General features: G+C 40.4%; 2 protein-coding genes across 3 annotated transcripts; both read left to right on the top strand.

Annotated features, from left to right (window-relative positions):
- The first annotated feature begins 16,836 nt into the window (after nucleotides 1–16,836).
- PPP1R16B (protein phosphatase 1 regulatory subunit 16B) lies at nucleotides 16,837–183,221 on the top strand. 2 transcript variants are annotated; one of them, XM_089518527.1, is made up of 11 exons: nucleotides 16,837–16,871; nucleotides 81,131–81,531; nucleotides 158,557–158,627; nucleotides 161,537–161,682; nucleotides 164,819–164,922; nucleotides 167,528–167,652; nucleotides 169,777–169,902; nucleotides 172,139–172,214; nucleotides 173,735–173,864; nucleotides 180,735–180,903; nucleotides 181,760–183,221. In XM_089518527.1, the coding sequence occupies exons 2-11, from the start codon at nucleotides 81,285–81,287 to the stop codon at nucleotides 182,279–182,281; spliced, it is 1,716 nt and encodes a 571-aa protein (XP_089374653.1). In that variant the 5' UTR covers nucleotides 16,837–16,871; nucleotides 81,131–81,284; the 3' UTR covers nucleotides 182,282–183,221. The 2 variants fall into 2 exon arrangements, with proteins under 2 accessions (XP_089374653.1, XP_089374652.1); XM_089518526.1 differs by having other exon boundaries at nucleotides 180,735–180,915.
- A 19,371-nt stretch (nucleotides 183,222–202,592) lies between these two features.
- Nucleotides 202,593–234,367, top strand: SACK1D (scaffolding CK1 anchoring protein D). The gene is made up of 4 exons (XM_089518525.1): nucleotides 202,593–203,078; nucleotides 226,851–227,018; nucleotides 228,979–229,103; nucleotides 232,035–234,367. Exons 1-4 carry the CDS (start codon nucleotides 202,593–202,595, stop codon nucleotides 233,041–233,043), a joined length of 1,788 nt encoding a protein of 595 aa, XP_089374651.1. The 3' UTR covers nucleotides 233,044–234,367.
- Nucleotides 234,368–236,188: the final 1,821 nt, after the last annotated feature.

Genomic DNA, 236,188 nt, shown 5'->3' with positions numbered 1-236,188 from the left:
TGATGGCCTTCATGCAATCTTGCATGTGCATACCTTTGTGAGGGTAAGTCTCATTGAACTCAGTGGAACTTGTGAATAAGCAGGCCTAGGATTGGCCACCTGGCTTTGCAATACTTCTAATAATTGATTTTGTCACATTAGCAGCCTAGACAGGATTACATCCTAAGAGTTAATTACTTTTCAGTGCCTTTAAAAATCCTCAGTTGTAATGCTTGGGGCTTTTAGCATTTCTCTCTCATTTAATGGCTGTGGGCAGGATTTATCAGAGCTAGTCTAATGTCATTCTGAACTTCCATTAAACCAATGGCACTTAAGCATATAATGCCACCTTGTGCCACTTTGTCTTGTACAGTACATGGTGCTCATTCTTGTTCCAAATGTCCTGTTTTCACCAGTGATGAACAATCCCAGCTGTAACCTCTCTTTTTGAGTCAGCTTCCCCAGTAGCTTCAGAGTGCAATAAACAACTTCGTGAACAAGGGCTGAGGTTTGCCTCTTTGCTAAGAGTAAATCTTATTGTAGATGCAAACAAAACATTACCCTAAGTAACCTCACCACACCTTTATTGGTTGCACCTTTAATCGTCATGGCTTTGTATGTGCCATCTGTCTGCAGAGATGCACAGAATCCAGCACTGTTCTGGATTTTTAAAAAAGGCTTCTTCTTCGTAACCTTTGACTTTTTCTTGGTAACGCTTTTTGTTAGTGAAAAGAGACGTGATATACTCTCCATTCTGATGCCCAGTCAGCTGGTCTCAGTAGTGGGAGTAGATGTTTTCAAAGTGGTAGTGAAGATAGATTCAGTTCCATCTAAATTTCCATTCTTATTTCTAGAATAGGCTGTTTGACTAATATGAATGGAAAGTGACATTCTTCTGGCTGGTAGCTGGAAGGATTGTTGGAAGGTTGCACTACTATTCAAACAAGAATCTGGATCTATTAAAGTTCTGATTAATGAGAGCCTACAGAAATTCCATTTCTAAAGTAGTGTAACAAGTGGGAACAACCTTATTCTTTTGAATTCTGAATACAATTTTATACACTTTTCTTATCATTTCTAAAGGAATTTTGAAGGGATGTAATGAATACTAGATACTGAAAAAACAACTTATGTTGCAGTGCCTTGTAACAATGCAGTTTTAAAAACAACTTCTCAGATTCTGTGCAAAACACATAACAGTTTAAGTTAAAATATTCTAAACAAGGAAACTGCTTGATCAGAGTGGAACATAGCTTATGTTCTTTTTATTTAAAAGAAAAACCCACTGCTAGTTACATCAAGCTTTTTTTTTTTCATTTTGACAGTACAGTACATACTTTTTAGGGAAATTAATTTTGTTGCTGCTTTTGTTAATCTGCCTCCAGAGATCTGCCATTTACTTAGCCCTGTTTCGGCAACTTACTACAGCTCCTGAGAGCATAAACTGAAGTCTGCAGTTTTTGGTCTCAGGTATGCCATAAACTCACTGGGAAGTCTTAAGCAGAATATAATATTTCAGCATCTCTTCAATGAAAATAGAATAATTAACACAGCATTATTATCACAGCCTCATATCTGTTACTTCAGCCACATAACCAAAGATGACACTTACTTCTTCTTAGGGATTTACAATCTCTAGAAGAAGTAATAAAATGAGAACTGCAGAGCAAACCAAGAATAAGAAGGGATAGAAGAAAAAACTGTTAAAATACCTAAAGTATTATATATTGGTCAGTTTTGACAGAGTTGGGTTTGAGGGAAGGGAGGTGGCTGCTTGTGGCTGTTTTGGAAGCAGAGTTATAGGCATAAAAGGAAGGGAGAGAAACAGACTGAGTAATTTAAAATAGCAGGAGACTTTTAATAAGCCATTTAAGTTTCCCACTGCCCTGCCAACATAGCAGCAGATAGTTGTTGCTGTGTGCCTTCAAGTCATTTCCAACTTATGGCAACCCTAAGGTGAACCTATCATGGGGTTTTTTTTTTGGCAAGATTCTTTAGTGAGGATTTGCCATTACCATCCTCTGAGGCTGAGAGTGTGTGACTTACTAAGGTCACTCAGTGGGTTTTATTGTGAGGAGTGTCAAATGGAGGATTAGAGCTAGAAGGGAGATGTTGGGCTTTAGAGCAATGGTGGGCCCAGTAGGTTCCCTATAAGCTGTTCAAAAAGATAGTTGTATTTCAGTGTATATCTTGCATCTTACTTTCTATAAACAAATCATTTCAAAAATCTTCAAGAAAAGCACAGCAGCAATAAAACAAAGACGCATTAACAAAACCATCCCAGTACAACACTGACAGAATCCTTAAAGCTCTGAATGGCTTGTGGGTATATTTGAGTCTTAAGTTTCTCTCCACCCTGAAATCCAATAGCAACATACAATTAATGAGCTTCTGGAGGGAGCTCATTTCACCTTTCCAGGTTACTGACTAAATGTATGTTAGCTACTTTGAGCAATTTGAAAAAATACAATTTCATTACTGACATAAATATATTTTAAAATATTTTATTTCTAGAAAAAGGCTAAAAGAAAGAACAGCTGGAGCCCTTGACTTTAATCACTGTTGCGCCATGTTTGCATATGCCATTACTTCGCATGTGTCAGAGTCAGAGCTGTGAAATTCAGTTATCATTTGACTAAAGCAAGCTATGTTTGCAGCATAGATCCAAGTTACAGCTCAGCAGCAGAATAAGTGAGAAGAGTCGGATCTGGCATGGGAGAGGGAGTGTTCAGGAATTACCAGTCAAAAGCAACATGAACTGCTAAGACTGAGCAGTCAACAGCTTTTGAAAATATATATATATTAAAAAAACAGACTACAGATGTCTAACACAAACACTTCTAGAGTTACCTTTTTGAAATTTCATTGAGTTAATTCCCTCTTTAGGGTTTACTGCAAGAGCAGGAAAGGTGTGGCCCTCCAGATGTTGCTGAAGTGCAGCTCTCAACTTTCCTCCCCATTGGCTCTGCTGACAAGGGCTGCTAGGAATTGTAGCCCACCTATAGTAGACTGTGTCCCCAGATTTTGGTATGGATTTGTGAAAATAATTAAGTCATAGGCATTACAAGTCACTGGCCAGCCCAGCCTTCCATGAAAGAGCATTCCAAAGGATGGAAGCAAGCACTGAGAAGGCTTTCTCATCTTGTCCTGACCAAGCGAGATAAAGCCTTCCCTTGAAGATCTTAGATTTCTTGGAGGTTTTTTGTGGGGTTATAGTGGCGGGATACAAACCGCCATATAGTACGTATAGGATACGTACTAGGGTTAGGAAGGGGCGGTGCTTCCGCACCCCCCTAACCCTAGTACGTATCCTATACGTACAAGATGGCGGCGCCCCTTCCACATGGGCGCCGCCATCTTTACGTACTGGACGCATAGCGTCCAGACGTGTCGCGGCGCCTATGACATCGCGAATGCGCCAGCGGCGCTTCGCAACGTCATCAGTGCGCCGCAAGAAGAAGCTCCGAAATGGAGCTTCTTTTTTGCTCCGCGCGGGAGCTGCGCGGTTTGGCTGCTGCAGCTCCCGCACGGAGCAAACGGCGGTGGCGGGGAAGCGCCGCAAAGGGGCGGATAGTATCCCACCAGTGGTCTTTCAGATAGTCTAGACTCAAGCTGTATAGGGCTTTATAGGTAATGACTAGTACTTTTGAATTTTACCTGGAAATGAACCTAGCCAATTATGCTGTTTCAACAAAGCAGATATATGCTCTCTATAACTGGCCCCAGGCAGCATTCTAGCTGCTGCATTTTGAACCTGCTTCCCATAAGCCTGTGCGGTCTCTTTTTATGATACCATTTTACCATGTTCATCAGATGTCCTTTCCTTTAGACAATGCTGCCTTCCTGCCCAGCAAACAGTAATCTGATTTGATGAAATCTTTTACTTTGATGTAGCTGTGCAGATATAGTGTTTGACATCAAATTAGGTTTTTCAACTGAACGTCTAACCTGAACTTCATACTTGATGTGATTTACTCTGCCTTGTGCTTAAGTGATATGAACAGCTCTTCTTTTAGAAGGTACATTCAGCATAAGACTTAATTGGTCTATTTCTACAAAAAAAGTAAATTGATACAAGTCTAACATCAAACATGGCAATGTTCAAAAATCACTGCAAAACATGTCAGCCTTCCAGGATACTCTGTTGCTGACTTCGAAAAGAATTAACCCATGACTAGAATAGGAACAAAACATTAAAAAAATATACAATTTGTGTTAATCATTGCATCAATGTATTGTGCTACCACCCAGGTATTTTCAAATACCCATTTAAAAACTAAGGCGGGATACAAACTGCCATATAGTACGTATAGGATACGTACTAGGGTTAGGAAGGGGCGGTGCTTCCGCACCCCTCTAACCCTAGTACGTATCCTATACGTACAAGATGGCGGCGCCCCTTCCACATGGGCACCGCCATCTTTACGTACTGGACGCATAGCGTCCAGATGTGTCGCGGCGCCTATGACGTCGCGAATGCGCCAGCGGCGCTTCGCGACGTCATCAGTGCGCCGCAAGAAGAAGCTCCGAAATGGAGCTTCTTTTTTGCTCCGCGCGGGAGCCGCGCGGTTTGGCTGCTGCAGCTCCCGCGCGGAACAAACGGCAGCGGCGGGGAAGCGCCGCAAAGCGGCGGTTTGTATCCCGCCTAAGTATCATTATTTATCTCTTTGAAATTCAGTTCCCTCTGACTCCACTGATGACAATTCTCGACTCACCTGCATATACAATGATCTACCAAAGGAGATGACCTTTTTTATATCTGACAAGTGGGCTTTAATCCATGAAAGCATACATCATAATAAACTTGGTTATTCTTTGCAGTGCCACAAGACACTGATGATTATAGGGCTTGGGCTGACTTATATATCCCTCACTGCAACAATCCTTTCATAAATCCTTCTTCAAAAACATAGTTATTACACCAAAGTAATCAACGTTAGATGATAAAAGAATCATCCTCTTCTCTTTCAAGATGTCCCTTTTAGCATCTACCTTACAGCTCTGAAATTCCATTACTCCCTGAGCAAAACCTTAAGTAACCTCCATTTCTATTTTTCTGTTCTTATTCCCTCCTACTGCCCCTCTCAATCTCTAAAGCTTTTGCAATCCTCTTATTTTACAGTCAACTCTGGATTAACAGATATGGGGATCAGCCCCACTTTGGCTATTGAAGCAGTTGGCAGTTTCCCCCACAAAGAAACCAAAACAGAGTTACCATTTCCACCACCCCCAGCCAACTACCATAGTAGTTGCAGCTGCTTGATGTCTAGGTATTAGTATTAATATGCCATCCACCGGCCTGAGAGGAAGGAGACTCCACTCTCCATAACTGCCATCTGCCGGCCTGAGGGGGAGTTCACCAGGCAGGTCCAGCTCCATCAGGGCTAGCCTGGAAGAAGGAAGAGCCCTCCCTCCAATCCATCTGCCTTGGTCCAGGCCTCAGAGGGAGAGAAGAACCACTGGACCTCATCCCCTCTCCCTCCACCATTCCCTTCTCCTTTTGTTTCGTGTCTTTTAGATTGTAAGCCTGAGGGCAGGGAACTGTCTGATTAAAAATAATATTGTAAGCCGCCCTGAGAGCCATTAGGGCTGAAGGGCAGGATATAAATACCTAAATAAATAAATAAATAAATAAATAAATAAATATTAATGTTGATCCCTATACTATAAAGAGAATCAATTGCTGTTTTCCACACAACAAATCATAGAGGCCCACTAAGCTAGTGTTTTATGCCCTTAGTTAACCCTAGTAACAAAATAAGCATACATCTCAGAATTCCTTTTAAAGGTTGCAATCCTATATCCCCTTTTCTGGTACAAAGCCCCACTGAATTTAGTGGTTTTCCTTATGAGCAGGAGGGGCCTAAATACCTTAAATGCACCAGATCTTGTCTAATCTTGGAAGCTAAGAAAGTTCAATCCCGGTAAGTACTTGGATGGGAGACTGCCAACAAATACAAGGCTACATTTTAGAGGAAGAAATTGGCAAAACAACATCTGAGTATTCCTTGCCTAAGAAATGCATGGTGTTCCCATATGTTGACTAGTGACTTGAAGGTGCACACACATATATGCTTATGAGCAGTCATGTTTGAGGTCACTTCTTATGTTTAAGAAAATTTCACCTCCAGTTCCATTATCCACATACAACTTGATTTCACATCTTAAACCGGGGTGGGGGTGGGGGGATCCCACTTTGGAAACTTTTAATCAATTCTCAAAGGAAGGGAGGGCAAAGGGAATCTTAAAATCCATAGCCTCTCCCTTCCACATATCCTCTAATTTTCACCAAGGATGCATCTACACTGTACACTGTAGAATAATGCAGTGCCATGGCTTCATCATACAGACTCCTGGGATTTGCAGTTTTGTGAGGAACCAGCACTTGTTGGGATAGAAAACTAAAAACTTTGTAAAACTGCAAATCCCATTATTCCATAGGCTGGAGCTACAGCACTCAAAGTGGTGTCAAATTGCATTATTTCTACAGTGCAGATGCACCCCAAGTCATATTTTCCCTGCTGTAGCTTTCTAAAAGCAGGAGCTATGGGGCCATCACAAAAGGTAAGCAGGGGGGAGGCATCAGCTCTTGCAATATAACCAATGCTCTTTACTTACCTGGTCCTGTGTCAGTGCTGGAAAGGTCATGCAAGCATTTTAATTTGTACCATATGTGGGAACCTAGTGACATTTTCTTTCTGACACACACTCCTACAGTTCTGTCCTTGGAAGACCACAGGTAATCCTCTTATTTACTAAAATACAGATTATTTGTCTTGTGTTTCAGGATTTCTTGCAATTTAGCTCCACTTTGACTGATTGTTTCTGTCCTTATGCCAGTCTTGGAAACCATGTGGTCCTGCAGATGTTGTTGGACTGCAGTTTCCAGGTAGCCAGCATAGACGATGGTGGAAAATGTTGTAATCAAACGACATCTACAAGTTTGCATGATTCTTACACCTGCCTTAAATTGATGTAGAGGGCTACAAAGTCATTCACTCATTTAGGACTCCTAACATTCTAACAATTAAGGGTGTAGTTGAAACAAGAATATGACTGACTATTGCCCAATCCTAATGGTAATACATTACCAGTAATACAATCACTTTGGTACTGTGATACAGATGCTGGTTGAAATTTTGAGAAGTAAAAGTTTATTTCAAGGCACTCATTTAATTTCTGTTGCACTAAATGTGTCATTCTTTAAACTGTTGTGGGGAAATTATTAGACTTGCTGCAATTGGCAATTTGTTTTGGTGAATTCTACTATGAAAGCATCTCATTTAAAAACAGGCAGGTTGGTTTTGTTGTTGTTGTTGTTGTTGTGTGCCTTAAAGTCATTTTTGTCTTATAGCGACCCTAAGGTGAACCTATCATGGGGTTTTCTTGGCAAGTTTCTTCAGAGGGGGTTTGCCATTGCCATCCTGAGGCTGAAAGAGTGTGACTTGCTCAAAAGCCGTAATTTTGCCCCTCCCCCAATGTGCGCTCTACTTATTCATGAGGTCACCTTATGAACAACTATAGACAGTAATCTGGCCTGAAGAGGCTTTCCATGGAGGTCCTTCCTCATTCAGAAAGCAGGCAGTGATGTCTCTTCTACAGTCTCAGCTGCTATTTGCAGATGCCCAGTGAACCCCAACCTAACTGTGTAAGCCAACATTCTACACTCAGTAGGTCCATTGAGTTTGGAACAGTGGTTCCCAACAGTGAGTTTGCAGATGTTGTTGAACTTCAAATCTCACAACTTCTAACCAGCATATTTTATGACTGATCAAGAATGGTGGTAGTTACATTGACATCCAACAACATCAGGAAACCAATATTGGGAACTACTGATCTAGAACAGGGATTGGCAACTGTGCAGGGGGCAGACACCATTTTCCCACCCTGATCTCACCTGGAGGGATGCACCAGCCAGTTTTGGTGTGCCCAAAGTGATGCAACATCATTTCTGGTCACCTTTTTGGTTTATTTTTGGTGATTAGGTGAGGTTTGGGTGGCTGAGGAGAAGTAAACCATTGTGATCTGGGCATAATTGAAACAGTGGTACACGCACTGGTAACCTCTCGTCTAGACTTCTGTAATGCGCTCTACTTGGGGCTACCATTGTACCAAGGTTGGAAGCTTCAATTAGTACAAAATATGGCAGCCAGACTGGTCACCAGTTCTTCAAAGTCTGACCATATAACACCTATTTTGAAAGATCTTCACTGGCTCCCTATTAGCTTCCGGGCACAATACAAGGTGTTGGTTATGACCTATAAAGCACTATATGGCTCAGGTCCGAGTTACTTGCGGGACCACCTCTCCTCATACAATCCGCCCCGCATCATTAGAACATCGGGCAAGAATTTATTGGAAACTACGAATCCCAAATATGCTTCCACTTCACAAAGAGCCTTTTCAATAAGGGCTCCTAGATTGTGGAACAGCCTTCCTGAGGACATCCGATTGGCGCCCTCACTAGAGATATTCAGGAAAGCAGTGAAAACCGAACTATTCCACCAAGCATATCCAGATATGTTATACGATAATGACTGACATGCCCCTGAATGAGATGCTGTTTATTTGCCAATTGTACTGTATTGTGTATTGTATGCTTATTCTTAACCATTAGTTAATATGTTGGATTTAATCTTCATAATTGGTTAGAGAATTTTAATTATATGTACTGTGATTTTATTAGTCTGTAATCACGCTTCAATCCAATTGGGAGAGGCAGGGAAACACAAATAAAATTATTATTATTATTATTATTATTATTATTATTATTATTATTGGGGCAGGTTTCAGACAAAAAGAAATCGTCCCCAAATTGGCTTGAATTAAAAAAAAAACATTATTATTTTTTTGTCCAGGGGCTTCTGGGGCTGCATTTCAGACTCCCAAAGGCCACGCTTTGTCTACCTCTGATCTAGTGTGATCAACTGGCATTTGATTGAAATGACTTTAATAGACATACCAGACCTGGAAACGGTGCCCTATGTGGAGCAGCTTAGGGAGCTGGGTATGGTTAGCCTGAAGAAGAGAAGGCTATTAGGTAATGATAGTGATGTTTAAATATCTGAAGAGATGTCATATTGAGAATGAAGAAGGCTTGTTTTCTTCTGCTGCAGAGACTAGGACATGGAACAATGGATTCAAACTACAGGAAAACAGATTCCATGTAAGCATTAGAAAGAACTTCCTGACAGTAAGAGCTGTTTGACAGTGAAACACACTCCCTTGGAATGGAATGGTGGAGTCTCCTCCTTTGGAGGTTTTTAAACAGCAGTTGGATGGCCGTTTGTCAGGGTTGCTTGATTCTGTGTTCCTACATGGCAGGGGTTTGGACAGGATGGCTCTTGTGGTCTCTTCCAGTTCTATGTTTCTATTCACTGCATTTACTAATTTTGGCAAGTTCCATTGAGTTTATCCTATTACCACATACATGCACAGAACTGTTAGATGTCACTTGTTAGACACATTAAATCAATAAGAATTTGGTATGTCAACAAGTTGTGTTGATTCAATGGGTCTCCTCTAGTTGGGCTTAATCATTTAGTGTAGGACATAGTCTCTTCTGACACTTTAAAGGTTAATAGATTTATTGTGGTATAAACCTTCAGGAACCAGAGCCATTTCATTTGATAATGAAAGTGCTAGTACCTTGCTGCGCATCCAGTAAGTTTGATTAGTCTTACTCCCAGGTAAGTGTACTCAGGATTTTGGACTATATATGTTGTCTTAAAGATGGTGTGTGTGTGTTGTTTTGGAGATCTTGTGTGGGGTTTTTGTTTTGTTTGATTATCTGCATGCTGACTGATATTTACTGTGACATCTAACCTGTTGTTGTTTCTATTGCAAAAATAACAAACCAGTGACACTTGGTGCTGATAATCAAGTAAATGCTACAGATAAATTCACACTTTCTCCCATCTTTGTTCCCCCTCTTTCCACAGTAATATAGGTAAAATCATATCCTGCATATTGTCTTTTTTAGTTAAATGTTTATTATATGCATTCCTTATAAACTACCTACAGCTGTCTACAGAACAGTAAAATACACTAACACAATAAAAGCAATAAAGTACATGTTACAGAAACAGTAAAAGGCATAAAACAGGAGGCAGAAATCCTCATGCTGGTCCCTACAGAGGTATTGTTATACTACAGTTCCCATTATCCTACAGCATGCTTTAGGCTAATAATGTTACTCCATATATAATCCAATCCTACACATGTTTCCTTAGAAGTCCATCTGACTTCAATGGGACTTATTCCTTAGCAAATATACTGCAGCTTATTCTTGAGTTTCTCTTAAGTAAATCGTTATCTGAAATTTTCATTACCAGTCAACTTCCGGTCTGTAATTTTCCTTTCTGTTTTTTAGGCTGGGTACTTGAACACATTAATTTTCCATCTGGGTCAGAATACTGTGTCAGATTCTCCCATCCCCTGAGATATATGATTTGGTTTTCATTCCCCTATCTAGCATGGATACATTTAAAGCATACCAATTTAGGTTAGCCACTTTCTACTGCTCAGAAATAATGATTTTGTACTCTTAAGGGCCTACTCAGGCTTGCTAGCAGCAAACTAAAGGAAGACTCCTCCCGTCCTTTAACAGATAAGATGTCAGGTCCAGCCCTACCATTTGACAGAATGAGGTGGCTGCTTCATTACTTGGCATGTTATTAAAGAGTAGTAATTTGTTAGCTATTTAGTTTCTTTTTGCTGTATTGTTACACACTGCCTCAGGTACCAAAATAACATGAATTGCCCTTGGAATTGTGCATTTGAACTTGGTGGAGGTTACCATTTATTTCTCAGGCTGATGCAGAAATAAAGCACTTTGACACCACTTTAACTGTTGTGACTTGATGCTACAGAATTCTGAGATTTGTAGTTGTGTGAGATATTTAACCTTCCTTCTCAGAGTTCTGGAGCTCCACCAAACTACCAATGATTTAATTTTTACCTGCAGTTTAAGCTGTTCCTGACTGTAGGGCCATGTTTTTAGCAGCATTTCTGTCTCTAGAATGAACAGGTGAGACTGTTTATCCCCATGCCATTAAATGTTTCTGTATGTTTAATGTTATTAAGCCCAAAAGCAGGGCAGGCTGGTTTTCTTCCCTGACCAGTTGGCAATTTTTATTAAGGAATGTTCTCCTCCTTTGAATATGTATTGGAGCAGATTCTACAGTGTCCTCGGAGTTCCTCAAAGACCAACAGAATGACATTTGCCACAGTCTAGTATGGTGGTCCCTTGGTATCCACTGGGATTGGATTCCAGTATCCCCCATGGATATCAAAATCCATGGATGCTCAAGTCCTCTTACATACAATCACATAGTAAGATGGTACTCCTTATATAAAGTGGCAAAATCAAGGTTTGCTTTTTGGAATTTGTATATTTTTGGAATATTTGCAAGCTGTGGTTGCTTGAATTCATGGATGAAAAAATCTCTGGATATGGAGGACTCACTGCAGAGTGGGCTCGTGGTATCTGCTGGGATTTGATTCCAGGACTCTCCATGGATAACAAAATCCATGGCTGTTCAAGTCCCATTAAATATAATGGATAATTAAATAGTATCCTATATATAAAATGGCAAAATCAAGGTTTGCTTTTAAAGTTTATATATTTTTGGAATATTTTCAAACCATGTTTGCTTGAATTCATGGATAAAAAACCCCATGAATCTGGAGGGCTCACTGTATATAGAAAAAGTGAGACTGTAGCTGCAGCCACGGAAGAGGAGAAATGGGGCCTAGTAGACTGTGGCAGTACTGCACTGTGGGGAGAAGAGCATAAGGATTTTTTTCCAACTTAAGTGTCACTTTTTAAAATCATCATCATCCCACTACTCTATACAGGAAGCCACAACAAGCATATCAACTCTAGATAATTTTATTATGGACCTATACTTCTTAAGGTAAGCCTAGAGCAAAGTATATGTGGAAGATCTCTAATAAACACCAGCAGAGCGGAGCTTATCTTAACAGACCTGCTGCTTTAATCCATACCTCTGTCTGTTGTACTGTACTTAAAAGGTTGACCGCTAAATACACTAATGAACTCCCAAGGACCTTGTGGAGGGAAAGCTGTATGTCTTATCATACCCCAAACAGGCTTTTGATTGAGTATTGGCATTATAATCTAGTGGCTGCAATCGATTATTTTCGACAAGGACCTTCAACTTTTGCTTTTGATCAGATACTGTCTCCAATTACTTCTTTATTTTGTTGATTCATTAACTTATACTGAATAGTTTCACTGTTCAGCAATCTAGCAGTGCAAATTGTGTCATGGCACATGCAACTAGACTTTCGTTGTCAGTTTTGGTTATAGACAAAAAGGATAATTTTGTCAGTAAAATGAATCTATATATGCATATGCAGGCATTTAATATTAAATATAATATAAGATTATTGGTTTAAAGGTATACACATTCTTAATGTACCTTATGGAAAGGAAGTCTAATTTAAGTTTTCTTTCCTGACTTTCAGGAAGATTGTCAAAGTTGTCTTGTTAGAGGTTTCTTTTAAAGCTGTCTGATCCCCTGTTTTACTGATGACTTTATTTTTTATCAAGTCGTTAGTTTTTAAATTGATGTTAATTATTGTTACAGTTTGGAGCCATAATAATCATTTCTATTTTTAAAAAAAATAAAATTGTTATGCACATATCTAAAGTTATGATTGGATATATATGTAAAGTATATCCTGAAGCAGATTAGTAACATAAAATTATATAAGGTAAGCCTAAATATCCTAAAGGCACCAAATCCTGTCTGATCTTCAAAGCTAAGCAGGAACAACTTTGGTTGGTACTTGGATGGGAGATTGCCAATGAATGCCAGGTGCTGTAGGCTATATTTTAGAAAAAGGAACCAGTAAAACAACCTCTGAGTATTTCTTGCTTAAGAAAACCCTACTGGATTCATGGGGGTCACTCTAAATTGACAAGAAACTTGAAGGCGCTCACATTCACACATGTGATAACCTGGATATAATTCCCTCCTCGGAAGAAGGTAAACATTTAATGAAACAATTGCTACTGATTCTCAGCAGCAGCTGGTTTAGGAAGTCTTGGCCATAACAAGTGTTTTTTTTTTAATGTTATTTTTTTACTGCATTTCAAGTTCAACTTGAAGATTGTTTAAAACAGGAACAATAAGATTTGAGGCTGTCATTGTTTCATCCCAAATGATAACTGCAATGCCAAATGAAATTCAAAAACACTGTTATTGACTTGATTCTGTTATTTAACTTCCTGTCTTTCAAGCAGCATGAGAGACTTGGCTTTGGCAAACTTCAAAGGTTTCTCACATTTTGGCTCTGCAGAAAATTCATTTTTATTCTACTTTTATTTATTTTGTTATAAAGAAGTTCTGGCTTAATAACATGTCTATGGAAATATTCATTTTTCCTGCACTTGTAACTCAAATTTTATTGTTAGGTGTATGTAAGATTGCAGTGCTCAACTGAGTTTATCCCTCTCCCCTTTTACTGGATTGTATATCAGCCATAATTTTTAACAGCTGAAATCAACAAACCATTTGAGCTGGAAATGCATGTATCAAAATCAACTTTGTTTATAAACCTCAAAACCAAATAGATGAGAGTAATTCTTTTTGCTGTGGTCTAGACCAGAGGTTGAGAATCTTAAACTGCATCCGCACTGCACAAATAATGCAATTTGATACCACTTTAACTGCCAAGGCTCAATGCTGTGGAATTCTGGGAATTGTAGTTTTGTCAGATATTAAGTCTGCCCTGTCAGAGCTCTGGTGCCCCACTGAACTACAAATCCCAGGACTGTAGATCCCACAGCCATCATAGCAAGCAGCTATGTTGGGCTAGCTAAAGGATTTTGGGGCTTGGAGTCCAGAACAGTAACTTCTGCCAGGCTCTGCTTGTATTTGGGGATTTTGTGTGGTTGCATTTGTGCAAGCTTAAGAAACAGAAAAACATTCCCCACGGTTACTGCATTCCTTCAGTGGAACTGAAGAAGTGGATTGAAATTTATGAAAGTCAGTCTTGGAGGTGAAACTGGATTGTACCTTCCTTTTTTTTCTGAAACAGGCAGATGGGCCGATTTAAAAAAAACAAAAAACAAAACTCCCAACCTTGATTTCTCTCTGGTGCTGCCAGTTTTGCAAAAATAGCAGTAAGGGACAGTCAACAGTCCTGGAGAAGGAGGACCTCTGGACACCCTGCCAGAAGTCCCCTAGATGGATGGCCCTTATCTGAAGGCCAGAAAGCTTGTCCCTTGCAGGCAGGGTGGCCAGATGTCCTAAGGAGGACAACATTCATGGCATGCAGGGCTGAAAAGCGAGAAGTAGCTATCAAATACCTAAATTGTTGTTGTGTGCCTTCAAGTCATTTCCAATTTATGGTGACCTAAGGCCAACCTATTATGAGAGTTTCTTAGCAAGATCTGTTCAGATTGCCATGAGTTGGAAATGACTTGAAGGCATACAACAAGATTTTAAAATGTGTTGTCCTCCTTTGGACATCTGGTCACCCTGCCTGCAAAGGACAAGCTTTCAGGCCTTCAGATAAGGGCCATCCATCAAGGGACCCCTGGCAGGGTGACCAGACCTCCTTCTCCAGGACCTGTCCTCCCTTTCAACCTTCTGCTATCCAGGAGAAATTCCAAACTGTCCTCCATCTGGAGCAGGGCTCAGAAGCACCAATTTCTCTTTCTAGGAGGGTTTGGAGCTTTTCTTTGGGCATGTTCTCCCTTTTTCCTTGCATGTTCTCCATTTTGTGGTGCCTTGGCCTCCTTTGCTATGTGGCCATCAGGGTGATCAGAGGTCCTCCTTTTCCAGGCTGAGGGGGGGGGGGTTCCCAGCAGACAATGTATCATTAATTAAATAGACACCCAGGCCAGGTACAGACTTCTGGAAAGCGGCGGTCTGGGGCTGGTTTTAGGCCTTGGGAGTGCAGAGCGTCCGCACACTCCTGAGCCATACCATGCACTGCTGGCACCATCATGGCTTGGACCCATCAACATGGGAGCCGCCACGACGCAGGTGCAGTGCAGCGTTCAAACATCGCTGCACTGTGCATGCATCATCAGTGCACGTGAGTGTGCCAATGGTTCAGGGTGTGCGGACTAAAAACTTGCTTTCAACGGGTTCTTTTTAGGCCTGACGGTGGCCGCGCTATTTGGGTGGTGCGGCCTCCTTGCACCAGAAAAATGGGCAGCTACAGGCCGCCCTTTCGGGGTGGTCTGGTGAGCCCCCCTGAGACCCTGCCATTCAACAACAGAAGAATACACAGATTTAACATGCAAATTGCTTCCTCTCAAGCAATAGAGTGTGTGTGTGTGTGTCTGTATACACACACATACCCCACTCTCTTCTATGCCAGCATTCTCTGAGGATGTCAGCCACAGATACTGGTGAAACTCATCAGCCTCGAACATCAGGAGTGGTGTCACTAGGGGGATGCAGACTGTACCAGGTGACACCCTAAAAGGGGGGGGGGTGACACCACTTCTCCTCAAACACTTACCTTTTGGCAGAAATGGGCTGTGGCATTCACCTACAGCTGCTTCCCTTTTAAATGCTTTAAAAGATGGTGGGAGTTGGGTGAAGCACAGTGGGAGGAGAAAGGAGAGGACCTAGTTTTTTAAAAAATTAAAACCACCACATTTTAACCCCATCTTCACTATGCATAGGCAAATCCATTGATGATGTGCATAGGACATTGAAATTTGAAGGTATGGTTTTTGATTTCGCTGTTTGTTTATGTCACAGCTATTAGCATGACACTCAGCGCTATGTGGGAACTATGAGTGGTGAGTAACATCAGTGCAAAACAGCACGGCTAAGGATTCTGTATGGTGCGAAACGGGAAGAGGTCAATGGGTGGAGTGACCCCAACCCTAGTGACACTACTGCTCTGAGGGACTGTATGCATGAATTCTATTGACATGGTCTCCATCTAGAATATTCTGTGTACCCATCTCTTTATACTGCTTGATTTTTTAAAAAATTGTTTAACAATGAGCTGTTTCTTATCGCTGTAAGGGAAATTTTAGTTATTGTCTTGGGTGGGTGGGGATAATGGACTTATTTTATATTGTTGTATTTTACTCTTTGTATGCCACCTCGATCCTGACAGAGAGGCAGGATATAAATAATTATTAATAATAATAATTCTGCTGTGACCCTGCAAATGCAAACCACCCAGGGTGAGGGGGGGGGGTTCCCAGCAGTCAGTGGATCATTCATTAAATAGACCCCCTTAGGCCTTGCCATTCAACAACAGAACAATACATAGACCAACATGGAAATTGCTTCTTCTCAACCAACTGTATATATGCCCCTCTCTTCCATGCTAGCATTCTCTGAAGATGCTCCTGGCAAAGAGTCAGGACCAAACTCTTCTAGAGCATGGCCTCATTGCCCAAAATACCCACGAAAGAAACGATCCAGTGGTGTTGTGTTCCTAGTAGGGTTTGGAGGAGCTTGCCTTGACCCTGGGGGCCTTTCTGTGCTGGGCTTTGGGAGGAGGAAGAGGAAGAAGAGGAGGAGGAGGATCCAGCTTGATCAGCTCCGCTCCTGCGCGCACCTGCGCTGCTGGCCTGCGCTCCCTCCTTCCCTCCTTCCTTGCTCGGGCTGAGCATCCCTGCTCCTGGCTCCTCCGCCTCCGAGGAGGGACCAGGGAGGAGCCTTCCATCCCCAGCCTCCCTGCCTCCTTTTCTGCCTCTGCTGCCTCCTTCCCAGCTGGGCTTCTCCCCGCCAATGGCTCTAGACTAGAGCTCCCTCGCTGAAGCCGAGTGGATCCGGTTCTGCGGGCTCTTGCGCTGCTGCTGCTGCTGCTGCTGCTGCTGCTGCGGAAGTCTGGCCAGCTGGCTCTGGGTGCGGATCCTGCTCCTGCTGCTTGGCGTCCCCGTGAGTGACAGGGCCGGGGGTGGGTTTTTTATATTATTATTACTTGGTGCCTGCCACTTCCTTCCAGGGTCCAACTTCTCTTCTAAGGCTGCATCCACACTGGAGAATGATTATGCTTTGGTACTGCTTTAAGTGCCCCGGCTCCATGGTATGGAATTCTGCGAATTGTAGGTTGAGGCACATAAAGCAGTATCAAACCGTATTATTCCTGCACTGTGGATGTATCCTAGATCACTTACTTCCCATGCTGCCATTTACCTTTTCCTCCTCCTTCTCCTGATGCTCTTTCCTCTGGAGAGCTTCTTTCTCAGCCCTTCTCCTCCTCCTCCTCCTCCTCCTCCTCTTCTTCTTCTTCTCCAGGCTGGAGAAAAACTTCCCCAGTGTTTCGTTTCAAAGGTTTAAGAAGCCCAGGTTAGTCAGAAGGCACTGAATTAGACTCATGGCTTCTATGGGGAGAAATGATATTAATATTAATAATAATAATATTTGTTTTGTAATCCACCTTGATTCCTTCAGGAAAAGGCGAGATATAAATAATAATAATTAAGAATAATAATACATTTTATTTATATGCTGCCTCTCCCACAGGATCGAGGCGGCTAACAACATTGACTAAAACACAGTATGAAATACAACGTGCAGTTAAAATACATCCCATTAATTCCCTCCCTCCCCCTCATCCATGCTACAATGAAATATCATTAAACAATCAAAAAGTTAAGAATTAAAAGAATCACAATAATCAATAATCAATAATCAAGCCAGTTAGAAACAAGGGGATGGGCAGTTTGGGTGTTCACTTTGATGGCGTGTGTCCATGGGAGACCAGGTGGGTTATTCAGGGAAGACAATCATAGAATCATAGAGATGGAAAGAACTCGCCTGAGCCAGTCAGCCCAACCCCCTGCCATGCCTCATGATGATGATAGTGATGATGGTGATAGTGGTTTGAGTGTTGGACTATGACTCTGGAGATCAGGATTTGATTCTCAGCTCAGCCATGAAACCCACTGAATGACCCTAGGCATGTCACACCTTCTCAGCCTCAGAGACAGGTAATGGCAAACCGCTGAACAAACCCACTGGGCCCACCATGGCTTTAAATCCTGACCTCTTCCTTCTGGCGCTAAGCCTCCATTTGACATTCCCCACAATAAAACCCAGTGGGTGACCCTGGGCAAGTCACACTCTCTCTCCACCTTGGCGGAAGGCAATGGCAAAACTCCTCTGAACCCCATGCTAGGTTAGCCTTAGGGTCACAATGAGTTGGAAATGACTTGAAGGCACACAACAAACAACAACAACAACCATGGCTGCCCACAAGCTGCAGTTCACACATTACTCTTCCCCAGAAGTGTGGGCCTTGACTGTGAATACTCCTCCAGTGCTACTATTCCCATGTTCTCTAAACACGTGGGAGGTTTGTGGTTTGCTGTCTTCTTTTCTAGTCTCCATGTGAGTGAAGGGGGAGAAGTAGGGTGCACTCTGCACATGGTTAGAGGTGCTTCTGCCTTCTTTGGTTGGTTTCGGCGATGCAAAGGTCTTAGGAGGAGAGGGTTGAACTGTACCTAAGCCTGTCTTGTGAATCTGGATTTGGCATATCTGGCATCTGAAACTAAAGGAATCAGAAAACAACAAAATCCACGCTGTTGTGATATCTTTATTGGGCCAACCACAGGGCGCAAAATACACTAGATTTTGAAGCTTCACTGGCTTCTTGATCAGCCAAAAGATATATGGTAAAAAGCCTGCCAGGGACCTTGTTGTGGTCACATAGGCTGTATCCACACTACAGAAAGAGTCCAGTTTGACACCACTTTAACTGCCATGGCTCAGTGCTGAGGAATTCTTGGAACTGTAGTTTGTTGTGGCACCAGAGTTCTCTGACAGAGAAGGCTAAAAAAACTACATTTCCCAGAATTCCAGAATGGCAGTTAAAGTGGTGTCAAACTGGATTCTTTCTGCTGTGCAGATGCAGCCATTGTCTGTATTTTTGGTTGTGATGGTATAGGAAGTGTGTGTAGCCATAAACTGAGGAGCCCTCCCCTATTTAGGGCCATACGATGAATGGGAACTGAGACAATAACACACAGTCAATGTGGCGAGGAATCAAGTCATTGTAGGACAGTGCTTTTGCTGTACCTGATGGTGAAGGGATCTCCATGTCTTTTCATGCTTCTCTACAGCATATGTGTGTGCATGCAGTATTTGTACGCATGTTTCTCTGGCAGCTTGTGGGAGGCTTCATGCCATGGATGGTTAGATGATCTCCAAGCTGTGGGCAGGTGCAATGTGAATCCTCCCTCCCATTTGTGGCTTGGCTCTTTTCTTGTTCAGGGCTGCTATTGCTGCTCTTCTGCATACCTCTGGTGAATAAATATCAGTTGTTTCCTGACACCCATTTGCTATTTTAATACCATTGCACTGCATGCCTCCACCACCTCCACCACCACCTCCTCCTAATACCAAAGAGTTGGAAATAATGTCAGGGAGTAAAATGGTGTGTTAGGTTGAAGGTGATGTGCTACCCCCCCCCCCCCCCATTTTAGGAAGCCAGAAGGATGTTTGAATGGCAGTGTTGGATGGGTTTGCTGAGATACAGGAGACTCTTCTGTGGATGGGGCTGAGGTGGATGTATCCCTGGGTAAGTGGAGGGAACGGTGATGGAGGGCAAGATGGGAACCTCAATCTCTTTTTTTAAAATGTCACATTGAATCTTTAAAAGTGCCACTGTTTAAACAGGTATCATGATCCTTTGTAACCTCAGTTTTTAAGGCGAAGTCCTAGTGCTAACTAGAAGAGACTCATTCAGGTATGGCAACAGTGATGTACGCTCCATTGATTCAGTGAATTTACTTTAGTTGGGACTGACTAGTAGATTGAGTCCTAAGCATGCAAACATAGCAGCATTTAAAAAGAATCTGAAATGTCATGAAATGTGAAGTATTTTTTATAATAATAAGCTCATTTTATTTTGGTGGGTGAGTGTTGTCTTGTTTTTCTGAGAGTAAGCAAAGTGACATCAGAGTAAGGTATATCTGGGGTCAGAAGTGTGTGTGTAAAGAGAGAAAATATGCACTGTCTTCTTACTTGCGTATTGAAGGGTATTCTTGGGTTGAAGGCATGTTGTCTGGGCTCACTGTAGGCCTTTTAGGATAGCATGGCATGTGGAGAAAATACAGGCTCTGTCCCCAACCCACAGAGTGGGGTCCCTGATAATTCAGATGAACAAGAATCAATATCTCCATCAAGTGCCATATTGTATAGAGAAGTGCCTTTGCCAAGCTTCAGTTGGACCCTTTTTAGGGGAGAATGAATCTGACCGTAGTGGTTCAAGTAATATGCTATGCATGGGGCTGCCCTTGAAAAGTGTTTGGGAGCCACAGCTAGTACAAAATAGTGTCCAGATTGTCATCAGATGTACATTTTAGAGACCACATAACACCAGTCTTACACAAACTACAGTAGCTTCATATTTGCTTTCAAGATCAATTCAAAGTGCTGGTCTTAAGCTATAAAGCCTTAACAGCTTGGGACCAAGATCTCAGAAATGACCCCTCTCTCCCCTATGAGCATGCCTGAAATCTAAGTTCCTCAGTGGAGGCCCTGTTAAATGTCTGACTACTCTATGAGGCCTGGTTGGTGGATGCACATGATGGAGGTTTCTCCATAGCATCACTTTGCTTGTGGAACTCCCTCTCAAGGACATTCAGTTTGGCTCCATCCCTTCTGAGTCTCCAATGGGCAGTGAAGGATTGTACTATTTTAGCTGGCCATTTGATCTTGAATTTAGGATGGCTTCTCAGGCTTTTAAAAAACTGTTTTAGTGCTGGTTTTTAAAAGCTGTTTCTAAAACTGTTTTTAGAACTATATTTAAAAAAAAGACTTTAATATGTTAATTGGTTTTTATAGAGAGCCAGCATGGTGTAGTGGTTTGAATGTTGACTCTGGAGACCAGAGTTTGACTCCCAGCTCAGCCATGAAACCCATTGGGTGGCCTTGGGCTAGTCACATGCTCTCAGCCTCAGAGGAAAGCAATGGCTAACTGCCTCGAAACAAATCTTGCCAAGAAAACTACATGATAGTTGCACCTTCGGGTCACCATAAGTTGGAACGCTTTGAAGATGCATTACACCAATAACAACAGTCATTTATTTAATGGTTTAAAACTCTTTTTTTACCTATTGTGCATTGTCTTTGAAGCTCTGGTTGGATGAACCATGACAGACAGACAGACAGACAGACAGACAGACAGGGAGATGGAATAGCATGGGTAAAATAACCTATGTAAAGTTTAATCTTCCACTCCTGGGTATTAAATATCTGTGTTAATTCACTTAAATATTTGTCTATTAATAGGCAGAGATTATTCCCTTATATCCCGTCCTGGTGCCTTCAAAATATTTAGGATTCCTATTCCAAACCTACTCAAAAGTTAGTAGCGATGGGTGTTGTTATCAAAATATCAGGAAGTCAACAGGTTTTACTTGCATGCTCATACAGTCCGTGAGTGTTATTATTCACTGCTGTGGTGTCACAGTAAATCTGGCAGAAGCATCACAGCCTTTGGGTTTAGCTGAAAGGGGTTGCTGTGGCATTGTACTCTTGACCTCAAGGGTATTTTAGTGATAGGTGAAGTTGTTATAAAGAGTCCCTTGGATAATCTAGTTTAGCCCTCCTACATCAAGGAGGATAAGGCAGTGTGTTAATCCTGGTGTACTGCTTTGGTACCAGAGGGCATTTTCTTCCATTACACAAATGGCATTGGAGTTACTGTTAACCAGAATTTCTGTTATTATAGTGATAACATTTTAAAATGAGGCGGCTGCTTCCTGTTGTATTGTGGCTTTTAGAGGCTTCATTTTCAGTTTTCCTCTTCCCTGACAGTAGTAGAGGTAGCATTTTTAAAACATGAAATACACCATTCAAAGACTAGGAAAGAAGAACTGGGACATCAGTACTTGATTGACTGCTCCATTGCAGTCTTTTACAGAGTCTTTCAAGGCCAATGTAGAAGTTTAATTTGGAGGAGAAAGGGAAAAAAGTATAACTTCAGGTTTTTGGCAGTAACCTTGTCTGAGAACAGTTGTTCCACTTAAGTGGTGATCATACTGAAATGTTCCATTTATGAAGGTATGGGCCCCTTTATAGCATTTCTTATTACATAATAGAGTGCATCTGATGAAGTGAACTGCAGTCCAAAAAATATTAAAATAAAAAGTGTTAGCCTTTAAGATACCACAAGAAAGACTTTTCATTGTTTGCTGTATGCTACAGCCTACTCACATACTTAACCCACCTTGAAATAATAAATGTATTATTTTCCTTCATAAAATTCAGTGAAATTATAATTTGTATCTCACACTGTCCTTCCCAGTTTAGGTAGGAGCCATATTTAAAATAGTGAAAAAAAGGAGCTAATTAAAATAACTAGTTAGTAACAGCATCCCCTCCAGTCCAGGTTAGTCCAGTCTAATTCACCTTTCCAGTACATACAGAAACACTTGTTGGTTGTCATCAAGATAGTTCCTAGCTTGCATTTCTTCAACGGAGCTCAGAGTGGCATACATGGCTCTCCCTTACCTTTCATCTTCACATTACCTTGGTAGCATTAGGTTGTGATGATAGAAAATGTTCGTCCTATGGTATGTTGTGAAACATTGGGTGCCATCTTAGACCAGTCATGTCTAGTCCAGATAGACAATTCATTTTGATTAGCAGTAACTCTTCACAGTAGAGTGCTCCAGTTCAGGATTTCAGCTAGCCAGTGTAGTGTTGTGGTTTGAGTGTTTGACATTGGACAGTGGTTTGCAACCATTGGTCTTCCAGAGGTTTTAGACTTCAGCTCCCATAATTCCTGACTGTTGACCAAATTGACTGTGGCTTCTGAAACTTGAAGTCCTAAACAAATAGAGGACCAAAGGTTGGGAACCATTGGATTAGGATACTGGGAGACCAGGGTTCTAATCCTCACTTGGCCATGGAAGCCCACTAAGTGACTTGAGGCAAATCACTCTCTTTTAGCCACGGAAAAAGGCAAGGGCAAACTCTCTGTGAACAAATGATGCCAAGAAAAACCCTAAGCTTCACCTTAGAGCTGCCATAACTCAGAAATGACTTGAAGGCACATAGCATCATTAAACCAACTATGACTCTTTACAGGACACATCATTCCATCCTGTCACCTCCATGATGTTCTCAGTGCTTCCCCAATAGACATTGTTAGCACTGTGTGGTTAGTAAGCACATTTGGTGTCCATTGAAATTTTTTTGTGTGCTTCTAGCCCTTGCCTCAGAGTCTCCCAGTAGAACTGTTATGCTTTTGCAAGCTTCAGTGTTTAAAAAATCCATTTTATATTACCTTTTAATGATCCATAGAATGAATTAGCTATTAGAGAGAAGGAGGAGGAGGGTTAGAACTTTGCAATATGTGCAAAATATTCTAATAATCAGCACAGATTGAATATTCTAATAATCAGCACAGTCTGTATAGGCCAATTCTATCTATGGATAAATAAATAATTTTATTCTAAGCTAGCTGCAGGTTGTGGGCATCATTTTCAAGACCTATGAAGGATGTATTTCACCCATCAGTGGTTTCTTCAGAATGAGATGATATTAGAAGCGCAAATGCCATGGAAAGTCCAAAGGGGAATGTCCAGAGGCAGAAAGATGTGCAATCTTCAGCTGTGCATGAGAGAGACCAGAGCATTAATGTCTGCTGCGTGCAAAGCTAGATAAAAGCCTCCAGATGCCTGACTCCTCTGTAGGTGCCAAACATTCCACATTTCATTGCAGAGTCCATATTTCAAACTAGTGCAGGTCAACAGATGTTTGGACCCAAGGCAACTCTTCAGACTATGTATTTTCACAGGTGCCCCATCATTTTTTTGAAAATGCATTATTGGTAGTAAGAATATATAGCAAATTATTTACTAGAATGTATGTTTGATTGAAAACATCTTCCCTGTAATAGAACATGAGCATTTACTAGTGATCTGTTCCAGGCTGAAACTGTAAGCTCATGTTGGCATATTTAGTTTTATTGAATTTACTTCTAAAAGTGGGACTTAGTTCCAATTAAATCTGAACAGAATTCTGCTGTAAGAGACCTTTGAAGGCTGCAGTGAGTAGAATTTAGCTCTGACTACATGTGCATAGGAATTTGCATTGCATTTGTAAACAACAACACCACCACACAAAGGCTTGAATGATACCAAATGCATAAACAGCAAGCTCATGATGTGCCTTGCTTCGCTGTTTTGGAGGGCAAAATTCAGCTGCTTAGGACACTGTTGTTGTTTTGTATGTCTTTTTTAAAGCCAAGATTATAGCCCTTATGATTATGAAGATACATGCAGTGGTGTGAGTGCAATGCCTGCTAGCATCTTAGAATCATAGAACCATAGAGTTGGAAGAGACCACACGGATGGAAGAAAGGATTAAAAATGAGCCAAACTGTACATTGATGTGAACACATGCAAGGCTTCCCTGAAGATTTGAAAATCAGCTGTAACAGAAAAAATTGCTTAGGGAAAGACTAGATAAGAGATGGGAAAGGGACTGTATAACCCTTTGCTTGCCTGCCTTATATCTACACCAGAGATTGGAAAAGGTACTTTATAGACTGCAGTTTTTAGAATCTCTCTGTCAATACAGCCAGTGGTGTTTCCAGCACATTAAAATTTCAAAGCTCTGCTGTCATCTGAACAGCATGATGCCTGCCCTGCATTCCTAATATTAGGGAGAGCTTACAGGGAGAGTTCAGGCTTGATCTGCTCTTGGACCCATGGATTTCTCTTTTTGACTGTCCATGATATCCTCTCCATTCTTCTCCACCACCACATTTGAAATGAGTCGATTTTTTTATTATCCACTTTCTTCACTGTTCAGCTCTCACATTTGTACATGGTGACAGGGAGTACAATGGATTGGACAACTTTAAACTTTAGTGCTCACTTGTACATATGTCTGTACTCTTCTTGTCTAGTTTTTTCATAGCTGCCCTTCCCATTCCTAGTTGTCTTCTTATTTCTTGACTGCAGTGTATTTTCTGATCAATGTTTGATCCAAGGTACGTGAAATTTAGCATGTCTTTAATATTTCCTTGGCCCTTCATTGGCAGTAAGATGCTGGTTTTCCTCTTGAGATTTCTGTAGAGAGGGCTCAACAGTGTGCCATTAACTTCTTCATCTTCCATATGAGCAGAGCTTGGAAATAGTATTACAGTATTTTAAAACAGAAATTGCAAATCAACTTCAACCCCCCTGCCCTCTCCAGCCTTGACCGCCTGGGAAAGTCAGATACTTGTAGTCCCAGAACACTCTCAGTGAGCCCATAGCCAGCTGAAGGATTTTGAGAGCTGTAAACTAAAAGTAATTTTAAAGCTCTGTATAGAACTACTAAAACCAGAATGAACTCCAAAAATAGTAAAAATATATAAATAAATTGTCCATGCAAAATAAGAAAAGTAACACAAATTACTGGACATTGTCTTTATCTTTTTTTGAAGTAGAGGTTACAGAACTTTGATACATTTTTTTAAAGTTCAGAATTTGTTCAACTTTATTTATTTATTTAGAATATTTATATCCTGCCTTTTAGCCTGAAAGGTTCCAGATTGGCTTAAAAATTGTTAATCTGATAGTTCCTCATCTTCAGGCTTGTGCCTTCAAGTCACCTTTAAATTTATGGCAAACTCATGAATTTTATAGGGTTTTCTTAAGCAAGGAATACTCAGAGGTAGTTTTATCAGTTCCTCCCTCTAATATAGCATACAGTACCTGACATTCATTGGTAGTCTCCCATCCAAGAATTAACCAGGGCTGATCTGGCTTAGCTTCCAAGATCTAGAAAAGATCTGATGCCTTTGGGGGGTATTTAGTCCCTCAGGCTTACAAATTAAATAGGAGATGGCCCATAAGAGGAAGAGAATGGCAGTGAAAGGGGAGATTACATCCAGCAGATGCTTGTTGCTCTTCTCTTCCTCAGAGGCTAGAACAATTACAGCTGGAACATGGAGGGAGCAGCTCTCAGCACGCTGCTGAGCCAAGACACAATGGAGCTGTGCCTGGTTGCTCCTCTGTCCCTCATAGACCAGAACACCTTGATCTATAATCTTCTAAAGCAGTGGTTCCCAACCTGTGGGTCGGGACCCCTCTGGGGGTCGAATGACCCTTTCACAGGGGTCACTTAAGACCACTGGAAAACACATATTTGCATGTAGCAATGAAAATAATGTTATGCTTGGCGGTCACCACAACATGAGAAACTGTATTAAAGGGTTGCGGCATTAGGAAGGTTGGGAACCACTGTTCTAAAGGGAGCTCAGTGGGAGGAAGGAACATACAGCCCTTTTAAAAGCATGGATACCATTTCAGCTCCCTCAGACATACTCGCCTTCAAACGCTACAGTAAAAGAGCAAACACTTAACAGCGCAAGGCACTTGCAATCCATTTGTCAGACTTTTAAATAATGTCCAAAGTAGCTCTAAGCCTCAAGGTTATGACTATACTAATGACAATCATCAGAATGAAATCTGAAAGAGAAGGTCACAGCTTCTTATGAGAGTAAGCTAGTAAACTAGAAAGGATTAGTAGAGGCTGTTACTTTAATATTCCAGACTCATTGAGTTAACAAGCATCCAGTGCTATATTTCCTGAGGAAGACAGAGATGTAGGGCATAACAAGTACTACTCTTACCCTATCTGTTGCTTACCTACTGTTCTTCCTGTCCTCATCTTCAACCAGCCTAAGAATATTGCCCATCATTCAGCTTTTTTGAAACCATGGCTCAACTGTATAGACACAACTGTATAGACAATCAAACTACTCTTTAATGAGTTGTCTGATTCAAGCAAAAGTATCTTGATCATCTGTACTAACTTTCCATGCTATAAGCAGGAATCCATTGCATACTGGGCAAAAACATCTGGTGGGAAAGATAGGTGGTGAAAATATCATTTTTTTAAATGAATGGACAATCTACTGGGAAAATTTAGTTAAAAGAGAACTGCAGCATAATATTGAGGTGTGAATGCTCTTTGTTCAGGTTTCCAGCAACTCCATCCTCCCCTCCATTTCAGTTCTCCTTTCCAGTCTCTCACCCCCAACAGTCAATCAGCATCTAATGTCTTCCTGGGACATGTGTAGTCTTTACTGGATTGTGAAGTCAAAGGCTTTCATGGCCAGCATCCATAGGCGCGTTACAGACTGCCCAGAAGGGGCGGTCTGCCGCCGCCTTAATTTGCAGCACAGAGGAGCCCCAGCGTCTAAACCACGAGGCTCCTCCGCACTGCAAATAAGAAGTGCCAAAATGGCGCTTCTCTTTGTGGTGCGGATATGACACCATGAGGCGCCAATGGCGCACTCGCAGCATCATGCGCTGCGTGACGTGCGGACGCAGTGCGTCCACTACGTAAAGGTGGCGGCCCCTGTGTGGAACGGGCACCGCCATTTTGTACTGACTCGGTCCGTATTAGGGTTAGGGGCGTCCGGAAGTTACACCCCTTTCCAATCCTAATATGGACCCAGTCAGTACTTTATGCCTGTTTGTAATGGGCCATAGTTTTTTTTTGGGGGGGGGGGGGTTGGGCTATGTGGCCTAGAAGAGTTTATTCCTGATGTTTCACCAGGATCTGTGGCTGGCATCTTCAGAGAATGCTGTCCTGAATGCTATATCCACTCTCTTCCAGGACAGCATTCTCTGAAGATGCCAGCCACAGATCCTGGCGAAACATCAGGAATAAACTCTTCTAGAACATGGTCACATAGCCCGAAAAACCCTTACTTGATTATTTTGGGGATTATTTTCTCCTAGTTTAGATTTCCTCTGTAAAGCTCTTTCGTACTCCAAACCTGAGGTTCCTCCCAGCCTAGTGTGTAGAGGTGTTACACCTTTGTCTACACAGCAAGAACACTCACAGCCATAATTTTAGAAATGGGGCTTGTCTTGGCTCCACCTCTGCGCCATCCCCTTTGTGCCATAAAATGCTAAACATTGAGGAAGAGGTGGGTTACTCTGTTCTTGTATAAGGGCTCCTGTTCAAATTTGTGATGTGCTGAGCTCGGGTTCAGAAAAGATCACCACTCTTAGAGGCTTTCCAGGTCAGAATCTTTTTGTTTTGTCTCTCTCTTTTGGCCATAGGTGTTCAATATGGCTCAGAGGCCATAGAACAGGGTGGCAGCTATGTATAGCCTACAGGCCATATGCTGTTCATCCTGACTAGATCAACCTCAGGTTCCTTCCTGCCCTGTGATTTCATTTATGAAAAATAAGTGTTAATATTGTATTGGGTGGTGTTAAAAGTGAACACATCATTTTTAATGGGGTATATGTATCAAAAAACAAAACATGACAATCATCAAGCCAAAGACACTTTACTGCCTGAACAGGAGCAAAACTGCCAGTGCCCACTCCAAGTTAAAGTAGATAGTACCCAATGACCACCAAGTTATGTAAGCAATAACTTGGTTAGGCAATTCCCACCCAAGTGTACTTTTCCATGTCTAGCAGTGCAAATGCAGTACAAAATAAATAGCTAATATTTTTCTGCCTTTTCATGACACTCAACAATCTGCTACCAGAAGCAACCTTGCCTACCCTGTACAAGAGCTGTGGTGAAAGCCAGGCCTATAGATGGCCAGTATTCCCCTTTGCTACCCCTTTCAAATCCTTACCCAGCTGGTTCATTTCTAACAAGCTTTCCTTATTCAGAAACTCATTTTATGTGTATTCTCTTGTGCTCGTGGTACCAGCATTATCTTGGTATCTGTGAGTATGCCCTTCTCCCCTTTCTTTTTCTGCTGTATCATGTATGGCATAGTTCTGCTTGTAAAAGAAACAATTCTGTGTTTTAGTTAATGCCTCGTATTTGACTGTTATAAAACTGTTTCATGCTCTACTTTCAATGCAAGTGTTTATGGGGTACTCACACTAGTGTTTGGCTGTAATGATGGTCACGCTATTTCTTTTATTTATATCTCAATGATGATTTGTTATTTCTTAGTCGTGATCAGTTCTCCCTGCTTGTATACCAGCAAATGAAAACACTGCTAAATTGTTTTCTGTGTTTTACCTCCATCAAAGCCAAATTGTGTCAGTCTATAAATTCACTTTGTGCCACCATAACTTGATTGAGCCTCATTTCCACTGAGATCCAATTTGATCTGCTGGATAAATGGTAACATTAAAAAAAAGCTGTTTTGTTTGCAGGAGCTTTGATGTATTACATCTGTGCTGCTGTCAACTGGCTTAGCTGTGATTTTAGGGGAATTTATTGTAAATTGTTTTAATTTTTGTATAAAATACCTTGAAGGCTTGTTATCATGGAACTTCATAACATTCATATCCAACTTTTCTCCAAGTCTGTATCTTAAACAAGAAGATATTTTTACGAAAACACACACTTGAAGGGGGGGGGGGGGGAATCCTGAATAATCCCAATCCAAATTTATCCAGTAGCTCTCCAGATTTTGGGACTATATAGCTCTCACAATCTCTTACCACTGGCTATGCAGGTGGAGGCTTCTGGAAGTTCAAAATATATGGAGTGCTCAGGTTCCCCACCACTGCTGTGTAATTTCTGGACTCTCACTTGCCCAATATGTTTCAGGCCTTCTGGCAAGGCTTAAGATACTCTGGCTTTGTCCCATTGCACTCTTTTTTGTGTTTTTGGCATCGCAACAGAGACCTGTCATAGCAATACCCCAGGGACAGCAAAACCTTTGATTTCCAAGTTACTGATTGTATCTCTCACCCTCTGATAGTGAAAATCCCCAAGCAGTCAGAAGATAATTTGTTGAAGACCACTCACTGGTTCTAATTCCCTGGAGGACCTTTTGAATGCTTCCACACAAATTAAATTGTTATCAGACTACATCTGCATACCCAAGTGGGTATGCTCCTTCCTCCTCACTCTGACATTTTACACAAAAGAACATTTCCAGGCATGAGCTGTCTTCTTCTGACATAAACACATCTTGATAGCTATCTGTGTCATAAGGGGTTGTTTTGCACACAACAATAAAGGTTTTAAGGCACCAGGCACAGTAAAACATACAATTGTTTCACCGTGGGAATCATTTTAGAGAAGAGACACATAAGGTATATGTACTATTGCCATAAGCCAAGGGGAGTTGTGCTGTCTCACCCTACATTAATACATTTTATTTGTATTCAGTATGACTGTTCTATAATACAACTTTCTCCTATAGATAATACTTGCCTACTGTGCTGGTTTTATGTCTTAGGACTGTGGCCTAAATCCTATTGTTAGTCTTGACTAGAGTAGACCCATTAATTCAATGGCTACTTCAGACATTTGTCCACATATGTTTTTTTTTTTAATGTGGCCTGCTGTGCAACCTGTAGTAGAAGTTGCATGTGAAGGTCTCAGAGATATATTTATGCAAGCCAGTCATAGTAAAGCTCCAATAGGATTCTGGCCATTGCTTTAAGCCCTCCTCTAAATTAACTGAGGGCCTGAACAGGCAGGCCAAAATAAAGCTGCTTTGGGTCACTTTGAAGGTATAACTGTTTAAACGACACACATTTTAAGAGGCCAGAAGCTGCACCAAAGCTGTGTTCCAGTCCTTAGGACTGGAACCTGGCTTTGGCGTGGCTTCTGGCTGCTTAGGACACATGCATCATTTAAATAGCATACCTCCAAAGTGACCCGAAGCAGCTTTATTTTGGCCTGTCTGTTCAGGCCCATACTTAGGATTGTGCTACACATGTCTCCCTGTGTCCTGCAAATATCTTTGTGGATTATACAAAAGAATATTGTTCCCCCCACCTCTAAATTACATCATCCTTCTTTGTCTGTAGCTTCTGCTGAGAAAGTCCTTTTGCATCTTACAAGAAGCTGTTAAGAATAGTATTCTTCATAGCAAGGCCTATGAGTTCCCAGCTTGTGGAAAGATTGCAGGCTGAAAAGAAAACTAGGCCACTATCATACAAGGGAAATGTACCCCCATCCCAAAGGAAAGGGAAAGTAAACCCAATTCAAAAATTAGCCAATTCATGTGATTAATTATCACATGTGAAGAGCAAAATTGTGGTCATTCCATAGGCAAAGCAGAGCGAGTGCAAAATAAATTATCACAACAGTACATACCATGCGGATTCACCAATTCGAATTGGTACCCATGCACATGCTCAGTGTGGCTCTGAACGCATTGTGAACCCTTGCACTTCTGTGGTGAAGAAGGGGGCACTTCCTGGTTTCTGTTTCAAGTGAATGATTGCTTTGCGTTTTTTCTCCTCCATGCATTTATGTATGGAAATATGGAAGCACACACACACACACACACACACACACACACACACATATATTTGTGTTCACACATACATATGCATGCACACATACCCCCCCCCCCCCCCCGCCAGGCCTCGACTCTCTCCCAAATGGACAACCTTTCCTTTGTTTGTCTTCCCTTCAGGAAGAAACCGAAGGGAAGACAAATGAAGTGAAGGCCGGTTGTCACCCAAGAGGGAACTCTGGAATGCATAGGCCATGGCTCCCTTCCCTTCGTTTGTTTTCCCTTCAGGAAGAAACCGAAGGGAAGACAAGTGAAGGGAAGGCGGCTGTCACTCATTTGGGAGAGTGAGGCCGATGCTTACCAGAGTTCCCTCTGTGATGCATCGGCAGCATTCTCCCAAATGGGCAACCCTCCCTTACCCCTCTATTCCTTGCCAGGAAGAGAGGGATCTCCACTTGGCAAGGAACAGAAGGGGAGGGGAAGCGAAGGGAAGGTTGCCCATTTGGGAGAATGCTGCCAATGCATCCCAGAGGGAACTCCCAAATGGGTGACAGCCAACCTTCCCTTTGCTTGTCTTCCCTTCGGTTTCTTCCTGAAGGGAAGACAAACGAAGGGAAGGGAGCCATGGCCTATGCATCCCAGAGTTCCCTCTGGGATTCATAGGCCGGGCTCTCGGGTGACAGCTCGGGTGCACACATATATATGCATGCACACACAACGCCCCCAATGGGCGAGCCATGGACATGGGTGGGCATATACATATATGGAAATATAAACATCTCTATACAGTATATGTATCTGTGTATATGTGTGTGTATATATATACATATGCATATATTTTTACATCCAAACAAGCTGCCTTTCCATGGGCTTTATATTCCGTTTGTTTGTTTGTTTGTTTTGCATCCAAACAAGCTGCCTTTCTACGGGTCTCTGCAGTCTTTCCCCTGCGGCATTGGGGGCACAAATCATGCACTGCTATGTCCACGTTAAAACGTGAATATGTTCATTCCGCAGTAGCCCTTTCCCCAGCGGCATCAGAAACAGCCGTTTTTCCCCTCCTCGCCAGCACTGGAAGCAGAAGGACTACCGGAAGCAAAAAGGTGCAAAATTGCAGCGTCGCACCATGGGATATGTGGTACCTTCAAGTTTGGGGGGAGGGGATACCAGGGCCGACGCAAACTTGCATTCCACACCAGCACCACATTGAATTGACTGCAAATTAACCTTGGACTAAGATCTGTGAATTTGCTAGTTCATCAAATTTACCTATTTTTGGATTGACCTAGGATTGGCCAGGAATGACTGCGCAATCACAGCAATTGCGTGTGATAAATTCCTGCAAATTAACATGAATACGCATGATTGGCCTTGGGATGGCATTGGTTTGCCTGGAAGTTTTCGTTGTGTGATAATGGCCCTAGAAGGGTCTGCCCCTCTCTTTCATGTGCAGCAAAGAAATAGGAGACATATATTTTAAACAGTCTGTTAACTGAATATTAATATTTTGTTGACTGGAAAACATTAACATTTTCATTGGCAAGTACATCAGATCAAGTTATTGCATATTATATACAGTTAACAATTGCAGGGTGTTCCAGTGCTCTCTGCTCTGATAGCCTTTTGGCTGAAGAGTGGGGTATAAATAAATCATCATCATCATCATCAATAGTTGTGTACATGTCTCTGAAGATGTCCATCCACATAATGATTGTGGATCTTGTTGAGGCTTTTGTTAACCAGAGGTAGAGAAGTTAATGGAAAAGTGTCACTAAAAAGCTACAAATTTTACATAAATGTTGTGCTGTTTATTACACTTGCATTCATTCCAACTTGTTCATTTAAATTTGCTGCATTGCTACACTAAAAGCCTCACTGGAGTGAAGGGGGGAAATCCCATCCATGATCTGCTCCATCCCCAGGACCCAAGAAGGTCTCAGTTCTTTTCAGTAAAGAGGAAAATAGCAGGATGAATTTTGGAAAATCATAGAGACAGCATGGTGTACTGGTTTGAGCATTGAACAAAGACTTTGAAGACCAGGATTCAAATCCTGGCTCAGCTATGTAAATCCACTAGGACAAATCACACTCTCTCAGCCTTAAAGGATGCCATTGGCAAACCCCCTCTGAAGAAACATGCCAAGAAACCCCCATGATAGGTTCACATGAGGGTTGCCATAAGTCAGAAATGACTTGAAGACACACAAGAACAGCAACAATTTCTCATCCAGTCACCCAACAAAAGGGAGTGAGTTAAAATCAAATGCACACACAGAGGAAGGATCCAGGAAACAACAACCTTTGATTGAATTGTCACTTTCCATTTGTGTCATCCTGTTTTCTCTATTCACTCTTTGGTTTAGTAGCTTTCTCTGTGTTTTCATCACCTTTGTATATTCTATCCATTATTCCTTATTCCCCTCATCCCATTTCTGTCTGTCCCTTAATTCCTCCAACCACTCTTTTCCCTTCTCTCTCTTTCTCATTGTCTGTATCTCATTGCACATCCATTCTCATCCTCCCACTATTCTGCAGCTTCTTTCTCTTGTGTGTCTCTTGCATGACAAAACAGTGTACCACAGGCTTCCTCTTTTTCTCCTGTTCTTGGCTGCCTGTCATGCTTTACATTGTTTACTGTTGCCTCTGCTGCCTATCGTTGAGTGAAAAACTCTGATGAAAACAACAGAGAAGGTACTGGAAGAGAGGGGTGAAAAATAATGTAGCATTATTTCATAGGGGGGATGTACTGTACTTCATCATCTTGATTATTATTATTATTATTATTATTATTATTAACTTTATTTATATAGTACTGTGGATTTACACAGCACTGTACATACAATTAAAAACTTGATAAAAATGAAACCTGCCAAAGGCATACATTCTACAGGATAATAACAAAATACATATAAAACAATAGATTAATTGTAAATATACACATACACTCACTCTTTAACACATTAACATCAAATTTATTACACTACTTCCAATCTCACTTCTCAACAAAATAAATAAAACCAGTCTTAACTAGAATCTTAAAGAATATATCCAAAACTTCTGTTTGTCTGTGTGCCCTCATCTGCTTAGTCCACTTCTGCGTTAAGGTACTTATATGCACACTGTACATACAGATGCTTGGTTTCCTTTCGGGTTTAATGACTGGTTGTTGTGCCCTGCCATTAAGAAGAAAAAATTTCTTTAAATTTTCTGAAGAGCCATAACAGGACTAACACCATTTCCTCTCACAGGGTTAACCGCTCCTTCACCAGTTGTTATTATATTAGAAAATTTATATCCCTTTCAATACCCAAGGATCTCTGTGCAGTATGCAGTATGTACCTACTTTAAAAAATGAAGAAGCACTTTGTTCCTTGGTTCAAACTCAACCTGACAAGTGGAAACTTTGGCGTGCTACTGAAACAAGACCCAATCTGATTATGAAGGCTGTACTGGCAAGATACACTCGTATTGCAAGTAATAGCTGCCTTTCTTGGTGTGTGGCTGCTGCTGATGGTCAGAATTTGGAAGTAACAATTACATATAGCACAGTTTCTTGCAACAATTTATTATTTTTTGTAAGGTAGCTCTAGTGAAGTTACATTTGAAAAGTAATACAGCATATGGAAATAATGTTGGTGAGTAATGTTCTGTAGTTACCCTTTCTAGTTATTTTAAGGTCATTTTAGAAGCACCTTGAATGGAATATTTCAATAGTTATACACTATTCTCTTATCATTTCTTAATTTTCCCCCAAGAAAAAGTAACAAAAAGCAACGAGCCATTTAATGGGTAATGAATCATCCACCACAAAGCATTATAACACATAATGAGAACAACTTGCTTTTAAAAAGTAAATTTTCTAGTTCTGGTAGTAGTTACATTAAATCACAACCTAAATAACCCAAAGATAAACAAACTGGATTGCAATAACAGGTTACAAATATTGCTCATATGAAATCAAGGAGAAACTGGTATACTTTGAACATCCAGTTAAAGTAAATTTTGGGTTATTCTGTGGTAATTTGGTTACCTAGTAGTTTGGATACACTTTGATGTTTTTTTTAAACACACACACACACACACACACACACACACACACTTTTCAACATGAGATAATTAAAAAAAATAACAACAAAGTTGTTGCTAGATGAAAAATAATCTAAGATGTTGGTTTGTAATCTCCATAAGTCCCAGGAAATACAATCAGTGTGAGGGATGATGGAAGTTGTGGTCCAACAGTATTTGGAGGGCTACAAGTTTCACACCCCGGACTGATCCTTTACCATTGTGATTCAGGAGGCTTCAAAGGGAGAAAGGTGGCTTGCTGAAGAAATTTCTAGCATAAGCTTTCATAAACTCAAATCCACTCCATCAGATGCTGCAAACCCATTATGTCTTTTAATGCTAAAACAGACTAACATGGATATCTTTTTGAATACTACTGCAGCAGAAAATCACTGTCATTCATTAGCTCCAAGCAATGGCCATTCTCCCTTGCCTTCAGTTGTGCTGGTATGCCTGTCAGGATAGTTAATAATTATAGTCAAGCTATTTGAAGAAACAATTCAACATATGTATGGGCATGCTCACAAATATGCAGCAAAAGACATGCCAGGGTGATTTATTATATATGAAAGGACACTAGCCCATGTCAGGTGTGACCTTGGCAGAGAGAGATGTGGTGGCCTTTCTTTGCTAAACACTGGGATGATCAGAGATTGCCAAAGGTATTCTGGTGCCTGAGGCAGAAAGACAAAATGGCACCATCCCTGTGTTAATCACAAGATAATGAAAAACAATGTGATGGACGATGTTCTACCCTTTATTGAAATCTCACATAGTGCTGGTAGCTTAGCTATGATTTACCCTCACTGACTGAAGATGCTTTATGAGGAAGACTAATAGCTTTTCCTAATAAGATGTGTTTTATGTTAATCAATCCACATTGGAAAGACATACTGTCATTGAATATGTCAGAAGTTTCAAAGGTATAAGGAAAAATCCTAACTATGGGGCAAAACAGACCGCCCTGAAGGGGCGGCTTCAACCGCCCCTGACAAAGCTGGATTGTGGTTGTGGCAACCACATGCCACAGCTCCAATCTGCCTTTTTGCCAGCTGAAAAATGAGCAGCAGAGAGCCACTCCCTTTAGTGCCAGCAAAAAGCTGGCTTTTCCCACCCCGCTGCAGATGGAAGCCAGCTTTATGGTGTTCTGGTAGCTTGAGACAAAAAAAATGCTGCGCTGCTGGAGTGCCTGGAAGCTGGGCTACGTGTGGGCAGCTGGAAGCTGGCTTCTAGGTGACTTCAGAGTATGTGGCATCAAAACACCATGCTCTGAAGTTGCCTGTACAGTGGTGCAAAGGGGTGGCCTTTTTCACCCCCATTACATACACTACATGATAGCTTCCAGAGAGCTTGTTGTGTTGCAAAGCAACCAGACATCTTGTGGCACCTGAATGGACTAATTTATTTATTATGGCATAATCTTTGGTGAGTTGTGACTAAACTGAGGCTGTCATACTTCGGACATATTGCAAAATGGAAAAGATTAAAATGCTTGGTACAGTGGAAGGCAGTAGGAAAAGAGGAAGATCACACTAGGGGTTGATTGACTGAACAAAGGAAACCACAGCCTGAGTTTATAAGACCTCAGCAGGGTAGTTGATGACTAGGCTCTTGGAAGTCTATCATTCATAGGACTGCTGTAAGCTGAAGTCAACTTGATGACAAGTAACAACAACAAATCTTTGCAAAGAACAGCCTGTTTCATCTGATGCATGAAGTGTTATTCTCATTTGGTGAATTTACATACATGGTGATGATGGGTGTGAAGTTGGAGGGCACTAAAGCACAAGAAATACAGGCAGTAATTACCCTAACACAGGCCATTCACAAATATACTGTAACATGCAGTGGAAGTTGTTGGAAGATAATGTAGCACAGCTCACACTGACAAGCTGATTAATACATGTACTGTAATTTTAAAACACACAGACACACACCTTTGTCCCTCTTCAGGTTGTAGGAAACAGAGATGAACTCCTTGTCCAGCTGTTTTTGTGTTGATATCTGCCCTTGAAGTTCTTTTGTTCAAGAATAGCCATCTTTAAATCAAAGACAAAATATTGTTTCTAGAAGTTGCAATGTTCTCCCACTGGATTATTATTATTATTATTATTATTATTATTATTATTGCCATTTCTGATATGGATCAGAAAAGGGGGGGTTGTACTTGGTAAGACAGGGCAAATAAAACTTCATTGTTGGAATAAAAAAATAATTGGATTTCAGTGTTGGAAGGTTAGGCAATCCTGATTAATCAAAGGAGTACATAGCCTGTGCTCTATGAAAACTCGGATGTGATTCTGTGAACTTTATCGCACACATTATTTTCCCCATTGTGGAAACTGGAAAGGGACTCTCGGGGCCATGCACAACCAGGAAAAAATGGATTTTATCGCACAGTAAATCATCCTCAAAATGGCCCCGTTCCATTCCTCAGTGACAAGCTGTCCCCATTCAGTGCTGAGGAGCATCATTTTGGTCGGTCAAAAGACTTCCGACCTGAACATTTAATGCTTCTCAGCACTGAATGGGGACAGCATGGTGCCGTGGAATGGGGCCATTTTGAGGATGATTTGCTGTGCGATAAAATCCATTTTTCCCAGTCGCACGCGGCCCCAAGAGTCCTCTTCCAGTTCCCATAACGGGGAAAATAATGTGTGAAATAAGCTTCTGTGACTCATGTTGGTATATCTTGGTTAATTGTTAGCACAGCTATTACCTGTATAAAGTATTCAGAGAACTATTGAGGTTAAGTGGCCAAAAGTTATAAACCAGCAAGGCCCCAATTCAAATCCCAGCACTGCTGTAGAGATGCTGCATGGCTTTAGGGACACCATTATCACTTTCAGATGTTACTCTGATACAAGAGCAGAAGACTGTGTCTGGTGGTTGACAGAGAGTCCATCTGTGACTGGTGGCTCCTGGATTGTTATGCACCCTTAGAGAGTTCATCTGAGGAAGAGGAAGCATACTTACCCAGCTGGAGTAGATGCTTGATGGTCCTTCTCCAGTTCAGCAAGAAGAAGAGCTGGAAGAAACACATACACACACAGACCCCAAACCTTCAAGAGAAATGATGTCCTCTTCTGGCACAGACTGTTACCCTCCAACACAGTAAAAGGCAACATTCTCACAGCTGTGAAACATTAGTTAAATGGTACCTGGCATGTGGGCATTGGTGGAGTTGTCTTTAAAAGTGGAAAGCCTCCTCCATACAAGCTACTGTATGCAAACTTCCAGTCCACCTCTTGACCTCAGCTAGTATAAGTATTTTATTTATGGCCCTTGGACTGTTCACTGACTCTCATATCTTGTCTGTTCAGACTCTGTTCTAATTTACAGCTTCTGGCCTTAAACTGTTGGTCATTGAAAACTTCTTCTTGCTCCAGCTTATTGAACTTTGGGTACTTTTGGATGGAGGAAAAATGTAGAAGATATGTTTTATGCACAGAAGGTCCCAGTTTCAACCCTGACATCTCCAGGTTAGGCTACGAAAGATACCTTGCTTGAAACCCCTACAGATCTGCTGCCTGTCACTGTTGATGTACTCAGTTTAAGGCACCTTCTTTCCTCCATATGATGTATGTTTATGTGTTTTCTGTGGGATTCTGCTAATTTTAATCCAAATTTAGGCTATGCTTGCAAGTAGAGGTGATACTAAAAGTAAAGAATAGCCTCCTCTCTTGGTCTTAATCTCTACCCATAGACTTCACATTTCTTCCCCAGTGACCTTGAGCAGAAAGCAGGGAAAGCAATCCAAATTACCAAGGAAGACTTACATAGCAAAGATACTATCTTTTTTCAGAATGCTGCTTGCTTACAACCAGATCAGGGATGGATGTCTCTGGCTTTTAAGCATCACTTTTTAAAAATGTTTGCCTCCCACTGAAATCAAGTAGGGGAATGGTTGCTATGTCAGCTTCACACTGGCATGGTTAAGTGGACTGAAGAAAGAGAGAATGCTTCAGTTTGGTGAATCTAAAGTCACTTCTAATCCATCACTGGTATATGTCTGAAATGCCATGCCAAAACCGCAACTACTGCAGGATTCTGGGCAAAGTTATTGAGAAATTCCAGATGTTGTATCCAAAAAGTAAATTTTCAAGTCTCTGCTATCATTAGTAGGAACACTGTTAATGATATTTCCTGTGCCAACAGAGCCTTCTATGGGTATAGCTAGGATCTTCATGGTGGATGTGCTGTCTGACAAATAGAGCTCCTCTCAATCAGTGAAAAACTTTCACCCCATCCTAATCTCTCTGCCAACTGTGTGTGTGTAAAATAGCTGTGCCAGTCTTAACTTCAGAAAAACCCTGCAACCTGGCAAACCTTTCTTATTGCTGGATTAGAAGGCCAATCATTTATCATCATCACCGCTATGATCTTTGGAATAGCGGTATATAAATAAAACAAATTATTATTATTATTATTATTATTATTATTATTATTATTATTATTATATTTTCCCTCTCCTGCTTTGCTTATGTTGAACAATGCCAGAGTTATTTCAGTAATGGTCTGCTTGTCTTCATACTTTTTCCTTTTTTTTAAGTAACAGAGAAACAAAAATTACCGGATGCTAGTCCAAATGTCCCTGTCAGTTACCATTTATGTTAATGCACTTAAATAGCTTGAGTGATACCTTGGTTTTTTGTTCGTCTTGATTTCCCTTTGTTTTTAATAGGCCTCACCCAGATGCTTTTATACCTTCTCGGTCATCTCCTGTCTAACCTAGATGGAGTAAATACATTTCCTCATTCATTAATCATATTCATTCATCTTTCTGTTATCCTGTGACTTGGTGAAGCTTCATTTTGAAAAGTGTGTTTTCCTGGCTTTAGAAATTATACATTTGAGGGACGATATAAGTGTTGCAAATCTGTGTGTGGTGGATGTTCAAGATTCTGCTTCCCCCCATAATCCTGGACAAGGAATCAAACATTGGTTATCTCTGGGGAGGAGGGACTACCATGCCATATTTTGCTTTGGTCTCCAAATATAGAGGTAGAGGTGATGAATGAAGTTGTGGTGTGTCACCAAAGACTTGAATTCGTATAATGATTTCTTACCACATTTCATGTGCTAATTGGCTTACTTACTGCTGGGATCTTTGTGTTATCAACACTTTTGTGAATGGCCAGTGTGAATAATATGCTTGTCACTTTCAGTGCCTTCTGCATTAATTTCCTTTTGTCTGCAGTTCAAACACATGTACCTGATATATACCTAAAATGATGGATAACTCTCCATGCATCTGATGGAATCCATGAAAACTCAATCTGTGATAAATGTGTTGGTATTTAATGTACCATGGGACTGCTCATTGTTTTTGTAGGGTTGTTTGTTGTTTTGTAGAGACTAAGTGTTTTTGTTGAGGCTTTGTGTGATTGAGGATAGGAGAAATGGTGGGAGCGAGAGCTATTTATAGTCATATAGAGGAAAGAAGTCTCCTCTTAAAGCAAAACATGCTTAAAGCAAACTTCCCTTAGCTCAAAGAAGGAGATTGTGATACGCAAAACAATAGATTTTCCCAGAGTGGTCAAAGGTGGAGTACTCCATTACAGCAGGAGAAAAATCACTGTGTGTTAAAGGCCAAATTAGGTGTTCATTCCTTGGCTGTAATGAAACCTACATGTTCTGTGTTATATTAATCATGATTCTGTGGGAAAACCTGTGCAGCCTTGGTTTCTTTGAGAGCCTGAAAATACTACTTTTCTGTACTGTAATTTCCAGACTCCTACAACCTGTCTGGGGACACTGTATAGTTTTTAAAAGTAATTTTAAAAATGTGGTTTCACTCTTTCTTTCTTTGCCACAATCTTCCTCAAAACTCAGCAACACCACGTTGCTAAGAAAAGTTTCATTGGTACTAATGCCAATGTCCTTTTAAATGCAAATTGTATCTCCAGAGAGGGGATTTTTGTCAGGACCTTTGAGGGAGGTTAAGCTTCACTTCTCCATTCCATAAAGATGTGACAGTACCCAGGTTTCCCTGCCGCTATGATTTATATATGAGAAAACTTCCCGATTAATTGTATTCATAGAATTAAAATATGGTTTAGCTCTTGTGGTGTAAGCTCTGACAGGTACAGGTTTGTAAGAATGAGGATTGTAGAGACAACTCACATTCATCACAAAACAGGAGTGGGGAAAAGTGTTGGCCATGGGGCCACATGCAACAACCAGATTGTTGTTTGGCTTTCAGGACCTACTACGTTCCATTTTTTAAAAATGCCCTTAAGTTACCCCCCAGATGACTTCTAGAAGGCACAAAGAGCAATTTCACTAATTTTCTTTTAAACCCCCCAGCTGTGGTAGGCCTAGGAAGAGGCCTTTATGCCCTCAAAAGGAAGTGGCCTGGAAGAATGTGACTTCTAAATCGCTCCCAGTTCTTTAAAAAAGGCCTCTCCCAAGTCTGAAAAAGCTCAGGAAGATGAAACACGTGGTGAAATTAGCCCTCTCCATGCTGACTAGTAGGAATGTGAGGGTATTGCGAGCAAATTTTTTTTAAATGGAGGGGGTTTTGTGTGTGTGTGCAGCGTGCAGGATGGTGAGGCATGGAGGCCATGGGGGCCACAGTAGTCCCTGAATCCTCAACATTTACCAAGCCCTGTCACAAACCTATAATTACTATGATCGTTATGTCATTAGTCCAAAAGCTCCAGAGCCTAATAGAACTATTCCATGATCTAACAAAGCATGGATAAAGTGCAGACCTGGATCTAGACACTGAGGTTGTTTTGTGCCTTTTGACCCTCTCAACCTTATCCTTCCTGAAAGGATCAATAAGCAGCAGTTCACTTTTTAAATATGTTACCTTTCTACCATGTTGCAAACTGTCTAATGTCAAACAATTCTATTTTTGGAAACCAGAATTGGACTTCTGGAGAGTTCTAGTCCAGTTTTTGAGGGATGTTTGGCAGTCTGAGTTCTATGAAACACTGAGTGTTATGGACCACTGTATATGAGTCCCTGTACCGGGAGGAAGGCAGGATATTATTATTATTAGTAATAATAATAATAGTAATAATAATAATTTCAAAGTCTGTGCAGCCACTGGAATGTTCTATGGTCTCCTGGACTCATCACAATTGACTGTCCCTGCTTTAGTACATGTAATTGAAATTGATGAATATGTTTACTAATCAATTGAAATCTAAACCAGAAATCGATGAATATGAATATAGATTGTATCCGTTGTCTCCTGTGTGTCAGTTTTTGGACTATAAGCTCTTTGAGGTAGGACTTATGTTCTTGAACACCATACAGTACTATGTACAATGTGTGCCCCTGCATAGATATGCAGGTACATATGCGTGCACATGTACACACAGTCTGATTTTCTTGGTAGTTCTGGAGCACTGAGAAAATTCAAAGGTGTAGATATCTGAAAGCTCTGCCCATGAGTTACAAGATACCAGGAAGAAAACTGAAGACAGGAAGCAACTCTGGGAAAGGAAAGGAATTGCCTGCTTGGCTCTAGCCAAGCACTTTCGTTAAGTTACACCTCTTGGGACTGACTTGCCAGCTGGATCACCCTTTAGAGAAACATAAAGAGGCTTATTGCAATCTTATCCGAAATCTGTCTTCTCCAATTAGGCTGCTTGCTGTTCTGGCTTCTTTCTAGGCGATTGCTTGTGCATCCATGCAGACCAGTCTGTTCCATTCAGGTGTGTGCACACAGCTATCTCTTCTCAATCTCAGCATTGCTCATTGACAGAAACATGCCTTCTTTCTTTGACAGTGAGTTCAGTGGTAAATCAGGCTGTAGCTTGTGGTAGGACACATTTTTTTGCTCTTTCACACACCTTCAGGTAGGGTTGCTACCAGTTTTCTGAGTCATTTGGGCAATTGTACTGGGATCCTGGTCAGCTACTTTAATTTGTGCTGGGAGGGAAGGAAGAGTGGGAGACAAAGCTCCATGCCCCCATAATGGGTTGCTTTCAGGATTGGTTGATCAAGTGACATCCATGAGGCCTAGAGATCATCAACTGACTAGAAAGCTCATCAAGTCCTCACACACTTACTGTTAGTCATGCTGATCAAGATCAGGGATAGGCAACATGCAGCCTTCTAGATGTTGCTGGATTGCATTCCACCCTCCCGCCCAGTCATAGCCAAATTTGCCAAATCTTTGGGCCTAGCCCTGAGTCTCTAGTTTTAATGGGTTGCTACCAGGCAGGAGACACGAAGTACTGCACAAGTGATAACCCATTTGTGTGAGTTCACAAAAGACCACGCAAACAACTACAGTTACAGCTGTGCAACCTGTCCTTCTTCAGTTTTGAGGTGGTTTCTCTAAGCAAGAGGAAAGGGTTGTATTCAAATCTCCACCTCACCTATTAGAGCAGCATCTTGTTAAATTTTCAAGGCATAATTGATTGATTACTGAAGCAAAGTAGATGAGAAGGAATGATCATTTCACTGCCATCTGGGAGCAGTTTCTTTAAGATTTCTATCTTAATTTCTCAACAGGAAAATATTGGGGAGGGGGTGTTTGAATGGCACACTGTGAGCAGCTGTTGTTGGTACTTAATATGTAATGCTTGATGACATCACCTAGGTCTCAGGTTTTGCCCTCAAAACTCTAGCTCTAGTTAGCAAAGTCAAAGGTGAAGAATGCTTGGAGGTACAGTCCAGCAACATCTGAAAGGTCGTAAATGGTCCATTCCTGATCAAGTGTAAGGCTTTGATGCAGTAGCCATTTAATTGGGAGTAAGTCCTGTGATGCTCATAGTCACACCATACATCAGGGCCCAGTGAGGAATGTCTAGCCTTGTACTGTAATTTCCAGCTGTTTGTTCCCCATAATCAGTAGTGAGAAATGTTTGAAACTTCAGTCCAAGCACCATCTTGAAGGCCATCTTTAACCAAATCCTTGCCCGTCTTTGCTCTAAAAGGCAACTCAACTATTGCATTCTGCTTATTCATGTAAATTACATTTATATTCCATTTTTCCTCTAGTGAATTTAAGGTCATATCTGTGTCTCTTCTTCACCTCACTTTATACTCACAACAACCCTGTAAGCACCAGTTAGGCTGAAAGAATATGACTAGCCCAAGGTAAGCTTCATACCTCAATGGGGACTAGAATTTAGGTCTGCCAAGTCACACTATAACTATGGCACCATACTGGCTTTCAGGTTCGTATTTGTGGCCAAGTTGTTTAGCCACCATTATTTGATAATTCTAGTCCTCCTTTCAGGAAGAAGATCTTGGAAGAGGTAGGGGGAAGTCCGTGAGGGGAGACAAAATAAAGTTTGGATGAACTAGCCTAAAATCCTAATCTCGCTTGCCATATGCTTTATCAGAAAGCTGATTAATAGATACTTTAATATGTAAAATAAAACAGGTGTGAAAATGTAGGGCAGGGAGATACTAGTGATGGTGGAGAATCCTATAAAATATTCTCGTCATTCCTAACTATACTTTCTTTTTCCATAAAAGTGTTAAAATAAACTAGGCCCGCTTGCAAGCTGTCTGGTTTAATCAGTTTCAGTTTGAGGGAAGTAGGAGAAAATCATAGAGATACTTTCATTTCAAAACCAACAAACCACAGCTACATATTTGGATAAGTATTCATCCTTCCCTATATTTAAATGTATAAGGATGCAAGACCAAAACAGAAGCATTTAAATGCCAGTTGAATACACTGGCATATTTTAATTGCCTTGAACTTCAACTTCCATCATCCCCAGACTTAATGGTTTGCCAGATTATGCCATATTTCCATCTGTGGTCACTTCAGTAATCAAATGGATGATGTTCAAGATGAAGTAAGAGGATATTTTTTTTGTTTTAAAAAAAGCGAGTTAAGGGTGGAAATAGGTTTGGAATGCTGAAGAGGTGGTTTCTGTTACAGTACAGCAGACATTAATTCACCATTACCTCAACTCTGCTTCTTCTGGAGTTACGGAAATGAATTCAGTCATTATTTATTTTATTTTATTTTTTTATTCCACTTAGAACAACGAAGTACAGCTCAGCATTAATGAGGCTAAATGGAGAATGTGAAGCCAATCTGATAAGTGCTGTTTATCAAAAGGAAGGAGAAGTGTTTTGCTTTTGTTCTTTTTCCAAGCAAAGTTTTCACCTAAACTAAAGCAAACACAATGCTTATTTCTATAAAGTCCCTCCAGACTTGAAACTCCGTTGCTGGCCACGTATAACAATTTTTAATGGATTGCTACCAGATGACTGGTCGATAATTCCAAGGTAAGATTAGGCTATTGGTTCACTTCACAGGATACAGTACAATCGTGTTACACTGAATATTGAATATTGTTGGAGCACTTGCTTTTTAAAAACTAAGCAGAAGTCTGCATGAGTATTGCATGACTTTTGGCTGCATCTGCACTGCAGAAATAACCCAGTTTAACTGCCATGGCTCAATGCTATGGAATTCTGGAAAGTGTAGTTTGTTGTTCCCAGAATTCCATAGCATTGAGCCATGGCAGTTAAAATGGTGTCAAACTGGATTATTTCTGTAGTGCAGATGCATACTTTTGACTCAAAACCGTTCCATTTACTTCAAGGATGAGCTGCCGGGATTCTTCACTACTCCACAACATCTGGGAAGATACAATTGCCCCTCTCTGCCTTAATGCAGATGCCTATGAAGTGTCTGTGTTGTTTACTTTATAGTAAGGGCAACCATATGGAAAACAAAAATGCTAGAATGCCATTCACATGTGACTAATTGATTAGAGGTACTGGAAGGGGATGCAGGAGGGTGGAAATTTGCATGAAACTTGGGCTTTTTAATGTATGCATAGATGCGAATTTTATAATTTAAATAGTAGTGCAGTGTTTCTCACCATAGTGGGGAGGTCTGTCATCAGTTGCAGCATGTGCCTTCTTAATCTGCTTCTCAAATCTATTGTTGGGTCGCTTATTTATTTATTTGATTTATATCTTGCCTTTCTCTTCATACAGGACCTAAGGTAGCCTACAACATTTAAAAAACAAGATACAGTACAATTAAAACATCATTTATACAAAAGTTTAAAATAACTGAATTACAGAACAATTAAGAACAGGATTAAAACAGCATAAAACACTCCTAATGAATAAAAATAAATAAATAAATAAAAACAATCGCCCAACAGGCAAACTCACACCAATTTTCATCCCAAGGCCTCCCTGGGATTCCCTCCCATGGGAGGGAATGCCACAATCTGGGAGTCATAGTTTAGAAATCTGCATATATTGAAACAAAACCTATTTGTATAAAGTAATTTCTAGTATCTGCCTTACAATTAAAGGAAGGGGACCATTTATCCAAGCAATTCCACAGTGGGGGAAAGACCAGAAAAGTTCATGTTGTCAGGAGGTTAATAAAGCCCCAGATCCAACTGCTAGCCCTACAGATCCACCAGATCGGTTGCTGAATGATGACTCAGTATTAAAAATCCCATTGATTCATTGATCCTACTTTAGCTGAAGATTTAGCAATTGGTATTAGGCTGAAGTTTCTTCTGGATTTCTATTTAGACAAGCCATTATGTACATTATTTTATGGTACAAAACAAAGAGATGGTCTTAGTTTGATATCTGAGGCTTACCGTATCTAGAGGCAACTCAAAGTAACTGTACTCAGTAGCAGAACCCATGTTTTGTATGGGGAAGGTGCCAGTTTTGTTCCCTATGCATTTCCAAGTGCAGTAGCTGTGGGGAAAATCTCATACCTAAAACCCTGGATGATTGCAGCTAGTCATTGTCACCAATACTGGGCTTCATGAACCAGTGGTCTGAGCCAGTATAAAGTAGCTTACTTTATCTAGTGCTTGCTAAATGGGTGCTGAGGATTAGTTGATGCAGCTGGAACTTATGTGTTATAGCATTGTATGGACATTCTTTACAACTACAGGATCTCCGTTTGCATGTATATGTGCCATCAGATTTGAATACTTCAACAACTCATCCTTTACAGGGAGAGGCGGGATACAAATAAATAATAATAATAATAATAATAATAATAATAATAATAATTATTATTATTATTTACGGGTGGCACTATTTGTATATTGAGAGAATTTGCAGCTACCACTTGCAGTTTATGTAAATTTGGTGAAAAGTACTTCATTTGATGTTAATACAGTTAGAATAGGGGTGGAATAAAGAAGCAGAATGATTTGTTTATTACCATGTAATTAAAACCATGACTAAAACAGTTAAATATATTTAAAATATAACTTACTAATAACATTTTTATGTACCAGTCAGCCAATGGAAAATTTCTCTAACTTCTGTACCCAGTTTCTTAATGTTTTCTTTGATTCAGCAAAAATGGACATTTTGAATTTAGTAAAGACTGTTACACATTTTTGAAGAATTTGGCTGGTTTAGCTAAATGGTAGTGGGTGGTATAATGTGGATAGTGGTGTTTCCTTGAGACATATCATGTGAGGATGTCCAATTGTGGCGCCTTTTTGACTGGAAGTTTTGTCTGCAGCATACTAATTTTATCTGAGAAAATGCTTTGATATTTATAAATGCTTATGTGTATTTAAATAACACTCTTTGATGTTCACTGATAGTATGGTTGGAATCTGAGTACAGTACTTTTATTGTAATAAAGAGACATATGCTTCAAGGATGGAAAGACTTGCATTTATAATTCACCATAATTACCTGAAGATTGCACTAGTTTGCAGAGCTTTGAATGCACATCCTGTAAATAATAAATGGTTTAAGATACATTTTGAGATAAAATGTAATAATATTAATAATATATTATTAATATAAAAATTATATACAGTAGTACAGGCATATTTCACTTAACAAAGCCTCTAGCTGGGGAATGGAATTACCCACTTCTAGGGGATGAGGTTATCTCCAATGAAAAGTTCTAGGTTCTGTTTTTTAAAAACTGATCAATCATTTTCTCCGTCTGCAAAAACAGTTCAAGAGAAGGTGGTAAACAAGCAGGCAAAATAAGACATTTGGAACATGAACGACAGACATTGATATAGATATAAGTCCAGCTTTGAATACTTGAGGGAATGAATGCCTTATCACAGGATGGATGTTGCAAAGCTCAATCCTATATGCTCTTAGAGGGGAGCTGAACAAAAGCAGGGCCCAGGCAATAAGGAGGATTACTACTTCACCAGACCTTCTGCTTTTTGTAAAGTAGAACTGTAGCAGCTGCTACAGCTTCAGGGTTCCTTTTCCTAGGGTTTAAGTGTCATTCCAACAGCATAGCTCAGTTACACAGGCCGTGGATGGGAGCACAGATTAAAGAAGCTGCTTCATTTACCAGGCTCTTTCTACTCATAATGCTGTCTTAGAAGAAGAATGTGTCAAGAAAAGGTGGCACATTCATAGCTTTTCATGCATTCTTATTCTTCAGTATAAAAAGGGGAATAGGGGGAAAGAAGGGAGGGGATTAAAAAATAATATCTACCCATACCTGAAAGACTGATTTTTAGGTTAACATGAGCTTTCATAGATATCACTCCACTTCCTCAGATACATTGATGGAATGATATTAAAGCCTTGGGTTTATTTAGCATCATTATACAGTTGTGGGAGTGGGATAGACTATAATAGGATCTCAAAGAGTGAAAATCATGACTATTGCCCTGACTCTTCAAAGGGTTTTTTGGGGTGATACAGTTCTTTATATAATATTGATGCATGAAAGCAATAATTCTGCTTATCAAAAGTAACTTCCCCTGAGACAAAACCTCTGAGGAGATTGCTTTTTAATATATGTGCCATTGTGAGGACTCGTGTATTAATGCATGTAGTGTGCCATCAAAAGATTATCTTTATATGTACCTCTGCTGATGGAGTGGAATTTGCAAATATAACTCAATTCAGCTGTACTTAAGTGTTAGCTTTCATTTTTATATGTAAGGGCTCTAGGTTTCTGAACCAGAATATCCATGTTTCACTTTCGCCCTTAAATCCACACTGCTGCTCTAGTATGCTCTTAATTGTTCCTTTTTTATGACATCATGATATCGAAGACATAACGGAGGGTCCTTGGTATGAGCCATTTTACATTTTGGAAAACAAGTTCTTAGACTGTGGCCAATGATTGACAAGTTAGCTTTCTGGCAGCACTATGAAATTAAGAGCCAGAACAGATAGGCAAGTTAAGCCGGCCAGAAGTCGGCTTGAAGCCGCCCGGCCATTTACACAGGGGAGGCTTCATGACACTCCAGTGCACAGCATTTACACGCTGCATGCCGCTGGAGCATTCTGAAGCCGGCTTCCAGCCACAGCGTGGGTGCAAAGCCAGCTTTTTACTCTCCGAAAAAGGAGCGGCTCTTTGCTGCTCCTTTTTGGGGAGGCTTCAAGGTGGATTGGGGCCATGGCGTGTGATTGCTGAGGCTCCAGTCCATCTTCAGAAAGGGCGGCCTCAAACTGCCGCCCCCCACTGGTCTATTTCAGCCATTGCTTTCAGGATGAAACAGTTAAATAAATAAATAATAAAACTTTTATTTATATACCGCCCTTCCACTGATCAGGGCGGTGAACAACATAATACAAATAGTACATACAATAAAACATTTTAAAACAATCATAAAACCCCCGGTCAGCCCTCCAAATTGCCGTCAGCAAGAGAGAGAGGCCATCTAGGACTTCATTCGGGGAATGCAGTTCGAAATAGGAGGGTCTTTAAATCTGTTTCTGTTTTAAAAATGTCCAGGTAAGGAGGGAAACCTATATGGGGAAAGGGGAAATTGCTTAATAGTAGGGGCTGGAAGGAGAGAGATCACACTAAGATGTCCAGCCCCACTTCACATAAACAGGCTGTTAAAGGCCCGGGACAGACCGCCGAGAAATGGCGGCCTGCCAGTGCCCGTTTTTGCCCCCAAACGGCACGCCATCACTGCAGAGCAAAAAGAACCCGGTATTTCCGGGTTCTTGCTGCGACGTTGCAGTGACGCCGTGCAGCACTTACGTCACAATGGCAGCACCCATGTACACGGGACGCCACCATTGTAACGCCACCAGTAAGTACTAAGTTTAGGGATCGTGCAGTTGCTGTGCGGTCCCTAACACTAGTATCAGCCTTGGTACACTGCTTATTGGCAGTATGTACCAGGCCAAAATATATAGGTATATCACAGTGAATGAAGCAGAAGTTTTCCTGGGCATTACTGCTTTAAGAGAAAATCTGGTTCTAGAGACAGAAATAACATGGGGAAAAATAGGCATAGGTTCTTGCACCACAAAAAAGAAGAGCAGTTCAACATTTTCCAGCAAATTTTTTATTTAAAGCTAACAATATACACACATGAAATGAAACAACCAGGTAAGGAATAAATAACAAAAATACTTTGAGCCTTCTAGAGACTATTTGAAGGTTTCTTCTAAATAAAATGGACCCAGGGATGATGTTTTTTTCTTTTGCCAGCCTCCACTTTTCTTGGTAGCCAAACTTCTGCTTGCATTGAAGTCCTTCAATACCATTTTCATGGACAACAGAGTAACATCTGAGATTAAATGTAGGCCTGTGACCCTAGCATCGTCACTTTTCTTCTCCTGAATGTTTTTTTAAACATCTTTGTTTGATGAAGGAGTCAGTGAAGCTTTGAAAGTTTGCAAGATATATGTTATGCTTTGGACTTAGCAGAATAAATGTATTGCTGCTTTATAAATGTCTAGATGTATGGCTTTATTGTAGGGGAGACAGGCTTACTTCTTTTCCTCTGTTTTGCTGTTCATACATGCTCCATAAGGGAATCTGAAGGAAAGTGCTGTTTACATTGCCTGTTGTGGCAGGCACACACAGCTTTTGTAGGATCAAGTACAGTAAACTCCTGTTTGCTGCAGACACACTGCTGCAACCCAGCACCAAAAGGCTGTATTTCTTCAGCCCTCCTCCCAATGCAGATGCTGCTAAAGCAAACATCCAGTGCGCTACAGGACAAGAGGGCTGGGTGGGCATAAAAAAGCACTGTAAAAATAGCATCTCTTTCAGAGCTTTGTTAACTGACGTATGCACGTATATCTAAAGTAATTACAAAAACACTATATAATATTTCCAAGATTCCAAGACCTATAATGTCCATTGTATCTCTGGACTGGTTTGTGGGCTTCCCAGAGCAATCTGAATAGCCACTGTAGAAGGCTGGAGTCTGAACTCATAAAAATTACATGCTGTGTAGTATGGTTAGAGATTTTTTTTTTTTTTGCAAGGGAGGCAGGACCATATTGAAATTTGAGATTAGTCTTGAGTGCCTCCTTTCAGTGATGGGATGGGCCAACATGAAGTGTGTGAGACACAGTTCTAAGTACATTTGGTATTTTCCCCACCAAACATGCAGTGCACATTATCCATATCTATTCAGAATTAAGCAGTTTTCAGGCCTGCAAAACAAGGCTCCGTTCCATCCAACAGCTTCCTGGGCTTTAAATATCCTTTTATCTCCCATCACTGATGCAGAATAAGAATAGAAGAAGCCTGGGACCAAGTGAGGAATCACTGTAGACCTCTTATAGCCTACTCCCATCTGTGACATACCAGGATTGTGACATCCACCTTAAGGAAAGGAATAATAGCATGCAAATTTGCAGACATTATCCACCTTCTGATTGTGGGCTAACTTCTGTATTTCTGGATTTCTGTTTAGGATCAAACCAAAGACTCAGTAGGTTTCTGTGCAGATGTTCACTGCACTGATCCTTCTGAGAATGAACACTTGGTAGAGGCAACTGGAATCATGCAAAAGATTCAGAGAAGAATTAGAGCTTTAATTGGGTTAAAGTGTCACCAGGGATAAAATGAAAAGAAAGGTAGAAATGCCAAATGATTTACCTGCAGAAGAATTTGAAGGGTTTTAGGGAGAGAAGAGAAATGGTTACAAATATCTCTAAATAGAGTGCATTAAAATTTAAAAGCATATTTTCCTTTTTGACATTTTTCCTCTGATACCAGGGAAAAATGGAGCCAAGCAGGGAGACTGTTTCCAGACTACCAGATACAAGCAGGAAAATCAAAGTGATAATTTTTGGTTAGGTAATATTTTATTATTTGGAAGAAAGTTAATCTAACTATGTTGGGGCAAAAGCCTGAATTTTAGATGAATTGTTCTTGGAGGTCACCCATCACTTACACAAATTCCATTCCTTCCATTGTTTCACAGATGAAAATCAGTAGACATGTGGCCAAGCAACATCAGAGTGTGGTAAAAAAGAGGTGCAGCAGAGCAAGTGTGGCCTAGTGGTTTGAATGTTGGACTGTGACTCTGGAGACAAGGGTTTAATTTCCAGCTTGGCCATGAAACCCACCAGGTGACCTTGGGCAAGTCATATACTCTCAGGCTCAGGAGAAAGCAATGAAGAAATGGGCCAAGAAGAATCCATGATAGGATTGCCTTAGGGTCATCATAAGTCAGAAACAACTTGAAGGCACACAACAACAATAACAACAATAATGCAACAAAAGGGCAAAAGTTATTAGCAAAGAAGAATATACCAAACTAGTACAGTATTTTAAATTGAGAAGCCCTGGATTTTATGTACTCCATTTAAGAAAGCCTATAAAAGGAAACCTTTAATGTGTCTACTGGGAAGGACAAGACTATACCCAGTTTTTTTTTGGGGGGGGGTTGTGTTGTTTTTTCAGGCTCGGGTATCTCTGGTATCTTGCCTTTGGTAGTCTCTAGCTCTTGAGGCCTGGTGTCTCCTTTGCTGGCCACCTTGGCTCCTCAGCTGCATTCAGATTATGGCTGGACTCCTGGGTCATGGCAGCTTCTTTTCCATAGACCAAAGAGCTCTGTTATCGAGGCAGAAGGTGCTTCAGATCATTTACCAGCTCTTACACTGACCCACCCTATTTGTGCTCCAAAAGCCTGAATTCCTGATGATTAAAATAGTCAGCTTTCTGGAAAGACACTTATCTTGGGGAGACTAGAATGGTGTTTCTCCCCTTGATTCAGGGGGGTTTGAAAAAGCTTGCTTTAGTCTTCAGATCATTCTTCTATGTTCCATCTCAAGGCACATCTCATAAATCAGCACTTGGCTTTGGGTCAACTGGCTTAGCTCTCTTGTTCTGCAATATGCAATATGCTGCTTTCTTCTTAATTATAAATCTTTGCTGCCAAAGAACACTGGGATCTATGGAATTGAAGGACACATCATTAATGTAAGAAATTTCCTATTAGTAATGACTCTTATCATTCTTGCTTCCAGTTAACTGGCAGTGCCTCTACTCTCTTCAGTGCTGAGTAATGCTCATTTCCCAAACCATCTTCAAGAGTGTCATGCAATCTACAGTGCCTCTGGGGACTATATGACTAAAAACATTATATGGTGATAGCACATTGGTATAATTTTATAGCAGTTCTGTTTCTTTCTTTTTTTTAATTTAAAAAAAAACTTTATTTAACAATTAAAACACTACATACATCATTATTTCAATTTCGTTAATCCTTTACATATAATTATATTGTCTAATCATTCAACTTCATTACCTACTAATAACATTGACTTCCTAGAGAATTCCGAGTTCCCCCCATTCAGTGAGTATATCTATATTACTAACTCTTATCAATCTACAATTTTTCTATAAACCCCATCCATAGAGTCATTTCCTTAAAGGGAAAATACTACATATGCCAGTTCGTGTCTCTTACAAACCAACTCTTATGCCACACCAGTAACTAATTTATCATTTCCGACATCTTTCCTCTTCTCTGTTCTTTTATTAAAGCCAAATGCAACTCTCCCCTTTTCTCTTTTTGTATGTATTTCACCCAAGGGTCCCATTCTTTATAAAAATTATCTAACATATCCTTTTTCATCAATGTTGTTAATTTATCCATCTTGAAAAAGTCCATGACTTTTAATTTCCAGTCATCTACCGTGGAGGTATCCTCAGATTTCCAATATCTTGCAAATAATGTTCTTGTGGCCACAATCATGTAAAATACTATTTTTTCTTTTCCAGTTTCTAAATTAACCGAATCTGTAATATTCAGAAGATACATTATTGGGTCGGCTCTTTCTTTAATATTAAGCATTTCTTTTGATCTCGTTATGAATTTTCTTCCAATACGTTCTTGCTTTTGGTCAGTTCCACCAGTTATGTAGGTAGGTACCGACCTCTTTTTTACATTTCCAGCAAATGTTTTTATTTTTCTTGAACATTTTTGATAATTTGTAGGGTGTTAAATACCATCTAAACAGTGATTTGTATACATTCTCTCTGACTTCCGCACTTGGAGTATATTTTATCCTAATTTGCCATAATTTCTCCCAATGCTCCAACTGTATTGTTTCTTTCAAATCCACTGCCCATTTAATCATATATTCTTTTATTGTTTCATCTTCTAATTCAAAATTTCGAATAAAACTATATAATTTTGAAATTTGTTTTTTCGGGTTTTTAATAATATTTTCTAATTGTAATTCTACCGATCCTATACCATTAGTTTTATTATCCATTAGGAACCTTTCCCTAAACTGTTTGTATGCAAACCAATTGCATGCATATTCCTCATTTCGCAGACATTCTTGTAATTTCATTATTCTCACTCCCTCTTGTAATTTTGTTAAATCGTCATATGTCACCCAGGAATTTTCTTTTATTTCCTCTCTATTAAACATGGCTTCATTGGTAGAGGCCCATGCAGGTATTTTTGGCACCATCTCTTTTTATATTTATTCCAAATCCTTAATAATGATTTCCTGATTATGTGGTTATTAAAATTCCCATTCAACTTTATTTTTCCATAAAACAAATTTCCATGCAGTCCAAATTTTAGATCTACTTCCTCCAACTTTAACACTCTCTTTTTGTCCAGTCTAATCCAATCCATTAACCAATCCAAAACTGCTGCATAATAGTACCATTTTAAATTTGGCAGTGCTAATCCTCCTTTTTCAATTGAATTTTGTAAAATCTTTATTTCACCCTGGGTTTTTTGTTATCCCATATGGAGTTGGCCAAATCTTTTTCCCATTTCAAAAAGGGAGAGTCATTAAATATGAATGGGAGATTTTGAAATAAGTACATCATTTTAAGTAACACCACCATCTTTACGGTTGCAATTTTACCCATCTAAGATATATTTAGTTTTTTCCATCTCTCCAACTCTTTTTTAACCAAACACCAGATTTTTTCCATAATTATTTCTAAAGAGATTGGTGTTTTTTGTAGATATTGTAACCCACAAATATTTGATTGTTTTCTCCAATTTAAACCCAGTTTTCTGTTCTAATATTTTCTTTTCCTCTTTGGTAAAATTCATAGCCAAAATTTTTGATTTTTCTATATTTGTCCGGTATCCAGCAACTTTACCAATTTTTTAAATACTTTTAATAATTTTCACTACTTTCTATTGGATTTGATATTGTCAAGAACAGATCATCCTCATATGATCTTAATTTGTATTCCTCTCCCTTCAATTTAAACCCTTTAATTAATTGATTCCTTTTAATATTTATCAGAAGAGGTTTCAGTACCAATATAAATAACAGAGGGGACAAGGGACATCCTTGTCTCACCCCTTTATATATCCTGCATGGCTTTATTTTTTCATCATTTATCAATATATTTGTTTCCTGTTTGTCATATATTGTTTCAATCCCTCTCAGGAAATTATCCCCAACATTTATACTTTTTAGTACTCCAAACATGAACTTCCAATTGAGGCTTTCTCCGCATCAATGAAAAACATTGCCAATTTCTTATCAATTTTCTTTTCATGGATTTCAATCAAATTTATTAAGTTTCTAATATTATTGTTTATCATTCTGTTGCGGAGAAAGCCATGTTGGTCTCAATGGATCCAATTATGCAATACTTTTTTAAATCTTGCAGCCAATATTGACACAAATAATTTACAATCCAAATTTAATAGTGAAATAGGTCTATAATTCTTTGGACATGTTGAATCTTTTCCTTATTGAGTCCATGTTTGGGGCATTTTTCTGATCATGACCTCATTCATCGTTTGCAGTAGTGGTCCCTTCAGATGTTCTCCACAAATTTTATAAAATTAATTTATAAACCCGTCTGGCCCTGGAGATTTCCCGGTTTTACTATTATGAATAGCTTGTGAAAGTTCTTGAAGTGTAATTGGTTTATTCAGATTTTCTCTTTGTTCCTCCGTGAACTCCCTCATATTTTGGATACAGTTCTAAGCCTTCAGGTAGGTGGTGCCATTTTGTTATTTTCCTCTTAGAGAATCTTTGAGGGTTTTGTTCAAACTATCTTTTGTACTTAAAAATGTTTTGCAGTGACAAAATTCTGATTTCTGTATAAATATAGTAAATTAAATGTCTTTATATTTGGTTTTTCATGCATCTTCTAATCGTGGGGAGAGTCACAGAGCTTTTGCAAGATACCAAAGCTCTGACAATTGGACATCTTGCTTGCTCATCAGTTCCTTGTCTTGAGGCTGTGCATAGCTGATTTACACTCGAAAGAACAATAAGAACATCTTCCCTCTGCCTTTCGTGTTAGATCCAAGCTAGCATTTGTAGCTTGCTCACTATGGATGTTATCAAACGGGGGGAAATTGGAAGGTCAATGCAATGTAATCCCGGATACAATCATGGGATTTCACGTTGTTGCGCGAGAGGTTATCACACGTAATCCAAGTCAATGCTAGGTCAATTCGAACCCAATCCTGTATACTAATATTTGCAAGAATCTTGCAAGAATTGCAAGAAATTATTTGAAGTAACAACCCTGTGTGAACATTTAATGCAGATATTCCTGAAATAGTGTACATTTCTGATAGAGCAGAAGTAGGGCATCAGTGGAACAGTTCTATTGCTACTAACTCCTCAGGTGAAATAGCAGCTGGTGCATTTATATCTGAAACTTCTGTGAGCTACCTTGTCTCAAAAAGGCAATGTTGGGAGGAATGGTAGTTTCACACAGCCAGTGTTTTGAGAACCAATGGAATCCTGAAATCCATGTGCAAGAAGAAAAGCCAGCTGAATGTACTTTGCCCTCCTCCTTGCCTTCACAGCACAGGGAAGGTGATGGAGGAAACCTCAGCTAGTGCTTATCATCTCTCCAGCCACAGAGGTTCCCAGCTGCCTCTTCTACAGTCTCCCTTTCTTGAAGGTGAGGCTTTATGGAACAGAAAGGGCATTAGTAAACCTGCCCAGGTCGTATTATGGATATAGATGGATCAGGGCAAATTTGCGAGATGGGAGTTCCCCTCCTCTGTGATGCAGGGAAGTGGGAGATGTGCCAGTCCAGGAGTATATATTTATTCTGTATGAAAAATGGATTCCATAAATCATGACTGCCAGCTGCCTGGCAGCTTGTGGGTTTCCTTACAAATGCAGGCAGATTACTTCCTTCTAATTTTTCAACTGATTTATGCTTTCAGCATATATTAGAATTATACTGTGACCCTGCCTTCAATCTAAAAGTTAGAAGGGATATCCAAAACCTTTTTTAAAAAATGACAGCCACAAGGAAGCACAAAACAGGTGTTAATAGCCTTTGGACACTTGCCTTTGGTATTTGGCATGAGCTGTTGAGAGCATGCCAATTACTTAGCCAGGGATTACAGTGACTATGATTTCCATTGCCTAAGGCAGGAAAATCTGGTTCCAAAACACCTGCTTGTAAGTACTGCATGTCATTTTATGAAAGATTCTGGCAGTGATGGGGAATGGCAGAGTGCCAGTGAGCCTTACACTGGGGCTCAGCAATCCAGTTGGGTAACCTTGAAAGACATTAGAGATATTTTAATGAAGGTAAGGGGAAGGCAGAAGAAGCAATGTGATCCACTCAGCTTCCTCAGTTCTGTATCCCATGTAATTAATTATTCCTTAGGATCCTCTGCACAGCTGACTTCTTTGTATTTTCTGTTTATTATTCATTTTACTTATTTATTTTTTCCATTTACAACACATCCTCCAATATGTTCATGTTGGACACTCCTCTCTGCCATTTTTATCCTCACAAAAACATTTTGAGATACCTTAGTCTGAGAAAAGTAACCCTGTCAGTTTTATAGCTGAGGCTTGTACCTGAAATCTTTGAAATTCAGGTCTATTTAAGCAATCACATATACATAGGATTTAGAAGTACAAAAATGGGACCCATTTGCATAATGGTATGTTTGAAAATGACACTCTTGGTTGTCTCCTTAATCCAGGAAACTGTATAAGTCACTAGATGTTTCTGAGCTGCACCTTCCAACATTCCTCACCATAGGTGCTATTGGCAGATTGCAGTCTGAGAACATCTGGAGGGCCACACACTTCCTACCCCTGCTATAGACACATCACCAAGGAGAATCCATAAACGCATCAGCTGTGTTCATCCATATCTGTTTAAGCAAGCATGGGGGCACACCTAGACACATTTACAGCCCTATACCCAAGATTTTTCAAGAGATTTTTTCCCCATCACTGAGGGAAACACTTTATCTGAAAGTCAATAAATAGGTGTCTCTGCTGGGAGTAGGTGTTCTGTAAAATGCATGGATCTTAATTGTCCATTCAAAATCAAACCACCCTAACATATTTTGCATTTTAACAAGAGCCCATAACAATATACTTAATATAGCAATATACTAACAGTGGGAAAATTCACCCATATGCTCCTGTCCAGTTATCTGAAGACTACCATAAAGCACAGAGGGAACAAGAAATTTGAGAGGAGTAGCAGATGTTGTTCTCATCCATACTAATAATAAAACAAGTCCAAATACCACCTGTAACAAGAGCTCCAGCTTCTACTAGTAGTGTTCTGCTTCAGGGCTCTCCCGCCAATCCTGTAAAAAGAATCTTATTTTTTAGCTTACAGGACAGGTCTCAATGGGAAGAGAAAAACAGAAACACTTCCATATCCCTGCTCTGCTCTGGGCTTCTTCTGATGTGTTTTAGAAAAAATTGGAATTGACAGCTAGCCCTGGACTTGAATATCTTATTGCTGTACAGCGGGCTTATAACACATGGAGAGACTGTTGTTGTTGCTACCGCTGTGTGCCTTCAAGTCATTTCTGACTTACAGCAACCCTATTGTGGTTTTTTGGCAAGATTCAGAGGAGGTTTGCTAGTGTCTTCCCCTGAGACTGAGAACATGTGACTTGCCCAAGGTCACCCAGTGGGTTTCATGGCAAAGTAGGGAATTGAACCCTGAGTCGTAGTCCAATACTCAATCACTATGCCATGCTGGGAGATTAGGAAAGGGAAAATCAGATTCTTTCCCTCACCACTCCTTCCAGACACTTTCCTATAGAGCAAGGAGAAGGGAGTGTTTTTCTTAACCATGTGGCAAGCACCCACCCCAGCCGTTAATCCTCCCCTCCAGGAGATTTATTCTAAGATGACAGGGGCTTGAGCAGGCCTGTTTTCTCTCTGCTTTCCTTTTCCTTCCCTTTCCCCACTCCACTATTGGATTCTGTGGAATTCACGGGGATTTTTAAAAAAATTATCTGATAATGCCAATACAGGCAGTTTTTTTCTATATTGGATGTGTCTGTCTCCAGCTTTGCAACACATTCCTGTGTTTAAAAAGGTAGGGAAGAAGCTGCTGTGGATTTTCAGCCAAACCATAAACATCTGAATTCAATTTTAGAGATGTTTAGGATGGTGCCCGAAGGGGGCAGGTACAGGAAAAAGAATGGAAATAAAATAGGAGGATGATTCAGCTTAAGGCTGTTACTGCTAGTTACTGAGCCTTAGGAGAGATGTCTAAATCTTTTAGATTGAAGAAAAACTAGGAAACAGCCCAACAATGATGATAGGGGGAAGGGATATAGCCCAGTGGCATACCTTATTTGGCTTGCTGTTCTTCACCGTGAAATCAATAGACCTCTCAACCCAAGTTTGCTATTAGGTTAAAAATAAACAAATAACAAAACATATAGCTTCATCTCACCAGAATGCCTTAGTCCAGAGTTACCAGGCAGATAGATCAGCTGGCCAGCCTTCCGTTGCCTTACTATGGGTCACCATAAGTTGAAGGCATATAACACACACACATACACACACAGAGTTAAGGATCCTAGTAATGTTGCCACTTCCATTTTTAAAAACTTTTGTAGCTAACCTCCAAAATTCAAAGGCCACTTGTATATACTGAGCATGCTCAGTCCTCATGGTATTCCCTTTTAAGTGGGGCTATCTTACCTGGGTTTTTGAAAAACAGATAAGGTCATTTGAAATGTGGTGCTGGAGAAGAGTTCTATGGATACCAGGGACTGCTAAAAAGAGAAATGAACACGTCAACAAATCAAGGCTGAACTCTCACTAGAAGCAAGGATGAATAAACTGAAACTGTCATATTTTCGACATATCACAAGGTATGTTTGGAAAAATGGAAGGCAGTGGGGGAAAAAGGAAACCATGATACAGGTAGCTAGATTCAGTCAAAGAAGCCACAGCTCTGAATCTGCAAGACGTAGTTGATAACCAGGGCTGTTAGAGGTCTCTCGTTCTTTTAAAATTGCTTTTAAATTGTAAGCTACTTTGAGTCCCAATTTTCAGGGAAAAGTGGGATATAAGTAAATATAATAATGATGATAACTCATAAGGTCACAATCAATCAGAGATACCTTGATGGCACATAATAACAATAAATGTTACAAATCCAGAGAAAAGTAGTCTGTTACATTCCTCTTGTTTCTCAGTGGCTCCATGTTTCAAAACATTTTAAAAAAAACATTTATATGATACCCTTTTCCCTCATGAAATCCAAAGGCAGTATGCATTATTGATTTCCATAGTCTGCCTTCCAGCTGTCAGTCAGGCCCAAACCTAGCTTTAGCAGATTTGTTGCTTCTAGTGCCTTTAAAATAAGACTTTGGAAAAGTTACTCTTTTGACTACCAGATTGCCCGTCCAGTATGGTGTTGCTGTCCAGGGGATTGTCGTTGCTCTTGTGTGACTTCAAGTCATTTGTGATTTATGGTGACCCTAAGATGACCCTATCATGGGGTTTTCTGGAGCTGAGAATGTGTGACTTGTCCAAGGTCATCTAGTGGATTTCCATCGCCAAACAGAGAATTGAACCCTGATTTCCAGATGTATTAAGAATGACTTTCTGAAGCTGTTGTTTAGAGCACAATGCCTAGGAGTGAACCATGTGTGGTCCTATGTGGAAAATATCCCATTTTGTTACTGCCAAGCCTTGAATATATTCATGAGTGGAAATAACTGCATCCATCCAGTACTAAGCAGACGTTCACTTGAATCCTAACCCCAGCTGCAACAGGCCTGCTGAATGAATGGGTATTACAACAAGTGTTAATGGAGCACTGAATTAATTCAGTGGTATGTCTACTCTAGGTGGGATTATCAAGAGAATTCAGACCATTGTTAACTATATACCCTAGGATTCTGTAACAAGATAGCATGCCATACTTGATGTCTTGTGGTTCTTTGGGGGAACCATACTTAGTAAAGTAGTATAAAACCAGTTTAAGTTTACGGTGTGAACTGTTGCCAGACAGCTGCCACTGTTCCTGCCCTGTCTTTCAAGGTACCGTCTACCTTCCCTCTCCCATCAACATTCTCTTTCTTTAACCCCCCTCTATTTTTCTTTCTATTGTCTTATGTCTATCTTGATAATAGGATGGCAAATGTAAATAAATTTCACCTAGCCAGACATGTATGTGGCTAAATAATTAGTTAAGGGCCCATCGAAAATATGCACTTTAACTAGGTTTTTTAAAATTGGAGGTGCTCTGTCTAGAAAGGGTAATCCTAAACAGTTTAACTCAGAAGTAAATCCAACAATGTCTAGGAAGATGCTCTTCTGCCTGCGTGTACAAGGTAGCAATCTTGCAGAGTAATCCTAGATGCATCTATTCTGAAGTAAATCCCATTGAATGCAGTGGGAATCAGTCATGGGTAAAGAAGTGTAGGATTGCAGCAGTGAGTATAAGATTGCAGATGTGCTTTCGTCAAGGTAGTAGATTGCTTAGTGAAGATTGCAAGTCAGGTAGAATGACCTTTGTACTTTGTCACTGGTCTGTGACAAAATGCAGTAGTTTTTTGCTGATGGCAAAATGCAGTATCATGCCACCAGGCACTCCTGTGGGTGGAGAAGAAATTGGTGACATGTGTCTTTGGCCAGTTATTATATATTTAAATTAAAGCCAGCCTGTTTTTGTTGTTATAATACTACACAACTTCTGATATCGTTGGTTATAAAGTAGCAAGCTGGATGAGTAGTCTTACTGAGCAACAAGACCTTGGAAATTCATCAGCCCCTGAAAGATACAAAAACAGTGTGTTCTTCAGTCATATTGGCTTTTACCCATCACTGCCCAAAATGGATCAGTTTTGCTATATTCAAGTGTATGTGCAGATATTTCCATCTCTGTTTTGTTTTGTTCTGGTCCTGAGCTTATGTATATGAAGAATGGGGAGCCTGACCTGATTCTTGCAAAAAGTTCACTTTGACATCTGAAAAACCTAATAGAAAGTTATAACATTGTAAAGAAATATGTGTTTGTATAGGAAATCACCTTAATACAGCTGATTTTTCTTAGGGCCAAATGAGACATTCTTGGTGATATGTAGCATTCAATTACATATCAAGCTGGGGGGAAGATACACTAAGAACAACAACAAAAAAGTCAAGTGGCATATTTGTACTTTAGAGAACTGAAGATAATAATAAGGTTCACTTACATGTTAGTGGGAACCCTGTGTTGAAGTCTTGTTAACTGGGGAAAGTTGTAAACACCTGAGTTCTCCTTTCTAAGAAAACAAGCATTTTCTTTAGCAGTTTTTGGTTTTGGAATGGATTTTTTGTTCCAAACCTGTAGTCTGAGCTGACATAAAATGGCTTCCCCTAACATTTAGCTCCATCTCTCTCTCTCTCTCTCTCTCTCTCTCTCTCTCTCTTTGGCTGCTCTGATGGATAATGTTCTGCTTTCTGCACTTCTGGTTGTGGTTCACGGGTTGCAGGATGTTCTCAGCACATCTCAAGAAACGGAAGTGCTGAGCTCATGGAAATGGATCTGGGCTTGTAGAGAAAAGCATCTCTCCCCTTTGAGAGAATAAGAATGCAGATGCAGTCCTTTGTGAATGACAGTGGCCTCTGCCGCTTCACAGGTAAGAGGCTATGGCTGTGCTATAATTAGACTGACCAGTTTGTGCAAAAAGCGGAACCGACAAGCATAATTCAAAAAAAGAAAGAAAGATCCTGTGAAGGAAACTGGGTCATTTTGAAAATGGACAGCTTGTACGGCTGAGCTGAAATCTGTATGGGGTTTCCAAACTGTGTCATGTACTAATTAATAAGTTACACCAAAGTCAGAAAGAAACTGGCCGGTTGCCCTTCTTACTGAATCTGCATGCAGATTATGTGCTTATACACCACCGTCAGGCCCTCCCTCTTCACTTTTCTTAGTGGCAACTCCTCCTGCATTTGCATCTAAGAAGCCATAAGCCTACCTCTAGACAGTGCTGGTGGTCCTGCCCTTGTGTTTAACAAAGAGATAGCTAGTTGCTGCTTCTGTAACCTGAAGAATAATTGCTGGTTTGGGTGAAAGTATGGGTGAGTGTCCTACAGGCTTGATGGAGTGCTCTGCATCTGTTCTTGCTTTCTTCCCCCCTCTCCATGTACAACTTCCTTTGGTGGTGATCTGTATCAGTAGAGAAGTGTGCAAGCTGCCCAGTCTGCAAACACACACACACATCTTCCACAGGTATGAGACTGTTGATCACAGAGCCAGTCAAGGACTTGACATAGGAGCAAGTCAGAGCTTCCCAAACTGCCTCTGAATTGATGACAAGTTCAAAGCATATTATAGGTGGCTGTTGTGATCCAAGTTGCATCAACCCTACACCCACAAGAAGCGAGACTGTTTTGTTAAGCTTTCAGGCTGTGAAATCATCTAGGCACCTCCAGTTAAGCAGAGAACTTTGGTTAGTAATATGTTACTGGAAAACTTCCTATATATTCAATTGGCAATCCTTTTCCATAGCCTTCTCCAGGTTGGTGGTCTCCTGGTGTGTCGGAGTACAGTGACCATCCCATTTCCCTTTCCAGCATAGTTATTAGGCATGCTGGCTAGTCTAACATGCCTGGAAGACAGATAGTTTAAGAAGACTGCTTTACAGCTACTGTGTAAGGCAGGTCACGTCTATTATCACCATACTGCTGATGGGGTATGGAGTATCTGGCAGGAGAATCTGGCATCTCTTGTTGATATTCCCCACATTTTTTTTAAAAAAAATGTATCAAATTGACATTTTACTTTCCCACAATGCCCCAGAGTTAAATGGGCTTCATATGGATGGGATTTTTGATTTAAACGTAGTTTGATTACACAACTGCTGTATTCAAAATAATTTCCAGAGCACTGAATATATGTTTATATTATTGTCATTGGGACTGGGGGGGGGGCTTACAATTTAAAGTAGTAGCAATACAACTAAAAATATTTTGTGAACTATTCACAGTATCAAAATGTTGCAAATATACACTTTAAAAGCTAAAAAGCAAATAAAAAGATAAAACACACTTACACCATGATTATTAACTCATTTACCAGTTTCATGCTTTAAACATCATTTCAGCACATGGTGTGGAAGGGTGCAATTAAAATCATTATTCAGTCCTAAATGCCATATGTTTATCTGAAGGTCAGAATAAAACAAGTAGACATAGAAATGTTCAGCCTCTCACCATGTGACTGGGAAGCCTTAAAAACTGCTTTTTCTTTCCATTGTTCCACTGAAGCAGAGTGACACAGCTCTTTGAAAACTGCACAGATGTGCAGTACTACGCTCCCATGCATGACAAAAACATTTGAAAGGGTCTTCTTCTTTAACCCTAAAAGTCATGTTCCGTTTTACAGGCCTAGGAGTGATCTAATAGCTTGAATACATACAGGGTGACCAGATGTCACAACCGCAAAGGAGGACAAGGCAGCGCAAAATGTAGGACATTCTAAAAAAATGTGGGACATTACAAAATAAAAACTAAAAATAATACATAAATATACATTTATGCTTCTTAGCCACACTCAAAATGCAGGGCATTTGGGAATTTCTCCTGGACAGAAGGCTGAAATGTAGGGCATGTCCTGGAAAAGGAAGATGTTTGATCACCCTGAATACAGTACATAGTTGGTTCTTTCAGTAGGATGCATATAGACAAGATCTCTAGGAGTTTCATTCAAAACCTGCTTACAAGTATTTTCAACACTTTCAATGGAGGCAACCTGCCTGTAAGGGAACCTTCTGCAGTCTAGTACCCTTCTGTTTTTATCAGCTGGTCAGCTATACTCAGGTCACAAGGCTACACTTTAGGTCTTCCTGCTGGTTTCTTCTTTCCAGTCTGTCTCCAGAGCCCAATATATATATATAACTCTGAAAAGAAAATTTATGATTTTAAACTTTGTGGCATATGACATTTGGTCCCTTCTGGAACAGTCCCAGATCTTTTCATTGGCTATGGTTATAATTTAGGATTTTTTTTAAAAAAAACAACCAGTTTATTTTTTATTTATTTATTTACTCTTATTAGATTGTATGCCATTGGCACAGATGAGTATTTATGTTGTTTTAATTTTTTTACAGTGCAATTAAATTGATGGTGCTGCATAAATAAGTAGATGATGATTATGATGATGATGATGACGATGATAAATTTTAATCCAAGTTTTTAAAAACAATCCCATTTTCTCTTAAATTTTTTATGTTCCATCCCTTGAGTTAGAATCAGGACTGGGTTTTTGAGGTACGAGAATGGGGTTGGCACCTTTATGTTATAATTTTGACTACAGTAAAGGAAGCTTGACATTCATGTATTTTCTTCCTACTACTTTTCCAGATGTACTTTTCAGAACTGCCTGTACTCAATAAAGTCAAAAGCCCGTGGGGCTACCCACATGTTGATAACCAACAGCTTAATTATTACTTCACATGGAAAATTTGCAGGAGTTGAGCCTTTGTATGACCCTAGTTGTAGTAATAGGGGACAAATTGGCATCAGTAGTAGTAAAAAGATAATAAAGAGGAATGTGAACTATAAAGAAGACTTGCTTATCGTATGGGCTTTCCAGATATACCGCATATACTTGACTATAAGTCCATCAAAGGCAGGTTTGGGGACCAAAATTATGGATGTTGATATGACCTGTGGATAAGTTGAGGCTAAAACTTAGGGGCACATAACAAAAGTTCTAAAAGATGAAACAAAGGAAAACAGTGCCAAAAAAACCTTACAAAATTCCAGCAGGTATAACTGTTTGTGCTCACACTAAAGGCTGGATGAATGAGAGAATGGTGTGTGGTGGTGGGGAATCAGTGCTTCTGGGACAGATTATGCTCTTGTCCAGGGGATGGTTCCTTTTTAAATAAAGTACAGTACTTACATTGATGCATGGATAAGTCAACATGTGTTTTAGGTCTATTTTTTCACTTAAATTTATAGACTTACTCAAGACTTATAGACTTAGACTTGACTATATACAATATGTTGTTGGTTGTTTTTGTCACTCTTAACTGTGAATAGGGACAGGCCATCAAATGCTTTAAATATTGTTCTCTTACTGATAGTTTATCAGTGTTATCAGCAGTGTTGATTTTACAAATAATGAAAACAAATTCATATGAGAAGTCGAAGGCTTTCATGGTTGGCATCCATAGTTTTTTGTGGGTTTTTCGGGCTATATGGCCATGTTCTAGAAGAGTTTCTTCCTTCATACGAAATGGAAATCTGGGATAAATGCAATTAAAACTATTAATTTTCTAAGGATGGGAATCTTGAGGCCTTCATATTGCATACAGGTGTCTTGGTTGGTTGGTTGATTCATTGATTTGCAAAAAAAAAAAAAAACCAATGACAATTTCCATGCCTTGGAAGCCTCTGGAAGTGATTATTTTGGCCTTATCACACCATGGCACTATGGCAGCATAATGACACAGCAACACTGCCAGCTATCATGATACTGCATGTTGTTGGTGTCCTGGCATTATCCCAACATAGCACCTTTACAAATGTACAATGCTCCTTTAGTCTCTTGAGTCCTGTTAGTCTCTTGTGGCATAAAAAGGAGGAAGGGAGGGGAGGAAAGAAAAATTTGGCAGAACGTTTAAGACTGTTTATAAGCCCGCTGCTTTACATGCAGTACTTCATACTGAGTACTAGTAAGGGCTTTGGTATAAATCATGTTTATATAGTTGTGGGAGTGGTATAGAATGTAATAGGATCCAGAAAGATGCAAACTAGCACCCTTGCCATAACTTTTCAAAGGGCTAGGTAAGGTGATACAGGTTTTTAAGATCTTTTCTGTAAGAAAGTAATAAAACTGCTTATGAAAAGTCAGTTTTCCTTGGTTCAAAACTCTCTGAGAAGATTTTGTTTGTTTGTTATATGTGCAATAGTGAGGACTCTTTTATTAGTACAGATAAATGTTCCATAGAGTCATTGTCTTTGCTCATATCTCTGCCAATGGATTGGAATTTGTGAATATAATTCAATTCAGCAATTTCTCTTTCTGTTCTTTTTCTATAATTTCCTTGTTCAAGGACTGCAACCTGTAAGTCCCACACTGTATGTCCAGGAAAATTGAAATGTTCTGCAATTGGTTTTTGGGTACTGCCATTTCTAATGTCATATTTCTGTTCATTAATTGTCTTGTGTATGTGACTTGTGACTGTCCTGGATGCCCAATGTAGAACATAATGGATCATTTTTGGCATAGGATGGCATATAGCACATTGGAGGAAGAGCAAGTAAATGGACCTCTGATATTGTGGGTTAATGGCCCCTGTTAATGGCCCCTGTAATGTTACTTCCAGAGTACATATTATTATTATTATTATTAGTAGTAGTAGTAGTAGTAATATTTATACCCTGATCTTCAGCCAAAAGGCTATCAGAGCAGCTTACATTATTTTAAATTAGACATTTCTCTGCCCTCAGGCTTACAATCTAAAAAGACAAGACACAAAAGGAGAAGGGAATGGAAATATGAGGATGGAGTTGGCATGTGGGTTTGTGTCAGGGTATTGTCCTTGTATTGTAATGTGGATGGTAATACACGGACAAGACATTCAGATTAGTAGTAGTAGTAATAGGAGTATGTCCCACCTATCTCCCAATATATGGACTCACAGTGGCATTTGTTATCCTGATGTGATTACTCACTTCATGTTTAGTTTTTGGCAGGCATCAAACATGACATTTCATGCAGACAATTTCCGAAAGTAAATACCATTGTGTTTCTTCTATCCAGAACCTAGAAAGTTGTTTTAGTTACTGTTTCAGTTCAGTTACTGAATTGCAACAGTAATTAGTTACTTTCAAAATATTTAAATGTAATTGTTCAAATAATTTTAACTAATGGTTTAATAATTTTGATATTAAATTATTTAAATAAAAATATTCAAAGGCCCTGCAGAAGTAATGGCTGATATAACTGCATCATTTTTTCTATGATTATTCAGTTCATGCTATTTTTAAACATCATTTGTTTTATTAGTTATTCTTACAATATTGGTTTTGTAATTGTATTGTTTTGGTTGTAAACCTGTCTTTTCCTTTTGGGCAGGAGTGGTAAGATAAACAGGAGGACAGAGAGGTGGATGAGGAAGAGGTGGAAGATGTGTAAAATAATAGTATAGCTGTATAATAGTGATCGTTGCTGGCTTACTTAATTAGATAATATGCACTCAGTGGCAACACATGCACACACATGTCTGATCATCAGGGGGAAAAACTTTGTCAGGACTGGCCAAAATGAAGCATGAACAAGTTTGAGAATTCTCCAATATATACATATATTGTTATTAAACACAGCAAGGTGGTGAGGGAGAGGAAGACAATTATGCATGATGTGGCAAGTGATAAGGATCCAAGGAAGGAGCTGAGTAGAAGATGAGACAAGAAGGAGACAGCGTGACCAGGTAAGCAAGGACAGAGACATGATGGTGGGATGGGGAAGAGGAAGGATGGTAGGGTGGGATAAGGCCACAGTAGCATAGTGGAGGGGACAAGCGGTCATAATGGAGGCCTTTCATGGGTAGGGGAGCACCAGAATTCATTGTTCCTGGTGCATTAGTTCAGGGTTACTGAGATAATGTAGGAAAAGTGCTTCGTATGCTAAAAAATACATTTCAGTGCCAAGTAATTATCAGTAATTATCCCACATAATAACAGTGGTGACAGAATTAAATAATATATATTCTGAGTGCCATTCATCTGAAAACTGGCTTCTGTTTTAAAAAATGGAGCTGAGGACCAATTAACTCCCAGAATGTACAGAAATCTTCCCATGTTTGACATAAAGTCATTTTCTTTTTCAAAAGTCAATTAAAATTATAATCCTATACTTCTCCACAAAAGTAAGCACCACTGAGCTCAGTGGATTCAAGCAAGTTGATATATAGGATGGACTGTATTCTGAAAGACAATGTGATTCTGATGTAGGTTCTTGATGTGGCGAAATTAATAGAAAAGCTCTCTCAGAGAAAGATTCTGGGCTTCATGTCCATGTCAGAGCCAAGACTGTGCATATTTGCAATGCAGCAATCAAGACGTCTCTCTACAAAAATAAACTATAAGGCCCTGAAAATGTCAGTAAAGTTGTCAATGACTTCTCTTAATGGTTAAACACACTGCAAGAAAGTAAAATGCTAGTGGCTCACAGGGGGGAAAAGAGCAGATAGAGATTGCATATTTTGCCTCACATCTCGACTTTTGCAAGGGCTAGATTTGCTTTTTAAAAAATATTAAAGTTGAGAGCCATGCAAGTAAATGGTATAGATTGGCATTTGATGGCATGTCTGGACTCAGGGTAAAACTCACGCAACCATAATTATGGACATACTGTTACATAGAAAAAATAAGCATTATTATTATTATTATTATTATTATTATTATTATTAACCTTTATTTATGAAGCGCTGTAAATTTACACAGCGCTGTACATGCAATCTTTTTAGTTAGACGGTTCCCTGCCCTCAGGCTTACAATCTAAAAAGACATGACACAGAAGGAGAAGGGAGTGGTGACGGGAAAGGGTAAGAGGTCCAGCAGTTCCTCTCAACCTCCGAGGCCTGGACCAAGGCAGATGGACAGGAGGGAGGGCTTGACTTTAAAATGGAAGGTTAATCATTATCCAGGGAAAATACATACTCACAAGTAGGATAATACATATACAGTACATAGCAATACAGGAAATGGATCAATAAACAGTCAACAACAGAACATCAGATAGTAAGCAACAATTATGCGATGTCTGGGAAGGCTTCTCTGAACAGGATGGTTTTCAACTCCGTTTTGAAGCTGGTTAAAGAAGTGATGACTCTTGCCTGTGGAGGAAGAAGGTTCCAGGAGTGAGGGGCAGCAAGTGAAAAGGGGCGAATCCGGGATGGGGCAGAGGAAATCATGGGCTGAGACAGGAACCCTTGACTACCAGAACGGAGGGCCCGAGTGGGAAGGTGAGGAGAAAGAAGGTCTGATAAGTAAGGAGGGGCCAGTCCATGGAGGGCTTTGAATGTCGACAGCAGGAGCTTATACTGAATGCGGAAAGGGAGAGGGAGCCAGTGAAGGGATGCCAACACAGGAGAGATGTGGTCAGAGCGGTGGGTGGAAGTGATAATGCGTGCAGCTGAATGCTGGGCAGAGATTAAAGGACAGAGGTGAGAAAGAGGAAGTCCAGCCAGGAGGACATTACAGTAATCAAGTCGTGAGATCACTAGGGCATGGACCAGGATCTTGGCAGTAGAGGCGGAGAGATATGGTCGGATTTTGGCAATATTGTACAAAAAGAATCTACAAGCCTTGGCTGTGGTCTGGATCTGAGGGATACACGACAGAGAAGAGTCAAAGATAAAGCCAAGACTGCGGGCTTGCAGGACTGGTTGAATGGAAATGTGGTCCACAGAGACAGAAAAGGAGTGTTGAAGGTTGGGCTTAGGAGGAAAGACAAGAAGCTCCGTTTTGGACATGTTGAGCTTCAAACGCCGATGGTGCATCCACTGTGAGACAGCTGTAAGGCAAGACGAGACTTGCTGTTCAAGCCTTGGAGAAAGGTCAGGGGCAGAAAGATACAGCTGGGTGTCATCAGCATACAGATGGTAGGAAAAACCAAAAGAGCTGATGAGTTTTCCTAAGGACAGTGTGTAGAGAGAAAACAGAAGGGGACCCAGAACAGAGCCCTGGGGAACTCCAACAGATAAGGGAACAGGAGAAGAAGTCTGACCCCCAGCAACTACTGCAAAAGATCTGCCAGAGAAGTAAGATCTAAACCAGTCGAGAACAGAGTCTGAGAACCCAAGGTCAGAGAGTATGTCAATTAGGAGACAGTGATCAACAGTGTCGAAGGCTGCAGACAAATCGAGAAGAATGAGAACAGAGTAAAGGCCATTAGCCTTGGCCTGTAAAAGGTCATTCGAGATCTTTGTGAGAGCTGTCTCTGTGGAATGCCTTGGGCGGAAACCAGACTGATAGGGATCAAGGATAGAGTTGGTTTCGAGAATAAACAACCCGTTCCAAAACCTTAGAAAGAAAGGGGAGAAGAGAAATCGGACGATAGCTAGACAAAGAGGAGGGGTCAAGAGAAGGTTTTTTCAGAATTGGGGAAATGAGAGCATGTTTGAAGTCCGAAGGGAAGGAGCCTGTAGAGAGAGAGAGATTGAAGATATGGAGAAGCGAGGGCAGAAAGGAGGGAGCTATAGAGTTTAGAAGACGAGTAGGAATTGGATCAAGAGGACAGGTAGCAGGTTTGGAAGAGTTCAGAAGTGTAGAGAGTTCATCCAAGGAGGCAGGAGGAAAGACAGAAAATTTGTTAGGCGAAGGCGATAGAACATTAAATTTGTTAGGCGAAGGCGATAGAAGATTAAGAGCAGAAGAAGAATCAGGAGTGTATGTTGTCTGGTTAGCATTCCAGTATCATATAGCTATCATTTCTTTCCCCTCCACCCTGAAGGCTTACACAGAAAATATACTCCAGTACTGTGAAAAAGCAAAATGGCGAGCTCTGCCTGATTTACATACAAATTATTTGGTGTTAGGTATTCACAAATGGGGTTCTTCTGTTCAGCCTTTCCTCTATGGTTCCCTCCACTTCTCTCATACCAAGAGTAGGAATTAAAGTCTTTTGAGATCTCTGGCTTTCTAGCAGTGCATATTTTCCAAACATATCTAACCTCCCAGAGGGTCTCCTAGCACTGTGATTCTCTTTATGACTCATTTTAACATGGATGTGTTAAATTGTTGGGTGAACCAGAGAAATGCTCTCCCTTTTACGTGGTCTTTTAAAAGAACCAAACATTTTTCAGAGAGTCGTTTCAAGAATTGCAGGTTGTTGCTTTTCACTTCCATGAAGGAGGGTTCAGAATAATAGGTGTGGTCTGTGTACAAAACCAGCACAAGCTGGCTACAACAGAAGACAAATAGTGTATTTTATTCTTAACCCTCTTACTAGCACTAGCCTCTTTCTATAGCTAGGATCACAGTATCGTACTCCATCTCTTTGTGCTGCACAATGGAAGGAGGTAATATGCTTTCTATTACTTCTTGATCCCTATTTTTATTTTGCAAAAATGGTTGGGGGACAGGAAGGAAGAGAGAAAGTGTTAGTCACAGCTTCTGTAGTCCCACACCATCCTTGCTTCAGTTTTTTCTTCTGAAAACTCTAAATATTTAAGACTGTGTTGCCTCTGGGGAAAAAGGCACATGAAAATTACTGTTTCAGTTAAGCATTTTACACAGTAAAAACACATCTATACAAATGGGTGAAAAAGTACTGCACCAATATCAATCTACAACAGTGGCTCAGCTACACACACACACCTTTCTATATGTTCTGTTTCTCATGGAAAATGCCCCAAATCAAATTCTCCTTCAACGTGCATCCATCACTCTTACCATAACACTTTCTTACCCTGGCAGGGTTGACCCTCATATTTCCAACTGATTAGTAACTGACTTGGAAACAAGTCACTGAATGAATGCTCCACATGACTGCATCAGTAAAAGTCTATACTGTACTAGGTAACTGGAAATGTAACAGTTCAGGCAGGTTGTGGTCTGGTTGGGAAACCCCACCAATTTGGGGTGAGACACTCCACAGACCATGTGCCACCCCTCTTTTATAGGGAGAACCTATAGCAGGTAGAAGGGTAAGGAGGAAATTAAACATATCTATAAAGGTAGGGAGAGCAACATCACAGGAGGTTGTGCATGCTACTTTAGAAGGGACTTTTGAGTTTTGCTAGTTGTGTCATGTGAATAAAACAGTCCTTTGGAGGATGATTGCTATTTTCCAATCCTCTTAAGTCCAGAATGCCTAATTGTCCTGTTATGAGAATTATGCAGATTGATTTAGAGCAGAAAAAACTGAAGACTCTTGTTGCACTTTCAAGCCTAATAAGTTTTATTTTGGCATATACTCTGAAGGACTGCAGCCTATAGTCTCCCAGATGAGCTCTGCTCCACCACATCTTTAGCTCTTTTTATAAAGAACCTGAAGACGTATTTCTTTTCCCAAGCCTTCCCACCATGAAAAATCATTTTTTCCCTTACCCCTTTTCATTGATGACCCTGGAATGTATATATCGACTTCCCCTTCTATCTGGCCCTTTTGTTGTTAGTATTACTGTGTTGTTTTTAATCCTGTTTTTAATTGATTTTATTGGAATGTTTTTATATACAATTGTTCGCCACTTTGATCAAAATTTTGGAAAAGCGGGTTACAAATAAACTACAGTATATTATTATTATTATTATTATTATTATTATTATTATTATTATTATTATTCAGGTGTATGAAATGTTGTCTGAGTTAATAGAGCTCTAAATTCAGTTTGCTTGTTCCAGTTACACAGTGGGTAAATAGTAAATCAATATTCTGTGAATCTCATTGATTCAGTGCATTTACTATTGCTATGAGTTAGATTTAAACCAGATTATTATACACATGCTAAGGTAAAGGATGTAATCAGTGGAGAAAGAAGAAACTGAAATTCCAAAAGTACAAACAATAAATCATTACCTGAGCAGAGAGACATTGTGGTTATAGACAAACAATAGTTGGATGGTAACACAGACATCCTTGCATTGATCATCTGAGGAGTGCATGTAGTGATATAGAAAGCCTTTGCAGTAAGGTTCCCACCCCCAGAAATAAATATGGATGTTTCCTACAATTATTTGCTCCTACAGTACACAGAAATATGGGGAAAGAAATACTTGAAAGCCACTTGTCCATTTTATCATCCTAAAGAAGAGAACTCCTTCTATATCTCTGTTAGCCCATCTTTTTGTGGCCACAATGGTTGTTGGGTAGAGATGTGGACATGTGGCCTAAAAACAAAGCTTTTAAAGTTTAGTCATGGTTAACAGTAAATGGATGAGTTCATAGTTGGCAGGAGAACAGGCTGCCAATTCTATTTGCAACTACGCAGGAATAAATCACATTGATTTCAGTGGAGTTTCAAAATAATTACTGAGATCTTGATTCAGATTTTTAAATGAGCAATGTTGCTCTTTTTCTGACTTTTACTTGGGAGCATTTCTGCTTGTTCATCTGTATCATAATAATTCCTTCACTCATACAGTATTTACCGCCTCTCACAACCCCACCACTGATTCCCAAAGGTCTATACTTAATAGACAAAAGAAAAAGATGAATCCTAATCTTACAACAAAAGCTTTCTTGCCCCATTTTTTAGCTACAGATTACAGTTTAAACCATGAGTGAGGAAACTCAAATGTCCAATCTCATCTTCTGGGCTCCCCAAAGAGCATACCCCTTATTTCCTTTCCTTTCCTTTCCTTTCCTTTCCTTCTCTTTCTAGCATTTGTGTATCACCTCTCAACCCAGGACGGTTCCTGGGGTTATATACTGTGGATAAAAACACTGCAATCATAAAAAGTAGAAACAGAAACCATTTAAAAATAGATTAAAACAACCCTTTCAAAATTTATTTATGTATCCCACCTTTCTCTCAACATGGGATCATTCAAGGTGACTTACAAAATGCTAAAACAAGCTAAAGCTAATATCTGACGATTAAAAGTTAAGACACATTTCAGCAAGTGGTCATATTAAAATGTAATTCATTTTTATGAGTTTAAACCCATTTTAAAAACAGAATAATAAAACTAAAATACTCAGACATGCTCCATTTTTTTTTAAAAAGGGCTCTGCACAACCAATTAACCATGAAATACCAGTTTAAATAAAAAGTTTTTGCCTGCCAGCAAAAGGAGAACAGAGGGAGAAAAAACCATATACAATTAAAACAGAGCAGCCACCCCAGTTTTAGGGAGAGAAGGGAATCTGAAAAAGACTGTTTCAGCTGCCTGTCAGAAGCTCAGAAGGGTTGGAGCCAGACTGACCTCCCTTCCCCAGTGCAACTACAGAGAAAGCCCTCTTGTGTGTACCCATCATGGCATGGTAGGGCACATAATAACATCTCCACTGATGATCTTGCACTTACAAGAGAGGAGGCAGTCTTTCAAATACCCTGGCCAGTGGCCACAAGCCTGCCTAGCCAGTGGTGAGGAATGCTGGGAGCTGTAGTCCAAAGATATGATTCCCACTTCACTATAGAGCTTCTTTATCTTCTTTTCTTTATCCTAACCCTGGTCCTTCATTCTGGATAGTCCTCTACTGTTTGCAAATAGGACTGCTCCAGTACAAAACAGATCTAAATATGGGAGCAGACTTTATAATCATATAATAAAAGAAATACCTGGAAAGGTAGGTTAATGACATACCCACCACAATGTCACATCTGCCCCTTCTCAGTTAAAATATACAAGAGAACAGATGCAATGCTTATGTTTAAAACATTGCCTCTGGTGGAGGGCTTTATAGCTCAATAGTCTTTAAACAACCTCTTTTAAGGCTGTGTAATAGTGAACACAGTGCTGGTCTTCATAGGATTGCATCCTTTGCAGAGTTACTAGAACTGGAGAATGCAAGACAAATAATTTCAGCTCAGTCGTTTTTGCTCTTGGCGACATTTTGTGCTGACACATATTGTGCAGCTGAGCCAGCCTGAAAGCTGTTTCTCCAGGGCTCAGTTTCACCTGGTGGCATGTGCATTTTTATACACAACCCCATGCCATATGGGATTAACACCATTGAGAAGCACTGCATGTGAAGGAAGCCACAGTACTGCTATAGAAAGAAAGGAGGAGAGAAAAAATGCAGCAGCAGCAGCTATTGAAAATTCTATGTTTGATCTGGAGCTGTCAAGTGCAACTAGGCCAGTCTGAAGGTGTGACACATGGCTTGTGTGAAACTGGAACTGTCCTTCATGACTTGTATAAGACAGAGAATGACCTATTTAATGCTAAATTCTAGGGCAGATTCTGCCAGAGTGCACTTTCTGTGAAAACTGTTGCCCCAAAGTGCTCCTTTGCACACTAATTTTTAAAAAGAAAAATCTGTTTTCATTTGTGTTCTGCTGGACTGCTTCTTGTTTCAATGGATTAAATGCCTACTTCTACTAATTGATAATCCACAGCATTTCATTTCTTTATAATTGTCACCAGTATTTTTATTGCCTGGCTAATTCTCATGGAGTTCCCAGATCTCAGGGTTTGGACCGACCCCTTTCTCCAGTTTTCAAGGGAAAGGGGAGACTCAAATAGAACTACAGAGTGTTGCCAGCTTGCTGGTCCCTACTGCTGTAGGCTGCTTTGGAATGGCTGCTGTAGACTCTGTGGCGATTTCACCTAAGCCCCCCAATCCCCTCCTCCTTTCCTCTCTCAAAGTTTTTCCAACTGTGGCAACTTGGTACCATAGCTCAGAGGGGAGGGAGTAGTGAGTATGGGGAAATAATGAACTACCTCTGGATTCACTAGCTCAGGAGTAAGCTAAAAGATTGCTGCTCTGTGGCTTTTCCCACCTTGAATAGTTGAAACCAGTATAATTTTATGTTCTGATCTGGGGCATATGTGGGTTGCATGGCTGTTAGCAAAAAATGTGATACAGGTGTTTCTTCCATTTTCGTTTCTAAAAAGGTGATTGACTCCTTTCTGTTTTAATTCTTAATTCCACCCCTCCCTTTCATCCTCTTGCCCCTTCTCCCTCCCCCTAACTGCTTCCTCTACTCATCTTCCTCATTGCCTACCCTAGACCCTCTTCTCTCTATGTTGCTCTCTTTCTCCCATCCGTCGTCAGCTCCTGGCTAAACTCTCTATTTGCCACTACACGTTTTCTCTTTTTCTTCCATCCTCTACCTCAACTGCTGGTTAAACATCTTTTCCTTCCTTTCTCTGTTTTGCTCATTCTTCCTCCTACATCTGAGAAAGAGAAAGAAAGTGTGGCCAGTGAGGGTTAATAGCAATAGCAATAGCAAGTACATTTCTATACTGCTTATCAGTGCACTTTAGCATTCCCTAAGCCATTTACAAAGTGTAAGCTAACTGCCCCCAACAATCTAGATACTTATTTTACTGACTTTGGAAGGATTCAAGCTTGAGCCACTGGATTGGTATTGAACTTGCAGCCTTATAGTTTGTGAGTGAGTGGCTGCAATACAGGCATTTAATCACTGCACCACCAGGGCTCTTGGTGGTTAACAGCAGCAATTAAAAGCAGAGTTTGAAAAATGTTCTTTGTACTAAATCTCAAATGCGTTAAAAGTCAGTATTTGCAAAACTATTAAAAACTGAACTGAGAAAGGGGGGGGGGGGTTCTTTCCTATTCAGAGTAGGGTTTGGAAAAGCTAGACTACAACTCCCATGAGCTGTACTTGCAAAAGTGTTCAGAATATTGCTGGTAAAGGTTTATTTTCACTGTTCAACACAGAGCCTGTAACATGTCCAACCAAAGACATTCTCATTTGTTAGACTGAGGTCACTCCCTGTGATATCTCTAGCAGGCCATTTCTTGGTCTCTCCTTGATTTTGGCTCTGAAATCTCAGGATCAACAGCACTAAATATTACCCAACAGCACTAAATATTTCAGTTTCTTGTTGGTGGCTCTCAAGCTGTGGAACTCCTTTCCAAGGGAATCCAAGTTAGCCCCCTCCCTGTTATTTTTTTCAGGTGCACAAACACCTTTATATTCAGACAGGACTTTGGCAACTGAGTGACCTCTGAAGAAGGGGCTTTTAGGGGGGAGGGGATGCTGGATCTCTGATATGCTTTCAGTTTAAAAATATAATAATAAATAATAATAATTTGTTTTATTTATATACCGCTATTCCAAAGATCATAGCAGTGAACAGCAAGTAAGCTAATTAGCAAGTAAGCTAATTTGCCCCCACAAGTCTGGGTACTCATTTTAGTGACCTCAGAAGGATGCAAGCCTGAGTCGAGCTTGGGCCCTTTTGCTGGTCTTGAACTTGCAACCTTGTGGTCTTGAGTGAATGGCTGCAGTACAGGCATTTAACCACTGCGCCACCAGGGCTCCTTTATATATATATATTGATTTTGTGGTTGTTTTTAGCATGATAATTTGTTTGTGTTTAAATATAACTCCCAGTTTTTTCACCTGTTATCTGTTACTTAATCATGCTGTGAGCTGCTTTTGGTCCCAGTATTAACAGAAAAGCAGGATTTAAAATAAATAAAGTAAATGAACACTGTCAGAAACAGCATTTCGGGTGAGGGGTTGATCCTGTGATATTTGAAATAATGTTGATAATCAGCTCTGTAAACCAGAAACCTGAAAGAGTCTTGAGTATCCTTTTCTCTCATTTCATAATCCCTTGGCCTGTTCTCTTTTTTGCTGACCTCCTTTCATGCACTGACCCTAGAGCTCTGCTGTACACTTCAAATTGTGCTAAAATTGAAAATGAGTTCACATAATTAAGTAAATTCATGTAATCATATAATTATTACTGGCCCTAGCAAAGCTCCCAAGACAGAATAACGCTGGTTTCTTGGGAACAGTGAAAGAGGGCTTAGAAGTTCCCATAACCATCTTGTTGGCTACTGTGAGAAACAGAATGTTGCATTAGATCCTGGTGTAGTCTAGCAGGACATCTCTTATAGTCTAATGTGAAATGAATAATAGTATATACAACTAAATAATTCAGAATAAAATGTATGGATAAGTAATATTTTCATACAGATGTAGGAGCTACCTCATCCTGAGTCAGACTGTCTAGCCTAATGGTTCCCATACTTTGGTCCCTAAGGTGTTTTGGACTTCAACTCCCAGAAGCCCCAACCAGCTTGGTGAACAGCTATGAATTCTGGGAGCCAAAGTCAAAAACATCTGGAGAACCAAAGTTTGGGAACCACAGGTCTAGCCCTTTATTGTCTCTATCTAAAGTAGGCAGCCTTTTGGGAGCTATATGCTTTTTTTTCTTGCAGCCTGTGATCCATCAGCCAAAGCCAGAAGCAAAAATTGGTCCCAGTGACAGAGCCAATTTCTTGCCCCATCTGGGATAACGTACAGGGTTATATAGTCATCTACATATGAGTTACTGAAGATCAAGTGTTCTAACACTGTGGCACGTTACAGACGGGCCAATAAGACGCCGTCGTTACGCATGAGGGGCGGCGCTTCCTGACGCGCCTTGCCCCTTGCACATAACGAGTACTTCAAAATGGCGGCACCGCCGCATACAGATGGGCGCCGCCATTTTGATGTTGTGGATGCGCAGTGTCTGGACGTCACACGCTGGAAGTGGCGTCATGAGTGCGCGCCTCACACCTTGCGGCGCCTCTTCTGGGGCACAGGAAGAAGTGCCATTTTGGCACTTCTTTCTTGCTGCACCCAGGAACCGCGCAGTTTGGCTGCTGCGGTTCCCAGATGCAGCAACCGGCAACGGCGCAAGACCGCCCGTTTTGGGCTGTCTGTAACGCGTCAATGTTAACCTGACCAGTAATGCTGCACAAATACCATTCACACTATAAGGTGATGGCACTGTAATTCCTCTTTAAACTGTCATGGCTGCATCCTATGGAATTCTGGGATTGGTTATTTAGGGAGGGGCATTTAGAATGCTCAACCAGAGAGATCCAGTGCCTCACCAAACTATATGCCCCATGATTCTATATGATGGAATTATGGCAGTAGTGTGAAGAGGTCCTGGGTCAAAAGCAACCAGTTAAGGCTCCTGTTTTACAGGCGAGGAAGACTGAGGCTGAGAAATGAGCAGTGAGTACAAGTCAACCATACTTTCTATTTTATTAACTGTTGCTATACTTTTGGAGATCAACTGCTGATCTAGCAGAAATTATCCTTAAATCTATCAGTAGATGTTAACCTGATTTCTTTGCAATTCTGCTCTATCCTGAGTGGCAGATGGGCCTTCTGAATGCAAAGCTAGAGAATACATTCAATATAAACCATTAAAACCCTTCTTTTTGGATGTAGGCACTGTAGTTGAAGTAGACTGTATCAATTTAATTTTAGTTGACAAGTTTTGTTGATACAGTCAAAATTTAGCAGGTTGTCATACTGTAAAATGAGATCTAGAATTTCTGTCCACGAGAACCAAGAACTGTAATGTGTGCAAATCCCACTCATTAGTTCTTACAAGGCTTACATTTTCATTTATTTCATGATAAAAACAAGGTGAGCTGGAAGCTATGAGATTGCCAGGTTGGTGGAATTGCTGTTAATTCAACTGCTTTTAATTTAATCCAAATGTCTAAACAAATGAAATATGGGAACTGTTTTTTTTTTAATGTTCTTTCGTATGGTCAGTGATTTTGACAAATAACCAAATGAATGGATTGTTCTAACCAAAGAGAAAGGCTGAAATGAGTTCATGACTGCCCTAGGATTAGCAAATATATAGAAGGAAGCTTTTAGAGTTCAGTGTTCTTCATCCAATTTTAATATATTCAGATGAAGTCTAACCTAATATATGAAAAGATTAGTATTTGAAAATGTGGCTGTTGGCAGAATGCTCTTCTTGTATTTCATTTCTCGTTCTTTGTAAAATGAATGAAAGCAGGTACATATAATAATCTAGGACACAGCAATTTGTGAAAGTATTTTTATACTGGCTTTGTATTGTCTTGCTTTTTCATCAGGCACAAGATTCACGGAGTCATCCCCCCCTTTTTCCCCCTCTCTCTTTCTGTCTCTCTCTCCAGGATTTCATCATGTGCTCTTCAAAATCTAGGAAGAAGTCCTCCCAGTCCAGCCACAGAATGTTTTCTTAGCACCAGACAGCTATCACAAGGGGCTCAGACTGGGCTTCTGATCCAGCAGAAGTGTGGTTGACCCATTGACCCATTCACTGAGGCAATGGACACCCACGTGGACTTGCTGACCGAGCTCCAGCTGCTGGATAAGGTGCCCACACTGGAGCGGCTCCGGGCGGCTCAGAAGCGCAGAGCTCAGCAGCTGAAGAAGTGGGCACAGTATGAAAAAGAGATGCAGCACAAGAAGAGAAAGCATGAGAAGAAGAGAAATGCGGTCAGCTGCAAGAAGGTTTCCTTTGAGGCTAGTGTTGCATTGCTGGAAGCATCGTTAAGAAATGACATTGAGGAGGGTAAGAAGCTGAAAGTTCTGATATCATAATACAGTACATCTTCTTTGTGTTTGACCTTAGAAAAGATGAAAAAAATCAACCTATGTTTCAGGCCATCGTTGGCTGAATTGTTAAAAGAGATTTTGGCTTTGAATCCCCAAGCAGCATGTTTGTATAGTTTTGAACAAATATGTGCTATTTAATTCTTTGGAAGCAGTGTTTTGAGAATAGTGTAGATTCCACATCCTTTCCTTCCATTGATATTATTTTTATATTTATACTGCACCTTGTTCTATTATAATCCATATCTTAGTATTATTTCTATCATTTGATAGATAACAGTTGTTTTTCCACCATCACTGACTTCAAATGTAGTTGTAGTTTGTGGGTTCTCTTAGGCAGGTAGTGGCAGCCCTGGAATGCTTTTTATCAGCTTTGACTGGTATGCCAACTGGGGAAGCCCAATGTTACCACAACCCCACATGCACTGGTGTCAACAAGGTTAGACTGCTGTCATACACTATACATGGGGCTACCTTTGAAGGTTTGTTTGGAAATTTCAACTGCTGCTTTAAGGTATATCTGCTTGGATGTTGTCATGGATGGACCAGTTGGCGTTTAGCTTGCATGTTGTTTATGGTGATTCAGCAGGCATTTATGATGCTAATAGTGGACTCATTGTACACATTTCTAGGATGTTTTCAAGCCCAGTTCAGATTATTGTCATTAAAATCTTCAGCAGTTTAATGTAAGATTATTTGAACTGCCTTCATCCATATCAGTGTACATGCACTTGAGTTTTGGAGAACCTAGTTTGTGTGACTGCTGGTGAAATCAGTTAGATAGACAGGTTCAGGGGATAGTGGCTTCATGGTGGTGGCTCCATGCCTGCAAACTTTTGTTCTAATTGAGGTATGAATAACCCATCCTTACAGCACTTTAAATGGGCTCTGAAAATTCATTTTATCTGAGCTGCCTTTTCTTAGAGAGATATTATGAAGAAGTTGGCCTAACATGATATTGAAAATAATCTTTATTATTTTATCTTTTTAGGTGCTAATTTTGTTAATTCCCACTGTTTTATGGTTCTTTTTATTTATAAAAAAGCAGTTACTAATGAATTCAGTGTTTGAATGTTGAGTGTCAGCTCTGATGACTGCCTATTAATATTTTATTTAAATATTCATATATTTTCATGTTCTGTATATGTAATGTACATAAGTTCAATTTATACAATATATTTTAGTGGTAAAGTCACTGTGTAGTGACCCTTTTATCACAAAAAGTAGGAACAACAAAGGTTTAGAAAAAATGTGTTACAGAAGGCAGTGTCACAACTTTCTTGCCTTTTTGCAAGGCGTGTGATTAGGAAAAAAAACATTTAAAGTTGCTCCAAGAAAGACTGAAATTGTGAAGATTCTCTTCATCCACGTGGTTCTAAATATACCAATTGTCTGACTCAGTATAACGCAGCTTTCATTGTACCTTTAGGAGTGAATTTATGGAGTTCCTTTTCAGGCTCATCATCACTGTAATTTGGAGAGCTCTCACAACATTTCTCAAGAACGTTTTGCATTTTGATGAAATATGGAAAAAATTATTGAAAATGTACTGAGATACTGAGAAAAGAAGATGGGGAATTACCTCCACAGGAGGAGTTAAAATTTTGGATGGAGTATAAAGAAGGGAATGGCTCCGGGGGTGGGGTGCACTGAGGTGATATATAGTTTTTTTAAAAAATGAATAAGATGCAAAAGTACATGTATGTATGGAAAGAATACTAAAAGTTTTTTTGTAAAATTTCAAACATATTAATTAAAAAAAGAGAACGTTCTGCACTTCTCTAAAGTTGCTAGATTTTGCCTCAGATGCATGAATTTAGAGATATTCTTCTCAAACAGCATAAGGCCTATATTCCATTGCTTGTCCCTACTAGAGTAGATCCATTGAATCAGTTGCTGAATGATAAGCCAATATTTCCAAAGTCAATTGATTCCTTGGTGTCTACTGTAGTTTTAGGTACACATTGGGTTTAGTATGTAGAGAGATCTTGTAGCACTTTTGTGACTAACTGAAAGAAAGATGTTGGTAGCAGGAGCTTTCGTAGATTTCAGTCTACTTCCTCAGATGCATTGGGTTTAGGTATGAGATATAAGGCAAGACAGTAGAATTTTGATAAGAAAGGAGAAAATTGGTTGTGGGATGAAGTTCACATATGCTCTTTTCCTTATTTTATTACCCTGATTTTCTTTTGCAGGAATAATCCACCAGTTTAACTGCCGTGGCTCAATGTATGGAATTCTGGGATTTGTAATTTTGTGAGACATTTGGCCTTCTCTGTTCTCTGTTTTGTGAGATATTTGGCCAACGAACTATAATTCCCAGAATTCCATAGGATTGAGTTATGATAGTTAAAGTGGTATCAAACTGGATTATTTCTACAGTGCGGATGAAGGCAAGGTTTGGATTTTTAAAAAAGTTTTTGTAATATATTTCCACAATAATTTGTTTCATATATACTAACAGTGGTGTCTGGTGGTACCTGTATCAGTGAGAGGGGGGTAGTCCATCTGCTTTCAGGTTTTAGAACTTCAAAGGAGATATGCAAGGTGCTGAATCTATTTAGGGGATGGATTTCAGCTTCTTTGACAGCTCTTTCAAGCTGGAGAGGATTTACTACTCTACTGACATCAGAACTTCCAGCTGTCCCTGTTGGATAAAGTCTAATAGTCAGGTTCCTTTGAGTGATGCATTGAAATTACTAATGCATATACCTTGCAGAAACAACAACAACAATAAATAATAATAAAAGATATAATTGAACTAATATCAAATGTTCCCTTTGATGACTTTAATGTTCAATTGAAATAGATTTCTGATTAGTTTTGTCCAAATGTGATGTGGATATAATTTAGACTAGAATAGAAATTACAGTTAGTTCCATTAGAAGCATTAGAATGGCTTGAAAGGAAATACCATGGGTTTGAATTATACAACAAATTGTTTAGAAGCTGAAAGCAGAATGAGCCCAGATATTTCTCCATTTGCTTTAGTCATTAGTCATAAATTGTTCAACTAGGACAGGACAATAGGACACTATGTGGTGTAATCTGATCCTAAAATGAAAAGATTGGATTGTTAGAAGGAAAATGATATCATCTAAATGATGTAGTAAACAGAATGAGCAGGGAAAACCATTTTATCTTTTTTACTCTTTGCACATCTGATTTTTTTTAAAGTATAAAATGTTTGGAAGCATTGGTATAAGAAGTAAAGGTTTGCTAAGTAGCTACCAACATATTCCTTTTGATGCCTTTTAAATCGTTTTATATGTTAATTTGGATCTCAAATAACAAAGACAAAATGGAGAAAAGTGGGGACAGAACTGTAATTGGTATATCTATTAATATGTACAACTTCATCTGGAAAGAGTAGCATTTACCACTGACATCTAAAAGAAGTTTCTTTATACTGTTGTGTGATGACATTATATAAAAATATATAGACTAAATATGATTTCTAAGGCGGGTTATAGACCGCCCATTTGGGGCGGGCTGTGCCCGCCCCTTTCCCCGGTGTATTGGGGCCTCAGCTGCCAGAACGGCAGCCGCTGAGGCCCCGAACCACCGCTTTTCAGGCTGCGGGGAAGCAGCAAAACGCCACTTCCCCGCAGCCTGAAAAGGGGTTTCCCTGGGGCTTCAAGCCCCAAGGACACCCTGCGGTGGCGGGGAGAAGGAGAAAGGGGCCGCTTGGCCCCTTTCTCCATTGCTTCGCTGGGCACAGCCGTCTGAAGGCTGCGCCCAGCGAAGCAAAGCGCCACCGCAAACCAGGAAGGAGCTCCAAAACGGAGCTCCTTCCTGGTCCGCGGAAAGGGCGCCCTGGCGCGGACCAACGACGTCACGTCCGCGCTGCCCCGTGTAGAGGTGGCGCAGTCGTGATGTCGTCATGGCGACCCCCTTGTGGAAGGGGAGCCGCCATTTTGTACTGACTCAGTCCGTACTAGGGTTAGGGGGGTGCGGAAGCACCGCACCTTCCTAACCCTAGTACGGACTGAGTCCGTACTTTAATGGCGGTTTGTAACCCGCCCAAGTTACATTTTCAGGAATAAATGTATACATTGCTGGTCTAAGACATTTATCTTCCTAAGCACATCACCTGATATTAGCGTTGCAGGTATTCCTTCTTATGAGATCTGCCCCTTATTTTAGGGTTGGAAAGCTTTTTCTTTCATCCAGATGCTAAAATCCCGCATTTTGGGTGTGTGGACCCTAAATAAAGACAGAAATGTGTGCATTATACCATTTATGAATGTGAATAATGTGCTAATTTTCCCAAAAAAAAAATATATGGCTCTCTTTATGTATGTGCCTTCAAGTTGCCTGCCAACTTACAGTGACCCCATTAATTTCATAGGGTTTTCATAGCAAAGGCATACTCAGAGGTGATTTTCCTAGTGTGTACAACACCTGATATTCGTTGGCAATCTCCCATCCAAATTCTGACCAGAGCTGACCCTGCTTAACTGGAAAGATCAGACTGCATCTAGTGCCTTTAAGGTATTTCTATGGCTAGGTTAAGTGAAATCAGTACAGTCCTTATCCATGGATTTTTTTAATCCACAGATTCAAGCATCGACGGCTTGAAAATATTTTTTTAAAAGGAGAAATTTCAACCTTGATTTTGCCATTTTATATAAGGGACACCATTTTACTATGTCATTGTATTCGATGGGACTTGAGCATCCATGGATTTTGTTATCCAAGGAAGGTCCTGAAACCAAACCCCAGCAGATAACAAGGGCCCACTATATTTTCATTTGATATTTAGTTAGAAGGCAAACTTGTTAATAGCTCCTTCCTGATTGTCAACTCTGCATGTCATGAATTTCTGCTGTCCCTTACTGCAATTTTGAAAACCTGGCAACATTATTTAATATGTATGCAACTTTGTGTCTTGTTTTCCTTTAGTTACAGAGGAAAGAGAAATGATCACAATGCAAGGAGGGGGCTTACCTCTTGCCTCACAAGCATGGTAGGAATCTCCCCACCCCATATGGCATAGTGCTTAGATTGAAAAAACAAAACTTTAGCACCAACAAAGTTCTAGCTGCACCTGGTGTATGTGGGAGTGTGTTTAGCTCTGATTTTGCTAGAAATTGTAGAGTTGAGTCTCCATATAATGCTTTCAAAAAACCCACACACACTCATGTAAAACACAGCCCTGTACTCCAAGTCTCTGGTGTCTCTTGCTCTCTGTTGTACCCTGATACCCTTATGCTACCAGCTTAGACAAATGCTCTAATGCACAGATGGGCAAATTTGATGGGGCTAAGGGTGACTTTTCTGTCCCTTAGGGCAGATTTACAATTTTGGGAGAGGCATTTAAAATTCTCAGCCAGAGAGCTCTAGTGCCTCAATAACCTACAAGCCCCAGGATTCTGTAAGGTGCAACCGTGGCAATTTAAGGTGGAATTATAATGCTATAATTGTGTACTGTGAAAGGGCCTCTGGTGGGGTTGTTTATTCTGGAGGGGTGTGTGAGAGAGAATATTTGCACTGGAGGGTCTGGAACATTCCCCCTCTCCCACAGTAATACCAGAATGGAAAGATCAGTATGAGTCATGTGGGCAGAGCAATGCAGGTACATCTTCTAGGACCAGTTGGAGTGAGTAGTCTCGACTGGCAGCTGCCCTGCCTTCTTGCTTTGTGAGGGACCTTTTCCAACAGCATTGAGCATGGTGCTCTGGGAGAGGGTGATTAAATAAACTGGTCGGCCAGGTCACTCACCCAGGCCAACAACAAAGGAGTAATATAGCTGGTGGGATGCCAGTCCCCCCTTACCCTACATCATCACCCACCCTATCTCAAAATAGGACCAGTCTTGAATAGCTGTCACTTTAAAGCAGGAGTGGGAAAACCTTTGTCTCTAGGGGCCTAATCTAGACCTCTGAGGTTTTTTCTGAAGGGAATAATCATTTCCCCTGGTCACCATCATTTATTTGGTGGTTTTCCATCTTCTTCCTGCCCCCCACCCCATTCTAACAGATTGAAATGCCTCCCCTTGTGGCTTAGTTATTGGTAGTACGAGATTTAAACTAAAATATGTTAGTATTTTTGTCCCTGAGAACTTTGCTGAAATTGAATTTGGCTCCCTGGAGCTGAAAGAAGTTTCTGGAGCTGAAAGAGTTTATATATACAATATCTGCCAAGACTAATATCATTAAAAAAACATTAACATGATGGTAGCAATTGAACAAACTGCTAGAGGAGTCCTTTTGGTGTTTGAGCCATTAGTGATTCTCTTAGGTTTTCTTGAGGATTTGTGTTACTCTTCAGTTTAGATGTGTAGCCATAGGCTCACAAGAATGTCATTCTGGAATCACTGGGATTTACTTCAAGCCTGGGCTATAGTTTGGATTGTGGATTTGTTGCTTGCTGCAGTTTAGTTATTTCAGGAAAATCAGAGTGTGTGTGGAGGGGAGAACTCATCACCCCTCAAGCAATGGAGCTGATGAGAAAAACATTTTTCAAAGCGTCTTTCTGAAAGATTTTGGTTTTATTTTCAGGTTCACCAGTGTACTTGGGTAGGATGTCGAAACTGCATGGTGTGGTGGCATGATTTTATGAGACATTGCTCAGAGTAGTCCTTAAAAACAGCAACACTTGTCCCTTGTAACTTTGCCATGTGGGGGAGATGTCCCTAAAGACAAAAAATATGAGGAGGGAAAGGTGATTTTGCATTCTTTAAGGCAGATATTTGGAAAAGTCACTTGGGAGACTGCATTTTTAATCATATCACATCCATTGTGGCTATTGTTGGCTGTGAGAGTTTGAGCATGGTAATTCAAAAAAGTAACTTTCCCAAGTTCTGGAATGGGCTCATAGGTCTGTCAGGTCTCCCTATGCCTCTTGTGCCATTCTAGGTGTTCGTTTTCATCAGTTATTTGGCCTGAAATACATTCCTATTGAGAATTCTCTTCTGTGAGCCTTACTATTGGGTTTTCTCTTCTTTAACTCTTCTTAAACCAATCTTTTTCAAGAATGCTGTAAGACAGGGGTGGATGAAGTGCATATAGCACTTCAGCTGTTTGAACTGCAACTTTAAGCAGTCATAGCCAGGATAGCCATTGGTAGTTAGGCATCATGGAACTTGCAGTCCAGTGACATCTGTTGTTGTTGCTAACTACCCTTAAATTGACCTTGACTTAAGGCAAACCTGTAGATGAGACTCCTCCATGTCATGATGCCCTGTCCTGCACTGCTCTGCTTAGGTCTTGTAGATTAATGCTCATGACCTCCCTAATGGGATCTATCCATCTGGCATGAGGTCTTCCTCTTTTTCTACTATCCTCAGCCTTCTCTAGCATTATTGTCTTTTCCAATGAGTTGTGCCTTCTCATCATGTGACCAAAGTATGATAGCCTCAGTTTTGTCATCTTGGCTTTTAGGGGTATTTCAAGCTTGATTTGTTTAAGGACCTGTTTGTCTTTTTGATTGTCCATGGTATTCTCAGCACTCTTCTCCAGCACCACATCTCAATGAGTTAATTTTATTTTTAGTTTCTTTTTTTTCACTGTCCAGCTCTCACATCCATACATATTGATGGATACCATGGCTTGGGTGATTCAAACTTTAGTGGCCAATTGTATATCTTTGCTCTTTAAGATTCTGTGTAGTTCTTTCACTGCTGTCCTTCCCATTCTTAGTCATCCTCTTATTTTTTGACTGCAGGCTCTGTTTTGATCAATATTTGATCCAAGGTATGAGAAATCTTTAACTATTTCAATTTCCTCATTATCTAGGTTGAATTTATGTAGGCCCTCTGTGGTCATTATTTTGTTTTCTTTATGTACAGCAACAAGCCTGCCTTTGTACTTTCTTCCTTGACTTTCCTCAATAATTGTTCCAAGCTCATGATATTTTCTGTCAGGGATGATGGGAGTTGTAGCTCCTCACCTCTGGCTCGAACTCACCACCTTGTTACGCACCGGCGCTGACCAGTTTTGGCCAGTGGTTAAAGCTTTGCTCTAAAGCAGCAGAGTTACAGAGAATAGGCTGAAGACCCTGATAAACTCTCCAAGCCTTCTCACTCTTGCTTCCACAGAAGTCTTCCCACTTCTTCAGGATCCAGCTGGCTCTTGTATCTTCACTCAAGACACCAGACAACTCAGTAGTCTTATATAAAAGATCTACTTTATTCTACTATATACAGCTCCACAACTCCAATACAACAATACTCCTCACTGCTACTACCCACAAAATACATTGGGATTCATAGTCATTATTATAGTCATTGGCTCATACCACCCACTCTTGTCAGTTTCCACCCAGTGGGCGTGTACATCCACTCTCATTGGTTCTCTTGTTTCTACCCAGAATTAATGATTTCATCATCTCAGCCTTGACCAGTTAACAGTTCTCAGGTGTGTTCAATTATCCACTTTGCATTTCTGTCCTTGGCATTTAGGACTTGTTAATTCCATTACCTTTTACACCTGTGTGGCTCTTAATTGCTTCTGCTGAGTCACCCTGACTCTCACATACAAGTTTTATTTCATTCACTGTATATCCCATGCTGCTTTTTCCTTAACATTTTCAGCTAGTAATATGGTGTCATTGGTGTATCTTAGATTGTTGATGTTCTTTCCTTATTATTATTATTATTATTAACCTTTATTTATAAAGCACTGTAAATTTACACAGCGCTGTACATACAATCTTTTTAATTAGACGGTTCCCTGCCCTCAGGCTTACAATCTAAAAAGACATGACATAAAAGGAGAAGGGAAAGGTGGTGGGGCTATTTTCTTCCTCCTATTTTCACTCCAGTGACATCTGCAGGGCCATAACTGTCTACCCCTGCTGTAGGGATATAGATGTTTTGCACAGATGTTCTACTCACTAACAGGCATAGACCATTAAGTACTTGATTGTAGATCCTGAGGTACACTTCACTGGACTTTAGCAAAAGTGTCCTACACCTCTGGCTAATTGCCACTTGGCGCCTTCTCTCTGTTGGAAGCTATTCTGTCCTATCATCATGTAAACAATGTGAAATAATTTACTTCTTTTCCTTTGTGCTTAATTATTTGTTCCATTAGTTTCAAATCCTGCAGAATATAAATCCTAGCTAGGAAATGAAAATCTCATTAAGTGCTTTGGATAGGGTGGGGGACATTTATGCTTTGCCCCAAAAGAGGAAATGTGTGGCTGAGAAAAAGGAAGAGTGATTTACATTTAAAAATTACACTTGATAATTTATTGCACCAGCTATTGCAACAAATACTGGGCAGAGCAGTAGAGGACAGGGAGGCCTGGAGATGTCTCATCCATAGGGTCTCCATGGGTTGAGATCAACACGAAGGCAGTTAACAACAACAATAAAATGTCAACAATACAAGGAAAGGCTGTGACTGGATATACAAATGTAAATATACAAATGTAGTATATTTGTGTGGATATTGTTATATAGTTCAGTTACTAGGAGGCGCTAGATTTATTTGCATTGGAATGGAGTCAGACTTTTCCTTTTAATGTTCTTGATACATCTTTTTGGTCTGGGATGTCCCCACTACTTTCTGTGATTAGTTTACATGGGAAGATGACTTCCTTCAACATTCACCTAAGCTAATTATGTTGACTTCATGTATAAGTTGAGTGAAGGTTACAGGGTCAAAATCATGAATTTTGATATGACCCATGGATATGTCGAGGGTAAAACTTAAGGGGCTATAACGAAGGATGGAAAGGGGAAAATACCACTTCCATCCCTCCTTCTCCTTCTTTGGAGCTCTCTCGACCACCTAACACTGATTCCCAGGTACGGGTGGAGAGGTTTTAACATTGGATTGAGAAGGGAAGGAAGGGGTGTTAAATGAGGAGTTTCTTCCATGGGAAGAAATGGCTTGTAAATTGGACTGGGAACCTCTTTCACACACACACACACACACAGAGAGAGAGAGAGAGAGAGAGAGAGAGAGAGAGAGAGAGAGAGAGAGAGAGGTGCCTTAAGGCACCAAGAATGGGGCATCAGGGTTGCTTGTTTTCGGATCTTTCTAAACAGTACTAGTTCCTAACCTGTATATAAGTTGACCCAGGAATTAAAGGTCAATTTTGGGGCATAAATGTCTCGACTTAATGCAAAATGCATCAATTTTCTTGTTAGAGGCATTGCATGAACAAGGAAGCATTAATATTTCTGTGATTCAACTAGTAAATACATTGTTTGAATCTCAGTGTATTATCATTACAGCATCTTGGTTACACATCAAAGAATGGAAAATCTCTTGATTTTTAAATACAAGAATGCTGGAAGTGTGTGTGGGAATGTTTCCTGCTTTGAAATGTTGTATGTAAGATTTCTTTTAAATTAATGCAAAAAGGGGGTTGGCGGGGGTGAAAGAAAGATTTATGCTATTTGGGTATTTATGATGCCACTTTGATTTGGGACCCATTTGTCAAAGAAAGACTCAGAAAAGAAAATCTATCAGAGCCTTAGCATATCCTGTTGCAAATGCTGCTGCTTATTTGTGTCATTTCAGCTCCAGGCTTAGTGCCTATTGTAGTTGGCTGTGCAGAGGAAACAAAACAAGAATAATCCCTGCTTAAAAATATGTCAATCTTAACTAAAGATTGATAGGTAGGCATGACAAAGGAAGCAAACTCAAGGAAACAGTGGAAGGGTTGGGAATTATTTTGATAGGCAGCGTGGTCATAGTGTAATCTTGATGGAGGGCACAGTAGGAAGCATGACGTAAATAGATCCTAAAACGAGATTTGCACAAACATTATGTCTTTGCTGCAGTAATAGGGCTTGAGGTAAATTGCTAGTATGTTGTTTGAACCATAAAGTTAATTACTGCAGGTCTCTGCTTAGAGGTCTATGATGCTAGGTAATTAACTGGATGAAAGAAAGAATCTACAGTAGGTTTGCTGTTACTTCAATAGGAATATTGTAGATATTATGTGATACAACTACTGATGGATTAAGTGCTAACCTTTAGACTACTTGTGGGCAGATAGTTCTGGCAAAATATGGTTATGATGGGGGTTAAAGTATCTAATCTTTGGGTTCCTTGTAGCTTTAGGATTCTGTGATGAGGTGTGACAAAGATGAACAGTCAGTCCAGATATAAATGACCCCCTCCTCATGGCATTTTGCTATCTCTCCAAAACATAATCATGATGATTAGAGGTATATCTACACTGTAGATATAACACAGACACCATTTTAAGTGTTGTAGCTGCATCCTACGGAATAATGAGATTTGTAGTTCTACAAAGTCTTTAGTCTTCGCTGCCGTGGCAGTTAAAATAGGATCATACTTCATTATTTCTACTGTATAGATGCATCCTATGATGCTCAGGTAGGTCTTCAGTTTGCTTATTGCTTTTTCATGTGTATAGGAAATATTCTAGCCATTTTACTAACATACTGTTTTTCTATGCATCCTTTCACACTATAGAATGATACCACTTTGATTCCATTTTATTTGCCATGGCTGCATCTTAAGGAATCTGGGAGTTTGCAGTCTGGTAAAAAGAAAATACTCTTTCCAATATTTTTTGACAACAGGTTCTATTAAAAAACAACATCTTAACCTGGGAAGCACTGAAGAACCACATCTATTACTTTTTCATTCATGGCAAATTGCATCTGTGGCAGCATTTCCCTTTTTAATGACCCTTTAATTCAGTCATAAAAGAACTGTAGTATTAATAACAAGTAGAGTTCTGTCATATTCCAGTGGCTGTGTGTGAGAGCATACACACACTGAACCACTTTCAGGGTAAAACCAACTTTCTCAATTAGAAAAGCACTTTTTAAAATAGCCATTAATTAGCTGCTATAAATTGCTTTTTCTAACCATACTCCCTTATAATGCCAGTAATTCCCTAGGTATTGAGATCTTTACAAGGTGCCTTAAATTTTCCGTAAGCTCTTGGTGTTACTTTTTTCTTTTTCTTTTTTACAGTCATTCTGAAGCTGGTATTTCTCTACCCATTCAAAATATGTGATTTTTGTTTGTTTTTACAAGCAAGCACAGTCTCCTTCTTGCAGAAATAATCTATCTTCCATCTTTTATTCATTTCTCAAGACATTGTTTCAGTACATTGTCCCCAGAAGATAAAATATAATTTTTTGACGTATAATGTTTTTAGCAGTGCAAAGGAATAGCAAAATATATGGAACTGAATATCTTTGGTTTTTTAAAAATAGATGGAAAGTCTGGTCCAGGGATGGACATCTCTGGCTCTAGATATTTCTGGATTGTAGCTCCAATAATTGTTTACCATTGGCAGTGCTGACTATGGCAGTTGGGAGAAGTAGCATTAAAACAGCTAGAGAACCACAGCTACCAGGATGTAGTCATCTCTGGCTGTGGTAGCTCTTCAGAGGCTCTGGAGACAATATGGAGATAATCCTTGGTTTTGGAACATCAGATCCTTTTAACAGCAGACTCTGGGGAGTGACCCTTGTACCTCCTATATGCAAAACATGTGCTGTACCACTGATCTAAGCCCCTTTATGGATAGTACTGATGGTAGGCTGTCACTACCATGAACAAATAGGTCTATTAGTGGAGATACAGAGCATGGGACTTTGGGAGATACAGAGCATGTTACACTGCACACTCCCCTTGCAAAACTTACAATTCCATCTCTCTTTGGTGGACAGATGGGACTGTCCTGCAACTCAGTGGACCAGATCCAACATTGAAAACCTGCTGCCAGGACAATGGCATGCAGGAGAAGTGGGGGAGTTACTTTCTCACTCCTCTCCCTATGTACCCCAAAACCTGTTCTAGAGGGCTAGGAACCCCTTTGATGCTGTTTTTGGGCAGCTTAGAGGGTTGCAATGGAAATATGACCATCATGGATATAGGCTAATGTGAGCAAAGTCCATAATATACCATTGATCACTCTCATGGCTCCAAAGCACTGCAAGACCATTTGTGATGATAGCTGAGACTAAATGGGTGCAGTGCCACATTGATTTCTAAGTTACACCAAAAAATGCAGTTACTTTCACTGTGTTAGCCTTCCCCTGTCTTAGGCTGTTTTGAATCACCTTGAGTTCAGAGAAGTGCTAGGACAGAAAGTGCAACCAGAGGGCAACACTTGCATTTTGCCTACTAGATTATCCTGTCCTTTTCCCTTAGCATCAAGTGTCGAGAATGACAGCTGAAGTATAGAATGACTGTCTGTACTGGAGAAAGCTAATACTACCAGGGATGGTAATCTTACCATCTGCCTTTCTGGAGAGTTTTCTGAGGCTCTGAGACCAGGAAGTTGTGAACAGATTCCTGCCAATATTCATGTGGGGGAAGGAGGTGCCGGCCTCATCCTTTCTTTGCTGTCATTATGTCTCTGACTTCCAGGCATTGTGGTGAGCAGGAGGTCTAATGCAGGTATCTGTTGTGCAGAGATAGACTCCCTCTTTGTGTAATTTAGAACTTCATGCCTGATGGGCTCACAGCCTTGCTTCAGGTAGTATATTCCTCACTCTTTCATTGTTTCAGAGAAAGCATCTCATAATGGAATCACAATGAATCCCCTGAAACAGTGAAATAATTAAGTGGCTGTAATAATGAGCAAAGTCCCAGATCCATGAGTAACTATGACAGTCCTTGAGTAACAATCAGTGGGTTTTTTTATACTAGTAGTTTAAATTGGGGTTGCACAAAGTGCAACATCCAGATGTTGTTGAACTACAACTTCCAGCATTCCTCACCATGGACCATGCCGGTTTAGACCTAATCTGATTTACAGTCCAACATATTGAGCCACATTTTGTCCACTTCTAGTTTAAAGGCACGCACGTAATCCAGAACTTGAACACATTACATTTCTGGACAACAGCCCCCAGAATGGGCTTGGGGATTCTGAGATCTTGATGTCCAAAATATAATTTATCCAAGTTCTGCAAAGCTTGTAGCAGCTTTGAGACTGATTCAGAGAGAAAGAAGTTTATAGCATAAGCTTTCATAGACTGGGTCTACTCAATCAGGTGCAAGCTTATGCTACAAATTTTCTTCTCTCATTCACAATTACGCAACTAGATCCCTTTGCATGCTGATGCAGATTAACACTGCTGTGTCTTTGGATTCTGCTTATCCAAACTCTGTTATTCCGTGTATTTTTTGCAGCATTTGTGCTAAGTTGCTTCCCTTTTAGATGTATATTGCAATTCATCTGAATTACTCTTCTTGTCTATATGAGGTTCAAGCAGGTAGGGATGCTTAAGGTTGCCATCTGCTCTGTGGTTCTGTGCTGCCAGATCTTGACAGGGAAACTGGAGGACGTGATAGAGCTCTTAGCTATGAATGTCACTGATTTTGGCAGCTGAAGACAGACTGTTAGAACTGTCTGTTGGCTAAACAATATTTAATACATTAATCACTTGAACAATTTACTTACAGTTCATTGAAACATAAACTAATACATAGTAATGCAAATTAACTGTGATACAAATTAATATAATTTGATTAATCTGTTACATTGTTAAATATATATTTTACTCAAACATCAGTATAGGTGGTTTATGGAAAGTAATATAAAGACAGGTATATTTTCTTAAGTGTATGGTGATTTACACTGTAATAAACAAAAGTTATGATACAGTGGTATAAAGGAAAGGTAAATTTAGTAGCTTACTGTTCATTTTTATAAGCAATTTTTGCTCTAGTGTAATAGGAAACAGTCTACATCCCAATTCCAAAATTGATTAAATAGCCCAAATCCCCTCATTGTTGTAGAAATGCCAGATTAAAGATAGGCATTGAAATTTATTCAAATCGATGCTCTTCACTGAAGTTTTTTGTCCTTTTTTGTTAGCACAATTCAATCTGAAATGCAAAACATCTGGTATATTTGAAGATAAATGGGATGGAAAAGCCATCTAACTTGCTTTTTCCATGATTTTGATAGAGGAAGGAGGATGTTGGCATGTGTATGCAACCTACACAGCTGTCTGCTATCTCAGCTTGCCAATTTATTTGAGGTGGGGTGGATTTCAAAGTGTGATTAAAGGTCTAGTTTATTGACTGATTAAAGCTTGCAATCCTATAGACTTGTCATCAGTGTGATGTGGAGTTGGCTACAAAGTGATTGAGGAATCAGTGTGAGATTAAGCGCTTTTAGACTTTGCTGCTCATCTTAATATTCAGCAGGCACATCAATGTCTGGCAGTAAATAAGCAGAAACAGTTTAATGATTAAAATAGTAATAATAATTCAGAGGTAGCCATGTTGGCTATGCAGCAAAACACAACAAAATCCAAAATCCACAAGCAGTGATACTTTTATTGGGCCAATTGAAAAACATAAAATATATCATGCAAGCTTTTGAAACTTCACTGGCTTCTTCATCAAGCAGAAATGTTAAGAAATCATACCTGGGAAAAATAGTGATAATATTGGAGTCACAGGCTTCCATTCTGTCTTAGATGTTGTCAGTTAAGACAGTATTGAGGGATTTCACTGTAGGCAGAACCACTTCCTTTACTGGCCATGTGTGGACTAGAGATAAAAAACATTAAAGGTATTAGAAACAGAAAAGTAATTTTTCTTGAGGTCCAGCTGTCCCTGTCCTGTGTGAAGCTAACTTTCTTAAGCAGAGAACATTGGATTTCTAAGGGAGTCTGTGCTGTTGCATGTGGAAAAGCTTTTAGGTGATGTATATGTAAAACCTGGCAAATTGTAGTCCATTTAAAGAGTTGGTTGGACTCCTCATTTGTTGTGTTTGCTAGGGATACTGGGATTTGTAGACCAAAAATACTGGGGGATCATGCAATCCCCACTCTTACTGTAGACCCACTGAAATGGTTGAACCTAATGCCCATTGATATTAAAGTGTTTCCCTAAGGTAACCACAGACAGCCCAACATAATCATCTGAAGCAGACTGTCTAACTGTATGCTGTGTATTTTCATGTGTAAATGTCTTCTGGTTTTGCAAGGGCCAGGAGAATGAGTTTTAATGGATTTATTTAAAAGAGTTTTTAATTCTCTGGGTTGTTTAATTACATTTTAACAATACATTTTATATGTTGTATTTATGTGTATATATGTGTCACCCATGGAGACCCATAGGATGATGTTGGGCAAGCCACAATCTCTCAGTCTCAAAGGAAGGCAAAGACAAATCACCCTCTGAAGAAATGTTTCCAAGAAAAACCCATTACAGGTTTGCCTTAGGTCAGGAATGACTTGAAGGCACGAACAACAAAGTGCCTTCTTGTCTGAGTCCCAGACAAGATATGAATAGGATGATGATGGTGCTTTGCATCCACCATTAGCAAGTCATATGCTCAAGTTTTCTCCACAGAGGTACTTGCATAGGCACTAAATAGCCATGCTGAAATATGTTGTGTGATTTAGACCTTAATACCTACCAAAGCAAAGCACCATACACTTCTGGTCATCTTTTTAAAATGAAATCTTAATCACAGCCACCAAGGTATGGAAGATAATAAATAAATAATAATAAAAAATTATTTGTATTTTCCCACCTCTCCCTACAGATCGAGGCAGGATTACAGCCATTATCAGATCACAATACATCACAGTTACAATTAGTTAAAATCAGCTCCAGTAATAACATATTTCGTAAAAACACACAATTTACAAATACAATATAAAAATGTCCTGAGATAGATATATATTTGGGTGATTTCTTTTATAGAGGGTCAGAGGGGTATGCTTGCTGGAAGAGATGGGTTTTCAGCGCTTTCTTAAAGACGTCCAGGGTGGAGATACATTGAATCTCTTCCAGTAGGTTATTCCAATACGTAGGAGTCACAGCTGTGAACGCTCTTTGGTGAGTAGCTGTTAATCTCATTTTAGGGTGTTCAAGAATGAGCTTTCCAGTTGTTCTGAGGGTGTGGGGCGGATTGTATAGGGAGAGGCATTCCCTCAAGTAACTCGGGCCCAAGCCATATAGGGTTTTAAAGGTAATAACCTACACTTTGTATTGGGCTCGGAAGCTAATTGGCAGCTAATGTAAGGATTTTAATACCGGTGTAATATGGTCCGATCTGGGTGTTCCTGTGATCAATCTGGCTGCAGCGTTTTGAACTAGCTGGAGCTTCCGAACTTGGTACAAAGGTAGCCCCATGTACAGCGCATTACAGAAATCTAAACGAGAGGTTACCAATGCATGTACTACAGTTTCAAGGTCCTTTCGGTCCAGACAGGGACGCAGTTGGTGTATCAGCCGAAGCTGATATCAAGCACACCTGGCCATCGCATCCACCTGGGATGATAACTGTAAGGATGGATCCAGGAGTACTCCCAAACTGCGAATTTTGTCCTTTAGGGGAAGTGTGACTCCGTCCAGGACTGGATAGCAGATTTCCCTGTCTGGTCTTGAGGTGCCTATCACAAGTACCTCTGTTTTCTCTGGATTCAACCTGAGTTTATTTTCCCTCATCCAGCCCATTACTGACCCCAGACAGGCATCTAGAGGAGAGATGCCTTCCTTAGTCACTGTCTCAGTCGGAGACATGGAGAGATAGATCTGGGTGTCATCAGCATACTGATAGCACCGAGCTCCATGCTTCCGGATGATCTCTCCCAGCGGCTTCATGTAAATGTTAAATAGCATGGGGGACAGGATGGCGCCCTGAGGGACACCAGATGTCAGCTTTCTTTTACGAGAGCAGCAGTCCCCCAGCCTCACCATCTGGAACCTTCCTGAGAGGTAGGACTGGAGCCACTGGAGCACAGTGCCCCCAATACCTAACTCTCTCAGGCGTTCCAGAAGTATACCATGGTCGATGGTATCGAAGGCTGCTGAAATGTCCAACAGCACCAGCAGGGTCACACTTCCCCTGTCGATGCCCAGATGGAGATCGTCGACTAATGTGACCATGGCAGTCTCAACTCCATATCCCACCCTGAAGTCAGTTTGAAATGGGTCCAGATAATCGGTTTCATCCAAGACAGCTTGGAGTTGGAAGGCAACCCCCCTTTCGATCACCTTGCCCAAGAATGGTAATAAGGAGACCAGTCTATAGTTATTTCTCAATAGGGGATCTAGGGAGGGTTTCTTTAGAATTGGTTTTACAATTGCTTGTTTTAAGACAGATGGAAATGAACCCTCCCGTAGAGATGCATTAATGATAAGATATAATGATGTCTTTATTGCATCTCCTCCCTGGACGGTCAGCCAAGAAGGGCAAGGGTCAAGAGGGCAAGTTGTCCTCCTTACAACTCCGAGGAGCTTGTCCACGTCTTCAGTATTTACAAACTCAAAGCGATCCAGTATAACCTTGTTTCCAGAGTCATTGGATACCTCTTCTATTGATTCTGTCAACAAGCCAGCATCAAGATCAGCTCTTATCTGAGAGATTTTATCGGCAAAAAAGTTGTTGAAAGCGTCGCAGCAGTCTATGGTTGGTTCTAATAAAGGGTTCAAGGTGGTCCGTAATTGGGTTAATTCCCTAACCACCTTGAACAGCTCCGTTGGGCGAGACTCTGTCGATGCGATCCGTGCAGCACGGAACGAGTTCTTTGCTGCATTGATCGCCACTCCATAAGATCGTAACATGTTTTCATGGAATGTCTTGTCAGATATGCGCTGATGTTTCTGCCAGCTGCGTTCTAGTCGTTGCACAGCCCGCTTCATCTGGCGAAGATCTTCTGTATACCAAGGTTTTCTATTTGGAGCGGGCTGGAAAGGATGCTCGGGAGCGATAATGTCTATTGCCCCAGTAAGATTGTTGTTCCAGTAATTAACCAGGGTTTCGACAGAATCACCATCGTTCCCAAACATAAAACCCTCTAGGACTTCTTGGAACCATTTGGGTTCCATCAGTTTTCGAGGGCGGACCATTGTAATAGGTCCTCCACCCCTGAGGGGTTTAAGGGTTGTGGCTTTCAGTCCTACTTTGACCAAGAAATGGTCCGTCCATGACAGGGGAGAGATACCGTTTATCTCTACCCACGGATATTCCCGGTCCGTACAAAAGACTACATCGAGTTTATTACCCGCACAGTGTGTCGGGCCCAAGACCAATTGGGACAGGCCCATGGCCATCATGGAATCCATGAACTGCCGAGCCACACCTGTAAGATCTGCTGAGCTGGCCTTGAAGGGGATGTTGAGGTCCCCCAGAACAAGTAGTCTGGAGGACTCCAGCACCAGCTCCGAGACCAGCTATGTCAGCTCAGCCAGAGTCTGTTAGGCTACGGGGTGGACGGTAGACCAACAGAATCCCCAGACTGTCCTTGGCCTTTAGGGTCAGGTAAATACACTTGGTGTGCCTCAGTTTCAAGACCGGGTTTCTGGTCAAGGTGATGTAGCTTTTATGGACCACAGCCACACCTCCCCCTTGCCCACTTTCCCTAACCTGCTCCTTAACTGTATACCCCACTGGGAGAGTTTTGGCCCATGTCACACAGCTATCTTCCCTCAGCCAGGTTTCAGTAATGCAAGCTAGGTCGGCATTCTCCTCCTCTAACAAATCATAGATGATATGGGATTTGTTTTTTTACTGACCTAGCATTGCATAAGAGCAAGGTAAGGGTCTGTGGTATGGTTGGGACAATCCTCAGTTCTTTTGGGTTAACAGGGTGACTGGAAGATGGGATAGGTGTTAAGTATCTATCCTGTCTTCCTTTACATACATTGTACTCCCTGTTAATGCTATATCTCCCTTTGCCTCACACTACTCCTATCGGTGTTCCTTGTATAGTTTTCGTCATATCATCCATATAAATACCCTCCTTTCCCCCATTAACATTCACCTCCAGTCTACTCTTAAGATTTTGTGTCCCAAACGGTTTAACCGTTATGACACCCCCAAGTGCAAGGTGACATATGGCAAGATATCCCAATATTACTAGTTTGATTAAGGCCATAAATTTAAATCAGGAATTAATCAGCTGTTGAACTGCTGATTTCCACTTCATTATTGGTGCCACCTATATTGGGACGGAAAACTGATGGTCTTCTCAGGGCGTAGCCCCTTCCCTGGTGTTAAGCAGGAGCAGCTGGAGTAGCGCTGAGCACGCTCCTTTCGCTCTGGCGGGTGGGGCAAGAGTCCTCCTCAGGGCCAGGAAGCCAGCCTTTTGAGCGCCGCTCCCACCGACGCAGGTGACAAGCGGGACACAGCTGGAGTAGCGCTGGGCGCGCTCCCGTCGCTCCAGCGGGTGGGGCAAGAGTCCTCCTCGGGGCCAGGAAGATGCTACCGTTTATCTGTTGGATTAATACCACTGGATTTGTGCATATTCTTAAAGATTCAATAGTGCAGATTCAGAATGGGAGCCATCTCATACAAAGAAGAGTGCAGGAGAACAATTTTGAAGTACTGCCAAATTCTAAAGGTAGCTGTCTTGTGCTTAGTTTCATTTGGATGGGAAACCCTTGAAACCTCTGGCATCTCTTAATACATTTGCTATATTAAAATATATGAGCAGGATATAAGAGGCACGCCTGCTTGGCAGCAGATTTATGACTCTACATCAGATTCCAATAGATTCTGCATGCAAAGATCTTTTGCCTTCAGCCAGCTCACAAATGTCTAAATCCTCTCTCTCTGTCTCTCAAGGACTTATTTTTCTGCTGATCACAATATCATTATGTTAATTAGAAAAAAGCACTATTTCTCAAGCTCAGATGGGTGTCTCCTTTAAAAACACAGAGAAGTGCAGCACTCAGCTGCTGGAGTAATACAGTCATTATTTCCTCTGATAAATCTGCCTGTGTTGCTAATATGCATAACAAAGCAGTGATCAGCAGCCACAACAGTATTCATCCCACTAAAGGTATTAACCACTTTCAGATCTCTGTATGTTCATGGAACACCTACAAGAATACACTCATGTTTCTTTTCAAGCCTTTTCCTTATGCACAAATGTTGGGAACGGAGATCATTCCCTTCTACGCAAGCAGTGTGAATGTATGGAGGAGGAGGCCTGAAACAGACATCTGTTTAACATATTGAGTAACCTATATTTCTCAGTCATTTTTGGAACCTTTCCAACCTGAGTCACATTTTGTTAACAACCCCTTGTAATTAGTATGTTATGCCTTGACTCCTCCTAATAGTTCAGTGTTCTAGCTGCCTTGAATCCCATTTTGGGAGAAAGGAAGGATATGAATCGAATAACTATTCCCTCTAGTAAGACTAGACCTTGGAGGTATTCATTTTGGGCTACAACATCCAGAATCCCTCAACGTAGCCACTGGACATGTTGGCAGGGGGATTCTAGATGTTGTCATCAAAAACCATAGCATGAGTGCCTGAAATAATCCTTTGCAATCCTTACACAGGTACACAAGGCAAGATTGCATTCAGACTATCTAAAATATTCCTTCTCCCCATTTGAGCTTGTTTGAGTTTTGGGATCCTCAGGGGAAAGCTTTTTCTTGCTTCTACTATCACCACTGGCATGTTTGATGGGGGTATAGAGGGGGCTGCTCAGGGGCTATCCCTGCACTGTGGAACTCCGTTCCATGAAAAGCTGGGCCAGGGGTAGGCAACCTTTTTGAGCTGGGGGCTGGGTTGCTGTCCCTCAGAAAACTGGGGGGCCAAAGCCGGGGGTGGAGCTTCCACCCTCCGGGGGCGGAGCTGCATGCTGGGGGCGGAGCTTCCACCCTCTGGGGTCGGGGCTATCTCTGCTCCTTTTCCCGACCTCCAGCTGTCTGAGAGACAGCTAGAAGTGGGGGGGGATTGGGAGGGGGGGTGACAGGCGCACACCTGCTCTTCCTGCCCTTCCTTGGTCCCCAGCTGCCTCTCAGAGACAGCTGGGGACCAGTAAGGGCCCGTGAGGGGCAGGGGCTTTCCTCAGGGCTTTGCCAGTCCTGAAGCGTCCTCCGAAGGACACCTCAGGTCTGCCGAAGCCCCGTGGGGAAGAGGAGGCGTGTGCCCACCCTCTCCTCCTCGGTCCCTTCCTTCGGCCGAACGGGCTCCAAGGGGCCCCTTCAGCCAAAGGGGAGGGAGGCCGAAGGGAAGTGCTTGGGCACCCGTCCCAGGCCATTCCCTTCGGCTCTTCCCTTCAGCCGAAACCACTATCATTGTTAAAGCAGACCTTTTAGCATTAAAAGCACCGAAAATACACAAAAATGCACTTTGGAAAGTCACACTGTCTCACCTTCATAAAGAGTGAGTGCATGTCTCAGAAACTGACTGATATCATATCATCATCATCACCACTATCATTGTTAAAGCAGACCTTTTAGCATTAAAAGCACCAAAAATACACGGAAATGCACTTTGGAAAGTCACACTGTCTCACCTTCAGAAAGAGTCTTCTTCTTCTTCCTCCTCCTCCTCCTGCTCCTTCCTCCCTCCCTCCTCCTCCTCCTTCTTCTTCCTCCTTCCTCCTCCTTCCTTCCTCCCTCCTCCTCCTGCTCCTTCCTTCCTCCCTCCTCCTCCTCTTTCTTCCTCCTCCCTATTCCTGCTCCTTCCTTCCTTCCTTCCTCCCTCCTCCTCCTCCTTCTTCCTCCTCCTCTTCCTCCTCCCTTCTTTCCTTCCTTCCTCCCTCCTCCTTCTATTCCTCCTCCTCTTCCCCCACGGGAAGGGCAGCCGCGGGAAGGAGGAGGAGGACCCCGCCCCTTCCTGCCCTGCCCGCAGCTGCCTGGAGCTGCGGGAAGGGAAGGAAAGGACAGGAGGACCCCCACCCCTTTCCCTTCCTCTCCGCGGCTGTTGCAGCCGTGGGAAGGGAGGGAAAGGGCAGGAGGCCCGATGCGGCCGCCGGAGCCCTCCAACAGGGCTCTGGCGAGTGCACCGGGCCTCCTGGAGGCCCGATGCAGCCACCGGAGCCCTGTTGGAGGGCTCCAGGGGCTGCACCAGGCCTCCTAGGGGCCCACCGCCATTTTGTTTTTCAAAATGGCGGCAAAGTCTTGAGTGACCTTTCCCGTCGTGCCCCGCAACGGGAAAGGTCACGTGAGACTTTGACCGCCATTTTGAAAAACAAAATGGCGCCTGGAGCGGCGAGGAAGCAGGGCGGCAATTGGCGGCAGGACTGTGTAGGGGCCGGAGGTTGCTGACCCCTGAGCTGGGCTATCTGCCATCATTCCATTGGCAAATTTTTAATTATTATCATCATCATTTAGACAGGCTTTTATACATTAACTGATAATTGTGAAAGGATTTTTCATGAAGGATGGCACACTCCCCCACCTCATAATATGGAGAGGAAAAGTGTGCTATCTCTCAAGAAAAACCCTTTCACAACAACTGGTTAATGTACAAAAGGCTGTAGAAAGATTTTTTTTTTCAAAAGCTTTTAACCTCCTGTTCTTAATCCAGTGCTACTGTATTCTGGTAGTTTATTCAGTTATTATCATGATTGACTATTGTTGTGTTCTGTTTCAATCCATTTTGTGATCCATGTTGGGTTCCATACTTGGAGAAGGGCAAGATAGCAAATAATAAATAAATAAATAAATAAAGAAAGAAAGAAAGAAAGAAAGAAAGACATTTTCAAAAGGGCCAGCTTGAGACAGTGATGAGAGTAGATATTTTCTGAGCTCCAAAATTGCAGCAAAAGGCCCATCATGTCAGTTCCCTTAAACCCGCATTAAAACCAATCCAACAGTAGGAATAAAACAGTATAAAGATCTAAAAAACATGAAAATACTTCCAAAATGCCTGGGAAAAATATTCTGTGTGAGAAGCAGCTGCTGTTTCATTGGAGAGCCCTTCAGCTTTGGAATACATGTCAGAATAATATATTGCCAGTGACAGTAATGGGGGATTTGTGTGTGTGTGTGTTTACAATTCCATAGTATATTCAGAATGGACCATAGTTTTACAGCAGTGATTTTCAGACAAACATTTCCAGGTTGACTACTTGGCAGGTCACTAGATCATTTTGCAATTTTTTTCAAGGGCAAGCCTTCAGACTTATCTCCCTTGAACACTGAGATGCCACAGTGAAACTTTGCCATCCATGGTTATTCAGCGTTTGGAGTTTGAATATCAGCTTGACTCTCCCAAGTCTATTTTATAAGTGTACGGGGAGGAAAATATACTGCAGAGTATTTTTCAAATCAAGTTTTTTCTTCTGTACTTTGTTTCTACTCATATTTTGATTTGGGTGGGTTGACAGGATTTTCTTTAAAACTGGTAATAGAAATCCTGTAGCAGCAAAACTGCTCAGCTTTGGCAGTATTCCTCCAGCTGGTTGTGAATAGTTTTTCCACTTGGCTCTGGTCACCCAGTTTGGGAATGTGATTTCTAGCACACACCGTTTCTCCCTCTTTGTGTACAGGATGTGTCTCTGCACTTTCCATGCATGGCATAGGAAGGTGGTGGATGAGGTTCCATAGAAACCAATGACTTGGTTGTAGGTGTTCTTTCAATGTGACACTTCCTCCAGTGATTCCAGTCTATCAAGATAAAACTTCCTGGTTTTCATGAAAGTACCTCTGAAGTGTGCTCATGGCACACTTCCATTTGCAAAACTGGATTTGGCTCCCATGGGCAAGAGTTTTCAAAAGAGTCCCTCCCCACTTTTCAAAGTGTGAACCTTTGGAGTAATGTATTTGAAGCAACAATACTTGATGCAGGAAGGGAGGTTAATGAGGAGATAAGGATTTTCTTTTTTCTTCAAAATAACATAAGAGTATTGCTTTCACAGTGAAAAAAGTAATTATTTGAGAGAACAGCAGCAAAGGTAGTTGCTTCCACCTAGGTGAATAAAAACACTCACTTTGGGTTAGAATAGAAAGCAGGCCACAAATGTATTGGTTACAACTGAAGAACCTGGGAACAGCATGGAGCCAGATCTAGTCACTGCCCAACCTACCTGCTAGCTGATGAAGACCACTGTACCCAGCCCACCTGCTTGGTAGACCTGTAATGACCATAATGGCAGAAGTCATTTTCTGATTCCTTGGTTGCCTGGGAGCAAGACAGAACTAAGAGCCCCCAATTTGGGTATGTCCCTTTTTGCACCCACTTTTAAGGTCTGTTGAAGGGATTCCTCTCCCCCCCCCCCCCCCCACTGGGTAGGATGGGCATGAAAGCCACATCTCCCTGCAAAATGAATTCAGTCCAATGTCCACATTGGCAAAATTATCACAAATCAAGATTACAGTAGTTGTGTGATAAACACAAAAACCCAATCATAACACTTAAAAATCGCAATTGCCCAAAGACCTAAATTGAGGGAGAGTAATAATAATAAATAATAAATTCTTTATTTATATTTCGCGCCTTTCCCTGTGGATCGAGGTGGGATCACAGCATAAGATAAAAACATACATATTACAATATATCCAATAAAATCACAGTATTATCACCATTACTAAAAAGACTAGCTCATCATCTATTTCCATCTTATTACAGTCAGGGTGGGGTTATAGTAGGTCGGGTGGGTAGGCCCTCCAGAAGAGATCCGTCTTGAGTGCTTTCTTGAAAGCTTCCAAGGTGGTGATAAGATGGATCTCTTCCGGTAAGTTGTTCCACAATTTGGGTAAATGCCTTGTGGAAAGTTATTATTAATCTTGTTTTTGGATAATCAAGTAGATTCTTCCCTGATGTTCTGAGAGCGCGGGGCGGATTGTGTAGAGAGTGGCATTCCCTCAAGTAACTCAGGCCCAAGCCATGTAGGGCTTTAGGTTGGAAGTAGTTTGAAAGCATCATAGGAACTAAGTGCTGCACTGGGGGACATTTACTTGTCACTACTTTTTTTTTTGGGGGGGGGGGGGATATTTTGAAGGAACATTTTGAGGAAGAACCCCGCCTCCACATTTTTAGCCTACTTTCTTTTTCACATGGATTTTTCTTTCAAAAAAAGGAATGGAAATTAACAAAAAAGCAACAATTGAAACAACACCCTTACTTTTAACAGGTTACTTTGGAGGCATAACAGCATTCCTTTTTTCAAAATAATGTAGGAAAAGAATGACTTTACAGTATTTTCTAAGCAACATCAATGGGAACAAATTCCTTGGGAGAGGTTTTAATAGTAAGCTTTAGAATAAGTAACTTTCATGTGTGGCGAAGACAGCAGAACTGGGTATCATGTGGTATTAATGGTGGAACAGGAGATGCAGTCCCATTGCCCTTCTCCTAACACAAACTCTTTTGGCAATACATACCTTCCAACTGTCCTGATTTCAGCATCTCAATTAATCCCACTTTAGGGTCTAAATATTTTAAAGACATCAGATCTGATCTGATCTTATAAGCTAAGCAAAGTAAATTAGTACTTGGATGGGAGACTGCCAATGAATACCAAGTGCTGTAGGCAATTTTTCAAAGGAACTGGCAAAACCACATCTGAGTATTCCTACGAAAACCCTATGAAATACATGGGGTTGCCATAAGTAAACAGGCAGCTTGTAGGCGCGCGCGCACACACACTTCACATTTGCAGCTGCTTTTAAAATGTCCCTGTTTCTTTGTCCTTTTCTTAGTTTTATCCTTTGTCCTCAGCTTATCTCAGTTGCTGCCAATTGAGTTCAAAGTGCAAAAGTAATTCACACTGAATTGACTCAGCAGAGAGGAGAGAAGAGGAGGGGACAGAGTCTTGCCCTTCCCACCTGGTTCTTCCTCATTATTACCTTTCCCCATCTTGATCATAGTCATGTGGCTTCACCAGATGTGCTTCCCAATTTTCATCTGTGAAAGCTTGGAGGGTATGAATATGGCTCTTTGTGTGACTATTTCCCATGCTTATATTGTTCCTATGCCAAGGCTGCTGGCATGAAAATTATCTTTATGATTCTAGTTTCTCATGTGATTCGGAACATCCTTATTTTATACCTCCCTTCTCCTCATTAATGGCTTTATTTGACTAAGCCCTTCCTATATATGAGAGTGCTAAGACTCAGGATGGTGTTAAGATCTTTCACTGATTTTGTGATTTAATTTGCAGTGCTGCATGTCTTTTACTTTAGGATGTTGGCTTGTTTTAATGGCTGCCATTTATTGTTATGTGTTCCACTCCTGCTTTTAGTTGATGTGGTTGCAGATGGCTTTTTGGTTTAGAGCTGCCTTGGGTTTTTTAATGAAATAAATGGAACAAAGGAGCTAAACATACTAAAGAAATGAAAATTTTACAGTGCAAATTAAAAGTCCGATTTTTGCAACATAAACCTCCCAACCCAGTTGGATCTATACAATTGTAGTACTGTACTTTGATGCCACATGGCATCAGCCTATGAAACCCTGGTATTTGTAGTTTCAGGAGCAGATTTACAAAATTCTGCCAGAGAGCTCTGGCACATTGCCAAAATATTAATCCAGAATTCCATAGTATCAAACTGTTTTAATTGTGCAGCATGGCAGAGGTCTGTAGGTGCTGTTGGTAGTGATCTGGGGACTGCCCCCCCCCCAGTTTTGGGACCAGAATTCTGGTCTCCTTCTACACATCTGTATGCTACCCCCACCCCTTATAGATATTCCACCTCATAGTTCAAATCTTTTGACTTTGTCTGATCTTTGGGAATGCAGTGTTTTTCGTTTATATTTTCTTCTTGTTTTTTCCTCCCTTGTTTTAGTTGCTGCAGATTTGTCTTTCTGAAACTAAAATTTATGTTTGCCCTTACCGTGTATGTTTTCTTTTAAATGTTTTAAGTATACTACTTTGAGTTGTTGTCTGTTTTAACTGTGCTGCATACCACTTTGAAGACCTTTGGTTTAAAAGTGGTCTAAAACTATAAACGAACAAACAGATGGGGCAAAGTTGTCAGGAAATTGCAGTATTGGTTGCAGTAATTCTCAGGTTGTTGTTTGTTCCTGTCACCCCATAATATTTTCTGACAATTCCTTATACCAGCTGGAACATTTTATTTCTTTTCTTACTTTCTTTTTAATTCAGAGACATATAGACACAAAAAAGGTCTTCTGTTCTTTTCCTTAAAAAATAATAATTGATAAGCGTTATAGGCTGTATCCACACTGCAGAATTATAGAAATCTGAAACCTCTTTAAGTACCATGGCTCTGTCCTACAGAATTCTGGGAGTTTGGTGAGACAGCAGAACTCTGTCAGTGAATTTTAAATAACTCATAAAAGTGCAAATCCCAGCATTCTGTAGGATGGAGCCAGGGCTGTTAAAGTGGAATCAAATTACTATCATTATGCAGTGTGAATACATCCCTAGTGCAATAGTGCATCAACTGAGAGAAAAAGAAATAAAGGAGGAGATTTGTCTATCATACAATAGGATCACCTCAAAAACCATTGTATGTGTATGTGTGCATGTTTACTGCCCTTGCATCAGCCTGACTCATGGCAAACCTGTGGATGAGACATCTCCAAGTTTCCCTATCCTCCAGGACTTTAGTTCATGACTTCCTTGATGGAGTCTATCCATTTGGTGTGCGGTCTTCCACTCTTTCTGCTGCCCTCTACTTTCTCTAGCATTATTGTCTTTTCTAGTGAGTTGTGCCTCCTCATGATGTGACCAAAGTATGATCCGACCCATTTGTTTATCTGTTTGGCTGTCCATAATATCCTCATCACTCTTCTCCAGCACCACATCTCAAATGAGTTGATTTTCTTTCTGTTGGCTTTCTTCACTGTCCAGCTCTCACATCCGTACATGGTACAAACTACTTCCCCTGTTTTAAAACCCCTTTGGAAGAAGCCAAGTGCTAACACAGATCTCAGATCATTACAAACAGCCTCTGAAAAGAATGGAAAGATTCCCCTTTAATTGTGATGACAATATCCTAAGGAAACCTTGGGCTTGGAATCTTTTGGCTGAGGATTTTAAATGCTTCTCCCTAACCTGCAAATCTCAGGGTTTCATAGGATGTTGCCACAGCAGTTAAAGTGGAATCATGATATCAAAATTATGCAGTGTGAAAGGGGCCATAGAGACTGTTTGGTTTAAAAAAAGACTTCAGAAATAACAAGACAAATTTAACTTTTGATACAGGTGTGATAAAAGGTAGAGGAAGAGTCAGAACCATGTAACATTTCCAAAAAGCTGAGGGGACAGTATGGAAGAACTGCTCTCCTCCCTCACCTACAAACAGCCACATTCAAAGCTGTTAGGAAATGTTCCAAGTGGGTCATTTCTATTTTAAAACGTAGCTGGGTTTAGAACAAACACTTTTTCTCCCCAGGGTGAAATGAAATTTGTGCTGTATTCTGAAGCACCAAATTTCAAGGTGTTTTTTTTTTTAAAAAGGCCAATATTCCAGAACATCAGCTGGTTGTGGATGATTGGAAATGTTGCCCACATATCTGAAGAGTGCTTATGTGGGTAGGCTGTTGAAAAGTATATATCATACCCCTTTCTCATTGTCTCCCTTACTGGCATTTCTCTTGCATTTGCGTATCAAAGTAGAATATTCAAATATTTCTGAATTGCATCTCCCAGCATTCTTCACCACTGGTTACATTATCTAGGGTTGCTGGGAATGATAGTTCAACAACAAATCTATAGTGTTGTACAGCATTTCACCGATGGAAACTAGGATACATATGGCCAAACAACATCAGAACATAATTAAGATACCAAAAATTATTGAGAAACAAAAATCAGATAAATCAGAGAAACCACAACACTTTGTTTTTGCTTCAGCCTGTGGGGAAGGGCAAGGTTCTGCCCTCTCATCTCCTTTCCCCTCTGTTGAGTTAATTGCATGCAAACTACTTTGGCATTTTGAATATGGGAGGCATCTAGACTGATGGGAAAGTCCCAGATTTTGTTCCTGTTATTTCTAATTTTATACTGGATTAAAATAAATTGATCAAGAGAACTCATCTAAACATTGTACCAGAAGCTGACAGAAAATATTCTAGGATGGACAAAATATATATGAATCTCTAAAATAAAATTGGAATGTACAGGAACAAAATCTGGGACTCTGTGGTCTTGTTAATCAGTCTGAATGCAACCCTTAATTTGCAGCAGTTGAAGCAATCTGAGAACACAGGGGGGAAAGCTGGAGGAAGAGTCAGAAACTGGGGCATTTTAAACACATCTGAAAAAAATTAGGATGAGAGAAAATTAATTAATCTGTGCCTGGCAAATCAGGAGCGTTAGAGTGTATAGGGCTGCACAATTTCCACACACACACACACACACACACACACATGAGAGAGTATATATATCTATCTATTGATAGATTGTGTGTGTGTGCACACGCACACACACACGAACTACACACAGTGGGTCCTTGGTATCTGCTGCTGTTTGGTTCCAGGACTCCCTGTGGATACCAAAATCCATGGATGCTCAAATCAGATTAAATACAACGGCACAGTAAAATGGTGTCTCTTATATAAAATGGAAAAATCAAGGTTTGCTTTTTAGATTTTTTAAAAAATATTTCCAAGCTGTGGATGCTTGAATCAGTGGATAAAAAAATCTGTGGATACAGAGGGCCAACTGTAGACTATCAACTATTTGTTATAACAATATCACATCCTACTTTGTAGAAAGTCTTCCTGTTATCATGATGATTGTTATCATGTTAACAAGATTTCCAGAACAGTTTATTGCTCCACACGTCTTGGGGCTCTTGAACTAAAAGAAGACCAAGGAATTTCCTAAAAGAATGAGGAAAGAAAATCCTGCTTGTTTGACACATGCTGATTTTTCTGTCTGCAGATGTAGGAAAAACCTGCACACATTGTTTAGATTAATGAGCTTGTATACATACGTGCTAAAATAAATATGAAACTATATTACAATGCATATACGCATACATTGGAAAACTATAAATGAATCGGATTCTCGAAGTGGTAAAATAGATTATGCAAAGTTCCCACACAGCACATTTCTGCACCTGTGTCAAAAATGTAGGCGAACAGTTCTGGGCGATTCATATGGTTGGCACTTGCAAAACTGCTCTGGTGTGATTCCTGACACTCATGAGAGGGGGAAATGGTGTAATACTTGAAGAAGATATATCTTAGGGAAATAAAGAACATAAATGGGTTTTCATAAAATAAAATCAGCTAAACATGCTGATGACGTGAATAGACTTGAAACCTGGGCCAAAGCTAACAAAATGAAATTCAACACGGAGAAATGTAAGGTACTGCACTTGGGACAGAAAAATTAAATGCACAGATATAGGATGGGGGACACCTGGCTGAATGAGGAAAGGTCCCTACATGTGAAAGGGATCTTGGAGTCCAAGTAGAACACAAGTTAAACATGACTGAACAGTGCGATGTGGCAGCTGAAAAAGCCAATGCAATTTTAGTCTGCATCAATAAAAATATAGTGTCTAGATCAAGAGAAGTAATAGTGCCACTGTATTCTGCACTGGTCAGGCCTCACCTGGAATATTGTGTCCAGTTCTGGGCACCACAATTTAAAAAGGATGTTGAGAAACTGGAGTGTGTCCAAAGGAAGGTGACTAAAATGGTGAAGGGTCTGGAAACCATGCCCTATGAGGAACGACTTAAGGAGCTGGGGATGTTTAGCCTGGAGAAAAAAAGATTAAGAGGTGAGATGATAGCCCTGTTTAAATATTTGAAGAGATGTCATATTGAGGAGGGAGCAAGCTTGTTTTCTGCTGCTCCAGAGAACAGGACCCAGAACAATGGATGCAAGCTACAGGAAAAGAGATTCCACCTCAACATTAGGAAGAACTTCCTGACAGTAAGGGCTGTCTGACAGTGGAACACTTTTCCTCAGAGTGTAGTGGAATCTCCCTCCTTGGAGGTCTTTAAACAGAGGCTGGATGGCCATCTGTCGGGGATGCTTTGATTTGGATTTCCTGCATGGCAGAGGGTTGGACTGGATGGCCCTTGCGGTGTCTCTTCCAACTCTATGATTCTATGATTCTAGCTCATGATTCTAGCTCAAGCTGAAGAGTTTCCTTTGAAACCACTTGTGGTTTTGAGGATGCAGACTGTCGGGACTAAGGAGGATGTACATCAGCCTTGCAATGCTAATCTCCATCTCACTGCACACACTTTGCTTTTAACTTTTAAAAATGTAAATTTCTTGCATCACACCTTGTCTAGTTTATTTGTTTTAAATACCATTTTATTCTCAAAGCTGGAACTTAGTGCCCCTTACAACATGATTAAAAACAGATTAAACTAATCATATGACAGCTCATAATATTCAAATCCAATTAAGCCAGTTATATTAAAGCAAACAGATTAAAAGTGATTTAAAAGGCTAAAGGTGGAGAGAAGTATGGCACACACAAACACACATGGTTAAAAGGCTCTTCCTTAGCAGCCAGTCAATTACCAAAAGTCTGTCCTGGGAATAAAGGTCTTTCCTTTTCTGAAGAAGGACCATAGGGAGGGGGATAGCCTAGTCCCATGATCTGTTATGGCAGGGGTTCCCAAACTGGGGGTCGCGACCCCTTCTCGGGGGTCGCCAGGTTGGGAATCCCCCGGCCTCCCCCCTCCCCTTCTCCCCACGGGTGCCAGTGCTGGAGCAGGCATCTGTGGGGAAAAGGGGAAGGGGGCGGGGCTCTCTCCTTTCCCTTCCTCCCTGCGCATGCCCACACTGGCGTGGGCACGCACAAGGAGGAAGGGGCGGGGGGTCCCTCCTCCTGTCCCTTCCTTCTCGCGGGTGCTTGCACCCACGGGGAGGAAGGGGCGGGGGGTCTGCCTCCTCTTCTTCTCCCTGGGGCTGCCAGGCAACCGCAGGGAGAAGGGGATGGGACTGCAAGCCCCAGTGGGCTTTGCAACCGGAAGTCCCGCCACTTTTCCCTCTGCAGCCTTTTGGCCGCGGGGGCTTGTAAGCGGCCAAAAGTCCCGCCCCTTCCCAGCCTCCCAACCAATCAGGGAGGCCACAGGCGGGACTTTCATCCCCAATGGGGGTCGCGGCCCAACAAAGGTTGGGAACCGCTGTGTTACGGTCTGTTTCAGAACACAATTCAAAATGTTAGTTAAAACCCAATATAGCTTAGATCCAGGCCAGCTGAAAGAACATGTTCTCCCATTCAAGGCTCCTGAGATCTTTAGGAGAAGCATGATCAACCTTGCAACAGGCATGTCCAGTGTGAATGTGAGAAAGAGATTCCTCACAGGCTACTCCTATATTCCTAGGGCCCTTTCACATTCTACAGTTATAGCATTATTATTCCACTTTTAACTGCAATGGCTACATTGTATGGAACGATGGAGTTTGTAGTTTCATGAGGCATTAGGGTTCTCTGGCTGAGATTTCTAAATCCATTCTCCCTAAATTACAAATCCCTGGATTCCATATGATGGAATCATGGCAGTTAAAATATAATCATAGTGCTATACCTGTGTAGTGTGAAAGCGCTCCTGGAAAGTCTAGAATGAAGCCCCTACGTAGCTGTTCTTTCAATGGCAGGCAAAGATTGATTTTATTTTGGATGTTTTTCATGAACTAGCTGTTTTGAAAGGTTGTTGTGTCAACCCTAAGGGGAACCAATCATGGGTTTCTCTTGGCGAGATTTGTTCCAAGTCAGTTTGCTATTGCCTTCCCCAGAGGCTGAGAGAGTTCAACTTGCCCAATATACCCAGTGGCTGAATGGGGACTTGAACCCTAATATCCAGAATCATAATCCAGTGTTCAAACCACTACACTATGCTGGCTCACTATGCTGTTTTGTTTTTTAAAATGTTTTTATATTTTAAATGTCATTTTAATTTTTTTTATGTTGCTTATGGTTGATTTATATTTTAATTAGACTTTTGCATATTTTTAAAAAACATTTCTATTATATTTGGTTTTACTTGTAAGTGATAGTGTTTTTCAATTTTGGGGGAAAGGGGAGATGATAATAACAGCAAGAACAACAAAAAAAACAACAATATGTAGGGAGTTCAGCTACGTGGGGGTAGGTACTTATAATACCCTGACTTAATGTGGAGTGGAAAGATCATGGAAGTGAGAGAAGATCCTCTCTGGAAGATCTTAAAACCCAGGCAAGCTCATAGAAAGATAGCCTGAAGCTGCATAGTTCCATCCTCATTTCTACTAAAAAGAGTAAAATCTTCTAAATATGGATAAAAAGGAACAGATGTCAGACTTGAAGTGACACATGAGATTCCTTTGCCAATTTGTTGTTTTATTCTTGCCATGTAATTGGATGGCAGGTGTCACCAAAAAAAGGCTGTCTGCTCTAAAACTGCTACTTTGAGTGACAGACATTCAAGTAAGCGTGTGTGTGTGTGTGTGTAAGTGTGTGGAGTGTCACACACTAATCTCTCTCTCAGGAATTATTTCAGCCTGTACTGCATTTTCTAGCACAGACAGCCTTTGTCAGAAAATTTCTGGAGTAAATTATTAACTGGTGTTGTCAAAGCAGAAATAGACAAGAACTTCTGAGAAAGAACAAGAGCTGTCTGACCTTTTAGCTGGGAAATACTTCCTTCCTGCCTCTTTCCTTTGTCCATGATGTCTGTTGTGTTAACTGACATCTTGATCCTGATGGGTTTAAAGGAAAAGTTCTAATGAGGTGGATAAAACATTGAAATTTCTCATATGACACTCAGTCAATGTCACTAAAAGGTTTAAGCTAAAACGTCCTGGCATTTTTGCTCCCACTGTTTGGTCATACTCATCACTGAAATGTGGATCCTGAGAAGTTTTCTAAAATTGAGATTGGCCCTAAGACTGAAAAAGTTTTCCCCAGCTTTGATCTGGAAGCTACATTTGCACCCCAGTCTTTTGCACAAGGATAAATCTATTAATAGCCCTGTTGAGTGGATGGAACCTCCACTTTCAGAGGCAGTATATCATTGCATATCAGTTGCTGTGAAACAACATTGGAGTGGGAGCTACTGCCTTCAGGCCCTGCTTGTGACTTCTTAGAGGTAAAACTAGTTGGCCACTGTGGAAAGCAAAATACTGGATTAGATGGACCTTTGGTTTGATCCAGTATGTTCGATATGAGTTCTTGGACATAAGTCTTACTTAGTTGAATGGGTTGGGCTTCATTTGTGTGTGCTGTTCATGTGCAATCATAGGCATCTCCCCTCCCCCCCCCCTTTTTTTTTTTTACATGCAACCTATGGAAATAATTTTGAGGTATAAGTAAAGATCATTGACATTGTCTTAGTCAACACTAGCACATTTTAAAATGATGGTGGTTGATGTCTGTAGCCATGAACTAAGCTCAGATAGGACATACAGTACTAGAAAATTCAGTTATATTACATGAATATGCTTTCTAAAATGACAATTACGTATACATCCATATGTCAGCCTATATGCACCTCTTATACAGATATCAGCAGTGCCACTAGGCAGGTGCTGTTTGAAATACTTCTGCTACAAAGGCACTTTTAATAGTGTGCGCACACACACATATATATAACAAAAATATATAACAGGTCTGATTAATGGGGGGGGGGGGGAAACACAACCAAAATCCACCACTAGGTAATAGCTTTACTGGGACAAAACAAAATACAGGTTGAGTTTCCCTTATTTGAAATGCTTGGGGCCAGAAGCGTTTTGGATTTTGGGTTTGTTTGGATTTTGGCATATTTGCATATACATAATATCTTGGAGGGGGGACCCATGAAATTCATTTATGTTTTGTGAACAACTTAAACACATCACCTGAAGGTAATTTTATACACAATATGAATCCCATTTTGAGAGAAAGGCAGGATATAAAACCAATAAATGAACAAATAAAAACAAATAAAATACTTTTAATAATGCTATGCATGAAACAAAGTTTGTATACACTGAACCATCAGAAAGCAAAGGCATCACTATCTCAGCATCTCTATACAATTAGTGCGCCACGGTTGTATCACAAAAAGCGTGCAATTTTTTGTATTCTTCAGAATTCATCAGGCTAAGCAATGCTAACTTCATCTAAGGAAGGGTCCAGGGAAATCTGTGCACAGTTTTGTGGTGTTTTTGCTGATTCCAGTAAAGGCATGCATGTGGCCATACTGCTATTAAAAACAATGGGACTTGAGGTCCCATGGTTTTTGGCATCTGTGGGGACGGGGTCCAGAACCCTTACTGATACAGAGGGCCAACTGTATTTTAGAGGAAGGAACCTGCAAAACCACCTCTAAGTATTCCTTACTTAGGAAAAACCTGTAAAATTCATGTGGTCACCATAAGTCAATAGGCAATTTGGGTGTGTACACATAATAAATTGCACCACTGTGGATTTTGAGTTTTCAGGCCATTTGTGTGTTCATTAAATAATTAAATTGTTTCCTGTCTTCAAGGCTTTGATTGTTTTCTTTTACAGCATTTCCTGAAAGTTTTGGAAAAGTTCTAAAATCTGGCTTCCTGTCTGATAGCTACAGTAGACCTCTTATCTTTTTCCCTGAGAAAGAAAAAGCAGTGAGGGGATCAGTTTTGAGTGGAAAATTGGCAGAATGGAAAGCCTGACATAACTTCTCCCATAAAGCAACAACCATCATTTAGATGTAATTCTCTTTTGCTTCTTGTTTTTAACCAAAATCAACATGGGGAGGTTATGAATTGAATGAGGTGAGTCATGCATTGTGGGAAATAATTTATGATTAATTGTACAATTTAAGTCACTGAAGTTCCCTCTATTTTTCTTACTGTCCTACCTATTACAAAGCCAGCTGCTATTTTTGTGTCCTGTTCTGAGAATACCTCTTTCTCAATTAGTGAACCGAATGTGAAATTACAATTGATGCAAATCTTTCCTTGCATCTGATGAAGCAGACCAACTCTACAAAAGCTTATGCTACAACTAATTTTGCAGAGCCCATACAGACAGGCCAAAAGAAAGCTGCTTCGGGTCACTTTGGAGGTATGATGTTTAAATGACACATGTATCTTAAGAGGCCAGAAGCCACACCAAAGCTATGCTCCAGTCCTTAGGACTGGAGCATGGCTTTGGTGCAACTTCTGGCCTCTTAGGACGCATGCATTATTTAACCAGCATACCTCCAAAGTGACCTGAAGCAGCTTTCTTTTGGCCTGTCTGTATAGGCCCTTGTTTCAAAGGTTCTAAAAGATCTCTTTGCGAACTGATACTCCAGAGTAACATGGCTATGTCTCTGACATATTCCTTGTTTTTCACCTCTACTGTCACCTTTTTTTGGCTGCTTGAGTGTATGGTCAGGATGGGGAGCAAAAATTACAGTTGTCTTGGTTCTACTAAGTAGGATAATTTTAACTGCTAAAAAGATTTTAAAAGGAAGAACTCTGCAGATGGGCTACACTTCAGTGACTTAACTTCTTCAATTAGTTGCAACCTTTCCATACCTGAGCTTTGAATTAATTAAAAGGGCTGCAGTGGAAATAGCTGATCCACCACTTTTGTTGCATGCTGCAGTGCCATTTCATATATTTACCTAGTCCTAGGCTGAAGATCCTCTGCACTGAGGACTGGCAGAGACCATGGAATAGATTCCTTCCTTCCTCCCTGTTGAGTAAATTGTATGCAAATTTATTTTGCACTTTGAAGTCAGTTTTCACCAATGGAGGTAAGCTGTGGAAAAAGGAGGGAAGTAGGAAGGGGAGAAAGAAACTGGGACAGTTTGCAAGTAGTTGAAAAAGTGGGATGATAAATTATTTGGTTGGATTGTCCCTGCTAAATCAGGACAGTTGGCGGTATATGCTGCTTTGGTTTCAGTCTGGCCAGGGTCTATGTCAAATTAGTAAGGATAATTTTTTAGCAGTTTCACTCATTTCAAAATTCAGTGTTTTATTATGGCTTCATGCGAGGAGTGGGAAAAGACAGCGCATCTGCCAACAAATCTCCTCACACCATAAACAAACAAACCAAATAAATAAATTTACCAAAGCTTGGGAAAACTGCCCATGCTGGCTGAAGGGTCCTGGGGAGTGTGGTTCCAAAAGTAATCTTTCAGAACTCTGCATTTAGCCCTTATTAGAAAAAAAGGAAAGGAAAAAAAGAGGTCCCAAATAATTACTGCCCAGTCAGCTGGACATCAATACCAGAAAAGATTCTAGAACAGATCATTATACAGATATTCTATAAGCACTAGAAAGGAATGCTCTGATTACTAAACGTCAGCATGTGTTTTTCAAAAAAAGTAATGCCAGGCTAATCTTATCATCTTCCTTTTTTTTTAATAGAGTAACAGGTTTGGTAGATGAAGGGAATATTGTGGATTTAGTGTATCTTGTTTTCAGTAAGACCTTTGACAAGACCCCCATGATATCCTTGTGGGGAAAAGCTAGTGAAATGTGGGCTAGAGAATGCAATTGTTAGGTGGGTTTGTAATTGATTGACCAACCAAATCCAAAGGATACTCAACAATGGCTTCTCTCGTCCTGGCGAGAAGTAACTAGGGGAGTCCACAGGGTTTTGTCCTGGGACTGATGCTGTTAATCAGCTTTATAAATAATTTGGATGATGGAACAGAGGGCATGCTTATCAAATTTGCAGATGACACTAAATTAGGAGGGGAAACTATTATTCCAGAGGACAGGATCAGGATTCAAAATGACCTCAACAGATTAGAAAGCTGAGCCAAAATTTAACAAAATGAATTTCAACAAGGAGAAACATAGGATCACCTAGGCTGTAAAAAATTAAATGCATAAATATAGAATCATAGAATAATAGAGTTGGAAGAGACCCAAGGGCCACCCAGTCCAACCCCTTGCCATGCAGGAAATCCAAATCAAAGCATCCCCAACAGATGGCCATCCAGCCTCTGTTTAAAGACCTCTAAGGAAGGAGACTCCACTACACTCTGAAGGAGTGTGTTCCACTGTTGTACAGCCCTTACTGTCAGGAAGTTCTTCCTAATGTTGAGATGGAATCTTTTTTGCTTTAGCTTTCATCCATTGTTCCGGGTCCTAGTCCCTGGAGCAGCAGAAAACAAGCTTGTTCCCTCCTCAATATGACATCCTTATAGGATGTGGGACTCCTGGCCTGACAGAAATACATGCAAAAGGATCTAGGAGTCTTTGTGGATCACCAGCTGAACATGAATCAGTAATGTGAAGCAGCTGAGAAAGCCAATGCAATTTTAGGCTGCATCAGTAAGCATATAGTGTCTAGATTGAGGGAAGAAATAGCATTACCCTATTCTGCTTTGGTCACATTTAACATGGAATACTGTGCCCAGTTCAATTAGAGAAGGATGTTGACAAGATGGAGCATGTCCAGACCCCAGAGGAAGGCAACCAAAATGGTGAAAGGAGTAGCCTAGGGAGCTGGGTATGTTTAACCTGTAGAAGAGAAGGCTAAGGGGTGACATGATATCCATGTTTAAATATTTGAAAGGATGTCATATGGAAGAAGGAGCAAGCTTGTTTTCTGCTGCTCTAGAGATCAGTACCCGGAGCAATGGACTCAAGTGACAGGGAAAAAAATTAAGAAAACATTAGGAAGAACTTTGTGGCAGTAAAAACTGTTCAACAGTGGAACATGCAGCCTTGGAGTGATGGACTCTTCTCCTTTGGAGGTTTTCAAACAGAGACTCGATGATTGTCTGTCAGGAGTGCTTTGATTGTACGATCAGCCTTTCTTATACATGGATTTTTTATACACGGATTCAAGCATCCACGGTTTGAAAATGTTCCAAAAAGGTATACATTTCAAATATCAAACCTTGAATTTCTATTTTTATAAGGGACAACATTTTGCTATGTCATTATATTTAATGGGACTTGAGCATCCACGGATTTTGTTATCCACGGGGGATCTTGGAACCAAACCCCAGCGTATAACAAGGGTCCACTGTATATTCCTGCATGGTAGGAGGTTTGAATGGATGGCCCTTGTCATCTCTTCCAATGCTATGATTCTATTTGAACATTACAGCCAGCTGTACAGTTGGGAGTTCATTACTGCCTGTGTTTGCTGTTGTTCTCCCCTCTAGTGAGCCATTCACACTCCCAGTTGTATTTGCATTTGTCCACCTCTAGTGTCTAGGTCTGAGGGCATCACTCATTGCAAGGACACATGCATGTCAGTAGCACATTCATATCTCTTTTGGTTGTTGTGATCCCTGATTTCACGAACATCTTACATTGTTGTTTCATAAGTATGATATACACATTTCTTTCCAGAGGGGTTGTACAAGTTCAAAATAGAATAAAAAGGGTACTCTATGGAAATGATTCCTTTATAGTGCTTCAATGCAGGAAGATGGCTAATAAAATTCTGTTCCTCCCCCCCCCATCCCAAACACACACACACCACAGTGTTTCTCCAGTCCTTACTTCATCATTTTCTATTTTCTTCTGTGTTTTGGATTGCCAGAAGAATGTAAGAATGATGGATAGCCAGTATGCTGGTACTGTAGCTGTCAACTTTCTGTGAAATAAAGCTTTTAACCATACAGGAAATTCACATTGGTTGAAAGCAGGAAATGCCAAGGGCGTGTTTTAAGGACAATATTTAGAAAGGTTTTTACTAGAATATAGAAACTCGTTGCTTTTGTTCAAATACTGTACTGTTTCTTCTAGAGATAATAATAATTACATGTAGAAAAATGATCAGTTTCCCTGTAATAAGCCTTTAATTGTGCAAAGTTTAGTGTATTGTAGTGGCTTAAAAACTGAGTTGTGAACAAGAGAATCCTACATTTAAACCTTGTCTCTGAATGTGTTAAAAGAACTTAAACAAGCTGTCATCTGCATTAGTATAGGACTGTATCTACATTGTGGGGTTGTTGTAAAAGTAGCTGTGCTGATCTATATGAAACAGAGGTACTTTTTTCTCTGGTGAGTTCTGAGTTGATTATATGGTTCTCCTCCTCCCCAGTTATTTTCACAACATCCCTGTGAGGTGGGACAGGCTCAGATAGAGTGTGATTGGCCCAAGTTCACCTAGTGAATGAGGACTTGAACCTAGATTTCCCAAATTCCAATCTAATACTCTATGTCACAAAACTGCTAGTGAACACAGGAATAAATAGTGAGATGTCGCTGTGGACCAAAGTAAAACAGCTAGTGAACACAAGAGTAAATAGTTAGATGCCACTGTGTACTGGAGACGCTAGCTTTGAATCGCTATCTCTAAGTTAACATTAAAAATCAATATAGCATGGTCTGAATTACATTTATCCAAATACAAATGATGTGAAATTTAACCCCAGCCTGTCAATGTTATTGTTCTGATGGAATCCCCAAACCCCATTCCATAACTAGTATTTAGAAAAAATTGAAGAGATGGGATTTCAAATAATGGTTTTCCAACGTCTTGTCTAGCATGGCCCTTGTTTAAAAGTAAACTGAAGCACAATCACTCTTAAGTACTGTATTCCTCTTTCAGCAGTGATAGGAATGTATTTGGAGCAACATGCCTTGTCTCATAGTCAAGAGACAAGTTAATAGGAGCAAAGCCTCTCCCACAAAGATAGGTGAACAACAATCCCTTCTTGACTTTAAATTGCTTTCATTTTTCTCTTTCAGCCAGTGATAAAGCAAATACCTAGGTCAGCAAGTTTTCATTGCATCCTATTTTTCTTGCAAAAGCCATGTGTCATCTCTGAGCTCAGGTAGATTCTTCCACACAAGAAGTTAAAATCAATTTAGCACTGATCTCATTTAACATGACAGGCCAATGTCAAGCTGGCTTATTAGTTCTCTTGCTGAAACCTGAGGAATGTTCTCCCAGATTTCTTTCTTATATTGTTTTGGTCCTGGTAGTGCTCTCTTGAATGCAAGAGGGAAAAATATACAGTTGGCCCTTCTTATACACTAATTTTTTAATACATGGATTTAAGCATACATGGTTTGAAAATGTTCAAAAAAAGTATACATTTCAAACCTTGATTTTCCATTTTTTATAACAAACAAAAATCTTGATTTTGTTTATTTTTTTTAAAAAAAGCAACAAAGTTGGCTATAAGTTCATTTTAAAGCATTAAAATAATATTTTAGATAGCTGATGTGGAGAACCAGTAAGGATTTTTTTTCTCCAGTGTGCCAGGGACTAGCATCATTTTTTGTTCTCACTGACTACAATTGCTACATTCCTTTCCTGGGAGAGATGCTACAAACTGGCAGTCAGGTTTACAGACTACCATTGGTTAGTATTTCTTTAATAATACAAATCACTTAAAGGAAAACAATAGGCATAGCAGCAATACAGATACCTCAACATGTGCAGAGATCATGCCTGAGTAGAAAATTGCTTTCAAACTAGTATTCCCCATGCTTTTACCATTATAAAACACTGGACAGACAGTCAACTGAGGACTTCATCAGACCAGCCTGCTATTTCGCCACAATTGCACTAGTTTAAGAATTGAATTATAGTGATTTGACATAATTTATAGCAATAGCAATGGCAAGTACATTTCTATACCGTTTATCAGTGCACTTAAGCACTCTCTAAGCAATTTACAATTGTAAGCTAATTGCCGCCAACAAGCTGGGTACTCATTTTAGTGATCTATGGAAGGATGCCAGGGTGAGTCAACCCTGGAGCCCATGGCTGGTATCAAGCTTACAACCTTGTGGTTTGTGAGTGGCTGCCGTACAGGCATTTAACCACTGTGCCATCAGGACATTTCTTATCATATTTTCCCTCTCAATAACACTTTGGTTTCCCATGCTTGTGTGATCTGTTTTCCACACTGCCAAACACCACCTTCAGGGAGGAAGGAGGAGGACAAGCAACCACAGCTACCAACCACCTCCCAAAGTGGGCTGCTGTATAAATATGAACAGAGCAGCTGGCTTTCGGAAAATGTTGGCCACTGAATTGCACATTTCCTCCACTGTCACCCCTTCTGATGCACAGGGCTGCAGTGTACACATTCACACAACAGTCCTGTGCTTTGAGGGGACATGTGATCATGGCTGCCAACTGCTTCCTGAAGCTGGCTGCTGAGTGAATGTGCATACAGCTGCAAGATTTGGGCAGGTGTTGCCCACCCAGTGGAGGTGCAGGGAGTGTGGACCACACTGGGTGACACTGCAGAGAGGAGTGTAACCTGGGAGTTTATTGCATGCAAAAATAAAGCGGCTTTACCCCTGCCAAGATACAGTTGCTTATGGGATGCATTCGGGAATTATCACACAAAAAATGCCACCAATGCCCCCAGGCGACTGCATCCCAGCTGCATCCAGGCTCCCAGCCTCATTTAGTCAGCCAATTTGCAAACACGGGGAGCTCCCGTTTTTGAAACGTGGCTGTCTGAGTCCAGCTGAGATCCTGAATGCAGTCAGAATTCTGTTGCCTGGCAGCATAGGTCCCATTTTTCATGCAGTAATTCCCTATTGCATCCTGTAAGAAACTATATCTCAGCAGGATAAGTAACTTTATTTTTGCCTGCGATAAAACCACGTCCTTGGTGAGGTGGTACACCCAGACAGACTGGCATGGCTACTGGGCAAGTGAGAAGGGCTACCCTCTCACTCACCCAGCAACCACACCAGACCCTAAATGGGTCCTCTGGAGACCACACACTCCCAGTAGCAGTGACTGCTGTGGGTGCTGCCTTCTGTGCTGGACCATGAAGGCCTTTCTGGGTGAGGTAAATTTTAAATCATTTAAAATATTAAAACAGTGACTGAAATGGCTTTAATAACATGGTGTTGAAATGAAAACAATGCCAGTGCCTATCAAACCTCCAAGGGGAGGGCATTTCATATCTAAGGTACCACATGGAGAAAGGCCACAGTGTGTTGTCCCCACTGGTGGAGCACAAAGAAAGCTCCCTCAAGCAGATTTCAGGCATTGGGCAAGCATATATAGGGCCCATTCACATTATCTTTTACCCCTGTTTTGAAATTGATTCTTCCACGTGAAGTTCATATTGGGCCTGATTCTTTCACAATCCATGTCGAGGCTTTCACAAGGAAATGCCCCTTACCACGAGTTATCGGGAATCAGGCTAAAATCCATCTTTTCTGAAAAGACCCAGGTTCCGCAAAATCTGAACTTGCCCTCTATCATGATTGGGGCAAATTCAGGGAGGGATTAAGGTCAGAGGGTGGGCAGAGGTCAGAGCATTCCCTCCCTTCATCCGAGGGGAGGGGGAGGAGGAAAGAGCCGAAGGGAAAAGGGGAATCTGGATGCAAAGGGTGACAGGAGGCAAAAGGGGAAATAGGGTGACTGGGCTGCAAAGGGCTGGCGGGGGGGGGGGAATGGAGAAAGTGATGGAGGAGGAGGAGGAGGAGGAAGAAGAAGAAGAAGATGAAGGAACCATGGGAAGAAGAGAGCCATGGGGGGCATACTCTAATGGAGCAGGAGGAAGAGGATGAAGGAGCCGGGGGGAAGGGTCAATTCAGGGCACCTCAGAGGGAGAGGAGGGTCGGAAGGAAGGAGGAGGAGGAGGATAGCCAAGGGAAATTGGGCTGCGGGGCTAAGTCAAGGGATGTAGGGAAATCAGGCTGGAACGGAAGCAGCCTCTTTTATTTTTGACAATTTATGCGCATGATTTTTTGGGTGACTGATAGGTCACTCTCTCTCAGCCTCAGTAGAAGGCAATGGCAAAGCTCCTCTGAAGAGACTGTAGCAGGAGGAAAGGGGTCAGGTCAGGTCAGGTCAAAGGCAGGGCACGAACAGAGCTCCCATCAGGCACCTTGCCCCCTTTTTATATTTTTTAAAATTATTTTTGACAAAATATGCACATGTTTTTTTTCTTGAGGCAGATATATAGATGGATAGAACGTGGCTAGCTGCTTGTTCACTTTCCCTTTCATTTGCTGGCTTCCAGCAAAGGGGAAATGTTGCAAAGGGCTAGCATTGTAACAATTCGAATGTTACATTTGTTACTCTTGTAACTTTGGCAAATTGGCAAAATGATACATGCTTTTGCTACTGTCTCTAAGGGATCCAGGGGTAGGCTTTTAAAAGCAAAAAAGAATGCATGACAATCGCATCCTTTTCTGGCATTTCCGAGGTGAGGAATTTATTATAATTATGACATGTGTAGGAGGCATTCTGGGGTGGCAAGGAGTAGGGGATACAAGATGCATTAGCTTGCATTTGGGGGTTGAAAATGGGGCCAAGGGCAGATCATAACCTGCACTGACCCAAATGCCCACAACACACACACATACACACAAAAGAGGTTTATTTGACAAAATGTGCACATTTTGGTGCATTTCTGCATGGCTCTTTAAAAAAAAGGAGGGGGAAACATGCCCCAATGAGTGCTGCAAACGTCACCTATGACGATCGCTTGATCGACAGCAGGCGCCTTCAAGTTAAACCTGATTGGCATTCGGGTTTAAATGCACCTCAATTGTAGTGGGCACTTGCTAACAGAGAGATTTGGGAGGGGGCTCCCCGAATCTGCCCAGTTCCTTCCAGAGCAATGCCGCCAGTGTGAATGGCCCCATAGGGAGAAGCTCTCTTTCAATAGTGAGGTCCCAACCCATTTAGGGCTTCAAAATATCATCAGTCTAGATGAGATTCACTGCCACAATGACATGGTAACCACTACTGTCTATATCCCCAATGACCACGCAGCTGGCTGATATGTTGACAACATCTTTTTGACTTTTTTGAAGTTCACGTGCCTCTGAGATGGCTGAAAGCAAGCAAACAGAGCAACATGGCTCTGTCTATATCTGCAAAGCTGGAGATTAAATTTAGGTGGATGAGGAGTCTGAGTCGGTTGACAAGTTAATGTAAACTACAAAGAGAACACTTAAAATGTTCAGTCAGCTTCTCTCCATGTCATGATCCATATGTACCCTTTCCAAGTTGGAATCGGGGATAGAAGAAGTAATACTTAGAACACTGCTGCTACATTACATTACATAGTAAGCAAGTGATGTATTGCCAATTTCTGTTGCTAAGACCTCCTGACACCTCTCTGACATGCTTCAATTAGTCATTTACATGTCTTTTGTTAGCATTAGAAATAGACCCTCAGCTCAGTAAGATCCAAAAACTGGACCACACTGGCTCTCATTAGTGAAGTTATGGTGGAGGGCTGCAGAATCGAACATAATCACTTTCTCTACATGACAATAACCTGCTCTGTGGGGGGGAAACACATCAAAACCCCTGCCAACTTTACCACATAAATCTGAACTCTTTCCTCATAATTAGAAGTGACTCATAGCTCTCCTGGATTATTAAGGGTGAGCTACATCCATGGCATGTAATTATCTCTCTCTTCTGGGCAGCACTATAGGCAGCCACTTAAGCATTAATTAACTTTAATGAACTTACTGAAACCAACTTTGGCTTCTAAAACAATTTAGTTTATGGTATAATTTTTGAAGACAAAACATTACACTGCAGGATTAGGTAATATCCTAATAGCCATTTGAGGATGTGTTGTATCTTTGTCCTTTTCTCTGACAACTTTAGAAATGTCAATTCTTTTTCTTATGTCATGAAGAACTGGTGTTGACTTATTAACAACCACAAAATACATGGGATTAAATTGTCTTCCCTGTGTTATTAATCTTGACAAGCTAACAGGAGGTTAACGAATATAATGCAGTTGCTAAATTAAATGCCGTGAACCCCACACTTTCTAACAACTGGGCATTTGGAGCAAAACAAATTAGTTGGATAACAAAAATGTTATTGCATTGGTCGGCCTCATCTAGAGTACTGTATTCTGTTCTGGGCATCTCATTTTAAGAAGGATATAGACAAGAAGGGCAACAAGGATGATAAGAAGTGTAAAGAACAAAACATATGAGAAAAGGTTGAAGGAGCTGGGAACATTCAGCTTGGTGAAGAGAAGACTGAGGATTGACACAATTTCACTCTTTAAATACCCCAAGGACAGGGAGGATGGGGTAGGCCTGTTCTCTGCTGTCCCAGAGAGTAGGACTGGGTTTAATGGTTTGAAGTTACAGAAGGATAGATTTCAATTGAACATTAGAAGGAACCTCTTGACAGTCACAGCAGTGCAGCAATGGAACCAATTGCCTAGAGAAGTGGTGGCATTTCCTTCTCTGGAGTTCTTCTAAAAGAGTCTGGAGAGCTGCCTGCAGGGGATGCTTTAACTGGAGATCCTGCACTGATCAGGGGCTTGGATTTGATGGCACCATCCAACTCCATGATTCTATGAAATGCATTCAGCTTGCAATTCTTTTCACAGTTATTTAGGAGCAGGTCTCAATGAACAAAGATGGATTTAACTTTTGAGGACATCATATTTTGACTGCTGTTTTACATTCTGGCCATGTTTGGATATAATAGTAAACCAGAGTAGTAATCATGTTACACTCCAGGTGTTGTTGGACTGCAAGTCCTATTTACGATAGATAGTGGTAAGGAATGCTGGGAATTGCAGTGCAGCAACATGGTAAACCATATATTAGCATGACATGTTCAAGCCATAGTCATACCTACATGGTCTGTCCTTTCTGATGAGACACAAAGAGGAGTTCAGAAACTTTTGTGTTCACTTTAGATTGACTGCAGCTTCTTATTTATCTGAACCCAATAAATTAATATTGATTATGGTTTGTTTTGAATAGTCCAATATGTTCAACAGCTACCTTATTTAAATAAACCCACTTTGGTTAATACTAATCACAGTTTAGTATTTGGAGGACATGATAAACTTAGATTAATCAAAATTGGAAATGAAAGCTTCCAAATGCATTACAAACATGAGAAGAACGGGGAGTGCTTGAGTCCAAGGCTTCTTTTCATTGTGGTAAATAATAAACTAATGTGTTGTCCAAACATTGCCACTATTGTAAAGGACATTGTTTGTGATAGTTTAACTATACTTCCCTCCACCCAGGAGGTTATTAGATCTGTGGCATTCCAAATCTTTGGGCCATGATTTGGAAATGTATGTTTGCCAGGACAATACCAAAACAAACCACCAACTTCTTGTGAAAGCTTGGCCCAGGTAACAGTATTTGTTTTAGTAACATATGATGTTTAGGCATTGTAGAATTATACCATTGTCTGGTTAGAAAGCCAGTAGGAGCATCACGAAAGCTGCTTTGAGTAAAGGAAGACTGGAATATAGACATTATTAAATAATAAAAATGAATCTATTCAAACATTGTAAAATGAACAGAGCGACATGTTTATTACATCTATATCCTGACTTTTAGGATGGGATGAGAGTCACAGCTGAGGGAGGATTTTAATCTAGGTTTGTTTTGGTCTTAATCTGGAAATCAATGGCCTGAAACAGATAGCCCAAAGGGGCTGCCGCCGGGTTGCATTGGGCTGGGGCATGCACATGATGCATGCCCTGAATGCAGTTGGAAGCCGCCCAGGTGTGTCTGTTTTCCAAAGAACTGGCCCAAAACCTTCTAACCAGATCAGGTTAGGTGGACGGGGGGGCGGTGTTGCCTTGGTCCATAAAAACACCTTCTCCTTAACCAGGATCCCAGTCCGGAAAACAGATCACATCGAGTGTATTTACCTGTCCCTGAGGGCTAGAGACAGTCTGGGGATTCTGTTGGTCTACAGGCCACCCTGTGCGCTAACAGACTCCCTGGCCGAGCTCACACAGCTGGTCTCAGAACTGGTGTTGGAGTCCCCTAGGCTCCTTGTCTTGGGAGACCTCAACATCCCTTTTGAGGCCAGTGAAGTTCCAACAGGTGCTGCTCGGGAGTTCATGACTACCATGACAGCCATGGGCCTGTCTCAATTAGTCTCAGGGCCTACGCATTGCGCTGGTAATACCCTTGATGTGATCTTCAGTACGGATATGGAGGCTCCGTGGGTAGAGATTTCTAACATCTCTCCCTTGTCATGGACGGATCATTTCTTGGTTGAGGCTCGAATCAAGGCTTCTACCTTAAGCTCCCCCGGGGGTGGCGGACCTATTAGAATGGTCCACCCTCGAAGGCTGATGGAACCCAAAAGGTTCCAAGAAGCCCTAGAGGGGTATACGACTGGTACTGACGGCGATTCTGTTGATGCCCTGGCTAACATCTGGGATATTAATCTCTCCAGGGCTATACACAGTATCGCTCCCAAGCGTCCTTACCGGCCTGCTTCCAATAAACATCCTTGGTATACGGAAGATCTCAGGATAAGGAAGCGGGTTGTGCAACGACTAGAGCGTAACTGGCGAAGACATCAGCGCTTATCTGACAGGACACTCCTTCGCTCTCATTTGAAAGCTTATGGAGTGGCAATAGGTGCAGCAAAGAATTCGTTCTATGCTGCACGTATTGCGTCCGCAGAGTCGCGTCCAGCTGAGCTGTTCAGGGTTGTGAGAGAGCTAACTCAGCTCCCTCCCTCCCTGAGCCCTATTTTGGTATCATCTAAAGCCTGCTGTGACGATTTTAACAACTTCTTTGCGGACAAAATCTCTCAGATCAGGGCTGATCTTGACACCAGTATTTATGCGGATCCTGTAAGAGAGGCGTCCGAAGCGTCCGTGGCCCCAGTTATACTGGATCACTTTGAGTTTGTTAGTACCGATGAAGTGGACAAGATCCTTCGAAGCGTTAGGAGGACGACGTGCTCTCTCGATCCCTGTCCCTCATGGTTGGCAGCTCAGGGGGGAGATGTGGTGTTGACTATGTTGCACCGCATCGTTAATACATCTCTAAGAGAGGGTCAGTTTCCATCCAATCTGAAAGTAGCAGTGGTTAAACCCTTGCTTAAGAAACCCTCCTTAGACCCCCTGATTCACAACAACTATCGGCCCATCTCGCTGTTACCTTTTTTAGGGAAGGTGATCGAGAGAGCAGTCGCCTTCCAGCTTCAATCGATCTTGGATGACACCGATTTTCTGGACCCATTTCAAACTGGCTTCCGGGCGGGCTATGGAGTTGAGACTGCCATGGTCGCCTTAGTTGATGACCTCCGTCTGAGCATGGACAGGGGAAGCGTGTCCCTGTTAGTGCTCCTTGACATCTCAGCGGCTTTCGATACCATCGACCATGGTATCCTTCTGGAACGCCTGGGAGAGTTGGGTATCGGGGGCACTGCTTTGCAGTGGTTCCGGTCCTACCTCTCAGGTAGACTCCAGATGGTGGAGCTGGGGGACTGTCGCTCCGATAAGAGGGCCCTTACATCTGGTGTCCCTCAGGGAGCGATTTTGTCCCCTATGCTTTTTAACATCTACATGAAACCGCTGGGAGAGATCATCCGGAGACACGGGGCGCGGTGTTATCAGTACGCTGATGACACCCAAATAATTTTCTCTGTGTCTCCGACTGATGCAATAACTAAGGATGGCATCTCTCCTCTAGAGGCCTGTCTGACGTCAGTAATGGGCTGGATGAGGAAAAACAAACTCAGTGTGAATCCAGGGAAAACGGAAGTACTGGCGATTGGTTCCCCGGTCCCGGGTGGTGAAATTTGTCATCCGGTCCTGAACGGGGTCACGCTCCCCTTGAAGGACTCGGTGCGCAGTCTGGGGGTACTCCTTGACTCGTCGCTCCAGCTGTCTTCGCAGGTGGATGCGGCGGTTAGGAGTGCTTGTTATCAGCTTCGGCTGATACGCCAGCTGCGCCCCTACCTGGACCGTCGGAACCTTGAAACTGTTGTACATGCTTTGGTAACCTCTCGTTTGGATTTCTGCAATGCGCTCTACATGGGGCAACCCTTGTACCAAACCCGGAAGCTACAGTTGGTGCAGAATATGGCAGCCAGATTGGTCACTGGTAGTTCCAGGACAGACCATATAACTCCTATTTTAAAAGATCTTCACTGGCTGCCTGTTCGCTTCCGAGCTCAATACAAGGTGTTGGTTTTGACCTATAAAGCCCTAAATGGCTTGGGCCCAGGGTACTTAGAGGACCGCCTCTCCCCATACAATCCGCCCCGCACTCTCAGATCATCTGGGACAAATCTGTTAGAGGTCCCTAAGTCTCATCTGGTAAGGACCTCTCAGAGGGCTTTTACCGTTGTTGCCCCTTCATTGTGGAATGAGCTTCCCATAGAGCTCCGCTCCTCTGCATCACTAGTCTCTTTTAAGAAACAATTAAAAACATACTTATTTCAGCTGGCTTTTTCACTTTAGCTAACTGTGTTTCTTGTTCTGCCCTTGCTCTCTGTTTTTGACCCCACATTTTGTAAATATTGTCGTTTATCTAGCCCCTGATGAATGTGATATGTTTCATCTCCTGGTTTGTTTTACGTTTTATTCCCTGTTTATATCCCCTAGTAATGTCTTTTAAAATTTTATATACTGATGTTTTAACTGTATCTTGTACGCCGCTTTGATCACTTTTGTGGAAAAGCGGGATAGAAATAAAGATTATTATTATTATTATTATCCGAAAAAGGAGCAGAAAAATCCTCTCCTTTTCAGTGGGCCGGTTGGATAACACGATGGTGGCCCAAACCAGGGCCAAGGGTGTGTGGTTGCTGCAGCCACGATACAAACAGGCCCCATGCAGTCCTGGGGCAGCCCTTTTTGGCCATCCTTTTTGCCTCAATAATGCATAAAAAGTACTGGTGATCATGAAAAAGGAAAAAATCCAAATAAATATATATTTTGCTAAATAGTAACATAACACTAGCTGTTCATTCCCCTTTTTGTTTTGTTTTTCAAAATCTCAGAGGTAATTTCCTAAGTGGTCCTTTTTGCATTTTGTCATTGATTCAGTTTTGATACCTAGTTTGTATTATATACACACACACATATGTGTGTGTGCCATTTTCTTCTCCTTTCTGTCCTGTGTTAACAACACTTAGAAATCATGGTATGAGCCAGCATAGTGTATTGGACTAGAACATTGGGAGACCAGAGTTTGAATGTCTACTCACTGGGTGCCCTTGGAAAATCACACTCTCAGTCTCAGAGGAAGGCAAGAGCCAACTCTCTCTGAACAAGTTCTGCCAAGAAAAAAAACATAATACTTCCTTCTTAAGGTTGCCATAGGTCAGAAATGACTTGAAGGCACACAATAAGAACAACAACAGCTTCAAGGTACTCTCAGTGTCATATTCCAAGAACTTGTTCAAACCCTGACAAGTCTCCAGGGGCAAATGGGATCTCTATGCTGTCACCTTAGTAGAAACCAGTTCTTAATAACAAAAATACAACTGAGCATTTTAGTGACTTTACAACCCTTTATAAACATTTGCTAGCTGCAGTCCTTTTCCCATCCCTGTATAGTAGACCAGTGTTACTACAAAGACATAACAAATGGTTTTGCTGAGTTGAGAATGGATACAACAACCTGGTGAGTCCACAGCTGTGATGACATTTGAACAAAGGAGTGACAGGGATTTCCTGGTTTTTAAGAGCTCAACCAGTCAACAGAATAAAACTTTTGATTGCTTGTTTGACAGACTCTCAATTTTAGGTTTACTGCCCACCCCAACACTTTGTTAACCCAATTCAACAGCACATCAATCCAGCAAGTTAGGCAAATCACAAAAGGAATATTGGAAGAACTATCCATACAGGGATAAATGCTACATTTCTTTTCCAAGTATTGATTTTTGTGTTTCTAAATGTGAACTAACAGTCTGAAATAGGAGGAGCGGACATGCCTCCTAATGTACGACTATGTTTTCACTTTAATAGCCAGAAGCCATTTCTGCTAAGGGTTTAACTGAGAAATTAAAACTAGCTTTTGTACCTTTTAAGTATATGAGTGTGGAAAGTTATCTGTTATAAGTAATTTGTTATGTAACTGGTTCTAAAGCATCTCCTGCACCCTTATTCATCACCTTTAATGCTGCAGAATGTTACAGAAACTTTATATGCTAATCATTCTTTCCCTTTTCTCAACAAAAGTATGACCGATAAAAGAAGAGCATAGAACTTGAAAAAATTAATGTGAAATGTCCCTAAAATTCCTGAATGCTCCTTTTAGAAGTAACTAGAAAATGCAAGACACATGCACACGCAAATAACTGTTGTCCATATTTATTATGCTGCTTTTAAAATGTTCATTTCATCATTTAATTTATTGGTAAATTAAATACAATTTATTATACCTGCATTAGCCTCACCTAATAGTATGTTACAGATAATTATGTTACTTGTAACTCATTACGTCTCTGTCCTGGTAATTCTGTATGTAAAACCTGAAGAAAATTTAATCAGGGCCAAACTAGATGTGTGTTTCTGTTGGTGGGGTAAATAGTTGGGATGAACATTTTGATTGGGAAACTGCCATGGGGAAAGTCATTAATTTGTCCCCCCCTGTAATATCCTCAGTCTCATTCTCAACACATAACACACCTACACACGCTGGCAACTAGTATTTGTTTTTTAAGCAAACACTAGTAGATCTGATTTCATAGTTCTAGTGGCTCATATAACTTGACCCTGAACTAACATGTCTCTGCCCATTTGGAATGCTGGAAAATAATACTGTTCCCCTTTATCGTGTAAGGTGGGACACACCTTTCAACAGTCAGTTTGAAGGTCTTATTTATGATAGAACTCACTATCATACAGGATTTATGAAGAAGAAGAATCTTGTGAGACTCTCTGAGGCTATTTCTTTATCGATATGGGACTGAAAGCCAGCCATCAAAAAACAAAACAAAACCTAAATGTACATTTTGAATCAAGTATTTATAGCATTCCAGCCTAGTTAAACCCTGATGTGTGAAAATGCTCTAATTGATAGCTTGTCTCCCTGCTGTTCATTTTTTGAAAAGTTGTTCTTCCTGCTCTCCAGGGAACTGTGCAGCAGCTACTGTAAGCACAGTCAGACTGTGAACATGGTGTTAGGCTGCATAGGTGATCATGCTGCAGACAGTGAGCTGGGGAATTCTTTTGTTGCTTTGCTAATTATGATCAAGATGGTTTCCCCCCACCTTGGTCCTTGCTCTTTTGATCTCCAGACCTAAGAAGAGTATCTATGTGGTATGGATCACTGTATGTAGATGTTATATCAGCTCTTTTAGTGATGGAAAGAAAAGAGAACAGTGTATTAAGCAGCTGATTCACTAAATCTATATTTTATTTGTTTAAAACGTTCCTGAAACTGTGCACCAAATTTGAATCTCTTCTCCTGTAGAAATGCTTAATATTTTCTGCTTTATTCCTAATAGGGATGAGTGCGTTTTAGAATTATTTTCAGGCTCCTTGCCATTGAAGATGAGTTCTGCTTCTCAGACCTGAAATAAACATTATATGCAAGAACATGTAACAAAACCCTTCACCTTCATCTAGTTTAGGGGGTTGTTCCCACTAGGTGAAACCCCGCGTTCTGAATCGAATCCAAGGAGTGGCGTTCCTATTAGGATCCGATTTAAACCTAGAACGGTTCTAGAGCAACCCGCAATCGTCCCCACTACAAATCGAATCGTAGAGCGGGATAGAAATTTAATTCGAGCTTTCCTCATTTAACGCGTGTTAAAAAAACACTAGGGTCCGACCTACGTTTTTCCATTGATTCGAGTTAGGAACCGGAGTATTTAAATAGGAACGACAGCCTTTGAATCGTGTTAGATGGATGGGAGGAGCGGACTGCGTTGGGGCTGGCCTTGGGGGAGTTGCCCTTTCTGTCCCCATCTGTCATGGCTGTCGCCATTTTTGCTTCCCTCACCCCTTTGTCCGCTGTGGTCTTTCAATAAGAGATAAGGATTATTTTTATTTTTGCAACCTCCCCTCTGTGTGGGGAGAGCCCATTTCTAACGGAGGAGAGGCAGGAAGGGAAGGCTCCTCTCGAAGAGGCATTCCCTGCCCGCTTGGGCTCTGATCTCGCCCAGGCAGGGAAGGGCTCTGATCAATGGGGGGGGGGGGGAATAGAGCCTTTCTCCCTCCCTTTCTCAAATGGAATCTGCCTTCTCCTCCAACCCTGGAAAGAGAATCTTTGGGAAGAGTGCTCCCTCCCTGCTTTTCCAGCAGCCTCCCCCATTGATCTCTGTGCTCTCTGAAGGGATTCTCCCTGGCTGTCTTTTGGGAGACATGAAGAGGGGATGCTGTCATGGAAAACCTATCCCATAGTTCCTCTGGAAAGAGCTTGGGTTTCTTAAATTCGCTTTGCCAGAAGCCTCCCCCATTGATCTCTGTGCTCTCTGAAGGGATTCTCCCTGGCTGTCTTGGGAGACATGAAGAGGGGATGCTGTCATGGAAAACCTATCCCATAGTTCCTCTGGAAAGAGCTTGGGTTTCTTAAATTCGCTTTGCCAGAAGCCTCCCCCATTGATCTCTGTGCTCTCTGAAGGGATTCTCCCTGGCTGTCTTTTGGGAGACATGAAGAGGGGAAGCTGTCATGCAAAACCTATCCCATAGTTCCTCTGGAAAGAGCTTGGGTTTCCTAAATTCGCTTTCCTAAATTCGCTAAATTCACAAACAGTCAATGAAATGGAAACGATGCCAAAAGATAAATCGCTTCCAAATATTCCGGATTAACGTTACGTCATTCTGACGTACTATTGATTGACAGCTCCAAATAAGGTATGGAGGAGAAGAATCGCTTTATTTAAACACCGATTTCATGACAAGTAGGAACGCTTGCAGGTAAAAACTTCGATTTAAATAACCAGATGGGAACGATGAACAAAGCGATTCGGATAGCGGGATAAGAACAGTGTTATTTTGAATCGATTTTATTAAAAACGTATTTTAAATCGTTTCAAATCTTAAGTGGGAACAACCCCTAGGTGAGGAGCTCAAGTAGCTTTGGCAAAAGGAAGTAGTAGAGAGGAACCTATCAATTTCTGATACTCCTGTTTGTCTTACTAGAACCATTATCACCATCGGCCTGCTTAAGTCCATAAGCATTAGTGGTAGAGAGAAATTGAGATGTTATGGGAAAGGCAAAGTGGTGTGATGTCAGAGCTCTGACCCCCTGGGAGGGGGGTGGAGGATGCTGAGGTGGTGGTGGTGGCGGCATAGGGCAGGATCTGGTGCCTTTAGGATATTTAGGCAATTTTACACATTATATTGAGCATAAGTATAGTGTATGTCATAGTGGTTTGAGTTTTGGACTATGATTCTGGGGACCAGGGTTTGAATACTTGCTTGGCTATGAAAACCCACTGGGTGACCTTGGGCAAGTCACAGTCTCTGAGCTCAGGGAAAGGCAAAGGCAACCCTCCTCTGAACAATTATTTCTGAGAAAAGCCCATGAGTCTTAGGGTCTCAGTAATTCATAAATGAATTGAAGGTACAGAACAACAACAATAAACAGTGTGCGAACATTACTGATCTGCCCATTGGTACAATTATTTACATGTAACATAATGTGATGCTTAAATACCCTAAAGGCACAAGATCCCATCATATCTTGGAAGCTAAGCAGGATCAGCTCTTGTTACTACTTGGATGGGAGACCACCAATGAATACCAGATACTGTAGACTATATTTCAGAGGAAGAAACTGGTAAAACCATCTTTGAGTATTCTTTGCATAAGACAATCCTGTGAAATTCATGGGGTTTGCATAAGTCAACAGATGACTTGAAGGTGCATACACAACAGAATGGGCATCTGTATACCTGTCTTCCACAGCAACCATTCATTCTCCCCTTGTCATGTCTTCCTCTACCCATGATTGGTTCCATCCTTTCATTTTCCCAATTGTACTATCAAGACAGGCTATACTGTACTAGAAACACACAAACACTCCAGCACATACAGTAAAAAGAAAGAATAAATCAGCATAAACTAAACAAATGAGCACACAAGGACCAAAACCACATGGCTTTTACCCCTGAAATAGCTCCTGCCAGAGGAAATATAGTGGACTGAGCAAACAAAACAGTTAAATCACGGATGATGATCAAAGTCTTCTTTGAGAAGGAGTTACTGCCAGTACATCATCTTCAGTGAACCCTCCAGGCTTTGCTGATGGATCTCTGCCTGATATAACTATGGATTCCATTAATCGGTGACTCCCATCAGTTTGACTGGATGAGCTATGATCTCTTAAGCTGAGTTTGAGAGTGGAGAGCTGGATTTGGGAAAATGCCTTTCTACATTTGGGACCAAATGTTATCCCAAATAACACATGAGGCTGCCCCATGAAAACCAATGGAAAGTTTTTAAAAGTGAAATGTTCTATCAGCTAGAAAGCTTGATCATTTACAACCCTGCTTCTTAAGCTATCTGATGTGGGGAATGGCAATTTTATTTCCTAACACACAAGGGATCAGTACAGTATTTGTGCCCATTGGCTACAGTTGTTTCTTTCTTTCCTAGAAACACTCTAGGGACTGGCACTGATTCATGGGCCACCTCTTTAAGTAGCACTGATTTACAAAACTGAGCGGGTGTAGGCTAAAGGTACTGGCTTATCTGATAAAAAAGTTCTGTCTTTCCCTCCCACTGTTGTAGATTTTAAAAAAAAAGCTCCATTCATAGAATGGAAAAGGTTTGTGTGCCCTCATTAAAAAAAAAAGGATGCTGAGATTCAAGGACTGATCTGTCAAAGGGTGAGTGCTCCATGTTGCACAGATATTGTCACAGTTTTGACTATACAAGGGATTTAAAAAAAAATTGCCTGAGATATGTTGAAGTTGCAGTTAGTTGTAAATATTTTGAGTTGCCCAGTCACTCAAATGAATTAAACTTCATACATAGCAATATCTTTGAAGTGATTCTGTTTTCTATTATGACAGAGGTGAGTATCATGTGACCCTCCATGTGTTCTTGGACTGCATGTACTTGAACTGTGTATTAGATCACTGAGCTGCTGGCATTTCATGCAGTCTTTTGTTTAGTTACAAAGCAGAGGAGAATAATAAACCCACAAAGTCTGTGATCTTTAAAAAATAAAGTCTAGGGAACATGAGTGTGGTTAGAAAATTATAGGTGAGTTTATTCATGTAGGGAACAGTTTGTATTTTTGCCTTTGTCTTTCGATCTAAGTAACAGTTGCTGCTTAGGTAACTACTGGAAAATACTTGATTTGACTGGAACATGCTATGTTGACAAGCAAGAAATTAATTTGCCTTCCTTAAAGCTTGTTGTAGTGATTTTTCTCAATATGCATTTCCATTTTAAAATAAATTAAATTCAAAGGTTCTGTGATTTTTAGATGGAACCTTTATAACTGCACATATTTTGGGCATGTTAGTCATAAATGTTTTACTTCAGTCTTAAATATTTTGCTGGAGGGGCAGAGAGGCCCCCAATGCCCTGACAGTTGTCCATTCCTCTGACAGTTGCCCACTCCTGCTTTAAAGGAACTGAGTAGCCCTGTCATTAGACTGCTATTTGCTTAGGCAAGGAGGGTATTGTTGAGACTAGATTAATGAGATTCATCACGACATTGACTGAGAGAGGTCCAATCTAATAATAGATGTGAGTAGCATATGAGGTCTGCACCAGCACATACCTGAATTTCACCTACTGATGTACCTGAGCATTTGATAGTATAAATCATATAATGATAAGAGTTGGATGAGACCACAAGGCCATCCAGTCCAACCTCCTGCGAGGCAGGAAGACACAACCTGACAGATTGCATCCAGTCTCTGTTTAAAAACCTCCAAAGAAAGAAACTCTATCATACTTCAAGGCAGTGTATTCCACTATCAAACAGCTCTTACCAGCAAGAAATTCTTCCTAATGATGATGATGTTATATTTATTTTTATCTCATTTTTCTCCCAGTATTGGGACCCAAAGCAGCTAATGTTTAGGTGGAATCTCTTTTCCTGTAGTTTGCATCCATTGCTTCATGTCTCAGTTTCTAGAGCATCAGAAAGCAAGCTCACTCTGCCTTCTATATGACACCCCTTCAAATATTTAAACATGGCTATCATGTCTCCTCTTAACCTTCTCTTCTTCAGGCTAAACATACCTAGTTCCTTAAGATGTTTCTAATAGGGCATGATTTCCAAACCTTTTACCATTTTGGTCACCCTCCTCTGACCACACTCCAGCTTGTCAACATCCTTTTTGAATTGTGGTTCCCAGAACCAGACAGTGGACACAGTATTCCAAGTGAGGCCTGACCAAAGCAGAATAGACCGGTACTATTTTTTCCGTGACCTAGGCATTATACTCCTGTTGATGCAGCCTATAATCACATTGATTTTTCTAGCTGACACATCACACTGCTGACTCATGTTCAGCTTGTCATCCACTTAAACTTTTAGATCCCTTTTGCATGCTCTGCTGTCAAGCCAGATGTCCCCCATCCTATATCTGTGCATTTCGTTTTTTCCAAAGTGGTGTATCCTTCATTTCTCCCTGCTGAAATTCATTTTATTAGCTTTGTCCCAGCTATCTAATCTGTTAAGGTCATTTTGAATTCTGATCCTGTCCACTGTGATATTGGCTACTCCTAATTTAGTGTCATCTGTAGATTTGATAAGCATGCTATCTATTCTATCATCCAGGTCACTGATAAAGATGTTAACTAGTACTGAGCCCAAGACAGAAACCCGTGGCACACAGCTAATCATTTCAGTCCAGGATGAAGAGGAGCCATTGGTAAGAACCCTTGGGTTCAGCTGGTCAGCCAGTTAAAAATCTACATAACAGTTGCATTGTCTAGCCCACATTTCACTAGCTTTTTTTTGCAAGGATATTGTGGGGGATCTCATCAAAGGCTGTATTGAAATCAAGATATCCTCCATCCACAGCATTCCCTTCATTTATCAAACTTGTAACTCTTTCAAAGAGAGAGAGAGAGATGAGATTAGTTTGGCCTTTTTGAGAAACCATGATCAGGGCTTTCCTTTCTAAATGCTTACAGACTATTTGTTAAATGATAATCTTCTGGGTCTCTTTCACATTGTCTGTTTCTCTATTTGGGTATGGTTCCTGGTGGTGGGGGAAAGTACGCAGGGAAAGCAGAAAATTAAAATTGAGGTGTGAGCCACAAGAATATTCTATGAATAGGAATGCTTAACTTCAGTGTTTGAATGTTTCCTGCAAATCATGCATCAATATTTCATTCTGGCTTATTTTTTCCAACAGTTTTTCTCTACAGATAGCATTCGAAAACGCTTCTATCTGCAGGAATTTATATGAAGCTTTAATTTGGGTTGTGTTTTAGATTTGATAGCATGCTCAGTGACGACTCAGGCAAGGGCAAAAGTTCAAAATTGCTAGAAATAAAAAAGAGATGTGTATGAGAGAGAGAAAAATACAGGCTTGATTGCCTCTGTAACCTACTTTTTACTGTTAATGTCAATGACAATGTTACAATTCCTAGATATGTCCTGCTTCTTTAGGTGGCTTGTAGCCACCATTTTGTTTCCTTTATAATGCTGCACTGATTAGTATCATGTCATCACATACCTTCATTCACAGTGCGTTTTTTTGGGAAAGGGCAGAATGACACTTGGATGGGGCTCAAATGTAATCATGGTACGATAAACCCCTTTTTGAAATTCATTCTCCAAGGGACGAGAAATCTGGCTTAAATATCCCCATGGCTATCTGGCTACTGAAATAGGGTCATTTTGGTTCAGCTGTCTCAGTACAGTACTTGTGTCAGCAACTAAACTATGGATGGGCAGCTATGGGTGAGTAGGGAGGAATAATGTTTTTCTCTTACACTATCATGATGGCCCATACTGCCCCATTGTGAGTGAAAAAAATTGTCAAAAATAGCACCTGGAAGTGATCAGAAATCTGCTTCCTATTTTAACTTCTGGAGTTTCAGCCAATTTTCAGCAAGGGAAGTAAGTGTTTAGAGGCAAACCACGCATCCAGAGAGGGGCTTGCAGGCTTTGGGAAGTCAGAGGGGTTGTGAGGCCATAGAAAGGGTTAAGGCCGTATGTCAGATGGGAAGATCAGGCCCATGGGTGTTGGGTGAGCAAAACCATGGACATTATACCTACCCTTGTCCTCTGGATGCGGATTTCAAATGAAGGAGTATTTTGAGTCCTTGCATTTACACTTGATTCTATCCATGTACTCAGGAATGTTTAACTATTAGGGTTTCTGGTTATACTGAGAGATATCTATTTGCCTACACTTGCATGTGTGGAATCTTGTTATGGATATCATAAGGGATGCTTGCTATTGCAATTCCCAGTCTTACTCCCATTCATTCACTAACCATGGAATGATAGTCTGAGAGTAGCTTGTGCTTACTTTTATCATTGCTCTAATGGTGGTGAGATTTCAGGTGTGTCCCAGCACAAATGGCTGGGTTACTAATAGGATCAGGGTGAACGGTAGATGCTGGGTGGTTCTTTTCTATAACAAAAACATACATTAAGGAGGGTATTTGACAAACCTCAACCAATTGCCACAAATTATCAAGTCAATCAATATACTATTAAAATTTATGAAGTTTTCTTCAGTGAAACCCTCTGGGAGTTCATCAGAGGTAACTACATTTGAAACATGAAGTTAATGGTGATAAAAAAATATTCTATCAAGTTTCATAGTTTTGGTTAAGTTCAATTATTTGTGTATCTTCCTTCCAGTTCTGAGATTTGTTCAGCAGGCTTGTGGAGCCTAGAGTTAATTTAAATGTTTACATTCTCTTCCCAAATAGGTTTTGGTCCAATGCAAGAACACTTTTTGAAGAAGCATTTGTTGATATGGACTTGACTGTACCATTGAGATAAAGAGCTTTTCAGGCTCATCAGAATATGTAGTTTCACAGCTCAGACTCTAGATAAAGCAACTGCTGGGGGGGTAGTCTTGGAAATAATTCTTTGCTTTGCAATTCCATAAGTATACAGTTTATTATAGTTTCAAAGGGAACTTACCCTCAGGCAGAGATAAAATGTTGGTACCACATCAAAGATTAAAATTAAGCTTTTTAAAATATAGCCACAATAATATGTATGAAAGAAAAGCATTTGAATGGAAATGACTTGAATTTTATTATCTCTGGAAGGAATCTATTAAAATGTGGCTCTTTTTTGAACTCATTAAGACAAGAAAAGCAAAGAAATGGGCTCCATATTATTCAGAGAGATCTGAGATTGTTCTTTCCCCATGGGCACATTTATTTAACACAAATGCACACACACACACATACACATGGGACTATTACATGTATTTCCACAGGAAATACATCTGTGTTACCAGATATTCTTTCAAGACACATGTGTGAATTCATGCATGTTCTGAGTATACACAGATGTAAGGGATCTTTCAACCTTGGCAATAGTATGTCTAGGCAGATTGGTCTCAGTAACCCATACTTATCCAGAGCAATTTCATAGAATCATAGAATCATAGAATCATGGAGTTGGAAGAGACCACAAGGGCCATCCAGTCCAACCCCCTGCCATGCAGGAAATCCAGATCAAAGCATCCCCAACAGATGTCCATCCAGCCTCTGTTTGAAGACCTCCAGGGAAGGAGACTCCACTACACTCCAAGGGAGTGTGTTCCACTTTCAAACAGCCCTTACTGTCAGGAAGTTCTTCCTAATGTTGAGGCGGAATCTCTTTTCCTTCAGCTTGCATCCATTGTTCCGGGTCCTGTTCTCTGGAGCAGCAGAAAACAAGCTTGCTCCCTCCTCAATATGACTTCCTTTCAAATATTTAAACAGGGCTATCATATCACCTCTTCCTTCAAAAGAGGAAGTTTTTGAACAAGTAAGAACAAAAATGTACACACTGTAGAGCTATTATACAATGCTTACTCATTTGTCTAGAATAGTATTCCACAACCCATTTCATCCCCAAAAGCTCTCTCTCATATGTAATGAACTTTGGCTGTTTGCCTCCACCTATGTTCAACTTGTACATTTGTAAATAAACAACTGCTACAAGACAAATGTTACCAAATACAGTTGGCCTTCCATTTGGTAGGGGTTTGGTTCTGCATTCTTCATGGATACCAAAAATTGCAGGACCTCAAGTCCTACTATCATCAATGAATGTTGAGGTGTGCATGGCCATGTCAGCCTGGCTGCATGCACATGCTGCCATTGACAGTAATGGAGTGGGGCCATCCACAGATACTCCAGTCTGTGAATGGCTAGCCCACTGATAGAGAGGGCTGAGTGTACCACAGTCCTCTAGTGATCTTCTTCCAAAGTATGAGTAGATACTGATCCCCTGGAACACTAGTTCTCAAATGGTGGTATGGGACGTCCAGGTGGGCATGAGAGTTGCTCAAGGGAGCCATGAAACTAGAAGACCCTAATCTCTCTTCCTCCTCTTCCTTATATATTTTTGTATATAAAATGTATATATACATTGATTTAAATGTTGAATTTACTTAAATAAAACTGTTCTAATTTCAAGAATATTGTTTCCTTATAAAATGTTAAGATATGAATAAACATGAATGTGTGAATGAAAAGATGTACACTAAATAAAATATTTTTATTTCTGTGCTACGTCGAATCGGGAGGGGAATGTCTGCATGTAGATGTAAAGGGGAGTTCCAAGAGTAAAAAGTTTGAGTACCACTACACTAGCCCTATTCATATATTATGTTTCTCAGTTTAAGTGAACACTTGAGGAGGACCAAATGCTGGTGATGTCCAGTTGCACTCCTCATGTGGAGTGGGATGAACCAAAGAGGACATCATGCAGTTGGGAAGCCTGGAACATGACACTAGGAGAGTATCAGTACAACATAGTTATAGTAGTTTGGCTCAACCCTGTGGAATCTGGCGTTTATAGTTTGGGGAGTTACTTAGAATTCTCTATACTCCCGTGAAATACAGCACTTGAACTCTCTTACCTTAATTCCTTACCAAACTGTAAATACCAAGATTCCAGGGGACAGAGACAGGGCAGTTACAATGGTATCAGATTGAGAGAAGAGGGGATACACTTTAGTTTTCAGGAACTGTTTTTAATGTTGCCTATGTCATTAGCGTGGACTAGGAGAACATTGTGTGCAGTTACAAGAATGTTTTGTCCTATTTTCACCAATTGGTTGATATCAAGTGGCATAGATCCACACAGTGCAAGGTGTGAAGAAGCCCATAGTTTATTTCCTTTGTAGACGTTGATATTACTTGATCTGCAATCAGTCTCATTGTTCTTTTGCACAGAACCAATGAGTCAGTTTCCGTTGTTTGTGTGTAATTTTTTTTTTTTTTGGTTTACTTAAAAAAGGGACCTTTCTAACAGACAGAAAATGGCAAACATAAAAGCCTAATGCAGGAGGTGTGGGCATATATTTTACTTAATAACAGTGGAGTAGACTGCAGATTGACTATGTGACTTTTAGCATTGGGAGGAGGGGATGGTCTAGAAAATAGTTTTTTGTGTGGGTAGACTTAACTGCAGGGTAACAAAGAACTTTCAAAGGACTCCAAAGAATTATTAAAGCAGGCTGTAAGGGGAAAAGGTTGTTAAGGTTGACAGGGCAAATTCATTGCTGGCTCTCCAAATGTTACACTATTATTGTGCCATATGGATACACTAGCAAACTGGGACTTATCTCTTTGAGGTTTTGTGCCTCCAACAAAGGCAAGGACTTTTTCATTTGACTACAGTTTGGGGCTATAATTTGGCAAGCTTTCTTATATAGCACTTAAAAGTTTTTTTCCAGATGTAATAGTACAGAGACTACTTGAGAAATGCAATGTTCTCTGACTAAGAAAGGAGCAGTTAGCTTTGCACAGGACAGGGACATTTGGATCTCAAGAGAAGTTACTTTTCTGTTAATGGAGTTTAAATGTTATTACTTTTGTTGCTCTTTATCCCTAGTCCTCACATGACCAATAAGAAGAGTAGCCTCTGCCTGTTCTGGCATCCCTCATACCATCTTAACTGACGACATCTGTCAGAATGTAGTCCTGTGACTCTAACATTGTCACCACTTTTCTCCTCTCTGATTTTTAACATCCTTGCTTGGTGAAGAAGCCAATGAAGTTTCAAAAGCTTGCATAATGTATTTTGGAATTGGTGCAATAAATGCATCACTGCTTGTGGAGTATGGATTTTGATGTATTTTGCTGTACAGCCTACACATCTACCCATGAACGTTTTCCCCCCAAAGGACAAAGTATATGCTTCTTTTTGACTACTTTATATTTCTTTTACCCTTCTAATCTTGTTAGAGGCATGTGGTCCCTGGCAATTATATAATAATAATAATAATAATAATAATAATAATAATAATTAGGGTTGCCATCTGATAAAAAACTATTATAACTGATTAATCATACAATCTCAATCAATTATATAATTCTTTATATTTAAAAAAAAACCCTATCAAAACAGCCTAATTTCATGTGACTCTTGGCCTAATTTCAAAAGCCTTCAGCAAGGGAACATTTCAGATCAATGGAAAAAGTTATATGAATGTTGAGGTGTGAGTGGCCATGTCAGCCTGGCTGTGTGCACATGTAGCCATTGACAGTAATGGCAGCCTGCTATATGAGAAGGGAGGCAGAAAATGGGAGCAATGGGTATGAAGAGACAAGAGAAGACGTGGGGAAGAGGGAATGTTGGTGTAAATCTTTAGAAAGAATCAAGGGAGTGTCAGAAAGGGAGATAGAAGTGGAAATGTTAGAAAAAAGGAAGGAAGGAAGGAAGGAAGGAAGGGGCATCAGAAAGAGAAAAAGGGATGTAAGGATGAGATAAAATGTGTGTATGGTGACTTGACCACTTTTTGGTACATAGCTTCCTCCCCAAATCTGCTGAAGAAATAAGTCCTTCATTCTAGACCCTGGGTGTTCTGGGGATAATGATCAAAAAATGACATTTCAAAGCTGTGTACTTTTAAAATGATTACCCATCAGCTTTGAGAATGAGAAGTCATTTCACTGAATTGTTACAGCCTAACTGCCTCTCTGTTCCTGCTGTTGAATGACAATCTTATTCATATTCTCTGAGCATTTGTGACCCTCTGTGACCAAGCTAAAGGCTCCACATATAGGAAGGTCTAAAGATGTAAATGAAAGGTCAACAGAATGCATGTATTCTAGGAGTACTAACCTCTCAGGACTAAACAGTAATCTAAAAGTAAAGAAACTTTTGTCAAGCATTCATTGTGAAAATGAAATGTTGAGAGCATTGTGGAATGAAGCAACAATCTAGCACTTTATCTTAGCTGCATGAAATTTCCTCTTCCACATGGCCTCAGCAAGAAACAGATGGTGCTATGGGGGACCAGAGCCTTGCACAGTTATACCATATTGTGTGTTCGGCATAACAAGCAAGAAAAGTTATGTGTTACAGACATGAGAGTCTCTACAGGCTTTGAACTATGGGCATTGAGGAATTTTTTGATGCAATGTCTGGATTCCTAGCTCAGCAGTTAAGATTGGACATATATCATGGAGTCTGTGATAAACAAGCTGTGTCGAGAAGAGCTATTTAGGAAGTGCCAACTTTCAAGAGTGAGTGGACACTATCAGAGATAAGAGGAATAACCGAGTTGTAACAGAAGAAAATACAGCTCTATGCCATAGTGCACTAACCTTTAAACAATTCTATAAGCAAAATGAAATGTTCAAATTTAACAGTAAAAAATTGCAGTTGGAATACAAATGTTTCTGCATGCTATTTGTTAACATAATCCCCAAATTGTATGTAACATTGATGTGGTAGTTTTTTAGTGAAATTGATCCAGTTCTTCCTGAAGAAGAATCATTACAAGAACCAATAACAGTGCATTTTGGACTTGTGCTGCCCCTCCTTCTTTCATGGACTGATGTGAAGCTGCCATTCCTGGCGTGGAGCAAACCATACTTTCCATATTAAGTAGAAAACAGGCAAGATATGGTTTGCAAATAACTTGCCAACAAACCAAGACCACAAACCATGGTTTGATACTGATCTGCAGGCAAGCTGTGACTTGTGCAAAGTATATTTTGGATTATTAGCTTTATTTATAAAGCGCCGTAAATCTACGGATGAAATGGTAAGCTATTTCAAAACACAAAAACATGCATGCAAGGTCTTGCATTTGTTGGCACAGCTCTAGGGAATACAAAGTCTGGGCTTCCGTATATAAACACTCTACGTCTGCTTCTGAGGTATCACTAGATAAACTTACAATTTTATTTTAAACAGTTGGAGCTCCTCAAATATCACCATTATATATGGAGGAGGGCTAGAACTATGCCTATTTTTAGCCATTTTTGACATTAGAGTACATGGCAGGCCAATGAATCTGCAGATAACATTGGAGATGAGATTGATGACTACACACTTCCCCATCAGGATTCAGTATGCAGATCATGGTTGCATATTTCTCATCTTGGCATTCTCTTTGAACTAGTACTTCTAGTAGAGTTAAGCCTTTGATCATTGCTAAACTTAAAAATGTATGTTTGGTTTAATTGGCTTAGCTTATCCAAAAGAGACATGGGCCTCATCGGCACTGCAGAAATAATGCAATTTGGCATCCCTTTAACTGCCATGGTTCAGTGCTGTGTAATTCTGGAATTTATCATTTTGTGAGATATTTTTTCCTTCTCTGTCAGAGAGCTCTGGTGCCATAACAAACTACAGATCTCAGAATTCCTTGGTATTAAGCCATGACAGTTAAAGCGGAGTCAAACTGTATTATTTCTGCAGTGTAGATGAAGCCTTGGTAGTCCAAGAATCTTCTGCTTCATCATACAGCTGCAGTATCCATGGTTTCCTATAGGGAGAATAATTTGCCTGGAGAACATTTTGCTGTTTTTTGCACATATGACGCCCCTTTGTTGTACTGCTGATTCTGTTCCAGAGGATTGTTTCAAACTCCTGGCTGGTTTTACTAAGGTACTGCAAATACCCCTATCATTTCCAATACAGCATGAACACAATCCCACTTATACTTGCCCCACTTGCAGCAGCATCTCCATCATTTGGAAACTGGCTTAAAATTTACAGTAACTCCTGCATTTTATAACCTGGAGTTAAAGTTTGTGTGTTGTGATAAAATATCAGATGGATTCCAGCTGACCCAACCAGCACCCACGTGGTATTAGTTATTTAATCTGTACCCTGCTTTTCAGTCAATATGAGATCCTATAAATCAAAACATAAAAACCTATTTGATATAAACATTTGCAAAACCATTAAACAAGCAATTCTAGTAAAAACACGAAATTAAAACATTTTTAACAAGCCAGGACACAGTAATACATTTAAAAGTATAACTTCTCCTTCATGTGTGCCTTCAAGTTGTTTCTGACTTGTGGTGATGCTAAGGCGAATATATCACAGGGCTTTCTTGGCAAGAATTAGTCAGAGGGAGTTTACCCTTGCCTTTCTCTGAGGGTGAGATAGTGTGACTTGCCCAAGGTCACCCAGTGGGTTTCCATGGCAGAGTGGGGAGTTAAACCCTGGTCTCCAGTGCCCAAACCACTACACTATACTGAATAATACACATCTTTAAAACATTCTTCTCCCACAGTTATGAACAAAAGTCCTGCTTAAATAAAAAGTCCTTTGCCTGAAGGCAGAAACAGGAGATCATCTGAGCCTTGCATGGGGTCGGTGGGGATTCCACAATTTCGGAGCAGCTACCAAGAAGGTGCTCTCCTGGGTTTTCCCCAAATGCACTTAGAATTGTGGCAAGATGGAGAGAAAGACCTCCCCCAAAGATCTTAAAAGTTGAGTAGGCTCATAGAGGAATAGTTTACAATTTATATTTTGGGAAATACTTTCTAAGGCAGCAATACAGTTATTGGGCCAACCCCAAACCTAGCTGTGGGAGAAGGGTATTTTAAAGTGGTATGCTATGCTTTTGTCTGCTCCATGATATCTGTGGTTTTAAAGTGTTCTAACTGAGTGTTTTTAATAGATCTGACAGCAGAGTAACACCTGGGAGAAAATAACGGCCTGTAGATCTAAAACTGTCAACCCCCTCCCCAGTATGATTTTTAACATCTTTGTTTGATGAAGACGCTTCAAAGGCTTGCATGATGCATTTTTTTTGCTTTGGAGCTGGCCCAGTAAAAGTAGAGTTCCTTTGTGGGTTTTTTATTTTGTTGTATTTTACTACATGGCCAACACAGCTACCTCTTAATATGTTTTCTAAGGGCTAAACCACTTCATGTGAAGTCGAAGACTTTCATGGCCAGCATCCATGGTTTTTTGTGAGTTTTTTGGGCTATGTGAAAGAAACTCTTCTAGAACATGGCTACATAGCCCGAAAAACCCACAAAAAACATAAACCACTTTAGTTTCTCTAAAGTAAGTATGAGAACCATGTATCCCTCCAGATGTTTGCTTGAGCTTTCAGTATTTCACCCTTGGCTATGTTGGCTAGGGCTGCTGGAATTTGACGTCCCTCAATATATGGAAGGCCACATGATTCTCATCCCTGGTTCCAAGTTATAATTCTCTGTATATTAACATAAGTATTTTCTCCATCACAACTGAAATAATTCAACCAATAAACCTTAACATTTCCTCTCTAGTAGCCTTTGAGTACTCAGTTACTCCATGAAAGATGCCACATTTGGTGCATCTGTGCTGTGGTTCCGTCTCAACTCAGCTGTGCTGAGAAAAAGGGGTTGTACACTTCGTCTTGTCAGCTTTTGTGTGTAGTGGGGGAAGTTCTTGAGGACTACATCCTTGACAGAAGACTACTGTGGAATTCGCTTCCACAAGATGTGAATGGCCACTAGCTTAAATTACTTTCTTTGGCTTAGATCTGTATGCTATAGATAAATACAACCTCCATGTTCGGAGGCAGTCTTACTTTAAAAACAGACAATGGGTACAAAGAACTGAAGAGATCTGTTTCCTTCATGGTCAGTCTGTGGAGTTCACAAATAAAACTTGCTTGGAAATGGGATGCTGGACTTGCTCAGTCTGTGGTCTGATGCAGCAGGGTTCTAACATTTTTAAATTATTGTTGTGTGTTGTTGGCTATAGAACTTAACCTGGGCTGCAACGGCATGTGGTGGAGGGGAAAAACATATAGAACTGGCACTATTTGTTTTTAATCTATTAGAAAATACAAGGAGGAAAAAAAAAAGGAGTGGCATGATTTAATCTCCACACAGCAACATGGCCATTCTGGAAGCAGGGACAACATGATTATAGTTCTATGTTATTAGTAGAGAATGGCTTTTAAACAAGGCAGATTGAATTAAGCGGCCTAATGGAAATTGCATCCAGAGTAAATAAGAGAAAGCCAGAGCTGCTGGTGAGTGATGTATCTGTCAGTCATTTTCTATTAGAAGAGCAGAAATGTGTGGTTAGCCAGCAAGAGAAGCAAAAACATAAATTAGGATTTGATGGCTAGCTTGTACAAGCTATCTTAATTGGACATTGTGAGAACTATGTTAACTGCCTTTGCCACTGATCAAGTTCAGTCTTCCCAACCATTTTCAATTTTATTTTGGGAGACAGAAGAAGAAGGGAGAAGAGCACAGAGACATAATAAAAGGTGTAAGGCTTTCATACCAATATGTTGTAAATAATAATAAAGGTTTGAAGAATCTTCTGAAAGAGTGTACTATCTTTGTTTAGGTATACGTTAAAGATGTTTTAATTCACTTATGGCATTTTGAGAACTGTTTTAGTACTATTAGATTGCTGTACTATTTTTTTTTGCTGCTTGTTTTACATTATGTTTATGTGTTACACCTTTATACCTTGCCACTGGTTTTATCTTCAGTTTTTATGTGCGGTTTTTATTGTTGTACATTGCTCTGTTCTTTATTTTTAGCTTACCTGCACACTTGCCAGAAAACTTCAGCATCCTCAGAGTTTGGTATCCATTGGGATGGGGGGTTTGTTTTTTTCTGACAAAGATCCCCCCTTTTTTTCCTCATTTGCTGCTCCTCTGATTTCACGTATAATCATAATTTATCTTGAAGGGCTGTTTCTGTTATGTTTTAATAGAAGTGCTTTTAACCCACTTTGAATCCTACTTTGTAGGAGCCCTGGTCGTGCAGTGGTTAAATGCCTGTACTGCAGCCACTCACTCAGAACCATAAGGTTGCGAGTTCAATACCATCAAAAGGGCTCAAGCTTGACTCAGGCTTACCCCATAGACACTGTTAGTTCAGTATGAAGTGGGATATAAATGAAGCTGTTTGTTTGCTTTAAAATAAATATTTTAAATAAAGGGATGAGATACATGAATTAAATGTTCATGTTGTTATGCACAATGATCACACAGAAGGAACTGAAAAACAGATGTGTGTGTGTGTGTATATATATACTTACTACCGCGTATGATGCGGGTGCACTGTACTATTCTAACTGGAGTATGAAATGCTCAACCATTTCTGGCTCTCTCCCTTCTCCCTGTGAGGAATAGGCTGTTTGACTCATCATTATGAGGAAAAGCTGCATTGTTTTTCCTGCCACCATGAACTTCCACATTGGAGGGTGATTGTATACATCAGTCCTGAGAATCACTTGTACCATTAGAAGATAACAGCTACATGGAATGCTTGTCTTATTTAGAAAATGCAATACACAAAGTACGAAGACTTTGTCATGCTAGTGCTGCAGTAAGCTATTTAATAAGAATTGTTGTAATTTGTCACATCTGACTGTTTTGTCTAATGAGCAAATCAGTTCAGGATGTGTCATTTTTTACAGCTTGGGATTATTCAGCAGCGAGGTTTACAGAACCGTTAAGAACAGGGAAAAACATGAGCAATTCTAACATTTGTTATGCAAATCTAGTTTATACAGGCAATGGAAGAGAGATAAAAATATGACTGTTTTAATATGTTTTCTTCTAGTATGGAAGATGGAGCAAAAATGAATCTCATAACCATTTCTGTATGTGCATGTGCTTGCACACAGAAAAACCAACAACCATAAAAGTGAATTAATTTTAGCCGACTCGCTGTTTTGCAGATGATGAGAAATTTGGTCTTATAGGACAGAGCTATGTCAAATTAGACATGACACTTAAAAATGTGAAGTGTTTCTATCTTGCAATTAAAGTTCCTGGATAAGAATTCTGTGCAGATTTGGGAGAATATTTTTTTCTGTTGCAAATGTGTAGACTAACTCCTAGTTCTCAGCATTCCTAAGTGTCAAAGAACATTATGGACAAGTCCAGAAAAGGTGTCTGACAGAATAGTGATACCTTTTATTTCAATAAAAAAGTGCATACTGCCCTTTATCATGGGATTTCAGCATGGCATGCAGATTAAGCAGTATACAATTCAAAACAATTCCAGATTAAAGCATTAAAATAATGTACACAGACTAAAAACACATTACACATGACAACAAGTTAAAATAGCTTAAAAGGCTATAACAATTAAAAACCATGTACATGGATATTTAAAAGTAAATTAAGCTCCAAAGGCTTTTATAAAAATCTACACCTTGACTTCACAATAGGAAAAAAATCAGCATAGGTGACAGTTGGACTTCTAAGCAGAGTGCTGCTATTGAGGTGCCATAGCTGTGAAGGCTGCTCCCATGTCCTCCCACTCCATATTGGGCCCTTCTGGTGGGACACATAGGAGGGCCTCTCTTGCAGATCTCAATCCTTGGACAGGTATATCTAGAAGGTTCTCTTCTGGTCTTGTGAATGAGCTAAAATGCACTGAAATGGCGGGATCCTATTTCCATAGTTACATTTTTTTAAAAATCACCTCTTCTTCTTTTATCGATAACAAATCATTGTACCTGACAAAAACCAATCTGTAATGGCTTCAGATTGCTGATTTTTCAGGGCTAGCCCATGACCCATCACTATCTGAGACAGAACAGCAAACAAACACCCCTCAAAATGGCTTGTCCTAAAAAGAACCATGCATTTTGGCACTTGAGGCAGAAATCTCAGTATTGCTTCTCCCTCTGCCAGCAAGGAGGGAGTAGATTATAATAAATAAAGATCAAGAATTTCTTAGCCTTTCATGATGAGACATTTGCTGCCTGAAAAGGTAAGACTGGTCCTGCAACTCTGTGCCCTGCAAGATGACAATTAGTTATATTGATCGACCTTAGATATGGTATATAGATATAACTGTTGATGTTTGTGGCTTTCATTTCTTTAGGGCAACTTTTGCGTGCCTGCTTGTAACTTCAAAAGAATAGTTGACAGAGAATTAGCTTGCTGGATTCCACACTTTCTTGAAACTAGCTTATGTTATTCACTCTCATGCCCACAGCCCATATAACCTTTTATGAGTATCATTTTAGTCCTGCTAATGTTCTGTGACTGCCATTTTAGTCTTGCTAATGTTTTTCATTATGTAGTGTGCATTTCTTCATCATGTTGTGTGCTCTCTGTCTCTCTTTCTCTCTTGCCTGCATAATCCTGGCTCTTAACTATCACTGGCCCTTTAAAGTTTTGGAAGGGAAAGGAAAGAATAAAGATGAGCCTCTTGTGGTTGATATTTTCATTAGCTCAGGAACATTGCGATGGGGTGAGCAAGATGCTAGAAGCCACATTTGCCCTGACAAAATGAGGATTCATACGCAAGCCCTAAAGAATTCATTCATGATGCAGCCCAATCTTTTATTCATTTTATTTATTTGTATCTTGAGTGGGATTTACCTAGAGTGGTGTAGTGGTTTTCTTGCTGGTCTGTGACTTTGGCAAGCACAGTTCAAATCCCCGCTTAGCCATGGAAATAAACTGAACTACCTTGGGCAAGTCTCACTTTCTCAGCCCCCTTTGACTAATTCTTGCCAAAGAAACCCCATAATAGACTCATCTCAGGGTTGCCATATGTCAGAAATAATTTGAAGGCACACAGCAAAATTAAGATGACAAGTCATGCATTCATCCTCCAGAAGAGGACACAAAAGTGTATGTACAAATGTTCAGATGCACATTTTTTAAAACTACTATAATTTAAATAGAAATGCATTTCACCTCACCATATTGGGGAAGAGTGAGTTGTGTGCCGTATTATACCATTGTCCAGGTATTAGCTATGGATGGGCAAGTTCAAGGTTCCTGCTATCTGTTGTCATGATTATTTATTTTTAAATAGAACATGTCTTCAAACAGAGATCTTTCCTCCAGTGGCTCTTAAAATAAGAAGGTTGCCCTCTTTAAAAAAAAAGAAAAGAAGAAGAACACACTGCATGTAAATGTGCATAGGATTGTAAAGTGTGATAGTAGCCAATCTACACATTGTACAAGTGGCCTTGTAGACTCATGACCATGCAGATGTGGTCAGACTACAACTTGAATCAACCTTAGCCACCACATGCACAGCTAATCACAAAGGCTGGTTGGGGTTTTTTAATCCATTTTGAGGGCCACATACATGTTCCTCATCTCTGTGTTATTCTGGTGGTAACAATTCAGAAAGTGAAGAAAATGGGTTATATAGTTCGCCCTTGACTTTTGCGGGGTTTGCAGTGCAGAAGAAACACCAATATACGATGCTGTTTTAGTTTTGGTTTTGTTTCTTAATCTGAGACAACACTTCTCTAGATCCTCCAGCTTTCTGGAAGAAGTTGGCTATAGAAATGTGCTTGAGGACCTAGAAATGTTTAGAGAGAAAATATTTGTTGTGTCACATATAAGGTAGCATCAGTGATGGCAAATACGGTAATCTGTGAATAATCAAATCCACAAATGCTTAACCCACAGATGTGGAGGGATGTCTGTACTGGTAAATGTACCCACTTCAAGGCTCTCTACATGTAAGAATTAGCACGTGGGACAATTGTTCCAAGCAGCCTCTGCCCAGTGTAGTAATTCATCTCATGCAGGGATTTTTGGAAAAATACACAGTATGTTTATGTATGTTAAAAAGTAACCTTTCAATTCTACCATGTCAGTTTCAACATAATTATATATACTGCTAGCTGAATCTTCAAGGACTGGTCCTTATGTAACCAAAATAGCACCACCTATGCATGAGAAGGAAGTATCAATTGGCCTGAAATAACTTCAGAAAAGAAAAGAAAGCAGGGGATGGGGGCGAAGGATATTTTGGGTTGCAACAATGAAAGAAAAAGCTCTATGACAACTGAACATGGTCAGTAAGAACAGTATATAGAGGCCTAAATCCAGTTATTGGTCCTAACTAGACTAGACTAACTTGATATAAATTCCCTTGATTCAATGCATCTATTCTAGTTGGGACCAGTGGTTGGATTCGGTCCTGAGTGTCTTTTGCAGAGAGGGGAAGAAATGGAGTATTCTGGAGGAGAGGAAAGGTGTTTGTCTGGAATCCTGAATAAGAGCATTCCACACCACCACACTTGTGCAGTATATATGTGGGTCAGATCCATTAAGGCTCTGTGTTTGCCAGCCTTAAGTTTGCTCTTGTTGGCCTACAGGAGGAGGATTTCTTGTATTTTCAAATGTTATTCTGAGAAAAAGATTAAATCTTAAGATTTTGAACTTATTTATTTTCTTAAAATATAAGGGAAGAATGATTAAAAATTGAATACAGAAATCTGCAGGATATCAAAGAAAGTTAAATGTCAGTAGAAACCTCATCAAGTTTAAAACTATGTTTCAAATATATGAGATAACCCACCAACACATATAATCATTGAAATTCGCTGAGCATCTAGAGTTCAGAACAACAACCTTAATTAGTTCTGTTGATTAGAAATGTTTTAATAGCTCATTTTTCAGTAACTTTGTATTTTGTGCAAATGAAACCACTTCTGGACTGGGAGGTCTCTTACTAGAAAAAAAATACAGATATGCTCCAGCCGATAATCTTTTAGAAATGCTTTCTTGAAGTGTAGCTGTGTTAGTCTGTTGAAGCAAAAACAAAAGAGCTGTTAGGAAGACTCCAGTAGCTTGTAAAATGGTAGATTTCTGACCTTGGCTTGTGCAGCCACAGCAAATAAATTAGATTTTGTTTGCTTGTATGCTTTTATGGGGGAACATATTCAGAGCAAACATGCATGCAAAGTTCCAAATGCAGCAAAGCCTTTGGGTTAGAATAATAACAGCCTTATAGCAGAATCCCTTGCAATAGTGCCATATTTTCGGAACTGTTCACTTCTTCAGAGTAGGGAGGTAACACTGCTTAGGTGAGTAGGCTACTCTGTATAAAATCGCAGTGACAATCATAAAGGGCAATTTTTTTTGTGAAAAGGAAAAAAAAAACAGATTTGTTTTTATTTCCTCCCATAACTTAAGATTCCAGATGTTTTGGGCCACAAAATAGCCATGGTGGTTGAGGATCACAGAATCAGCAGTTCAACAAATCTAGTTAGCTTCAGATTGGGAAAAGGTTGCTTGTAGCTTGCTAACATTACTTGTTTCTAAAACTCAAATAGTCACTGTGGTGAAGCTTGCTACAGACTGGGTCTATGCACATGAAGGGGGTAGTCTTCTCTATAGTAGTTACAATAGAAATTAGTCCCTGAATTAGTTACTGGTTCCAGAAAGGAAGTTCCCATTGTCACACAGGCACAAATGTATGCTGGCCTTCATTTCAGTTTTTGCTGGATTTTAGATTGAACTTTAAAAGGATCTATCCAAGGTGCTGGACCTACTTGGGAGGGATAGAGTTCATCACCTTTTAAGTTCAAAGTAAAATCCTGATTCACTGTCTCACTAATGTGGGAAAGGGTTTAATCTCCCCAGTACAGTTCCCATCCACTCTCTTCCCAGGTGGATATTAATTAATTGAAGCTGGCCAATTAACATCCTCCTATGATGTTAATAGGAAAATAGAAAGAGATCTTTCCTGTGGTTATTGCTTACTGTTTCTTTTAAAATAATTATTTTTAAATAATTAGATGGACATTTAAACATCCTTATTTTGTTTTTAAGGATCATTTACAGATTTACAGTCATCCCTCCATATCCATGGATTTTTTTAATCCACAGATTCAACCATCCATGGCTTGGAAATATTTTCAAAAATATAAATTCCAAAAAGCAAACCTTGATTTTGTCATTTTATATAAAGAATACAATTTTAATACCCCACTATATTTAGTAGGACTTGAGCATCCACAGGTTATGGTATCCACTGGGTGTGTGTGTGTCCTAAAACCAGACCCCAGCAGATACCAAGGGTTCACTGTTACCAGCAGAAGTGACTGTAAGCTATAGAATATTGACAGGGTGTGTAGCACAGGCACTATGCAGCAGTAATGTGAGATTTATTCTTTAAAAAATCTAATGATCTTCAGCTGTATTAGACTACAATACAGCCATGCCAGCAGGGGATGATGGGAGTTGTAGTCCAACACATCTGGTTAAGCATCAAGTTGTAAAAGGCTGTTTCAGTGTGCTGCTCAATAGTGTTCATCCTATTTGGGGGATTGAATTCTGCATCTTGAATAGTGCCCATAAAATCTGGAATAAAACCCAAAGCCACTGGGATCCACCATCATGTGGTACCCAAAATTTCCTGCATTCCCACACACAATTACTGAGAATCATTTCCTTTTCAATCTCTGCCAAGTAAAAATGAAACAGATAGAAGCATCTAGCTGTCAGTCAGGGGCCAACTGGGAAATGCATTGCTTTCCAAACAGTTGAACAAGAATGTGGCATAACAGTGCAAGCACAGCAGCTTGCAGGGTGGGGTGGGGTGGAAAGGATACATTTGAACATTCTTGAACAAACAGCTAGACATGGTTTGATCTCAAAGCATGTAGTTTATTTGGTTAATTATTTTACCTCTTTGTGACAAATTCTTTGTTCTATCTGCAGGTGAAATTAATGATAATATTTACTGAAAATAATCCTTCCTGTCTTGTCTCTTGCAGTCTGTTATTTATTGAACAACAGCTTTAGTCCAGACCTGTGCAATGAAGATGGATTAACTGCACTGCATCAGGTAAGTATTTAGGAAAGCTGAAATGTGACATCAGAACAGGGTCAAATGAAGGAAATGTCCACACAGCAAGTTTCCAGGCTGCCCATGCTTGAAATAAAAGAAAACTGCTGAAAGCATTTGCCTAGTGCTCTGGAAAGCATCTAGGATGAGCTCCTCACTAATTGGAATCAACCAGGTTATATTTTCCTTGTTATGGCCCTTTTAAAGAGTTTGTGAGGAAGATAAGGGCAGTTGTAGATCCTAATTCTAGCTAGGAAGATGGTGAACCATCCTCTTCCTTTAATAGTAAGCCAAAATAATTGCTTTAAAAAAATTATTCTAACCAAAGAGAAAACTGTTGGTCATGCCTCGTTCAGCCACGATAGTGAATGCAGGCATTACTGAGCTTATGGCTTAATTTATGGAGACAAAGGGCACAGTTATAGTGCTGTGGTTCCACTATAACTGTCATGGTTCCATCTTATGGGATCCTGGGTTTTGCAGTTTAGAGAAGGATATTTAGAATTCTCTGGCAGTAAGCTCTAGTGCCTCACCAGACTACAAACCCTAGGATCCTACTGGATATTACCGTGGCAGTTAAAAATGAAATCGTAGTGCTATAACTGAGCAGTGTGAAAGGGCTCTATATGTCTTCAGTCAGCTGGAGAGTGTGGAAACTAAAAAGAAGGCTCCTGGAATTTGCGCAATGTCCATGTTCCTGATTTCTCAGATCCTCTTTCCTATAAGCAACGGGCATATAGTAGTTGGAGAAGATGACAGCATCTCTCACAATTCATGACAGTTCATCATGCTGGCTGGTCTCTTAAGGCACCTGTACTTAAAACTATCTGAAGAGAGCAAAGTTACATATTAGGAGGCAGATTATTCGAAGCTATATGCTTAACATGGGAAGAAAATAAATCTGGACACTGTTACCTTGTCTGATTTTCCTTGACATTCTGAAATCAAATGGCTGCTTCTGGGCATTTGGGGCAGGAGGAGGTACCATCTGGCAGCCTCTTTCCTGAGCACTGAGAAGGTAGGCGGTAGCATAACAGAGAGAGGGTTGTTATGCTGATTCTGAAGGCGGATAACATCACCCAAAGTTCATTCTTCCTGAGTCAGTATTGTAAATGTGACTATTGATGGATGGTGGCTGAAGCTCAGATTATTCTGCAAATGAGCATTCTTTCTTTGGCACTGGATAGATGTTTGTTTTAACATGCAAACTAGCTTCTAGAACATGAAATACTTCTTTTTAACAGATATTTGTTTGTTAGTCCCTGTGACAAAGAAAAAAACATGTTTTGCTTGGTGACAGAACTTTTTACTGCCATCACAGATGAAAAAAGAGACTGTGTTTAGCAGTCACTTGGGAAAGTGACTGCTGGGGAACTTTAGGAAAAATAGCTAGGCTCTGTAAGATGATTGATGCATTTACTAGGTCAACAGTAATGGGCAACTTATGGCTCTACCAATGCTGTTGGATTACAACTTCCATTGGCACCAATCAGCATGGCAAGTGGTAAAGAACCATGGAAGATTGAGGCCAATAATATTTACAGGGCCACAAGTTGCCCATTCCAGCCTTAAAACATTGTTCTTTACTAATAATGAAACATATTATATCTATAGTTCTGTAGGGTGGTACAAGCGGAAACTGTTCTGTCTTTATATATCCATGAGAAAAGTATGGACTTTCTTCTGTTGCTAGGATTTGACATTAAGCTTTTAAAAAGAGACAAGGGCTAGTTGTTGTTGTTTTTAAATGCATACTTATATTTAAAGAAATTCCTAAGAATAGTGCTGAATGACAAATCACCACATGATGCATGGCAATATTAAGAATTTATATTATGCATTTTCCTGGGGGCATTTTTGCCCAGTATCCCAGTGACCTGACCAGTAACACATTTGTGCCATATTATTATTGTATTGTGACTATGCTAGTCTCCTGGGAAACTTACCACAGGCCAGCAGCTGATATCTTGTGGACTTCAATTTTGAGTAGCATTATTGCAGAGCAGTCCTTGCCTATCATTTTTTGATCACTAGTCAGATTTATAGTTTTTTGTGGGGTTTTCAGGCTATGTGGCCATGTTCTAGTCAGATTGATTTTGGCAGGAACTGGTTTTCCAGGATTGTCCCCTGGAAAAAAAAAGTTTTTAAAAGCTGCAACAAGTGATGCTGCTATAGGAAAGGTGGACAAAATACAGACCCTCAAAACTGTTTTTGTAGCTCATGATCCCACTAGATTCAATTGACATTCCTTTTATCTGCAGAATGGGTGAATTGCCTCTGCTGGGAGCATCCAGGTATAATAACTTGCCATTTTAACAGGTTGCAGGTGTATTTCCTGAAATGTGAACATCAAAATTTACCCATTTTTCAAAACCAGGAGTAGGTTTTTACCAAGTCCCTTTTCAGTTTTGGGAGTATATTTGGAAATCTATGTATCCCTTAGAGCATCCTGGAGTTATCCAACCCTGTGCTATATGTGTACAACCTTTTTTTGGTGGGACCATTACAGACACCTACTGGATAGTATTCATGCAGAGCAGCACACTTTTTGCTTCTTCACCTTATCCTTAGCCAGTGCCTAAAGCTTGCCCCTAAAAGAAACTTATGCTGTCCTTTCTGTGAAATGGAGGTGATTATAATTTCCCTGTTCTGCCAAAATTATACATCTTCTGAATATTGAAAAGCAAATGCAGTCAATTTTTAGGAAAATAGAGGAACATGCTCCCCCTAATCTCCATGAGGTGATGGTCATTTCCAACTCTCTATTTCACTTCTATAGTTAACAAGCTACTAATGGCAGATCAAGGGGCAGAAAAGTGGAAGCCACTTTTCAAGAGAAAGAATGTTCAAGAGAAAGAATAATTTGTTCATAGTCCAACTTAACTTTGTTGGATTTGATTCCTCAACAGTGCTGCATAGATAACTATGAGGAGATAGTTAAGCTTCTTCTGAACCATGGGGCCGATGTTAATGCAAAGGACAATGAACTGTGGACTCCTCTGCATGCAGCTGCAACATGTGGACATATCAATCTGGTGAAGATCCTAATTCAGCAGTAGGTGATACTTTTGAAACTTTGTGTTTTCTTTTGGGGCTAGCCTTTTGTGGAATATTCTGGACACTGTCTAGGGATCTCTGTGCTTGTTCATATTTGGTAAATTCCTGTGTTTTGGCTACACCAAGAGCATCTCGAATAGCAAGGCTAGCAAATTTCTTTCAACCTGAAGGCCAAATTCCATTTCAGATAAAACCTTGAGGGCTGAATTGCACCCAAGCTACCTTAAATGCTGTGATGGGAGAAAGGCAGGATATTCATTAATTAATTAAAGGTTAGCTGCTTTGATTGTTTTTATTACAGAAAAGCAGGATACAAATAAAAACAAATAAAATTTATTTATTATTTTATAAAATGCATATACAATTGGCTCCCTGTATCAGTAGACTAGTCAGCTGTGGGCAGGAGCATCTGTGGGTGGCTTCACTCCATTATTGTCAATGGTGGCATGTGCATGCACTGCGCTGATGTGGCCAAACACACATTGGTGTCCGTTGACAATAATGAGAATTGAGGTACTGCAAATTTTAGGAGCAAGCCGAAAGGAGGCAAGCTCCATGTGCTCTAAGAAGGTAAACTGTGAGCACATAGAGCTTGTCTCCTTTTGGTTTGCTGCTTTGTTACATGCTTTCAGTTCCTTATTTATCTTGCAGATTTTAGGACTACTGAACTGGCATATTTAACTTAAAACTCACTAGTAATTAAGCAATATCTTATTAACGGTAAACTCCTGTGAATAGCTTACTACAGGACAATTACAGGATGATTACAGGTTATTAATGGGATAAGTAAGGGATGAGCATAATGTCATGTGATAATCTTTGTGCATTCCGTTTCTCTCCCGTTTCTTATCCCCTTGTGATAAGTCTTTCCTAGTGACTGCAGTGATGCTTCTTCAGATGTCTTGAAGGTTTTAAATGAAACAATTAGAAACAGACTGAGTATGTAGTCTTGCTTTCTCCCTTTACAACACACAGACAGGCATGAAGATTTTTTAAAAAAAACAATAGAAATTTGATCTCCACAATTCTGCATATATAAATGTTTAATTACAGCCTACCTCAGCAGACTGTTGGGAAGATACAGCTGGTGGTGATGACCTTATATACAGTACATTGCCCTAAACTCCTGGGAGGGCAGATGTGATAAGACAAATTCTACTTGGCTTGTTCCTCAGTAATAGGAATGCTGTAGCTTTTGTCTCTCCAAGATAGGAATCAATCTCTTTGGATTGCCCTTGGGGTCTGGTGTTTTGCTCAAGGGTTGGCTGGGGAGGAGTCATAGGTTGACATCTGGGCCGCACCTAGACCCACATCAGGTTGCCCCCTGCTTTTGTTGCTCAGCCCCAGGCTTTAAACATTTAAATAGGTTCCAGGTCAATAAAGATGGCCCTGGTTTTGTGTCTGATCTCATTATTTTATGGTTGGTCAACAAAACATAATGTCTCATTACAGCCTACCTCAGCAGACTGTTGGGAAGATACAGCTGGTGGTGAGGACCATATATATATTGTCCTAAACTTCTGGAAGGACAAGGGAATACAAATGTGAAAAAACAAATAATCCCTACTTGGCTGGTGCCTCAGTAATAAGAATGCTGTAGTCTTTGTCCTGTGTCAAGTTGACTGTACCAGAAGGGGCCATGGGGTACATTTTATTTTGTTTTGTTTTGTTGCAGAATGCAACACAGCATGTGGTTGTTCCAATCAAAGTATCATTCTGAAAGAAGGCTTTCAGATCAAAGAGCCTGTTTAAATACAGAATCAAAAGGCTTCAGTGTCAGAACATGGAGCCCAGAGAGACCTGTAGAAGTAGCAGCAGCACAAAGGATGTTTGATCCCGTTCTTTGTTTGCTGATTTAGACAGACTCTATAAAAATAGCTGGTTAGTATGTTTTACATTGTAATTTCCTCCGTTCTCATGGGGAAGAAAAATGAACATGAATATCAATGCAAGCAATTGCTTGGTCTCCACTTCAAAGGCTGTAAATGTCAAGGCAGACTGAGTTTAACCTGTATTAGAATATTATTTTCATGTCAAGGCTACATGTGGTTCAGAATGAAGAATGTGGGAGTTCTATCAACCTTGGTACCTTTCATAAAGTAACTACAGTACTAGGATGGGATGATTAAAAGAGAAATGAGAGCATGGGAACAATGAAAGCATGTTTGTCCAATGCACAGCTTTCTGGAAGTTGAAGTCCAAAACATTTGGAAGAACAAAGTTTGGGAATCCTGTTCTAGTCTAATGCCTTTCTTTCTGTCTTAACACCATTAGAGCCATGCTTTGTCTGGAATGCAAAAGAAAGCCTTCTCAGTGGCTTCTCCCAGTGTTTGGAACTCCATCTTCACTGGCAAAGTTTTTATTAGGATAGGCTTTTGGCTTTTAAGAAGTTTTTTGCATTATCTTTTAACTTGTTGATAATGTTACTTTCTTTTTTCACTTATATATTTTTAACTTGTATGCATGTATGCTTTAGCTACAAATTTATATTTTATCTTATGCTTTAGGGATGCTGATAACCTTGTGTTCAAATGCAGGGTGTGATTGTAGTACATAAATGTTGACTGAATTAAATCCACATAATGTGTCAGGCCTCACCCAGGCTTCAAAACTAGGCACAATGTGGAGTATGGGGTTGGGGGTATTTTTGTAAGCAAACAAAGAATCCACTGAGACAGTTTACTTATTTGAAATTTAGATGGTAGTATGATTCCAGAGATGGTAAGTCTCCTATTTTGCCCTTGAGAAATTAACCAGATTCCCAGCACAAAGCCTCAGCACCTTGTGAAGGTTTTAAGCAGAGAGAGGGAGAGAGAGTCCAAGCTCACCAAGGCATCAGTGGAAAAGCAGAGTTAGTCTAGTCTGGTCCAGGTCATTCATGAGTCAGTAATCGGTCCAGAAAAGCAGTCCAAAAATAATCTAAAAGAATAGAGGCCAGGCAGAGTTCAAGACAACAGGCAATGAGTCAAAGAACATGGCAATAACGTGGCTTTTTCCCAAGGAAAAGGATGGTTGTCAGCCATACTTTACTGAGAGAGTTGCTGGCTTATTTACAGTCTTGCAGTCATGCTCTCTATTAGCAGCGTGCTTCTTATTTAAATGCTTTTTTAAAATGCATGGCTTTCTTCTTGCAGTGGGGCAGACTTGCTGGCAGTGAACGCAGATGGCAACATGCCATATGACCTCTGTGAGGATGAACCAACTCTAGACGTCATTGAGACTTGCATGGCATACCAGGGTAAGACAGGGTATGAGAATCGGAGCTTAAAGTACGGGATCTTGGGGTTCGCTTGCATTTTTCTACCATCAGAACTGGTTTTGAACTAGAAAGGTAAACACCTAGACATGGATAGGCAACTGCCACAGGTACAGAACCAATTTACTGCTCCTGGGGTCACGTAGATTGCTAGAAAAAGAAAATAAAGATAAAAGTCCACTTTGGGTTTTGACTTTTTAAAAAAGTTGAACAGTACAAGGGGGGTGCTGCAGCCTATTTAAAAGGTGAGTTGCTGCTGCTCTAAAGTCACTTTGGGGAATACAGAAAAAAACCAGTTCTTAGAGCTTGATGGCTACTACAGTAGCCTTGGAAGGGGCTTTGTCTACTCTGATGTAGGAGTCAGGCATGAAAACTGCAGTCCTGTATATACTTTCAGGAAATTTCCATGGAGCCACAGTAATTCAGTAATAAGTACCATTTGTAACTTCCCAGTTATTCTGCTGAAATGCACTAAATACCCTAAATGCCCCAGATCCTGTCTGATCTTGGAAGCTAAGTTGGATAATCCCTGGTTAATAGTTGGATGGGAGGCCATCAACGAATAGGTGCTTTAGGCTATATTTCAGAGGAAGGAATTGGCAAAACTATCTCTTCCTTGCCTAAGGAAACCCTATGAAATTCATTGGGTTGTCAAAAGCTGACAGGTGACTTGAAGGCACAGACACATTGCCCATGAAGATGACTTGGAAGCTGCAGCTAGTGCAAAATGCAATGGCTCAATAAGTATCTCTTATCCAAAAATGCAAAGTGCTCTAAAATCCAAAACACTTTTCATGGGTGGCTAAGATAGGGACACCTTTGCTTTCTGATGGCTTAGTGGTCACAAACTTTGTTTCAAGCACAATAATAAAATACTGTATAAAATTTCCTTCAGGCTCTGTGTATAAGGTGTATATGAAACATAAATGCACTTTCTGTTTAGACTTTGGTCCCATTTCCAAGATATCTCATTAAGTATATGCAAATATTTCAATACTGGGGGGAAATCTGAAAGACTTCTGGTCTGAAGCATTTTGAATAAGAGATATTCAAGCTGTAGAATGATGATAAAGGAATTGCACTGGCTGCCAATATGTTTCTGGTCTGAATTCAAGATGTTTGTGATGACATTCAAAGTCTTGCATAGTTTGGGAGCTTAATACTTGAGGGAGTACCTCTTCCTATATGTATTTGTTTCAGGACGGAGGTCTTCTGGGAAGGAGGGTCATCCTCTATGTCCCACCACTGAGGTCAATATACTACTGTGTGAGGACATAGGAGAAGTACCCCAGTTGTGGAATACCCTCCCCTTGATGGCCCAATTGGCACAAAAACTAGTGTTTGTATATATTATACATTCAGAAGTCTATCAAAGCCTTTGTATCTCACTGATTTATTTCAAAATGTTAAGGCAGATTTAAAAACTTTTAATCTTCTAAACCTATTTTTAGTTTGTATTTAATATGTTTTAGTCTAATTGAATTATTTTTATTGTTCAAAATTGTTTTTTTAAACATATATATGTTTTAATAAATGAATCAAAATAATTTTGAGTAGTTATGAATAGGATTACACTTTTAAGTTACCCTTCCACATCCATGAAACGATGTAAGCATAAGGCATTGCAGGAGTTGACCAAGCGTGTTCTGCATGTGATACTCCAGGGCCATTGCAAAGGCCTACAGGGGGCCTAAGTGCCTCTTTTTTCGTTGCAAAATTATATATGTATATGTTGTTAAAAAATCCAGGGAGGCTTGAAGCATGGTGAAAATGTAATAGAGGGGGCATTTGTGGGCAAAAATGTGTTTTTGCAAGGTATGCAGTGGAGCAAGTGCTGCCCTCCATCTCTCAGAGGTCTAATGTGGGCCTATAACCTTCCATAGCTGCCCATCCATGAAGTGTTGCTATTCAGCTATGAATTTTCTGAACCAAATGTCTGTTTTGATTACTGATTTTGCACTAAGATGCTGAGCAATAGAAAGCTGCTTCTCCAAGCAACTGGGGAAGAAGCTGCTTCTCAGGCCTGTGCTCTGATGCACACCAGAGCTTCAGGCTTATGGCTACAATTCATTTACATGCAGCCATTTAGCCATTCCATCCACTATTTATACAGATTGTGCTGCACATCCAACCAGGGTCAAGTTTCAGGAATTCCAATGCTTATCTTCAGGTTCAAGTTCCCTAGAAGGTATTCACTTTGGTATTGATATAAGGTTTCTTCAACACATGCACCAGTCCTGATGTTGTTTTTCTAAATTATTTTGTAAAAGGGGATTTTGGAACAGAAAAGCAGTGGGATGGGGTGCTCAACCCTTTCCTCATTTCTTGTTTTGCTCCCCCCATCCCCAGTCTGGCTTTCTCCACCATGGAATAAAAAGCATGTGTTTATGTGGGAAAACATTCCTCTTCAAGCAGTCTTCTTTAACATAAGGGCTACACCACAGCTTTAGTGTATACATTTCAACATAAGCCAGCCAAACAATTTTCCTATAAAAACAAATGTAACTGCATGCTGTCCCTAACAGTCTGATTTCTCACCAACCCGCAAAAAGTTATTTTCACTGTCATCTCCTCTTGTTCACTGCAGGCATCACACAAGAGAAAATCAATGAGACACGAGCAGCCCCAGAACAAACAATGGTTGATGATATCACAGAGCTGATAGCAACTGGGCAAGAACTGAACAGAATGGATGCTCAAGGTGCTACTTTGGTGAGACACATTCCACTGTATTTCTGTAGCTAAAGGGATCTGAAGCTGGCTGCTTTTGAATATAAGACTTGCAAATCTTCAAGATTTTTGACATTTGGGGGTTTTTTTGGTGGGGGGAGGGGAAGTGTAAGTTCTTGAAATGACAATAGTTCCAGTCAGTACTTTTTAAAACAGAAGAATATTGTGTCCCATAGTTTGTGTGGTCACACAAACACAAACATTTTGCTTCACTTCTCCTCTCTTAAATCAACCAAAATGTTCATGAGAACTCCAAGGTTGCTTCTATGTTTCATGGTGGGAGCAAGCTTGTTTGTCAAGTCCACAGTAAATAATGTCCAACCAACACCTTTCCTAACCTTTCCTTAGTGTACAGTTCCGCTGCCTCCTTGGTTATCATTAGCTGTGATGAAAGAAATTTGTAAACAGGGATGGGAGTTCCTGTGACCCCTAGCGTTTATCAGAATTGGCTGGGATGGCTAGGGCTCCTGGGAGTTGCAGTTCAATATAATCTGTAGATAGGCAGTTCTGGCTTAAGTTCTGGTTTAAAGTAAGGTGCTTGGGGAGGGGGGCAGTTTGATTCAGGTCCATGCCACTAGGGTTGAAGACTCTTTATCTTTTTGAACCTCACTGGCAGTTGTTCAATTTACACTTTTCTTTTGCAAAATTGATAATAGCTATGTTTTTGTTAGATAATGCTATCACCACCTCCCCCGTATGTAGGAAAATAAAAAGTTTATAACATCTTCCCTGCTGTGTAAAACTCATGATCAAAAGGAGGATTGATGTACGATTTACTTTAAAGTCAACAAACAAGAGTAAAATCTGGCTCTAAACAGAAGAACTGACAAAGAAAGTCAGGAAAACAACAGTACATAGTATAAGATATTTGTTTATCAGTAAAGTATAATTTGATTAGTTCTTATGTTGAATTCTTTAGATTTATTTTTATTCTTTATTGATAAACACATATTATTTTATAGTTTAGAATGTTGCACAGTTGCTGTAGCTGTAGCCAAAGAAGAAAATGTTGGAAATCAGGTTCAGTGTTTGGAAACATTTTTTAATAGTGCCACCACTCCTCAACCAGCATAACCATTTGTCATGCTGGCTGGGGGATTCTGGATGTTTTAGTCTTCCAAAATAAAATTTTAAAGTATTAATCTGGTTACATCTAATTTGGCCAGAAGAAAACTTGTTTCAGCATGATATGAAAAATAATGTTCATTTGGGATGCCAAGCTTTCACAACCTTTATGAAGTTCTTTATTAGAATTATAATCAATTCAATATGAAGTCCCTCTGCTGGTTTCATCAAATCCTAACAATTAAGCTTTTAATAGTCCGGTACAGATGCAACAAAGAAGTCAAAAGTATGGGTTTGGATTGTATATTTAGACAGGTAAATTTTGTTTGGTCAGGTCAGGAGCAGAAAGAGCCATGGAATACAGGTTGAGTCTCCCTTATCCAGAATTCTGAAATATTCCAAAAATCAAAATATTTTTCATGGGTTAGTTTACTTTAAAACACACACATACACAATATAAAACCTCATACAGGTTGAGTCTCCCTTATCTGGGATTCCAAAGTAGTCCAAAACTGCAAACTTTTTTCATGGGTCGCTGGGATAGTGACACCTTTGCTTTCTGATGGTTCAATGTACATGAACTTTGTTTCATGCACAAAATTATTAAAAATGTTCTATAAAATTGCCTTCAGGCTATGTGTATAAGGTGTGTTTCATATGTATATGAAACATAAAAAATTTTGTGTTTAGAGTTGGGTCCCAACTACAAGATATCTCATTATGTACATATATGCAAATACAGGTATTCCAAAATCCAAAACACTTCTGGTCCCAAGCATTTGAGATAAGGGACTTTGGAATAGAATCATGATTGTCCAATATCAAGAAACCCATGATGAATAATCAAAGACCTATTGATAGTTCTACAAAATCAGTGCTAAGAAATTATTCTGACTCTATAATGAGCTCAGATTGATGAGACAGAAACAGATCTGGATGAGATGCTGGTAGAAGGAGCCTGGCCCAAAATGGAGCTGGGGATGTGGGGGGAATGAAGTCTGAGATTCCATTTTAAAAGTTGCTGCATTGTTCTTCCCCTAGTTACATATTGCTGCAGCCAATGGATATCTACACGCGGCAGAGATCCTTCTAGACCATGGAGCAAGACTGGACCTCAAGGACTGGGATGGCTGGGAACCCCTCCATGCTGCTGCTTTCTGGGGACATGTATGTGTTTCAATGAACTCATTTAAAAGAAGAAAGAGCTATCTATCTATGGTTATTAGGCATGACAGCTAAATCGGCCACATAAATCAGTGTACTGCTAAATACCAGGTACTGGAAATTGCCTTCCTAACTTGATTGTTGCCTTCCTAAATGCACGTCATTGCTCACTGTGAGAAGTAAGATGCTCCTTGACTAGATGAATCTTCAGTCTGATTCAGATTGCTGAAAAGTTCCTTTTGGATTAGAACCCTCAGAATTACTTAGCCATCACAGCCAGTGGCTATGTTACCTGGAGGATTTTCTTTTTTTAATTATTATTTTAATTTTTTTATTAGAATGAGTTCCACACATATACAATAAGCACTTGTACTTGGTTTTTAAGTATTCACATTTCAAGTCATTTACAATTATTTTCATATATATACCTATGCATCTAAATTCTATTATATCATTGGTACATCGTGATTCTATCATTTCAGTTATTTACTCTATTCTCTTTTAATAATTTAACTAATACCTCCCCTACTCAAGATTGACGTTGCATTTGTTTTTTCTGGTGATCATCGAGCTTATCTGTTAAATTGTTCTTATTTTATCATCTTATATAACTTCATTAATCTGGGTTTCTTTTACATCATATTCGATCTGAACAAGGATTTATATCATATATAAATATTTATTTTTGATTTGGTCTGATTTTCAATTTTTGATTTGCATTCCTTCTATAACTACAACCTGTTTCTATAGGCACATATAAGTATTTTTCCTTATATTATTCTGTATATTTATATTAGTATAACATTAGTTTAGCCTTAGAAAGATTTCTTTTCTACAAACCCAATTATATCTAGTTAAAATAATCCTTAAAAACATGACAGACTTATTTGTTTTCTTAATGCCTTATAAATATTGTGATTATATTTGTGAATGTTTTTTGTAAAAATCTGTTAATAGTTCCCAATCTCTTTCCCATCCCTCCTTCCATCTTCCTCTCATTAGCATCGTCAATCTATCTATTTCTGTCATCTGAAGACTTTTCTGCAACCATTCTTCTACAGTCGGGGTTTCTTTTTGTTTCCATTTTCTGGCATATACTACTCTTGCGGCAGTAATTAAATATAATAATATTTTTAAGTGTTTTCTTTCTTCTGCTTCTTCAATAATATTTAACAAAAAGGTTTCCGGTTTAAATTTGATATGAATTTGCAAAATTTTTGGTACTGAGTCATGTATTTTCTTCCAATATTCAATTACTGAGCAACAGGTCCACCAAATATGATAAAATGTCCCTTCTTTTTTATCACATTTCCAACATTGATTTTTCCTTGATCCACTTATCTTTGCTAGTTTATTAGGCGAATAATACCACCTATGCAGCATCTTATAATAGTTTTCTCTAATATCCATAGATAATGTAAATTTTAGATCTTGTCCCCAGGCTCTCTCCCATTTCTCCAGGTTTATTGTGTTTCCTATATTTTGTGCCCATCTTATGGTACTTTCTTTTATAATTCTTGTTCTAATTTTCTTTCCAATAATAGTTTATATAATTTTGAAATTGTAGAATTCCGGGAATTTATTAATATCTTATCTAGTTTGTTTTCATCTTTACTAAAACCCTCCACTTGTAAGTCCATTTTATATCTTTCTCTTTTCTACCTGTATGGAAACCAGTAACAAATAAAGCCTTCCAGTTCTTCATTTGTTTTTATTTTTGGATTCTCTTCTTCCCATTTTACAACATCTTCGTACTTTAAAGGTTTTTTGAGGATGTTGCTAATCTAATTTTCCATGCTTCTTGCGGAGAAAGCCAGTTTGGTAGTTTGTTATAAAATTTAGTTTTAATTTTATTCCAAATTGTCAATAGAGACCTACTTACTATATGATTTTTGAATTCTTTGTTCACTTCTGTTCTTTTGTACCACATATATCCATGCCAGCCATATATAATATTAAAACCTTCTAAATTTAGTAATTTTGGGTCCTCTAATTTTATCCAATTTCTGATCCAGTCCAGGGCACATGCATGGTAATAAATTCTTAAATCTCGTGTTCCTAATCCTCCTCTTTCTTTTGCATCTTTCATGATTTTCCACTTGATTTTTTAAGGGCCAGTCTGATATAGCAGTTTTCATTTTCGGGGAGGGGTGTTGGAGGAGGGTTTTGCACTTGCTTGTATGAGAGACAGTAATGGTTTGGAGAACGGCTAACACGCGGGTTCTTTTTTTTATTCCAGATGCAGATGGCAGAATTGTTAGTGTCACATGGTGCAAGTCTGAGTGCCCGAACAGCCATGGATGAGATGCCAATAGGTGAACTATAATCCTGTCTCCCTGATTTATTATTATTTTATATAAAAATATTGATATCCCACCTTATGTCTGAAGAACTCAGGGGAGCTTACAATAAAATCAATTTAAAACAATACATAGTTACAATAGTTAAAAAACAAAAACAAAAAACTGTATTATATAATTTCTCAATTAAAACCAGTTAAATCGCTTTTGCAATTTCCGTTCTAGCATGCAGTGGGATCTTGTAGCTCCTTTGAGACTTAACTATGCAAAATAAGTTGTAGGATAAGCTTTCGTAGAGTTGGTCTACTTCCTCAGATGCATGTTATTGGATGAATCACTGCACCTTTCTTATGCAGTGCAGTCCTGTAAATTTACCCTGGTTCCCTTTTTGATTTATTTCTTCACCCTGCCCTGTCCTGGTGCCCTCAAAATAGCCTCACTTCCGTGCCACAGGAAAGCTGCTTTTTTTCCCCAAGAAAGTTTTTTATTAAATACTTATACCCTGCATGATGTAAGAAAGGATTTACATAGGCTCATCACTTTTAGTGAGACTCTAAAAGGGATTTGGAGAAAATGAAGGATTTCTATCACCAAAAAGTCTTCAGAGATTGCAAGTGAAAGACACACTAGTGTCTTGTTTCTGCCTGTAAGGTTATTCATTAAGTAATATTTCATTAAGAGTTTGGTGTTTTATATTTCCATTTCATAAAGTGGGGGTTAAAAATAGTTGTAGAGGAGATGGCAATGTCCCTGCTTGCCTGTTATTATAATCCTTCCGATTCCTTTCTGCTGTTTGGTAAATATGAACTTGTTGGATTACATTTCTCAGGGACTGCTATTGTGTAATGCACTGAAAAGCATGCCCTACACATATGGAATGTAATTATCTCTTCAATTTTATATGTCTTCATATTTTTGAATCCTGCTCTCAGCTGAGAAATGTGTCAAAATGTGTTTTTAAAATGCTAATTTTGAGGGCACAATCCATTTAGAAATCAGAGTTTTCTGATATACTCTGTGTGTGTGTGTGTGTAATCTCAATCATATGGATATTTTAAAAAATCAGTGAATTAATATAGAAACAGGAGAATAAATCAACTAATATAATACATATTTACAATTACAAAACATGTTTATATCTAACCTTTCCATCTAAAGGTGACATGAACTACAAATGGATCTGCCCATTTTTAACTCTGGCACATTTTCAGGGAAGACATGATAAAATGCCTATTACTGAACAGTATGTTTATTGCATCTTTCCCTGCAGTCTTCTTAAGTTGAAGATGGACTAGTTTGCAGTCAGCTTTATCATGCCTACATTGAACACAGTAATTGTTCATACCCATGGATTAAAGAAGCTCATAATATTTTTTCCTCAGTCCAACACTCAGTTGTTGACATTGTAGTACTCCAGATAAAAGCAGATAAATGCAGAACTGTAAACAGAACTTTAGTTATCATGCCAATTTGTCCCTTGAAGCTCCAATTTCTCAGAGAGGCTCACCTCAAGGATTTGGTTTGCATTTGTTTAGACCTCTGTGAAGAAGAAGAATTTAAGGTTCTGCTCTTAGAACTGAAGCACAAACATGATGTCATCATGAAATCTCAGATGAGACACAAGTCCTCCTTGAGCCGGAGAACCTCAAGCACTGGAAGCAGAGGGTGAGTGAACAGGGAAATGCCCTGTTAGCTGGATGCAAGTCCAACCATAGTAGTGTCAGGATGTATTCATATTGCAGAAGTGAAGCAGTTTGACACCACTTTAACTGTCATAGCTCCATCCTGGAATTTGTAGTTTGGTGAGGTATTCAGCCTGGTCTGTCAGAGAGCTGTGGTGTCTCACCAAGCCACAAATACTAGATCATGTAGCACAGAAGCACGACAGTTAAAGTGGTATCAATCTGCTTTATTTCTGCAGTATGGATACATCCTCAGTTTTAGCCAGCTTTCTTACTGACTGTGGTTGACTGTGAACTTTCATGGCCTTATTTTGAGCATGAAGGCTTCAGGGTGAAACAGGCCACCCCTTCCAAAGAGTGGGATGCCACAGTGCTCTGTCCTGGGCCCAGTGCTATTCAGCATCTTTACAAAGACTTGGAGAATATCACACAGGAGGCTTACCATGTGAAATTGTCCAAAATCGTGGAAAAAACGTGATCAAGGTTCACACTCCCCCACTCTTCTCCCGTCAGTAGATCATCATGGAGGTGTCAGCACTCACTCATCCCATGAGCAAGGCGTCCTTAGAGCCGCCATTTGGCAATAACGGAAGATTCCATTGTCAAATGGTAGCTCCAAGGATGCTTTACTCATGGGACGAGTAAGCGCCGACTTCTCCAAGATGATTTACTGATGGGAGAAGCATGTGGGAGTGTGAACCTCAATCACACTTTTTTCACAATTTTGGATGATTTCATTGTGACTTACTCATGGTAAGCCTCCTGTGTGGTATTCTCCAAGTCTTTGTAAAGATGCTGAATAGCACTGGGCCCAGGACAGAACCCTGTGGCACCCCACTAGTCACTTATCTCCAGGATGAAGAGGAGCCATTGTTGAGCACCATTTGGGTCCGGCCAGTCCACCAATTACAAATACACCTAACAGTTAAATTGTCTAGCCCACATTTTACTAGCTTGTTTGCAAGAATATCATGGGGGACCTTGTCAAAGGCCTTACTAAAATCAAGATTATGCTGTATGTACAGCATTCCCTTCATCTACCAAGCTGGTAATTTTATCAAAAAAGGACATCAGATTAGTCTAGCATGACTTGTTTCTTAGAAACCCATGTTCACATTTTGTGATTATGGCATTGCTTTCTAAATGTTCACAGACTGTATGTTTAATGATCTTCCAGCTCATAAGAAGTAGATCCCCCCCCCCCCCCCACACACACACACCATTTCAAGATCATGCCAGGTTGTACAGGTGTAAAGTCCAAGTAGGGTTTTCTCTTTTATAGACCATATTGGCTGTACATAGTAGTAGTAGTAATAATAATAATAATAATAATAATACATTTTATTTATATCTCCCGCTTCTCCCTTCAGATCGATGCGGGATTACAACAGTAAAAACATCATAAAATACATAGATAATACAAAATACATCAATCAAAAAGAAAAAGGGGAAGAGTTGTTACAGTATTGCACACAGTCGTAAGAATCGAGTCATCATATTCAGATGTTCAAAATCAGATTAGAGGAGATCCATTGGATAGGCCCCACTGGAAGAGATCCGTCTTCAATGCCCTCTTGAAGGCTTCCAAAGAAGGTATAAGACGGATCTCTTCCGGTACATGGTCAGCCAGTGTGAGTCTGAGATGGTAAATTTGCTCTGCCACTTGAAATCTCACAGATTAAAATCTGACCACTTGGTTTATTGGGGTAAACATTATCTTAATCATTGATTGTTAAATATGTGCCATTATTACTGTACATATTGTTTTAGGAAATGATGGAAGCCAAAGTGCTACAGCTTGGTTCTAAGTACTTCACAAGGGAAATCTTAAAACGGGGAGGAGAGGGAGAAGATGGAAATGAAAGCCACAAGTGATAAGGGACGAGTCTGATCAAATGCAGTGACCATATGCCTAGGTGCCAGTTTGACTGAATATGAGGTTAAAGCTCTCCATTTAGTCTCCATTTTTGTGCCTTGTGAGAAGAGAGAGAATTTTCTAGCATGGAATGGGGGCCATCTAGTGGCTATTTTTCATCACTGGAACTGATGCTTTGGTGGTGGCGCTGGTGTTAACTGCTGTCAAATCCACTTTGACTTATGGTGACCCTATGATTGAGAGACCTCCATATTACCTTATAATCAACAGTCCTCCTTAGGCCTTGAAGACTCAAGAACATGGTTTCCTTGACTGAGTCTATCCTTCTGTTATGTGGAGAAACATGTTTCCTTGACTGAGTCTATCCTTCTGTAATGTGGTCTTCCTTTTTTCCCTCTGCCTTCTACTTTACAGACAATACCAATAGCATTTATATTTCTATATTGCTTAATAGTGAACTCTGCACTCTCTAAACCATTTACAATATAGGAGCCAATTGCCCCCAACAGCTGGGTCAGGGGTAGGCAACCTGCAGCCTGCGGGCCGGATGCGGCCCGGCAAGGCCTTGGGACCGGCTCCAGCCCGGTCCTGTCGCCGATTGCCGCCAGGGCCTTTGGCCTCTCGCGCACAGGGGCAAGGGGGGCAATTGTCTATAGATGCCTCAGAAACATGCATTTATATTAACATTTTTTAAAAAAATCAGCAAATTTTTTTGCGTGTCCTCCACTTTTTTTAAAAAAGTGTCCACCATTTGAAAATGTTATCCTACATTTGTCCTGGTTTATTTATTTATATAATTTTTAAAAAAATATTTAATTATTTATTTTTTGGCTTCGGCCCCCCAGTTGTCTGAGGGACAGCAACCCGGCCCCCGGCTCCAAAAGATTGCCTACCTCTGAGCTGGGTACTTATTTTACCGATATACGAAAGGATGGAAGGCTAAGTCAACTTTGGAGCCCTGGGATCGAACTCAAAATGTTGTGGCAGAGTACCCACATTTAACCACTGTGCCACCAGCCAGGATTAACATTTCTAGTTAATCATGTCTTCTCACAATAGTGTCCAAAATACAACAGTCTCAGATTAGCCTTCTTGACCTCTACAGAGAGTTTCAGGGTCTTAACTGTCTACTTTAAAGTTATGTAAATCATATTCTTAATGTTCACCTGTAAACCTGCCATTGCACTTTCTTTCTTGACATTCCTTAGTAATCATTCCAAGTCTTTGCTGTTTTCTGCTAGTAGTGTGGTGTCATCTGCATATCTTAAATAGTTGATGTTCTTTTCTCCAATTTTCTTGCCTCCTTCCTTAGAGTCTAACCCTGCTTTACATATGACATGTTCAGTGTAAAGGTTAAACAGACAGGATGATAAAATCCAGCCTTGCCTGGGCCCCTTGCCAATTGGAAACCATTCCATTTCTCCATATTCTGTCCTGATGGTAGCCTTGTTATCTGAGTAAATGTATCAGGACAATTAAATATTGTTGCACACCCATTTCTTTAAGAGTGAGCCATAATTTCTCGTGATTAACAGTCAGCCACTGTACTGCTTCATTTCTTGATCCTAGGCTGAGTTTTCTTAGAATGTTTGAATCTGTCCTTTTTTCCACTTTTGCATTCTAATTGACTATATTAACAAGAAGTTCTGTTTGGGTGTGTGATCAGTTTTATCCTGGGGCCCAGGACAGGATCTTTCCATTTCTTTTTCCATCTCTGTAGTTGGAGCATAAACTTGGATTATGATTATATTGAAGGGTTTTATTGATAGCATTCAGTCAGACTTTCCATTATATACTTCAACTGTTTTTCCTGCATCTCTCCTCATTATTAATGCCATCCTATTTCTTCTTAGGTTTTCATTTCCTGAGTAAAACATTGTGTAATTATGCAACTCAAAAAGGCCTATTCCTATGCACTTTAGCTCATTCACCCCATGTACTGCAATGTTTATATGTTCCATTTTTTGTTTTACTACGTCTAGCTTCCTCTGATTCATGCTTTTCACGTTGCATGCTCCTATGATATGTTTTGTGCCTCTTTGGTTTTTCCTTTCACTTCTGAACCTGTCAAAAGCTGACTATCACCTTGAGTCCAATTGTGTCATTTACTACACTGCTACTTGTAGTTGCCCTCTGCTGTACCCCATTAGCTCAGTTGAGTGTCATTCAACCTCAGGGTCTTATCTTCTGGCATTGTCTGTTGTATTGTCTCATCAAGGGGTTTTCATGGGAAAAGGCATACAAAAGAGATTTTCCATGCTTCCTTCTGCATTGTAGTCATAGCAACAACATTTACATTTCTATACTGAAGGAGCCTTGGTGGTACAGTGGTTAAATGCCTGTATTGCAGCCACTCACTCACCAACCATAAGGTTGCGAGTTCAATACCAGCTAAAGGGCTCAAGCTGGACTCAGGCTTGCATCCTTCTGAGGTCGCTAAAATCAGTACCCAGATTGTTGGGGGCAATTAGTTTACACTTTGTAAACCGCTTAGGGAGTGCTTAAGTGCACTGCTAAGTGGCATAGAAGTGCACTGAGTCAACCTGGAGCCCTCTGGGATCAAAATCATAATGTTGTGGCTGCAGTACCGGCATTTAAACACTGAGCTGCCAGAGTCCCTTACTAAAGTACTAAAAAGTACTAGCTATGGCACCACTGCCATTGCCTCTGAGAGATCCTCTGCCAGTGTCACCCCCTCTACTGCTGCTGCCTGTTGTTGGCACATTTAGTCTGGCTCCTCAGTAAAAGCCAATCTGTTAAGGGAGATCCTACTAACAGCACTGCTGCCATCCTGCTTTGCAGGAGCACACAATCTCACCACCATGGATGTATGAGTCATACAACATGTTACCTTAGAAATGTGCTCTGACCAGAACTATTGCAGTCAGTGTGCCAGCTTGTAATAATTTATCCAGACATTTTCATGAATCCAATGAGTACTGACAGCCAGCTGGTAAATGTGAGTTGCCTGGCACATTGTATTGAAAGGTAATCCCTCTGTGTGATATTTCTGTATCAGGAAATCCTTTTAGAATATATAAGGATCAAAGTCCTTATTTCACGTGTGCCACTTAAGATGCTTTTGAGTACCTCCATCAGTGTGCTTGCATGAAGGACAAATTTAATTTGAAAAACATTTAATCAAAAGATATAGTCATAAAAAACCCTGTATTTAAATACTGCATTTCAATTTTTCTTTGGTCTTTTGAGATACCTTTCAGCAGACATGTTAGTCTTCCTTTTTTTTTAACCTCACACACATTTGAGAAATTAGCTCAAAAACACACCCATCTTCCTGTATGGAAGTGTCTTTTTCATCAGTTTCAACAGGTGTCCTATTATTATGTCAGAAAACTGAGCAACAGAAGATATAGGGTAAACAATACTGTCATTGAACAAAAGAAAATGAGTGTTAGATTGGCATGTGTTTCTACCTTTGCTGGAGCTCATAGTAACATATATATATTTTTAAAAGGGATTGACAAAGCAGTTTTAGATGTGAAATTAAAAAAAATGCTTGCTTTATGTACAAAGCAATTGCTGTATTATAGTAGAGTAGGAAATTTTGGAAAAGGTGGTTGTTGTATACCTTATTATGGCATATGGAATTCGAAATGGGTAGGAAGGCAAGTCAGAATCATTCATGATATAGTGAACCTTACTGCACAGGGGCTCCACGGAAAAAGAACGGACCAGTATGGAAGGGGCCAGGAACGAGTGGGGGATGCATTTTAGAGGGTAGTGGGAAAAGAGGAAACCACACTAGCACAGGTGGATTGATTTGAATCAAGGAAGCTATGGTCATGAGTTTGCAAGACCTGAGTAGTGCAATTCATGACCAGGGTTCTTAGAAGTTTCTTGTTCATAACGTTGCCATATGTTTAAGTAAACTTGATGACAAATAACAGCTGCAACAGGTGGTCAAAATCAGTCAGGGTTAAGGTAGTCAAAAGGCATCCTTCTCCTGCACTAGCTAGAACAGGTAGAGGCAACTTTGGAAGGATTGAGGGACAAATTTTCATGCCACAAGCCTCACTAAATTCCCAAGTGGAAAAATACCCCAACTGGAGAAAAAAGGCCTGGAAGTAACTGAGCATCCACGTCTGCTTTTGACTGGCGAGTTGGGAAGTGTAGTCTTCTTCCAACCTACGTATCACAAAACTACAATTCCTGGAGCCCCCCCCCCCCCCCCCCCCCAGAACTGAAGGAAACCATTTTTGAGTGGAGAATGCTTGTTGCCACAGGAAAATTCTTCCTGATGTGAGCTGATGCAGGTGAGATCAGAAGCCAAAGAATCTGTGTATGTACATGCATGCATGCATGTTTATGTGCATATACGGAAATCAACATGGATATGCTGCATGAATAGTTATATCTTACAATAAGAGGTACCTATTCTCTAGTCGAGCTTTATTTTCATATTGATGCGTTTTATTTACACTGTTACAGAAGTTGGCTGAAAAATTCTAAGACTAAATACAAATGGACTTGGATTTGGACTTCAGCTGAGAAAGAGACTGGCTCAAATTCACTCAAGGAACTTTATAGCTGAGTGGAAAGTTGAACCCAAGTCTTCAGTTTGAGGTTTTATCCTTGGGAGTTGGAAATTGTTTTAATAAACAAAAGGATAGAGTCAATAAGCATAATATAGGCAGGCCACACAAAACAGCAGTTTATGTGTTTCTCAGATATATAATTTTCAGTTCTCAGAATAGTTTCATTTAAACATCCCTTGAAAGCTAGAGTGCTGTCATCATGTTCTTTATTTTATCTGTATTGGGTAACAGGTGACTTTTTTTGTTTATTAACAAAGTCTGGAGATAATTATGTGCAACATAGCAATGATTGTGAAGGGTCTTAAAATATTCTGCAATTGGCCTTCATGCTGAGAGGGCAGCTGTATTAAAATGGCCATTCCACTTCATTAATTGCCCTTCTAGTAATTCTTCTTTCCTGCTCTTTATGTCTTTTCTTCAGAAAAGTGGTGCGAAGGGCAAGTCTTTCTGACAGAACAAACCTTTACAGAAAGGAGTATGAGAAGGAAGCCATTATCTGGCAACAAATAGAATCTTCAGAAGAGCAAAGAACCACCGATTATAATGGGGACATCCGGGAGTCTTGCTCCAACCAAGAGAACACAGATCCAGTAAGAGACAAAGTAATCATTTCCTTTTTTGTTTCCCTGTGATCATTAATGCATTTCACATCAGGAAACCATAACAGCCTAAAGGAGTATGTTAACAAAATGTGCCACAGAGTACAAATTCCAGTATCCAAATCAACCAAATCATTGTGTATTCTTCTATAATTCTTTGTCATACTCAGGTAGATGTTCCATAGTTAGTCTAGATAAACTATGCTAAACACAAGAAAGTACTGTATAATGAGTTCATTCTATATAAGGCATTTTAAGACTGTTTTAAACCCATCAAAATAGCCCTATCCTCACTTAGGGTGCATCTACATTATAGAAATAATGCAGTTTGACACCACTTTGAGTGCTATGTATCCATCCTATGGAACACTGGAATCTGTAATTTTACAAGGTCTTTAGCCTTCTCTTCCAAAGACTACTGGTGCCTTACAAAAGTAAAAATCCCAGGATTCTGTAGGATGGAGTTATGGCAGTTAAAGTAGTGTCAAACTGCCATTATTTCTACTGTGTAGATTCACCCATGCTAGAGTAGGCTTCCCCAACCTCATATCTTCTGAATGTGTTGGACTGCAACCTTCATTATTCCAGCCAACATCACCAATGGCTGTTCTGTCTGGGGAAAATGGAAAGTGTAGTCCCAAAAATCTGAAAGGGGCAAGATGAAGATTGCAAGAAAGGGGCTCTTGAGCCTGAATGTATGATCCATGAAAACTAGTAAATATGGGGAAAGTATTGATCAAATAGAAGTTGGCTAGTTATGGTTATATTCTTCCTTGGGTCCTGTACTGGGAGAAAGGTGGGACATTAATTAATTAAAGACAAAGCTTCCTTCACTTTTTTGTTTCAGAACTCTACAGTAGATATGTCCACAGTTCTTCCAGAGTTGGTAACCAAAAGTACACAGTGTGACTCGAACACTCTGCTCCAAAATGGACTCAGTTTATCCTCCACTGCTTACCAATACACTGTCCCCAATGGAGATATTTGGAAGATGCATTCTGCTTTGGACAATGATGCAAGCCAAGCATTGCCCTATGATGCTCCTGCAGTCTCTGACTCTCATCAGATCTGGGGTGACTACAAAGAAAGGAGTCACCAAACTCTCTCTGAGCTGAAACGGCAGCGAGCAGCAGCCAAGCTTCTCAACCACCCCTTCATCAGTACACACTTTGGTAGCAATGTGGGAAGTACAACAGAAAATGTGGGAGAAGCAAAAGAGCACTTGATTAGCTCCAGGACTCCTACCTATACATCCAATGGGACTTCAGTTTATTACACAGTATCAAGCGGTGATCCACCTCTCTTAAAATTCAAAGCTCCCATGGAAGAAATGGAGGAGAAAGTGCATGGGTGTTGCAGGATTTCCTGATCTAAATTCATTCCTCACTGATGGAAATACCAAGCTGAGTGGGCATGTTACATCCATTACTGAACCTTGGTTTTGACCATTGCTAAATGGGAGAACCTGAATTGGTCATTCCAGGCCAGGTTCTACCAGGCTTATTCATTTATAGTACCTTACTTTGCTTTTGCAGTTCCACTGAAATCAACAAGTACAGGTGGGAAAGAGAAGTCCATAGGGAAAATTCCTTATTAAAAACTGCTGTCCACTAGTGTGTGAAAAATGATTAAATCCATTTGATTTCAAATCCCATTTGATTTAGGATTTCCATTTATAGACTTCCTTAGGCCACTATGTTTCCCAAAACTGGCACTTTGGGAACACAAATTTCTCATCACATGCTTGGTGCACCATATCAAAGGTATGTGATTGGAATCCAGCACTTTTATAAGCAGACTAGTGGACTGTGGAAGGATCCAGTTGGTCTACACAAACGTGAGGTGTTTGCACACAGGAGATATATGCACTTTAACAACCAGTCTGAAGGTTTAGCTTGTTATGAGAAAACACATTTAGGACATTATTTATATTATTGCCAATTTTGAGCCATCATTTACTGCATTTCTCTTTGTATAAAAACGGATAGGTCATGTCTGCAAACTTTCACCCTTTCATAGAAGGGTGGAATATTCTTAGTTCTTTAGAGGAGAAATACAGTTAAACAGAATTTATGGTCAATGTATAATATTCTTCACCAGTAGTCTTTTTACTTTGCACTTGTACAGTTTCAATTTTATCATAAATTCAATTTTATCATGTTTCATCAGCAAATTATGGCTTTGGTTTTCTCCAAAGCTCTGTTAGGAAAACTCTTCTTCCACTCAGCCTAACTTCTCACCATGCAGACTCGTGTAATTTTTTTAAATCTTGCATCACTATACCTATGAGATAATTTAAAATAGTTCTTAAATATTAATATCTACCCATTTTTGGAAAAATCTCTATCTTACTGTTTTTTCATATCATTCTCTTTATATTTATCACTGTTTGCTTTTCTCAGAATTTCTTCCTGCCAAGGCCAATAAAAGAATTTGGTGGGCAGAATTTTTAAGCCTGAAAATACCTAATTTTGACAAATGTAGGTAATATTACACATTATGGAAAATGAAGGGCTGCCACTGAAACCGGTATATCCAGGTTGAGTTCTCCTTTGTCATAATGTGGAGTTATACTTATTCCATGCTGTGATGTACAGCATGATGCATTGCCCCATCCCACTGCTGTCAAAGAAGGAAGAATACATATCATGGCATTACTGCAAGTGTTACTATATGTTACAAAAAACACAGTTTTGTGTCTTCTGTAGCATATAACCCAACGCACATGGAAAAGCTCTTTCTTCTGGGCAAAAGCCATCTCCTAGCAATAATTTTAGGATACACTTGTGAAAGGCACTAAAGCCAAGGGCTGTATATCCTACACTCACAAATTAATATGTGTCCTTGTACATTGCAAGCTTTGCACATTTTAGCTTGTTGGTAACACTGGTCCTAGAATTAGCATTTTATTACTTATTGCTTCACACCTGGCTTGTCTTCATCACAAAACATTGGTTTGTTTTCATCCCTCTACAGACCCCTTCTGAAATGCTTTTTGGTTGTGAATTTGGGCTTTGCTGTCTTATTTTCCGAAGATTAGATTTAGAATTATTTCTTGGATGACTAAAGCAGCAGCCATTTTGCAAGTAAGTGAGCCCCAGTTTTTCCTTAATAGCAAAAACAACATGCCACAAGCAAAACAGCCATGCTGTCCTGTTGACCAGAGTAGGCAAAGTGAGATCCTCCAGATGTCCTTGAAATTCTATACCATTGGATGTGCCTTGTAGGGAAACGGTAACAAAAGTATCTCTGATTTGGCTTAAGTACGATTGGCAGAATTGTTTCAGCAGTGAGACCCATGTTGTAAAAGTACACTGAAGCAGAGCACATGACCACATAAATAATTAAATATCAGAAAAAAATTATCCACAATACATTATTATTCATTGTGTAGACATCTCTTCCAGCACAATTATCCAAATTCACTTCATACTTTAATTGTTCAAGTCAGTACATTTTGTACCTCAAATTTTGAAAAAGCAGTCCAAAGGATGAAGAATTGCCCTATGATAGAAATATATATTTAGTGAGATTTCCCTTTTGTCTAAATTGCTGACACACAATTTTGTTGATTGCTTCTTACATGCTGAGTATTTGACACATAATGATTATACTCTTCAGCCAGAGTTGTTGTTGTTGTTGTTGTTCTTCTTCTTCTTCTTCTTCTTCTTCTTCTTCTTCTTTTTACAAATGGATCCAACTTTTAAAGAGTCACTGATCATAATATGGAATGGGAACCCAGTAAAGTAAAAGAGGCACCTTCTTTCTTGCCTAACAACTGTGTGAAAGAAAGGACACATTGAGTTTCAAATACATATTTCTTCTCTACAGTCCCCAATATGGATTGTAACTTACTAAAATCTAACCCACTGATCTTTAGCCTTTTATAACCTGATGCTCATCTTTAATTCCAACCAAGAAAACTCCATGATACGTTCACCTTAGGATGGAAATGACTTGAAGGCACATAACAACAATAAATAACATGGTCACCACCACTTGCTTGGATCTTAGTTCTGTGTGCTGTAGCCTAGGGCTTAAGATGTTTGTTTAATTGTTCTTCTTTCATTGCTCTAGTTTCTTTTTGAGTGGATAAAGGTGACCATCCTTGCGCTGTGCCTAGCCAAACCGAAATAGTTCCTGGCAAAATCTACAATAAGTCATTTCCCTCCCATGCAATACCATGCTACATTCCTGTCTCCATGATGGTGGGCAGCAGCTTTGTGTGCAGCCTGTTTCTGCCCAGCCGGTGGCTGAGGCAACAATAGGGAACATTGCAGTCTGCGTGACACTCTTTGCTCTTCAGGCAGCAGGTCTGATGCTGTGCCAAGCATCTTGGGTGGCATCCTTCCTCACCATGATGCTTACTCCCGAGATCCCATGGATAACACCTCCCTCCTCTCTCCCACCATGTTTTTTTTTCTCACACTGTGTCAGTCTCACATCAACACTGACTACACTGTGGCTTTATTTTAGCCATTTGTTTAAATAATTTATTTGACTTTTTTCTTTACAACGTGCATAGAATGTGATAAAAAGATTAAATTATATTAACTGAATACACAGATTAGCAGCCACAGATGAAGAGAGTAAAACAAAATCCTTCAACAATAAAGCCAGAAATGAACAAATTATTCCTCCATGGTACACATAGACCTGTGAAAGCTCCTCATAGATCAGTCGATGTGAGTGATGACAAAAGAGATGAGAAGGCATTCTCTCTGCTACCCATCAAACCCATCTCACTAGGAAGTGATATATTCCTTCCTTCTCCCTGGAGAACTGTGAATATAGTTCTAGAGCTGATGAGGTATGTAGATTTTTAGCACCTGTAGCCAGTGTGGTGTAGTGGTTTGAGCACTGCACTTCAATCCTGCTCAGCCATGGAAACCCATGGGCAAATCATTCTCTCAGCTTTATAGGGAAGCAGTGTCAACCCCCAATGAACAAATCTTGCCAAGGAAATTCTGTGATAGGGTTATTTTAGGGTTGCCATAAGCCGAAAATGACTTGAAGCAAACCACTGCCACCAACACCACCAAACTATAATTTCTAAGAGGTAAAGGTGGAAATTATGATATTGAATGCATGGCCCACAATGTGCTCTCTGGTTTTTCATTCTCTTTACTCCTGTCTTTCTATATAATATAAAAGCAAAAGAAAAAATGAAGTATAATACACAGAACTCATTTGAAATGGAGACTTCACCAAAACACATGAAGACTGATACTCTAGACCAGAACTACTAAAAATGGACTGGCACTAGTCTACAAGCCATTGGTTGCTTGTTTCAACTGAGCTTCCGGGGGGAAAGAAACAATTGTAGCCAAGGAGCATAAATATGGTACCAGTCCCTCATACAGTACATTGCAGGTGGGATTGTCATTTTCCACATCAGATAGTTTGGAAAGGACTCATTTAGACAAAACATGACCACATAATCACATAGAAAGTATATGTTGTAAAAATACTTGGTGTGTTGTATAACATTTTTAATGTGAAGTAGTTACTCAGTAAACTGAAGAGTATTTATATCAAGAGTATTTACTCTTGATTATAGTAATCTTAGCAGGCATGTGAAAGTTTCCCCACCAAGCAAATCTTGAGTACAAGATGATCCCTGTATCCACTAAGTTTACATTCCAAGACCCCTGTTGATACCTGAAACCACAGATAATAGGGAACACTGGTATTTTCGATTAGACAAACAACTCCATCTCAAGTATACCATATACTTACACTGGAGGAGCAAGAAATACCTAGAGAGAACACTAGGTATTTCTAATTCTCCAGTGTGATTCTAAGTTGACCATAGAATCACATAGAACGCCTAGAGAGAACATATTTTTTCACACATGGATAAGTGAAACTGTGGATACTGAATTTGCAGATATGGGGATTGTACTGTATGTGGCAGAAAGCTTGAGTGATTAAATGCTTAACATGGAAGGCAAACTACATCGCTGATACTTCAAACTATTTACAATGAATTCTTTGTTCACATATTACATTGTAGATGTCTTCACCATGTATGTACATGCTCAGATGTGAAAATTTTGGTACTTGTATTCATTACTGACTTGTACCTTATTAAAAAATCAGGGTTCAGACTGAAGGGAACTTTACACAGTACATGTGTTCATGTTGTATGTATACATATTCAGATGTCTGTGAGTTTATCTGTACCATGATAAACTATGGCCTGTTACAGACTGCTAAAATAAAGCTGCTTCGGGTCTCTTTGGAGGTATGCTATTTAAATGATGCATGGGTCCTAAGAGTCCGGAGATCGCGCCAAAGCCACACTCCATTCCTAAGCACTGGAGTGCAGCTTTGGTGCAGCTTCTGGATTCTTAGGATGCATGCATCATTTAAATAGCATACCTCCAAAGAGACCCGAAGCAGCTTTATTTTGGCAGTCTGTAACAGGCCTATAAGTATGCAATCTGTTCCATTTTTACTTGGAAGCAAGCTGTTCTCAACCCTCTAGAGCTAATTTTCATATGAGAGTAAATTATTTTTATTAACATTTACTTTAAATTAATTACATGTATTGATTTTCACCAATTCCAAACATTTATGCTACAGATTATACAAATTAGCTGATGGATTAGAACCTCATGTTATTATGTTCACTCAGTTGTGATAGACGAGAATCTTACATCTCTATCTCTCTCAGGAATGTAGAGCACAGTGAAATGGATTTGCTCTTTTATCTGATGCCCCTGGAGTAAATGAAGGGATACATCTACACTGTCTAGCCAATCTTGTTTTAATCCTGGATTAACTGCTATGATCCTAAGAAAGCAGGGCTACTCTGAAACCTGATTGGTAGAGCTGAAGGCAAGGGGAATTAAGAACACCATGGCATTTAGCTTATTTGTTTTCATGTCCATTGTGTGTGGTGCCTGGCATTTCGGGGGGGGGGGGGGGGAGGAATGGACTGGCATCCTACTAGTGACTCACCTTTTAGCTGCTGCAGTCTCTTTAGTGGCCAATGGAGAGTGGGAGACATTGAAAAAGTATCTTGCTATGTCCCTATAGCCAAACACAAGGGTTTTTTTTTCCTGATGCTTCCTACTTTCCATTGGTGACTAAATGACTTTGGAATGGAGGGGGAAGCATCTAAAAGATGAATCTGAGGAATGATGGAAAGGGAGAGATATGGAACTTTATGGTATGTCTCCCTGTGCAAGATCTTGGCTAGGATTGATTATGATCCTGTAAGTACACCAGCATAAGGTACTGAATTCTTCCTGATGGAGTTTTTATTGTGCAATCTCTGCTACAAGTTACAGAATGTTATTAAGGAAGTCCTGACTTCCCTTTATAACCCTTCTGAATTTCCACACTTACTCTTCCCATCTTTTTTTCCCTTTTTTACACACACAAACACAAGGAGAGAGGAAAAGAAGGGATAACTGCACAATGTACAATGACCTGTCTATCTGGTAACAACAATTATCTGCCTTTCAGCAGGTATCTAGAAAATTTAAAGCTGTTGGTAGAAAAATAGAATCTCTTTTTCTATTTTTGAAAAGATGTGTGGTTTTTCAGGGGAAAAGAAATATATGCACTGTATAGATGTGAAGTCATTTTGTTATTTGAGGAATATTATTTACAGCCAGAATCCTATTGGTGACTTTTGCTGACAGAAACACTACTAGACCAGATGTTGTATTTTCACCAGGTTGCACAAGACTGATATCATAATGAATGATCAAATCCATGGAAGGAAAGCCCGTGGTTGGGGCAGGCATGCTGTAAATCTGTGGTGTAGCTTTCCTGATGTAAATTCATTCTACATAGCCACCTTATAGAATCTTGGCCAATAACTTGGCTTGCACATAAAATTAGCACATAGATATAGTAAATTGAAAAGCATGGTTTTATTCAGGCAATAATTAAATTTACCATTTTGTTTTACTTTTAAATGACTTTCTCTGGAATCCTTTTTACTTAATGTAATTTATGTATACTTTGCTAAGTAGCAAAGATGCTAAGAAACCATGTCAGTTAATTGTGAAGATGTGTATTGGGACAGTGGCAAGAAAGCCTGATTACAACCACATTGGCCCCATTGTGCATCAGTCCCACTGTCAGCCCAACTACATATTAACAAACATCAGCCCTGTGCTGGATATGGATGTTATGAAACTGCCCAGTTTTAATTCCCACTTATGTTAGTCCACTTACAAAGATGTTAACTTCCATACATGATTTTGGCCTTTAGTTTCTGTTACAAGTTTAATACAGGTAGTTGAAGTCTGTGAAATCTAGCCTCTCTTAGTTTGAGCCAGTTTATGAGAAGCAGGCAAGAGATGAAAGCTGAGATAAAAAGAAATCATCAAGATTACAAGAAAATGAAGGAAATTGATATGTATTTTGAACTTAATCTTCTCCATAACATCACACAGACACAGAAAACATTTGTTTTCCAGAAGGCTGAGGGCACTCAAGATAATCTTTGTGGACATCTAAAAAGAGGTTTTCCCAGACTGAGTCAAGCTTCTCTACTTTTCTCCGCTGTCATTGTATTTCTTGATTTGGTATTTCTAAACCTAAACTGATTTCTTTCCTGAAGTGGCAAGAATGGTGTTAGAGGAATCAGAAGACTATGCTGTATGAAGGAGATCCCCTGTGGGGATGGGGACCTGGAAACATTATGTATTCTGCACATTTTGAAAGTTCCTTTCCAAAGCATGCCCTAAGCATGCTTAAAAATCAATTTGTGATCAAGTGAAGATCCACATAGCCTAAATCAAAGACGAGATATGCATAGCTCCCCAGACTGCAACTCCCAGTATTCCTCACCTCTAGTTATGGCTGCTAGGAACTACACTCCAGTAATGCATGGAAGGCTGCACAAGTCCCTCCCATGAACTAACCCCAGGTGTTAGTGTTAACTAGCATGGACTCATTTAATCAAGGGCTAAATGGCAGGTCAACATTTACATAAATCCCACTGATACAATGAGTCCACTCCAGTTGGAACTAACAATCAGGTTTAAACATTTTCATTTTATTTATCATTTTAAAATATTTCACAATTCACTCCACAACCCCCCCCCCCCCCGGTATTCCACTATAGGAGTGGACCCAAAAAAAGAAAAAGGGCCTTGCCTTTTTTCAAAAATCAATGTCTCCACCCCGTTATCCCCCCCCCCCCCCCCCAGGCTTTCAGTCTTTAAGCAGATGGAAATACAAAACTGGAGAGAGAAGAATCTCTACAGTTAAGCAGTATCAGGCAGTCTTTAAAAGGGATCTAAGACATTGTCCTGTATACTGGGTCCATTATTTAACTTGACCCAGTACTTTAAATAGCTAGTATGTGTATTGTGAGCATAAGTCCACTGTGGCCTCAGCTGGAAAGGAAAGAATATTACACATTACTGTTTCCCAGACATATTGTGCAGGCACCAAATGACCAAATAATTTGCTATTTGTGAAGACATTATTCTTTACACAGCATCTATGATCCCTGACCACATCATCCAAAAATAAATGCACTGGATATCCATTAAACCTTACTGGATAATTGTTTTTTAAAAAAGCAAGACAATATCCACATGCACATATGTGGTGTGTTTGAATATACTTGTATCACACACCCTTAAAAGAAAATGCAGAGCATTTTTTAAAAACAACAACAAAAGTAATTTCATATAATTTTTCACCAATGTGCTGCTGGTTGCTATGCATTCTTATTGTATGTGTCTCTATGAACAGGAGACATGGGCTCAACAGACGGGTGGCTCCGTGCCATCCATCTTTCCTCCTTGTCAGTGCCACAGCAGCCGCACCGTGTGGCACCAATGCTCTGCCAAAAAGAAGCTGCCTAGAGTGGCTTCTTTTTTGCAGTGCCTCAAACAGGAATGGGCGCCACACTGACACCACTTCCTGCCTGTGACGTGCGGACGCTGCGTCATCATGGCACACCCGTGTGGACCAGAGGCCACCATGATGGTGCCATGTGCTAGGGTGCATCCAGCCTGGTTACGGCACTTCCCACCTGTCTGTACTGGGTCACTGATAGAGATTTAAGATTTCCTGACCTAAGAAACTTGCTCATAATGGAGAGCTTAAGGCCTATCTTGCATAAAATAAAGGAATTATTTCTTGAAAGAGATGAAAGCTTTGTTAAACAAGATAATACTAAAAGATGGCATGAAGCCTTCTAAATGGACACCAAATATTCTATTGTGGTAATCATACTAATGGGTACACAAATCAAAGATACATCCATCCACCAATTTTAATAGGTCTCCCATGATCATCATCATGATGCATTTCTATCAGTGCACCTATAGATCTCCTTTGCTTGAATGGGAAAAAATCTATAGAAAGCAACAAATATGCTCTTCTTGATTAAATATTTGGGTAGTGTGAGAGGTAAGATTTTATATATTGTTCTCGGTCTCAAATGTAAAATTGCTGCACTTGATATTTGACAAAACTCCATTAACACCCTGACCTTTCAGATTGCTTCTGAGATCTTGAAAAGACAAAACAGTAAATTAATAAATACCTACCAGTTACTTTTCTGCTACAATCTGAGCCATCCAGTTCTTCCAGATCTTTGAGCTGTGCATCTAAAATTTCTAAAATTCTATTCCTAGATTAGCGCGCATGTGCGCGCATGCACACACACACACACACAGTATATAACGAAGCTTGAGTCTTCCTTATTCAGAATTTTGAAATGTTCAGTAATTCAGAACTTTTTCACAGGTGGCTGAGATAGTGACACCTTGCTTTTCTGATGGTTTGGTGTACAAAAACTGTTTCACACACAGAATTATTTATTTTATTGTATAAAATTACCCTCAGGCTACATATATAAGGTGTATATGAAATATAAATTAATTTTGTGTTTAGACTTGAGTCCCATCTCCAAGATATCTCATTATGTATGTATATGCAAATACATGCTGCCAACTTCTTACTTTAGTTAGTCTCAAAGGTGCTACAAGGTCTCTCTACATACTGATTCTACAGACTAACATAGCTATATACTGAATTTGACTTATATGCAAATACATGTATTCCAAAATAAAAATAAATAATAATCTAAAATTCAAAACAAATCTGGTCCCAAGCATTTTGGATAAGGAAGAATGAACCTGTAGTATCCTTCCTTTGGAACACTATTACTGCCTATTGAAAGAGATGATTTTAAAAGGTTATGGTCCAAAAACCAGGTGTCTACTAGACCATTACTGATGGTTTTCCTAAAAACAATCACCAGAAAATTGTTTGGCTGTATTTGTGATGTCAAGTATACATCCAAGTTTTACTCCCATGATTGTGTATCAAGGCACACAGTTTTCCCATTGGTTAAACAAAGTGAGACATGGACAGCAAAGTGAAACAAAGTGAGACATAGACGGCAACCTGCATTCTTTACTTTAGAGCAATCTGATTAATGGAACTAATGAGACTAGTTAGATGTTAATATATCTTTGGATCTAAAAAATCTAATGTGTCCCAACATTGCCTATAAAGTAGGAATTATAAATGATAAAAAAAGTCTGTGATTGTTTGGAAAATGTCAGCAGATTGATCAGCCTTTTGCAATAACTTGACTGTATGGATCTCTATTATTACTGTACACTTTTTTTAAATTTTGTTTTTTGGAGTTGGGTGGGTAAGGAAGAACACAGACATATATATTATGTTAGCAGCTTTGTGTATAAATATGTCATTTTTGCTCCACATGAAATCTAATATATTAAACTTTAAAAAGAAGGATTATTTGATATTTTTAAGAAATCAACTTTGTACTGCTGTATGTATGAAAAGATAGTGGCTTGTTGACCTGTTCTCAAACTGTGTTGACAATCTAATGGCAAAAAGGAATTGCAACAGTATTAGTTTTGGTCTTTGGTTAACAGAACAAATTTTAAGTCAAACTATTAAATTTCTTTTATTAACATGATTGTGGTCGAGTCTTTGTACTTATTTAAATGCAGTATTAATTAAGAAGAACCAACACACTCTGGCAAACTTTACTGACCTTACATACAAACTACAGCTTCTGTCGGCACCCAATAGACTTTGATGGTCCTAAATTACAGATTGAAAGCACATGGTGCAATAACTTTGCACATTTTAATGTGGAACAGGCCTATTCTGCATGCATAAGGTTCTTTTATCCAATGGAAATTATGAACCAAACAGTGTTCCTGATAGGATACTCTACAACTGTCCCAATTTGGTAGGGATAGTCCTGATTAATCTTCTGCTGTTCGACTTTTTCAGCTGCTTTTAAAATATCCCACTTTCTCTCCCCTCCTTCTACTTTCTCCCTTTGTCATCAGCTTGCTGCATTTGTTGCAAACTGAGTTCAAAGTGCAAAAGTAGTTTGCACCCAATTAACTCTGCATGAGGGTGAGAGGAGATGGAGGGGGCAGAATCTTGCCATTCCCAGTGGGCTCATACAATAGCAAATTCCTGCAGCCTCTCCTACCTTGTGTGTTCATTAATAACTTTTGCCATCTTGCTTGGCCACAGATGATCCAGTTTTCATCTGTGAAATGTTGGAGGGTATGTAATAACAGGAAAATGTATTATATATATATAGGTCATCTTTGATACTCATGTTCCATGTGCAACCACACACTACAGCCTGAGCACTGAGCAAAAAGAAGCCCAGAAAAGGGGCTTCTTTTTGCACCATAGAAGGGGCATTATAAGTGCCACGGCGCAGGGTTATGACGCCCCTGGTGCGCAGCGCTGTTTGGGTGCTGCGCATGAGGGATGCCATCATGGTGCACACCATCTGGACAGGCGTGCACCATAATGGAGAAAGAAGGGCTTGGAGCATGTGAATGCTTAGCCGTACCGCTCACGCAGGTCAGCATAAACCGCTGGTCTGTCGAGCCCCTAAGTCTCCCAGAATAGCTTTAAATAATAACGACTGAGACTCTGATAGAATACTGGCAGGACTGTGAGTAATTTGAGGCCACTGTGACGTGAGATCTAAAAAGGAGCTTCAAGAGGAAAAAGAAGAAAGAACCAAAGGCCGAGAGTGGACAACTGTCCCCCTCAATTCCTTCTAAGGGTGGATTTAATATGGAAGCTCATTTAATTGTGTTTAATTTTTTTATCCTCAGGTTTTTATCTTCTTGTTAAGTTGCCTTGAGTCCCATGTTGGGAGAAGTGGGGTGGGATATAAATAATGTAAGTGAATAAATTGTACACTAGTGAGCAATCTAAATGGCATGCATTGCTTCCATAGGTCAAGCTCATGCACCTGCTGAAAGAATGTTTGACATTACAAAATGTTCTTCCTACTACTCAGCAAGCATTCTTTCCCATATGAATAGAAAGAACCTGTGCACCTTGTTTGCTGCATAACATCCCCATTGATTTGTCAGAAAAGCAGCCTGCAGTACATGTTTTGCGGTCAATTTTTCTTTGAAAAGACCAGTACAGCTAGATGCCATGGGAGAGCAGAAAAAGCAGCCAGCCACATGAGTATTCATACCTGGATGTTGCCTGATGTTGTGCTGTATGAGCTGCACTCATAGGGTCCCCCTTTAAAAAAATCATTGTAGCTGTATCCGTTTTATGGAGGGAACTGATGGGAACTAGATTTAGTCCCTTCATTGCTAAAGAGCAGATCAGTATAATTTGAAGAGGGAAGGAAGCACATGCTATTGGCCAGATGTGCTAGCCATATGCAGTAGATCAATTTTCAGTGCCCAGAGAAGGCCTGAAGGCATACGCACACACAGTTCCACTGCTGAACCTAATCAGGTTTGTCTAGCACCTCTGCACAGAAAAGAACTGGAATCATGATTAGCATTTCCTGCTGTAGCCTATACTTGAAGACACTGTGTTGGCAAGCATTCAGTGTGGTGACTCAGAGACATATAACTGCCTAGAGTGCTTCCCGATATAACAGCTTTTTTTGAACCTTGTTTAAAAAAGCAGACAGTTGCCTCTGAACTTGCACCTGGATCTTGATGGCAGTGCTAGGACTGATATAAGAGTTGATTCCTAATTTTTCTAAATAAGGTCTTTTCGGGGGCTGCTTTTAGAGTATGTAATGAATTATGACATAACTTTCTCCCTTTCATCCTGCCACTGGCAGACATGCACCTTTTTATTGTTGCTGGCCTCTAATAACCAACTACAGTATATTTGAGTGGATGTACTGGACTTTAATAAATGTGTTGATTAAACTACTGTTTTAATTTTTATTGAATGTAAACTAGATAATGTCCTCAAGTGTAAAAATATAGCAAAATCAAGATTGTTTGTTCCGCTGTATATTTCCTGTTTCTATGTATGGTTGTAAAAACTAGACAGTGAAGAAAGCTGATAGGAAGAAAATTAACTCATTTGAAATGTGGTTCTGTAGAATTCTAGAGATAGCATGGACAGTTAAGCAGACAAATTAATGGGTTCAGGAGCAAATCAAGCCTGAACTTTTCCTAGAAACCAAGATGACTAAACTGAGACTATTGCACTTTGGATATCATAAGAAGGTATGACACACTAGAAAAGAAAATTATGTTGGGCAAGGGTAAAGGGCAGTAGAAAAAGAGGAAGACCACATTTCAGGTGGATAGACTCAATCAAGAAAGCCATGGCCCTGAATCTGCAAGACCTGAGCAGAATTGTTGCTAATGGTGCCTTAGAGGTCTCTAATTCAAGGGGTCACCATAAGTCAAAGTTGACTTCACAGCAGTTAACAAATATATTATTTGTAAATATATTGATCATTTATTGCATTTTATTGGCTACTTTAATATATGGTAAACTGCCTTGCATCCCAACTTTGGAAGAAAGACAGGATTAAACAAAATAAATAGGCAAACAAACACTGCCATTACATTTGCAGGAGGATATAATAATTCTTCATAATTTTCAAAGGGAGTCATGTCAGTCTGCAGCAACAAAACAAAACAAAATCATTTATGTCATAATGAAGCTGTATGCCCTTCTGGTGTAAGAAGATTCCTTGTTTTTTATATGATAATTCTTTGCATATGCCTTTCCTGTAGAAGATAACAGAATACTTCTGAATGGCTTTTAAAAGTGGAATCTGCAATACTAATCTGGACTGAGGTGAGGCTAAAGAAGCAGTTGAAAAGGCAATGTGTTTCCAGATAATAGCATATGTCTTAAATATGCATAAAATAAATCATAGGTGAAGTTACTATATAGCTAATAAAAATGTGCAGTCTCTCACTAAAATTAGCCTTATGAAAAAGTAGCGAGCATAATGCCATTTTGAAAAGAAAAGAAATCCAGATGGGAGTCAGGCTTTCCTGGATAGCCTGGTGAAAAGCATGATTAATGCTAGTATTATTAGCATAAAAGAACAAGTCCTGCGGAGCAAGAATCAGCTTGTCTTCTCCAAAATGAAGTTATACACTACTAACTATTTTGTCTTCCAGTAAGTGTGGATAGGGGAATGCCATATTACATTGTTCAGCTTTTATACTAATGCTCCAAGGTTCTTGTGATAAGGAGACCTGAAAAGGCAGGGAGAAATATCTGTGCCAACCAATGCATACAATAGAGGTGGAACCCAGATTGCTGTATATGCAAGATCACAGAGCTGTGGTCAATAAAAAGCAACCTTTCCAAGCTCTGTATAAGAGAGAGAGAGAGAGAGAGAGAGAGAGAGAGAGAGATCATAGGGTGCATCTACATTGTAGAAATAATGCGGTTTGAGACCACTTTAAGTGCTATATAGCTCCATCCTATGGAATCCTGGGATTTGTAGTTCTAAAAAGTATTTAGTCTTCTGTGCCAATCATCTTGACTTCCAGGTGATAGTACTTCACAAAGCTACAAATCCCAGGATTCTGTAAGATGGAGCCATGGCAGTTAAAGTGGCGTCAAACAGCCTTATTTCTATAGTGTAGGCGATGCATCCCTAGGTGTCACAGATGAATGCCACAACCACTCAGGAATTTAATTTTCCAGACGAAGAGAGGCAATAAAATGTTGTAGAGCATGCCTTTGGTATCCACTGGGGTTTGGTTCCAGGAACTCCTGTGGATACCAAAATCCATGGATGCTCAAGTACCATTAAATACAATGGAGTAGTGAAATGTTGTCCCTTACATAAAATGTCAAAGTCAAGACTTGCTTATTGGAAATGATATATATTTTAAATATTTTCAAGCTGTGGGTGCTTGAATCCGTGGATAAAAAAATCCGTGGATACGGAGGTCCAACTGTACTATGAAAACATCACCATGTACAGACGTGAGAGCTAGAAAGTGAAAAAAGCAGGCAGGAAAAAAATCAGATCATTTGAGATGTGGTGCTGGAGAAGAGTGCTGTGGACAGCCAAAAAGACAAAAATATGGGTCCTTGAATGGATCAAGCCTGATCTCTCCCTGGAAATAGGGTTGCCATAAGTCAGGACCTCCAAACCGGGACAAATGTAGGGCAAAATTTTCAAATGTAGGGCACATTTTTTTTAAATGGAGGACACGCAAAAAAAAATTGATGATTTTTAAAAAATGTTCATATAAATGCATGTTTCTTAGGCATGATCAAAATGGAGGACATTTGGGCATTATTCCTAGACAGATGGCAGAAATCTACTTCCCTTTCTGGCCAAACACCCCTCCCCCCATTCCAAAACACACACAACAGCACATTTGGGCATTGAACATGGCTTTACTTAACATGGCCTCTTGCATATTTCAGAGGCTTATTCCATAACAATATTGAACATATCAAGGTGGTTTCACAGTTCTTGCACCAAGTGTACTTCTCAGAAGTGTGTATTTGGTCAAGGGACTTTGGTTTTTCTTCACTGCGCATGAGTTTGTAAAAATCACAGCAATTTACATTGACCATGCCTCAGAGACTTGCTGATATCAATATCACAATTAAAGAACCAAAAACACACAGAAAAGGCACTTTGGAAGGTGACACTCCCTCAGCTTCTGAAACAGTGCCTGCATGCCTCTCAAGCTGACTCATATCATCATCATCATCATCATCATCATCATCATCATCATCATCATCATCGAATCATAGGGTTGGAAGAGACCACAAAGGCCATCCAGTCCAACCCCCTGCCATGCAGGAAATCCATATCAAAGCATCCCCGACAGATGGCCATCCAGCCTCTGTTTAAAGACCTCCAAAGAAGGAGACTGCACAACACTCCGAGGGAATGTGTTCCACTGTCGAACAGCCCTTACTGTCAGGAAATTCCTCCTAATGTTGAGGTGGACTCTCTTTTCCTGCAGCTTGGATCCATTGTTCCTGGTCCTGTTCTCTGGAGCAGCAGAAAACAAGCTTGTCCCCTCCTCGATGTGACACCCCTTTAAATATTTAAACAGGGCTATCATATCACCTCTTAATCTTCTTTTCTCCAGGCTAAACATCCCCAGCTCCCTAAGTTGTTCCTCATAGGACATGGTTTCCAGACCTTTCACTATTTTAGTCGCCCTCCTTTGGACACGCTCCAGTTTCTCAATGTCCTTTTTGAATTGTGGTGCTCAGAACTGGACACAATATTCCAGGTGGGGCCTGACCAAAGCAGAGTAGAGTGGGACTATTACTTCCCTTGATCTAGACACTATACTTCTATTGATGCAGCCTAAAATTGCATTGGCCTTTTTAGCTGCCGCATCACACTGTTCACTCATGTTCAACTTGTGGTCTACTTGGACTCCAAGATCCCTTTCACATGTAGTTTTATTCAGCCAGGTGTCCCCTATCATATATCTGTGCATTTTATTTTTCTGCCCTAAGTGCAATACCTTACATTTCTCCCTGTTGAAGTTCATTTTGTTAGCTGTGGCCCAGCTTTCTAGTCTATTCAGGTCATTTTGAATGTTGATCCTGTCCTCTGGAGTTTTAGCTATTCCTCCTAATTTGGTGTCATCTGTAAATTTGATAAGTATGCCCCCAATTCTTTCATCCAAGTCATTCATAAAGATGTTGAATAGCACTGGGCCCAGGACAGAGCCCTGTGGGACCCCACTGGGCACATCTCTCCAGGATGACAAGGAGCCATTGGTGAGCACCCTTTGGGTTCAGCCGGTCAACCAGTTACAAATCCACATAACAGTTACTTTGTCTACCCCATATTTTACAAGCTTGTTTGCAAGAATGCCATGGGAAACTTAGTCAAAGGCCTTACTGAAATCATCATCATCATCACACTATCATTGTCAAAGCAAGGGAGACTTGTTAGCATTAAAAGCATCCAAAACACACTTTGGAAGGTGACACTCTCTCGGCTGCATGCCTCTCAAGCTGACTCATATCATCATCATCATCATCATCATCATCATCATCATCACCACACTATCATTGTCAAAGCAAGGGAGACTTGTTAGCAATTAAAGCACGCAAAATAAAATTAAAAAAAACCTTGAGACCTCTGGCCACTCACCACCTCCTCCTTCTGCTCCCCCTCCTCCTCTTCCTCCTCCTCCCCCTCCTCCTGTTCCTCCTCTTCCTTCTTCTGCTCCCCCCTCCTCCATGCGCCGCGCGACCTGGGGGCGGGGCGGAGGAGGCAGAGGAGAAGGAAGTGGGCGGCGCGGGGCCATGCTGGGAGGCGGGAAGGGCGGTGTGGGGCCGCATGGGGAGGGTGGCGCGGGGCTTCCCCCTTTGCCTCCTCTGCCCCAGGCCGTGCGGCCCTCCTCTTCCTCCTCCGCGTGGTGGAGGAGGAGGAGGGCAGCGCGGTCAAGCGCCGCAACCCAGCTGCAACCGGGGTTGTCCCAGTTTTTGGCGGCACCCGGAAGGGGAGGGGCCCTGACCGGGATAATCCCGGTTGCAGCCGGATCATGGCGACCCTACCTGGAAACCAAGATTATGAAGCTGAGGCTGTCTGAGTTTGGCCACATAAAAAGAAGGCGGGACTCATTAGAAAAGACAATAATGCTAAGAAAGGTGCCCAGCTTGTTGGGGGCAATTGGCTTACACACTGTAAACCACTTAGGGAGTGCCAGTTCACTGATAAGCGGTATAGAAACATACTTGATGTTGGTATTGCTATTGCTATTGCTATAAAGATTGGGTTTAAAAATTCAATGTTTTTTTTAAAAAAATTGAAATTTGAGTCTGGGATTCTGGGAGCTGAAGTCCAAAATCCCTTAAAGAGCACAATTTGGGAGTGGGCGGGGCCTGAGCTGCGGCCAGGTAGGAACTGCACAAGGAGTTTATCATACAAGGGAAATTGGAAGTATAATCCAATGGCAATCCGAACGCAATCATGGGGTTTAACGTTATTGCGTGATAACCCACTACATGCAAATCTGGGCAATGGGAAGTCATTCCGAACACAATCATGGGGTTTCACGTTATTGCGTGATAGACTGCCACATGCAAATTCGGGCAATGGCATGCTATTTTCAGGAAATGGGAAGCCAGTTTGAACGCAATGTGCATTCACGTAATTGCGCTAAACGAGCGACTTTAAGTGAATGCGTTCTGGCTCCACTTTCTTTTCATTTGAATTTAAGAGAAATTCCTCCCGTTTGATAAACTCCAAAGTGTTCTGAGCGTTCGGAAATGGATAACTGCGGTTAAAAAAAAGCTCCCAAAGAAGGAAATGTTGATTCTCTCAGGTGGATCCATAACAGGAAGATACAAGGAACACAAGAAGGTTTTAAAAAAACATTATTATTTCCCGAGGAGAGTCAGAATATTTTTGTTTCATTTTTGTGTGGGACGGAAAATCACGGAGGAAGCCTGTCCGCCATTAAAAAGTCAAACGAGGCAGCAAGGCTTCTCTTTTGCCCAGCTTTCTTCTTGCAGGACTTCCTCCTCCACCTCCCGGCCTCCTCCTCAGGAGAAAGTCAGGCAGAGAAGGAGCCTGGATGGTCAAGCATTTGTCCATCCTCTGTCTCTTGGTCCTCCACCTGGCCTTCTCCTTGGGAGAAAACCCAACAGTGGAGGAGCCTGAGGGGAAATCCAGGTGAAGGAGGAGAATGATAGGAAAGGCTCCCCCGCTACTCACCTTTCTCCTGAGGTTAGGGCTAGGCAAAGGAGAAAGAGGAGGAAATTAATATTGATTAATATCAATTAATTAATAATTAATATTGATTTTCATTATTAAATAATAATATTTAACAATACTTAATAATCTTATTATTATTGAACAATAATATTTAGTTAGTCTCAAAGGTGCTACAAGAGGGCACAATGTTTTGTTTTGTTTTTAAATATGTTTATGCCTTTTAATGTTTCTTACAGAAAAGAACAATACCAAATGCATCTGAGGAAACAGACTTTGACGTCTAGGGAAGCAGATCGTGCTGCCAACTACTTTCTTTCAAAGCTAGAGCTGGGTTTGTCTGCAGATTCTGTATGCAGAGAGGGATCTTGGCCTCATTCCCACTTACAGATAAATCGGTATGCGATCCGAATCGATTCAACAGCGGTGCATGGTTCCCCCTACATTTGCCCCGATTGCATGTTTTCCTTCTAAAACAATCCACTCATGGCTCAAATTCATGCACGAATCGACTCAAAATGGACCCACTCCAGCCAGCTGAAGTGAAAATTTAAATCGATTCCGATCCGCATCTGGTTCACACAGATTTAGAATCGATTTATCGAAAAAGATGGGGAAAACATCAGCATCAAAAAGGTGCAGGTTAAATGGGTCTAGTGCGTGGCTTCACCGATTCGGTTCAAGGGGGAACCAGGGTTGTCTGAACCAGTTCAAACCGATTTGTGATCTGTCTTAAAAGGTAGTGGGACTCAAGCCCGGCCTTGTAGCACCTTTGAGGACTCACTGAAAGAAAGAAGTTGGTGGCATGAGCTTTTCCTAGGCTTTAATATTAATTAGTATTAATAATTATTTAAAATGTTAATATTAGGAATTAATTAAAATGTACCCGTGGCTTGAAGTTCAGCCTGTTTTAAACTTGGCCCCTGCCTAGTGCCATGTCCTGCAGGCCTGTGCTGGATGGGTTGTTAGGGTGTGGAAAGACGCGCTGTGTCCACCACGACCACCTACAGAGTTGAACCACGTCGACAGGACGCCAGGGAGAAGGCATCTGAAGCGAAAATATTCCTTCACCACTGCAAACGGCCTTGAGCTCCCGGCTTGAGAAATAATGACAAGAGCACTTCAAGCCTTCACTCTACACCAGGGCTTTAATAAATAAGTTACTTTAATAAATAAGTTACTTTGCCAACCAAACAACCATAACAACACAGAGAGGCAGTTACTCTAACACCAACTGTCATAACTGACCCACTCTCTCAGAAGAACACTGACAGCATCAACATTCCATGATGCAAGTGTCAACTGTTAACTGCCAGTGGAATTGACTGTTGACAATACTCAGCCTACAGCTCTATCTTGTGGCCACACACATGTCCTTTCCTAGCATGGGTGGCGTTTGTTAAGGAGGGCATAAAGGGGGAGAGCTTGCAGGACCTGAGAGAGGCCGTCTGGGAGACCCTGCAGGGACAGGGCCCACTCCAAGGGGGATGATAACGACAACAACTGGGATCATTTCTGCAGTGCTGCTGCTGCAAGGTGGCGGGAGAATGCGGCCCATTTTGATTGGGTAGCGACCTGCCCAGGTAGCCAATGGGCGCCTCCTACCCCACTTCGAGGGGCGGAGCCAGAGAGCCACCGACCAATCGGAGAGGCGCGTGGGGTTCAAACTGCCTATAAAAGGCCCTTGCCTGCTGTGCCTGCGGCTGCAGTCTCTGAGGAGCGCGTCCCGATGGCCAACCGCTCGCAGTGCCTGGAGGACGCCCCCTTCCGCGCCTGGGACCCCCGCGCCCCGCCGCCTCCTCCGTACAGCGAGGCGCAGCGCCTGGCCCTGGAGGAGCTGGTGGGCGGCGGAGGGAGGGCGGCCTTCGTGGCTTTCCTGCGGCGGGAGAAGCTGCGCCCGTTCCTCTCGGAGCCCGAGATCCAGGGCCTCCTCCGCAGCGCCCGCCCTCCGCCGCCGCCGGAGGAGGAGAGCCTGGCCTCGCAGGAGCGGCTGAACGCCTCCTCCTCCTCCTCCTCCCTGGACTGCTCCTCGCTCACCTACTTCCCGCTGCAGTCCGACGCGGAGCCTCCGGTGCTGGAGCTCGGGTGGCCGGGCTTCGTCAGCGGGTCCTTCCGGGGGCTCACCCGCGTCGAGACCTACTTCCAGCCCAGCTTCGGGGAGAGCGTCTACCCCTGCAAGGAGGCCGTCCGCAGGCAGATCCGCTCCGCCAAAGAGGTAGCCGGGCAGGGAGGGGTCTCCTGGCCCCTGGGAGTCCTGTTGGGAGGAAGACCTTGGCAGCCCCAGCTTCCTTCCCTAGGCTTCAGCAAGAATGATAAGAAGAAGAAGAAGAATCACAGGGTTGGCTTAAACTGGGGACCCAGAGTGACCAGGCGCCCTCCTTTTCCAGGCCCTGTCCTCCATTTCAGGCTTCCATTCAGGAGTTAGTCCAAAAGGTCCTCTATTTGGAGCAGGACTGAGAAAGATGAGCTTCTGATTCTAGGAGTGCTTTGAGCTTCTCTTTAGTCACGTCCTCCATCTTTTTCCTTGAACGTCCTACATTTGGGGGTGCCTCGTCCTCCTTTGTGCTGAGGACATCTGCTCACCCTGGGGCTGCTTCATGCAGGAGCCAGCCCCATAACCCCAGCATGACCAGACGTCCTCCTTTTCCAGGACATGTCCTCTGTTTCAACCTTCTGTCCAGGAGGGATTCCAAAAGGTCCTCCATTTGGAGCAGGATTAAGAATCCCATTCAGTAATCTGCCATTAGCTGTTAGATAGCTGTAACTAAGCTGTATGAAATGAATTTATCTGAGTGTTTTTATGTAATGCCCCACAGTTTCCCTTGAATGCCCTACATTTTCAGTGCCCCGTCCTCCTTTGTGGTTAGGACATCCTGTCACCCTGGACAAACAAGCCAGCCCTGGCTCCATTTTCGTGATTGGAAAGGAGAGTTTGGAAAAGTATATTCTTTTGACCTATGACAATTCCCAAAGTTGTTCCCATTTAGCACAACTCTAGGCAGCTGATGTCTCCAAAAATAACTTTCTCTATCTCTGTCTGAACCAAATAGTTGTACCTACTGGCTTTTGTTTGTTGTAGTATGCCTTCAAGTCCTTTCCGACTTCTGGCAACCCTAAATGACCCTACTACCATGGGGTTTTCTTGGCAAGTTTCTTCAGAAGAGGTTTGCCATTGCCATCCTCAGAGGCTGAGAGAGTGTGACTTGCCCATGCTCACCCAGTGGGTTTGCATGGCCAAGGAAAGATTCAAACCCTGGTCTCCAGAGTCCTAGTCTAATACTCAAAGCACTACACTTATCTCAGGTTGTAAGCCAGATACCAGTCGAGTCTCCTTTACCTGGACTTCCTAAATGTCCCAAAATCCAAAGCCTTTTTTCAAGGGTGGCTGCTGGGACAGTGACCCTTTGGCATTCTGGTGGCTGAGGGGACACAAACGTTGATTCATGCACAAAATGATTACAAATACTATATGAAACTATCTTCTAAGGTGTACAGTATATGAAACACAAATGAATTTCATGTTCAGACTTGGGTCCCATTACCAAGATATCTCACTGTGTACGTATATGCAAATCTGAAACCCAAAACGCCTCTGGTCTCAAGCATTTTGGAAAAGGGAGACTTGGTAATTTCTTACAGCACTGGATACAGAAGATCAAACTCCTGTATTGTGCATACCTCCCATTGTGTGAATGCATTCCCACTTCCAGATCCAGTGCCCTTTCACACTACACAATTATAGCACTATGAGTCTGCTATAATTGACGTGTTATATATCCAGCATAGTTATATTCTGTGGAATCCCAGCTTTGCAGTTGGGATGTATTGCAGTTAAAATGGAATTGTGCTGCTGTATTTGGGTAGTGTGAAAGGGTCATGACTAAAAAGGGTTCTTGAGCATTTCTCGTAAAATTCTTCTGGTGGTATAGATCAGGGTGGTATAGATCATTATTCGGTGCTCAGTGATCTCTAGCATGTATCATAAGAGTTTCCTTCCCATGCACATGGGAATAAGCCTAGTGGGTGGTCATCTGGTGTTGATAAAATGAGAAATGCTTGCGCTGCCTTTCCTTCCCCTCCCTGCTCTTTCGTTAGTCAATCTCACCCAGTTGCTGGGATTGAGCCAAGCCTCAAAGACAATGGACAGGTTGTGAGAAAAACCTGAAGGAGTTTTCTTAACCTTCGTCACCAAGAGAAAGGACAAGGTTATTACTTGCCATGTAGAAGATGCAAAATATGGCAGGAATTGGATTTTACTTAAATACTAATGATGGGACAATGTTTCCCAACTTGGTAGACTCTTTGGGGCTTTCACACAGCAACAACCCAAAAGGTTACAGGCAGGACCTGACTTGCAAACCCAGTCGAAAACATAGTTGGGAGATAAATTAAAATTATGTATGTGGAGTTGTATTGATGATGAACAAATATAAAATATGTTTGATAAATAAATTGAATAGTCAATCATTCCTTTGTAAAATAGGCATAGTCCAAAGCAGGGGGATCTGCTTTATTCTAGATCTATCAAGACCCTTGGCCATTGGTCTTCCTTAAACTAGAGAGTTATGCCTTATGGACTTTCACCCTTACTTGCTTTATCTTTCTGGAATGTGCATGCTCTGTATGGGAATAATTGATGATACGATTTATTTATCATAACTTTGTTCTCTTTCTCTCTCTAATTTTAATTATGTTTGTTCAGTTTTAATTTAGGGGTGTAGCAGGTTGGTACACTGGTTTAAGGGTTGCAGGATAGGCTATATGGGCTCCAAGAAAAGAAACTGGACCTGACATCTGCTTCTTCCTGTCATATGATGGTGTATTACAGAAAAAAGTAAATCCTTACTTTAACACTTACAATCTCAGAGATACTGGTGTGTGTGAATGAGAGAGAGAATCTCACTTTTATTGAGGGTTGGCTGAAATCTGCAGTCACCTTCTGCTGACTTGGCCTGTTGTACGCAGGCAAACACAGCTACATTAGGGTCAGCTAGAGCAGAATCCTATTCTTACCCAGCTAAAACCTGCATTGCATGGTTTACTGCAGACACACTATTGCAACCTGACACTAAAGTCTGTGATTCTCCAGTATGCCTTCACCATCCTCCCTGTGCTAATGCTACCAAAAACTTCCAAATAGGCCAAAGACAGGGAAGAAAAAAGGGGGCTGAGAAGACATTAAAAGGGCTTTGCAAAAAAGAACTTCTAGAAGGCGTACCTGCAATTCAAAAGTTAAAGAAAACAAGAAAGATTTCAATCCCTTGTGGAGGATGTTGAACACCAAAACAGAGAAATGGGGATTGATTGATTGATTGAAAATTTATTTCTATACTGCCGTTCCTGCGATCACGGCGGTTTACAGACAGTACAAATATAATATAATACAGATTAAAAAAACAATCATCCCAATAAAACACCCCGATTAAAACCAGCATAACTATTAAAATCCACATAGAATCAATCAAAATTACCAAAGAGTTAAAAATCCAAACAATGCAAAACAGCAATACTACACAACAGTACACATAGGGGGAACAGTCAGGACATGTGGGAGAAAGCTTGACGGAATAACTGAGTCTTCAGGTTCTTCTTGAACGACTCCAGGGAGGGGGCTGAGCGGAGCTCTTCAGGGAGGGCATTCCAAGATTGCGGGGCTACCACAGAAAATGCCCTTTGCGCAGGGAAGCAGATAAGGCTGCCTCACCAGCTACCATGGTATTTCTGCCTTTGGTACCAAATTTTCTGTTAAATAAGTAATCCCTGGGAATGCATCTCCTTCATTAACAGAGGTATACTTGAAGTTGCTTTGAAATAAGCTCTGTGCACTTTTTCAAAAGGCATTTTGGGCTGTCATAATGAATAACCAAATAAACAAATGCTACAGAATTGTGTAGGGTAGGCTTTTGTGTTGATTACTGTCCTTTCTTATTTGGCGCATGACCAACATGCCTTTGATGTTTGTTTCCACATATTTTATTTTTATTTTAACAAGGAACATTTTTTGAAATGAGAAAAAACATAATGTTGGCAGATCATTCAATCCACTTTACTATGTCAAAACAGGTATAACCATTGTGAATGGTTCGTTCTCTTCCTCATCCATGTGAATTTTACTACTGTTCCTAAATTTTGGAAAATACTTAGAAATGCAAGAAAAGAGATTTCAGCAAAATATATGGTTTGTGAGATATATGATTAGATCAGATTTATGGGACCTTGTAAAAGTGGGGATGGGAAGAGGTGTTTGAAAAGTGAAGAATAAGTGTTCTGCAGGAGGCAGAAGCTGATGGTTTGGTGTTATCTTATTTTGAGTTAATATAGGAAATTCAGCTTTCATTACCATGTTTATTGTTCTCCCATGTTTCCAGACTACTTCAGAAGCTTTCATATTAATTAGTTTCACTATAGCCCTGTAATATGTAGACCAGTATTATACATTTAATACCTTGGAAGGAGTGCTTGCTTAAGGCCATCCAGTAAGCTTATGCCTCATCATAGATTCTTAAACTCACAACTAGAAAAGTCTGCTTCAGCTGTTAATTAGCGTACTGTATTAGCTCAAACACATGTTCTATTATTTTATCCAACTGCTCAGACATTTCTCTTAAGTACTTTGCAAGCTTTCCCCATCCTTTGTTACCTTTAATACCTTTAACCTCAGCAAACTTGTTTCCAAAAGCCATGATGGTTCCCAGTCTTGGACCCTCAGTTGTATTACAACTCCCACAAACTCCAGCCATAATGACCAACTCAGAACTGAGGATTCTGGGGGTTGGAATCCAATAAAGTCAGAACCCAAGGAAATCCCTGCTGTAGCACACGTCATTAACCTTGAAACTTGGTGGATGGTCGTATTCAATTATTTGTTTTGGTAGCAGTTTCTTAAAAAGCTAAATGCAATATGTAACATTGTAACAGCTTAGCAATTGAGAAGGTAGTCCTCTAAAGAAGATCATGAGTAGCTTTTAGCAGGTACTAAAAAGAGTTAGGAGATACGGTTCTGGTTAGGATTTTAGACTATCTGGTAGTCATGTTGTTAAGCAATATTTGGCATGGGAGAAGTCTAATAATCTAATTTTGGAGCATGGGGTGGCAATCCTAGCTAACAATATGGAAGTGGAGGTACCTATAGTCTTGTGTAGAGCCCATAATTAACAAGTGGCTTTCTTGTGTCAGACATATCCTTATGATTAATGACCATAGGGCGGTGCAAACTGCCAATGCCACTGACTAGCTGAATGTTTCTTCTCCTGCAGCATACTGACACGTGCCCATCCTTTTGTGAACAAGAAAAGAGCAGTGTAGTCAGTGGGGGAGAAGAAGGTTTCTTGAGACAGATTAGCAGAGAGATGGAAAGAGTAGGTGTATTAGGAACATAAGAAGAGCCATGTTGGATCAAATCAAAGTGCTGTTTAATCCAACTTTGTTTATGCAGTTGCCAATCAGTTGCCTATGGCATGCTTACAGCTCTACCATCCTTCTTACCTTCCTAAGTAATTGAGATGGAGAGCTGTGCTACCTCAACAGCATAGCGGGGTTGGTATATAGGTATCCTGACTAGTAGCCATTGATCTTCCATGAATCCAGTACTGAAGACACACAACAAAAAACAACAATGTCTGTATTTCAGGTTTGGGTACAGCATGGATTTGTATAGAGGCAGTACATTGTTGGCACTTCTTTTCCCTAGTTCCATTTGCATTTATTATTTTACAGCCATCTTACACTGGGTTGATATTTTCAGTGAGATGTCTGCTACATTTTAAAGATCCTTTTCTTGTTCAGTTGCTATTAGATAAGATCTATTAATTTATGTGTGAAGTTAGATTTTTTCCCCCTGTTACGTATTACTTTACATAACAGAATGTAGTTGTGTTGAATCTAATTTGTCATTTTACTGCCCATTCTCCCAGTCTTCACAAATTGTTTTTTCCCCCAGAAATCTTCACAAATTGTTTTTGTTCTTACCACCCTAAATAATTTAACATCATCAACATATTCGGCCACCTCATTACTTGACCCAGTGCTAGATCATTTATAGACAAATTTAAAAACACTTGTCCACATAGATATCTTTAAGGGGCCCAATTGTTCAGATTCCTTCCTTGCAAGAATGGATTGTTTATTCCTACTCTGCCTTTTGACTCACTAGATGACTTTTCTTTTATCTCATGACTGTAAAGTTTACTCAGTAGTCTTTGGCATGAAACTTTATCAAAGGCATGTTTATTGACATTTTGAGAGAACTGTAAAAGATTAGTGAAACTGAACTTGGCTTTGCAGAAATCACACTGATTCCCCTTTCAATGGCTACTGCTTTTCTATGCACTTAATTTCTTCTTAACTGAACCGTAATGACATGGATCTTTCTTGGATCCCTGTTTCAAGCATATTTAGTGTATGCCTATATCCCTGAATGTGCAACTAGTCTATAAAATAAGCAAGGAGATTTTAAAAGTGAAGGTGGTTGAGGCCAACCTTGAGATAAATTATTACTAGCTAGTACTCATTATGCATAACTAATTTTTAATAATCTAATGCAAATGCCATTGGTTTAGATTTCTGTAATGACAATGGTAGTGTCTAGATCAAGAAAAGTAATAGTACCACTATTGTGCTTTGGTCAGATCTCACCTGCTGCATGCAGTTCTGGGGCACCACAATTCAAGAAGGGTATTGAAAAACTGGAGTGTGTCCAGAGGAGGGCAGCCAAAGTGGTGAAATGCCTAAGAGGAGTGAATGGCTTGGAGAGCTGGGTGTGTTTAGCCTGGGAAAAGATAAAGAGGTGGAATAATATCCATGCTTAAATATTTGAAGAGCTGTCACACTGAGAGTGGAATGAGCTTGTTTTCTGCTGCCCTAGAGACCAGGACATGGAGCAGTGCATTCAAACTACAGAAAAAGATTTCACCTAACCATTAGGAAAGACTTCCTGATAGTAATGCTGCATATTCAGAAGTACTGTGTTGACTATGCTACACAATAAAACAAAATCCAAAAATGTGCATTATCTTTATTGGCCAGCCAAAATGCATAACACATAATGCATGCTTTTGAAGCTCCACTGCTGCTTCATGAGGCAAAAGATTTTAGAAAAATAATACAAGAGGAAGAAAGAGTGATGGTATTGGCGTCACAGGCCTATATTTTGTATAAAAATTGTCTCTCCTGTAGTTCATTTAGCTTGAAGGGATCTTGGTGCAAGCCAAGGGCACATCTCTCTTGGCCATGTGGGAATAGAGACAACAAAGGACAGTGAAACTTAAATTCTGTTAATGGCAGGAAAGTCTTTAATGTTGATCTTTATTTCAAAAATTAGCCATGTTTGATGGAGTGAAACAAATTGCCTGGGCAGGGAGGGAGGCAGAGGTATCTTGAAGGAAAAAAGACATTGTTTCAGGACTTTTCAACAACCTTATCCTCCCCTGGCTGTTGGCTTGTTTCCATTGAGTTTGGCACTGGACATTATTTGCTACCATCCATGGCATTTATGTCAAGGAATGAGAGGGATGTGATTAACAAGAATCAGGTGAGTCCTCACTGACAAACAGTGTGACAAGACTTTGGCAATTCATGTCAAATTCCCAAAATCAGGAAGCACTCTTTTTTTGACAATCCACAAAGAGAGAGAGAGAGAGAGAAAGGGAAAAAAGATCTAAGACAAGGAATTCAGGGCAGCTATACCTGTCAAAGGCTAAAATGTAGATCTTGATCCATGCCATCTAGCATTCCTATTTATTTATTTATTTTGTATACAACCTTTCTCCCAGAAGGTTAAGTGTGCCTGTTGAATTTGCTGACTCCTGTATGTTCTTCCCATTCTTGCAAACCTCCCCACAGCAGGGATGTTCTTTTCTCCACTTAGAAACAGGTGGATTGAAATGGGTGCATACCAGAACATAAACATTTCACTTAGCTCTTTTCTAGTATTTCCTGCTGTTGGGTTCTTTGACCTCAGTAGTTTAAAACTAATGACCTGCCACCTGGTGATGCTAATGTAACTCTTAAGAAGTGGCTTTGCTAATTTTGAAATGTGTGTGATCATTCTTCTCTATACAATAGGGTAAAGTACGGGATTTTTACATTATTTCATGCAAGTGGAATAAAACATGAAAGATGTAAGATCATGTTCAGATTAATGCAGATTCTACCCACTTTTGTCCTGTTCTCTGAGCTTGGCAACTTTGTGAGAAACTACAGGAAGAGAATTTGCTAATAAGGTTTTCTGTTTTAAGCCTGCTTCATACATCTTGTTTTTGTTGCTGTGTGTCTTCAAGTCAAATGAAGGCACAGGTTTGTACCTAGCTTGGAAGCCAAGTCTTCAGTGCTGGTTAAGAGTGCATTTGCACAGTAAAGCTTGGTGTATTCATTCCTTGAGATGTCAGTTCTGGCCATGGTGATACAGGAAGCAACATTCTTCAGTATTTACTATACTAGATAAGGGTCATTGGGAGCTGCAGCTAAGCAACAGGTGGAGAACCCTGCCTTGTCCTTCTTTGACACAGGTGTATATTTTACAACTGTTGTATGGGGTGTGGTTGCATGCTCAAGAGTAGCAAACAGTACATTTCAATACCAACCAGCTACTAGACATCTTGAGTCCTGGTTTTGAGGGACAGCACGATATAAAGATAATAACAATCATAGCAATTTAGACTATAACTGTTGGTATTTGGGGGAATGTCTTTCTGATACTTTAGTTTAATTCCATAGCATATACAGTGGAACCTCGCCATACGCGGGGGATCCGTTCCGGATCCCGCCGTGTATGGCGATTTCCGCCTATGCTTGAGCCCCATTGTAAACAATGGGGCTCGTGCGCGGAGGTGCGCGGGGTGCAACAGGCGCGCGCACCCATTCAACTGAATGGGACGTGCCGCCCCTTCTGCCCCGCGCGCGCCCAGCGGCTTGAGCGCATACGCTCAAAGCCGCTTATAAAAAGTCCGCGTATGCGGAGGCCCCACTGTACATTGATGAGGCCTAGTGACAGTGTTAGATGCACCAACAACTTTTGCCTCATGAAAGAAATTATCTAGTGCAAATGTAAGACAAGCAAATATATATCCCAAAAGCAGTCTACAGCAAACTAGCAGCCCAGAACAAGAAAAACAATAAGCACACACATCAAACCTAGAGCCTAAGACAACTGAGCCCTCAAAGCTACCCAGCTTCTTTTGACAAAAGTGGCAAGAATGCTTTTTGTACATATAAAGTTAGCAATTCTGTGCAGTTCCATCAGTCTTACCAGGATATGTAAATAGGGAGGCAGGAATGATTTGGAAGACATGGAACAGAATGACACTGAAATCCTAAATAGCCTGAGAAGGACAGCATGAAGTGTTGTTACCTGCACCAGCATAACTGTTTTTTGTCTTCCCAGGAAACTTGCCATGGACCAACAGTTAATGGCTTTTGATCTATGGACAACAGCTTTTGAGTAGCACTGACCTAACATTTTGTTGCTTGTTCCTCTTGTGTCTCGTTTAACTGTGAAATGATCATATGCTGAACACCAGAACTACAGTTGTTGTAAAAGACAGTTTATTTATTTTGGATCCTTTTAAAAAATGAATTATTTTAGAAAAGCTACCACAGTTGATGGCTCCATGCCTAATTTACAATACCTTCTGGTGACTGTTTTAAACCAGCTTTCTTTAACTGATTAGCTGGGAATTGTGGATCTTGCATTGTTGCATATCTTGTCAGAGGAAAATGACTCCTACAGTGGTGATACAGCATCAGATAAAAGAAATGTAACCAGTGACTGAGGTTCTTGAAATGCCAGGCAAGATAAAGCATTAAATGGAACTGTTGTGATGCACACAAGGAGATACACTGGCAATTAGTATTTTAATTTGAATTGGGTAGTGTATTTTAATTTGTTGGCCATACTGAAAATGCCTATGCTGAAGAAAGTAGATGAACTAAATAAAGTACAACATATGGAAATAATTGTAGTAAAATCTGACTTTCTCGCAGCTTGAAAAGTTGTATTTTATTGAGCACAAACAACTCTTTCCAATGGCTCAAGTAGGAAGGAGCAAAGGCTTTTAATCTCAGTGTTAATCAGCTGTTGTTGTTATTATCAACTTTATTTACATATCACCATTTTCTCAAGGCAGCTTACACACTTAAAAAATTACAATTCAAAACACATAAAAATAAACATTAAAACCAAATTATACTATTAATCATATTAAAAACACACTAAAAAATTAAAATTTGAAAATAATACAGCACTTACAGTCCTTTTGTTAAAAGCCTTCAGTTCTAAAAGCGTTTCTGAATAATAATCATAAAAATGTATTTACTTGCCATGGGAAGGACAGCAAGGAAAGAGAGCTATTTATATTAGAAAACTCATCTGTGCAGAGCTGTCTATTATCACCTGACTTTTGTTTGTTTTATTATTAGTGTTTAAGCAATTTTCTTTGCCTGTACTCTCAGCTTTTTCACCCTCTCTGGCCCTCCTGTTTCTATCCCAGTCTGTATCTATCTCTTTCTCCTTTACTTTAGAAGGTACGGTTGATCCTAATCATGTTTTAAATTATTTCTTTGAAGGACTCAATTACATCAATATAAATCAAGTTTAAATCACTAATGAAGAACATTTTATTTAATCATCATTTCAACGGATAAACATAACTGTTCAATATAATCCGAAAACCTATTCAGAGGCATAGGCTTTATTACTAAACAATTATTCTGAATTATTTTTAGATTAATTTTCAGTTCCTCAAAAAATGGGATCCCTTGCATTTATAGTTAGAATCCTCCTTGCTGACATCTGCTGCATGCTCCAAATTCTGTATTTAACTGTTGTCTTTGCATTTAGAGAACCAGATGGAAAAGGAGCGAGAGAGAACATAGTTCATATGCCTCACCCATGGAATAGCACTGATATTATCTCCCATCTCAATAAACTGCTGTTAACATAGTTATACAGTTTAAGTAGAAGTCATAGATCATGCCTTTGATCTAGTGATCTTTTATTTAAAAAATTGCTCTAAAAAACTTACCTACTATGAGGCAGGCCACCAACCAAAGGGTTTGAGGGGATGCAGCAAATTAGGGCCCTGAGACAGTGGCATTTCTGTCCCAGCCAGCCGCCAAGACCAGCCACGAGTCCAGCCAAGTCACAGGAGAAGGTGGGGTGCAGGTGCATGCATGTTGGCCCCTCGTGTGAGCCAGCCAAGGCACTGGGTGGGGCGGACAGGCACACATGTATGCTCGCCCCTCTTCTCTGCTGTCTTGTCTCCCTTGGCCAAGAGAACCAGGGCAGCAGAGAAGGGGCGAGTGCCAACAGCAGCACCCCCTCACATACATAATTGAAGACGGGCCAACTGAGTGTCACCCCCCTCTTAGGTGGTGCACAGTGTGGTTTGTATCCTGTAGTGATGCTACTGTGCTAGGAAATGACCTGGTTGCAGAGCATGTTGAGACAAGCAGCTGAAGATACTCTTGAGGTTCTGCTGCTAGAACATGTTTCAACATGCCTCACAACTGGAAAAGCACTGCATTAATTTCCCCATCCCCCAGTGTGCATGTGCCTCAGAAATCGTTCGGTTAAGGCTCGAAACATAGGTTTTGGGCAACATATTTGGTCATCAATGGCTGTAAATGTTATTTCCAAAAGTCATGAGATGGTAAGTCAGATTTATAGTCTTGTGGACTATGACTCTGGAGATCAGAGTTCTATTTCCCGTTCATCCATGGAAACCCACTGGGTGACCTTGGGCAAGTCATACACACTCACCCCCAGAAAACCCTGTTACAGGGTCGTCAGAAGTCGGAAAAGACTTGAAAGCACACAGCAATAAAAATATTGAACAGGATTCTAGCCCTGATGTGTTCAGTAAAAAAATAATTGATTTTTATCAGCCTTTGGATGAAGTTGTTTCATCATTCAGCTGCTCATCTGTGTTAGGATGTCCTTCTCACTTCCCAGCTACTATTTGTTTTCATAGAATCTTAGAGTTGAAAGGGCCCATAAGACCTTGTAGCTCAACCCTTCTAGCTTGTCTGACATGACTGGTTTCTCTGAAACCCATTATGACTTTTTGTGATTATGGAATTGCCATCTAGAGTCTGTGAACATCTAGATGGCAATTCCATAATCACAAAAAGTCAACATGGGTTTCAGAGAAACAAGTCATGCCAGACAAATGTGATCTGTTTCTTTGATAAAATTACCAGCTTGGTAGATGAAGGGAATGCTATGGATATAGTATATCTCGATTTCAGTAAGGCCTTTGACAAAGTTTCCCATGACATTCTTGCAAACAAGCTTGTAAAATGTGGACTAGGACAAGATAACTGTTACATGGATTTGTAATTGGTTGACTGGCAGAACCCAAAGGGTGCTCAACAATGGCTCCTTTTCATCCTGGAGAGAAGTGACCAGTGGGGTCCCACAGGGCTCTGTCCTGGGCCCAGTGCTATTCAACATCTTTATCAATGACCTGGATGACAGAATTGGGAGCATACTTATCAAATTTGCAGATGACACCAAATTAGGAGGAATAGCTAATACTCCAGAGGACAGGATCAAAATTGAAAATGACCTGAATAGACTAGAAAGCTGGGCCAAAGCTAACAAAATGAAATTCAACAGGGAGAAATGTAAGGTACTGCACTTAGGGCAGAAAAATAAAATGCACAGATATAGGATGGGGGACACTTGGCTGAACGAGACTACATGTGAAAGAGATCTTGGAGTCCAAGTAGACCACAAGTTGAACATGAGTCAACAGTGTGATGCGGCAGCTAACAAGGTCAATGCAATTTTAGACTGCATCAAAAGTATATATCTAGATCAAGAGAAGTAATAGTGCCACTATATTCTGCTTTAGTCAGGCCCCACTTGAAATATTATGTCCAGTTCTGGGCACCACAATTCGAAAAGGGAATTGAGAAACTGGAGCGTGTCCAAGGAGGGTGACTAAAATGGTGAAGGGTCTAGAAACCATGTCCTATGAGGAACAACTTAGGGAGCTGGGGATGTTTAGCCTGGAGAAGAGAAGTTTAAGAGGTAATATGATAGCCCTGTTTAAGTATTTGAAGTGATGTCATATTGAGGGAGGGAGCAAGCTTGTTTTCTGCTCTAGAGAACAGGACCTGGAACAATGGATGCAAGCTACAGGAAAAGAGATTCCACCTCAACATTAGGAAGAACCTCCTGACAGTAAGGGCAGTTCACAGTGGAACACACTCCATCAGAGTGTTGTGCAGTCTCCTTTGGAGGTCTTTAAGCAGAGGCTGGATGGCCATTTGTTGGGGATGCTTTGATTGAGATTTCCTGAATGGCAGGGGGTTGGACTAGATGGCCCTTGTGGTCTCCTCTAAGTCTACGATTCTATGAACCCCCTGTATGCAGGAACACACAACAAAAGCACCCTGAAAGATTACCATCAGCTTTTGTTTAAAGATTTCCAGAGACGGAGAGTCCACCATGCTCTGAAGCAATCCATTCTACTGTCAAACAAGAGCTTTCTAGTGTTTAGGTGGAATCTCTTCTTGTTATTTGAATCCATTTATTCATGTTCTAGTCTCTGGAACAGCAAAAAAGAAGCTTGCTTCATCTTCTACATGACATCCTTTCAGAAATTTAAAGATGGATATCATATATCACCTCTGAGTCTTCCCCAAGCTAAACATCCCCAGCTCCCTTAGTCATTCTTCATAAAGTTTGTCATCAAAGTCTTATGTGATCTCTGTTAAGATATATCTTCGGTGTCAGTACATTTTGTATTTTTTTCCACCACATCTCATCTATCCTAGCATGTGTATAAATGTCTGCCAAATTAGGTAACACCCCATACTTTTCATGAAATGAATTGCAGTCCCCAAAAGCTTGTTAGTTGTGAAAGGCAAAAACACTATATAAGCAAATATTTTTGTCAAAACTGGAAAAACTGATTATCCATTTAATTCATTTGTACTTGATCCCCATAATGCAGAGTTAAGTTTGTGGAGTCTTCTGTTACAAGATCTGGTGATGGATACTATACTAGATGCATTTTAAAGGGAGATAGGTCTGATGTTAACTCTTGATCAAATGAAATTATTGTTTCTAGCCAGTTAGTCACACTCTGCTCCATCCCCTCATAGCATCCCAAAGTTGGTACTTTGTTTCCACTTGAACACACATCTGTCTATACCTACTTTCTCTCCAGATTTCTCCTCTCCAAGATTTTCTTACAAATCCTTAGGATCATCAAGCATGTTAATTATCTCTTCCTTTTATGTGGATGGTGCCTTCTCTGTTTATGTATGTGAGTGAACACAGTAATTTTGTTGTGGAACCCACTTGCTAGTGCAGCTCTCTCCAACTCTGTGATGGACTAAAATTCCCAGCCATCCCCATTGGCCATGCTGCCTGGGGATGATGTGAGTTTTAGACCAATACATCTGGACAGCACTGGGTTGGGAAATGCTAAGTCTGGGAGAGCAGGTCACCAATAGAATTGTTCCAGTTATGTTAATGGATGCAGGCCACACTCAAACTGGAAAAATGCTTAAAAAAACTTTATTGCAAGTTCTTCTCCACCATAGTGTTGGAAATGAACTCTCCATAAAATGGAAGAAAAAGGGAAGAAGCCATGATAGCATGGATGAAACAATAGTTTCTGTAGCCTGTGTATGAAGGCTTCCTGGTGGTCTTGTGCACATAAGCCTTCCGATAGGGCTGTAACTCTATAGTAGTCTCTGTTTAACATCATCTCAATGAAAAGGTGTAGATTAGAAGGCCATGGAAGGTTTTGTTTTGTTTTACCTGCTGTTTAGTTTTTATTTTGAGGTTATTCACAGTCCAACCAGAAGGAAGGATGTAAGTTATCAAATAAAACATAATTAAAAGACTGAGTGATATGTCACTCATTAAATAGCAATGGATTTTTTTCTCCTTCTCAGTGACAGGTGAGTCAACATTTGCACTTTTGATTTAGCCTTGGGACTGTTATTCAGTGGTATTACCAGCAGAAACGCCCCAAAGCCACAAATTTCATCTGGGTTGTGAGGTTCAGTCCTCACTAATTCTAGTGTCAACAGGAAGCAGAGATGAAATGCAGGTTATGCCTCAAGCAAGAGGACAGGGTCTTGGTACTTTGTAAACATAAGTCCACATTTAGGTAGGTGCAATTGTTCCCCTCCCAACATTACAAAGCAACACTGTGCAACTGGTTCACTCATACCACCACTTCTCTGTTGTTTAGGACCTTACTGATCAATCACTACAGTACCCTCATGAACCACAGGTTGAGAACCACCACTGTATAAGAACGTACTATATAGAGCTAGCCTTGTTGCAAAGTCCATATGGATGTCATTCATTTACATTACTTTATGGCAGCTTCAAATCAGATTGTCACATTTCCTTCCACACTGGGCTTGGGAGGAGGAAGATGCATAAGTAACTGCTTGAGTGATTCTGCACAATTTAACTGGTCCTCTAATATGCTGAACTGGTGTGAGAAGATACTGTAGAGTCATACCTAGGATTTGGAGGTTTAAATAGGAGTATGCTGGTTTAACCTGAACTAAAGGTTGCAACTATGAGCACCTGGATCAACCTGTTTCTATGAGAATCAAATGTTCTATGAGAATAAATTTGGATAGGATACCACACACCTAAACAATTTGGAGTGTGTGGAGCAGCATGTGTGTGTTCACTTGCCTGATGTAATACTAGACCATGACAGCTGTAACAATTGTATAGCCACTTTCTAGTACAAGAACATTGCTTCTCTCAGACTAGTACACCTGCCTTTCATGTTTTAGTAGAGTAAAGGATTGCAGTTTGATGTCAGATTAAATAGATATATATGTACATAACACCATTCTAAGTTGGTAGGAACTGGGGCCAGGTCCTGGGGGGTTTATTCCAAAATAGAGGAGGACCTGAAAGTGTCTTCCTGTTTTGGAAAAAGCCCTCAACCCATTGCTGAAAACAGCCGGGAAAGGGTGCCATAAACATGGCAGAATTGCTCTCCACACTCCCTAGAGGGCTCAGCATAGCACAGGCTTTGCCAGCTATTTCATTTATTGATTTGATTTATTTGAGTTCTCTCAACTGGATCCTGATTCTGTCTATATCCAGTACAGGATTAGAAAAACAGAGGCTTTGTAAAATATGGGTTTTTAAAAAATACCCATATTAGGGCTAGGAATCATGCAGTTGTGCAGATGATTTTGGATTGCAACTTCCAGCATTTTCTCACCATTTGCTATGTTGGCTGAGGCTGCTGGGATGTGTGCAGCCCAAGTAGAAAACAACAACAAAATTTGGGCTATAGAGCTACTAAGTTTCTGGAGTAACCATGTACTTAGTGGAGTAAATTAACTGATTTATTTGACACAATAAAGACTAGCCTAATAACTATTTCTGTATCTGTTTTATTTTTGTTCTCATCACTAGAACTTAAATAAACATATTAAAACTCTAATAACAAGTTTTGCTATTTTCTAATATTTTTGAGGTGAGTTCCAGGGTTTATCCCTTTTTATATAACTTCATGATTATCACTCATTATTTATAGGATTTTTCTCCATATGCCAAAGCCTTGAAAGCATTGTTGTTTCCTTCTCTTTTATGGGAAGAGGTTGGTCTCAAGAAATTACACTTATGGTATTTCCAATACAAGGCTGGAATAATCTCAAGCAGGTTTAGATGTTTCCTTCCAGCACCTAGAATATCTGAAATTCCTATGCAGAGTTAGTGCCAAGCCTGATCCATTTTTGAGTCCTGACTTCAATGCTTATGAAGTGCTTAGAAAATATGAGAGAAGTCACGTGTAGCTTGCAGACTCAATTCAAGTATTTGAAACTCTTTAGGTCCATCTAAGAAACAGTGCTGGGCTTCCCAGCAACATCTGCACCAAGCCAATACTTGGCCCAAGCCCTACCTAGGAGGAAGGGAGTGGAAAAGATGTTGAAAGAGAGCTGATTCTTCTGTAGTATTGCTGCAGATACTGAAATGAATTTCATTGCAAAAGACCTAGAAGGTGTAAACTGCAGAAACAAATAAAATCCTCAGGAGTATCATCATTATTGTTGATGATAATAATTTGCATCTCACATTTCTCCTGATAATGAGATTCAAACAACCCATTTTTAAAAAAATACAAATTAAAAACAATGCAAAACTTTAGAAGTGTATGTGTGTGTGTTTAAATGCAATTAAACAATTAATGGAATTAACGTATTAAACCTTAAAAATATTAAAATACATCAAAAGACTGTATACCAAGCTCAAAAATAGAACCACACAGCAGAGATTATCAGATGGGCGGGGGGGGGGGGGAACTGGGAGTAAAAGGCATACTTCCAGCATAATCGCGCAATTGCGCTGAAGATTTTCCGATGCATCGTGTTCATCCAGGACTTATCCCGTGAAGATACAGGAATGCTCCTGCAACTAAACTGGGACTTCCTCATGAATGGTTTGTTGCTGGATCATTTTTGGATCTTACTGGGATAAATCCTGGATGAGCGCTACGTTGTCTGAAAATCTTCAGCGTGATCGTGCGACTATGCCAGGAGTATGGCTTTTACTCCTGGCTCCCCCCCCCCCCCCCCCCCCCGTTTGATAAACTCCAGCATTAAAAGCCCAACCCTCATTAGCTTGTAAAAGCTTGATGGCATTGAAATGTTTTGACCTGCTATTGGAATGAGAGCAAGGACTCTCCATCCTGGCCTCTCCGTGGAGGGCATTTCAAATTCTGGTAAAGGGCGGAACAAGTGTAAGATCATTGTATACCTTCCTGATTAGAAAAATAGATACTTATACAGGATCTGGTGAAAATGTAGCGGAGAACCTTGTTTACCAGAATTAGAACTGGAACGGCCAATTCCTGTTGTTTCTGCTTAACACTTCAGTGCGTTGCAGGATATGCGTGACATTCCTGTGTATGTGTACAGTTATGAGCAATATCTGAAGGCTCTGTCTGGAATCTCCATCTTTGGCAGTGTGAAGTGTGGTGAGCTAGGAATGCCAGCTTTTTCTGTTGAGGAATTTGAAATATTTGCTTGATGCCAAGGCTGTCTTGTCTGTGCAAGTCTAAGACCTTTCACATTTTCCTCCCAAAACCTCATCTGTTTTATTAAATGATACGTTTGCTCACTTGCTGCTTTTGTTGCATTGTGTTGTATTATGTAGCACTGTGTTTTGTTGTATTGTGTCAAGTGCTTTTTACTTGCAAAGTATCATGTACATTGTTTTTTGTGGGTTTTTCAGGCTATGTTGCCATGTTGTAGCAGAGTTTCTTCCTGACGTTTCGCCAGCAACTGTGGCTGGAATCTTCAGAGAATGCTTCGCTGACTTATAGACCCAATACACCCAATTTTTCCAAGCAAAGCATTCTCTGAAGATGCCAGCCACAGTTGCTGGCGAAACGTCAGGAGGAAACTCTGCTAGAACATGGCCACATAGCCCGAAAAACCCACAAAAAAACTATGGATGCCAGCCATGAAAGCCTTCAACTTCACATTGTCATGTACATTGATAGTGCTATATAAATAACAACAACAACAATAATATTTCTGTTTTTAAAAATTGGTCATGTGCTTCATTCTTTGTCAACTATTCTGGGAATCCCTTGGGACTTAAGAGTAAGTTAGGAAGCATTTTAAATCAGGTGGCAATCATGCAACACTGTAGATGTTGCTGAACTCTGTGACTCATCATTGGTTATGCTGGGACTTGCAGTCCAACAAGATCTGGAAGGTCATATCCCACCTTCTCCTAAATACGTGTTGTACAGTTACAGTAATGGCAGTTTCTCATTAAAAAGTGTGTGTAGAAACATGCACATACACATGCACACACAAAGCTGAAGACTATTTCAGATTCTTTAAAAAATATTAATATTCTTAATATATACAATACATATTTATTATTATATATGAATATATTCCTACATTCTATTACATTTTAACAAGTTATTTTATATTTTCCCTCAGTGTCCCCCTTTCCCGGAGCCATTTCCATCTTTATATTCCATCCAGAATTTCAGTTCATCTTGTGGAGGTAATCTTCCATCTTCTTTTCTCAATGTTTTCTCAATAAATTCTTCCCAAATCCCCTCAAAATCGTTTCTTTTCCATAGTCCTTTTTTTACTTTCAATTTACATCTCAATTTATCATTAATTGCTAATTTCCATACCTCTTTATACCAATCCTCCACTTTTACATTTATTTTTGTTTTCCAACACCTTGCTATAATTAATCTCGCTGCTGTAATCAAACTTGTTACCAAATCTTTTTCTTCTTTTTTTCCATTTCTCTAAGGCGGGTTACAGACTGCCCAGAAGGGACAGTCTCCTGCCGCAGCCATTTGCAGTGTCCGGGAGCCACAGCGTCCAAACCGCGTGGCTCCCGGACGCTGCAAAGGAAGGAGCGTGAAAATCGCGCTCCTTCCTGGGCCCCGGAAGAGACGCCACGAGGTGCTAGTCGCGCACTCGCGGCGTCACTTCCGGGGCGCGATGTGCGGATGCAGAGCGTCTGCTACGTCAAAATGGCGGCGGCTGTGTGGAACAGCCGCCACCATTTGTTACGGACTCAGTCCGTAATAGGAGTAGTGGCGTCTAGAAGAGACACCCCTTTTTCAAACTGGGACGTCCTGAGGACGTCCGAAATGGCAGTCTGTAACCCACCCAAGTTATATAATGATAACAAAACTATACTCGGTCTTCTATCTATTTTTATATTCATAACATTTTCTATTTGTAATATCACTTCTTCCCAAAAATTTTGTACATGTTTACATTGCCACCACATATGCATGTATGGCCCTACTTCTTGACAGCCTCTCCAACAATTTTTTGAATTATTCTTATCAACATTATGTAGTCTCACTGGAGTCAAACACCATTTCCAAATCAATTTATAATAATTTTCTTTTATCCGAACTGATAAAATATTTTAAATTTGTTTCCAACTTCTATCCCATTCCTTATTTATTTTACATCCTAATTCTTCTTCTCATAATCCCTTCAAAATATTTTCTTTTATTTTCCCTCCTTTATTCTCCATCAACATTTTATAGATTTTAGTAGTGATTCCTTTTATATTCTCATTTTCTTCCATTTCTCTTCCTTTCTGAATTATTTGTTCTAATTGTGTGTACATTTTCTTTTCTACATTCCTTTTCCTCCAGTTTTTAATCTATTGTTCTATTTGCATATAATGAAACCATGAAATTTTTATCCCATAAGTTTTTCTTTTATGTTTCCTTTCTTAACTCTTACATATATCCAATTTTCTATTCTGTCTATTTTCCTTTCCTTTAATTCCTTATCCTAACAATCCTCTCAAATTTTTTGGGAATTTGTTTTTCATTATTATTGGTACTAATATTGAATTTTCATTCATTAACTCTTTTTTATATTTATCCCATATTTCTAATATATTTTTCATAAGTGGGTTTCCAATTATTTTTTCTTTCCTAGTAAACTCCTTTTAAAATATTCCATATTCTCATATCTACTTCCTCTATATCTAATTCTAACCATTCTAAGTCTGTCCCATCCAACATACCTTCTATCACATATCTCAACTGATTAGCCTCATAATATCCTCTTATATTGGGAAGGCCTAACCCTCCCTCTCTTTGTGTTTTATACCAAAATTGTTTGTTTAATCTCGTTATTTTCCCTCCATTACAAAATATATTCATCAGTTGTTGCCATTTATTCAGTTCGGTTTCCGACATTTTTAATGGTATCATTCTAAATAAAAAAAATTAACTTTGGTAATATTTTCATCTTGATTGACGCTATTCTTCCAAACCAAGATAGTTGGATTTTCTTGTATTGTGCCAATTTTTTCTCCACTTCTTTCCTTAATACTACCAAATTCTTACCTTCCATTTCTTTTTTTTATATTTTATGCTAATTTTTAATCTTATCTCTAAGCTTTTTTGTTTTATAAATTCAGATTCCTTTTCTTTTTTTTCTTTTTGTATATAATCTTTATTGGTTTTTCTTTTCTTCATATGTACAGACCTTATTTTACACAAAGTAAATCTCTCTTCGTTGTAACGTTCTGATCTTCTTGTTGTTCTTTACATTTCTTTCTTCCATACAACTCATATAATACAAAAAAACCCATAATACAATTTGTTATTTTCCGCCTGTGTATAACATTATTTATCTATTTTTAATCTCTATTTCCTTATAGGTTATTCAAATACAGTGGGCCTTTGGTAAAGGCGGGGGATCCGTTCCGGACCCCCCCCCCGCCTATACCAAAATCTGCGTATGCTCAAGTCCGATTTGTCCCATTTGTCCGGCATGCACGCCGCCATTGGGACAAAAGTTCCTGCCCCCAGCCTCCCCTCCCTCGCTTCCTCCTCCCTGTCTCCCTCCCTTTCCTTCCCCTTACTTACCGTTAAAGTCTTGGCGCGCCTGCTTGGCCTCCGCCGCCACTGCTGCGGGGCAAGCCGGGTGGCGGTGGCGGAGGCCAAGTCTTGGCTTCCCCGCCGCTGCTGTGAAACGGCGCGATGGCGGTGCTGGAGGCCTCTTGGCCCCCAACAGCACCACCACCGGGCCTTTCCTGCGGTGGCGGTGAGGAGGCAGAGCCACTTCGCCGGAGGCCTTCAAGGCCTCTAGCGCCGGCATCCGGCCTCCTCCATGCCTCCGCCGCCACGGAAGGGCCGGATACCGGTGCTGGAGGCCAAGAGGGCCCCAGCACCAACACCTGCCACTTCCGCGGCGGTGAGGAGGCTGGGTGATGGAGCCGGAGGCCTTGAAGACCTCTGGCACCGCTGCCCTCCGCGCCTCCTCTTCATCGCCTCCGTGCCTTTTTTTTGGAGAGGAGGCGTGGAGGGTAGCAGCACCAGAGGCCTTCAAGGCCTCCGGCACCGTCACCCGGCCTCCTCGCTGCCGCCGCGGAAGGAGCAGGTGTCAGTGCTGGGGCCCTCTTGGCCTCCAGCACCGGTATACGGCCCTTCCGCGGCGGCAGAGGCATGGAGGAGGCCGGATGCCGGTGCTAGAGGCCTTGAAGGCCTCCGGTGCGGTGGCTCTGCCTCCTCACCCCCACCGCGGGAAAGGCCTGGTGGCGGTGCTGTTGGGGGCCAAGAGGCCTCCAGCAATACCATCGCACCCTTTCATGGCAGTGGTGAGGAAGCCAAGACTTGGCCTCCGCCAACGCCGCTGCCACCTGGCTTGCCCTGCGGCGGCGGCGGAGGCCAAGCAGGCGCGCCAAGACTTTAAAGGTAAGTAAGGGGAAGGAAAGGGAGGGAGGGAAGGGAGGAGGAAAGCGAGGGAGAAGGATGTCCCCAATGGCGGCGCGCGTGCACACGCACCGCCATTGGGGACAATTTCTCGATTTGCCATCCGTGAATGCTCAAATCCGCGGATGGCAAATCCGCGTATTAGAAGGGCTGACTGTACCTTGTCAGGGGTTCCTTTTCTTTTGTATAATTAAATATCATTTCTGATTTATTCCAATTAATCTGCAACCCTGTTAATTCGTGAAATATCTTTAAATGTTCTTTTATTTTTCTCAGACTATCCGATAAATCTGTCATAGTTAATAATGTCTCATCGGCAAATAAACTAATTTTGTGGGGTTTTTTAAAGTCCTATTCCTTCTAAACTATTATTCCTTATAACATTCGCTAACATCTCTATAACCATTGCAAATAATATTGGTGATAACGGGTATCCTTGTCTTGTACCTCTTGTCACTCTTATTTCACTTGTTATCAAATCATTTACCAGTACTCTTACTGAATTATCAGAATATATCAGACTATTTTAGATTCAAAAGCCTCCTTAGTGGCTGTTCCCCAAGAGGTTCAGTTAACCCTGCTCCCTGTTCTCTTTCCCCCAGCAAGGCAGGTCTTTGATTTTTAACCCAATGCACAAGAATGTTTGGAGAAAACATGCTGTTTTTATCTTGTAAGTTTTTAAAAAGATGTTTTACATGTATTTTTAACCCTTTCAAACTAATTGCTTCAAACTGATGGGGAGTGGAAATTTTTCCATGCAAGAAAACCCCATATCATATATGTATATCCTATGCTTATCTATAGTTGTCTGGGCTGTTGTACTGCAATCAGTCCGTTAATGAAACATAATCTTCACCTAGTTTGTACTGAATCATATTTTTCTGTACTAGGAATGAAGTTGATAAATAGTACAGAGAATATATATATAAATCTGAATATACTACAGTTATACCTAAGCCAAATAAATAAGTAAATAAAACTATTGATATAGTGGGTGCACAAGATGCTATTTCAGATATATCCACTTTCTGTTAAATATAAAGGAGGTATGACTTATTTGATCTAAATTATTACACATATTCCAATAAAATAATTGCCACAAAAAGTTTTGAATGTATTTGAGTATATTTGTTTTAAATGTTATTCAAACACATAACATTTGATTTGGTTTAATGTTCTGGGGGAAAAAGGAGCTCACCTTTTTCTATCAAACAGTCCTACTGCGCTCCTTAGAAATCTTTTGGCAGTGTTCAGAACTGATAGCTTTATGAGGAGACTATTACTGATTCTGGAGACACATGTATTCCAGAATGTAGCTACATAGCTTTATAGTTATAGATGGTGGAATATAGGAGTCTTGAAAGCAAAATGTGTAGGACAAGGCTAAAACAGTAAGGATAATGAGCATTTACTCTAGTATGTCTTGTTTGGATGGTATGCAATGTGTTACAAGTAGTGAGTGGCACAGTAAAAATAGAGATTTTCAAGGTGCTGTTTGGACTTTGCAGAAGTTGACTTTTGAGTAGAAGTTAAATGTAATGGCTCAACTGCTTGAAGAGGATTCAAATATATGAAGAACTCTGAAGACAATCCAAAAGTAAATGTTGGGTATAGCATTCATAAGGTGCAGTGAAGGGTTAGCTGCTTTATTATGGGAAGATACTTTAATGAGATAGTTCTCAAAACCGAACTTTTTTAAAAGTAAAATATCTTTGTTCAACATCTTGGAACTGATTTTTTCCCCTTCAATTTTACAGGTTATTGCTATAGTCATGGACTCCTTCACAGACCTGGACATTTTTGGTGATCTCCAAGAAGCATGTAGAAAAAGGCTGGTTCCAGTCTACATTCTTTTGGATCAGGCATTTCTTACTCATTTCATGGCAATGTGCAGAAATCTAGAATTCTGTCCTGAACAGGAAAATGTAAGTTGTGTGACATTTCAGTTTTACAGTAGGAAAATGGTTTGACCCTGGGTTAGCTGAACACATTTAATCAAGGGAGGGGAATACCTCATGCTCCAAACTGCAATGAGATGTAAAATTATATATAATTATAGAAACCTCAGTGAGAGCGAGTGTGGTGTAGTGGTTTGAATGTTGGACTGTGATTCTGGAGACAGGGATCAGATCCCTGCTTGGCCATGGAAACCCACTTTGGTTGTCATAAGTCAGAAACAACTTGAAGGCACATAGTAACATCAATAGAAACTTCTGTACCTTATGGCATGAAGTGATTTCCCCTCCCTTGACTATTTGGTGCCACACTAATACTACTCTTGCTAAGTAGATTTTTCTTTATTTATTCTCTCCTTTGGTAAGGCCATTTCCCTCTGCTGACAGGCTGCATTTAAGTTTTTAAAAATCCCTGTCTTTAGCATTCCCAGAGTTACTAACTGCACCATTTAAAAGTTGCATTTTAATAGCATTAACATCTTTAAGAGGAATTGGTAAACAGTCCCTAAATGTGCAGTGACCCTGAAGGGCAATTTCGCTTTTGGAGTCTTCACCAAGGAGAGTATAATGGGATGACTACTGCTGTGGAAAGTAAATCAGAAGTCAGGCTATGCAAGAAACTCCCAGCTTTGGGGAAGATAGGGCCCTAGGTATTCTGTGCATGAAGATTTTAAGTTTCCTTTCATATTTAACCTGGTGAATAATTTCTCCATCTCATATCCCCCATGCCAACATGAAGCAAATATCCCTTGGAGGTCTTTATTCCTTTTAGAAAGCTACTAGTGTTTGTAGCATGTGAAGGTGGGTTGGGTCTCGCTGGCATTTTTCTCTGTGTCCACCACCAGGGGACTAGTTCTGATCATAGGGGAGAAAAATACTTCACCACCATCCATATCTTCTGAATTATATTTCTGCAGCACATAACCAGACTTGAGTGGGTTAGGCACAGGGTGTATTCCCTTGACTAAGAGGCTTGGTGACAAAAATAAGTAATTAAAAATATGATAGAAGGGAACAAACAATTCAGTCAACAGGTTCATCAAAGTTTTTCAATCACCTGGCCAATGTATTATTTTGAACATATTAAGTTCTGGGACAAGGCAATGTAAGGAGATTTTGCTACCTGTCTGTATATTTGAGAAGGACTGCTACTTTGACATATTATGCTGTGATAAGCCTTTCAGTAATAACCATACCTGATGATGTGAGGAGACTTAATGGTACCAAAATATTTATCTTCCTATGCATCCTATTTATTTTCTATCCATCACATTGCTAATTCACATGTAGCTGCCAATGCTGTTTGAATTAACAGTGCAAACCTAATCCCATGAAGATTTGTTGTACAGACCAGCCTCTTCCCCCAATCTGTTGCTCTCAATATGTGTTGGATCACAGTTCCTAGAATTCTCCAACAGCATTGTTATTGCAATGCTTGCTGGGAATATGGGAATAATGGTCTCTTTTGGATTTTTTTAAAAATGATCTCTAAATAGTCTGCCATGCTGAACATAGCTTTAAAAAGTCTGCCAGGATGAACATAGCAAAATTGTTCCAGAGGGTCCAAAATCATGGTGAAATTACCTTTCATGGTCCTTAGGAGGCATGGTGCAGCTAGGGCTCTGCAGGGTTCAATGGGGGACCCCCCAGCCCCTTCTGTTGCCCTAAGGCCACAAAAAGTGTTGTCTGTAGAACAGGGGTGGGAATCATGCAACATTCCAGAGGTTGTTGGACTGTAACTCCCAGCATTCCTCACTCTGCTGGGACTTACAGTCCAACAGTCTTTGTAGGGTTATCCACCCTGAATAGAGAAGGAAGGGCTATGAGAATGATAGATGAGTGCATATGTGAGTTTATTCTGATGAATATGATTGGTTGAAGATATTGCCTTGATAGATTTGTTTAAAATACAATTCTTTTTTGGAAACAGCTGATGAGAGTCCGAACAATTACAGGCAACACTTATTATGCAAGATCAGGAGCCAAGATAATAGGGAGTGTTCATGAGAAGTTCATGTTGGTTGATGGTGTAAGAGTAACTACAGGCTCCTACAGGTATGTAACCTTTGATGCCTTTTATATTAATAACAAATACCCAAAACACTAGTGTGGTACCATGTGAGGCCTACCATGGCCTAAAGTCAATTTGCCATCTCCACTGTTTGAAGCATTTGTGTAAGCATACATAACTCTCCCTCAGGGACCAATTAAAACATATGTTTTATGAAATCTGAGGAGCCCTGTTTCAAAAAAAATTGTCATATTTGTCTTGAAAGAGAAGGAGAAGACTGATAAGTGTCCTCTGCAGAACTGCATGTCCTGGCTGCCCTCAACTAGTTTGCTTTCTCCAGTGTGGTTGTGGAGACAAATGTTGACATATGTTTTAATTGCTCATCCAGCTGTCTTCTAATTGTTGGATGGGGTGAGTTTCCTGTTGTCCTTAGCAAAATGTTTTCTTCCCTTAGTACCCTTGAGGTTCTTTTTGTTCCCTTGGTTTCAGGCTTATGATATGTAGCTACTTTTGCACATTTCAGTATGGCATATAAATATAGTGCGCCTTTGGCTTAGGCGGGGGATCCGTTCCAGACCCCTGCACATAAGGCAAATAGCACATATGCTCAAGCCCCATTGAAAATAATGGGGCTCATGCATGATGCACGCGCACCATTGCAACCCTGTCTCATGGCTTTCAGCATAAACTGAAAGCCGCGTAAAAGGCCGCACTGTACAGTGCGCCCACATCATACGCGGACACACCATATGCTGAAAGCTGCAGGGGCGCAAGGGGCAGCATGTCCCATTAAGACTAATGGGGTACGCGCCACCGTGCCATGCACAAGCCCCATTATTTTCAATGGCGCTCGAGCATACTTTTTTTTACGCGGGGGGTCCGGAACAGATCCCCCATGTAAAAAAAGGGCGTACTGTACATTAATTTTTTGAGCCAGTGTGGTGTAGTGGTTTGAGTATTGGGCTACAACTCTGGAAATCGACTTCCTGCTCAGCCATGAAACTCACTGGGTGACCTTGGGCAAGTCACATTCTCTCAGCCTCAGGGGAAGGCAATGGCAAACATCCTCTGAACAAATCTTGCCAGGAAGATCCAGTAATAGGGTCACCGTAAGTTGGAAACAACTTGAAGGCACACAACAACAAAGTGGCATGTATGCTTTTACACTCTTATCCCTTTCCTGGAATCTCAGAGAGATTCTATGTGCAGTAAGGCATGTAAAAGTCTTACCACCAGCACTGGTTCTCATCATCCTGCTGTGTTTCTTGTTTTTGCTTGTTCTTCTTCGTGGCCTCTGTGCCTCACAGATTAGGGGGCAAAACCCTAATGTGTGAGGGCACAGATGACCACTCAAAGAACCACAGTTACAGGTAAGCAACCCGTCCTTTCTTTTTCCTGCTGCCACACTCTGTTGGCTCCACAACAAAAAGTCAGTAGCAAATCTGGGCCACATCTAGAGAGAACGTTTTGCACTAAGAGGCATGCAGCTGTCTCCAACTGTAGTGTGATTGTTTTCTGTTCTAGAAGGGGGTTTGGACCCATAGATCAGGATTTGGCGTATAGCATGTTTCACCTCAAGAAATTTCATAAGAAATCAACACTCCACCACAGGCATTGGAAAAATGTGGCCCATGTGCTGTTTTCCTTTTTTTTACTCCTCATCCCAACCAGTTATTTCCAGCTTTTACTTTTTTACATTATTGCTTATTTTCAGGGCTATTATGGCTTGTAGAGTCATGGAATGGAAAAAATGCAGTTCTGCAGAGGACACTTACCAGTCTTTTTCTTCTCCTTCAAGACATACATCTTGACTATTTTTTGAAACCTAGTTCCTCAGAGGGAGGCATGTATGCTCATACAAATGTTTCAAACAGTGAACATATTGCCCCCTAAAACCTCCAGAGTTTCCACACCTGTACTGTTTAAATTAAAGAAATGACAAATTCAAATGAGAGCTAAACTTTTTTTTATGTTAAACACTCTCAAGCCTCTGTAAACTGTTCCAGCAAGTACCTGTTCTAGATTTGAGGCTCCTTATGCAAAGTATTCCTTTGTGGGTCCCCTCTTCTGTTGCTGGGCTCTGGTGGGCTTGCCTGGTAGCAGTGGCAGCCAGTGCTAGTATTTGAACAGTGCCAGGTGGTTACACCCAATACCTCTTAATTCGCACAACAGACCCTATGTACAATTGCTCCAGGGTGTTGTGGAAAATTGTAAAAGCAGCTAGACTCAGCCAATAAGTAATTATATCTTCTGAAATTTCATAAGACAGGTGTGTGTATTTAAAATAAAACCCTTCTAATTGTTGCTACATTCTGATTCCTGACTTTAGTACAGTACTTCTAAACATGGAAGAGACAGAATAATAGCTTAAGGGGATCTCCCCCCCTCCCCCCCAGATTTCTCTTTGTTGATGGGCTCATTAGATCTCCTGAGTGAGTTATTTTCTCTGCTCACTTTGTTGTTGTGTACCTTCAAATCATTTCTGACTTGTGACAACTCTTAAGGTGAACCTATCACAGGGCTATCTTGGCAGAATTTGTTCAGAGGGGGTTTGCTCTTGCCTTCTTCTGAGGCTGAGAGAATGTAACTACCCAGAATTACCCAGTGATTTTCCATGGCTGAGCAAGGATCTGAAGCTTGGTCTCCGGTATTCTAATCCAACACTCAGACCACAACACCATGCTGGCTTGTTCTCTGATAAATATGAGTGATTTTTTATGGAAGTGGTTTCTGGATGTTGTCTATGATTCTTATAATCTCAGACCACTGGCCATAATGGCAAGGACTTCTTTGCCAGTATGGCCAGTGGAGGACTCAAGTTTAGGGACCACTTTTTAACAAGGTAAAGCAATATACAAATACTTAGAAAACCATTCTTTAAAAGCTTGGGTTGTTTGATAATGAACATATTCTGATTAGAGTGCATGGCATAATACTCCCCCCCCCTTTTTTTTTATCTTCCACCCCCTCTGCAGTTTCACATGGACTGATGGGAAGTTAAATAGCAGTAACTTGTTGCTACTCTCAGGTCAAGTGGTTGAACATTTTGACTTGGAGTTCCGGATCCTTTATGCACAATCAAAGCCTATTGACTCAAAGCTACCATCCAGCTGCAGGAACAGTGGTGCCCACGAACATATAGCTAACAAAACGACACCTTGCAAAGACTTCACTGTGGGTAACCTTCTGAGAGCTGAGTTTGCCAGGCTTTCAAGCAGTCCTCAAAAGCTTGAGCGAGAGCTGCTACTAGCTAAAGAGCTCCAAGGGTTAACTCAAAGGGGTAATGCTAAATGCCCACACCTTAGTAGCAAGGAAGACCTACACGATGCTCCTGAAGCCTTAGCAAAGCCTAAAGAGACAGTCAGTCTGTCAACTCAGACTGAACCATTGGAAGAGAAGCCCATGACAGCACTCTTTAGCTGTGCCACACAAACCAGTATTTCAGTGGCAACTGCGACCACACAGACAACAACTCGCTCCAGAATGGCGGGCACACAGACAACTGTTCTGTTCAAGACTGCCACAACACAAACAGATCAGAAGCCAGCTGTGGAAGTGGCTGCGGATCAGACTGTACCTGAGCAGAGACCTCCTGATCAGAGAGTGCCTTCTAAAGAAGGATCTCCTGTTTCTAGGAAGTCCACATCAACTTCTTCTAGTGGGTGGTCAGTTTCTTCCCTGTCTTCTCAGTGCTCTCGGGCAAGTTCTGCTGGTTCACTGTCATCCCTTAGATCCATGGACTACTCTGTCAACCATCGGGGAGACTATTTCCGCAAACAAAACAAGGAGAGGGAGTTCCACTATTCTGTCATCCGATGCAAACTTAACCACATGGTTTCCATGCTCTCCAGGAAGGGGAACATTGCTGACAACTACATAGCTTGCCATCCCATGAGGTGCAACTTAAAACCTAGGCACCAAAACAGCACGAGCTTAATAAACCTCCGGGATTTTGCACTGTATACATCAAATGACTGTTTCTGAGAAGTAGAGGAATGGAAGACCTGGTGCACATAAAGTAGCTGCTATATTAGAGTCGCTAGAATGAAAACTGGAGAGGGCTCTTGCACCTATAACAGTTGTGTAAAAGAAGGAATTTCAGCAGGTGTCATGTCACACAACCAGGTAAAAAGGAACACCTGCTAAAATACCCTCTTCTTTTCACTCTGGCAACCATGTGCTACGTGGATTCTGCTTTTTTTTTAATGATGCTTGCTCACCACCAAACCCACATTTTTTTGTTTTGCTACAAAGCAAGAGGAGGGAACTTCTAATCTATGGACTTAATCTGGCATGTGAAGGGTCTGGATCCCCTGCCTTCAGGACCTCTGAGGGATACCCCTCTCGTGAAGCCCTACCCCCCTCTGAAATTTCCCTGCTTTCTTCTTCTCACTATTGGAAATGAGCAGGGTGTAGCACTGGGATTATTCCCCACTAGGCTCATCTTCCCCATTTGGAAGACAAGTCAGGTGGGGAGAAAGGTTCTCAGGGTTTGCTATGGTACAGAGAAAACAGTCATTATGCAAGCTGAGCCAGTATGGCTTGTGGTATGATGACAGCCATGATAGGAAAATTCCCTTATAATTTTTCTCAGGCCCTGTGCAGACCTGCACTTTGGGCCAGCCTGGGGGCAGAGTTGGGGCGTAGCGTCTACAAGACATATGCCCCAGCTCCACTCCCAGGGTGCCGTAATGCTGTATGCTGCACCGCATGTGTACAGTGTCACAGTGTTCCTCCAGTGCTGTGTCCTCACGACACAGCGCCAAAGGAGTGCCATAAAGCCGCGGCTATCACGCCTTTCCAGGGCACAAAAAAGGATCTGCTTTTGGGGTGTAAAAGATGTGGTTCCATGCTTGACCCTTCAGGGCTGTCTGTACAGTCCCTCAGTTGCATATTTTCTGTGTGTATCATTTGTTTAATGTGTTTTTGAATTTTTGGTAGCTTATGGATTTTATTTTCTGGTGTACATTTCTTTATTTGACTTTTTCCCTCCTCTCTAAGTGGTACAGCAATCTTTTCCAATCCATGAAGCCCATGAGATTTTTAATCCCCCAAAGTGCCTGCCAATATTGGTTTGTTTTTGTTGGTTTTTTTGCCCATGAAAATACATTTTAACTAATAGTGGTATGGGTTAATGAACAGTGTATGCAACTCTATCCAGTTCCTCATTGCTTTTTTTTTTCAGTGACAAAGGCATATCTTAACATTAAAAGATGGGGCAATTTCCCCATCTGAGTCTAGCTGTTCTTACTGTCTCTTTGTCACAGTTATGTATGTTGATGAATTTAACTTTGAAAATAAAGCATTGTCCAAAAGAAATGACTCTGGGAAAGTTGTACTCTGGAATTCATATCTTTTTTTCTAGTTATCATAACTGAACACAAGTAAGTAAGAGAGTGTGTGTCTAAATAAGTGACACCATTATTTCTTAAATAATTTTCTCAACAGCCCTTTAAAGTAGGTCAGCTCAATTCCCCTTTTACAAGGGGAGATCTATGATAGATTTTATAGAACCTCAAAAATGTAGCTTCAACATCAACACTGAAAATAATGGCGAATTTCAGAAAGCAAATTTGAGTGTGGTTTAGTTTAATATTACAGCTGTAATTCATACTTGGGTATAAGTAATACACCAAACTTTTTACTACATTATTCAAAATGACTCAAAATATTTAGGTACGTTGTAAAAAATTCTTGAAATGTTACAGACGTCTGGCTTCTGATATTAAAATATACCCAGGTAGTAAGTAAATAAAAGCAGTCTGTTATTAACTTTTAAACACCAGTTAGGTACCCTTTAAAAGGAGTGGAGTTCTCCCTAATTACCCTTAAAGTTGTAATATAATTTAATTAAACCAAAATTCAGCTATTAAAGCTTGTATTTCTATCCTGCTCTATTATCACAGGATTGCAAATAACTTGATATTTGTAACTAGTTATTTCTATTCTTTATATATAACACTAGATAATACCCCAGCATCATGAGGGTGCTTTTGGCCATCTCCTTTCTGACACTCCAAAGCTCTTTCCACCATTCATATAGTCATCCACCTACCTTGGCTTTGGGTAAGATCTTTCCTCCTGCCTTTGTCTCTCACTGACTATAGTTGAAACTTAGCTTGTCACCTCATCATCATACGCACAAATTTTGCATTTCTATATAGCCTAAACATCCTTCCTGTGCACCAGTTCACTCCATGAATGTGTGGAAGTAGACTAAGGGCTTCAAGCCACCCCTGAAAAAGCCGGATCAGGACCATGGCAACCACACGTCACAGCCCCCAATCTGGCTTTTTGCCAGCTCAAAAAGAAGCGTCAAAAAGCCACTCCTTTTTGAGCCAGCAAAAAGCTGGCTTTTCCGCTGCCTCAACGGCTTTGTGGTGCTCCTGTGTGCTGCAGCATATAAACGCCATGCCACTAGAGCGCCACAAAGCTGCCCTCTATGTGGTTGGGTGGGCGGCTTCACGACAGCTTCCTGCTGGCTTGGGGACATGGATCATCTAACCATGCCCCGAAGCTGCTGCAAAGGGGCTGTCTGTTTCTCCCCTAAGTCTACAAAAGCATATTTTGTTCAATTAGTCTCAAAGGTGTTACAAGATCCTTGTGCATACTGACATGAAGTTGGAATTCCCTAGTCCTGACATTAGGAGGAACTCCTGTTAATGTAACCAGGATCTCTGAAGCGTAAGCTGGCATGGGGTGAGGGAGGCATTTGTGACCATGAATTCATAAACTACCGTATATACTCAACTATAAGTCGACCTCATGTATAAGTCGAGGTTAAGTTTTGGGGGCAAAATTATGGATTTTGATATGACCCGTGGATAAGTCGAGGGTAAGACTTAGGGGCATATAGCAAAGGATCTAAAGGATGAAGCAAAGCAAAACTGTCAAAGAATTTACAAAATTCCAACAAACATAACTCTTTATGCTCAGTCTTAAAGCTGGAAGGATGAAAGAGTAGAGGGAGTCAGTGCTTCCAGGAAAGATTATACTTTTGCTTTTCACCAGGGGATGATTTCTTCTTTTAAATAAGAGTTAAGGTACAGTACTTACATTGACCCATGGATAAGTCAACTCAGGTTTTTTGGGGTCAATTTTTTTGACCTAAATTTCTAGACTTATACAT

The sequence above is a fragment of the Sceloporus occidentalis genome, unplaced genomic scaffold (assembly GCF_023333645.1).
Source record: "Sceloporus occidentalis isolate IW3139 unplaced genomic scaffold, rSceOcc1.0.p SCAF_3, whole genome shotgun sequence".
NCBI lineage: Eukaryota > Metazoa > Chordata > Lepidosauria > Squamata > Phrynosomatidae > Sceloporus > Sceloporus occidentalis.
This window is presented reverse-complemented; position numbering and strand designations above follow the sequence as displayed.

Bases quoted from the DNA above. Each gene is read 5' to 3' on its own strand.
- PPP1R16B (XM_089518526.1), top strand. From the start codon at position 81,285: ATGGACACCCACGTGGACTTGCTGACCGAGCTCCAGCTGCTGGATAAG. The intron at 161,683-164,818 runs GTAGGTGATACT...TTCTTCTTGCAG, and splicing joins GTGAAGATCCTAATTCAGCA to TGGGGCAGACTTGCTGGCAG. The intron at 180,916-181,759 runs GTAATCATTTCC...TTTTTGTTTCAG, and splicing joins CAGATCCAGTAAGAGACAAA to AACTCTACAGTAGATATGTC.
- SACK1D (XM_089518525.1), top strand. From the start codon at position 202,593: ATGGCCAACCGCTCGCAGTGCCTGGAGGACGCCCCCTTCCGCGCCTGG. The intron at 203,079-226,850 runs GTAGCCGGGCAG...TCAATTTTACAG, and splicing joins AGATCCGCTCCGCCAAAGAG to GTTATTGCTATAGTCATGGA. The intron at 227,019-228,978 runs GTAAGTTGTGTG...TTTTGGAAACAG, and splicing joins TCTGTCCTGAACAGGAAAAT to CTGATGAGAGTCCGAACAAT.